This window comes from Saccopteryx bilineata, chromosome 6 (genome assembly GCF_036850765.1).
Source record: "Saccopteryx bilineata isolate mSacBil1 chromosome 6, mSacBil1_pri_phased_curated, whole genome shotgun sequence".
In the NCBI taxonomy this organism is placed as follows: domain Eukaryota; kingdom Metazoa; phylum Chordata; class Mammalia; order Chiroptera; family Emballonuridae; genus Saccopteryx; species Saccopteryx bilineata.
In genome coordinates this window covers 139817717-140103407 of record NC_089495.1, presented here as the reverse complement: position 1 = coordinate 140103407, position 285691 = coordinate 139817717, and the positions used below count along the sequence as shown (strand labels likewise).

The 285691-nt window shown below is 44.4% G+C and overlaps 3 protein-coding genes and 1 long non-coding RNA gene across 4 annotated transcripts; 2 read left to right on the top strand and 2 right to left on the bottom strand.

Moving 5' to 3' along the window:
• The first annotated feature begins 58370 nt into the window (after positions 1–58370).
• Positions 58371–175939, top strand: ROCK2 (Rho associated coiled-coil containing protein kinase 2). The gene is made up of 34 exons (XM_066237491.1): positions 58371–59008; positions 104386–104467; positions 105812–105912; positions 118614–118751; positions 124582–124842; positions 125173–125317; positions 128933–129071; positions 131469–131560; positions 132313–132472; positions 134069–134129; positions 134628–134639; positions 135903–135982; positions 136137–136185; positions 136737–136872; positions 136971–137062; positions 137333–137579; positions 137949–138055; positions 139051–139210; positions 142725–142885; positions 143261–143445; positions 145131–145200; positions 145822–145925; positions 146097–146283; positions 147460–147553; positions 147645–147739; positions 148518–148697; positions 149272–149440; positions 151533–151603; positions 152520–152608; positions 153415–153493; positions 154914–155175; positions 155258–155471; positions 171264–171362; positions 172601–175939. The coding sequence occupies exons 1-33, from the start codon at positions 58868–58870 to the stop codon at positions 171352–171354; spliced, it is 4254 nt and encodes a 1417-aa protein (XP_066093588.1). The 5' UTR covers positions 58371–58867; the 3' UTR covers positions 171355–171362; positions 172601–175939.
• A 1187-nt stretch (positions 175940–177126) lies between these two features.
• SLC66A3 (solute carrier family 66 member 3) lies at positions 177127–189086 on the bottom strand. The gene is made up of 7 exons (XM_066236867.1): positions 188818–189086; positions 186421–186503; positions 186279–186348; positions 184916–184973; positions 181898–182018; positions 179746–179787; positions 177127–178586 (listed from the first exon to the last, which is right to left on the bottom strand). The coding sequence occupies exons 1-7, from the start codon at positions 188958–188960 to the stop codon at positions 178495–178497; spliced, it is 609 nt and encodes a 202-aa protein (XP_066092964.1). The 5' UTR covers positions 188961–189086; the 3' UTR covers positions 177127–178494.
• LOC136308947 (uncharacterized) lies at positions 188326–191042 on the top strand. The gene is made up of 3 exons (XR_010726198.1): positions 188326–188534; positions 189542–189789; positions 190465–191042. It is a non-coding gene; the product is annotated as an uncharacterized lncRNA (long non-coding RNA).
• A 2373-nt stretch (positions 191043–193415) lies between these two features.
• On the bottom strand, positions 193416–199463 carry C6H2orf50 (chromosome 6 C2orf50 homolog). Its single transcript, XM_066237551.1, is given in 6 exon segments — positions 193416–193574; positions 193577–193612; positions 195724–195749; positions 195752–195762; positions 198014–198317; positions 199361–199463. Coding segments are annotated over 6 exon segments (639 nt in total).
• Positions 199464–285691: the final 86228 nt, after the last annotated feature.

The following is a 285691-nucleotide window of genomic DNA, read 5'->3' as shown; positions in this document are numbered from 1 at the left end:
GTCCCTCCCCTCAGCGGAAGAGGAGCACCGTTGTGCCTGAGCACGCCTGTCCCCTCTTGGCCCTCCTCAGTGTAATGAGTCTTAAGAAATTTGTGTAATGATTGCCATCTGGTGGAGAACTCACAGCCACTTAGATTTATCCACTTGCTTTTAATTAAGCAGATGCTAGAGAATAGCATTTAAAGTTTTTTTTCAGATCCCATGCTTGTTGGTAAAGTGAATTGATACTAGTTTTCACGTATTAAAATTTCAATGGAATAACTTGGGAAGAAAAGTTACAGCTGTTAAGAAACCAGAATGAAATCCAGCTATGTCACATTCTCTGTTCTTGCCATAATCTAGTCTGCAGAGACCTCGATTGTCTTGTGCCCCTCAGAACATCAAATAGGTCCATGACATTGGACTAGATGTTCTCTAGTGAGACATACGTGTACCAAAGGTGGTAGGCAGACCCCCCTCTTGAAACCAAGTACTGTGTCCAACAGATCCATTCAGAAAGCCATGGTAGAGGCCTGACCTGTGGTGGCGCAGTGGATAAAGCGTCAATCTGGAAACGCTGAGGTTGCCAGTTCAAAACCCTGGGCTTGCCTGGTCAAGGCACATATGGGAGTTGATGCTTCCAGCTCCTCCCCCCCCTTCTCTCTCTCTCTCACTCTCTCTCTCTCCCCTCTCTATAATGAATAAATAAAATCTTTGAAAAAAAAAAAAAAGAAAGCCATGGTAGATGTCACAACAGGGGAGTGAACACAAGAAGGCGGAAGTGACAAGGGAAGACCTTGAGGTGCTAGATAGTAACCATTCAGGAAGTAGCTGCCACTCCAGGGTAAGTTACCATAATCTGGTTGCTCCAAAGAGAGGTCCCAATGTCTCTGAAGATGCCACCCTAGTACTTGGACCTCTGATGGGGAAGGAGACAAGTATCGGATGGTTGGTGCTTATATCTCAAGTGTGACCTACTGGTGTGCACACCACTAAGGGGGTACAGCCACTAGTGTGAGTACTTCAGAGAGGCACAAGGGATGTTGGGAACTGGTGATGGGTGTTCTCTAGGTTGCTTGGTTGCTTGGTTAGTGGTTACACCAGTGTGTGCACTTGCCAAAACCCATTGAACAACACATTTAAGATCTGTGCATTTTATTATTATTAACTCAATTTATTTATTTTAAAATCTTAAGCCTTTAAAAAAGGTCTAGTTAAAACCCTTTTTAAAAAGTTGTTTCCATCTAGCATGTGGTTACTTACTGAGTCACATAATCTGGTGAATGACACTGCCTTGCTATTTATACCAAAGCAATCCATTGCTTAGTACTTGTCAGCTTTCACAAGGAACTGAACATCATGTCCAGTACTTTGCAGAATTCTTTCAGACCCTCTAATGAGAGCTTCAGTGGGAAATGTCACCACAGCTAAAGTGGTTGTCTATAGGCAGACTCTCATTTCGTATTTAACTTTGAAAATATATTTATAATCTGTTCCAATTTTTTTGATTGATTTTTGAGAGAGAGAGAAACATACATCTATTTGTTCCACTTATTTATGCATTCACTGGTTGATTCTTTTTTTTTTCTTTTTTTTTTTTTTTTTTGATTTTTCCAAAGTTAGAAGCAAGGAGGCAGTCAGACCCACCTGCATGCCCACCAGGAGGCAATGCTCAGCCCATCTGGGGCGTTGCTCCGTGGTGGCTGGAGCCATTCTAGCACCTGTGGCAGAGGCCATGGAGCCATCCTCAGCACCCGGGCCAACTTTGCTCCAATGGAGCCTTGGCTGTGGGAGGGGAAGAGAGAGACAGAGAGGAAGGAGAGGGGGAGGGGTGGAGAAGCAGATGGGTGCTTCTCCTGTGTGCCTTGGCCAGGAATCGAACCCGGGACTTCCACATGCTGGGCCAATGCTCTACCACTGAGCCAACTGGCCAGGGCCTTACTGGTTGATTCTTGTATGTGCCCTGACTGGGAGTTGAACCCATAGCCTTGGCCTATCAGGACAGTGGTCTAATCTACTGAACTATCCGGTCAGGATTCTTTTAAATAACCTTTTTTTTTTTTTCAGTTACACCCCTGGGGTTAGTTTGGTGCAAAAGGAAAATTGGGAGGTAGGCAGATGTTACATCATGTGTGGGCCGCATGACCAGCTGCAATTCCCAGCAACACCTAGATCTGCTTGTATGAATCGTCCTACATTTAATAGCTATAGTTATTATCTACTCACAATAACAACTCCTTTTATTGAGCCCTGATCACGTGCCAGTCACTGGGGTTAGGGATATAAATAGTTGAATTTTCACATTATCTTGTCAGGTAGGTATCATTATCCTTGTTTTAGAAATGAGAGAGCCGGGAGGGTAAGTAACCTGCCTCCCCAGGGCCACACAGCCAGTCAATATGAGAAGCCTGGATTTGGACCCAAGATAGTGTGACTCACAATCCCAGACATCCTTTAAAAACAATGGTGACACCCATGCCAGGCTATGTGGGTTAAGCATCTAGAATTCTTTGGGCTCAATACTGTAGTCATAAGGAAAGGTCTTAACCTTTGGACAACTCTACAGAAGTTGTGGCAAATATTAACTGTGGAATCATGACAACCATACAACCTCGTTCCATTTCTTCTACCACCGATCAGTGCTTTCTCCCTTTGACCAGTACATGTGGGTTCGAATACACACAGCGTCATGACACCGGCTGGAAAGAGGCCATCAGACTGAGCAGTTGGGCTGGTTACTGAGTTTGGTTTTGCAGTTTGCTAACAATGCTGTTTTCAGGTGGTCAGAGAACCCCAGAAACTGCAGCCAAAGTAGGCACCCTGTCTCCTTGGAGCTATGTATAGATACACATCTACTGAGGGAATTTGATTTGAGAGATTTTCAGCAGACCTAAAATAATGTCACAGAAAATCTGGAAAGTTATCATGAACTTTTTGAAACACTTCACATGATATCAAACAGTATTTCCAACATCTTATGAAAATATGCAGCACAGTCATTTTTTAAAAAGAGAGTTCATGAAAGTGGGGCAAAGGGCAAATAAGCATGGAAAAAAATAAACCAGGGAAGAGAGAGGTTGGCATGCAGAGTGTACGCTGTGACGTTAATGTCCGTGGCATCTCTAAATAAAAAATAAAACCGCAGAGCCCACTTTACTAAAAATGGGGCTTCTTGATCAGGAATCTCCACCTATTGTTTTCAGCAGGGGGACTTCTTGTCCTTTTCCCTACGTTGTTCTTTCTACCCTGCCTTAGGAAACACTCCACTGGTTTGTGTCCATTGTTTGATGGGCAACCTTCCACAACAAGCTGAGACCGTGAAAAATTACTTGAGTGTTTTTAAATAAGTGATCGGGGGGAACATTTGAGGATCTATTTGTCAAGTTCGTTGGAACATCTTATGTGGGCAAACTCATGTTTCCAGTGTGGGACTCCAACCCAGCATTCAGCTGTGTAGAATCCCCAGATCTGTTTGACGTCAGCCGAAGACCTGTGGTATCTTTAGCAGCTCAGGGTGACACCCGCTGGGTGAGTCGTCCCACGGCCCATGGAAAATAGCTCCCTTGCACATGTTACGAAGCTACAATTCCGCTGTGATATCAAGACCTTTCTTCTGGAAATAGATGTTCCCTTTATACACAGTGGACAGGTCCGAAAGTTGGTGGGAAAGTGTTCCCACCAACTCACTTTCCCCATGAAGATTATGTCATACACCCTATGTAAAACCATGACTTACACAACGAAAATACAATAGCATCCTTTACATTAGCAGTTTAAAGAGCAGGGGCGAATTAAGGTCAGTTGAGGCCCCAGGCGCAGAAGAAAATATTGGGCCCCTTAAAAAAGAGAGAGATGGGGAAAATAAAAATGCATGTTAACTCTCTCTCTATATCTATATATATATTGTGTGTGTGTGTGTGTGTATTTTTCTGAAGTTGGAAACGGGGAGGCAGTCAGACAGACTCCCGCATGCACCCAACCGGGATCCACCCGGAACGCCCACCAGGGGGCGATGCTCTATCCATCTGGGGCGTTGCTCTGTTGTGACCAGAGCCACTCTAGCGCCTGAGACAGAGGCCACAGAGCCATCCTCAGCGCCCAGGCCATCTTTGCTCCAATGGAGCCTTGGCTGGGGGAGGGCAAGAGAGAGACAGAGAGGAAGGAGAGGGGGAGGGGTGGAGAAGCAGATGGGCACCTCTCCTGTGTGTCCTGGCCGGGAATCGAACCCGGAACTTCCGCATGCCAGGCCGATGCTCTACCACTGAGCCAACCGGCCAGGGCCCATGTTAACTATATTTTAAAATAAATAAGTATTATGTACTATTCATGTTAAAATTGCACATATGAAACCAAACTTGGTGTCATTAGAAAAAAGTGTTAAGTTGGGTTTTTCCGGGGCCCTTCAGAAGTCGGGGCCCAGGGCACGCGTCTGGTGCGCCTACCGTTCAATCTGCCTCTGGCTAAGAGATGAGTTGACTATGATAAACTAACACGGCAATCCCCTGCATAGAAGTACAGGTGGGTTTAGAGAAAGCATGTCTTCATTTTGTGCCACAGTAAATATGGAAATAGAAGTAGTAGGCACAACTGTGGGGGGAGGGGCTAGCATTCTAAAAACAATATTTGCTGAACTTCCACTTTCAATGACTTTTCAAAAGCAGACTTTTTTTTTTTTTTGGTATTTTTCTGAAGTTAGAAGCAAGGAAGCAGAGAGACAGACTCTCGCATGCTCCTGACTGGGATCAACTGGCATGCCCACCAGGGGGCAAAGCTCTGCCCATCTGGGCTGTTGCTCCATTGCAACCGGAGCCATTCTAGCACCTGAAGTGGAGGCCAGTGGAGCCTTGGCTGTGGGAGGGGAAGAGAGAGATAGAAAGGAAGGAGAGGGAGAAGGGTGGAGAAGCAGATGGGTGCTTCTATGTGCCCTGGCCGGGAATTGAATCCGGGACTTCCACACTCTGGGCTAACACTCTACCACTGAGCCAACCAGCCAGGGCCAAAAGCAGACTTTTTTAGAGCGGTTTCAGGGTTGTAGCAAAATTACACAATGAGTACAAAGTTCCCACATGCTCCCTGCCCCTATCCATAGTTTCTCCTGCCGCCACAGCTTGTATTAGTGAGGTATATCTGTTACAATTGATGAACCAATATTAATACATTATTATTAAGTCTGAAGAGCACATTAGGATCCGTAGCTCTGTGAGTCTTAACAAATGTGTAATGTCTTGTATCCACCATTTACAGGATTGTACAGAATAGTGTCACTGTCCTGAAAATCCCCGATGCTCCATCTATGCCCCTCCTCCCCTCTCCACCTCCCACCCACACCTCACAGCAACCACTGGTCTCTCTGTTGTCTCCAGAGTTCTGCCTTTTTCAGAATGACATACACTTGGAATCATACCCTATGGAACCTTTCCAGATTGACAGATGTTGCAATATACACATCAAGCTTGTATTGCATTTAAGATTTTGCCCTGTCTTTTTATTGCTGAATAATATTTCGTTGCCTGGATGCACCACAGTTTGTTTACCCATTCACCTATTGAAGGACATCTTGGTTGCTTCCAAGTGTTGGTAAGAGGAATAACACTGCTATAAACATCCATGTGCAGGTTTTCACGTGGACATAAGTTTCCAGCTCCTTTGGATAAATACCAAGGAGCAGCCTTGCTGGATGGCATGGTAAGCCTGTATTTAGCTTTGTTAGAAACTGCCAAGCTGTCTTCCAAAGTGGCTGTGCCATTTTGCATTCTCATCTGCAGCAAGTGAGTGTTCCTCTTGCCCGACACTCTCAGCAATTTAATGTCATCAGCATTCTGGGTTTTGACCATTATCATAGGCACAGAGCAGTATCTTGCTGTTGTTTTAATTTGCAGTTCCCTGTTGACATGTGAGGTGGAGCATCTCCTATGCTTAATTGCACCTGTACGTCTTCTTTGGTGAGGTATCTCTTTAAGTCCTTGCCCATTTTTTAAATTGGTTTGTTTGTTTCCTATAGAGATCATGAAAAAGGGACTGAATATTTGTTGGACAACTGTATGAGGAACCAGATACTAATTTGAACAGGCAAAGTTTAATATAAAGAATTATTCACTGTGACAGGAGGTTAGAGTAACAAAGGATTAGCTAAAAAGACGTAATGTTTAAGATCTACTTTCTTGGCAACTTTCAAATAGGCAGCCCAGGTTGTTTTAAATTATGCTCCAGTCTGAAAAGACAAGCACTAAACAGTCCTCTGAACTCCAGCAGTGTCCAAGAATTTGGCCATGGAATCTTTAGCAAGCTTCTCAGTTTAGAACATTGACTCAGCAGAAGAAAATGTATTTGCCAAAAACATGCCTTTTTAAAAGCTCCCCCTTTTAGCTCTGGGCCATAAAAACCATCTGATTTACAAAGATGGGGCAGCCATGACCCTTAAATGTATCTAAATCATGAATTCATATATCAAAAATGAGGAAAGAATGAGGGATCCATAAAACCTGGGCTCAGACGTAAGCACTGGATCGCATCTTGTCTGTGTGGTCTTGAACAATGACCTCCCCGAGCCTTTGTTTCTTCATCTGGAAGCACGATCAGAGGCTCACTGTTCCATTTTGCTGATCAAATGCTGCTGAGAGCTATGGAAGGACTTTGTAAGGCTGTAAGGCAAAATACAAACTGTTGTCCCCTTCCACTAAGGACTGCTTTAGAAAGCTGAGAGACAAATCAAGATAAATTGGAATTTTATCTAGGCAGTTTAGGACAGTATCACAAAAAAGGTAAAGCAAAAAACAAAACAAAGAAATAAAAGTCCTCTACGGACGTTTTCGTTCTTGGACTGCATTGCCTTTGGCAGACAAAGGTGTCCGTGCTTATGGTGCGTGGTGATGTGGGCAATGGGCACTGACAGCAGCGACCGCACAGCCTCTTCCCGTGGGTCCCGGGTTGCTTTGAGCAGGTTCACCTTCCACCGCTGAAACGTCTCCTTCCCCAACACCCCCACTTTCGGAACCACCAGCAGCCACGGTTGCTTCTTAAGAGATGCATTTCCAATTCCGATTCCTAAGATGGCTGTTAAGTCTAGTAACTCTGTGGTTTTATGTCCCAATGGCGGTAGCTGAGCCCACCCCCGTTGCTCCATGAATTTAAATGCTCATGTTCTATTTCATCCTTGCCCACCTGAAAGGACACTTTAGAGACCAGCCAACCCCATCATTTCCCAGATGAGAACGGCGAGACCAGGAGAGGAGCAGGCTCCCAACCCACTAGCTGTCGCACGTCTTACAGGGCAGAGCGCCTCTGTCCATAAATAGTTTCCCGAGATAGTCCTGCGGCAAGCATATGTTCCCGACTCTCATAACCAGCTGCCTGCTTGACATCTCCAGATGGATGACTAATACATTTTCTTCAACTTAACTTGTCCAAGCAGAACTCCTGATTCCACCCACCCACTTGAACTTGGCCCTCCCCCAGCCTGCCTGATTTTGGTTAATTGCCCACTTGCCCAAGCCCAAAACCCAGCATCACACTTCATTTCTTTCTTTCTCTCACTTCCCTGTTCAATCCACTAGCAAGTCCTAGGGCTCTGCCCTCAAAATATATCCAGAATTTGTCTACTTCTTACCACTTTGATGATTACCAGCCAGCTACTGTCGCTTCTCGCTTGGGTTTCCATGACAGCCCCCGACTAGATTCTCTGGCTCCACACTTCTTCTTGAGTCTTTTCTCCACACAGTAGCCAGAGTGAACTTTTAAAACCACAAATCAGATTACATCTCTCCACTACTCAAAGGGCTCTGATACTGCTCCCCTCATCATGAAACCCAAGCTCCTTCCTTATCTTGTTCTATGATGGACCCTGCCTACTCCTATCGCTGTCTTCTGAACTCTCTATTCTAGTCACAGAGGCCTTCCTGCTGTTTTTACAGCACTCCAAGCTCATTTCTGCTCCAGGGTATTTGCACTTGCTGTTTTCATTCCTAAAATGCTCTTTACCCACATCTTGGCATGGATTATTGTCTTGCTGTATCCAGGTTCTGATTGAACCTGACCTTGACACTATCTAGAAAAGAGTATACCCTACCAGTCCAATCCTTTACCCTGCTTTATTTTTCTTTATAGCTCTATCTCCACAGGAAATTATGTTATACACTTGTTTATTATGTGCCTTTCACACTGGTACTTAAGCTCCATCAAGAGAGGACCTTAGTCTGTCTTGGTCCTTGCTTTATCCAGGTGCCTGAAACAAGATCTATCATATACCAATAGCATTTCACAATGCCTGTCACAAAATATTTATTGAATGAATGAATGAATGAGTGAATGAATGAATCAGCCAACCAGCACAAAAAATTTGAGACAATCCAAAATTTCTTGAGAAACAACTTATGAACTTACAAGCATATGTGTCATTTTCTTAACACATGGTTCTCTAGAGACAATCTTATCTGTGATGAATCTATTCAAGAGTCATCGTGCTTAGAAAAGAGAGTGATAACAAAATGTTAAAAATGCATTTTGTGCAAGGAATGTACTCACTGGACTCTAGGATTCCCAGTTGGCTCTTTGTACTTATATAGGCGCAGACGCAGGTGCTTTCCTGGGTCCTGTGGCTGCCAGCAGAAAGGTAGGTCAGTCCTAACCATGTAGAGGGTTCCATGTGTGAAACAGGATTTAGGGTTTCTCCACAGTCCATTTCCACAGAGGACCTCCAGGAATTCCTTGGCAAATGGGTCTCCAACCTGCAGGGGGAGCTGATGGCACATGTCCATTCTGGAAAGCCTTTGGAAACTGGGGTTGAGAAATTTATGCCTTCAAGTGGGATGGATCAAAGAGGTCATTGGGTTTTATAAACATCCAAGATGTTCCCGTACTCCTGCCAGAGTCAGAGAATTTAAGAAAGATTCTTTAGACTCAAAATGTCAAGTGGTCAAGTTGGGTTCATACAGCCCATATAACACAGGATTTTATCTCAACTCCGGGACCACTTCCTCTTCATGGAGGATTCTTTCCACCTTGCCCAGAAACATGGCCAATGTAGCGGCTCCAAATGATGGTTAAGAATGCTCAAGAAACATGCTGTTGAACTTCTGCCCAGAAGCACAGAAAGGCAGCTTTCATCATCATACAGAAACCCTGTGAGTTCACTGAGAGAACCCCAGAACTCTGTATCATGCAAGTGGAGAGCAAATCAGTATGACCTTCCTGTTCAGTGATCTAAAATTATTAGACAAAAAGGAAATCGTTCCAATTAATGATACTACTGCTGAGTCAGAATTAAGTCTCAAATCTTGCTTCTAAATGGTATTAGGTAAGAACTATTCCGGTAATTTAGGGACTAGTTTATTTTTGTCTCCTCAATCACTTTCTGCAGTCAACCTCACCTGAAGACTGACATCTCCTGGGTACAAAATAGCTTTCAGTAGGTCCTAGAGCTCCTTCCTTCATATCCAACAAAAACAGGAGTCTTTGTTTCAACATTTTTGCTCAGAGGCTGATCTTCACTCTGATTGGCTGTTTAGTGGGCACCCTCCCAAGCCAATCATAGTGCCCAGGGGGATGGAGTGCACTGATTGGCCAAGCCAGGTCATGTGTTCAACATTAGAAGCTGGGAGGGAGAATCTACTTGCTTGGAACCACATGCTTGGAGCCTATGAACTGCTCATTACATTCACTCTCTCCTGAGTGCCAAATACCTTTGTCAGCAGTTCTATCAAGGCACCCAGCATCCTTTCATGTGTTTTATTCCAGTGTCTGTACCTCCACAGAAAACTCCACAGACAATCAGAGATTGTCTCTCCCAAACTGTTCATATAGTTGGTGCTTAATAAAGTTTTGTTGATGTAAATTACATTTTGAAAAAGGAAATGAAGGAAAAGTTCTTCTCATATTTTTAAATTCCCAAAGGATCCCATTACATTGTTTTCTGCACATTGATTAATCCTTTCTTCAGTAAGTAAGGCTAATCTCAGGCTGAATTAAAGGCTGTCACATGCTGTAACCTGATACATCTAGAACATTTTTGTCATTTAAAAACTAAGTCAAATGTCCACTGCATTTTTGGTGAGTGAATGTGTGAATAGTTATAAATAAACACAGAAAAACACTGGAGGTTGTGTGAACTCAGTTGGCGGGGACCCTGGATCCGGACCCCCAAATATAGCCTGCTGACATTTTGTCACAGGAATTTTTTTTTTTCACAGTTCATCATTTCAAACATTCTAGGCAACCACGTTGAATATTTGTTCAACAGTACATTTTTTCCACTTCGTCTTTTGGCCCAATGTGTGGTTTTTATTTAAAATAGAGATGAAAATCTCAGGCACAGATAAATATATACCCTGGCACTTGGCTATAACAGAGTCCTCTATAGACAACCCTGTCTCATGTCTACGGGATTGGTTTAAACAAGGAAGTCTCCGGAAGGCCTCTGTCTCACACTCGGCTCCCAGAGCTTGAGCCAATGGTAGGAACCCAGAGGAGAAGGCCCAGGTGGTGGGCCAAAGACGTTATTTCCTATCAAATAGAGCCCAACAGGAAAGGGACGTTCAGGCAGGAGTCTCTCGACAAGAGATGGGGTCTGGAAAGCCCTTATCTTTGCGCTGTCTGGTGACTGCTGAAGCATTGGCCACACGTGCGAAGCCCCTTGCCTTTTCCCATCGTTCTCGCACTGTTGTGCCACTTCTGTTCCTCTCTAGATCTCCAGGCCCCACCCAGTTTTCCAGGTCCAGTCTCACCTCCGGATTTGGCATGTCTGACTACAGTTGATTAGACATTTTCCAACAGACGGTCCATGTCCAAAAGGCAACTGGATCACAGAGTTTGAGGTGAGAGCAGACTTCCCCATGGGTACCATGTAATCAGTGAGTGTGGAGATTCGCAGGCTAGACCACAGAAGCCCACGTAACCCAGGTGTGCTAGTGATATCCTGGGGGTGAAGGGAGAGAGAGAGAAAGAAAGAGGGAGAAGCATCAACTCGTTCCATTTAGTTGTACATTCATTGATTGCTTCTATTACACGTCCTGACCAGGGATTGATCCTGCAGCCTTAGTATACCCGGACGATGCTTTCTCCACTGAGCAACCTGGCCAGGACCTGGGGTCAGCTTTTGAAAGAAAATAGACCTGATTGGCATCTTCAGTTAGCCCTTCATTCTTGGTCTTGCCATCTTCCTCCTGTCTCATGCAACTGGGGTGAATGATCAGAAATGAGCCCCCATCAGCACTCCATGAGAACAAACATCACACCTTCTTGAGTAGCCGTAACAGTGCTAGGCTGCCTGCCTCCAGACAGCCTTACAAGTGGAAAAAAGAAAAAGAAAATAAATAAACCTGTTGGAATAATCCGCTATAGGCAGGTTTCCGCTGAATACAGCAGAGCCCTGTCCTAATCTGGTTTGTGATGTTATTTTTGTAGTTCCAGGGGTACCGACTTCTGATTTTAAACAACTGAGGCAGAGATTTCTTGACCACTCAGAGGCCACTGATACACCTTGCTAATCCTGGTGTCCCTTGTCAGGCCACGTGGAGAGGGTGGGCTGGGAAGAAAGGACAATGGAAGCACCTGATGGATTAAGAGGCTGGAAGAAGGGCAAGAGAGGCCCTCAAGGGGGATGCTCCTGTTTTGAAATGGATACAAACTAAAACTATAACCAGTAGGGCGGCTGTCCTTGCTCTCAGCTCTGAGATAATCCCAGTCCACCAAGCCATGCATACTCCACTAGCCATTTTCTTTTTGCCTGGAGCTTGGAGCAGCTGGAGTTTACACCAGTTCTGGCTGAGTCAGGCTCCACCCACCCTCCGCTCCTAGAGAGGAGCCTTGGCAGTCACGTGGCTCCGCTCCCAGCAAACAGAGCCCAGAGGCTGCGAGGGCAGGGTGGGGTCTGCTCGGGAGGAGGAGCTCCAAGGGGCTGCAGCAGAGCCTTGTGCTCAAGCAGTGAGAATTGTGTGCTATATCTGGTCATAGAGTTGCATCTTTCAGCAGCACCGGGATTAGCAACAGAGGATAACGTGCTTTGCCAAGGACCAAAGACTGAGTCACTGCTGTGGTGCTGGAGAGAAGAGAGACGGATCAGAGGCGATCTATGGGCAGGAACAGCCTTAATTACTATTATTATTTTTAATAAATCTAATAATAGAGTTACTATCATACTTTTTTTTTTTGCCCAGAGTGCTTCCACCTGTATGAACTCATTTACTTTTCACACGGTCCCTCTGAGGCAGGGCAGGCCGGGCTGTTAGGCTCTCATTTCACTGAGTCTCAGAAAGCACTGCCGGCTGCATGTATCGCACAGGAAATCAGACATGGTTCTCAAACTAAAAGTAATACCAATAGCAGCTATGTCATCCTGGCCTTCCGCAGGAAACAGATGACACTCTTTAAAGGGGTGATTCATGGGAGTATAAACGGTGGACCTGTTTACAGAGGTGTCCACAGCGTCAGGGGAAGCCAGTGTGGGATAGTGCAGCCTTTGGGGGCCAGCAAGAGCAGTGCCCAGAGAGGCACAGGGAGGGAACAGTTACTGGAACTCCAGCGAGAGCTGTGTCCACAAGAGAGGGCCACCGGGCAGGAACCCTGGCCACATGCAAGCAGTGGACACCCCACCACTGTTTCCTCTCACCCCCTCCCATTTCCTGTTGGTGCCTCCCATTGGCCAAACCCGCCTGGAAGCCAGAGGGCAAGTCCGCCCAGTGCCTGCGGTGGTGAGGTCAGCTTCCCACACTGAGAGCAGGGGCGAGGACTGCGGGGTGGATCTGGTGGGAAATAGAGAGAGCACCCGGTCACGGGCTGCTGGGCCCGTGCTAGGTGGCATCCTCGGGGGCTTAAACCACAGGCTCTCGCATGCCTGGTTATACTCCTGTGCAGTGACTATGAAACCTCAGATGGCCAATTCACCTAGGGTAGGGAGTGAAATTCTGGTTTTTTATCATTTAACTTCTTGTGTACGGGGCGCCTCTGTTCTGACAGGTGTCAGGTACTTCATCTCAGGCCATTCATGGTTTCTTTGGCCATTTCTGGATCCCGGCACAATCTACCTCCGGACACACTCTCCCCAGGGGCTCCAGCCACGTGGGAGAAGTTCATCTACGTGGCTCCCGGGGTGTTCAAGGCTTTTGTCCACGCTCCCGCAAGGAGAGCTCTCGAGGCATCTGTGTCCCCCCATCTGGTCTCTGTCATTGGATCAGATTCATGAGTGCCACCTATAAGATCTCCCTAGGTCCTATTCTCCTTCAACCCTCTTGGGGGCACAGAGTAGTTGACTGTCACCCATACATCACTCTGGTGAGGGTGGGGGTGGCAGTGTTGTCACTAAGGACTGTCTCAGTCCTGCAAGCATGTACCCTTCTTTCTTCCACATCCAGTGGGTGAATTCTCTCTGAAACTTGTCACCTCAGGGTTCCACTCTGGAAGCAAGGCTGAAGGCCTCTGTGGACCCAAATTCCTGAAAGGATCTGGAGTTTTTGTTACACCCAGTCCCCTAGGGGTCTGGTCCAGCATCCTTTCCTCGGGGTCACGTGGCGATGCCAACCGAATGCTCTCACTTCTCCTCCTTCTCTCCTACCCTCTGCGCTCCCATCCCACCCCTCCTGCGTCCCCCCACCCTACCTTTCCTGCCACTGACTCCAACCTGTGGAATGTTTAAGCAATAAATAAATAGTTCAGGGTGTTGGGGAAATGGCTGAGTAATCAGGTCTGCTTATGTTTGTTGCATAAACTTTACCCCTTACATTTTTCAAGGATTATTAGGACTTTGAAGCTCAAAGCCCAAGAATTGCTCTGTCATTTGCTTGCCTTTGGCTGTGGCATTCTCTCCCTGGGGTAGGAAACCCCAGGGGCCCCATGAAAGAGAAGCCTCTCAAGTTACAGGGACTTCCCAGAATGGAAATGATAACAGCTAATGCAGAGGTGGATTTAGGATTTACCACGAGGCCAGTAAAGCTAACGATTCAAATGAAGTTGAAATTTCAGGGTCCCTCACTTGAACAGGCCCCTTCCAAGACCTTGCAATGGAGTCATGGATCCATGTTTTTATACAAAGTTGAAATGTCTGAACTGCCGCAGCAGGTGGCAGAGAAAGGAATGAACAGGTTTAGGGAAGTGGGTGCCCTGGAATGGCTACATCATCTGCAGACAGGAGACCTGCAAGAGGCTTCTGTTCTATGGAAAGGCTTGGAAGACGCCTCATTCCAGGAGGCCATCAGGCATGCAAAATGAAGAGGAGAGTCGCCAGACTGAACAAACAAAAACATAGGACATCCACTTAAATTTGTGTATCAGATAATGAATACTTTCTTAGTATATGTATGTCCCAGTATTGTATGGGACAATGTGGCAACCCAACAACTATAATTTTCCCCGGTAGTAACTTTGAAGAGTGCTCCAGTCTAGGGAAAGCCCCAGCTGCACCATGACTGAGGCTTTTAAAAACAGGGAAGCCGGGATAGCAGGTGCAGAACAACGTATTCAGGACAATGGATGCCATGCTTGCAAAGAATAAGTTTTAAGTACATGTATGTCCCACGCAATATTTGAGACATACTTACATGTCTTAGACTTACAAATTATTCCTTGTTTATCTGACATTCACAATTAACTGGGCATCATAAAAAACAAACTTTAATCAACCATGCTAAGGAATAGATTTAGTCAACTTTGTGATCTCTCTATAGAAAATGCGGTCACATTTTGCGACAGCATGGATGGACCCAGAGGGTATTATGCTAAGTGAAATCAGTCAGACAGAGAATGACAAATACCGTATGATTTCACATATATGTGGAATCTAAAGAACAAAACAAACAAACAAAATAGAAGCAGACCTCATAGATGGAACAACAGACAGTTGACAGAGGGGCAGGGACTTGGGGGGCCAGGTGAAAAAGGTGAAGGGACTGAGAAGTACAGATTGGCAGTTACAGAACAGTCGCAGAGATGTAAATTATAGCATAGAAAAACATAGCCAATAATATCGTGACAACTATGTACAGTGCCAGGGGGGCACTTGAAATATCAGCGACGCCTCTGTGTAAAGTACATGGTTGTCTTACCGCTATTTGGCACATCTGAAACTAATGTAGAATAATAGTGAATGTGAACTGTCATTGAAAAAGAAAAAGATACTGTTAGAAAATCAGTGTCATATAATGAGGGTATCAGCCAAAAAAATGTAAGAAATGATATTATGTCAGTTAATAAAATATGTTATTGTTCTGAATTTTGTGATGCTTTTAGTACCTGTTGGCTTTTGAATTGTAATTTGGTGTGATGTCTCCGAAATAAATATTCCCTCTCATATTTAACTTTGTAATTGTACATTTGCATTCTTCTTCATAAAAAGACCCCTCCAAACAGAATAAGCTTCAGGCCCACAAAACCTGGACCCTCTGCTGAGTGCATATCGTTATTGTGAGTCCGTGTATTGTTTTTCGCACCTGGGAAGTGGGCCAATTGCCCCTGCTTTACAGAAAAGATAAATCAAGGCCCAGGGACAAAGTTGCTTACCTGCTCCCACTCGGAATGCTTTCCCTCTGGGTTCTGACATCCTCAGGCTTCCTGACTCTCAGTGTGTTCCTAGGTCCTCCTACTGCCTCCACCACCCAGCCCCCTATGGACAAGTAGAGGGACACTAAATAGGAAGAGACGCCTCTTCAATAAGCCTCCACTGTAGAGGATCTGCCCCTTGGGCTCTGAGGGCAGGGTCTGGCTGGGACGGCGGCACAGGGACTGGCCCACACAATCAGCTTTTGCAGGACAAAACAGAGTCACCTATAGGCTCTGGGTCCCAGACTCAAACCTGAGGACCCAGCTTAACTGACAGTGTGGGTGTGGCTTAACCCTACACCACAAACACCCAGGAGGACAGTGGTGAAGAACTACAGGTCTGGGCTTCCTCATTTCTTTTTTTTTTTTTTTTTTTTTTTTTTTTTTTTTGTATTTTTCTGAAGCTGGAAACGGGAGAGACAGTCAGACAGACTCCCGCATGCGCCTGACCAGGATCCACCTGGCATGCCCACCAGGGGGCGATGCTCTGCCCTTCCAGGGCGTCACTCTGTTGCGACCAGAGCCACTCTAGCGCCTGGGGCAGAGGCCAAGGAGCCATCCCCAGTGCCCGGGGCCATCTTTGCTCCAATGGAGCCTCCCTGCGGGAGGGGAAGAGAGAGACAGAGAGGAAGGAGAGGGGGAGGGGTGGAGAAGCAGATGGGCGCTTCTCCTGTGTGCCCTGGCCGGGAATCGAACCCGGGACTTCTGCATGCCAGGCCGACGCTTTACCACTGAGACAACCGGCCAGGGCACTTCCTCATTTCTTAAAACTGATCTGTCCCCCAGGGAGAGGTCTTTGCTGGGTACAGCCAGGGTCTAACTCAAGTTCAGACTGGCTATAGAAGGCCCTTCATCTGTCACTCATCTTTAGCCATGAGCACCTGGACACCCTTTTGGCTAATCAAGGCTGCTGAGAATCCCCAAAGCCTCTACTCTTAAAGCATTAAGAGCCCAACTATTACTAATGCTGGTGAGTCTCGGGGCCACCCAGTGGAACGAAGAATCAATGGGAACAATGCAGTCACTTTTCCCAAAAATCCAAATGTATCTAATTTAATCACTGCCATTTGGGCTAAGGTTGGGTGCATTTTATTTTATTTATTATTATTATTCTTATTTGTTTTATTTGCTGTCAAATATCCTTTATGAAATCATGGCGAGAGTGGTAACATTTGCCAGCCTGTATTGGGTGTTGCCATGAGCAGGACATTGTGCTATGAGCTTTGCACAGTCTATCTCATTTAATCACCTCAAGCACCTTAAAGGGTGGGTGCTATTAGGAATCCAATTTTACTTCCAAAGAAACTACGACATGGAGATCAGGTTGGCGCCTACACCGCCCGGATCATGTCCCGGAGTCAGGTCCTGAGCTGGGCAGTCTGACTGCACTGCACACACTTGCCCACCACACACCTGCCTCTGGGAGGAAAGGCAGTTTATGAATGTTTATGTCCTCAACCCACAAAATTCAAGTCTAGCGGCCTAGTTTTGGGTCTCCTGCTTTTTTAATAAAAAAAAAACTTGTACTGGTCTAGAGATCTGGCTTCCCAGTGGCCATTGAGATAACCCATCTGATCCGCTTGACAGGCACCAGGAGGTTGTTGAGGTACCAGTGCCGCCCAGCAGGATGGAAGCAAAGTTAGACAAAGAGAGGACTGGACCTGGCCTGGCAGAGTTCCAGCATGTGTGAGACACGAACATTTGGGCGTTTCCTCTGATCTGGACAATGGTGGACTAAAGGGAAGGCAGCCGCTAGAAACACCTTCAGAAAACAGCTCCTCTAACCGGTGTTTCTGCAGGGACAGCCTGGCTTTGATGCTGTGTTTCCGTGCGGCTCCAGGAAGGTCTCCACAGTCCTGGGCTGAGTGGGAACGTGCAGGCTCTGGCTCCCACTGAGCAGATGCGGCCTCTCAGGCAACAGTGGAGAGTCTGGGGACACATTCTCCCCTCTCCCTTTGCAGGTACCTCCTCCCACTCAAGGAGATGCCTTCTAATTGGCTGTCTCCATGGCAAAGGTGAGATGGTTTCCATGGCAACAGCAAGGGAACGCTGCTTGTTTCCTTGGTGATGATGAGAAAGGTGAGACAGTCAGGCTCAGAGCATCTGTCTCCTACCCCAGCTCCCACCCTGCAGAGGTCACACCTTACCCTGGGCTTCTTGGAATAGGGACTTGCGTGACAATAAGGACAGTGTTACAAGTGGTAAACTCTCTCCAGGCCAGTAGACCAGTGCACTGCTCAGGCTCTAGGTTCAAGCTGACTTGTGTTTGGGCACGTTATTGCACCCTTTGGGCTCTCAGCTGCCTCTTCTGTAAAATGGAGCTGATAAGAAGATCAACCTCTTATAGTTGGGAGGAAATAAGTGTGTCGGTAAAGTAACTGTTATCATTAGGTGGCAACACACTGTCATTACAACGCAGAGAGAGAGGTGAGTTGGATTTCATAAGATCATTCCAGAGATGAGGAAGCTGGAGCCCAGGGACAGTGAGCGATTCTGCCGACTTGAGTCCCATTATTGCTAAAAGGTAGGAACCAGAGCAAGAAGCCAGATACTGGGACTCACAGTCTAGCTCTGTTTCCACTCCCTCACCCCTCTCACACAGTGGACACACCGACGGCTGGCTGGGCCAGCCCTTGCTTCCCTGCTCTATCAAAAACCCCAGGAGCTGAGCATCTAGGTCCTCCTCTTTCCCTGGACCACTCTTGGTTTGCATCGTAAACCTAGACCAAGTCAATGCAAGCCTATGGATGACGCTCAGAGCAATGAGCCAGCACGAGACAGAAACAGTGGATGAGTTTGGTGAGGAATTCCTGACCCATAAATGACTGGAGTCAGTCTAGACTAAAGTCTGGAATGCTTCACTGTCTCACGGAATGGTTTTGGCACCACGTGGCCCCTAATAGTATTCCTCAATCATATAATTGATGCATTTCTAAGGTGTCACCTGTATGATCTATTAGTTATATAGGAGATGATACATCGTTGTGGAAACACTACAGTTTTAGAACTAACCAGACTTGGAACCAAATCCTAAATCTCATTACATACTAGCAATGTGGTTTTGGATGAGTTGATTAACCTCCTTGAGCATCAGTTTTCTGCTCTGTAAAATGGACATCCTGGCGTGCGGAAGTCCCGGGTTCAATTCCCAGCCAGGGCACACAGGAGAGGCGCCCATCTGCTTCTCCACCCCTCCCCCTCTCCTTCCTCTCTGTCTCTCTCTTCCCCTCCCGCAGCCGAAGCTCCATTGGAGCAAAGATGGCCCAGGCGCTAGAATGGCTCTGGTCGCGACAGAGAGATGCCCCAGATGGGCAGAGCATCGCCCCCTGGTGGGCGTGCCGGGTGGATCCTGGTCGGGCGCATGCGGGAGTCTGTCTGACTGCCTCCCCGTTTCCAGCTTCAGAAAAATACAAAAAATAAAAATAAATAAATAAAAATAAAATGGACATATAATAATGCCTCCTACAAAATTTGTTGTGAAGTTCAGGGATAAAACACCCGGTTTCATGAAAGTCATTCAACCACTGGTAGCTTCTCTTATTAACCGCAGATTGTCCCCTCACTTTCACAGTTAGTTGTATTTCCACCTTTCTTGTTTGTCCTCGGGTGCAGTATGTGGTCCAGGAAGGCAGGACTGTGTCTCACGGGGCTCTGCACTGAGTGTGCTGACATCAGCGTAGGTTTTTGGTTGCCTCGCTTGCAGCGCAGGGGAGTACAGGGGCCTATTATGTTAGCCTGTGGCAGAACCATTACTATCTAGGTCAGCAAAGTGAGCTAGCTGCCTAGCTAAAATCTGTCACAGCGTGATCCCCAAGGCTGGCTGGCAGTGCCCACTTTTGGGGTTGTTGACCAGATCCATAGGGTAGGTCCTGGAAGCAGCTTTGGACTACCTGGTCTTCCCCAGTATTCATGCCTAATTGCATCAGAAATTAATATCCAACAAAAGCCCACCAATAAAATTGTATCTCCCAGGAATTTAGGATTGAGTCCAAGAAAGAGTTCAGTGAGTATCCTGATATGCTTAAAATGCTTATGTAATAAAGCCTGGAATGGACCATTGGCTATTAGCCACCATGAGGCACTTGATCTTGGGAAAGACACACACATATGCACACACGCGCAGAAGCATACACGCACACATGTGCACATCTGTGCACACATGCATGCACACAGACTGGTGCACAGATGCAGAACTCAGGCACAGAGGTCTCACATCAGTATCTGAGCCATTTCTGGATCCCGGCAACATATCTGACCTTAGGTTGGGGAAACACCTTAAAATAACCACCCCCCTTCTGGCGTCTGTTGTTGTTAGACTAGGTCAAGTTTATTTCTGTCACTTGCAAGCAAAGAATCCTAAGTGATGAACTCCCTTTCGGCAGGAGGCACAGTATGGAGGACAGGATGGATGCTGTGCTCCCCCTGGGGGGATTCAGTTAACCAAGGTTAGGTTCTCCCGACTTCAATTAACAATAATAAAGTAACTCCCACCTGCTGAGCAAAAGGGTCATGAACTTTTCTCATCTCAGATCCTCCTCAACATAAAACAGCCTGCCTGCAAAGGCAGGCAGACACCAGCTTCTAAGAGCCTCAGCCACTGCGCTTACTTAGTTCCCATCCCGAACAGATGCCTGAGAAGCTCACTCCCCTCTGGGGGCAGAAGAGACCTGGTAGCCAAGGACAAAATGCAGCCCTGTGCTGCCCGACCCAGCAAGGCTTTCTGATGAAATTAGTTGCTATAGAAGTAGTGAGCGGGGTGCCCCTCTGTCCTGGAAGCTGTCCAGTGACACCCACCATAGTCAAAGAGAAGGTCCCAGGGTCTTAGGATTGCCACAGAAAACCAGCCACCCCATGATCCCCCAGGATGGTGAATTCAGAAGCACCAGAGAGAATGCCAAGATGGCGGCGCACACAGAAGCCGAAGTTAAGCCAGTGGTGGTGCACTGTGTAGCTTGGAGAAGCAGTGTCCCCAGGGGCAGGGCCTTTCTGCCAGTCTCTGAAGGGCTGCCCTGAGGAAGGAGGAGACCGTGGCTGCGGGTGTATGCTGGCTCTCCCTGGAAGCAGATTCATGGACAGGGTGTTTAAGGAGTGTCCCTGGAACCATCCCCTGGGAGGGGAGAGGAAGGAAACAGGACTGGGCAGAGGGAGAAGGTGAGGCCCAACGATACAGCCTTGCTGGCCGTACATGGAACACCAGAGCCACAATGGTCCTCACAGTTGTCTCCCTCTGAACAGAGCTGACCGAGCACACCTTCCGCATGGATGCGGCCAGCCCAGGAAGAATGCAGCGGCTCTCTGCAGCTGGGGCAAACCCTGAAAGGGCTGACCACTGAGGCTGTCTGATGACAGCACTCCCAGCCGCTCGGGAAGAAAGTCCTCCAGGGAGAGAGTCTGGGTGGTACTCCAAGTGTCCACGAACAGGACCCCGCTGCAGAAAGCAGGACAGAAGCCAGTCAGAGGGGCTACAGGAGGCCGATCTGGCACCGTGCACACGGCCGGGGCATCCAGCACACGGGCGCTAGGCTACCCATCTCCTGCACCCACGTGTATGAAGTCCAGCAGTTCAAACACAGGAGCAGTGTCTTACTCATCCTAGTGGGAGGGGCATTCGGAGCTTGGTGTTTCACTGAACTAAGAAATGCAATTTTAACCAGTAGAATTGTCATCAAAATCAGCTAAGCAACATTTGAAAAAAAAAAAAAGAATGATGGTTTAGGAATCTGAACCTGGATTTGAAAAGCATCCAAGCTCCTCTGAGCAAAATCTGAAAATGGCAATCATGATGTCTAATTTATAGGGTGGGAGCGAGATGACAAAGCTAACATACGTGGCCAGCACTGCCCATGGCAAATAGCAGGGGTGCAGAGGAGGTAGGGTGCTTGGCTGGCTTGCTCTGATAACCACTCAGCCACCATGGGTACTGTAAAAGTTATTGTTCCAACCAGCACGGCCATAAAGTCACTTTTTATGGCTGAATGGAGGCAGGTGCCAGGCAGGGGACCACAGAACTCCACGTTCAGTCCTGAAACCTTTGGGACACACTGGTTGTTTCCTGTCTGATGATTTCCATTATCCTTGGTCTAGAGCTAAGAAATATTTGCATATGACTTTTTTTTTTTGAGCTCTGGTTCAAATTTGGTCAAGATCTGTTGAGACATAGTCATCCTGAGTGACACTGGTCAGATAGCACCTTTGTGAAATCAGGTAAGCAACCATTAAAAGAAATCCCAACTTATACACACACACACATATACACACACACATGTAAACACACACATACACAAAGTCTTACAATTGTCAGATTTTCACGGATAATCATCTTCAAAATAGGCAGAGGCTTAGACTTTAAAGAAAAAAACCACTAAAACAAAAAATCACAACTAATCTCAAGGATGAAACAACCAGCCATAGCTCAGATAATTAGGAGAACCAAAGCTGTCTTTGCCACCCAAGTGTGCAGAGTGGGAAGCAGCAGAATATTTTTATTCCATGACCTAAAATGCTATGTCATAAACGGGCCTGACCAGGAGGTGGCGCAGTGGATAGAGCGTCCGACTGGGATGCGGAGGACCCAGGTTCGGGACCCCGAGGTCACCAGCTTGAGCACGGGTTCATCTGGCTTGAGCCAAAAGCTCACCAGCTTGGACCCAAGGTCGCTGGCTCCAGCAAGGGGTTACTCGGTTTGCTGAAGGCCCGCAGTCAAGGCACATATGAGAAAGCAATCAAGGAACAACTAAGAAGTCGCAACGCGCAACAAAAAACTAATAATTGATACTTCTCATCTCTCTCTGTTCCTGTCTGTCTGTCCCTGTTTATCTCTGCCTCTGTAAAAAAAAAAAAATACTATGTCATAAACGGAACAGGTGCAAGATCCCAAGCCGAACAACCTCATTTTCCCCCAGTTTCCAAAACTGTGGTAAAATACCTACCATGTAAAATATACTGTCATAACCACTTCCCGTGTGCAGTTCGGGGGTATTAAATGCACTTGCGATGGTGTGCCACCATCATCACCATCCATTTCCGGAATCCTTTTCACCCAGTAAAACTGGCACTCGTTACCCGTGAGACAGTAACTCCCCATCCTCTCCTCCTCTCAGGCCCTGGCACCCACCATTTCACAGCTGAGGAAACGGAAGCCCAGAGAGGGTCAGCAACTTGTCAGGGACACACAGGCCTTTCCTGGCCGGCTGAGGGCTCAGCCCAGATCCTGGGAGCCTCGCTCCATTGCACGCACTGCTCTGTACTGTCTGTTAATCATGGGGCTAAACGTGCAGGGTGTGGTTGGCAGTATCCCTGAGCCATGCCTGTCCTGCCTGCACCCACATGTTCTAACTCACCATCCTATGTGATGTCTGGTTTTGCAGGCAGTGAGGAGAGCTGGGGGTGGAGGATCAAATATGGAAAGCAGTGTGGCCACCACCTCCGTTTGCTGGGGCTGGCCTGACACAGTCCCACAGGCCGAGTGGCCCAACGCCAGAAATGCATCATCTCACAGTTCTGGAGGCTGAAAATCCAAACTCAAGGTGTGGTCAGGGCTGGTTCCTTCCCAGACCTCTCTGTTCCAGGCATCTCTCCTTGGCTTGTAGATGCCTGTCTTCATCTTCATATGGCGTCTTCTCCCTGTGTCTGTTTCTAAATCCCCCCTTTTATAAGGACACCAGGTGTACAGATTAGGGACTCACTCTACCCTAGGACAATCTCATCTTAATTAGTTACATCTGCAGTGACCTTATTTCCAAATAAGACCATATTTTGCAGGGCTCTGGGGGTAAGGACTTCAGCATATTAATCAGGGTGGGGAGGTGACTTAACCCATAACAGAAGCCCTCTGCTTTATGAATTGGTCCAGGGACACAAATAGACCCACAGGCTGGCAAACTCAGACACAATCTCATGTATACTTGGCAACTTGACACATGACATGTAGATCAAAAAGAAAAAGAAAAAAAGGATGGTCTAGCCAACAAATAACCCGAATAACTCATCATTTCCACTCGTACGCATGAACTCAACTCTGTGAATATAGCTTAGTCAATATCCACTGCCCAGAAATAGAATGCAATCAGGTGCCCCTCTTGTCTCTGTTTGCTTTCCATTGACTTGGGAGAAAAGAAGAGAGGAGAGAGGGGTAAGGGGGAAGAGGTAGGTAAAGAAGAGAGAGAGAGAAAGACCAACTCATTGTTTCACTTAGTTGTGCATTCACTGATTGCTTCTCATACATGCTCTGACTGGGGGGTGAACTCAACCTCTGGTGCACCAGGTTGATGTTTTCCCACTGAGCCACCCAGCCAGGACCCCTCATACCTCTTCCCAATAACTCCTGCCTTCCTCTCTTCCAAAGGTGGACACACTTATCCTGATTCACTACCTCTTAGTTGAGTCTTTTTGAAAAAGAAAAAACAAACAATTTTATAAATTGAATCTAAAGTATGTCTTCTTTTGTGTCTGTACCCAGTGCTGGTGAGATCTATGAATTGTCAGGCCCTTATACTACTGTGTACTAAATTAATACAGTGTCCTTGGAGGGCAGTTTTGGCAATATGTACTAAAGATATGAAATGCGTTTATTTCTTTGGACCCACTGTTTCCACTTCTAGGACTCTAGAACAATCACACACTGATAAAGTATGCCACTGTGATAAACTACACACTTGAAGCTATTTAATGGCTGACACTTATAAGACACACCATGTTATGTTAAGTGCTTTTAGCTAAGTGTGTTTCTCAAAAAACAAATTCTGTATAATGTCTGCAAGGAAATGTTCTGAAGTTCAATATTGTACTTCTATCCTTATTTTGGGAATATATCGTAATACTAGAACATCAAAGGCTCCAACACCACCTGCAAGAAGAAAACTTATACTAGTTTTATAATCATAAAACTCACATATACATATGTAAGTACAGGTACATGTATACATGTCTGTGTGTGTGTTTAAATAAAATGTCAGCCACCCACAGGCCATAAATAGAGGCTCTCAATCCTTGTGGTAAAACTACAGTGAGGGTTCCATGTGGTTCTGAGTGTAGGTGAAGCAATGTTCTCATTAGGTTCTTCTGGTACTTGTCTTAAGAGCACAGGGACATCAAAGGCAGAAATGTCTTCCTTGAGTTACGATGTTTCCGGTGACCTCTGTCTTTTTGGAAACACCCTGCAAGCATCACCTGTTTGAACATCGACCGTGCGTCTTGGGTAGCACTGCAGTGGAAGCCGTGGTCCATCCCATCAGCCCATGTCTCTTTTACAGGGACAACCCGAGGAAATTTTGGCAGGAGCCTCATTCCAGAAAAATGTCGGGCTTTGGCAAATCAATTTGTATGCTTTTTTTTTTTGGTCTAAAAAAGAAAACTATGCAACTCAATACCATGTTCCTTCCTTCGTTTTAGCTTCTAGAAAATTTAGACCCACACTCAGGATCTCTTTATAGTAATCAGCTCTTGGGATTGCTAGGGTCCAACGTGCCAGAGCCCAAAGACTCCTTGGAGAACACGTGCGTACACACAGGGATACAAAGTCCGCGGTACGTCACTGGGCTTCTCTCAGGTGACCAGTCACCCTGCTCCCTGACACAGCTTCTCCCTAAGTGTGTCCCTTTGCATCATGGCTATTAGAAAGCTGCTTTGCGTCCTGCTGGAAGTGCTGGGTTAGCACCAATCAGAGCTGTCAAAACAGGAACACAGAGATGGGCTTCCAATGGCTCAAGGTGTAGTCAAGCCCAAGCAAGAAGGTAAGCATCTCCACTAACAGAGGAGACAGGTTCCGGTGGGCTTTGGACACGTGTGGAGAGATGAGCCTTGATTAGCAAAGGAGCCAAGCCTGGGAAGGAAGGGTACAGCCTCCCTGGCCTTTTAACCTTCAAGTCACGGTGGAGTTAGCCCAGGAGATGGTTTGACAGAGAAGCAAGGTATATATCAACAAGTTTGGTTCCTGCGTTGAGATCTGGTGCCACTTCTGATAATTTGTCAGCCATGAGGTGGTCCTCTAATCGACGGTTCCCAAATGCTAGTCCAGGGGCTAGGGTCAGGGTGGGAATTTTTTTTTTTTTTTGGTCTGAAGCACAATAAAAATAGTCAGGATGATGTAGTAAGATTTTAAAAAAAATAAATCATTTACTTTTCCCCCCACTGTGTATTTTTATTGAGGTATATTTGTTTCAGGTGCATAACATAATGATTCAATATATGCATGTATTAAGAAATGGTCACCGGGCCCTGGCCGGTTGGCTCAGTGGTAGAGCGTCGGCCTGGCGTGCAGAAGTCCGAGTTCGATTCCCGGCCAGGGCACATAGGAGAAGCGCCCATCTGCTTCTCCACCCCTCCCCCTCTCCTTCCTCTCTGTCTCTCTCTCTTCCCCTCCTGCAGCCGAGGCTCCATTGGAGCAAAGATGGCCCGGGCACTGGGGATGGCTCCTTGGCCTCTGCCCCAGGCGCTAGAGTGGCTCTGGTCGCAACAGAGCGACGCCCCAGAGGGGCAGAGCATCGCCCCCTGGTGGGCAGAGCGTCGCCCCCTGGTGGGCAGAGCGTCGCCCCCTGGTGGGCGTGCCGGGTGGATCCCAGTCGGGCGGATCCCAGTCGGGCGCATGTGGGAGTCTGTCTGACTGTCTCTCCCTGTTTCCAGCTTCAGAAAAATACACACACACACACACAAAAGAAATGGTCACCGTAGTAAGTCTCGTTAACATCCATCACCTCATAATTATAAAGTCTTTTTCTCTTGTGAAGAGACATGTAAGGTCTACTCTCTTAGCAACTTTCACATAGACAATATGGTATTAACTATTGTCACCATGCTATAGGTGACATCCCTGGGACATCTCTCCCTGCCTGAGCAAGAAGGCCAATAATAATAAATTATCACTGAATAAAAGTCTGATTGGAGCTGAACACCTTCCACATATTATCTCATTTATGTCTGTTCTCAACCAAAGAAGGTTAGAAATCCAGGGCTCAGGGAAGTAAAAGAACGAGTCCAGGAATGCCTGGTTAATAGATGATGTGATGAAGTGGTATAGACTGGATATTTGCATCCTTCTCCCCAAATTCAGACACTGAAAACCTAACCCCTAATGTGATGGTATTTGGAGGCAGGGCCTTGGGAAATGGTTAAGTCATGAGGGTGGAGCCCTCAGGAATGGGATTAATGCTTTTATAAAAGAGATCCCCAGGCCCTGGCCGGTTGGCTCAGTGGTAGAGCGTCTGCCTGGCATGCAGGAGCTCCGGGTTCAATTCCCGGCCAGGGCACACAGGAGAAGCGCCCATTGGCTTCTTCACTCCTCCCCCTCTCCTCCCTCTCTGTCTCTCTCTTCCCCTCCCGCAGCCAAGGCTCCATTGGAGCAAGGTTGGCTTGAGCACTGAGGATGGCTCTGTGGCCTCTGCCTCAGGCACTAGAATGGCTCTGGTTGTAACAGAGCGACACCCCAGATAGGCAGAGCATCGCCTCCTGGTGGGCGTGCCAGATGGATCCCGGTGGGGTGCATGCGCGAGTCTGCCTCCCCGTTTCCAACTTCGGAAAAATACCAAAAAAAAAAAAAAGAGAGAGAGAGAGATCCCCAGAGAGCTCCGTGACCCCCTCCCCCATCATGTGAGGACACAGGGAGAAGATAGCCCTCTAAGAACCAGGAAGCAGGGTCTCACCAGGCCCCAAGTCTGTGAGCATCTTGACTTTGGACTTCAGCCTCCAGAGCTGTGAAGGAAAGTTTGTTATTTAAGCCGCCCTGTCTGTGGTGTCCTGTTAAAGCAGCCCAAACAAACTAAGACACAGAGGCCCAGTTCAGTTCTGACACCTGTTCTAGGTCCACTGTTAAGGAGAAAGGGGCAGCCCGGGGCCAGGTGATCCCTGCCCAGGACCCACAGGCCCATTCCAGACTCCCCCTCGTCACAGCACTGACTGTTCCCAGAAAGTACGGTGACCATTTTGGGGAAGAGAGCATTAATCACAGCAGACAATGTCACCACGTCCTGCTCCAACAAACATGGTTATTTCAGACACCCCGAGGCTTGAAAAAGCAAAGGGAGGAAGGGAAGCTTAGTTTAGCTGGGTTTATTTTTGTGACTAGCAGAGTGACAGCCAAAGAAATATTACAGGGAGTTCACAGAGTCTTGGAAAGGGAAATATTTGTGCTTTATCACTCGACCCAGAAACTCCAGCAGAGGGCTAATCTTGGATGGATTCCATCTGCTTAATAGGCACAGTAATAATAAAAACAGTGAGGGTGGGGGGCGTTTCAGCTTGTGACACATCAGCACACCTGCCCTCCTCACAGAAGTCCATTCTGGGCGGCTTCGTTCACTGAGTGTGATAAAATGTGCCATCAGTGTTTGCAACCTGGAGGGGAACGTCCAGTTCCCCAGGGGAGCTGGTGACCAGAATGCATTTCTTACCAAGTTTTCTCATTGCCTTAAATGTTCCTTTTCTAATAATTCTAAGCCTGGGCAACCATTCTGCATTTGATAAATGTTACTCAGCATCCGCTGGGGGTGGGATGGGGACAGAAGTCAACCTGGGTTGAGGGTGGGGGGTTGCTCAGAGGCAGTCCCTAAGTGAGGCTCGGCCTGGGATCTGAAAGGTCAAAAGTCCCCACAATACCCTGCAAGCTCTTGGTACCTGGGATTTCAGGAACGAGACCTTTATTTTCTAAAGGTTTGTCTTTTTTTTTTTCTTTTTTTTTTTGTATTTTTCTGAAGCTAGAAACGGGGAGAGACAGTCAGACAGACTCCCGCATGCGCCCGACCGGGATTCACCCGGCACGCCCACCAGGGGGCGATGCTCTGCCCCTCCGGGGAGTCACTCTGCCTCGACCAGAGCCACTCTAGCGCCTGGGGCAGAGGCCAAGGAGCCATCCCCAGCGCCCGGGCCATCTTTGCTCCAATGGAGCCTCAGCTGCTGGAGGGGAAGAGAGAGACAGAGAGGAAGGAGAAGAGGAGGGGTGGAGAAGCAGATGGGCGCTTCTCCTGTGTGCCCTTGCCGGGAATCGAACCCGGGACTTCTGCACGCCAGGCCGACGCTCTACCACTGAGCCAACCGGCCAGGGCTAAAAATTTATTTATTTATTCATTTTTTATTTTTTAGAGAGGAGAGGGAGAGATAGAGAGAGAGAGAGAGAGAGGAGAGACAGAGATAGAGAAGGGGGGAGGAGCTGGAAGCATCAACTTCCATATGTGCCTTGACCAGGCAAGCCTAGGGTTTTGAACCAGTGACCTCAGCATTTCTAGGTCGATGCTTTATCCACTGCGCCACCACAGGTCTTTTTTTTTTTTTTCTGAAGTGAGAGGTGGGGAGGCAGAGAGACAGACTCCCGCATGTACCCAACAGGGATCTACCTGGCACGCCCACGAGAGGGTGATGCTCTGCCCATCTGGGGTATTGCTCCATTGCAACCGGAGCCATTCTAGCGCCTGAGGCAGAGGCCATGGAGCCATCCTCAGTGCCCGGGCCAACTTTGCTCCAGTGGAGCCTTGGCTGCGGGAGGGGAAGAGAAACAGAGAGAAAGGAGAGGGGGAGGGGTGGAGAAGCAGATGGGCACTTCTCCTGTGTGCCCAGGCTAGGAATCGAACCTAGGACTGCCACATGCCGGGCCGATATTCTACCACTGAGCCAACTGGTCAGGGCCCCTAAAGGTTTGTTTTTAAATATAATTTTAGGACAAATATCGTCCAGTATCCAGCCAGCCACAGCTAGCATTGCAAAGAATTGCAAGATTCACATAATCCTTCCCAAACGGTCTGTGGGTAGAGGCAAGGCAGGCAGGACGGAATCTGAGCGGGAGGGAGACTGTGGATGGCGGCAGTGAGGGGCTATCTTTCTCCCCCGTTCTCTGCTTTGAACTTCCCAGTTTCCTCTGTAAGCCGTTTCCCAGCCACGCCAGCCTCAGTCTGAGCTTCCTACTACTCCCATGAAGAGCGTGAGACCCAGAACAAAGACAGGCTGCCTGTCGAGAAATCCTCGGTCTCTGAGAAAAAAAAAAAGGATTTAATTTTACTGAGCTTTATTGCTTCTCTTTCCCAACTGCCGCACCATTAAAAAAAAAAGTTTTATTGAGATAGCATTCACATATCATAACATGTGCCCTTCTAAAGTGTATAATCCAGGGGGTTTTAGTGTCAGCAGAGTTGTATAGCCGTCAGCACTAATTACGGGATATTTTCACGCCCCCAGCTGGAAATCCTGTGCCCCTCGCCAGTCAGCACCCATCCCCGCTTCCTGGACCACCTTTTTTGAAGGAAGTGGTTGATCCCAGCACAGATCAGAATTAGGGGGCCCTGAGTTCTATAAAGAAGTACCAGGCATCCCCAAACTACGGCCCGTGGGCCGCATGAGGCCCCCTGAGGCCATTTATCTGCACCCGCCGCACTTCCGGAAGGGGCACCTCTTTCATTGGTGGTCAGTGAAAGGAGCACTCTATGTGGCGGCCCTCCAACAGTCTGAGGGACAGTGAACTGGCCCCCTGTGTAAAAAGTTTGGGGACCCCTGACAGAGCCCCACGGGCAGACAATTGGCCTGCAGTCCTATAGGGAGGGGGGGAGTGTGAGGCCATGCTTCCTGGGTTCTGGGGAAGCTGTTTTAATAGGTAGGGGGCTCTCCATTGCTACCAGACTCCTGGGAGGAGTTTGCTGATGCCTGCATCCCCTTTAAGAACAACAGGTTTGAGCCATTTGACAGCACTGACGGACTGTCACTCTGGATTGAGCCTGACCTGGACCTAGGTCCAGGACCCCCAGCCCTCACCTCCACGGTCTGTGACATGGACAAGGTTCTCTTGATCACAGGGACAAAGTCTCATCCAAAGTAGTTTAAGCAAGAAAGGTGGTGTTGGCCCTGGCTGGTTGGCTCAGTGGTAGAGCATTAGCCCGGCATATGGAAGTCCTGGGTTTGATTCCCAGCCAGGGCACACCCATCTGCTTCTCCACCTTCCCCCTCCACCCTTTATCCTCTCCTTTCTTCCTGTGTTTCTCTTTCCCTCCTGCAGCCAAGGCTCCACTGGAGCAAAGTTGGCTCGGGCACTGAGGACGGCTCCATGGCCTCTGCCTCAGGTGCTGGAATGGCTCTGGTTGCAGCGGAGCAATGCCCCAGAGGGGCTGAGCATCGCTTCCTGGTGGGCTTAAAGGGTGGATCCTGGTTAGGTGCATGGAGGAGTCTGCCTGTCTGCCCCACCCACCCCCGCTTCTCATTTCGGAAAAATACAAAAGAAAATAAAAGTGGTATTGGAAGTGGATCTGGGGCCTCCACCCCACAGCTGGAAGCCCAGTCTCAGACAGCTATGTTGACTGAGGAGGTCCAGAAGTTCTTCTTTGGCACCCAGAAAGGCCTGTGTGCTTGAAGCCGGGGAAGGCTGGGAGTTCCGGGAGGGCCCAGGCTTGCTGCCTTAACCTGGATGAGAAGCTGGCCCCTCAGAGGTCCCTGGGGGCTCTCAGAAGTCGGGGGGAAGCCCCAGAGCTCACGCAACCCTGTTGTTCTCAAACACCGGAGCTATTGCATAGCCTTGCTGGTTTTCTCTGACCCGGTTCTGGCTGGGACATCTTCGATGACTTCTGCAGCCCTCCCTATCTCAGCTATCAGAAAGCAGAGGCCCTTCCTTGACGAACTTTCCTGGGTCCCTCTGCCCATCCGGAGCTCTGCAGACTGCCAGGAGGGTCTGGCTTGGCCAAGTCGAAGCTGGCCGGCTGTTCACTGTGTAAGTGAGGCCACTCAGAACCAGCCTCACGGTGACCTTCTCTTCTGTCTCTCTAGATAGCAGCTGCTAGCTTTTACCATTAAAAGAAAACTTAAAAAAAAATTCTAATAGGTCATTGTGTTACATAAATGTAAGCCCTGCTAGAACATTCTGTTACAAAAAGATATAAGGATATTTCAGGGAACCAAAGGGCCTCAAGAACGACTGGAACTAGAAACAGGGAAGCTGTCAGAACCGTCTCGCTGGGGTCCTGGAGGTCATTGCCTGAGTTTCGTTGTTTGGCCGGAGCCTCCGCGGCTCTGTGCGCATGGCGAGCACAGCTGACCCAAGCCTGTAGTATACGCCTTCCCACCCAAGGGCCAGACAGAGGCTGAGAAACATCAAGTTCTGAATCAAGAGTCGAAACTTCGAGGGAGAACATCTGACTTCAGTGTCAGATGGATCCTGTGTCCATCTCCAGTCCAGTGGTGAGTGTGCTGGTGAGCATAGCCGTGGAGAGTGGGGGGGGGGTTCTCAGAGTGAGGGGCGGTGGTGGGAAGGCAGGCCCTGCAGAGGTTGTCCGGGGTGGGCTTTTCTCTTACGCAAAGCGGAGGGTTTGGAGCTACTGTCGCGCTTTTAGAACATGAGGGTAACACCTACATCTCTGAGTTTTGTGAGGACAGAACTAATTGTTTATTGCATATGCAAGCATGCCTTCAACTCTGGGGGAATGTCTGGAGGCTGGTGACCAGTCTCGTTAGGGAAGTCGTCGTTGCTGGCCTGGCAGCAACCCCGCAAAGCCAGTGACTGTGAGCTCAGTGGTCCCCCCCCCCCCCGTGCCAACGAGGAAGCGCTCAGGGGGCTCTGGGGCTTTGCTAGCGGGAGGCGCCCAGCATCGGGCAGCTGTAGGCACCCCTGGGTGGGTCAAGTGCCAGGGGGTACCAGCTCCCTTAGGGAGGCACCAGACTGTTCCCATGTCTCCCCTGAAATACTAGTGGTCTTAGGGACTCAGCAAGGAGATGCACTCATTGGAAGCCCAGGTCAGTATAAATAGGCCTCTTTATTTCCCTGCTTCATGCGAAGGAGAGAGAACAGCAGAAACAAGGAAGACAGACATTCCAGAAATGCCACAGAGAGACCTCAGCACAGCACTGAGCCGTGTCTGGTAAAGGAAGCTCTTCGTAAGAGAGACCAGGGCTGCAGCAAAGGACGAGGTCCCTCTGCCCAGCAAGGAGAGGGACCCACCTGAACTCACTCACGGAGGGTGCCCCAAGAGCCAGGGCCGGTCGGGCCCTCTGACCCCAGGCCGGGTTTCTCCCCAGATGTCACCTTTTCTCCCATTTAAGATGGTGGAATTTTGCCATCGTGTGTCCTTCTGAGTGGGTTCCAAAGATATCTGATCGCTAAAGACCCAAGCGGGGCGTGGCTGGTGTTAGTTCTAAACAGAATCATTTTCAGACCAATGGGGTCTCTATCCAAGCATGTCTAGAATGAAATCCTGCTTCTCACTGTAGCTTTATTTACTCCGTGGGGAAAAAAAAATAGAACTTTCTCTTTTGGTTCTCCAGCTCCCCAGGTGTGCATGGGGACATCCAGTTGTGAAGGGGAAAGAGCCCCTCCTTCGAGGCCCCATCCTTGCGGGGGCGGCTGTCGGAGTTCTCCCAATGATCGGCATCCCGGTGCGAGAAAGTAAAGAAGAAAACTCTGCACATAGACCTTTTTCATAATATGGACTAAGCACACACAAGCACACGCACGCACACACGAGCACACGCACACACACATGCACAGCCCAACCACTTCCTCAGTTTTAATGAGCTGTATTTTTTTCAGCCTGTTTCTCACTAAATAATCAGGATGTTGCGGCCCTGGCCGGTTGGCTCAGCGGTAGAGTGTCGCCCTAGTGTGCGGAGGACCCGCGGGTTCGATTCCCGGCCAGGGCACACAGGAGAAGCGCCCATTTGCTTCTCCACCCCTCCGCTGCACCTTCCTCTCTGTCTCTCTCTTCCCCTCCCGCACCTAAGGCTCCATTGGAGCAAAGATGGCCCGGGCGCTGGAGATGGCTCTGTGGCCTCTGCCTCAGGCGCTAGAGTGGCTCTAGTCGCAACATGGCGACGCCCAGGATGGGCAGAGCATCGCCCCCTGGTGGGCAGAGCATCGCCCCATGGTGGGCGTGCCGGGTGGATCCCGGTCGGGCGCATGCGGGAGTCTGTCTGACTGTCTCTCCCTGTTTCCAGCTTCAGAAAAATGCAAAAAATAAAATAAAATAAAAATAATAATCAGGATGTTGCTGTGTGCCCACTGATGTAACTTGGGTACAAGGCTTAGGTTGGGAGCAGCTCTTCCCAGCGTCACGGCCCTGCTTCTTTGCAATCACCTGAAAACAGGATCCGAAGTTTGGGTTTATTGTCACAAGGTAGAAAAAGGGGACCACAGCTTGTGTGGGCCTCTGTTGCCTATTTCAGGCATGGGACCTCTGAGTCACCGTCCTGTCCTCTAAATTAGACACAGGTGTTCTTGGCAGCCCGGACAGCTGAGCGCAGTCGCTGAGGGCCCCGTTGGACTGGCTATCCTGTTTGAGGGTCCCTGAAAGGAAAAACGCTCAAGACAGTCAGGAAATGGGAGAGAGAGCACACAGGCACTCTTCAGACTAGTCGTCCCCAAAGTGACATCTTGGTAAGGGATAGGTTGTGATCGCTCTTTGGCAAGGTCTGGTTTCAAATCTTGGTTGCAGAAGCTTCTATTCTCTGATAGATAGGGCAACTCACTTATCTCAGGTGCGTAGCCTGTCCAATAGTACTAACTCACAAATTGTCAAGTCACTATACAAATGAAAGGTGGTGACCATTATGTGCCCCACCCGTGGTGGCTGCTGAACAAGTGGGGCATACCATGATTGGCTTTCATTCTCGAACTGTCCTTGTGTTAGTTCTGTCTTCCATCCCCTGGATCCTCAAGCTAGGCCAGGGGTCCTCAAACTACGGCCCGTGGGCCACATGCGGCCCCCTAAGACCATTTATCCAGCCCTGCCGCACTTCTGGAAGAGGCACCTCTTTCATTGGTGGTCAGTGAGGGGAGCATAGTTCCCATTGAAATACTGGTCAGTTTGTTGATTCAAATTTACTTGTTCTTTATTTAAAATATTGTATTTGTTCCCGTTTTGTTTTTTTACTTTAAAATAAGATATGTGCAGTGTGCATAGGGATTTGTTCATAGTTTTTTTTATAGTCCAGCCCTCCAATGGTCTGAGGAACAGTGAACTGGCCCCCTGTGTAAAAAGTTTGGGGACCACTGAGCTAGTTTCTTGGAGGGAAAGGACTGACTTATTCATCTTTGAAATCCTTGAAGTACAGGGAGACATGTAGATGGCCATCAGCAAATCCGTGTGGGTTAGCCTGCTCACCAGCACCTGGGACTTCTGCAGCCACCCAAACCGTCTCGTGACAGTGACCCACACACCTTTGGACTGTGTGTGCGGATGCCCCTCACAGGGCACAGTGATCACCAGCAGGGTAAGAGAAAGGTACAGCACGTTGCCGCGTAGGTGTCCCAGGCATCGAGGAAGGGAGCGCCCGGGAACAGGAGACTCTCCAGGGAGGGGCAGGTGAGAGTCGCAGAGGCTCTGATTCTGAGGTGGCAGTCTCCCACGCAAGGCCAGCAGGGTGTGTGGGGGTCTGGGTGTGAGTGTGACCGAGGGTGTGAGAGGTGAGTTCACCCTCATTCATTTAGGACTGTGAGGACCTACTGTGTGGTGAGCCCTGGGCAAGGTGCTGCAGATGTGATGGGGAACAAGACAGAGTCCAGTGGGGATTTAGAGAGAAGAAAAAAGAAAAGAAAGGAAAGAAAAGATAAAGGAAGGGAAGGGGAAGGGGAAGGAAAAGGGAAAAGGAAAAGGAATAGGAAAAGGAAAAGGAGCTCATTACCACAGTCTCTGGGGCACTGGGAGTCAGAGCCTAGCACCCTGAGAGCACGGGAGGCTAGGGGATGGCACGGGGGAAGCAATGGCCCGGCTGGGATCTGAAGGTCAGTGAGAGCCTGGCCAGAGGAGGAAGGACATCCTGAATGAGGAGAGCAGCACTGGGAAGGCTGGGACCTGTGGCTGGGCCACGGGGATGGATGCTTTCAGGAGCGAGGGGTGCTAGGGGATCAGCACTGGGCACCCGGAGGGAGCCTCTGAGGGATGAGCAGTGCAGGTCAGGGGGCCTCCTTCCTGGGCTCACAGAGACGCAGCACCCACCCGCAGCGGAGGAAGTGAGTGACACACGCCCTTTGGAGGAGAGCAGGGAAACCCGAAGGAACAGTTTCACCCACAACAGGCTCGGCGGCAGCCCGGACTCTGTGTTTTGTTCTGGAACTTGGGGCTCATGAAGGAAGTTGAGCCTTTCGGAGCCCTGACTCCACCAGACAGGGACAGAGCAGACTGTTTCAAAGGTTAATGGTGTTAGCACAGGGCTAGCCCTCGGTTCAGATTCAAGGTCAGTCTCCAACAGTGGTTGGAAATACCCTCATTCTTCTGTGACATGTCTCTGCCATTCCAGGCCTAAAAATGTCACCATCAAGAAAGCCGATGCCTCCCGGGGCCTAGCCCAGTGCCAGGCGGAGGGCACATGCAGTCGGTGTTTGCACCTGAATGAGGAATAGAGAGTAAGCACCCACAGCTTTGCCCATGTCCCCTCCTGGAGCCTCCTCTCGGTCAGATTACACAGAGGCTGCAGTGGAAGGAGAACTCAAGTGGGTCAGGATGCCCAGGTTTGGGCACGGCCATTATCTGCGAGACCTTCGGCATGTCACTGTCCTTGCCAGAGTCTCAGTTTCATCCATGACATAACATGGTTTGCATCTGTCTGTCTGGCTTACAGAGTTGCATGTGGATGGCCAGTTGATGTATGAAGGATGTGCCTGTACTTTGTACAGACACATCTTTATGTCCATAAAGAGATGATGCATGCTGTTCAAAGGTCTCCAAATAGTTCAGGACGATGGACATTGTCACTAGGGTGGCTAGTAGGAAAGAGCTGACAGCTCTCTTCCCAGAGAGGGGCAGATCATGTCCTCTTTGCTGGCCAAGGCAGCTGACCGCAGGCACCAAGAAGTGTGGCAGGGCAGTCACAGTCGTGGGGCCATCAGGGGCCCTGCTCTTCTCTGCTTGTGCAGACACCCAGAGTGGCCACATCAGGCCTCCACACCAAGGGTGGGGTTCCCTGGGGTCAAAGTCAGAAAGGAACCCTGGAATGCTAGGGCTGGGAGGGGCTTTGGCTCAGATCCGGCAAACATTTGTTCAGCACGTCCAGTATGCACCAGGCACCGGGCCAGGTGACTTATACACATTAAACCACCTTTATGATGACCGGGGCTGGGGCATCATGGTTATCTCTGTTCCCTGAGCTCAGCTGGGCTCCGTGATCCTCCCAATGCTTAGGGCTCATCCTAAATGTCACCCCCTCAGAGACGCCTTCCATGTTCCTTCTCCTGCTTGACCTCTGCTCGATGTTTTACTTTATGTAATGACTTAGCAATCACATACTGCTTTGTACAATGCCTTATTTAACGTCTACCTCTCCAACTAGGCTATAAACACGAGAGCCGGAAGCCTACCTGTTGTGTTCACTGCCATTTTCCTAGGGCATCAGAGGCCTGCAAGAAAACACTTGTTGTGGCCCTGGCCGGTTGGCTCAGTGGTAGAGCATCGGCCTGGTGTGCAGGAGTCCCAGGTTTGATTCTCGGCCAGGGCACACAGGAGAAGCGCCCATCTGCTTCTCCACCCCTCCCCCTCTCCTTCCTCTCTGTCTCTCTCTTCCCCTCCTGCAGCCAAGGCTCCACTGGAGCAAAGTTGGCCTGGGCGCTGAGGATGGCTCCATGGCCTCTGCCTCAGGCGCTAGAATGGCTCTGGTTGCAATGGAGCAACACCCCAGATGGGCAGAGCATCACCCCCTGGTGGGCATGCTGGTGGATCCCGGTTGGGTGCGTGCGGGAGTCTGTCTGACTGCCTCCCCGTTTCCAACTTCAGAAAAATACAAAAAAAAAAAAAAAAAAGAAAAGAAAACACTTGTTGCACAGACAATGGGAATAAATACTGTGTTAAAGACGTGAACATTTATTGTCTGAGTAGTTTTTATTCTCTGTCATCTTTTCATTTCTCTTCTTTATAAATATGAGATGAGAAATGATGTTTTAGATGGGACTTTTCAATAAGGCTCAGAATCTCTCTCCTCTTGAAATCACTGAACAACGGTCTGAGAAGCAAGGCCATGGCCTTCCACAAACCCCGGGTCTGCATCCTTTCTTCCCACCGCACAGTTTCCACGGTTCCCAAGCCTTGTGGGGACTCAGGGAAATCATCGGGACCGTGGAGTAAGCCAATCAGACTTGCTCCTTGCTTGTTTAACATGTGTGGCCAGTGATTGGTTCTGCCATGGCAGAGAAGTGTATCTCGTCTGTACAGACATCGAATTTGACCATTCAAGTCAGCCGTAACTCAGACCACGCTGTCATTAATGGCACCAATGAGCATGCACGTTAACTGCACCATTTCCCTGCTGGAAATGCCCTCTTCCCTCCCCCTCATTCATTTAACACCCTCCCTCCCCCCCCCCCCCCCGGGAATCACCAGAGATAACCAGCTAAAGCTCTTATGCTAACATTGGCACACAATAGCTGCTTAGTAACTATGGTCCCCCTTCCTTTCCCCACCTGTTAAGGGCAGGCCTTGGTCTCACATCCTCTTCATCCCAGTCCCCAGGACTCCCCTCCCTGAACTCCTACACTGTTTACTCCTCCCCTTTTGCAATCTGCTGGTAATGCAGCACACTTTGAACCGAGAAGCTTCACTTCTGAGCATGTGGGTCTCCTCCACATCTTTGAAGATCATGGACTCAGCTTAAGCCGTCATCATGTAGCCATTCTTGTCCCCAACAACGTTGATGTCAGGCCTGGCAGTGCATACAGCAGCTGCACCATGAATAAAACCAGGCCTTTGAGCCTGGCAAAGACCAAGGCCTAATGGAGCAGGCCTTGGTGGAGCAGGCTAGGAAAGCCAGTGGGCATCTACCAGCGTCAGCCCCTGTGGGAAGAGGGCACCTCCAGCAGAAAAATGATGCAGCTCACACTCAGGTGCATCAATGACATGAACGCGGGCATGGCTCCAGCTATGGCTGAATCTGCTCAAGTGGTCTGTTCCTGCTGACGAAATACAGGAAGTTCTCGGCCAGGGCAGAAACAGCCACAGCTGCGTGTAGTCAGTAGGTAAGGAGCGAGTGTGATGGCTTACTCCGCAGTCTGTGGCAGTCCCAGGTCTGCTGGGTTCTATGACCTCCCTGCTGTCACTCCAGCCCTCCCTCCTGCCGAAGAGACAGACAGCCTGGGCGATGCAGAGTTTCAGGGCTAGAGTTGGATCGCAGTGGGAAAATCCACAGCCTATTAGCAGAAGTTGAAGGAAGGGGTGATGAGGTCAAACCAGTAGAGCAGAAATCTGTCCAAGGGGTGATTATGGAGCCAAAAATGTGTTTAAAAGCCAGAACGTCAGGAGTCAGGCACTCACTGAAATGTGGACCAGACAGAACACGAGAAGGCAGGAGGGCCAGAGACAATGTCTGAGAGACTGGTGAACCTACAGCTTCTTTTCACTGGCTAGGACCCAGGGCATGGCCCCGTTTGACCGCTCAGAACCAGAAGGACACCGCCTCGGCCTCCCCAGCTTCCTGTGCCTCTCTGGGGTCCAGACTGAAAGGGAACAACGCAGCAGACAACAGAGGTTCCTGTTTCCCGTTTCGTGAAAACTACGTGTCTGCCTTTTCACTCCTGGACCTCTCTGACACTCCTGGCTCAGGCTGTGTCCACTGCCCAGCCCCTGGCCCTCAGCCAACATGCGAGATTCCATTGCCGTCTAGAGTCTGAAATCTTGTCATGTGTGGACATTTCGGTCCAGCGGTGGAGTAGGCCTCGTGTCCTGAATCCACCACGTAGCTCGCCGAGCTGTCTTCACAACGTGCAGCCGCAGGCTTTGCGGAGGGCAGCTGAACACAATGAGGACCTTCAAACTGGACCCTGCCGGATGTCTTCGCGGGAGCCTCTGCCCCAGGAGGTGAGGCTGCAGACACAAGGACACAGTCATTCATCTCCTACCAAAGCTACAATTTTGGTTCATTTTTTCATAACAGGGAAACTGCTTTAATGAGCCCTCTTTTTCTTTTTCAAATTAGATATACAAATAAGCTGATAACAATGAAACACACACACAAAACAAGAATATCCAATTATGGGAGCAAAGCCTTTGCTTCTGGGTCCCTGCCTCCCTGAGGAAATGGATTTGAAATGGCAAGGAGGAAGCCAGGGAGGTAAACTTTCATGTCTATTTTAGTTTTCCAGTGAAGTCCCCATTTCCTTTTGCCTTTGGATAAACAAAGAAAGGACAGTTGTTAGTTCGGTGATTACAGATAACCCATGTCTTTAAAGTAAACATAGTCTATCTAAACAGAAATCTAAAAAATGGCTACAGTTTTCCAAAATGTAAGTCCTTAGCTAATGAGAATAGCAATATCATTTTATTGAGTAATTACTATGTAACACTTACTAAGCATTTAGCCCATTAGAAATAATGTTGACAGGTTCTGTCTATTTCAGCCAGAAATCTCATTCCTGCAACTCTATTGCAAAGAAAGAAAATTATCTATGTAACAAAAATGTGTGTGTGTGTGTGTGTGTGTGTTATAGCTTTGTTCACAGTGGCAAAAGCTAGAAACAAAGTGATTTTCAGGCAACACAGGAACAGATGAATAAAGCATGTTATTTCCACGTCAGAATATATGCAGCCATTAAAATCAGAGCCTGGCCAAATGACTAGGAATGATTTCCAAAGTATTACAGAGTGAGAAAAGTCGGATGCTTACAATTGTGCATCATATGATGTCTTTTTACAGGTGACCAAAAAGACTTTTATGTGATTATGTGTATTCCCTTAAGTGTGTATACTGTAGGCTTTTGTTATCACAGCATGATGGAGAAAAACAGGGCAGGTACATTCTCAGTTGTCAACACAGTTACGTGGGATGTGCTGTCCACCTGGGTTTATAAGGAGCTGTGGTGTGAAGAGCACAGACTGGAGGGGCAGGGAGGTCTTTAGAAATATTTGGGCAAATGCATCTCAGAGACAGAATCTGTCTTCTAGTCTGGGTTAAGGGAGGTCAGTGGATCCTGGGCAGTACGATTTGAATATTAAGGAAGGATGACTTTATTTTGTATACCAAGCTGGGTGTGGCGGGAAATGTCAGTTACAAGAATAAAGATATACAAATTGTATCATCCCCTGCTTAAAAACCCACCAATGGCTTTCCTTGGGGTGGAGCCCAACCTTTATACCATAGACCCCAGGCCTGAGCACTCTGGCCACATCCCTCTGGTGTTCTAGCACCTTCCTTGGGTCTCTGGGTCTTCAAACACACTTCTGCTTCTCTTTGGAACACTTCCTGTTCCCGTCACCTAGGTAGTTTCTCTTAGACAGTCGGCTTGAAATGTCACCTCTTCCTGGGATGTCTTCCTTTGCCCATCTGTCTTTCCTCCTGCTCAGAGTTCCTGTCATCGGGACATTTATTGTACTTCGTTGGCGTGTTTTACCGGGATAAGGATTCTATACTAGTTGTAACTGTACTCTCGGTATTTTGTGTGTAGTGAGCTGAATGTCTGAACAGCAAGGGGCATGATTTCGCACAGAGGAGCCCTGTTCTGTAAGCTCTCTGCTTGCTTTCAGCAGTGCTGTGCCTCTGTCCTGAGCATGACATTCATGTACTTCATAATCTGTTCCTCATCCGTGCTGGCATACCTCCCTTCCTTTCCGGTGTCCATCACACAATAGGTGCACAATAAATGCTCACTAGATCACCCAAATGCAATGTTCCTGGGCCTTTCCACGCTCTTTCCCTATTTATGGCACGCCTCTCTCCTGGCCCTGCCTGGCTTACTCCCACCACACCTCCAAAGCCCCACAGAAATGTATCTTTGTATAAGGTGTCTCTGTCTCCTCCAGGCGGAATAGTCAGGGCTCGCTATGTGGTCCCCTGAAACTTCCTCCTGTCTCCTCATGGCTCCTAACGTGTATGACAATGATGTGTTTATAAAACTGGCCCTCTGACTTAACTTGCATCACTGATGGTACTGACCTTGTGTCATCTTCCACCCCTTGTCTCCAGCATCTAGGACAGCTTCTGGCACACAACCGATGTTCAGCAAGTACCTGTTGAAGGAATGAATGAGTGATAGAAGGAATAAATTAGTGAATGAATGAGTAGGTAAATGAATGAAGAAAGTTTACACTTTCACTCTTAGAGAATGACCAGGTAAAGCTACAATAAGGTTTGGAACCCCTCCTAATTTACCATGACAGACCTACAAACCCTGTTGTCTTTCATCAGAATCAGAGACACCATCCCGGCACGCTGGAGCTAGGTGAAACCCTTTATTTGTACATGAGAAAGTCCTATATGCGAAGGTCACACAGAAGTAATGTAATCGTGAAGTTGGCCAAGATATCGAGATGGGGTCTCATGCATTTCAAGGGTCATTAGTTATCACAATCGGATGTCACCTCTATTTCTGGTGACAAGTAACACGCTTTTTACTTCTTAACAAAATAAGGATGATTTCATCAAATTGTATAGCACTTTATCATTTATAAAGTCTTGTAAAAAAAAAAAAAAAAGCAGAGTGAGACATTTGCAAGATCATTGGGCTCTTCAGCCTGGGCTACACTCAAGTTTTCTGGCTCCACATCCAATGTACTTTCCAGGGTGTGACACCTGCTGCCAAACCTCAGACATCGCTGTAAACAGTGGTTAAATATTGATTCTGGGTCCACTCATGGGAAGCCTGAGGATTTCTAATCAATATCATCACTTCCTCCTTCTAAGAATTTTCTGAAGGAGACATAGACCAGACTTGTCAAACCTTGGCATAGGGAGTGGATAAGGCCTAAAGCAGGCTACAGGAGGAGCCGGAATGTTCCACCCCTCAAGCGCGTCAATGACTTAAAAGTCTGAGTGTGGACAAAATAAGCAGATACCTAATGCACAGTGTCTGACTTTAACAAATATTTGTCAGTGAATGAATGTGCCTTATGTTTAAAAAATTCTCATAGTATTTCTGCATTTAGCCAATGTTTCCAAAGTTTGACCATTTAAAATGTAAATGTGTTTTCTAGATAATTAAATCTACCTCCTTCATACTTTCATTCAATAAAGAATGAATACCTACTAGATGCCAGACACACAGCCCCCCCCCACCGCCCTGCCCTGTGATATAGCAGTGAATAAAATAAACCAACCCCCAAACCTTGTGAAGTTTACATTCCTTTGGGATAGGAGAGAAGGATCCTAACCAACCAATAGGTAACATATTATATTAGGTGGTAATTGGCATGAAGAAGAATACGGTAAGAAAGGACACTAAGGGAGACCAGGGCTGAGTGGGGCTGCAATTTAAATCAAGGTGTTCCAGAAGGTCACATGTGAGCAAAGACCTGTAAACAGGGGAATGAACTATGAGGATATCTTGGGGGGAATCTTAACCTTGGGAACACTTATCATGTTAAAAAGAAAAATAATTCCCAAATAACTTATGTACACTTTGCTGCCTTCTAAAAGAGGCTACGGCAGGTGACCTAACATTTCCTTGATAATTTGGGCGTCTCTGTGACTATCAGGGTGGGACTGCGTGTCCACAGAGGTGGAGGCCTGTGCAGATCAGAGGACTGCCCCTCCCTCCAAGCAATGGCCCCACATCTCTTTTCCTTTGGCACTGATGCTGTGTCACCCAATCAGCTGCCGCATCCTGCTGGCTTGGCAGTGTCTCCGCATGACCGCCCCACACTTTTCATCTGCCATTTCTACTATGTCACTGTTTCGTGAGCATTGGGGCCAAAGGAAAAAGACTTGAGCAAAAGCTTCATCTGCAATGCTGGAGCGTTATGACACTGTTGCGTGTATTGCCTATTCTCAGTCTCCTTCCTGCCTGTTTGAGTGGCAGATAATCAAGCCCCCTAAGTTGGGACATATTGGCCATTAGTGCCTCACTTTCTTTCCTTTTGGGACTCAGAGCCATTTTCTTTCTGATTTCAACAGATTTCCTTACGACAAGGCGAGTTAATGCGTGCGTTCCGCCACTGTGGCTAAGATAGACACAGACAGAGGGGTGGATGCCAAGAAGGTTCCCAAGGTGTGATCCAAGGGGCTCCTGGACGAGGGGAAGGGACCGAGAAACACAGAGGACAGGGACTGTCTTTATTGTTTTAACTAGTATGTCTCTTGTTCATCATCCAGCCCAGGCACAGAGGGGTGCCAATAATGACAACTCTTATACGGAGCTGTCAGGGAAAGTAGGATAAAAAGTACTTTAATATGCCTGACCAGGCGGTGGCGCAGTGGGTACAGCGTTGGACTGGGATGCAGAGGACCCAGGTTCAAGACCCTGAGGTCGCCAGCTTGAGCGCGGGCTCATCTGGTTTAAGCAAAGCTCATCAGCTTGAGTCCAAGGTCTCTGGCTCGAGCAAGGGGTTACTCGGTCTACTGAAGGCCCACGGTCAAGGCACATATGAGAAAGCAATCAATGAAGGTGTCGCAACGAAAAGCTAATGATTGATGCTTCTCATCTCTCTCCATTCCTGTCTGTCTGTCCCTATCTATCCCTCTCTCTGACTTTCTCTGTCTCTGTAAAAAAAAAAGTGATTTAATAGGATCCATGAAAAGTGCCATGAGAACACAGAGTACTGAATAATACATTCTCCATCTGCAGAAGAGGTGGCGTTTTGAGTAAAACTTTGGCAGAGGAATAAATAGGTTTTTCATAGGGAAATACAAGGAAGGCTTTTCAGACAGAGGGAAGAGCATGCACAAAGCTAGGAGAGAGAAAATACATCATTTATTGACCCCCCAAAAAAGGGAAGAGATGATTTAGTATAATTTAACTTTCCAAGTGCTTCTGAACTAAGATCCTTCAAGTAATACTTTTGCTAAAGACCCTGGCTTTCTTTTCTTTCTCCAAATTTATGTGTTTGCAACATTCACGCAGACAAATCATCAACTCTCAGCTAATAATTCAACGGCACCAGACTTTAGGATGAAAAGGGGGCTGGGCATTGCCTGAGGCCAGTGGAGGCTGCCCCATCTGACCCGTCAGGCAGGGTTCCCCAAAGCACATTGGTGGGAGCTGCAGCTCTGAGGGACACCACTTGGAGTTACTAAACAAAAACAGTCCTTTGGTGAAATATACGGTGGAAATATGCTGGGTTTGAAGAGCCCAAATGGGTCCCTTCTCTCTGGGACCTCTTGGGGCACTGGGATGCTGCAATGCGGAGGAGGTCAGAGTAGGCTGTGTTCTCCAAACCCAAGTGACATGGCCTGGCCTCTGAGCAGCATTTCATAGGACAGGTGTCTCTTGGGGGACCAGGATGTGGCTCAGCAAGGGGGAATCGCCAATGTTTTTGAGCTGGAGGATAACTCTAAAAACAGAATTGCATGCTAGAATGACTTCTGTTTAAGCTGTGTGAGGTGTAGCTACATAGTCCGGGGGCAAACCCGGTGAACACCCACCAGGGGCGACGAGTCCTGTCCCTAGCAGTGGCGGTGAGGCTGGCTTAGGGCTAGATTACCCCTTGCAGAGGCCCAGCTTGACTGCAGGCTGGCACTGACCCCTCTCGCCTCCGGCCAGAGCCACACAGAGTGCCAGGGCTGAGCAGCTGCCTCGTCCTCCGGCTCCTGTGCTCTGAGAGGCCATGCTGGGGACAGAGGGCACAGAAGTCAGAGTTATGCATGTTCTCTGTGCCCTTCCAGGAATGCCATTCTTGACAGAGGGGAAAGGGCTGCGGAGTGGGAGCTGCTGGCCCTGCCTGGGGAAGGTGAGCCTTCCAGAGCCCACCATAGGGCCCAACTCCTCTTTGACACACAGGGAAACTGAGGCCTGTAAATGAAGGGAGATACCTAAACTCACACAGTGAGCCCCATTGTCAAATAACTCCATGTTTCGCAGTAGTTTTGTACCATAGTTTTTATTTTTTCATTCTTATAATTTTTCCAAGTGTTTTGACTTAATACCTCGGATGTTTCTTGCTTAAGGCACATTAAATGTTTTTTTGTTTTTCTGGATTTACTTTTTGCAATAATTTTTTAAAAATCACTTTCTTTTCATTATCCTGACTTTGACTTTCCAGCAAACTAAAAGATTTTTAAATGAAAGTAAGATAATGACCCGAACGAGTTTGTTGCCAAGATTTGAACAGTGCTAAAAATATCCCTTACCAAATGGTTTCCTCATACAATAAATTTTCCCTCATCGCTAATTTGACAAGTGATCTTCAAAGAAAGGAATCACAAGAGGGACAGGGCACTGTCATCAGGAGATGAAGACAAGCACTCCCATGGCAATCAGAGGGTAGAGTGGAGGAGGCCATCATCCTAGTCACTGAGTGGCTTCCCGGGCCGGAGGAAGTCAACTTTCTCCCTTTCACAATGCTAGTTCTTCAGTCTGACACTCAAGGCCCCTCCAGTCCCCAGGGGCAACTTCTGTTCCAATCAAATGTTTTTTCTTTGTCACCAGAATTGATTTACTGACCTCTCCCCTCCTTAACTCCCTCCGGTTCCACTCACTGGAATGTCCCTGTGCTGGTCCAGCCTTCATCTTGTCCCCATTCCCGCCTCTGCCCTGAACGCTCCCCTAAGTCCTCAGCTCAAACTGTACATCTCTCCGGAATGCTTTCCACCTGTCCGAGCTGCATGACCTCTTAGAAGTGATTAACCTCAACTCTTTTGTTTCATAGGAGAAAAACAGAGGCACCAAGTGGGAAAACAAATGGCCTGAGATCACATAGTTAACAAATGGAAAAATTGGGGCTCAGTTTTCTTGATTCTTGACACATGACCATTTTATGATATCAAGACACTTAATACTATCTATTAACACTCACTCACCACTTCATAAGAATTATAATAACCAATGTTTTCATACCTAATACATTACCCTCTTGTCATGAACCCTCATAGGTATCCATTTATCCATTCACTCACTGATTCAAACAACCAACATTTGTGGAAGGTCCATGTTTAAGCACAGTGCTGGGCACTAAGCATTGTTATTTCTGTGTCGTAGTGGAAAAACCTGACACTCTGAGAAGGTCCATGACTTGTGCTAATTTACTGGATGACTTGGGTCTCAACAGGACCCAGCTTTGACTCAGGTGGTTTCTGTGAAGGAACTTCTTGCAGAGGTGTAGACGGGATTAAGGAAGATGAGTTATGTGGAGGCGCCCAGTCGTGAGCAATAGTGCGAAGTTCGGACCACCAAGGCAAAGGGAGGACCCAGTGTTTCTGGGGCCAGTGAGAACGGAGTGCAGCAGTGGGGGAGCTGTAGGTTCTGGGCGCAGAGCTCCTGCCAGAGGAGGAGCCAGGGAGGAGGGGAAGAAACCCCCTCCTCAGTCCCCCGTCTCTTTCCAGGGACTCCCTTTGGCCGAGCTCAACCAGAAGACAGACAGCAAGGGATCCCAGGGACGTGGTCCATCGAGGTTAGCTCCTGGGGCACAGAGCACGATGGACAATGAATCCAGAGCAAGCAGGTGTATCCAGCCTGCAAGGTGGGTGAGCTGGGATGCCAACTCCACCTTCCGACTCCCAATCCTGTGCTTTCTTCTACTTGCATTTATGGCCTTATGTTCATTCATTTAGTCAGCCTATCATTCAGGCAGTGAGTAAGCTGAGCACTTACTCCTTGTCAGGCCCTGTGAACATGTCTCATTTTCCTCACCAAATCATAAGGCCAAAGACCGTGACTTTCTTATCTCCAAGTTTCCCAGTCATAATCGGTGACTATGTGTTGGAGGCATTCCACCCATTCTGCTGAGTCAAGAGCTCGACTAAAGACCTCTTGGAGTTGGTTGCAGGGAAAGAGGCTGCCCCAGGGTACGCCCTTAGAGCCACTCTTATTCCTGTGGCTGGGAGGCAGTGTGGATGCACCATTGCCTAAGTCACTTTCCTGTTGTCTTAGAGCAAGCGAGTGGATGATATTTGAGGGATGATGCCCTGAGGCTCTGGGAATTCCCACCATTTGCAACTATAGAAAGTGGTGTTTCCCTTCCAGAGTGTTTCCACTCTGCCAGGCTCCTCCCAGCTCTAAGCTCTCAGCTCTCAGCTCTGCTGCGCAAGTCTCTGCACCAGCTCTCGGAGCATTGTGATGGAGCATATGAAAGAGGAGTTCACTCTTTTTCTTCAGACTTGTGGCTCCCATCTTCTCTGCCTCTGGTGATGGAATGACATATGTCAAAGTTTGAGCGGCTTTACCTTACATATCCTGCAGCTGGGCTACCGCAAACAATGATTGTGGGTAAACAGCCCAGCCCTGTTTAAACACTGTCTGTGAGAATGTCAACAAGAAATGGAAGACTTGAAGAACTTGGCCATTGGCATTCAGCTTCTGCTGGTTGCTCTGACATATAACTCTTCTAACTCATCCATTTTTATCTACCTTAAAATAAATGAATTTAGAAGCTAGCGGACCTTCGTTACTTCATTGGGGAAGCCTGGGGACCTGGAGGCCATCCTTGCCTGACATTTCCTTTTCTCTTCTCTTCCACGCCCAGAACACAAGCTGGGAACACGGCAGGACTTCAGAGAAAAGACTTCCAGACACGTGCCAAGAGTCAGATTTGCATAGCACCTCACCTGCATTTTCTTGTTTTAACAGGAATCAGCTCTGTGGATTAGTTTGCAGCAAGGCCGTGACTTGCCCGAGGTCACACAGCCCTTAACGGTGGCGCCCTTAACGGTGGCGCCAAAGCCCAAATCCAGGCCTTGTGTGTCCAACTTCTGCATTTCCTGTTGGGTTCTGCTGCGTCAGCTAAAGGGGAAGAAAGGGTCATCAGAACAAGATCTTCAGCTGTGATCAGAACAAGGATCTACCTTACCAGGTGCTTTCAGATCCACCTGCTCTCAAGAATTACTACAAAAAGTACTTAGAAAAAAATGACCAAAAAGGCCCTGCCAATATGAAGTGTGCGGACAGGCAGAGTCAACTCTGGACGCCTGCTGAGACCCCATGGCAGCGCTCTGGAAAACAACTCTTTCCTGTCCCCATAGCTTTCCTGTGTGGATCACTCTTGACAAACCACACTGCAGATGGCTTCACTACAAGCCTGTCTGTTAGGAAATGCCCTTATTTGTTTCGTTGGGGTTTTCTTTAAGGTTTTTTTTCCCCTTGACCTCAGACTGGATGATCTTTTTTCCCTTGGTCTCTAATTTTTCCAGCTCTATTCATCCTTTTATAGTTCACCAGAATTATTACTTTTTTATAAACTTTCCCTGACCCCCATCAGGACTAAGCCCCTTGTTATAATTCTCTTAGCACCCTACAGATTCCTTTGTAGTACTCACCACATTTGTAATTACTTATTTGTATAATTATGTCATCCGTCCCTTCCATTAGATCATAAGTCCACCAAGGGTCCATAGCAGGGGTCCCCAAACTTTTTACACAGGGGGCCAGTTCACTGTCCCTCAGACCGTTGGAGGGCCGGACTATAAAAAAAAACTATGAACAAATCCCTATGCACACTGCACATATCTTATTTTAAAGTAAAAAAACAAAACGGGAACAAATACAATATTTAAAATAAAGAACAAGTAAATTTAAATCAACAAACTGACCAGTATTTCAATGGGAACTATGCTCCTCTCACTGACCACCAATGAAAGAGGTGCCCCTTCCGGAAGTGCGGCGGGGGCCGGATAAATGGCCTCAGGGGGCTGCATGTGGCCCACGGGCCGTAGTTTGGGGACCCCTGGTCCATAGGGTTTATTTCTCTGTCATTCACTGCTGTTACCAATGCGCACATACCCTTTTTTTTTTTTTTTTAATCAGGTGAGAGGCAGGGAGGTGGAGAGACCGACTCCCACATGTGCCCTGAATGGGATCCACCTGGCAACCCCTGCCTGGGGCTGATGTTTTCTGCCTATCTGGGGCCTCTGCTCTGTTGCTTGGCAACCAAGCTATTTTAGTGCCTGAGGCAAGGCCATGAAGCCCTTCTCAGCACCCAACTTGCTCATTTGAGGGAGAGAGAGAAAAGCAAGAGGGGGAGGGGTGGAGAAGCAGATGGATGCTTCTCCTGTGTGCCCTGACTGGGAATTGAACCTGGGACTTCCACACACCAGGCCTACGCTCTACAGCTCAGCCAACCAGTCAGGGCCAATCTTTATTGGATTAATGAATGAAAACATGAAGGAGACATGCCCAGGATCCTTCAGCTTCTGACTGGGATAAAGGAACCAGCCTCTGTGGACCACCTGGCTAACATACAGAGTACTGTGTGAGCTTTCTCTTTCTTGTTCCTCACAGAAACCCTGAGAGGGAAACTGAGGCTCAGTTAATTTTCCTGAGGCCACACATCTAGGAAAGGACAGAGCTAGGCTTGGAACAAGGTTTCTGTGACTCTCCTGCAAGTGCTCTCATCATGACCGCTCAGTGCCTGTCCAAAGCTGTTGACCACCTTGACCAGCCTGTGCGTGGACCCGCCTCCTTGGTGTTCACTTCCCGAAGGCTCCGACTTCACTTAGAGGTCAAGGTGGTAAATGGAATGTTCCAAGGGTAGCCTTGGAGAGCTAAACGCCACTCTAGAATCCAGGAAGTTTTAAGTGGTTCATTGTTTCACAATAAGGCAAGCATTTATGGAAACTAAGTGCTATCCCTGTGTCCTAATGACCAACCACTTTAACTACAGCTTTCTTCTTTGTATGCTTTGTAAGGTTTTAATTACCCATGATCGTAAACCACCTAATTACAAATAGTGGCCTGTGGATTGTGAAAATGTCTCCCAAACTGGCCTCCTTCAACTTTGCTTCATTATGCTGCTAAGTCCCAAGTGGCACCCCCATCGTGCCCATAAGTGCTGAGAAGTGCCCAGCACTCAGAGGATAGTGCCCTCTGCCAGTAAGTTCATTTACAGTGAGTCCTGGAGAACAGTAGGGGCTCCTGTGACCTCACATAGACTCTAGGCCTTCCCTGATCTGGCTTTAACTTAACTTCCTCCATTCTTCTTCTAACTGCTCATGCACCTGCTCTCAAGTCATTACTTATTTTTCCTTTTTTATTTTATTTTATTTATTATTATTATTATTATTTGTATTTTTCCGAAGTTAGAAGCGGGGGAGGCGGTCAGACTCCCGCATGCGCCCAACCGGATCCACCCGGCATGCCCACCAGGGGGCGATGCTCTGCCTATCTGGGGCGTTGCTTCGTTTCAGCTGGAGCCAGTCTAGCACCTGAGGCAGAGGCCATGGAGCCGTCCTCAGTGCCCAGGCCAACTTCGCTCCAGTGGAGCCTTGGCTGCAGGAAGGGAAGAGAGAGACAGAGAGGAAGGAGAGGGGGAAGGGTAGAGAAGCAGATGGGCGCTTCTCCTGTGTGCCCTGGCCAGGAATCAAACCCGGGACTTCCACATGCCAGGCCGACACTCTACTGCTGAGCTAACCGGCCAGGGCCTATCTTTTCTTTAATTCACCTCATACTTTCCCATACCTGTCATTGTTTTGCTTGGAGAACTGTTCTTTCTGTCCACGTCCAACCCCTACTGAATGCTAAGGACCCAGTTCCTGTGCCACTTCCTTTTTCCGGTCCCATTGTTAGAACATATCTCTTGCTCTAGCATCCTTTGAGTTCTCTATTATCTGTACTTTTTTTTTCCAGGCACTTACCCTCTGAAATGACAGTGATGTGTTTTTTTTCATGTCTACACTCATTTACTCAGTCGTCAAACACTGGGAGCCTATTCAACCACCTATCTTCCATTGCAAACTCTACATGGGAAGAACCCATATGCAGTCCCTTTTTTGTATTTGCCAAAGACCCAGCACAGAGCTCAAGTTGACCCAGAGGAGCAGCACGACACAGAAAACCGAATGGAAGGAGAGGGCCTTCTGGGGTAGTCTGTGATGGGAGGACTGGGAGGGAGAGCATGGAGCAGGTGCCAATGGACCAGTGAAGCTCAGAGGTAGGGATGGCAGTCTCTTCTGTGAACAATGCATCCCATAATGTTTATAGTTTGCTGAACCAAAGTGTTTGGACAGTGCACTATAGTAGGAAAGTACTCTACATCTGGTTGATGGTAAACAATGAGAAATCAAAAATTTACTCTGCACACACAACAGACCCGTTTTTTGAGGGGGGTTTAAAAACACTGAAAAAAAATTAAAGATATTGCTCTTTTCATGTATGTGCGGCTAGCACCTTGCTAAACATTTTGTTAAAAACTTCAAGGGATTCAGAACTCAGGAAGAGTCAAGTCCTTCATCCAAGGAATGAAAGGCCAGTGGAGAGTGGTTAGAAGCTTGCTAGGTGGATATGAAAAGGAAGAATGGCATTCTACACAAGAGAAAGTTGATGTAACCAAATGGAAGAAGAGTTTTGAAAGGGAGGCTGTGGAAAAGCCCAGATTCCAGGTTGAGAATTTCATGCATAATCACAGAAGATCCATTGAAGGTTTTTGAGAAGAGAAATCACATAAAGCATCCTGGGGCCATTTCTATCTCACAAAGGAAGAAAATGAGACTGCCAGATATGACATCAAGGTCTCCTGCCAAACCAGCAGGACCAGAATGAAAGCTGGGCTTTCTAGAATCCCAGACATTTCCTGGGACCACTCTTCTCAAATGTATGTATATATATCTGGAGTGATTTACCATTTACTTCCAAGTATACTTTGAGCTGTGACCAGCTCCCTCTCTTCTGAGAACTTTTCATCGTATGCTGGTGAATAATTTGTCTTGGACGCAGCCAATATCTTTTCATCTAGAGATCTTAAGGAACCTTAATAACAACCAAGCTTCATTAATTCTGTTTTTTGTGCGAGGAAACTGACTCACAGAGAGATGTGGCAATTTTCTCATTCATGCTGGGAGTCATTACCAGTCCCATGAATGAAACATAGGACAAAACTCTACTCTATAAACCATTAAACCCCTCATCCTTTATGGTAGTGGAGTTTACAAAAATAATGACACCTTTGAATTGAGAGCTCATTCCTTTATTCTATTACTAAGTCTTGGCGTACATGGGTCAAAAGCATCTTGCGACCATGCCAGCTTGAGTTGTCCTGCAATGTGAAGCAAGATGAGGAAAGCTGTTCTGTGCTTTGGTGATGCCCAGACCATTCAGAGTTCATTGTTTTCATTCATTAATTCACTTATTCATTCCATTATCATGTATCTGAATCCCTATTACATCCCTGGAAAATGGGCGTAGTAATATTACCATTAGCAGTCTGTTTTGAGACGTAAGATAATTTCTATAAAGCACATCACCTAGCACATAGTAAGCCCTTCTACATAATAATAATTATTATCATTAAGGAAGTAATTGCAAGTGCCACATAAAAAGACAAAAAGAAAAATGGTCCATTCACAGCCCTATTTATGGGTTGGGAGAGTAAGGTTGTATCCGAAGGGTAGATTAATTTCTGGGGAAGAGGTAGATCCCTCAAATTAAAAATTGGAAGAGAGCCTGACCAGGCGGTGGTGCAGTGGATAGAGCATTGGACTGGGATGCAGAGGACCCAGGTTCGAGACCCCAAGGTCGCCAGCTTGAGCGCAGGCTCATCTGGTTTGAGCAAAAGCTCACCAGCTTGGACCCAAGGTTGCTGGCTCAAGCAAGGGGTTACTTGGTCTGCTGAAGGCTGATGGTCAAGGCACATATGAGAAAGCAATCAATGAACAACTAAGGTGTCGCAATGTGCCCTGAAAAACTAATGATTGATGCTTCTCATCTCTCTGTTCCTGTCTGTCTGTCCCTGCCTGTCTATCCCTCTCTCTGACTCTCTCTCCGTCTCTGTAAAAAAAAAAGAAAAAAAAACAGGAATAGAGCAGGCCCTGGCCGGTTGGCTCAGTGGTAGAGCATTGGCCTGGCGTGCAGGAGTCCCTGGCCAGGGCACACAGGAGAAGCGCCCATTTGCTTCTCCACTCCTCTCCCTCTCCTTCCTGTCTCTCTCTTCCCTTCCCGCAGCCAAGGCTCCATTGGAGCAAAAAGTTGGCCTGGGCGCTGAGGATGGCTCCATGGCCTCTGCTTCAGGCGCTAGAATGGCTCTGGTTGCAGCAAAGTGGTGCCCCAGATAGGCAGAGCATCGCCCCCTGGAGGGCATGCCGTGTGGATCCTGGTTGAGTGCATGCGAGAGTCTGTCTGACTGCCTGCCTCCCCGTTTCCAACTTCAAAAAAATACACACACACACAAAAAAAATTGGAACAGAGCAGATGGGTCTGAGGCAGACCAGGGAGGGAGCCCTGTTCTTTCAGGTTGAACTGTGAGGCGTCCCAATAGCTAGGAAGGCATTGCTGGGTAGTGGATGTTAAATTGACACCAACTACTTAGAAATGGGCTGGGAATGAAGAGACAGAGAAAAGGACAGACAAAATTCATATAAAATGGGGCGGGGTTCTAAGTTCTGCAGGTTAAGCTAGTAATGGTAGAATCAGAGCCGGTACACAAACAGGCCAGCCTGTTTAAACGCCTTCTGTTCTCGGTGTTGACTTCCCCATTACTCTTTCTTAGTATTGGGCCAAGTTTTTGTCCAATTCCCACCGGTCCCACCTGTGCTCAGGACACATAGGGACGAGTTAAAAAGGAAGCTACCAACCTGGGATGGAGCCACAGAGCTGCAACAGGAATCGCTTTGAGAAGAGCGAGCCCAGGGAGACCTTCCTTTGTGGCTTGTTGGGATGAAATGAGTTTGGTAATATTAGGAAATGGGCATTTTCTTACAGCCTAACTATTGCAATTCTAGTTTTCTGTGTGTTCTAAAAACTAAGTTTAAGAGCCTTCCCAATCCAGACATGAAACCCAGAAAACGCAAAGGGAAATACCAGTAGATCTGAATTCATAAAAGATAAAAAAGGTTTGTGTGATGAAATATACTGAAAACAAAACTAAATGACATACACACAAAAAGATGGGAAGAAATAAATTTGCAAACTATAACACATATTTTAACATTATATTATAACAAGGAGGAATATCTATAATAAATAAAGAGCTCTTATAAATCAGTAAGAGAAAATACAATGAACAAAAGATATACATAGGTAATTTCAGAAGAAATATAAATATAAATTGCTCATCTACAGTAGTAATTAAGGGACTACAAATTAAAACTAGATGCCATAATGTTTGCTCATCAACTTGGCAAAATTAAAAATATTTATAATATTTAATATTGGCAAAGCTAAAGGGAAATCGGCAGTTTCTTCTACTGGTGGGAATGCAAACTGGTGTAATCTTTTTTTTTTTTTTTTTTCTTTTCATTTTTCTGAAGCTGGAAACAGGGAGAGGCAGTCAGACAGACTCCCGCATGCGCCCGACCGGGATCCACCCGGCACGCCCACCAGGGGCGATGCTCTGCCCACCAGGGGGCGATGCTCTGCCCATCCTGGGCGTCGCCATGTTGCGACCAGAGCCACTCTAGCGCCTGGGGCAGAGGCCACAGAGCCATCCCCAGCGCCCGGGCCATCTTTGCTCCAATGGAGCCTTGGCTGCGGGAGGGGAAGAGAGAGACAGAGAGGAAAGCGCGGCGGAGGGGTGGAGAAGCAAATGGGCGCCTCTCCTGTGTGCCCTGGCCGGGAATCGAACCCGGGTCCTCCGCACGCTAGGCCGACGCTCTACCGCTGAGCCAACCGGCCAGGGCCTGGTGTAATCTTTTAAGGATAGTTTGGGAGTATCTGTAACTACTGAAAGTATGCCCCTCTCCCTTTGATACAACAATGTCACTTTTATTAGTCAACAATTTAAATATGCTCACATGGAGGCAAAAATACAAGGATACTAACTGCAGCAATATTTGTGACAGTGAAAAAATACAAATACTAGTATTTATTGAGGAACAGGACTCTTCTAAGCACTTTATAGCAAACATTATGAGTAAACTGAGATACCCAGAGCCCATGTTCGGGGTGTCAGAATTTTAACCCAGACTCTTTGTCCACAGAACCTGTTTGTGACTATGCCCTCTAACAGAGAGCAAATAAAAGTATGCTGCATCCTTACTTTGGAACATCGTGTAGCAGTTTACAAGAATGAGGCAGATTTCTGTGTACAGGCATGGAGACATGTCTAAGACATATTCTTAATCAAGGGGAAAAATCAATTTGCAAAACACTATCATATAGTATAATGCCATATATGTTAGAAAAAGATGCACATGTGTATGGTCAAATACCTATGTATGAGAATGAATAAAAGTCTTAAATGATAAGAGAATGTGTATGCAGTGAGATACAGGAGAGTAATTTTTCAAGGTATGTTCTATATATTGCTGGTTTGTTTGAACTTTTACAGAGTGCATTTGTGCATTACTTTGGTAAAACAAGAATTGTTTTAATGACCAAGAATAAAATAAAATAAAATAAAATAAAAAGGGTTTAACTCACATCAAGAGAATCGCCTAGCGTGCGGGGGACCCGGGTTCGATTCCCGGCCAGGGCACACAGGAGAAGCGCCCATTTGCTTCTCCACCCCTCCGGCCGCGCTTTCCCTCTCTGTCTCTCTCTTCCCCTCCTGCAGCCAAGGCTCCATTGGAGCAAAGATGGCCCGAGCGCTGGGGATGGCTCTGTGGCCTCTGCCCCAGGCGCTAGAGTGGCTCTGGTCGCAACATGGCAATGCCCAGGATGGGCAGAGCACCGCCCCCTGGTGGGCAGAGCTTCGCCCCTGGTGGGTGTGCCGGGTGGATCCCGGTCGGGCGCATGCGGGAGTCTGTCTGACTGCCTCTCCCTGTTTCCAGCTTCAGAAAAATGAAAAGAAAAAAAAAAAAAAAAAAAAAAAAGAGAATTGTTTTCTTTTCTTCCATGAAGACAATGGTGGGTGGGGTCTTGGATAAAAATCTTCTACACTATGGCTTTTTCTAGCCTATGTAAGTGACCATAGTAGAACATGCCCATTATCTGTATCTTGTTGATAGCTACTTTTTTTCTTTTTACATAACATTTTTATGTTTAGTATTTGGGTCCATGGCTTCCTGTTAGGCCACCAAGTTCCATAAACATATACAGGCAGTCACTGAAAAGAAAAATCAGTTTGGAACCTGATAACCACATTGTGTTCCTTTCACTTTCATATTACATTGCCATTAGGAAAAAAGGATCTGTAGTCATGGATTATCTCATCATTTTGCCTGGTGCATAAGCAAGAGAGTAGTCTCACTCTGTCCTTTTGGTGTGGTCTGTGGAGATACGAATGAGTCACTACCAGGCGTCCCCAAACTACTGGCCCACGGGGCGCATGCGGCCCCCTGAGGCCATTTATCCGGCTCCCCGCTGCACTTCTGGAAGGGGCACCTCTTTCACTGGTGGTCAGTGAGAGGAGCACTGTATGTGGTGGCCCTCCAATGGTCTGAGGGACAGTGAACTGGCCCCCTGTGTAAAAAGTTTGGGGACCCCTGCTACAGACCTAAAGGACTTACCTTTAGACCAGAAGTCAGTGTTAATTATCTGAGGAAAAAGCTGTGTTGGATGGATCCTGTGGGGACTCCTCCTGCCTAAGTCCAAGCGAGAATGGCTTTAACCCAAAGGAAAGATGAGGCTCCACACTTACTGATTAAAATGTTACTGTACTTGTACAACCGCAGGGCTTTACAACGAAGTTGCCAAATGCGGGCTTATCTCTGACACGCCAGTGAGAATGGAGCTCAAGGCTCATTACTTAATGGGTATCAGATTGTAGCTTTTTTGGAGTGCCCCATCTAACTTAGTACAGTTTTTCAATTATTGAGATTTTATTGTTCTCTTTAGCATCTTTAGATTAAAAAGCATCCCACTTAAAAAAAGACTGTATTCTTCTTCCATTCTTACAGTCGCTCACTGTACAGTTTTACATGGTGGGTACAAACTATTTTGTATTTATTGTTTCATTTCACCTTATTTCCCATACATGTTTCAATGTTTGCCAGGCATCCTGCATACATGCCAGGATTCTTTCTGTTAATGTGACAGAGCTTGTTTGGATTCTCCCCCAATGGCTGGACAACTGGGTTCGTTCCCAGGTTTTGGCCATTATGAACATTGTGAATAGCCCTGCTATAAACATCTTTATACAAGTTCTCCCCCCTCCTTTTCCCCTTTGGATCATTTCCTTGGAAATGTACTTCCTTAAATGGGTTTACTGGGTCAAAAGGGTTCAATGAACAGTTTTATAGCTCTTGGCACATATTTTTCAGCTTGCGCTCTGGGTGGACCTGGCCCATGGCATGGGCCAGGAATGTGGGGGATTGGTCCCTATAACCGCCCCTCTTCCGCCCCCCAGAAGTCAAGGGCCTCGCGAAGGCCTGCGGATGGATGGGAAGCGTCTTTCTATCGCCCTCTTGTCGTCTTGGGTTAGAGCTCCAGCCCAGGCTGGGGCAGGACTGTAAGACAGGCGCGGAAAGGTTTTCGGGATTCCAGGACTTGTGCCCTGGGGCCGGAAGGCACTCTGCCAGGCGCTCCTGCCCCAGGGTTAAGATTCCAACCCCGATCCTCTCCTGGGTCCCCACTCCCGGCACACCCTCCCGGTCTTCCCAGGAAGGTCTCCGCGGCCCAGGCAGGCCCCTCGCTGGAGCAGCGCTCTGCAGGCGAGAGGGCAGCGGCTGGCGGTCGCTATTATTTGGGCGCGAGTGATGCAAGACCCGCATAGCTGGGCGCTGAGTCAGCCGGGGCCTGGCGGGGGTGGGGGCGCGGACCCATTCACACCCCTCGCCCCCACCCCCGCTCCCGCCTCGGGCACAGTGGCGTCGGTCCGGGGCGGGCCAGAGCGGGGCGAGGGCAGGCGCGAGCCCCGGGCGCGCTCTCCACCTCCCCCCGGCGGAGCCCGGCGGGTCAAGGCTGGCGGTGACCGCACGACCGGCCGTCTACCCTCTAAGAACTCAGACACGGGATGAGACAGCGGGGAAGGAGGGACAAAATGGAAAAGTGCGCAGCGGCGCGCACAGGAGGAAGCGAAAAAAAAGGAGGAAAAGGGGCGAGACGAAGCGAGAGGAGGAGGAGGCTGGAGGGCGGGGAACGGGCGCGCGCGGGAGCGTGCACAGCGGGGCGGGGCGAACGGGGCGCGCACAGCCCGGGGTGGGGCGAGGGGGCGCACAGCCGGGCCAGGGCGGGGCGAGCGGGGGCGCGCACAGCCAGACCGAGGCGAGGGGGCGCGCACAGCCGGGGCGGGGCGGGGCGGGGCGAGCGGGGGCGCGCGCCTGCGCCCGCGGCCGGAGGGGCTTGTGGGTAGCGGCTGCGCGCGGCTGGAGACGGGCGCCGCGCGGGAGTGTGTGCGGGCAGGAGGCTGGTGGGACTGGGGCGGCTGGCGGCGACCATGGGTGCGGGCCGGCGGCGGCCGTAGCTATCTGAGCCTGGGTTTCAGCCTCCGCGGGTCCCGGCAGGGCGGGGCGCTCGGACCCCGCTTTCCCGCTCCCGCCCTCGGAGTCGTGCGGGGCCGCGCGCCGCGCGGAGGAGCGGACCGGCGGCGCGAATCGCGCGGAGGGGCGGGGACGCCGCCGCCTGCTCCGCGCCGCTCGGGCCGGGCCGGGGCGGCCCCCTGCACAGCGCCGGGCCCGGAGCATTACGGAGCCCCGGAACCGGAGCGAGAGGCGGGCGGTGGGCCCGGCCGGAGCCCCGCCCGGAGCCGGTGGGTCGGCGGCGGCGCTAGGCCCCGAGGCGGCCGGGCCGGAGCGCGGGCAGCGGGATTGCGAGCCCGGCGGCGGCATGAGCCGGCCCCCGCCGACGGGGAAAATGCCCGGCGCCCCCGAGGACGTGTCGGGGGACGGGGCGGACACCAGCCGCCAGAGGAAGCTGGAGGCGTTGATCCGAGACCCTCGCTCGCCCATCAACGTGGAGAGCCTGCTGGTAGGTGGCCGGGAGCCCTGCCTGCTCGCAGCTCAAACCTCCCTCTGTCCCGTTCCCCTCTGTGCCCACCCATCCGTGCGGTAGGTCTCGCCCCACCCCGCCCCGCTTCCGGCAGCCGGGCCCGGGTCAGCGACCCTACACTTCTGCGGCCAAGTTCCAGGATCGGAGTTCCACCTTCGCTTCTTCCTCGGCGGCCCCTTCCCTGGAGCGCCAGGAGGAAGCACCCCAGTTCTCCTCCCCGGCCACCCCCATTGTGGGAGGTCGGGCGGGGGACTTGCTGTCCCCCGTACCGCAGGCTGGCCAGTGTCAAAGAGTGTCATGCTGCGTGGTACTGGAGTCCCCGCGAGGGACAGTCGCGATGCGGTCCCTATTGGGAGTAAGTACCTCCTTACCTGGGGTACATGACCAAGAGCCGAAAGTCTTGCAGCGCATAGCTGACGTTTGCCTGTTCCCAGTCGTCTTGGGACATTCATAATTGCAACTTAGTGCCTTTTAATTTCGGTAAATTAAGTTATCCGAGATGTTAGCGCCGGAGCTGCAGGGTCAATCTGAACTCTGGAGCGCAATGTTTTTCCTTGCGTATCTTTCCGATGACGGCCTTTGAAACCCCGACCGGTAGCCCCCGACAAGTCAGTTGGCTGCTTGGCTGTGGATCGGGAGAGGATCGTGCCTTACAGATTAGAAATGCGGTGCTGAAGGCTTGAGTGATTCTTGTGTTTGTCAGGGTAGACGACTGCACTGCACAGACTGTTTGATCAGCCTGCAGTGGAGATACATTTGTGGGATAAGGAGGTGTGGATTTTTACTCTGAGGAGGATAAGACAGTGCGAAAGATACTCCGGTTATCGGAGAACTCTGGAGGACTGGAATCCGGGTGGGTGATCCTTGGATTGTTTTATGTATTCTTCACCAGGACTCCAGTTCTTTTTTCTGCCGGGAGAAATATAGTGACTTCCACGATGAGAAACACTGTCTCCTCCCTTTCCAGGGACTGACTTTTCTTGAGAAGCAGTTGGTTATCCTTTGAGGTTTCTGGACTCATTTGCAGAGTGACTCAGTGCTGTTTGACCAAAGTGCAGGAACTGACTGAAGCGCGCACATCTAGTGTGCAGGACGTAGAGATGTCCTGTGTTGTGTCAGACGCGTTTGACGTTTTCTGTCGCTGATTTTCACAGGATGGTTGGTGTGGTTTCCCGGTAGCATGACGCCCTCTGTAGAAGTCTTCAGTTGGCGGTGGGATTGGTTTGAGGAAGGGTATAGCTTTTCTTAAGCCAAAGTGGAGACTCTGGGCTTCTCTCCCAGCATTTTCACTGTGGTATTTTGCTTGCAAAACTTTGACCTAAGGCCAGAAAGTTCAGTTAAAAATAGCACAGCAAATCTCAAGTATTCATCAGGTTCATATTCAATCCCAGATAGAAATTTCTTACAATTTCATTTCCTGAGTCTTTACTGGTGTTAATCATAGTTATCAGGGTTATTCTGAGCTTGAACCTAAGCTATTTGTACTTGTAATATACATCCTGTTTTATTAAAGGGTTACCTAAATTATTAAAATGAAGACCATTTTAAAAACTGAAACATCACACATACTCAGTAAGCAATTCAGTCCATTCATTTGTTGACCACTAATCAATATATACAGCCAATACATTTTACACTTTTGTTAAGGTGATATATTACTGTTAACGAGAATTGACAGCATCAGACTTTATTATTGCTGTTTTTAGTTGTTTAAATACAGAATGGGGCAAAAGTAGTTTTACACTTAGGATGAGGCAAAAGTAGGTTTACAGTTGTGAGTACATGAAAGTTTATTCTTGTATTATTATTTACTAATTATTGTATTATTTTTGATACGAACAACTGTAAACCTACTTTTGTCCCCCCTATATATAGTCTCACAGAGTTAGCCTCTGTTTAAGTTACCATTTTGGTATAAATATATGCCTGAAAAAATTAAAATATAAAAATAATAAAATTACAGTGTACATATGCTTTGTCACTTAAAAAAATACTTAGTGAATATTAGAAACTGCATGTAGTCAGATTTATCTTCTCATTGTAGAGTGATTTCTGGCTGAGATGTCATGCATAGGACATTCTTCATGATGAATAATATGATATCATGTACCTGAATTTTCTTGTAGTACTATAATGGTTTTATTTTTAATTTATTTTTATTTCGTTTGGAATTCTGATGGAAAGTATGAAGTAGGGGTACAAAAATTTTATCAGAAGGTTTGACTAGTATTAGAGTCCCAAAACATTAATTGGGAGCCTGCCTCTGTTTATAGCTCTGTATCTTAATAAAACTTTCTATTTAGAGAGTGGTGCTTGGGGGGAGAGAGAGAGTGTAATGATTATGGGTTTGGTCTCTATTTGTCCCTCTTGAGTTTCTTCATGGAAATGCTACTTTACGACTATACTTAAAATCCTATTCTGTGCTGACATTAAAAATATGTATGTATGAGCTGTTAGTGATAAGGGCTACTGGTGAAGAGAATGTGAGTAACTCAGAGCAATTTTGTTCTGGTTTTTGGGGAAAACACAAAATAACATTTTCCACTGGTAGGTTAGCTCATATGAAGTTTAATATTTAAATCGATGTGAAGGCATGGTGGCATTTGGGGTTTTACTAAAACTGCCTCTTCTCATTTTGTCCTTGATTAGAGTCATTCTCCTTTCCTCTTATCTCTCCTTTTTCCCCCTCTCTTTAAAGTATGATTAAATTATGGGAATATATTTGTAAATTCTGCAGTTTTTTTAAAATTTTTTTATTTTTTACAGAGACAGAGAGTGGGATAGATAGGGACAGACAGGAACGGAGAGAGATGAGAGGCATCAATCATCAGTTTTTCGTTGCAACACCTTAGTTGTTTTTTGTTGTTGTTTTACAGGGACAGAGAGATAGAGAGAGGGATAGATAGGACAGACAGGAAGGGAGAGAGATGAGAAGCATCAATCATCAGTTTTTCTTTGTGACACTTTAGTTGTTCATTGATTGCTTTCTCATATGTGCCTTGACTGTGGGCCTTCAGCAGACTGAGTAACCCCTTGCTGGAGCCAGCTACCTTGGGTCCAAGCTGGTGAGCTTTTTGCTCAAGCCAGATGAGCCCGCGCTCAAGCTGGCGACCTCGGGGTCTCGAACCTGGGTCCTCTGCATCCCAATCCAACGCTCTATCCACTGTGCCACCGCCTGGTCAGGCAAATTCTGCAGTTGATTGTCCAAATTACCCTCACTTACCTTTGAAAAGCATTTGGCTCACAATGGTTAGTATTTCTCTTCACGCATGTTTGTGTGACGAAAAGGAAATACTGAGATTTGATTTTGGTTCATCATTTATAATCTTTTGAGGAATGTTTCTAAGTCCAAGAATGATTATATGGTTTGTTGATTAATTTTGGTATGGTATGGATTGTTTATTCAGATTTATAAAGTGCCTTATACTTTAATAGTTCATTTAATAGCTAATTTCTTTTATTATTTTTAAAAGATTATAGACTTGGAACTGATGTCTAACAATTTGTTATTTGGGGTTGTCTTTTATGCCATCAGAAAGAATAGCAGCCTCCTCCAGCCTTGCTTTATTGAGATGGAAATGGCAGAGCATGGTTAGCTTTTAGCTTAACCCTCTGGATAATTGTGCTGAGGAGTGTTTAATATACTGTGGTCCTCTTACATACATACTCCTTGGTTTTTTTTAGTTTATTTGATGGACTGAATACAGGCTCTTTTAGGAGATGGGTCATTTTTGTTTTCTTATTGTTGTGTCCTGTAAGTATTTGTTGAAAGAACGAACAATTCTTTTTTTTCCTTTTTTCAATTCTTTTTTATAGTAGATAGGAGTTACCTGTAGAAATCTATCCCTCCTTGAAGAGATGTTAAAGTACTTCCCCAAGAAACATTTTGATCTAAGTTTCTGTTACTTGTTTTTATCTATAGGAAGGCGGACAAGTAAACATCTGTATATGCAGAGAGAATAGGTTTGGGTGGTAGAATTAATTGGAGATCAAGCAGGAAAAACAAATTATTATTTGGATATTTTCTGTATTGTGCCGAAAGAGTTTGTCTTGGAAAGGATTTAAGCTAATTTTATTCAGTGTTTTAGGTGAAGTAAAGACACTTCGTGTGGGGGAATGACTAGCCTTTATCATTAATCTGTGTCATCTGTTCCCTTTACCCACTAGCTTCTCGTCTGGTTAGTCATATCCAGTTCCTTCTTATGTACCTAGCTGTGCCTGTGTTGAAACCGCACTTCCTAAGTAAGAGCCGTTGAAATTCTGGTGGTATGTTCACAGAATCAGATTCTTTAAAATGCATATTGGCTGTTATTAATAATTAAGGCAATATTTGTTAATAAAAGTAAAACCCAAACCAAAGGGCATGAGAGAATCTGAACAGAAATCAAGAGTGTTATTATGCCCTGGCCAGATGGCTTGGTTAGTTAGAGCATCATCCTGAAGCACAGAGAGAGATTGCTGGTTTAGTCCCCGGTCAGGGCACATACAGGATCAGATCCATGTTCCCATCATATCTGTCTGTCCCTTTTCCTCCCTCTCTCTCCCACTTGCTTTTTCTCTCTCCTTCTCCCTCTTTCGCCCTCCTTCTTCCATTTCTCACTCGCTCCTTCCCTCCCTCCCTTCCTTCTTCTCTCCTTCTCTTTCCTTCTCCCTTCCTCTTTCTCTAAAATCAATAAAAAAAAAGTTTTTAAAAATATTATATATAACACTCTGACCTGACCTGTGGTGGCGCAGTGGATAAAGCATTGACTGGAATGCTGAGGTCACCGGTTTGAAACCCCAGGCTTGTCTGGTCAGTGCACATGCCGGAAGCAACTACGAGCTGATGCTCCCCACTACTCCCCCTGTCTGTCTCTCTCTCTCTTTCCTCTCTCTAAAATCAACAACAAAAAATTTTTAATGTTATTACAGATCACTTTGAATGACTACTTTAAACATTTTTCAGATATTGTCAAACATTCTGATTGCTAGCAGTTTTATTTAGCTTTAAAATACAGGTTAAACCCTAGCTGGTTAGCTTGGTTAGTTGTAGCATTGTTTGCAAGTGCAGAGGTTGCGGGTACAGTCCCAGGTTGGGGCACATACAGGAACAACTCGATGTTCGTGTCTCTGTCTTTCTCTCCCAGCTTCTCCCCCCCAAAATACAGGGGTGGGCAAGAGGTTTACAGTTGAGTATGCAAAAAGTTTATTCTTGTATTATTATTTACTAATTATTGTATTATTAATATGATACAACTGTAAACCTACTTTTGCGTGTATATAATCATCTGTTTCTTCTTTTTCTAATAAAACCAGATGCTTACTTTTTCTTGGTTCCTTTGCATCATATTTAAAACAGTTACAGTAAGGGAATTTGGAGTTTTGGTAGTTTTCCTTTTACATCTAGTGGTGTTCAGTAGCAGACAAAGGAGAGCGATACATAGTATTTTGCTTTCTCTAAGTCCTTGATAATTGGTCGAATAAACAGTAGCCTGCAGATGTAGTGCAATTGACAAGGCATGTTTCAATCTCTTATTTGTGCTTATAGTTAGTTCAGAAATAAAGGTCTAGGAGTTGAATGTAGTCAGCAGGGATTTTTAACATAGGTATCGTTTACTAGTTTTACTATTTCTTTTTATTGAGGTATAATATACATACTACAAAAATTACCCATTGTGGCCCTGGCTGATGGCTCAGTGGATAGAGCATTGGCTGGGTCTATGGACATCCCACGTTTGATTTTCGGTCAGGGTACACAGGAGAAGTGACCATCTGCTTTTCTTTCCCTCCTTCTCCCCCTTTTCTCCCTTTTCCCCTCCCACAGCCAGTGGTGGCTCGATTGGTTCCAGCGTGGTCATGGCCCTGGGTGCTGAGGATAGGTCGCTTGGAGCTCTCAGGCACTATACAAATAGCTCAGTACTTGAGCATTGGCCCCAAATGGGATTGCTGGGTAGATCTCTGTCGGGGTACATGCGGGAGTCTGCCTTACTATCTTCCCTTCTTTCACCTAAAAAGAGAGTGAGTCAGAGGAGAGGGAGAGACAGGGACAGACAGGAACGGAGAGAGATGAGAAGCATCAATCATTAGTTTTTCATTGCACGTTGCAACACCTTAGTTGTTCATTGATTGCTTTCTCATATGTGCCTTGACCGCGGGCCTTCAGCAGACTGAGTAACCCCTTGCTGGAGCCAGCAACCCTGGGTTCAAGCTGGTGGGCTTTTCCTCAAACTAGATGAGCCCACACTCAAGCTGGCGACCTGGGGGTCTTGAACCCGGGTCCTCTGCATTGCAGTCCGACGCTCTATCCACTGCGCCACTGCCTGGTCAGGCCTTAGTATTAATTTTTTGAAGCATGTTTATTGAAATTGAAGTTTCTCCTTTAGCTTTAGTTTAGATGATTGCATTTTTTTGAGTTTTTATTAAATATAATCACCTATGGGACATTTGAATAGTGGAGAAAATTTTAGGAGATAATTCATTTACAATTTAAGATGCCTAAATATGTATATTAAAGAAGAATTAGGCCCTGGCTGGGGAGCTCAGTTGATTAGAACGTCATCCCCATAGGCCTAGGTTGCAGATTCAATTCCCAATCAGGGCATAAATGAAGTGGGACAACAAATTGATGTTAAAAAAAATAAAAGAAAGAAGAATGTAAAATATTTTTGGTTGGAGTGATATTTATTTTTCTAAAAGTGCACTAGAACAGTTGTCATGAACTTTGAGGTCTGCAAGCTCTAGTGAAATGTGATTTTCTATGTGAAACGCCTGCAGAAATATTTAAATTATTAGATGTATAAATGTTAGTATGATTTTGAAAAATGTTTCACCATTTTGGAATAACATAAAGTTACATTTGTGGCACTTCGTACTTTTATTCATTTGAATATATATGGCCATATTTTATTGTGTTATATGGTGAATTAAGTTCAAGTAGAAGTTAAGTGGATAAAAATGGTGTTATGGTTGACTAGTTTGCCATTGTTGAAAGAATAAATATTTAAAATTTATTTCTCTGTGAACCATTAGATTTCATCAAGTGCTTACAGGCCATACAATCGCACCTATAGGAATTAGTAATGATTAGAGAAAAAGATATAACAATTATAATTTTATTTCAAAGAAGTGAGATACCAAGTCAGAAACTGGGAAAAGAGGTAATGCAAAATAGCCTGACAGGTGGTGGCGCAGTCAGAGTGTTGACCTGGGACTCTGAGGACCCATGTTTGAAACCGTCAGGTTCTTGGCTTGAGCGCGGGAGTCACCAGCTTGAGTGTGGAATCATAAACATAACCCCATGGTTGCTGGCTTGAGCAAGGGGTCACTGACTTTACTGGAACCCACCCCCAACCTCCTCAAGGCACTCAGGAGAAAGCAATCAATGAACATAGTGCCATAACTCCCAAGTTGGTGCTTCTCCTCTCTCTCTCTCTCTCTCTCTCTCTCTCTCTCTCTCTCTCTCTCTCTCGTGTGTACGCAAAAGAGATAATGCAAAATATAGCCCTGACCACATAGCTCAGTTGGTTAGAGTGTCGCCCTAAGGCACAGAGCTTGACGGTTCAATCCCTGGTCAGGGCACACACAGGAACAAATTAATGTTCCTGTGTCTTTCTCTCCTTTTCTCTCTGTCTAAAATCAATAAATAAAAAATGAAAAAAAAATGCAAAATAAAAAGTGTTAATAACAATATTGCATCTATTCTAAATTTAGAAACATTTGTTTGGGTATTCAGAGTTTCTTTTAAATATCTAAAACAGGAACTTTGAATATTTGAATTTTGGCTTCTCAATAATTATAGTTCTCAAAACAGACTCACAAATTAATGTGCAAATAAATAATGATGAACTTTTCTCTGAACTTTTGGTGCATGCTATGATCCTATATTGTATTCAATGGGAAACAATTTTTTTTTGTCTTAACATTCAAAAAAAGTAATCTTAAAGGAGCTTTAATCAATGCACTGAAAATATTTCTTCTACTAAATTGAAACAGAAAGAAGTTGTGTGTGTGTGTGTATCTGGGAGTTTAAAAATATAATTTAATGTCCACATACTTTACATCCTGGTTCTTTTTTTTTTTTGTATTTTTAAAATTTTTATTATTGAATTTAATGCAGTGACATTGATAAACCAGGGTACATATGTTGAGAGAAAACTTCTCCAGATTATTTTGACATTTGATTATACTGCATACCCCTCACCCAAAGTCAAATTATCTTCTGTCACCTTCTATCTGGTTTTCTTTGTGTCCCTCCCCTCCCCCCACGACCCCTCTCTCCTTCCTTGCCCCATCTCCCCCCCCATCCACACTCTTGTCCATGTCTCTGAGTCTCATTTTTATGTCCCATCTATGTATGGATTCATATAGTTCTTAGTTTTTTCTGATTTACTTATTTCACTCTGTATAATGTTATCAAGGTCCATCCATGTTATTGTAAATGATCCGATGTCATCATTTCTTATGGCTGAGTAGTATTCCGTAGTATATATGTACCAAAGCTTTTTAATCCACTCGTCCTCGTCCTTTGACGGACACTTTAGTTCTTTCCAGATCTTCGCTATTGTGAATAATGCTGCCACAAACATGGGGGTGCATTTCTCCTTTTGGAGCAGTTCTAGGATGTTCTTGGGGTATATTCCTAAAAGTGGGATAGCTGGGTCAAAAGGCAGTTCGATTTTCAGTTTTTTGAGGAATCTCCATACTGTTTTCCACAGAGGCTGCACCAGTCTGCATTCCCACCAGCAGTGCAGGAGGGTTCCCTTTTCTCCACATCCTCGCCAGCACTTATTCTCTGTTGTTTTGTTGATGAGTGCCATTCTGACTGGTGTGAGATGATATCTCATTGTGGTTTTAATTTGCATTTCTCTAATGATCAGTGATGTTGAGCATTTTTTCATATGCCTATTGGCCATCTGTATGTTCTCTTTGGAGAAGTGTCTATTCATTTCTTTTGCCCATTTTTGGATTGGATTGTTTGTCTTCCTGGTGTTGAGATTTACAAGTTCTTTATAAATTTTGGTTATTAACCCCTTATCAGATGTATTGTCAAATATGTTCTCTCATTGTGTAGTTTGTCTTTTTATTCTGTTCTTATTTTTAGCTGTGCAAAAGCTTTTTAGTTTGATATAGTCCCATTTATTTATCCTGTCTTTTATTTCACTTCCCCGTGGAGATAAATCGGCAAATATATCGCTGCGAGAGAGGTCGGAGAGCTTACTGCCTATGTTTTCTTCTAAGATGCTTATGGTTTCACGACTGACATCTAAGTCTTTTATCCATTTTGAGTTAATTTTTGTGAATGGTGTAAGTTGGTAGTCTAGTTTCCTTTTTTTTGAAGGTAGCTGTTCAATTTTCCCAACACCATTTATTAAAGAGGCTGTCTTTACTCCATTGTATGCTCTTACCTCCTTTGTCAAATAACAGTTGTCCATAGAGCTGTGGGTTTATTTCTGGGTTCTCTGTTCCTGGTTCTTTTTAAGTTAAGAGTTTTCTAATCTGTATCTGTTAAATTCAGTACTTTAGGCAGTGATTTCCAAACCGTGGTTTAGACATAGGTCTCAACTGGAGATGTTTAGAAATATTAAAGACTGGCCTGACCCCCTCCCTCCTCCCTCCCCCCCTCTCCCCTTTCTCTAAAATGAGTAAATAAAATTTTATAAATATATATATATTTTTGGCTTTCCCCCCCAGACATTCTAATATAATTGCTGTGTGGTGGGACCTGGGGACCAGGAGTTGAAAAGTTCCACAGGTTATTCTCCAAGAGCATGAAAGTGTTGGAACCATTGAGCTGAGGGGTGCAGTATTGTAATTCAAAGATTGGCTGAGGGGCAGTTGGGTCCCAAATGTATCTGAGAAAAGGAGAACACTTCCTTTTTTCTCCTTTAGTTTTGTGGCTCCCTGAGGTTTGGATGAAGTCAGAAAGTCAGAATTATCTGATGGAAGCCAGAATCACAGCTAGGATGCGTGGTGGGAATGGTGTCAGAGCTTCTGATTTAGATGGTCTGTAGGGGCCAGGAGTTGGCATTTAAACAAGCATCTCAAGCGATTCTGATGCAGCTAATCTATAGGTCCAAGTCTGAGAAACACTAGGTGTTGTTTTGTGTACTGACTGAGGAAACCAAAAACAAATACCAGCTGAGATCTTATTGTATCTGTGGGAAAGGCTGGCATGTGGACAGATAGATACACGATCTTCTGAAATATCAAGTCATCACATTTTATATTTTCTTTTAGAGCTTCATAGGAATCAGAGCAAATCTCTCTTTGTGATTTTGGAAGGAAATTTAATTATCCAAGCTTTTCTGAAGGGAGAATGAGACAAGATACACTAAATAGTAATGAAAAAACTTTTTATTGTGATAAAATATAAAATTTCAATATAGAAATCTTATTACATCTTATTCTTCTGTGAGAAATACAGTCTATAGAGACTTACTGGCCTGGCAATAATGTAATTTTGATGTTTCACATGTAATAAATGGTGATGGGAAAAATAGTGACAGTTTGTTTACTCTTTGACAGTTGATTTGCTTTAGAAATAAATGTATTGTGCTTCAGAGCACACAGCACCTAAAGCAGGATGGTGTATGTATATTTGTGATTGTGCCTGTGTTTAAAACAACAATAAAATTCAGAAATTATTTTGTGGTCTCTTTAAAAGCAAGCAAAAAATGTAAAATATTCAAACCCATCAATTAAGCTATTTTGAAATCTTATTTTTAAAGCAGCCTTTAAGTTACTGGTTACATTAAGTAATTATCTTATAAGACGTTACTGTTCAGTTTTTTAGATTTTTAAACATGCACATTTGGTGCAATTACTATTTTTTTTCACATTTAAAATTAATTAAGAGATGACTAAACTTGTAGGCAATAGATAAGGTATGGTATATCAGATTTCCTGCTGCATGGCTATTTTAATTTTGATGGTTAAGGAGTATGTACATAATTCAGAAATTTGGAAATTAAAATGTACATTTATTGATTCTTGTGATAATAATTAGAGCCATTGTAATTATCTCTTTTTAGTATTTGAAATCTTTACCAACTCACTTTTTGTAGATTTTGTTTTATCTTGTGGCTAATAAAATTGCACATACTGTGGCCAAGGCACAATTAATTAATGTTTATGATACATAATAAGAGTATCTTTAAAGCCATAAAGATTTGTGTCATTTATCTTTTTAAATGTATTCATTCTTTCCAAATCATTGCTAAATAGAAAGGTAACTAACTACAAATGTGAAACAAATTTGAAACTGGGTGGCCCTTCTTTCAATGACTTAATAAACTTCTACAGTTATCTTTTTTTAAAATTTACTTACTGATTTTAGAGAAGACAGGAGAGAGAAATATAGACAGAAACATCAATCTGTTCCTGTGCCTTGACTAGGGATCGAACCCGCAACCTTTATACATCAGGTTGATGCTTAACTGAGTTGCCTGGCCACAGGGCTTACAGTTATCTTTAAAAGTCTGTTACATGTCCTAATATTTCATTAGAAGTGCTTTTCTGATTTAGAAACATCTTACAATCTGGTGATTAGAATCTCTATTTCATAATAAGTCAGTATACAAGATGCACCACCAGCATTTCTAAATATTTTGGTACTTTATGATTTGTTATAGTATGTCCTTGTTAAAAAAAAACTCTAAGGCATTATTTCTGACTATAGCTTAAACGGAATATATAATTCATGACTTCAACATTTAAAGTTAGAGTATGAATGTTTTGTTAATGTTATATGAAGGCTAAAGAAGAGTTAAATCACAAAAGAAAGATGATGCACTATAAAAGAACAAGAAAACTTAGCAAAAGAATTTTGCTGGTAGTTCTAAAAAACAGTTTCTTCTACAACTGTATATTTTTGTAAAAAGGGGGAAGCTATAATATTACAAATTGAAGACATTACCAAAAACAGATTTGTTTTTCGTATTTGAGACATTTCTGTAATAGAACAATGGATGATACAAATAAAACTAAATTTAGAACTAATAAAAGGAAACTAGTACAAAATGGGCTTATGAAATTTTCTTTAGAGGAAAGTCATAACGTAAAACACTGAGTAAATTTTTTTTTTTTTTGTATTTTTCTGAAGCTGGAAACGGGGAGAGACAGTCAGACAGACTCCCGCATGCGCCCGACCGGGATCCACCTGGCACACCCACCAGGGGGTGATGCTCTGCCCCTCCGGGGCCTGGCTCTGCTGCGACCAGAGCCACTCTAGCGCCTGGGGCAGAGGCCAAGGAGCCATCCCAGCGCCCGGGCCATCTTTGCTCCAATGGAGCCTCGGCTGCAAGAGGGGAAGAGAGAGACAGAGAGGAAGGAGAGGGGGAGGGGTGGAGAAGCAGATGGACGCCTCTCCTGTGTGCCCTGGCCAGGAATCAAACCCGGGACTTCTGCACGCCAGGCCGACACTCTACCACTGAGCCAACTGGCCAGGGCTAAAAAGTTAATTACTGATTTTTGGGGGGTTGGGAAGAGGGGATTGTTACACGTTTTAGCATAGGAAATTTTGTCTTTCAAAATAATATGGAGAATGTAGCTCCCTGGTATAGTGTTTTACAATATTGCTTTTTTCTTTTAGAAACAGAATTATTCGTTTTGGTTCAAGTTACAACACATCTATTAAAGGTTTAAAAATCCAAAGAATGACTTGCTTATTTCAAATCATTTTCTATAAGTGAAATTTCATTAAAATAAGTCAAAATGGATTGTATTTAATGTGTGTTGATTAATATGAAAATATGTTAATTTTGACTGACCAGGTGGTAGTACTGTGGATAGAGTGTTGGACTGGAATGTGGAGGGCCCAGGTTCGAATCCCTGAGGTCTCCAGCTTGAGCACAGGTTCATCAGTTTGAGCCCAAGGTCGCTGGTTTGAGCAAGGGGTCACTGTCTGCTGTAGCCCCCAGTCAAGGCACATATGAGAAAGCAATCAATAAACAACTAAGGTGCCACAAAGATGAATTGATGCTTCTCATCTCTTTCCCTGTCTGTTTGTCCCTGTCTGTCCCTCTCTCTGTCACAAAAAATAAAAATAATATTTTTTTTCCTTAAGAATTTATTTTGGTCTAGGGTAGTAAAGATGGATAAAAATGTAGAGAAATGACTTATTTTCAAGTGTATTTTTAAAAAAGAAGCAGAGTAGTATAATGGAAAGAACTCTGGCTAAGTCTGATGTTGCTTAATTAGATGTTTTATTAATTATCTCCTTGACTGCAAGTGGTATTTTATAAGACTCTATATATCTGTCTGCCTCAAGATGTGGGTTTAAGTCCAGTGGGAAACTGTGTGCGCTATTGTCCTGTAAACTGCCCAGAACTTGAGGCTTTTTACATAGTGCTGATGGACTTGTTTGTAAAAACATGTCTGTTGTTTCTGCCTGTGTCTTTGAAAAGACATCTGCATACAGAATCAGTCTCCTGATTACTCCTGTTACTATCTGTCCCCAAAGAGGTTGCATAGGACTCAGCACATGCTAGGTTCTCCAAAGTATAAAAATCAGTGAATGAAAATTAGTTGGCATTCTTATTTTTTAAATTTACTGAGCATAATTAGTTGTAATGGATGGACATTTGCACATATCCATTTTTTTTGGTTATTCTGTTCTATTTCAAGTGTCACTTTTTTCCAGCTGAAGTGTATTCTTTTTGAGTAGTTTTGGTTTTGAACTATCAAAACAGAGTCTGGTGTTCTTATATAATATAAAATTTCAGTAATCCTGATACATAAACATAAAGAACAGTCACAATAGAATTTTCAGTCCTTTGCACTATTCACTTGCAAAAATGTTATTCATGCTTCACATAAGATTTGAAGGAGCATTCAGGTTGTACTACCATTTCTTACCTGCAGATAACTTAAATAACTTTTGTCCTACATATAATAAAGGTACGGTAAGTTTTGGAATAACTAAATAGTATTAAAAATACTTTGGAAGATGCAAACTGCATATATTATGCTGTCTTACTTCTGATACAGATTTTGGTCTTTAGGCATACCAGGCTATTTATATTTTTATTATGTAGAAAAGCATATACAAACAGCATAGTAGTATATTATGTGATCGATCATTCAGCATTGGTGGTATTGTAATCAGCAACTATTTTGTTTTCTTTGATCATGTAATTTCAAAGCTGATTTTAGAATTTAGTTAGGATTTGGTAACAGAGCTAGCTGGGTCTTAAGTCTTTTGCCAACCATTTAACAACCGTATGTAATTAGAGTTTGTACTTCCATTGCGAGGAAAAGCTGTATTAGTATCCAGGCCTATTTCAAATGGATGTGAAGAGAAGCCCGTTGGCAGCCACTGCTATCGTGATACACTGTACACTTCCCTGATGTGGCATTTATGAGTTAGGAAATGAATTTTATCTACTCCTATTTTTAAAAAATATATTTCAGTGGTTTTTCTTAGAATAGAGACCTCAGCATAGACTACTTTCTGTCTTGTGGTTTGTCTGTGTTTAGGTGCCTATCTCTGTCTCCTGGGTTAGAAGGAAAGGAGGGGGAGGGGTTTGGAAGGCCCTTAGGATCCGGAAGCAAAATCTTGGTCAAGTGTGTGTCTTGCAGATGATGGGCTTTGGGGGATAGAGGCTTCTTCAGAGATGTAAGAGAAAGAGAGTGAGCAGAACCAGGAATAGAGGAGAGGCAAACAGCTTTTTGCTGGTAACTGACTGTACCATGTATTTTTATACTCTTTGCTTTTGTAATCTACCTGGAATCAACCCTCTCCTTTCCTGCTTTGTCAGCTTAAAACAAACAAACAAAAGAAACTTCATTTTTTTAAGCTACAAAAGTAATACATGCCTACTTTAAAAATTAAAGTTGGCCCTGGCCGGTTGACTCAGTGGTAGAGCATTGGCCCAGCATGTGGATGTCCCGGGTTTGATTCCCAGCCAGGACACACAGGGGAAGCGCCCATCTGCTTCTCCACCCCAGCCCCTCTTGCTTCTCTCTCTCTTCCTTCTCCTCCTGCAGCCATGGCTCTCGATTAGAGCGAGTTGGCCCCAGGCTCTGAGGACAGCTCCATGGCCTCTGCCTCAGGTGCTAAAAAATGGTTCTGGTTGCAACTGAGCAAGGACCCCAGATGGGCAGAGCATTGCCCTCTAGTGGGCTTGCAGGGGGATCCTGGTCGGGCGCATGTGGGAGTCTTTCTCTGCCTCCCCTCCTCTCACTAAATTAAAAAAATAAATTGCTAAAAATTAAAATTCACAGAAGTGTTTATATGTATAAATTCTCTCCTTAGCCCTCTCTACTTGTTCTCAATCTTTGGAGACAAGCACTTGTAACGCTTTAGTGTATCCCTTTCCCTTTTTCTGTACATGTAACGTAATGGTATATCCCAGTGGTCCCCAACCTTTTTTGGGCCATGGACCGGTTTAATGTCAGAAAATATTTTCATGGACTTGCCTTTAGGGTGGGACAGATAAATGTATCACGTGACCGAGACAAGCTCAAGAGTGAGTCTTAGATGGATGTAACAGAGGGAATCTGGTCATTTAAAAAAATAAAACATTGTTCAGACAAATATAAATAAAATGGAAATAATGTAAGTTATTTATTCTTTCTCTGTGGACTGGTATCAAATGGCCCACGGACCGGTAGCGGTCCATGGCCCGGGGATGGGGACCACTAATATATCTGTTCTCATTGCATATAAAAACCTCTAAACTGGGCTTGCCTGGTCAAGGCACATATGGGAGTTGATGCTTCCAGCTCCTCCCCTGTCTCTCTCTCCTCTCCCTCCCTCTCTGTCTCACTCCTCTCTAAAAATGAATAAATAAATAAATAAATAAAAACCACCTCTAATACTTGTAGGGTTTTTTAAATACCAAAATGCAAATATACCATACCTATTGTTCTGTATTGGCTTTTTAAATTTATTCTGGAGGTTGTCCAGTCAGAACTTAGAATTCACTTACTTGTTTTTAAAGGCTGTGGAGTATTTCATTATCTGAATTTGCCATAATTTATTTTACTATACCAATATTAATAGACATTTAGGTTTTCTTCTGTTATAAACATTGCTACAGTACATATTTTTGTGCATATACAGTGGTACCTTGAGATACGAATTTGATTTGTTCTGTAACCGAGCTCGTAAGTCAGTCAACTCATCTATCAAACTGCCGATACTGGAACCGTGTGCCAACATGCCAAATAGCGGCAGCTTCCCGAATCACTACTCCTATCTTGGAATTTTGCTCGGATCTCAAACAAAAATACAGACCTAGTCGCAGCTTGTATCTTAAAAAATTTGTATGTTGGTCTGTTGGTATCGCAGGGTATCACTGCATGTGAATATTTTTATCGATTTCTAGAAATGGAATTGTTCAAGTACAAATTTAAAATTCCATGATCTTAATTTTTTTACTCCCTCCTTCCCTCCCTCCCTCCCTCCCTCTCTCCCTCCCTCCACCCTTCCTTCCTCCCTTCCTCCCTTCTCCCCTTCCCCCGTCCCTTCCTCCTTTCTCCTTTCTTTCTTCCCTTGCTCCCTCCCTCCCTCATTTCTTTTTCCCCTTTCTCTCTCTCTCTTCTTTCTTTATTTCTCTCTTTCTTTCGAGACAGGAAGGGAAGACAGAGATAGAGGGAGGAGAGAGATGATAAGCATCAACTTAGAGTTGCGTCACTTTAGTTGTTCATTGATTGCTTCTCATAAATTCCTTGACTGGGGAGCTAAAACCAAGACAGTGACCCCTTGTGCAAGCCAACGACCTTTGCACTTAGACCAGTGACCTTGGGATCATGTTGTGCTCAAACTGGCAACCTCGTGCTCAAGCTGGTAAGCCAGTGCTCAAACCAGTGACCTCTCCAACCTGGGACCTCAGCCTCTCAGGTCAACACTATCCACTGTGCCACCACTAGTTAGGGTCAGTTTTCCTTTTATTTTTTAAGATTTTTTAAATTGATTTTTCAGAAGCGGGCAGTGAGAAGTATCAACTCATGGTTGCTTCACTTTAGTTGTTCTTTGGTTGCTTCTCATGTGTGCTTTGACTGGGCAAGCTCAGGGTTTTGAATCGGTGACCTCAGCATTACAGGCTGATGATCTATTCACTGTGCCACCACAGGCCAAGCAATTTTCCTTCTATAAAGACTGTAATAAATTGAACTCTCTCTCTCTCTCTTTTTTTTTTTTTTGTATTTTTCTGAAGCTGGAAATGGGGAGAGATAGTTAGACTCCCGCATGCGCCCGACTGGGATCCACCCGGCACGCCCACCAGGGGGCGACGCTCTGCCCCTCCGGGGCATCGCTCTGCCTCGACCAGAGCCACTCTAGCGCCTGGGTCATCCTTGCTCCAGTGGAGCCTCGGCTGCGGGAGGGGAAGAGAGAGACAGAGAGGAAGGAGAGGGGGAGGGGTGGAGAAGCAGATGGGCGCTTCTCCTGTGTGCCCTGGCCGGGAATTGAACCCGGGACTTCTGCACGCCAGGCCGACGCTCTACCACTGAGCCAACCGGCCAGGGCCTGAACTCTATCTCAATAGTCTCATATCATTGCTAGGCTGAGTGTCATCAGCTTTTTATTTTATTTGTCAATCTGATAAGTGGAAAAAAGGCCACTCTCTTTGTTTCTATATGCATTTTAATATTTGATTACTGAGATTGAAGACCTGTTATTAATCATTACTGGGTTTTAGTTCCCCTTGAAGAGATACCTTGGGGTTATGTTCTCTTTGAGGTCTTCTCTAATTCCCTCAATCTAAGCAGTGATTTTCTTCCTCTTTTTTGATCACATACCACTTTATATTTCTATTATATGCAATCATAATCATATTGTATTACAATTAGTTACTTATATACTTGATTAGTAGGTCCTCTAGAGCAGTAGTCCCCAACCTTTTTTGGGCCACGGACCGATTTACTGTCAGAAAATATTTTCATGGACCGGCCTTTAGGGTGGAACGGATAAATGTATCACGTGACCGAGATAGGCATCAAGAGTGAGTCTTAGACTACGGATGTAACAGAGGGAATCTGGTCATTTAAAAAAATAAAACATTGTTCAGACTTAAATATAAATAAAACGGAAATAATGTAAGTTATTTATTCTTTCTCTGTGGACTGGTACCCGTTCGCAGCCTGGGTTTGGGGACCACTGCTCCAGGGTTTTGAACATACAGTATTCGTTTCTTTAACTTTTATACAGTGGTACCTTGAAATACGAACAGACCAACATACGAATTTTTTAAGATATGAGTTGTGACTTGGTCCATATTTTTGTTTGAGATCCGAGTGAAATTCCGAGATAATGAGTCGTGATTCGGGAAGCTGCCGCTAGTTGGCACGTTGGTGCACGGGTCCAGTATCAGCAGTTTGATATATGAGTTGACTGACTTACGAGCTTGGTTACAGAACGAATTAAATTCGTAACCCAAGGTATCACTGTATCTCAGTTTGTTGGCAATATGGGGACTAAAACCTATTTTCTTAGTTTTAGGGTAATGGGGCATAGTGCGTTAAATACAATTTACTTTTTATTTCAGTTTTATTAAGATATAATGGACATACCACACTGTGTAAGTTTAAGGTGTACAGTGTAATAACTTTTTTTTGTGTGTGTGTGTGTGTGTGTGTATTTTTCTGAAGCTAGAAATGGGGAGAGACAGTCAGACAGACTCCCACATGCGCCTGACCAGGATCCACCCGGCACGCCCACTGGGGGGGGGGGGGCAACGCTCTGCCCCTCCAGGGCATCGCTCTGTCACTACCAGAGTCACTCTAGCGCCTGGGGCAGAGGCCAAGGAGCCGTCCCCAGCGCCCGCGCCATCTTTGCTCCAATGGAGCCTCGGCTGTGGGAGGGGAAGAGAGAGACAGAGAGGAAGGAGAGGGGGAGGGGTGGAGAAGCAGATGGGCGCTTTTCCTGTGTGCCCTGGCCGGGAATCGAACCCGGGACTTCTGCATGCCAGGCCGATGCTCTACCACTGAGCCAACCGGCCAGGGCCACAGTGTAATAACTTGACTTGTATGTATTGCTAAGTGATTACCACAGTAAGTTTAGTTAGTATCTATCATCTCATGTTAGTTGTATAGTAGTCATCTTGACACCTCTTCCCAGTGTCTAGCACAGAGCCTATAGCACTTACTATGTATGAGTTTAGGAAGCTTCAGCAAATGGGCGTCTATATGTAAGGTTTGTTACTCCCTCTTTTTTGGGGGAAGGGAGTGAGTTGGCTCTTAATGACAATAGTTCTAGTTCAGTTCAGCCTTTTCATTTTACAAACGAGGAATCATGTCTAAAGGAGGAATGTCTTACAGGTTATGAGATGTTTTCATTTTTTTACTGTACCCTACTAGGTAAAGAAACATAGCAAAACTCCCAACTGGGGTCACTTAGATGGTCAAGGACAAGTGTTGATTTCTTCAATTTGAGGTAGAGGGTGACCTTCCTCAGTTCTTATGGACTAGGCTCCAAAAATGAGGCTTTTGCCTGGTGGCCATAGCATGCAGCCTTAAGCCAGCACAGTTCACCCAGACTTCACTTGGCTTCTTCCAAAAAGGTATGAATGTTCTCACACACTAGAAAGACTTTTTCTTTTTTTTAGATTTTATTTATTCATTTTTAGAGAGGATAGAAAGAGAGAGACAGAGAAGGGGGAGGAGCAACTCCCACATCGGTCTTGACCAGGCAAGTCTGGGGTTTCGAACTGGTGGCCTCAGCATTCCAGGTCGACACTGTCCACTGTGCCACCACAGGTCAGGCTAGGAAGACTTTTCTAATCTTAGTTATTCCAGGCACTGGCTGACTCCTGAGCATGCTGATGATACCTTTTCCAGGGAACTCTTGAGACCTATTTAGCCACCTTCCCATGAAGTGACCTCACCAAATCTCATTTCATTGTTGCCCAAATACAAGCCCTTTAATACACACCTCCTCTTACTCAGTATACACCCCCCCCCCGTTCTTCCCCTTTTACTCAAACATTTGTCACCCTTGTTCTAAGGTTAACATAATTACTTGCATCTTCATATTTTTTACTGAATGTGACCTTATCTTTGCTTAAATAACACCTGTCTCTCTCATGAGGGAAAGCCCTCTCTAGTGGAACTTGTACGTTCTTTTACTAGTCTTAGTGTAGGAAAGGGTAGGAGGGGGATTCCTTCTTAATTTCGCACAATTGGTGCCTGTCTAACCTTCCTGTTAGAATTCCTGTTGAGTCTCAAAATACACACGTCTTGCTCATTGAGGACCTAGGCTTCTGGCTCATAGTGTTTCTTTCCGTTCAAGGCTGCACCACCAAACAGTATCCAGGACCCTGGCCTCACAGGGTCCTCATCTCTCATGGTTTTTATCTTCACTTAATTCATTTACTTCTATGAAGCGATTCTGGACCTCACCGGAAATCAGCTTTACCTTTGAGATCATTAATTGAACCACTCTGCTCCTGACACTATTCTTTTTTCCTTTTACTAAGTCTGTGCATTGGTGCTTTGGAGATCTGCAGTTTTTTTTTTATTTTTATTTTTTTACAGAGACAGAGAGAGTTAGAGAGAGGGATAGACAGGGACAGACAGACAGGAACGGAGAGATGAGAAGCATCAATCATTTAGTTTTTTGTTGCGCGTTGCAACACCTTAGTTGTTCATTGATTGCCCTCTCATATGTGCCTTGATTGCGGGCCTTCAGCAGACTGAGTAACCCCTTGCTCGAGCTGGCGACCTTGAGGTCTCGAACCCGGGTCCTCCGCATCCCAGTCGACGCTCCATCCACTGCACCACCGCCTGGTCAAGCGAGATCTGCAGTTTTTTTACCTCTCTCTACCGAATGCTTCTTGTATTTGCAGGCAAGAAGTCATTTCGCATCACTTCTTATGTCTTGCCAGACTTCTCAGTTTCCTTGCCCTGTTGAATTTCTATCATACGCATCTGGCAAAGCTTAGATTTTGGATCAGTTTGTCTCCCTAGCCAACATAAAAGGTGTTGAGCCCTGATGGGGAGAAATCGCAAAGCTACCCAGATTAGTGGTGCTTTGAATTCATGGTCTCCAGTTCTTGCACAAGCTGACCTGGCTGCAGAACAAGTCTTTTATTTTATACTGGGCTATTTTAAACATTCTTTTTTCTTTAAAGAAACACAGTTTTCTCCACAGATGGTCTTTTTACTTCATGAGAAAATAGAAGCCATTAGAAGGAGATCCCTTAAATTTCCTGTTACTTGACTCACCAGTTATCTCCTCTGTACCATTTGTTCTTCCTTTTCCTTCTGTTTCCATGGATGTGAGTGCAGCTTTCTGCCCCAGGCTGCTTCTCCAACTGTGCTTTGTCTACTCTGCTCACAAAAATAGGGGATCAGGGAACGTGCAGACACTCCAGGACTCTCAGCCTTTTGTCTAGTGCATCTTCACCAATGAAATAAAAGTTGGTTTTGCATCTCATTTGCATAGTTGAACAACTTTCTTTGACTTGTTTGCTTTTCAAATGTTGTTTAATAAAAAAATCAAATGCTTTTTTTTATTGCTTCCTATTCATTTTGGAATATCCCCTAATTTTGGTGAGCAGTGTATTTGTCTTCAATCTTTCTGATTCTTTCTCATCTTGCTAAACATGTTGAAGTCCTTATCTAAAACAAATCTAGAAAAGAAATCTCAGTTCTTCCTAGCTTCTACCCCCTCCCCTTATCAGCAAAATAAAGCCCTGAACTTTTCTGCTGCCTTTCTGTTTACTCCTTAGTACACCACCTGTCCTCTTCCAACTCACTAACATTCTTGCTTCAAGATAATGCTGCTTATTTCTGATACAACTATCAGAAATAAGTGTTAAGTTCTTGACACATCAAATTGCTCTTTTTCTGAGATTATTTATTTATTCATTTTAGAGAGGAGAGGGGGGGAAGGGGGGAGGAGCAGGAAGCATCAACTCCCATATGTGCCTTGACCAGGCAGGCCTAGGGTTTCGAACCAGGGACTTCAGCGTTCCAGGTTAATGCTTTATCCACTGCGCCACCACAAGTCATACAAATTGCCCTTTTCTTGGTTTCTGTGAATACTCAGAGCATATCTAACTCTCTTCAGGCCCCTTTGCTGCCTCTTCCTCTGCTAAATGGGCACTTTCCTTACTTATTTTAACATCTTTGCTTTTTATCTATTTCTAGGGCTTTTTAAAAAATCATTTGCATGTTGGCCCTGGCCGGTTGGCTCAGTGGTAGAGCGTCAGCCTGGTGTGCAGAAGTCCCGGGTTCGATTCCCGGCCGGGGCACACAGGGGAGGTGCCCACCTGCTTCTCCACCCCTCCCCCTCTCCTTCCTCTCTGTCTCTCTCTTCCCCTCCCGCAGCCGAGGCTCCACTGGAGCAAAGATGGCCTGGGCGCTGGGGATGGCTCCTCGGCCTCTGCCCCAGGCGCTAGAGTGGCTCTGGTCTCAACAAAGTGACGCCCCCTGGTGGGCAGAGCGTCGCCCCCTGGTGGGTGCGCCGGGTGGATCCAGGTTGGGCCCATGCTGGAGTCTGTCTGACTGTCTCTCCCCGTTTCTGGCTTCAGAAAAATACAGAAAAAAAAAATCATTTGCATGTTGATGACTTCCATTTTTTCATCTGAAAGCTTGGCTCTGAGCTTCAGGCTCACATATCAGCTACCTACTGGGCATATTCACTTGGATATATCACAGCTACTTCAAGATCAACATATTTATAAGTATATTCTTTCCTTCTTTGCTCTCAGATCTTTCATTTTCTCTAATCTTGGGCTTAGTGATTGCTTCCACTATCCAACTTGGGTCGAGCCAGAAATCTGGGTATCTTGTTATCCCTGGCCTTACATTCAGTCAGTCACCAGATCCTGTCAGTATTACCTCCTAAAAATGATTCACTTCTTTTCCATCCTGCTGCTACTATCCTACTTTAAGTGACCATCATATTTTTTCTAGATTGTTATGATATTGTCTTTTCCAGTGTGTTTTCTTCCAGCCTGTCTAGCCTTCTATCCATTTTCTACTCTACAGCCAAACTACTTATAAGATGCATGTCTAATCATGTTATTCCCAAACTTAATGTACATAAGTGACTAATTTCCCACTTGATCAGGGAAAAGTTTAAAATGCTAATTATTTCTTACAAGGTTGTTAATGATCTGACTTCTTTTGACTTCTTCAGTCCTACCTGTAGTCACTGACTTCTCCCCTTCCTTCCAAATTCTATCCATATTAGTAACTTCATTTGCAGTGGCTTTCTTCCTATCTCCAAGGTATCTCACACATCCCTCAACTTAAAATATAAAAATGCTAACTTCCCAAATATTACGAATATGCAGTATGTGGAACTACTTTGGCCTCGTTGTACTTTATTTGGTTTGAACTTAGATTCTGAATGGAGAAGACAAATATAATACACACACACACACACACACACATATAAATATATCATGTTGATGATCCCATGCTCAAGCCAGTGACCCCACACTCAAGCTGGTGACCTCGGGGTTTCAAACCTGAGCATCCCAGGTTGATGCTCTTATCTACTCTGCCACCACCTGTCAGGCAGTACTTCATTCCTTGTTATATTCTCTAGTTTTTTGAACATAATGAATACAGTTTAACTGTTTTGATTCTCTTATTTATATCGTGTCATTTTCTGATCAGTTTCAATTGTTTTTCTACTTATTACGTGTTGATTTTATTTTTTGTTTCTTGGCTTATGTGATAATTTCTCATTGGTTGTCAGATATTAATTAATTGTACCTTTTGTGGGGGGTGCTAGATATTTCTCCATACCAGTCTTGACCTTGGTTCTAGGATGTGGTTGTGTAATGGTCCCTGTTATTCAATCTTGGCTGAAAGTGGAGGCTACAGATATTTTAAACAAATCTCCTAAACATTAAAGACAAACCCATTCTCAAACTAGAGTAAGAGCTATATGAGATAATTTTATTATGTTCTGTAATTTATGTAAAGTGTTTATCTCAGCACTGGCACATGGCAGAAGTGTTTGCTTTTATTACTCTTACTTTCTCATCAAAGGACCTATTGTTGATGTCTTTCTTAAATTTAAATGTTAAATTATTTAAGATGAGGTGTAATCCAGTTAGTTCCAACTGCACCATGAAATAGTGCTATTGAAGGAACTTGGTATAGTGGTAAAGAATACTGGAAAAAAGAGATACATTGGCAGGTGTCTGTGTTACTCTACTTCCGTACTGGGAGAACTCCTGTGATTTAATTGGTTAGTACTGAATAGAATAAAGACACACATATACATACACTTTTTTTTTAAAGCAGTTTTTCATACTGTGTGTGATTGGCCTCTTGAGTAAGTTGTGGCTTGTGAAATGTGAACTTTGAGTAGCATTGAGGGAGCCTCTTTATCGGAAACTTACATATCCCTTTCTTGTCCTTTCTTTGTAATGGCTGGTGTTGGTGCTAGCTGTCCTGCTTTTTGAGGTAAAAGTAGTGTATTCAGCTTGATTGTAACAAAGCTGCGGAATCTGGGTCCCTGAGGATCATTGGAGCTACTATAAACCTTAACTGTTTTGAGGCAGACATATGAGGGACATAGTGTCTTTTGTAGCTGAACCTAATTCAAAAAGATATTTAAGTTACTGTCGTTTCTTTAATTTTGCCAAGGAAGATGTTTAGAAATGTGTAGCAAAGGGCAACTTCTTTGGGTTTGTTAATAACCTTTAAAAAGTTATAGTTACCCTTTATTAGAGTTCCTTTTTTTGTATGACTTGTTTTATAGACATTTTAATTCCTTCATGTCTATTTACAAAAATGCTGCAATGTTGTATTTTCTGTTTACTGATGCAATTGAGGTTAAGAAGTTATGTAACTTGGTAGTAGTGGTAGATTTCATATTCTACTTCAAGTCTTTCTGACTCCAAATCACACTTTTCCACTAAGCCATGACTCTTCTAATGCCTTTCATTTAAATCTATTATTCAGACACCTTCTGGTTGGTAAGTTAATCTCTTTACTTAAGGGTCTGTCTGTACAGGTTACTAAAATTTTTTTCAACATTATCTTTTTTTTTTTTTTTCTTTTCATTTTTCTGAAGCTGGAAACAGGGAGAGACAGTCAGACAGACTCCCGCATGCGCCCGACCGGGATCCACCCGGCATGCCCACCATGGGGTGACGCTCTGCCCACCAGGGGGCGATGCTCTGCCCCTCCGGGGCGTCGCCATGTTGCGACCAGAGCCACTCTAGCGCCTGAGGCAGAGGCCACAGAGCCATCCCCAGCGCCCGGGCCATCTTTGCTCCAATGGAGCCTTAGCTGCGGGAGGGGAAGAGAGAGACAGAGAGGAAAGCGCAGCGGAGGGGTGGAGAAGCAAATGGGCGCTTCTCCTGTGTGCCCTGGCCGGGAATCGAACCCGGGTCCTCCACACGCTAGGCCGACGCTCTACCGCTGAGCCAACCGGCCAGGGCTCAACATTATCTTTATTTTTAAATTTTTATTGAGTTAGAACAAGGGGGAGAGAGAGAGAGAAACATCAACTTTTGTTCTACTTATTTATGCATTCATTGGTTGATTTTTTTTAACTTTTTTTTTTAGATGATCAAATTTAACAGGGTAACATTGCTCAACTAGAGTACATAGATTTTGGACAAACACCTCCACATATTTGGACAGTCGATTATGTTGTATGGCTATCAGGTGACTAAATTAATTGTTTCAGGGCACTTGTTTTGTTTGCTTATAAAAAAATAATGAGAAGTTGAACTTTTCTGAATATGCAAAGTTGAAAACCACCATAAACCCTAGATTTGTGGTCATTCAACCTTAAGGTTTATGCTGTTTGTAGACCATGGTTATTCTGAAGGCCTCAACCTAGCCTTTGCTTCAGACTTGTAACTATGCTAAGCTTCCTTCATCAGTTGAAGATTTAGTTATAGGTGTGTTTAATTTCAAGTCATTGTACTTAGGATCTGAGGAAAAGACTCTTACTAGTCAATTTCTCATCTCAATTCATTGAGAAGTTCTGATGGTTTTTGGTTGTCATTTTCTTACTTTTAGCCTACTCTTATTGTTCTGTAATGACATCACAGGACAAACATCACATCCGAAGAGCATAAGAGTGCCAGGAATTACTGAAAATGCATGATCACATACAACATTTACTTCTTAAAAAAATTTAATTTTTATAATGTTATGGCAAAATAATTGTAAAGCCTGGGTGTTTTAGAACCTGTTTTACCTGTTATCTCTTAAGTGAAATGAAGACTGACTGCATCCCTGAAAGAGAAACTCACTGGTGGGAGAGACAGATGCCAAACTATTGAGAACAAGTCCTTGTTTGTGTAGCCTTTTCATTTGTTGAGTCTCTCTGTTTTGTGGAGTACAGGAAATTAAGTACTATGGAAGAACTTGCCATTCCCAGCTGCTGTAGAATTCTCAGTGCTACTTTTATTATTTTAGAAATCTGGCATACTTTTTCTCTTTAGTAATTGACAATGTATTGATGTAAATTCCACAAGGAGACTCATTTAAAACTGTAATATGGTATATAAAATGTATAAATTCTGAATTTTCTTGAGCTTTAAAACCTATCCATTGCCTCCCTTTTTACCAACCTTTGATATCGGATATATGTCATATTTTTTTTTCTCTTCTGCTTTTACAGTACTAACCTACTTTTCCCACTTTTTAAGTTTGACTGCGACCAGTTGAAGGTAGTTGTATTCATTAGTTTTTTAAAGAGAGCTAACTGTCTAATAATGTATCAAAATATGTCTCTGCCCAATATGGTAGCTCTTAGTTAAACATGACTAAGATAATTCAACTAATTACGCTAAAGTAAGTTCAGTTCTTCGGTTGCACTAACTTTATTTCATGTGCTCAATAGAATGGCCGTTGAGTATCTAAAATGCAGCTAATCAGATTGTGACTTGAAAAAGGTCCCAGGTTTTATTATTACTGTTTTATCTATATGTCATTTTATAATGTAACTATTGGTTTTAATTTCTAGTAGAGGTTGTTTAGAAAAGTGAGGTTATTCATCTCTGTCCAGCCTTTCCTACTAGGCTACATTTTGATGATAGTTGCTCACTATATTTTGAAGAAATTTGCAGAGGTTACTTTATCCAGTGTTGCCAAGTTAACAGACAAATGGGACTTTGCTCAGTGTTAAAGGGTGTGCCAGAAAAAAAATTATAGATCTCTTTTCTGATGTTTATTTTATTCCCTGACTATAGGATTAATATATGGTTATTGTAGAAAAGTAGAAAATGTAAAGACTAAGAAATAAAAATTTATAACCACCTAGATATATTCTTACTGTTTTGAGTTTCTATATTTTTGGTTTATTTTTAAATTTAATTTGTTAAACCATTGGGAATGTGATTACTATTCGGTTTTGTCCTTAACATGATAGCATAAGAACTTTCCTATGATATTGTTAACTTTTTTCTTAAAGTTTGAACAAATGCACCACAATATTGAATAAAGCAGTTTACACCATAATCTGCTCTACCACTGCTCTAGTGTTGGGCATTGTGTTCTTTACAATGGCACTCTTCGTTTTGTAACACTGATTACAAGGGTATATCTGCAACTTGACTGTACTCCTTTTAATAAGATTTTTACCTTTTATAGTAATTATTTGCTTTAAGTTTATATCATCTATTAGAATATAAGCCACTTGAATTTAAGGACCAGGACTTGATTATCTTAATTTTACCTTATTTGGAGTGTCTGTTTTTATAGGTTTTGCCTGTGGATGAGAATATACATGAAATTTATTTTTATATATTTTTATTTTTCTGAAGTAAGAAGCGGGGAGGCAGAGAGACAGATTCCTGCATGTACCTGACCAGGATCCACCCGCCAAGCCCACTAGGGGGTAATGCTCTGCCCATCTGGGCCATTGCTCTGTTGCAACCAGAGCCATTTTAGCGCCTGAGGTGGAGGCCATGGAGCCATCCTCAGCACCTGGGCCAACTTTGCTCCAATGGAGCCTTGCCTCCAATGGAGGGGAAGAGAGGGAGAAAAAAGGAGAGGGGGGAAGGGTGGAGAAGCAGATGGGCACTTCTCCTGTGTGCCCTGGCTGAAAATTCTATCACTGAGCCAACTGGCCAGGGCCTACATGAAATTTTAATAAAAGAATAATTGGGTATTTTTTGGGGGACATATTCTTTGATTTAAGAACTATTGTCTCATTTTTAATGTACATCTCCTTCCCATTTTTGCACTTCTTTTCATGGGAGAAAGTTTTGGATATGCCATTTAAGGAGATAAAGAATTTCTCAAGGATGTCCATATTTGAGCATCATATTTGCCTGGCTTTATCCCATGCCACAATATGGTTTAGCTGTTTGAAGAGCATCTGTAGTAGCAAACCAAACCCTCAATCGCGGGTGCTGGGATCCTGCCCACATTTAATTATGATTTGGCTTTGTAACTTTTATAGGTTGACATCAACAATTTTCTAATAAAAGGAATCACAAAAAGCAAAATTAATGATATAAATTGTTTATATACATATTATATATATAGATGAATATTCTGTCTTTTAAACCTAACTGAATTTGATGGCTTGTAAAATGTGGAAGGTATAAAATCTTACTTTATTCATGAACTATATCATACTCTGTTGAAATTTATATATATAGTGCTTAACCATTCATATGATATTTTAAATGTACTCAACAGAAATTTTTTCAATGACTATTAACTAAAAAGCCAGTATATACAAAGTCTGAATCAATTCCTTTATAGAACATGGCATATGTCAATCAGAATTGGTATAAAGAGAGAAGCAAACCAGAAAACCACTTGTGTTTGTTTTTAATTGCTACACTAGGCGATGAGGAGAGCATTACTGTTACTCTGAAATATAAGTTACTGACTGTTTGAATAATTGTTCCTGTGTTTTTATATCATAATGTTTTATTCAATCAGTAATATTTCTATATTAATCTTTTCATATTTCTGTATTAACACACTTTTGGATTCTTAATAGCGCTGCAGTATTCCATTGGATGTATAACAAGTTATTTATCCGTTACCTCTACTAAAGGACTTTTGAGTCATTTTTAGTTACATTTAGATATCAACAATTATTCTTATATAGACATATTTATATATTTATGCAGGTTCTAGGAAAGTGTTAGAATTTATTTCCTTTTATTTCCCACATTTCAATAATGTTACATATTTTTACAATAAGAAGGTGATATAAGTTTATGATTGTAATGAAAAACACTTTAAAATGTTGGTTAAAGATTTGAGGGCAAAAATGGGGTTATTTTTATAACATGAACCACAATAAACTCGAAATAATCAGAGTGGATAAAAGCAAAACAAAAAACCATAAACAAAATGAAGTTATGCAAATGCCCATCTGATCTAAACAGAATTGCTATGACAGCAATCATAAAGAAAAGAATTGTAGTTTGTATTTGCTTAAAGCAAACAAAACTAAAAGAGAAAGTGAAAAGATCAACTGAGAAAAGCCATGTGCCCAAAAAGGCAGATAATGCCTTTTAAGGAGATGAATAATTTCTCAAGGACATTCATATCTCAGCATCATGTTTGCCTGGCTCTCACATGCCACAATATTCTTAATATAAAGAGCTTACATAAGGTCACCATAACAACCTCAAATATCAATAGAAAAAGGTTTTCTAAAGTATGTAGACAATTCACTTCAGGGCATATTGTGTCTAATCTAATTGTTAAGTGAGAGGCTGGAGGCAGGAAGGCAGGGAGACAGACTCCTGCATGCGCCCTGACCTGGATCTACCCAGCAAGCCCCCTACTGGGCAATGCTCTGCCTATCTGGGCTGTTGCTCTGTTGCTTGGCAACTGAGCTATATTTCAGTGGCTGAGGCGAGGCGGTGGAGCCATCCTCAGCACCCAAAGTCAGCTTGTTCCAACCATTCAATCCATGGCTGTGGGAGGGGAAGAGAGAAAAAAAGAGAAGGGGAAGGGGAAGGATGGAGAAGCAGATGGTCCCTTCTCCTGTGTGTCCTGACTGGAAATCAAACCTGGGACTTTCACATGCTGGCCAATGCTCTATCACTGAGCCAACCAGCCCGGGCTAATTGAATTCTTAATTTTACTTAGTTTTTAAGTTTTTAGACTTTTCATTTGATTATTTGATAAAATTTTAGGTTCTCCACTGAAATTATCTTGAACATGTTAGTAGTAGTGATTTTGAAGTTTGTGTAATTTCCAGGTTTCCTTTAGGTCTGATATTTAAAAATATTTTATTTTTCTTTTCTGGTATGACTGCTAATGTTTGATTATGACTGCTAATGTTTGATTAACTGCTGGACCTTGTATATGAAAAACTGCTTAAATAATTAGGTAACATTATCTTTCTTCAAAGACGATTTGTTTTCTTCCGTCAGCCATTTAGGATTGTGATCGATACTTTAATCTATTTAGTGATTGAACACTTTTGAGGCAGATTTTCAATTTTTTGAGAGTTCATCTATTGAGTTTTTTCTTAGAGTGAACCTTTAGTGAACTTAGTTAAAAGCCTGGGCTTTTTTTTCTTTGTGAGTTCAGAACTCTTCATTTCTATGTTCCCTACCCTGTGAGGGTTCTGGAATCTCTGCAGCTTCCTAGCTTATGAACTGCAGCTCTGTAGTCGACTTGAGTCTTACCTTATACCTCTGCCTTCCCCTCCTCATTTTAGCCTCAGTGACACCATTGGCTTGCAACACATTCTCATTAGTGGAGGTAGAAATCTCCCTTAACTGTCCACAAATTACTTGTTTGTTCAGTGTAGCAGATATTGCAGTTTTAGGGGTTTAATACCATATCAGTATTCTCATGCTGAATTCAGAGCCAGTTGAGAATTGGAAGAGTTAGAGATTTAAATCTCATCTATGGATACAGGCCCAGATATAGGACAAAATGGGCTCATTGTTCTGAACAGAGTTGGACTCTTCCATTAGATAGTACTCTCTCACAGCCCTGGAGTCTTCCTGGCAGTGTTTATCACAAGACTGAAAGTAGATAAGGATTAGTGTGTGTATCATTTATATAGATCAAGATTCTAAAGAATTACGTAATTTAGTATAACTTAAAATAATTGTAAATAGCGGTTGTAATCACTGTCATATGTAACATATAATTCTTCCTTCAACAAAACTTGTATTTGTAAATTTTGCCCATAGAGCATGGATTTAGAATAAGTTGTAATGTTGAGCATACTAGGATATGTAACATTGTTTTGTGTTCTCAAAAATAATTACAAAATGGAATATTTTGTGGTGATCATGTTTGCAATATGACATTTCTATAATCTAGTTATTTGCCTTTTAAATTTAGAATTTTATCTAAGAGTCAATGACTGTTGTACCCTCAGAATTCTGTCTGCATTACATGTTTCACAGTAATGTTGGCAGTATCTTTTGTGAAGTCTGAACCATGTGACTAAGCACAGACACACAGGAATCTCTCACTTCTGCTTGACCTGTAGTCCCCAGCTCCAGCTGTAACCATTTATTTCTTAGTTGTAAGTCAGACTTTATATTAATGGACAAACACATGTTTAGGATTTCGTAAGGGTTTCAATCAGTGTTGATGCAGGTAACACAAATAAAGTCAAGCTACTTTCCTTAATAAAATTCACCAAATTTTGGGATCAGGTTACCATAATGGGGACTAATTTAGAGGAAGAATTAAACATGTCAATGCTTGTTACAGGGAGATTTACCAGGAAAAGAAAGTACCTTTAGGCCATCCTCATTTGACTTTATTTTGCATAATTAGTTCAGCTCATTCATATAATGTCAAAAAATTTTGACAGATTTTTAACTTTTAAATGATTGCTTTAGTACTTAAGAACAGGGGTCCCCAAACTTTTTTACACAGGGGGCCAGTTCACTGTCCCTCAGACCGTTGGAGGGCTGGATTATAAAAAAAACTATGAACAAATGCCTGTGCATACTGCACATATCTTATTTTAAAGTAAAACAAAACGGGAACAAATACAATATTTAAAATAAAGAACAAGTAAATTTAAATCAACAAACTGACCAGTATTTCAGTGGGATCTGTGCTCCTCTCACTGATCACTAATGAAAGAGGTACCCCTTCCGGAAGTGCAGCGGGGGCAGATAAATGGCCTCAGGGGGCCGCATGCGACCCCCGCGGGCTGTAGTTTGGGGACCCCTGCTTAAGAATATTAAAATACATTTTTGTGTTGTGTATTTCATTTTTGTGATTTTTGGATCCTATGGTTGATGTAGGAGGGTGACTGAAATAGATTTTCAGGTATAGAATTCTAATTTGTAATGTTACTTGTATTGAAAATTTGCATTTGACTTATAAATTTGGGTTTCATTCATTGTCAAACAACTGGCTACGTTGTAAGATGGATGGAGGGGCTCATGTATATAGTTGAATTAATAATAAACTACATTTTTGAGTAAGTATATATAATAAACTCATGTAGAGGCATATAGTTTTTTTGTGTTTCATTTTCAGAAGTATTCGGTTTGTTTGTAGGAATTTCTTTTTTTTTTTTACAGGGACAGAAAGAGTCAGAGAGGGATAGACAGGGACAGATAGACAGGAACAGAGAGAGATGAGAAGCATCAATCATCAGTTTTTCGTTGCGACACCTTAGTTGTTCATTGATTGCTTTCTCATCTGTGCCTTGACCACGGGCCTTCAGCAGACCAAGTAACCTCTTGCTCGAGCCAGTGACCTTGGGTCCAAGCTGGTGAGCTTTGCTCAAACCAGATGAGCCCGCGCTCAAGCTGGCGACCCCAGGGTCTCGAACCTGGGTCCTCTGCATCCCAGTCTGACGCTCAATCCGCTGCACCACCGCCTGGTCAGGCGGGAATTTCTTTTAAGATAATGTCTGTTGGCCCTGGCCGGTTGGCTCAGCGGTAGAGCATCGGCCTGGCATGTGGAAGTCCCGGGTTCGATTCCCGGCCAGGGCACACAGGAGAAGTGCCCATCTGCTTCTCCACCCCTCCCTCTCTCCTTCCTCTCTGTCTCTCTCTTCCCCTCCCACAGCCGAGGCTCCATTGGAGCAAAAGATGGCCCGGGCGCTGGGGATGGCTCCTTGGCCTCTGCCTCAGGCGCTAGAGTGGCTCTGGTCGTGACAGAGCGACACCCCAAATGGGCAGAGCATCGCCTCCTGGTGGGCATGCCTGATGGATCCCGGTTGGGCGCATGCAGGAGTCTGTCTGACTGCCTCCCCGTTTCCAGCTTCAGGGAAAAAAAAAAAAAAAGAAAAAAAAAAGATAATGTCTGTCATCTTGGTTACAGTTTTGCAGAATAGGAAGGGCAATTGTGCTACCTGGTGGCATAGGAGAAAAAAGTTTATAAAATGAGATGCTACTGATTGGCTATTTCTTTTTTTTTACTTTTTTTTTTTTTTGTATTTCTCTGAAGCTGGAAACGGGGAGAGATAGACAGACTCCCGCATGCGCCCGACCGGGATCCACCTGGCACACCCACCAGGGGGCGATGCTCTGCCCATCCGGGGCGTCACTCTGCCACGACCAGAGCCACTCTAGCGCCTGGGGCAGCGGCCAAGGAGCCATCTCCAGCGCCCGGGCCATCTTTGCTCCAATGGAGCCTTGGCTGCGGGAGGGGAAGAGAGAGACAGAGAGGAAGGAGGGGGGGGGGGTGGAGAAGCAAATGGGCGCTTCTCCCATGTGCCCTGGCTGGGAATCGAACCCGGGTCCCCCGCACGCCAGGCCGACGCTCTACCGCTGAGCCAACTGGCCAGGGCCTGATTGGCTATTTCATGTATAGAAACTGAAAGATCCTTTTGCATATTTTTAGATTATATTTTTTATTAAATGTAAACTATTTAGTATGGTTTTAATGCAGTAAACTAATTGAGATCATCGTGATTATTTTTAATTATAGTCTCAGGTTTTCAAGGAAATGGGATAGTAAAATATGAAACCTTGGTTATATATGCCCCTTGGTTTGTACCAGTGACTTTATTTGAATATGAGATTACTCTTAGTTACTCTTTTATTCCTGGAGAAAATTTCTCTACCAGTATTTATTATTTATTTATTTATTTATTTATTTATTTATTTATTTAGTGAGGGAGAGACAGAGAGCGACAGACAGACAGGAAGGGAGATAGATGAGAAGCATCAATTCGTTGTTGCCACACCTTAGTTGTTCATTAATTGCTTTCTCATATGTGCCTTGACACCGGGGAGCCACAGCAGAGCAAGTGACTCCTTGCTTAAGCCAGCGACCTTGGGCTTCAAGCCAGTGACCTTTGGCTCAAGCCAGCAACCATGGGGTCATGTCTGTGATCCCACGCTCAAGCCGGTGACCTCAAGGTTTTGAACCTGGGTCTCCCGCGTCCCAGTCTAACTCTCTATTCACTGTGCTACTGCCTGGCTTGGCTGTATCAGTATTTTCAGTCAAGTCTGATCCAGTTAATTCTTACTTGTCAGTGTTTGGATTGTTTCTGCCATACTCCCCACATGCTGTTGAGAGATGTTTTCTTGCTTTATTAGCTGGCTGCGGTATCACAGCTTTGCTTTCTGATGGAAATAGGTTTGCTCAGTAAGCTCCTTGGAGCCAGGGACATTAGCTCATTCATTGATGCAGAGACATTTTGTTGGCCTGATGGCTCAGAGCTACCAGATTAACAGTGGAGTTCTTTTTACCTGTTTCAGTGTTCCCTTGCTATGATTGGAAAGTGAACTTATTTTGTAATTGTATCTTAAGTCCTTTGTGTTCCAAGGACTTGGTGTACATTGTCATTTAATAAATATTTATTTAGCAACTGCCACATGCCGAGCCCTGGTTCAGCCCTGGATTAGGCCCTGGGAATGTAGCAGGGAACAAACAGATAAAAATTTCCTGCTATCAGTTTACATTTTAATGGGGGGCTAGAAAATAGTAAGTAATTAAATTAATTGTATGCAAGATAATGATTTATGGTAAGGAGGAGAAGAAGTAAATCAGGAAGATATGACTCTACAGGGGTTCACAATTAGGATATTGAGGTTTCTGAAAAGGTGACAGAAGGAAAGAGCAATCCAAAGATCCTGAGTCAGGAACAAAACAAAAACTTGATGATTTAAAACAAAACAAAACCTTTTTGTTTTGGAAACAATCTCAGATTTATAGAAAATTTAAAACCTCTGTATACACTGTGTTTAGAGACCTCATTCAAGTTTTGTTAATTGGCCAAATGATAATAATGCTCCTTAGATCAAAAGGCTCTAATCCAGGGTCATGCTTTGCATCCAGCTCTCATGTTTCTTTAGTCTCCTTCTTTTGGAACAATTCCTTACTCCATCTTGATTTAATGCTGTTCACAGTTTTTTTGTTTGTTTGTTTGTTTTGTATTTTTCTGAAGCTGGAAATGGGGAGAGACAGACAGACTCCCGCATGCGCCCGACCTGGATCCACCCGGCACTCTGCCCACCAGGGGGCGATGCTCTGCCCCGCTGGGGCGTCGCTCTGCCAAGACCAGAGCCACTCTAGCACCTGGGACAGAGGCCAAGGAGCCATCCCCAGCGCCCGGGCCATCTTTGCTCTAATGGAGCCTTGACTGCGGGAGGGGAAGAGAGACACAGAGAGGAAGGAGGGGGGGGGTGGAGAAGCAGATGGGCGCTTCTCCTGTGTGCCCTGGCCGGGAATCGAACCCGGGACTCCTGCACGCCAGGCCGACGCTCTACCACTAAGCCAACCGGCCAGGGCCTGTTTTTTTATTTTTATTTTTTAATGAGAGAGAGAGAAAGTAAGGGGGAGTGATAAGATCAACCGTCAACTCATAGTTGTGGCACTATAGTTAGTTCATTAATCAACGAACAACTCATACATTCCTTGACTGATGTTGGGGAATCCAGCTAAGCCAGTGATCATGGGATCATATCGATGATCCACTTAACCTGGTGACCCCTTGCTCAAGCTGGTGAGCCTGCTGTCAGGCCAAATGAGCCTGTACCCGGGCTGGTGACCTTGGGGTTTTGAACCTGGGTCCTCAGTGTTCCAGGTTGACTCTATCCAGTGCGTCACCATTGATCAGTTCTTAATGAATCCTATTTAGTAGCATACAGGTTATTTCATTAGGTAGTATTAACTTAGATTACTTGATTAAAGATGATGTCTACCAAATTTCTAGTACTCCCTCTTTCTTTTTGTAATTAATAAGTATTTTGTGGGGGTTACTTTGAGACTATATAAAATCTTGTTTCCATTCTCACTTTTACCCACTAGTTTAACATCCATGGATGTTTTTCAGCTGAATTAATTTTAACCATGATAGTTGGCAAATGGTGATGATATTCTGATTCAAGTATTGCTTCTACATTTATTAGTTGGCATTTTACTGTAAGAGAATTAATTCAGTCATATAAATTTATTTATAGCAGGAATTCTTGTTTTATTCAATGCATTATACTTCATTACTATCATTATTATACTTCATTACTATCATTATTTATTTTACAGAGGCAGAGATAGACAGGGACATACAGACAGGAACGGAGAGAGATGAGAAGCATCAATCATTAGTTTTTCCTTGCGTGTTGCGACTTCTTAGTTGTTCATTGATTGCTTTCTCATATATGCCTAGACCGCGGGCCTTCAGCAGACTGAATAACTTCTTGCTGGAGCCAGCAACCCTGGGTCCAAGCTGGTGAGCTTTTGCTCAAGCCAGATGAGCCTGTGCTCAAGCTGGTGACTTCGGGGTCTCGAACCTGGGTCCTTCCACATCCCAGTCCAACGCTCTATCCACTGCGCCACCACCTGGTCAGGCAATTACTATCATTATTTATTTTAATAAAATTGTTTCAGATTTGCTTCCTGGAGCCCTTTCAAGCTCGCTTACATGTCCTTCCGACATGTTGCCATCAAGCTTTGTATACCCTTTACTTTTTAAAAGTAACTTTTATCTTGAAATAATTTTAAACCCATAGGAAGTTGCAAAAATAATACATAATGGTCCTTTGTATGCTTCCCCCAATTCCCCTCCCCCAATATTTATACCTTACATAACTAGAGTTCATTACCTGAATCAGGACATTGGCATTGATGCATTGCATATGCGTACTTCTGTGCCATTTTATCCCCCGTGCCTCCTTGCTTTTGGCTCAAGATGCTAGAGTCATAATTTTCCTGTTCTAGGCCTGGAATCAGTGATTTCTCCAGAGGGCCCTAATTTTATTTCGATGGAAGGTAGTATTTCAAAATCACGATCTGGTTGCTAGGAGGGTTCATTGCTATTGAAGGGTCTGTACTAATGCCCTTTGAGTGGGCAAATCGAGGAGCATGGGTGTATATATGTATACACGGGCATATATGTCTCTATTACTATATCGTAATATATATAAGGTCTACCGGAAAGTTCTGTCCATTTTTGGAATAAAACAAAATACAAATTTTTCTTACCGTCAGTAAACTTTATTAAATAATATAATTGCCATTATTATTAATGATTTCTTGCCAGCATGAGGGCAATTTGTATATCCCAGTTTTGAAAAATGGTTTATCTTTCGATGCGAAAAATTGAACCAGTGCTTGTTTGATATCTTCATTTTTGAATATTTTGCCCTTCAAAAAATTTTGTAAGGGCAAAAACAAGTGATAGAGGGTGCTAAGTCCGGGGAATATGGTGGATGCGACAGACATGCTTCTTTCTGTAGCATTTCTTCCTGTAAAAATTACAGTGGCGTAAATGAACTTTATCAGTAGCCATGGTACACTATCGCTTCACACATAAGACTAACGTGAATCAACTGTTTTAGTTAATTTGCTACGTCAGTATGTATACATTAAGTGATAAAATAGGCGCACATGCGCCAAATAAACATGTGCTTACATGTCGAAACTTGTAATAGAAACAGACAGAACTTTCCGCTAGACCTTATATTAAAAACTATAAATGTATACCCATACCTCCAATTTCAGGCCAACCTTATGCATTTACTCTAGCCCCACCCCCATATTTGTACTTCTCCCAGTAGTAAGAGCTGGTATCTGTTACATAATTACTAATTTGTGTATAGTCAGCTCCCACCCCATAGGACTGTGATGCTGCTGGGATGTCCCTTCCTCTGAAGGCTGCTGCGGAGGTACCTTCCTTTCCTCTTCCCACTTCCTCCCTGTGGAGGGCCCCTGTTGTGATTTTAAAACATTTGGAAGGCCAATGTGGCCAGTGGAGCGGAGTGAATGAGAAAGAAAGCAATAGGGGATGAGGTGTGAGAGTTAACTGAGTGGGTGAGGGCTATTCATAGTCTCTTGGGTCCTAGTGGGGAGTCTGCTTTGTCTCTGTGAAATGGAAGCCACTGGAGGTTCTAAGCAGAGAAGTGATGGGATCCTCTCTGTTGCACTGAACGTGACCTGAAGGGAAAGTGGAGGGCAGAGAGCTGCAAGCAGGGGAAGGGGACAGGAAGTTTTTTGCAGCAAGTCAAGGAAAAGGATGATGTCTAGAACTAGGGTAGGGTACTGAAAACTGATTGAATTCTGAATTCATTTTGAAGGTGATGTTGACAGGATTTGTAAGTGTTTGGATTTAGGTTCTTGAGAGAGAAAAGTCAAGGGTGATAACAAAGTATTGATACCAGATAACTGAGTATTTGGGAGGAGAAAGTTGCCATTCATTGCCGCGGACCAGCACGGCTCCTAATTCTGTGTTTTGAGTGAGAATGGTGCGGAATTAAGAAAACAGACTTATTAAGAAATAAGGATGGAGCCCTGGTCGGTTGGCTCAGTGGTAGAGCGTCGGCCTGGTGTGCAGAAGTCCCAGGTTCGATTCCCGGCCAGGGCACACAGGAGAAGCGCCCATCTGCTTCTCCACCCCTCCCCCTCTCCTTCCTCTCTGTCTCTCTCTTCCCCTCCCTCAGCCGAGGCTCCATTGGAGCAAAGATGGCCTGGGCGCTGGAGATAGCTCCTTGGCCTCTGCCCCAGGCACTAGAGTGGCTCTGGTCGCAACAGAGCGACTCCCTGGAGGGGCAGAGCATCGACCCTCCCAGTGGGCATGCCGGGTGGATCCTGGTTGGGCGCATGCGGGAGTCTGTCTGACTGTCTCTCCCCGTTTCCAGCTTCAGGAAAAAAAAAGAAAGAAAGAAAGAAAAAAAGAAATAAGGATGGGATTGGGAAGACTCTTCAATGCTGATGGCAATATCCAAGTGCCCATAGCCCCAGTTTGCTTTATTATATAGCCATACTCAAATCAAGGAAGTCCTTGTTACAAAATTACACATCTGAGGCTAAAACAGGAACTCTCCCAAGGCATAAACAGGAATCCCCCCACTTATGCATAAGCGAAATCAACCAACATCTGAACAAACAAACAGTAAGAGGAAGGGCATGTAGATTGCTTCCAGCAACTTAAGCAAGCAAGTGAAGTGGGTGCAAATAATCAGCATCATAGCAATATGGAGAGGGAGGGGGGAGAACTTAGCCTTTTGCTAAACCTCGAATGTACAATGGCTTTTTGCCATTTACGGTCCACAACAATTCACTGAGGTTGCAGTGGGAATGGGTGGGGCACAGTTTAGGAAATTGCCATTTGAGATATTTTTTAAACATCCAGATAAGCTGGATGGCATGTTGGCAAGTGGAGATGTGGGTCTAGAATTCAGGATTTTAGATATCTGAGACAGAGATAATGAATTTGGAAACCATCAGCACGAAGAGAAAAAAATGAGATCTCCTATGGAATGAGCAGTTTTAAGAGAAGGGGCCCATGGACTGAGGAGGAAACCAGGAAAGACTTACCTTTGTTATATTTGTCTTCATAAACAATACTTGATTGGTTGTCAGAGTAGCCCTGTAGTATAAATGTTGAGAATGAAATTTTAAAAAGTAAACTAGTTTTCTCTATGGAACACATTAAACTAGTGAGGAAACGGTTTTGGTTCCATCTGTTAGTATCAAAGGTGTACTGATGGGTTTGGGTGTTGAAGTCAACTTGAAACACCTTTAAACTCTGCATGTCTTTAATCACTTAATCCCTAAATGCAAAGTTTATATTTAGGTAACATTGAAAATAAAGGAGATAATATTAACGAACATTTATTGAGTGATTGATCTTATATATACAGGGACTCTGGAGATAAAGCTGAAGTTTAACTCACAACTTGTGGAAAGATGATTTTCTATATTTAGGGTTTTGGTGGGTGGAAACCACATGGGCAGACTTCTAGTTATAAAATGAAAGAGAAGGTTCTATTGGTTTAGTTAACTGATCAGTTGACTGGAAACAGGTTTGGAAGAGTGTTGTGTTTTTTTTTTGTCATTGAGTGGCAGTAGAACCAACTTGTTTTACCTCTGTAAACAAAGCACTAGTAAACAAAGTTTATCTGTTTGTTTTATTTTCAAAAATTAAAAAATGCTGGAATAGCTCTATTGTTAAAGTGTCTTCTTCCTCCCACCCCCAGACACAGAGATGTAATAAATGTTGCTTTGTGTTATTGGTCTTGTCATCTCCAAGATCCTTAGTTACTAAATAGACTTTGCAATAAAAGCCAGTTCTTTTTTGTTTCACTCCCTTCGGTTCCATAATGTCCATAAAGTCCATAAAGTGTAGGTTATTCTGCTTTTAGGTTCCTTTTAAGTAAGCCAGTCTCCCCAGGAGTGCCTCTCTGGTGGAGCACAGGACAGACCTTGCCACCAGTGTACTTAGATATCGCTGTTGAACCACTTGGTTTAAAGAGAAGATGCTGGTGAACTATATTATTATTATAGTATCAAAATACTGAGCCATATAATTTTACTAATTTGCTTTTATTTGTACTATTAGTGCAGGATAGGAAAATAATAAATCTAGCATTTTTTTTGGTATTTTCCTTGTATATATTTGTTATATCCTAAATGAGGAAGGTTTTTTACCCCAATGTTTATGTATGACAATTAATTTGTGAGTTAAAAATATGGAAAACACATTTTAAAAGTCTGATTTGTTTACAATCAGTACTGGAAGAGCAAGCCTAATTTATCTGAAGTAGTTTTTCAGCTGAATACCAGTGTTAAATCAAGAACAAGGTTATACAAATGCTGTATTAATTTTTCTGACAGTTTATAGTGGGGTGTTGTCTAAGTTGCTGACTTTTTATTTTATTCTGTAGGGAGTAATAAAATATTATATATTCCTAGAGGAGGAAAACTTTGTTTTTAGAGGTAAAGATACAATTGTTGATTTATAAGCCAAAGTCTAGTAAACAAATGTAATTTGATCTTAATTTGGTTCATGTGTTTCTAAACAACATACTGCATTATGAATAGCACTTTGATTCATCTCTTCCCATTGACTTAATATTCTTACAGAAAAAAATTAGGAGCTACTGAAAGTATTAAAAATAATAGCAGTTGAAGCAGCAGTGGGCCCAACCTTGCTAGCCCTAGCTATGCAATTCTGGGAAATGAAGTTCTCCAAACTTAATTTTTTCAATTAAAAAATGATAACATCTCTTCTACATCCTGCTTGAGAAATCAAATGAATTAAATGATTACTTTAATTTTAACTTAATGAAAATTAAATGCCCTGTAAAGTGTTTGGCCCAGTTTCTGGTATCCGAGCTCTCCGTCAGCACAGCTGTTGTGTCATCGTCACAGCAGCGCCGTCCCTGTGAGTCCCGTTGCTGACTTGACACTTAGTTCTCTGGTCATTCTCCTTCTGGAGCATTAATCAGATCATATTCTTTTAAAATTAAAATACACTATTAAAATTTAACCGGTATGCCTTAAGAGACCCACCAGTGGGCCCACAAGAATTTTTAAAGCATGCAACCCTGGACTGTTGAGTCAGGGGCACTGACCTATTTTCTCTTAGACTGTCAAAAAATAACAGCCAACACAACAATAGCTGTCCATGTGAATGAATCAAAATATAGTATATATTTTGGTGTGCTGCAGAATTTTAGTAGTTATATGTGTGATGAATGAAGAAGGTTGAAAGTTGCTGAAATGCACTGTATTTAATGACTCCTTATTGTAGAGATTTCAATCTCTTCTTAGGACTAGAGCTGGGGTTGGGGTGAAGCCTGTAAGGTACTTACCATGGGCACAAAACTTAAGGGGAAGGTGCCAAAAACACCACAATTAAGATTAATATTTTATCAAAGTGCAAAAATCCATGAACAAAGTGTGAAAATCAAGATTTTAAATGAAAGCAGGAACCATGTTGGTGTATGAGACGCAAATGAGGAAATAAGGAACAATCCTGTCTTGCCCCTGCTGAGCCATATTGGAACCAGAGGCAGCAGGGAATTTCAAAATATCTCTCCTGTTACCTCTCTTTGCTTGACTATATACATAGTCTTATAAGAGATAACAACTTACCAGAAGGATTTTATAGGCTATTATATTTGTTCTCCAAATTAAGGCTCTAGAAATCAGGAGCCTGTTCTAGTACACAGACACCTTAGGAATGCTTAAGATCAGTGTGTGAACTGTATTCCATATTTAAGGAGGGTTCCTTTCCCCCACAATTCAGGGTTCAGGTTTTAAGCAAATTTTTGATGTAATTATTCTTTTAGATGTTAGTCCAAAATATGAATGCTACTCCATTAGATACCTGTTACTTGATTAATTTACACCTGTCATTGTTTTGAGGCAGTAGGGAGTTTTAACAGCTGATCTTACTATAGATATAGATAGCTAAAAGGTTTATATGCAACTGATTTGATAAATATAGCAGATAAATTAATGTGACTTCATTTTTTTCAGGTAAATTAGAAAGTGTATAAAAAATGAAATATGCTTAAGATTAGGAAGCTGTTCTCGCTGTCTATATATACTATATATATATATATATGATGGCTTAAAAATTTGTCTTTGTTAACGATGCATTTGTTGGGACCCACTATTTTTAATTTTGTATTTTTAGTTGTAATAATAAGAAATGTATTCCAGATTTATTTAAATAACATTTTCTGGTCACTTAGCTGTATACAGCCAGATACACAGAAATAATTTTCTATTTGTCTTAACTTTAAAACCTGGATGTGCAGTATTCTATTAGAGAAATAACTTTAAAGTACAAACATATAAAATCCAAATTCTGTCACTTATAAACTGTTGGCTTGGCAAGTGTTTTACTCTCTCTCTACGTCAATTTCTGTGCTTGATGATGTGGTCTGATGATGTGGGCACCTGACTTACACATTATTGTGGGGATTTAGATGTTGGCTGCACGTAGAATGGTTTGCACAGCACATGACACAAAGTAGTCAAGAAAGGTGTTTATTATTAATAGTAAATACTGTATTGACCTGTATAAACAGTTACAGTTTTTGGTAAACTACAAAGTATAAGATACTGCATAATTCATGCTTAAGTTGAAGGTTAGGTATTATTTAGGGTCTATGAATGTAAACTTTACAGCAACTTCTTAAAGGAGGTTTTCTTTTGTTTGTTTGTTTGTTTTGTGTTGTTTTCAAAGTAAAAATACAGCCTGACCAGTGGTAGCTAAGTGGATAGAGCATTGAGCTGGAATTCTGAGGTTACAGGTTTGAAACCCCGAGGTCGCTGGCTTGAGCGTGAGATTATCAACGTGATCCTAAGGTCACTGCTTGAACCCAAAGTTCGCTGGCTTTGAGCCTAAGGTTGCTGTCCTGAATTCCCTAGTCAAGACCCGAAGGAGAAGAGATCAGTGAACAACTCAAATGGAGCAACTACGAGTTGATGCTTCTCTACTCTCTTCCTCTCTTTCTCCCTATCACCCTATTTCTCAATAAATGAATAAATACATAACCAGCCTAGTATGATAAAATACTGGAGTCTTTGAAAAGCAGTTCATCTGTCCTGCAGAGGGGAGTTGTGGGTTTGGAGGGAAGGGGGTGTCTCAAAGTGAATTTAATAATCTCAGCTTGGCTGGAAGTTGGATATTTGTTATTTTTAATCTATTTTTTTTTCAGTTAAAAAGACTACAGATTGTTTTATGCGTCTATATTAATGATATCAGTGATGTATAAATCATTTTTTTTTTGTATTTTTCTGAAGTTGGAAACGGGGAGGCAGTCAGACTCCCGCATGCGCCCGACCGGGATCCACCCAGCACGCCCACCAGGGGGCGATGCTCTGCCCATCTGGGGTGTTGCTCCGTTGCAACGAGAGCCATTCCAGTGCCTGAAGCAGAGGCCATAGAGCCATCCTCAGCGCCGGGGCCAGCTTTGTTCCAATGGAGCCTTGGCTGCGGGAGGAGAAGAGAGAGACAGAGAGGAAGAAGAGGGGGAGGGGTGGAGAAGCAGATGGGTGCTTCTCCTGTGTTCCCAGGCCGGGAATCGAACCCGGGACTCCTGCACGCCAGGCCGATGCTCTATCACTGAGCCAACTGGCCAGGGCCTATAAATCATTTTAATTGCAATTGAAAATGTTTTTAGTTTACCCTTAGCACTTCTGCAGTTATTAAAGAATGTTTTCATAAAGTACTGATATTTTTTAAAGAATGAAAAAATTAAAATATGAAGTATAACTGAGTGGTAAAATATAGTATGTGCAGTTCTTCTAGAATTATTAACTTAAAAACTCAAGTTACCCTTCTAAGTTTTGCAAGTAATTTCCCCCTTCCCAGCTCCCCAAAGGTCTGTTTATGGCTGTTTTGTTTTCTGCAATCCTCCCCAGCTTCCTTCCCTCTTCCAAGTTTACCTTCATGTTATCCTGGTCATTGAGGATAGGGCAATGAATTAAGTGTATTGGACTTCTCAGATATAGTTAGTATCCTGCTAGTCATTTCCTAATAGCATGACCTTAGGCAAGTCTAAATCAATTAATCAAAGCTTTAGTTTATTTGTAAAATGAGTATATTTTAAAATTAGTATATCTTCCCTCTTCAGTTACTTAGTGATGAGATAATATATATGATAGTGTTTTGGAAATATCTTTTCCTAAACAAGCATATCCACTGAGTAATTTGAGACTTACTTTGTTTCTTAATATTTTTCACCCCCACCAAATTATATGTATGTACTTTTTTCTATTTTGATTATAAATTTAATGCATTCTTGTAGAAAGTCTGAAAAATACAGAAAACTTAAAAAAGCAAACAAATCTTAAATGTATCATCCTGTGTTCATGTTTTAAGGGGAAATTTAGTTTTGAGGCTGAGTTCCCTGCAGGTAGGGATAGTTAGTGTTTTATTTATTTTTGAGTTTTCTATTCTTTGTACTATGTAGAAAATTAACGATTGTTGAATAAATGGCAACTTTGTTAGTCTGGATGTATTTCTTGAAGTCAAGAGCTTAGTGAAATTTTATTGGACTTTTGAAGAGAGAAAAGACATCTAATCAACAAAAATATGGTGGATGCTTATTTTAAGGTGACTATTTCTGTTGGCTAAAAGAACAAAGGAAAACATGATAGGGTCCATTCTAATATTCTCTGATAGTGTTAGGAAATTAGTCAAAGGTGTTGGATATTGAGCCACTGGGCAATTTCAGAGCAAAGTTGATTGACATTTAGAAGAACAACATATGATAAACTGTAGAGATCTGTTTTTTTGAATGCTTAGACATTGTAACAACTTTCTTTTCCTCTTTTTATATTTTGTTAAATAGGATGGCTTAAATTCCTTGGTCCTTGATTTGGATTTTCCTGCTCTGAGGAAAAACAAGAATATAGATAATTTCTTAAATAGATGTAAGTATGTTAAACTTCATATTTGATCCCATAACTATCCTTTGTTGTGAGGTTTATGATTGATTGATATTATTAAAGTTCATAAACTTACTAACTTAACTAACCTTAAGTAATTTTTAGCTTGCTACTTGATTTATTTAAATATTAATATTCTTTATTTTCAAAACAAAACTGCAGAACCAATTGTATATAAATAAAGTAGGTAAGTTCAAGATTTTGTATAAATTATTAAGACTAGTGGTTTCAGGACAGATTATTTATGGAAGTTCCAAGAGAAGTTTTAAATTAATATTAACAACTCTAAGACTTACGTTTACATTATCCAGAAGACTTAATAAGCTTTATGTGTGTATAAATATAGACATTTCAGTCTAGTTAATGCAAGATAATGTAAAAACAATCATTGCCATATATGTGCTAACCCAGTATTTGCTGATACTGATGTTGCCGTGAAGGTGTAAATGAAGTTGAAGGTCTAAGAATAAGAAATTCTTAAAATAACCAATATATACTTTACATCAATACAGTAAGCTCTTTAATTTGGGATTATCAGAGACTGGGCTATTTTCCTAATTCAACAATCTTGTCTTTAGTTATCATATCTACAATAGGTGGTTACTAATGAAGGAGGCTACCAGAATTCATTACTAAGATTAGCTCTGCAAGTAATTTTATAGCAGCTTTCCTCATGATTTAGAGTGCACTCAGGGTTGCTCGGGTCATCACTGTTCAGCTGTTGTCTAACTTGCCAAGCAACAGAGTCAGAAACTGAATGGCGTAGCTGCTCCATTTTGGTAGTCAGTAGTGTTTGTTTATGTGTGCATTTTCATTATTTGACATAAATTAATATGATTCTTAGACTTTTTTAAAATTTTATTTATTTATTTTTTACAGAGACAGAGAGTGAGTCAGAGGAGAGGGAGAGACAGGGACAGACAGACAGGAACAGAGAGAGATGAGAAGCATCAATCATTAGTTTTTCATTGCGCGTTGCAACACCTAGTTGTTCATTGATTGCTTTCTCATATGTGCCTTGACCGCGGGCCTTCAGCAGACCGAGTAACCCCTTGGTGAGCTTTTGCTCAAACCAGTTGAGCCCGCGCTCAAGCAGGCGACCTCGGGGTCTCGAACCTGGGTCCTCTGCATACCAGTCTGATGCTCTATCCACTGCGCCACCGCCTGGTCAGACTGATTCTTAGACTTTTAAATAGCAGCATTTAAAAACTGACCAATTTAGCTGAAAACTAAGCCCAGTTTCTTGAAATAAAAATTTGTTTAAAATGTGGTTATTTAAAAATATTGTTTATAAATAGGATTATTACAAATGTGATTTTTTTATTGTAGATGAGAAAATTGTGAAAAAAATCAGAGGTCTACAGATGAAGGCAGAAGACTACGATGTTGTAAAAGTTATTGGAAGAGGCGCTTTTGGCGAAGTCCAGTTGGTAAGAAAATATTTGTATGGTTCTTTTAATTATTATTATTATTTTTTTGATGACATAGTTTTGTGAAACATTATCAGTACCCCTGAAGTAGATCTAATTCCCATGCCCAGCCATGTCAGAGTTAGCTTTCTGAGGCTGGTCAAGTCATTCCATCTGAGAGAGCCTCAGTGTGTTCACCTATAAAGGAGGCGATTGTACTGGGAACACCAGGCCTCTTACTAGCTCTGAACCAGTGAGATTTATAAGACCAGCTTGACGTCACACATGATCTGCCTAGTTAATATTCCCCCAGGACTACTGTGTTGTATTTAGCATCAACCTTAATAACATTTCTGCTTAATTAACTGAGATTTATTTATATAATCTAGGAAACCCAACAAAGACACTTTAATAACTGACAGTAAATATGAAATTTGTCTTTATAGGTACCTACTTAGAAATATTATAAATGCTGGCAATAAATATTTCTTTTGTAGTGTTAAATGGGGAACTGTAATGATATTCCTGTTGCCATCACCTGAATATGAAGCTCCTCTGTTTGTGTCCTTACAGTTGAGTTACAGAGTCAGATTCTGTGTTTCACTTAACGGTGTTTTACTGCTCCTGACTGGGCACCGAGAAAAGCAGTGATTAACTGTGTGCCAGCTCAGGTTTCTCTAGGAGCAGCGCATGGCAGACTGACTCTTGTCTTTTTCTTCCCTTTCTTTGTTAGGTTTGTTGAACTTGTAGATCAGGATGTTGTAATAGGTTTAATATATATCTACAGTAGATTTGAAAAATTCTTACATACATGAAGATGTTTTGGAGAAGTGTCAGTGAATAAGCATATGGGTAGGCAGCTTTATACCTAGTTTAATAGCTGTAGTCTAATGAGGCTGATGAAGGCATGAATAGTACCTTGGACAGAGATCCCTAGGGACAGGTTCTAGGGTGCTCTCCTCTCATTAAACATTTTATTAATAAATTTTGTAGAGGTGGCAGTGGAATGTTAAATAATTTTGCAAATAAGTTAAAACTTGAGTATAAGGATAGTGTTAGATGATGAGCCCAAATGCAGAAGTATCCATTGAGAAGACTATATAGGTCAGACAGAAGTGAGATTTAACCAGAGTGATGACCTGTACTTGGATGTGAAGAACCCATGGACTAGATTGCTTAACAGTGATATGGATTAAAGAATAGTTTTCCTTGTGTAAACAAGGCAAGAGTTATTGGTGATTTGGTAAAGAATAATACATAAAGTTTGGACTGTCTTACTATATACACTGCTCACAAAAAGTAGAGGATATTTTATTGCTTCATATTCATTTTGAAATATCCTCTACTTTTTGTGAGCCATATACTTTTATTGCTTTGATGTGTAACTTTCCAACTTTTCTGTTTCTAAATTTACCTGTAATATATGTGTGTGTTATATATCTATATATATTGTCAGATCATATTATATACATGGTTTTGTAACTTGTGTTTTTTCTGTAACAGTGAATAGTAGCACAGATTTTTATAGCAGTTACAACATGCCAGGAAGGCTTCTAAGCAACTTAGTAATGAGTCTTCACAGTAGTCTCTCTAGAGAGATATTATCACTATTATGCCCATTTTGTGGATGAGGAGATTCAGGTAGATAGAATAAGTAACCTGCCAAAGTTCATATAGTTACTAAGTGACTGAACCGAGGTTTGAAACTCGGCAGAGGTCTAGCATCCATTCCCTTTACTGTGTAGGCATGACCATTTTCTGTGCCAATAAAGACAGACTTTGTGTATAATTTTATTGGCTGTTGGTGTTTCACTTTCTTCTTACTCAGGCTCTTACCAGTATTCGGTTCTTCTTCTTCTTCTTTTTTTACAGGGACAAAGAGAGAGGGATAGATAGGGATAGACAGGAACGAAGAGAGATGAGAAGCATCAATCATAAGTTTCTTGTTGCGACACCTTAGTTGTTCATTGATTGCTTTCTCATATGTGCCTTGACCGTGGGCCTTCAGCAGACCGAGTAACCCGTTGCTCGAGCCAGTGACCTGGGTCCAAGCTGGTGAGCTTTTTGCTCAAGCCAGATGAGCCCACGCTCAAGCTGTCAACCTCGGGGTCTAGAACCTTTCTTCTGCATCCCAGTCTGATGCTGTATCCACTGCGCCACCGCCTGGTCAAGCTCTTTTTTCTTGAAATACCACTTTTTCCTATGTCCCTGGCTCTTTCTTCTTTTTCCTTAGTGATTCATTCTTCACCTGACTTCTAACTATTTATTGTACAGTAAATCTTCACTTAACTTCACTCAAAGAATATTAGAAGCTGCAACTTTAAGCAACATTTTATACTATAATAAAACCAATTTTACTATAGGCTAATTCAGGGGTCTCAAACTCGCGGCCCGCAGACTAATCCACGAAGTTCAAAATATTTTGGATAAAATTAAGTAAGCCTAGGGGCCTACTTGTATTTTCATTTCTCTAGCATCCTAGCTAGATATTAGCTTAGTTAACAGCAGTTGTGATGCGAACTACAGTTTCTGGTCGTTTTGTGACACTGAGTAAACTGCATGTACGATTGTGCTTGTTGTACTGATTTTTTTTTGTTTTCAACTGCAGTGAGAAAAGTGTTGCGTAACAGTTGCCTTTTGTAGACCTAGTGCGGCCCGTCGAACGGCTGTGATCTTGCTCTGCGGCCCACATGCTGAGTTGAGTTTGAGACCCCTGGGCTAATTGATATAAAAATTGAGTTAAGTTCCATATTTGTGGTCACAAAAGCATTACCAAACTTCTAAATAAAGACCCAAAACACTTTCAATATTAAACATTGAAATAAATGTGAATACATTTAAGAAAAATTAATGAAAGTAAGTAATATGATTTATTTTTCAATCCACTTACTACATTTCTGAGTTCAACTCAGAGCCTAACCTGGCATCTCGGGGCACAGGGTGGGAACCAACCCAGACAGGACCCCATTTCCCTGTAGGGCGTGCTCCCACACTCCCACCCTCCCACTTAGTAATGAGTCTTCACAGTAGTCTCTCTAATGCACTCAGCATGCTAATGCACCTAATGCGCACACCTTGGGGATTGGGAGGAAGCCGGGGTGCCAAGAGAAAACGTACAGAGACATGGGGAGAACGTGCAGATGCCACATAGACAGTAGTAGCCCCGGCCAGGAATCAATTTTCTTTTTCTCAGTAACATTGTGACAAAGCAGTGTTAAACTAAACAACATTATTCGAGGCCTGCTGTAGTTCCCAAAGGCTAGACCAGGGGTCAGGAACCTTTTTGACTGAGAGAGCCATGAACGCCACATATTTTAAAATGTAATTCCATGAGAGCCATGCAACGACCGTGTACATTACGCATTATTCAGTAAAAATATGGTGTTGTCCTGGAGGACAGTTGTGATTGGCTCCAGCCACCTGCAACCATGAACATGAGTGGTAGGAAATGAATGGATTGTAATACATGAGAATGTTTTATATTTTTAACGTTATTATTATTTTTTTATTAAAGATTTGTCTGCGAGTCGGATGCAGCCATCAAAAGAGCCACATCTGGCTCAGGAGCCATGGGTTCCTGACCCCTGGGCTAGACTCTTGTTTCTTTGATCTGCATTCTCTCCAGGTGAACTCATGCATTCCGGTGACTTTAAATACAATTGTATAATGTCAAGGCTCAACTTTATAACTACTGCTCAGAACTTTCTACTTTTCTCTTCCACTCATATCTATAGCAGCTTATTTGACATCTCCATTAAGATGTGTCATAGCTACCTGAACCATGTGAAATTAGGAGGCTAGATTCTCTCCTAACCTTGCTCTTCCTCCAGCAGTCTGTCCCTCCTCCTATTTTCCCTTCTTGATAAATGGTTCTAGTGTCAACCTAGTTGCTCAAATAAAAAATTAGGAATCATTTAAAAATATTTTTTTTTTCTTATACTTAATTATTTTAGTAAGTTCTGCTTCAGATATTTTTTCAGTCTCTCTTCTTTCTGGTATTCATTGCCACCACCTTGATCCAAGATTTCTTTTCATTCCTGGTCAGGTGTGAGCGTGTACGTGGGGTTCAGCTTTGTTTTCCACTTCTGCCAACAGTGTATCACCATGGTACTCTTGATTGTAGGTTAGGAGTGCTGATGGAGAAAATATCAAGATAGCACTTAGGAAATTATCTGCAGATTTACGCTATCCAAGCTCTGCGGGACCCACGTGACTAGTTGGCAGACTTTCCCTGTAGTCCATTCATAGCCTTGTATTTTTGGTCACCACTCCATCCCCATCTCCTGTATAGTAGAATCAACTGTGGGGTTTTTTTAAAAAACATGCTTGTCTTGTTTCATTCTGTTTTCTCTATTTCCTGTCCTCTCTCTATTGAGACATATAAAGAATGGGAAGTAGAGGCCCGCTCTGCCCACTGTAGACTGCTGCCCAATAGGTCCGCCTGAAATGTATTCTTTGTCCCTCTCCTCTGTGTTTCCGGGCCTTCCGCCCACTCAGTGAAGCCAGCGTCTTCATCCTGGCCTTCCCCGTTTCTCCCTTTATTCTCCGCCATGCTACTCGTCCTGAGCAGGCTGCGGCCCTTTGTTTACCTGTTCGTTTCTCCAGTCATGTTGCTGCACTCTCTCAGTGCTCATTTTAAACAATGAGAACTTTTCTGATTCCATTTACTGTCCGTTCTACCCTTATCTGAGTGTGACCTCTCCTCAGCCGCCGGTCGGACACCGCGGTGTGGACAGCATAGGCCCGCTTCCGAGGCGGGTTTTAGTCGCTCGGTGTGTGTGTGTGTGTGTCCAGCCGGCTAGTATCTGTGACGTAGAATGTTTCCACTGGAGTAAAGTGACAGGAGTCCTTTCTGACCCCTGGGGCAGGTGCTCCCTGAGGGCCTTGTTTTCTTTTTTTCTCTCTCTCACTCACTTGCTTTTAATTTAAATGGTTTTAAACTAAGCTTTTAAAGTGGAATCAACTAGTAGGCAAGAATGTATGGGAAATTATTTTCTAATATTTGTCATGTAAACTTAAACTTTTTATTACTTTTTTGGACTAAAACAGGCTCTTTGCTGTTGACAAGGTTATTTCTGAGTTGCAAAGATTATGTCACTGCCTCCACGTGTTTGTAATTCCTCTGTTCCCTCATTCAGACTTGGCTGCCGCAGCCAGACCAGACAGAAAATGTGAGGGCGCTATTTTCTTGTATCTTTAGTGGAAATTTTAGCTATACAACTAACGGCTCCAGGTCTGTCAGATAATGCATTGGACCTTCCTATAAAAATTATCTATTATTTTGATATTAAAAATAAATTTGAGCCCTGGCTGGTTGGCTCAGTGGTAGAGTATTGGCCTGGCGTTTATAAGTCCCAGGTTCAATTCCTAGTCAGGGCACATAGAAGCGCCCATCTGCTTCTCCACCCCTCTCCTTCCTTCCTTCTCTCTCTCTCCCCTCTCTCTTTTGCTCCCCCTCTCCCCCTTCCTCTCCCTCAGCCATGACTGATGGGTTTGAGCAATTTGGCCCCGGGCACTGAGGATGGCCCCATGGCCTCGCCTCAGGCATTGAAATGGCTCAGTTGCTGAGCAACAGAGTAGCAGCCCGAGATGGGCAGAGCATCGCTCTGTAGGGGGCTTGCCAGGTGGATCCTGGTCAGGGCGTATGCAGGAGTATGTCTCTTTGCCTCCCTGCCTTCTCATCTCTCACTTAATACTACTACTACTATTAATAATAATAATAAAATAAATACATTTAAAAGCCTCAAATGGGACAATTTGTTTAGAATGATTTTGAAAAGTTTTTGTCCAAAAATGTTTCAGGAGATCTAGGTCCATTTTAGGATTTTCCAAGCATATCTCTAGCTACTAAGAATGTTTAATCTACTTAAAAAAATTTTTATTTTTATTTTTTAAATATTTTTTATTTATTTATTCATTTTAGAGAGGGGAGAGGGAGAAGGGGAGAGAGAGAGAGAGAGAGAGAGAGAGAGAAGGAGAGAAGGGAGAGAAAGGAGGAGAAGGAAGCTTCAACTCCCGTATGTGCCTTGACCGGGCAAGCCCAGGGTTTTGAACCGGGGACCTCAGCATTCCAGGTCAACGCTTTATCCACTGCACCACAGGTCAGGCAATCTACTTAAAAAAAAATTTAAAAGAAGTATTTATTAGTTGTAGAAAATACAAAACAAATACTAGAAAATAAAAATCACCCAGAATTCCATCAGCTGAGATGAAACTACTGTTAACTCATTTTCACCCTTATTATTTTTTTGGTCTTATTTATACTGCTCAAAAAAATTAGGGGATATTTCCCTTTTTTTTAAAATTTTTTTAAATTCATTTTAGAGAGGAGAGGAAGAGACATAGAGAGAGAGAGACAGAGAGAGGAGAGACAGAGAGAGAGAAGGGGGGAGGAGCTGGAAGCATCAACTCCCATATGTGCCTTGACCAGGCAAGCCCAGGGTTTCGAACCGGCGACCTCAGCATCTCCAGGTCGACGCTTTATCCACTGCGCCACCACAGATCAGGCAGGGGATATTTCAAAATGAACATGAAGCTATAAAATATCCCCTAATTTTTGTGAGTAGAATTAGAGGATATTTCAAAATGACTATGAAGTGATAAAATATCCTCTAATTTTTGTGAGCAGTGTGTATGTATATAGTGTCAATTATATTGTGTGTTTACATTCATCCACTGAGTAGACAGTCATTTCTCTAACAAGTAGAAACATTGCAATAAGAGCAATGTTTGTTCTTCAGGTGCTCATAGACTAGTGACATTGGGCAAACACATTTAAAGCTTCAGAAGAGAGTGAACTAAGTTCCATTTGTCGATGGTGTGGAGTTAGCTAACATTTCATTAAGTATATTCTGTGTGCTAAGTTATTGTATTCTTTATCTTATTTTATCTTTGCAACATTTCTATGAGATTCTGATGTAGGTGAAGGCACTGAACTTCAGAGATGTTAATTGGCCACATAGTCATAAATGCTAGGACTTTTGCCCTGTTTGTTGACATCTACTTCCATGCTGGTCAGCAGTACCCTGCACAATATGATGGTGAAGAGCTACTGTATCTGACTGTTTCTCCATCCATGTTGAAGAGAAGAGAAGAGAAGGAGCCAAAGAACAAAGGGGAATGTACAGAGATCCTGAGGGAGATTATAATGGAATCATTCAGAAAGGGGCATCTTCAAAAGCAGCTTTCCTACAGTAATAGTGCTTTATGGGAGCCCTCTGTAATACTAGTGCTAATGAATGCCTAAGGCGGACGTCTGGCTTGAACACAACGGTTGCCCCTTAAGTCTGTTTTGTAGATCAAGTCAAAGACAATAAGCTGGTGGTTCCTGACTCTTGTGTTTTGAGCCAGTTAGGTAGCCTATCACAATAGTTTATATTAAATTCAGGCAGCATTTACCCAAAATAGTCTTTACTTATTAAAAGTTTTATAGATCTTATATAGATAAAAATATGATTTTGTTGAATTTATTGAATTGGACAATTCAGCATTATGCCAGTCACTAGGCATCCCCACTTATGAAAGTTTGTCTTCTGTTCCTAAAAGTTTATGGAACAGGTATGTACACAACTAATAATATTAGTTTATTATAAGTACTATAGAAGCACAGAAAAAGAAATACTTTTGCATAAAGAATCACCAAAAGTAAAGTCAATAAACATTTTTCTCATGTTTAGAAAATTATGCCTGTGTTGTGTAGCTTTTTGTTTATTTTAATGAATGGCCTTCTTGGTTTGTTTTTATTTGTTGTTAATTCATTTATAAAAGATTAAACATACAAATATTTAACTACTTTCTACCAGCCGACAAACATCTTAGTTTTTGTTTATAGCTGTGCTTTACAACAGAATTCTTAAAACTCTTTTATGGTCTGAGTCAAGCATAAATAGTATTACAGTATAAATTAATTGATTGACTCAATGTTATAGGGATTACTTTTTCTAATTAAGTTAGGAAACATTCAAAATTTAATTTGTTCTTAGATTAAGTGAAGGTTTGAAGAGTGACTTAAATATAGAAGACAGATACCTTAGCAACCTTTTAAAAAAGTTTTTTTAAATTTATTGTGTTAGCATAGTAATCTACTCAATATAACACCCTCCACCCTCAACAACATGCGCCCCCATCACCCTCCCTTCCCCCTCCTCCTTCCCTATGGGACTTACTTTCCTGCTATCTGTATCTATGTGTTATGTACATATAATTTGGCTAATCCCTTCATCTTTTCTGATCCCATCCCCTCATCCCCCTTCCCTCTGACAGCTGTCCCTCTGGTCCCTGTGACCCCGCCTCTGCCTCTATTCCACTTCTCAGTTCACTGTGTTCATTAGATTCCACGTGTGAGTGAGTTCTTATGGTATTTGTCTTTCTCTGCCTGGCTTATTTCACTTAACGTAATAACCTCCAGGTCCAACCAGCAACCTCTTTTTAACAACATTGTTTAACACCATATAACAGTAGTGCTGGAATGAGCATTTGCTTTGAAATAATTTGCTAATTCAACTAAAGACTTGGTTTGTCTGCTGTGGATATAATCGGCTATTTCTAGTTTTCAGAGCAGGATCTGTCCCCTCTTCCGCACAGGTGTTTTCATGTTGCTCCCCAGTGCATTTATTTTCAGCATTGTTTAAATGTCATAACACTATATAAATCCAAGGGGATTGTTACCAGTTTCATAAGTTAATATAGAAGATGGATGTAATCTTTGACCCTCATTATAACTTACTTGGCCCTTTGCGTATAGGAGGTATTTTAAAGTATTTGTTAGCTAAGTCCAACATCTGTTGGGGTTTTCTGTTTATTGCTTTTTTCCTTATTGATGAATCACATTTTCCTTTTTGCCTGTCAAATAATTTTTAAATTTATGTACTGGTTATTGTTGATATGTGATAGAGACTCTGGATTTCATTGGTTTTCTTTGACGATGTTTATTTTCATTCTGACAAGCTGTCCTTTTCCTTGCTGACCACCCTTACCTTGTGCAGGCTTAGTTTCACACTTTGTAAGTGTAGGTGTGTGAAAAGACCACGCTGTTTCCTAAGTTCTTTTCGCTGGCAGGACCGAATCTGTCAATTCTGCTCCCTTTTGCACTTTTAGGGCATAGTATTATTTGATTATTAGACTTTGTTAGGGTGTGCTGAGGTAGGCCTTGCTTTAGAGCATGGTTCTTTTTCCTCATCTTAACTGGATGACCAGAAAGTTGGCATGGTTTCTCCACTCTTGTTTGGCTGGAAAGTTAATGTCCCTCCAGTGCTGTTTAAACTATAGTGACTCTGTTCCGTTATCAACTCTGTGGCAGCTACTCTCTGGTAACTGCCCTTAGCCAAGGACTCACATGGTACTTTTGGGGATTTCCTTCTGCATAGCTCTTTAGTTTTGTGTTTTCTGCTCAGCATAATCCACCTGCCTCATCTATCTGGAACTCTGATCTCGGCTTCCTCAACTCAGCAGGACCCTGAGCTTAGTTTAGGCGCTCGCTTGCTGATTGAGACAGTGTTTGGGCAATTATGGTGTTGACTTATGAGTTTCTTTTCTCTCAGAGATCATGGTCTTGTGCTGCCTATTTGACAAAACCTGAAAATAGTTGGTTCACATGTTTTGTCATTTTGATGGTTGTTTACAGTAGGAGGGTTAACAGGTACTAGTTACTCTAACCTAGCCAGATATGCAGATTTCTGAGTGATAACATTTGCATTTACTGTTTCATGCTAAGACTTGTCTGTCTTTTCTGTCAGGAATTTGTTCAAGCCCATTCAACAGATAACATTTTTTATGTGGATTGGGGGGGGCTCTTTACTAAAGAGGTACAGCATTGTATGATTTTCTGATATTTTATTGCATTTTATAAAGTAGCTGATCTGTAAGGTATGATGGTTCTTCCATATATTTTCTGGGAGGACATGAGCATTCCTTTGGTTGGCCTTATTTTAATCAATATAATGAAAGTATTGATTCTGTATGTGGACAGTACCTGATGGAAGGCTGCTAGAAATATTGCCCGTTGATTTTTTTTCTTATAACTAGAAATTTATAGTTTGGCCAGTTATAGAATATAATAGTCATGAAAAAGCTTTACCTTTGTTGATTTATGTTCTAATCTGGGAGACAGGCAAAACAAGGAAACAACATAAAAAATTATAGGTGTGGTATCTGCTAGGAAGAAAACAAATAGAGTTCTAGGATCTAGAACAATGAATTACTACTTTCAATAGGGTGGTCATTCATTTGAGGAGTTTATATTTCAGCTGATTGAAGAAGGAGCCCGTCTTTGTGGGAGAGGTGAAGTCAGGGGACTGTGATAGATTTTCTAGTACCTTCCAGGTACCAGTAAAGATCCTCAGGAAAGGTATCTTAGAGGATATGAAAGAAGGTAAGTTGTGCCTGAAGTATGAACAAGGGGAAGAAGATCACAAGATTCACACTGGGAAGAAGAGAGTAAGCTAGATCATTTAGGTCTCTCCAATCTGTCATCATGAGCTCAGTTACCTCTTATTTCTTTCCTTCAACCATCATTAGTGTGACCACATAATTTGTTGTACAAAAATTGGTGTACTTCTGAGTGCAGAGGAGCACTAAGTGTCTGGAATACTGGTTCAACAGCTATAATTTGGCCCCGTTCTGGGGAAGGCACCCTAATTTTGGGTGTACATATATGGAAGTAGCATAGGCATGGATTCTGGATGCACAGAACCCTTAAATCTTGATTCTATTTACTATCCGTATAGTATTCAAGCAAGTTATTTAATTTCTCTGTGCCTCAAATTTCTGATTTGTAACAAGGGGAAATAATGCCATATTGGGATTGTTGTGAATACTGAATAAGATAGTACATGTATTACAACACACTATGCCTAGCACATGGTAAGCATCACTCAGGAAATTCATTCTTTCAACAAATACTTATTGAAAGGTTATTATGTGCCAGGTAATATCTTATACTTGTATATCTATTAGGATCTGTTTAACACTGGTGATGAAGCATTGAACAAGACAGAAGTCCTTGCCTTCATTGAGTTTAAATTCTAGTGCTGAGAGATAATAAGTAGAACATAGGATATAAGATAGTAATCAGTGCAGTGGAGCAAAGCGAGGAGGAGACTGGAATAGGGCCGTGTGAGCAGCGGAGCAGCGGAGGGCAGGGTAAGCAGGGTGAGGGCAGGGAGTTTCAGGAGCTCAATCGGAGTCGACCTCACTTAGACGGTGACATTGGAGCAGAGATTTGAAGGAAGTGAGGGGCTGGGTCCTGCTGCAAAATGACTCCAGGCAGAGAGAACAGTCCATGTAGATGTGAGATTAGAAGCTGTTGGGGGTATTTAAACAGGAGGGTGACAGGAAATGGAATATATGTATATTATTCTAGAGCAGGGGTCGGGAACCTATGGCTCGTGAGCCAGATGTGGCTCTTTTGATGGCTTCATCTGTCTCGCAGAAAAATCTTTAATGAAAAAAATGTTAAAAATATAAAACATTCTCATGTATTACAATCCATTCATTTCCTACCGCTCATGTTCATGGTTGCGGGTGGCTGGAGCCAATCACAGCTGTCCTCCAGGTCGTTGTATGGCTGTCACGGAATTACATTTTAAAATATATGGCATTCATGGCTCTCTCAGCCAAAATGGTTCCTGACCCCTGTTCTAGAGAGATGGCCAGACTGTTGGTGGGTGAGAGGAACCGCAAGAGAACCGGGTAACCTTACTGCAGGAAGTGGAAAGAAAGACGTCAGGTGGGGGGATAGTAGTGTGGTGATTAGAAGTGGTCAGATTCGGAAGCTGTCTGAGGGTCAGACTGCAGTGGTTTGCTGATGTGTCTGGTGAGCTGTAGGAGAGGAGAGGAGAGGAGAGGAGAGGGAGAGGAGAGGGAGAGGAGAGGGAGAGGAGAGGGAGAGGAGAGGGGGAGGGAGAGGGGGAGGGAGAGGGGGAGGGGGAGAGGGCTAGAGTCCCCTGGGAGGAGGAAGAGGCTGTTTGCTGAAACGGAGAAGGCTGCAGGGAGGGGTAAATTCATGGTGCAGGTTTGGAGCTTGGTTTTGGACGTCCTAATAGGTACACAGGTACACAGGTATAAATGTTAGCTGTTATTATTAATTATCCAGTAAATGGTAATTATTGTAATAATTCATTAAATATTATTGGCTCTGTCAGTTTGCTGTTATCTTCTTGAATGAGAATGAAGGTCAAGATACTGTCCTTGCCCTTTCAGAATTTAGTCTAATGAAGAAGATAAGAATTATTCAAATAACCATATTGTTGATAGTTTTTACCTTAAAAAAAACAACTCTTAAATGAGATGTCTAGAGGAAACAAGGGTAACAAAATTACAAATGTTCATTGATATCTACTTTTTTTAGGTTCTTATGTTCAGATAGTGAGGGATACATGTACATATCTTTTTAAGTTTCTCATTTAACAATATTAAATTCTTTAACTCAGTTAGCTTAATTGACATGAAGGAATGAAACTTCCGGAGTTCAGCTTTGTTGAGATGAAGCAAGGGTTATTTGTTGAACCTCGCATTTAAAGGTATGGTATGTTTCATGAAGTATTTAGGCTGTTGAAAATTTTCTCCTCTGTTTCATTAAAAGTGTTATGCTTTTGATTACTTAGCTAAGGATCATTTTGTTTTGTAACTAAAGTCTTTTAATAGTAGCATTAGCATTGCAGTATGCTCTGTTGTTCACCTTTCATAAAATAAAAATTAATAATTTTTGTTTTAAAAATCAACAGGTTCGTCATAAAGCATCACAGAAGGTTTATGCTATGAAGCTTCTTAGTAAGTTTGAAATGATAAAAAGATCAGATTCTGCTTTTTTCTGGGAAGAAAGAGATATTATGGCCTTTGCCAACAGCCCCTGGGTGGTTCAGGTAAACATACTAACTTTTATAAGTTTATTTCCCTCTCTTATAAGTGCTTTTCATTCATAATCATTGACTTTGTGTGCTAAATATCCTGTATCTCCTTTAAGTAGTGATAGTTTGTTTGTTTGTTTATTTATTTATAGTGAGAGGAGGGGAGGCAGAGACAGACTCCCGCATGCGCCCGACCGGGTTCCACCCGGCAAGCCCACTAAGGGGCGATGCTCTGCCATCTGGGGCCGCTGCTCTGTTGTAACCGGAGCCATTTTTTAGCACCTGAGGTGAGGACATGGAACCATTCTCAGTGCCCCAGGCCTCGCTCAAGCTAATCCAGCCATGGCTGTGGGAGGGGGAGAGACAGAAAGAGAAGAGGTAGGGGTGGAGAAGCAGATGGTCGCTTCTCTGGTGTGCCCTAACTGGTAATCGAACCCGGGACTTCCAGAGGCTGGGCTGATGCTCTACTACGGTGCAGTTGTTTTTAATAATACAGCTAGTGCTCGACTTAGAACCACGATTGGTTCCGACAGACTGGTTGTAACATGATTTGGTTGTAAGTTGAGTAGGCTATATCTACAGTACTGTGAAATGATGTTATAAAAATCTTTAAGTCATATTTTATCATAATTTTCTTTCATTATTGTTATATATCATAATTTTCTTTGTTCATTTTATGCCATTTGTATCATCTCTACACCATTTTGTTTCTTATTTTTACATTCGTCAGGTTTAAGTAAAACACTGCATTACCAGTACAACTGGTTTAATATTTGCAAAGACAATTTCCTCTTGGTAGACATCTTGGGAGGGGTTTGATGAAAAATATCCAAGACACAAAACACAAATTGCTGTACTGAGTCTGGGATAACAGTTGAAATGGTGCATGCGGAGATGGTAGTGCTCCTGGAAGCTGGTCCGCACTGTCGTACGCCCGGCTGGGCAACGCTTGCACTGCCAGACACGGAGCAGTCGTGGCTAGCGATTGTGGCTGTAAAGTTGAATGGTCGTAGGTTGCATAGGTCGTAAGTCGATCAATATTTGTACCTGATTTGATACACTTGTTTAACATTTTAAATAATATGTCATGTAGACATGACGTGTAATACTTATATTTGTGTCTGGAAGCTAGCATTATTTGCAACATTTTCTTTTTTAATTCCTTCATAAAGAATTGGGTGGTTTGGTTAAAAGTATACTATTATTTCCTGCCTATTCTTTCTTGTGATTTATGTAATAACAATAATCAGCTTATCGCGCCAAAAAAAACCCCAACAACTTTATGCAATAGAGATTTTGAAAAGTCTTTATATATTGTATTACCTATAATGTAAGACAGTCTTGGGGTTCCTGACTCAGCCGCCTATTTGACTCTTAGGTATGGAATTTTGGTCCTATTTTACCTTCTTTTCAATTATATACATCACTAGCTTTGTTTTGCTAAAGGTTTTTTATACTAATACCTAATTTTACAAACATTTTTGACAAGTGTCATGGGTAAGATTGGCTATATACCAACATATGTTCAGAATGCTTTAATGATCTGGGAGTTTGATACCTTGCTTGTGGAAGGCATATTGGAGGTAAAAAAAAAAAAAAAGCCACATTGATGATATAATTTAAAAGCTTTTTACTGTTGCTTTTTTTGTGATGTTGAGCTTCAACCCTCCTCATCCTTACTTTATTTTTTTATGGTAACTGATGAATAGAAGTTCTGGTAATGTGCAGGTAAAACTAAAATTTTTGTAGCAAATCATATAATGTGGTAATTTACATGAATAAGGAATGACTATAATAAATCAACTCATTTCACTTTTAGTTTTAAATTGCCTTCATAGTGGCAGAGTCATTGCTATTTCTAATTGATCATTTTGTGAATTGGTGTCTTTGATGTTTAATTCTGCTAAGTGGACCTTTATAAGTGTTAAGGGTGCTCATGGCTATTGGGATGTCAGTGCTCCCAGGCATTCTCAGTGGATAGAGTCTACGCGTGCATGTGTGCGCATACACACACACACACACACACACACACACACACACACACACACAGCTGTATTTTTTTTTGTCCACTATAGATATTGAAAACCATAAGTTTACACTGATATTTCTCAGTCTAACTTTGTAGGGTTTATTTTAGTTTTATTTCTGTCTACATTTGTGGCTTTTTTCTCCAATTGTGGGACATGAGGCTTCCATGATCTCTGTCTCTACCTTTGCCGCCCTGTTGTATTGCAGGCCAGACTTCCCCACTGCCTGGATGTGCTGATCACTCGGCTTGGGCCTTAGTACCCGGGGCAGCCATGCTCCTCCCACTGGAAAGCTCTGCTTACCCCGTATGTGGCTTGCCTCTTGACCCCTTTAATAGCATGGATGAATAGAAATTTGTAACTTTTATGTAGTACAATTTAATCAGACTTTTATGATTAATGCCTTTTGGTACATTTAAGAATTTTCTTACTTCCCTGAGCATATTCTACTTTAAACTTGCAGATAATGTTATCTTTTTTACTTTGTATTTTTTGCCTATGATGAAACCAGAATTGATTTTTAAAAATAGGGTTTTACTTAAGGATTATGGTTTATTTGTTTCCATGTGGATATATAGTTGTTCCAACATCATATATTGAAAAAATGTCTATCTCCCCTGAGGTCTGTCTTGCTCCTGTTTTTGTGATACAATTGTCCATGTATGCATGGGTCAGTTTTGGGCTTTTCTATTCCATTTAGTTGTTTTATTGTCTGTGGTTGCCACTAAGTACCAGTGTTTTAATTCGTTCTGTTTAACTTGCTTGATATTGATTATGCTTCTTAGATCTATAGGTTTATAGATTTCAACAAATTTGAAAAAATTTTGGCCATTATTTCTTCAAGTATTTTTTTCTGCCTTAGTCCCTATCCCATAATTCTCAGCTTCTTTCTCAGACCTTAGTTACGCCTATATAATCTGCTTGATGTCTTGTGGGTAACTGATAGACTGTTCTTTTTTAAAAATTTTTCCTAGTCTTTATGTTGTAGTTCTGGTGTGCCTTATTTTGTATAGTTTTTTTGCTCTGTCTTTTCTTCTCCAGTGTCCAGTCAAACTTGAATCCCATCTCATCTGGCTTCTTTAATTCAGTAAAATTGTTTTGAGATTTATCTATGATGTGATATCTCAATAGCTCATTCCTTTTTAATACTGAGTAGTATTCTATTACATGACTGTATGACAGTGTGTTTATCTGTCCATCTGTTCATGGGCCTTTGTTTTCCCATTTTTTTGTCTCTTGTGAATAAATTCATTATTAAGTTATTTGCAGATTGGTTTGTATAATTCAGTGATTGTCAAGAAATTTATAGTTGTGCACCCATCACTACTAAAGTCTGATTTTTAGAACATGTTACCATCCCCAAATAATAACTTGTACCCATGATAGTCATTTTCCTTTTTCCTCCCCGCCCCAGGCAACCACTAATATGCCTACTGTCTCTATAGATGAGCCTTTTCTGGACATTCCAGGTAAATGGAACCAGACAGTAGTTGTCTTTTAGACATGGTCTCTTTCCCTGAGTATGCTGTTTTGAAGTTTATACATATTGTAGCATGTATCGTACTTCATTTCTTTTTAGTGCTGAATAATATTCCATTATATAGTGTAGTATAATAAAGAATATATTCTCTTTGTCCCCAGTTCCTAGCACAGAACTTTTAAAAGTGCTTAATGGTAGGAGTGTCATTGTTATGCTAATGACACAACTCCTGGTGGCCTTGTGGTAGCTTTGAGATGATCACCAGAAAGAACAAGCAGCCTGAACTCCAGGGAGAAGAGAGTTGAGGATTGAGTTTAATCACATGGCCCATGATTTATTTAATGATGCTTGCCTGTGTAATGAGACTGATGAAAATTCTGGACATTGACACTCAGTGGCGCTGTCTGAAGGGTTAACACATGACGCACTGTGTGGTGCACTGTGGTTCCACGGGGCACAGTAGCTCTGTGCTCCCTCCCAGACCTCACCCTGTACGTATCCTGTTTCATAATAAAATTGTGATCATAAGTATAGTATTTTGCTGAGTTCTAGGAGTCATTCTGGTGAGTTATCAAACCTCAGGGTGTCATGAAACTCCTGAATTTGTGGTCAGTCAGAACTACAGGTATACTGGGCACTCTGATGTCCAGAGTGAGGGCAGTCTGGCGGAGGCCTGAGCTCTTCCCTTGTAGGATCTGACGCTGACTCTAGATGTTTAGCATCAGAAGTGTATTACAGTGTACTGGGTGGGGGGAGACACAGTTTATGTGTAATACTCTGTTTGTCCATCTACTGGTTGATGGACATTTGAACTGTTTCTACTTTGGGGCTGTTATAAAAAGTGAACATTTGCGCCTAACCAGACAGTGGTGCAGTGGATAGAGCATCAGACTGGGATGAGGAAGAACCCAGGTTCGAGACCCTGAGGTTGCCAGCTCGAGTGCGGGCTCATCTGGTTTGAGCAAAAGCTCACCAGGTTGGACCCAAGGTCGCTGGCTCGAGTAAGGGGTTACTCGGTCTGCTGAAGGCCCACGGTCAAGGCACATATGAGAAAGCAATCAATGAACTAAGGTGTCGCAATGAAAAACTGATGATTGATGCGTCTCATCTCTCTCCATTCCTGTCTGTCTGTCCCTATCTATCCCTCTCTCCGACTCTCTCTCTGTCTCTGTAAAAAAAAAAAAAGAAAAAGAACATTTGCATTAAAAAAAAACAAAGATAATATCAATTACCCATGGGACAACACTAAACAGATTATGTACATATAAATCCAGTCTGAGAAAGGGATTGGAGGTTTGTGGGACAGAAGCTGGGACAGAAAAAAATACTTGAAGAAATAATGACCAAAATTTTCCCTAGTTTGAAGAAATCGGTAAACCATAGATCTAAGAAGGTCAATCAATATTAAGCAAGTTAAACAGAACTAATTAAAATATGGCGGTACTTGCTGGCAAGAATAGACAAATAAAACAACCAAATGGAATAGAAAACCCATACAGACCCATGCATATTGGACAATTGTGTTGTTTCTTGAATTACTCTGTATGTCATGGTATAGGTCTTTCTCAAATGTTGATTTCTTGGTTTTCTCTTTTGCTCTTAGTTTGTGGAAACCTTTTCTGCTTGCTTGCTTCTGGGCGGGGTGGGGCATGTTTGAGGGTGGAATGCAGATAGCTTTCCTTCAGAATTTGTGATTTCTCTGTCCTGGGGGTCGGTAGCAACCTAGCTTGGTGTCTTATTTCTCTGGTCTCATTTCCACTATTTTAATGTGTATGCACTTATCACTGCTATTGGCTGCTACAGTGAGCAGGGGGCTGGGAAGGGAGAGATGAGGACCTGTCCCAGCGAGGCTGCGCTGCTCACTTCCGGTGGGCTGCGGCTTACCCTCTTCCCGTAGCCGCTGCGTCTGGTGTCCTCCACGTTTCCCAGGCCGCTCCTGGCTCCTCAGTTCTCTTTTTTGTGCATTATGTGCAGTAATTTATTTTTTGGTTAAGAATTTTTCTGTCATTCTTTCACTTTTATGTCCCTCATTCTTATTTTCTCTCTTTTAAAATATTTCTATCTAAATTTCTGTATTCTCCATGAGGGAAAATTATTTACTTATATATATTTCGTTAGTAAATATGAAGGAGATACCCATATTAAAGTTTTCTCTGATAACTGGTTTTCCTTTAAATATGTCCAAATCTAAAATCAAAGATTTCATAAAGTTTAACTTGATTTTGGATATAAAATAATTCATTTTTTTCAACAATAATAGATTTTGGTTTTAGTTCTGTTTACGGTTTTGGTTTTCTTTCTTTCTTAAAATTTTTTTTTCCCTTCCCCCCCCCCCTAGCTTTTTTGTGCCTTTCAAGATGATAAGTATCTGTACATGGTAATGGAGTACATGCCTGGTGGAGACCTGGTAAACCTCATGAGTAACTATGACGTGCCTGAGAAATGGGCCAAGTTTTATACGGCTGAGGTTGTCCTGGCTCTGGATGCCATACACTCAATGGGGCTCATTCACAGAGACGTAAAGCCCGACAACATGCTTTTGGATAAACATGGACATCTAAAATTAGCAGACTTTGGCACGTGTATGAAGATGGATGAAGTAAGTAAGAAGCAAGTCAAAAAATACTGGGGTTTTTTTTTTTTTGAGAAACAAAAATAAAAGAAACACTTCAAATCTAGACTTTATAGTTTTAAACAAAGATAGATTTAGTTTTGCTAACTGTGTACAACTCAACAATGCAATAAAATATCCAAATTTTTATGTATTTCATAATGCATTTTTCCTTTCTCCTCCCAAAACCATGTCAGCAGTGACGTTCTGTTGGTAGCAATTTCTATCACTTACATGTAGCAATACATGAAGTAGTTGCATTTATGTGTGTGTGTTTTTAGATACATCTCTTTTTCTTTATCTCTGCTATCTACCCAGACAGGCATGGTACATTGTGATACAGCAGTTGGAACACCTGATTATATATCACCTGAGGTTCTGAAATCACAAGGGGGTGATGGTTACTACGGGCGAGAATGTGATTGGTGGTCTGTGGGTGTTTTCCTTTTTGAGATGCTGGTGGGTAAGTAAATATTTAACATTCTCTTTTCAAAACTCATCTCATGGCACTTTAGGTCTAGTTTAAGAATTTAGTAATACAAGGAAATTAATTGCATGTGTCCTTGGGAAGAAGTAGAATCTCAGAAGACTTTGAATTAGTGTATTTGATATGACAGATGAATTGGAAAATTGAAACCAAATCTCATACTGGCAAATTGAGTAGAACATGAAAGGAATTGAAAGTGGGCTGCTAGGAAAATTCTTCCAGGGGACCTTTTTCTACTAAGAAGAGACTACGACAAGCAGCCAGGGGACCTTTTTGTACTAAGAAGATACTAAACGAGCAGCCAGTGGACACCTACAGGGGCCTCTGTGCTAAGATGTTTTTGATTAGCTTGTGTATGTAATTGTTAGTGACTTTTGTTAACTATATTTCTTATATTTATTACTTGTTTACATATCTGGTTTGAAATTCCAGTAAAATAAATCGTAAAAATACTTATTGACCATTTGACTATCAAGATAAATATATATATATATTTTATAGTATTTCAGTCTCAGAAAACTCAAAGTCAAATTTTTAGTAATTTCTCTTACTTTGACCAGATCAAAATTTGAAAGGCTCAAATGTTTTAACACTTTTTTTTACATCATAGATTTCATTCTTAAGATTTCCCATTCTTAAGTTCCAGGGACACACGATTATTTCTGGCTGCAGAAGCCAGTGACTGAAATCATCTGGCTTGGGGAAGAGGGGAGGTGTAGCCAAATCCACTTTCTGGGCAAGTGTGATAAGGCCAATAATATTACATGAAATGACTTTAGAGTTGAGAATATATTCTTAGAAAATGGGGAAATTTATTTTTATTATTATTATTTTTTTTAACTTTCTGAAGTTAGAAGTGGGGAGGCAGTCAGACAGACTCCTGCAAACGCCCGGCCAGGATCCACCTGGCATGCCACCAGGGGGCGATGCTCTACCCATCTGGGGTGTTGCTCTTTTGCAACCAGAGCCATTCTAGCCCCTGAGGCAGAGGCCATGGAGCCATCCCCAGCGCTTGGGCCAACTTTGCTCTAATGGAGCCTTGGTTGCGGGAGGGGAAGAGAGAGAGAGAGAGAGAGAAAGAAGAGAAGGAAGGGTGGAGAAGCAGATAGGTGCTTCTTCTGTGTGCCCTGGCTGGGAATCGAACCCAGGACTTCCACACACTGGGCCGACACTCTGCCGCTGAGCCAGTCAGCCAGGGCCAGAAAATGGGGAATTTATTTTGTAGAAAATGATCCTAAAATGGTAGTAGAAGATCTATAAAATCTGTACAATAATTGAGTATAGTTACTCCTTTAAAAAGAAATCAGAACATTCTAGTAAATCCCAATTTAAGTAATAATTAGACAGGGACTTTTTTTGTGACATAAATTGCCTTCTCCTGATGACCATGCTGTGTATGGAACATTGATCTTGCTATGCTTAGTATCTTGTCATAGTATGACCTACTTTATTTTAGACCTTTGTCTTTGTAGTGGGTTACTTTGTATTCACCATATGTTTCTAGGTAGCTGTCCAGACTCCCCACCAGTGGCTCAGTCTGTTGATGCATTAGGTGTATCTTGTAATCTTTTGAAAGTATAATGTAGTTTATTACTGTATTTGCCTAGACTCTCCCATGGATTTAGAAAATAATATACTTCATAGGAAGTCACATGCCTCATTTGAAAAGATCATTTAAATTGGTGCTGTCGTTTTCAACTCTGATAGCTGAATTTAATGAGTTTGAATGACACTGATTTGCAGTATTCTAAGCTTATCTGGTGCTTGCTCAAGTTGGCTGGCACTGGAGTTCATGTACAGGATTCAGTTGCAATTGAAAATGGCACTACCTGGCCTGTTGGCTCAGCGGTAGAGCGTTGGCCTGGCGTGCGGGGGACCCGGGTTCGATTCCTGGCCAGGGCACATAGGAGAAGCGCCCATTTGCTTCTCCACCCCCTCCTCCTTCCTCTCTGTCTCTCTCTTCCCCTCCCGCAGCCAAGGCTCCATTGGAGCAAAGATGGCCCGGGCGCTGGGGATGGCTCCTTGGCGTCTGCCCCAGGCACTAGAGTGGCTCTGGTCGCGGCAGAGTGACACCCCCGAGGGGCAGAGCATCGCCCCCTGGTGGGCAGAGCGTCGCCCCTGATGGGCGTGCCAGGTGGAGCGCGGTCGGGCGCATGCGGGAGTCTGTCTGACTGTCTCTCCCCGTTTCCAGCTTCAGAAAAATACCAAAAAAAAAAGAAAAAAAAAAAAAGAGAATGGCACTAGAAGAATCTTGAATTAAAAGCTTCCCCCTGACCCTGACCGGTTGGTTCAGTGGTAGAGCGTCGGCCTGGCGTGCAGGAGTCCCGGTTTCGATTCCCAGCCAGGGCACACAGGAGAAGCACCCATCTGCTTCTCCACCCCTCCTCTTCTCCTTCCTCTCTCTCTTCCCCTCCCGCAGCCAAGGCTCCATTGGAGCAAAGTTGGCCGGGGCACTGAGGATGGCTCTGTGGCCTCTGCCTCAGGCGCTAGAATGGCCCAGATTGCGGCAGAGCAACGCCCAAGATGGGCGGAGCATTGCCCCCTGGTGGGCATGCTGGGTGGATCCCGGTCAGGCTCCTGCGGGAGTCTGACTGCCTCCCCGTTTCCAACTTAGGAAAAATAAAAACTAAAAAAAAAACTAAAAAAAAAAAGCTTCCCCCTAACCCCCTCAATCCACTTTGAAAATAAGTAAAAACTGCTTACCCGAATACCCCTTTGAAGTTTTGGATTGGCTGATTGGGAAAGTCTGTTTTGTACAATACTAAGGTGGTTTGTAGGTAAGCATATCAGCAGGGCCCTTAGCCCTTGTGGTTTTAGATTATTTCTGGCCAAAAGGATGCCTTCAGCTTTTTCTGTCTCTGCCCTTTTTCTGTGCCTTCTTACCAGTCACTCGTTAGTAGGAAATGGCACTGGGAGACCGTTCCTGCTATTTCTAACTCTAGATATGTGTCATCTTAGGCGAATCACATGTCATCTCTCTGGGCCCAGCTTCCTTGTGTATAAAATAATAGGGCTTGTCTGACTCGTAGAGCTGCATGTCCATTCTCTCATGGTGAAAATGGTTGATGTCTGTGCATCCACTATGGTAGGCACTGGCCGCATCAAGCGCTAGGAAGGTGCTGGTGGACTAAGGAACTGAATTTTTCTTTTTGTTTAATTGTCTTTAAATTGCCACACGTGACTAGTGACTAGTGGCTATTGTATAACAAAGCTCTAGAGAGTAATTTCAAAAGGCTGAGCCGTGATCCAATGAAAGCACTTGAGGACTCTGACTGATCAGACCTCACTTAAAAGCTTTTTCTTTAATTATTCAGTAAACTGTTTATTTTCCCATGAAAAAACCCCCCACAAAATTCTAGAATGAGCATTGATTTTATTTCGCTCATCAGTGTTGATGGTTCATTGGTATGGTTAAAGTTTATATATATTCTTGGTGTGTGCCTGTTTGTTTAGATCTCAGACTTCTGGCCCATAACCATTCGTTCTTTCATGCATGTGACAAATTAAAAGTTAACATACTTAAATATTAGATAAAAAGTATTTAATTTGCATTCTCTGTTACACTCAATGTCTTCTTTCTTGGAATTTTAGGGGATACTCCATTTTATGCAGATTCACTTGTAGGAACATACAGCAAAATTATGGATCATAAGAATTCACTGTGTTTCCCTGATGATGCAGAAATTTCTAAACATGCGAAGAATCTCATCTGTGCCTTCCTAACAGATAGGTAATATGCACCGAATGTCTTTGTAGAGATGATACCTTTAACTTTCAAACTTGTAGAAAAGAAAGCATACCTGACTTATTTACATATGAAATCAGTCTCTCTCCTTATCTAAATTGCATTTAATTCTGGGTTAGCCTTTTTTCACTGCTAAGCCTGGTGTTAGGTTACCCTTGTCATTTAGTGTGTGCAGCCCAATTGTAATTTAACTCTAACCTCAACCCTCCTGTCTAAAAAAAATAAATAAATAGAACTTTGTAAAATAATGCATTTGTGAGAAATAAAACTTTTGTAGTTTTCACATTTTCTCCTCTTAAGGTGACTTAAGCCAAGTTCCCCTTGTTTGTACGACTTTTGAGAGAAGAGCATTTTGTGCAGCTAAATACTCAGGTTATAATCTTACAAACTATGTTTGACTTGGGAGCACCTCCTTTCCAACCTGTTTTTATTTGCATTTGAATATGAGCAAGTCTGTCCTGGAAATTCTGTATTTCTTTAAAACAAAATGGATGAACAATGGCTGTGAAAACCTGCCTTAAAAAGAGAAGCGAGAAAGCTATTCAGTTTCTTCCTCGGCCTCTCTATTCTGTTCCTTTCTGGTTTCCCATTTATACTCTTGACAGGAACCAGCCTGTCAATGGACCAGCACCTACAGAGGACGCCTGCTTCCTCATCCGAACTTTACCTACTAGCTTTGTGATCTCAGGGAAATTATTTTACTTTTCTTAGAAATAATTTTATGCGTTCATAAGATGATGGGATCAGAATAGATTAATCTAAGTAAGGGCATTTGTGGCTCTGCAGTGCTCTGATCCTTGAGCACATCTTATGTTTGTCAGCAGAGCTGTTGTTACAAGGTAGTACAGTGGTGACTGTCCTTACGCAATCATCTTTGCATACTTTTTTGTAGGATAAAATCTTAAAGATGGAATTCTGTGATATTGCAAAACTGACCTAGAGAAGTCACAGCAGGGAATATTTTTATTAATAGTTGTTTTCCACATTCTCATCAAACTGAATATGATGAATTTTTTTCCATCTAAAGCAAGAAAAGTCATTTTCATTGTTCCTCATTAAAGAGGTTAATCATTTTCATATGTTTATCAATCATTTGTAGAGTAAAACTTTAAGATTTGTTAATTATATGATTGACATACAGTCCGTGCTGATAAACTCAAAACAAATCTTGTATGTTTTGATTTGATGAATTGATCATAATTTGTACTGAATGATAAAATATAAAATAGAATATAGCATATGTTATTGAGAGGAGTACCACACATGAAAGATTGCCTTAGCAGTTTCTCGGGAGGGAGGCTGCAGTAAAGAATGATTGCAGGTGGAGAAAAGATATTTTGAAAGGAATTTAATGCCATCAGTTTGGCTAGGAACACTTCCCTCTAAAGCAGGGGTAGTCAACCTTTTTATACCTACTGCCCACTTTTATATCTCTGTTAGTAGTAAAATTTTCTAACCACCCACTGGTTCCACAGTCATGGTGATTTATAAAGTAGGGATACTTTATAAAATTTATAAAGCAGAGTTACAGCAAGTTAAAGCATATAATATAACTACTTACCAAGTACTTCATGTCAGATTTTCACTAAGTTTGGCACAATAAATCTTTATAAAACAACTTACTATAGTTAAATCTGTCTTTTTATTTATACTTTGGTTGCTCTGCTACTGCCCACCATGAAAGCTGGAACGCCCACTAGTGGGCGGTAGGAACCAGGTTGACTACCATTGCTTTAAAGTATATAGGATTTCCTCTTTATATTAAACATAGCTCCAGGGTATATAAAAAATGCTTTTCATTTCTACAGTCTTTCCTCCCCCCCATTTTTCATAGTCTTAGTTAAGGACTCAAAGGGTAAAGAATGAAATAATTAATACGTTTTTGTGTTCAGATGATTTTAATGTAAATGTAGAGATATTTTATCAGAGTAAATATGGTTACCTTCAAATACAATATGCAATTTCTTTTTAAGAAGGGGAGAGATTTTTATTAGAGGTGCTTTGATAACTTTTCTGGGCCGGAAGTTAGAGCTTCATCTATTTTACATCCTCAAGTTGGTCATGAAGTTTGGGCACATGCGGGTGAATATTTTTTATTTGAAAATCTCATGTGTACTTTTGTTTGACATAAACTACAAATTGAAATGTATTTCATTTTCTACAGTGTTTACTGTACATTGCAGCTTTTTTAATCTATCTGTAGAAATTATAGTCTATAAGATTGAGATTGCTTTTTTTTCTTTTTGAGAAACATGCTGAAGCTTTAAAAAAAGGTTTTGCAAACTCATTTGTGATCCTTGTGTTGATCCTTGTCAAGATTAGAGTTAATATTTTTTTCTTTTCATAGCCTTTTTATAAATAATCTTTAACTGCATTGCTTAGGGAGGTACGCCTTGGGAGAAATGGGGTAGAAGAAATCAAACAACATCCTTTCTTTAAGAATGATCAATGGAATTGGGATAACATAAGAGAGAGTAAGTCAATAAATTTAAATATTTCCATTCCATCACATTTTAAAGTGGTCCTTTGAATTAACAAACATGTTTTATACAATTAATGCTAACTGATTTTTAAATTGAGAGGTTTCAGTTCAAATTTGTTCAATGGCAATATTTATAACTAAATAAATATTACTTCAATATTGAGCAAACTAAGCATACAATAAATATGTATTTATTAGCAATATTTCCCAATACTTTTATAGTAAACATTGGTTTCTTAATTTGTCTAGTTAAATTTTGTAGATCTCAATAATTTGTGAATAGGAAAATATAAACTTTTAATATGAATGTGTTTGAATTAATAAATTAGTTACTTATGGTGACCATACTCTGATAAATACTAGGGTAAGCATAATAATTCATTGTAACTTTACATACATTTGACAATAATTTATTTTAAGAGTAAGAAATATTTCTATTTAAAGAATGTGTGTGCAAGTTAGTGCTGCTAGTAATTTTAATACCTAGAGTAATATACTACTTTTCTTGTTTGAGATCTCTGTATTTAAAACTGACCTAATATAATAAAATATTTATAAAATTTTAATGTTTTGAAATGATAAAATGGAAAATGTGTTACTAAAATTTTCTATGTAGATCATAAAATAGATTATTAATTATATGTTATTAATATATAGTGCATTAATATTAATATAAAACAAAATAGGGTTGGTTTATTTATTAATTTCGTTGTTATAAATGAGATAATTTATTTCTTTTAATAGCGGCAGCTCCAGTGGTACCTGAACTCAGCAGTGACATAGACAGTAGCAATTTTGATGACATTGAAGACGATAAAGGAGATGTAGAAACGTTCCCAATTCCTAAAGCTTTTGTGGGAAATCAGCTGCCCTTTATAGGATTTACCTACTACAGAGAAAATGTGTATGTGACTTGTTTGTTATACTGTTACTGTTTTAGAGTCTTGCTTTAGAGAGTTGTCTTACTTCGAGACTGAATTATGTGAGAAAAAGTATTAATTTGCTTTAAACTTTTTAGTTTTTTTCAAAAGGATTCAAAAGTTCTTTTTCATTTCATTTCATTATTTTATTTCTGAATGCTGTATGATATTCATTTACAAATGAGTGCAAGGCAGTGCTCTATATTCATTGGACTGTATGTACATAATACCAAATACCTGCTTTCGAAGGAATTTGGCAAATAGTGAAGAATATGAGAAGATTATATACTTGTGGTGAATGGTAGAATATGGTCTTTGCTTTAAGAAACATACCCCCAAAATCTGAGTTGTTTGAAAGAAAAATAAAAGTCCTGTCTCTTTGGATTGAGGGTAGGGAGAAGTTAGGCAAGCCCTCAGGGAAGAGGTGGCCAAATTTAAAGATAAGAACCGGTTTCCTGGGTGGCCGAGATGCGGGGAGATGAGCAGTGGAAGGAAAGTTGGGAATGCACGCGCACATTGGGAGCAGAGTAGTGTGATCCGGTGGGGCTCAAGCATAGGATGTACTACTGCATTAATGGCCATTTGGGGGGCTTGATTAGACTGTGGTTTTCTTGCCCGAATCCTTCCAGCTAGCACAGAGCCTGGCTCAGGTCAGTCAAGAAATACTGGTCTACTGAAGTGAGGTTTGGGGGTAAGATTAGAAACTTGAAGTAGGAGTTCAGGGGAAGACTACTGCAACAGATGATTGCTAGGTGCTGTGCTAAGGGACTTTTGACTTTACAGGCTGTGAGGAGCCCCTGAAAACTGTTCAGTAGTTCAGTGAAGCATTAAAGACATAGGAAAAACTTTCTGGTGCTTCCATGTGTAATGATGGGGGTGACCAACCATTACGACTTGCCCAGGACTGAGGGGTTTCCTAGGATGTGGCTTGGACTTTCATACTAAAACTGGGAAAAATCTAGGTAAACCAGGAAGACTTGGTTACCCTGCTACCAACAGTGTTCTAAAAACTACCGTAATACTGATGCAAATTAGAATGTCAATGCCAGAAGAAACCCAGGAGTGTTTATAGGCAGTGAGGAAGGACCCCGTTGAGAGAGAAAGTGACAGTTAAATAGAGTGATCATTTATGCAGTAAAACCTGGAGATCAGGAGATGTTGTCTTTGAAAAAGGAGGAGAGATGTCTCTTTCTAGAAAATGTCTAGTAAAGAACAAAATAGTTACAGGAACTCGAGATGAAGAGGGAGAAAGTATAGTTTCATTTAGTGACTCCAGTCTCAGCAATGTTAAATAATAAAATATCCGATAGCATGAGAAGCAAGAACAGTTTAGCAGTTTAAATTATTGAAAATGGTATAAAAGTCTAGAGCAGCGGTTCTCAACCTGTGGGTCGCGACCCAGGCGGGGGTCAAACGACCAAAACACAGGGGTCTAGAGGGGAAAGTGTTGCTTCATTTAAAATAAGTTGAAATGGAAAAATAGATATGTTTGTGATTGGATTTAATTCTGAGGATAAGTTGCTATTAGAAATGGATTGAAATGATATGCAAAAGAATTTTTTTCCTGCATTTCCTTCTAGGTTATTAATTGATTCTCCCTCTTGTAGAGAAAATGATTCCATACAATCAAGGAAAAATGAAGTATGTATAAATTTTTGCTATTCTGCTTTAGTCACATGTTCACATATTATAGAAATATCCATGTGTATTTAAAAGTTTACTTAATGCTACTTTTTGAATCATTATATGGTGTTCTTTGATGCAGGACGGGTCAGCATAACATTGAAATAATTTCTTTGATAAGCATCATTTGTGTAAGACATAATGGCTAGTGAAACTGAATTCTACATTGCTTTTAGGCTTAGTTGTGGGAGCGAAAGTGATAAACAGATTTATGAACAGCTATAATATCAGAAATTTTTAAAATCTTAGTTCTATAAAAGTATTTACAGGCAGTTGTAAGAGTACAGAAATAGTGGAGATTCAAATTTTGAGTATTTAGCAATGAATTCATATAAAGGATAATTTTATCAAATGGACAATTTGAGTGGATAATTTTGATATGACTTGTGTTTTGGGAATTTTACAAAGCAAAACAAGTGTTTTAATGTTTTCTGTGTTTTTGTTTGTTTTAAATAGGAAAGTCAAGAGGTATGTTGATGTCATATATCTTGAAAACTGAGACAGACTCATCACTCTGGCTGTGTTTTGACATAGCCTTCTTCCATTTAGCACTTGGAGTGTACTGCCTCTCCTGGGAGAGAAGTTTCCACTCTTTTTCTACCAAGTATCTCTTTATATTGTTCCTGTGGGTCTGCTATGTAAAAATATATATCATAGATGTACTTTTTAAATTTATCAAGGACATATAATTGGCAGCAAGAACTTCTGATTAGTATGTGATAACTAGTGTGATCAAATCAGATTAATGCAATACCAGTTATTTGAACCAGTCAGTTCATTGGCCTGTATATTCTTATTAGGGGAAAATGTAGTTTCATTTAAGGTATAGGAAATATTGAAGAAACCATGGAGAACCTAATCACTAGAAAGAATAGTAGAAAGAGTACTGGCCTTGGGACCTCAGAGACTTGGGCTGGTTATTTTTGTCCTGCCACTACTAGCTGTGCTGTCCTGCCCAGCTGATTACCTTTTTTGAATTTTAGATTCTTTATTGAGTGGATATAATACAACCCTCTTCTTAGGATTTTTGTTAGGATTAAGGAGACATTTGTCAAAAGGGACTTAAAAAGTTAAGTCCTTTATAAAGGTAATAATGCTCCAAAAATGGACTATGTAATGCTTTCTATAGTTTTAGTTTGTTTAAAGGCTGACAGATTGAGGCTAGAAAGATTTAAAGAATGACAGGGATATGACTTGTAATTAATTAGCTCTCATTTATTCTAAAGAGTTATTGATTACAACTCTACAGTACTGTGTCCAGTACTGTGTAGAAAGACATAAAGCTTATATTCTTGTTTTTAAGAATACCAATATATATTTGAGTGTGTTCAGTCAGATATTCTGAATATTTGTTTTGGATGTAAACCTTTTATCTTTATCTTATAAACACAGATGCTAACAATATTTTTAAATGCCCTACAGAAGAACAATGGAAGATATCCTTTATTCATAATGAAAGAGGACCTTGTTGTCATAGAATTCTGCAGAGAGTAGACTGAGCTTCTCATTTGTGTGTTTATGTAGTGGGTCATGCATACATGTGTGCTGTCACAGACAGAAAGCAAGAGAGGGAGGATTTTTTTCCTTCTGTCATTAAAAGGCCCATTAGAGGTACAAATACTGTACCACTAGAGAGGAGATGATATTCCGTTGAAAGAACAGTTTTCTTTAAACCTCTCATCTTTTAAGTGTGACCAGACTTTATAATGATAGTGTTTTCTTTTCTGACAGATTCAGAAAAAACTGTACACATTGGAGGAACACCTTACCAGCGAGATCCAGGCCAAGGAGGAGATGGAGCAGAAGTGCAAGTATGTTTGCAGATGATGAAACCATTTATTCTGAAATCTAAGTGCAGACATGTTACTAAAAGTGTAATTATACAATTAGTTGTACATTTATGGCAAATACTTTTATTGTAAATTAGAAGTTTTTTAATTTATTGTTTCTTTTGAAATTCTTCAGATCTGTTAATACTCGCCTAGAGAAAGTAGCAAAGGAGCTAGAAGAAGAGGTAAAGTTGCTCTACACTTTGGTTAATGTTTTTGTTCATAAAAAGTCTTGATTCCTGACTTGTCTACAAAGGGCTCTTGGTACCATCTTAATGTATGTCTTGATCTTAGCATGGTGGACAGGACTAAAATAGGATGGTCATGATAATAGGCTTCATTTTTGTTACATCTTTGCAAAACTTGAGTTAATTTAGATACTTCAAGTAAAAGCATTTGTATTAATGGCTTGTCTTCAAATCGGAAGGTGGCCATTGTTTCTTTTTTCAAAATTTATATTTATAACATTTCAGACCCATGCTTTTATTACGCAAAGATGGTTCACTGGTAATAGGATGTTACAGAAAGTGACTTTCAATAGTAAACAAAACACTGAAAATACTGATTTAAAAATAGTGTGCTATTTTTAAAACATGGAAAACATTGTGGTTTTACTAATATAGCAATTACAGCTTTTATTTAGTTTTTCTGTCTGCTTGAAATAACAAATAGTTTTTGTTTTTATTTGATTTTCACACATACGTTTTTCTGATAGTAACATCAAGCTCCGTTTCAGATTTCCTTAAGGAAAACTGTGGAATCAGCGTTAAGACAGCTAGAGCGAGAAAAGGCCCTTCTGCAGCACAAAAATGCTGAGTATCAGCGGAAGGCCGATCACGAAGCAGACAAGAAACGAAATTTGGAAAATGATGGTTCGTGATGTTAAATACTAAATCCCCCCCCAAAATTTAAGTGTGTGTCTATGTGTGTGTTGTGTTGAAGCTTGCCACTGAAATGCTTTTTTTCATAGTTAATAGTTTAAAAGATCAACTTGAAGATTTGAAAAAAAGAAATCAGAACTCTCAAATATCTACTGAGAAAGTGAATCAACTCCAGAGACAAGTAAGTGGATCCCTGTTTGTAATAAGGATATTGAGTTTTATTTATGACTGCCTATTAACAGTTTTAATTGGCAGTGTTACAAAATGACATTTTATAGCTAATTTTAGAGGGGAATCATTAGGAAATTTGTTTCGGTTTTTGTTTATTTTAAACACTTTTGTAATGGGGTAAGAAATGGAAGTATGTTCATTATATATACACTGTGTGTGTGTGTGTGTGTGTGTGTGTGTGTGTGTGTGTTTGTTGTTGTTTGATTTGAATGAATAACAGCTGGATGAAACCAATGCTTTGCTGAGGACAGAATCAGATACTGCCTCCCGGTTGAGAAAAACCCAGGCAGAAAGTTCAAAACAGATCCAGCAGCTGGAATCGAACAACAGAGATCTACAAGATAAAAACTGCCTGTTGGAGACTGCCAAGTTAAAGCTTGAAAAGGAATTTATCAACCTTCAGTCGGTTCTAGAATCTGAGAGGCGGGACCGAACCCATGGATCCGAGATAATTAATGATTTACAAGGTATTGACATAGATATTGCCCTGAATTCATCTTAATGATTCGTATTGTGGAGATAACTTTAGCTAATGGATAACATGCCAAAGTATATTTCTGAATATACTGCTACCCTGTTATATCAAGTTAGGGTATTAGAAACACATTAACATAAAATTTTGTGAATGAAAGATTTGCTTTCAAATAGTTTGAAGTACCCAGCCACATCCCAAGGTGGTAGATTGGCTTCCAGCTGAGTTAACTGTCAAGCAGTATCACCACTGTATCCACTGTGCCAACAATTAGAAAACTTCCGCTCATAAATAGCAGCTTCAAAGTATATCCAAGTTTTTTACTCTTGTGGGTTTATTGTTTTTTAAAATGTTGCAATTTTAGGTAGAGTATCTGGCCTAGAAGAAGATTTAAAGAGTGGGAAAATCTTATTAGCGAAAGTAGAGATGGAAAAGAGACAACTACAGGAAAGATTCACTGACTTGGAAAAGGTAAGACATTACGCTTTATATTTGTGTGGGAGAATGACTGCAGAGTTTCAGATTAGAAAATTTATTCTAAAATATTTATTTCTGCATACTCGTGGACTCTTTTTTTTTTTTACTGTATATCTAGAGATAGTTGTATAGATGAGGGCTATACTTATTTTTGAGTCTTGGCCTAGCACTACATAATCAGCCCTTAGTATATTAGAGGCTTTTGGAGGGAGGGACTCTCCTGGGGTGTGTAATGAGATGCTTCTTTCTAGGAGTCCAAGGAAAACTCAGATTTTTACTGATAGCATATCTTAAAAATTATATAATGTTATCATGGCTTTTGGCATTTAGAAGTTTTTCTTTAAAAATACTGCAAGCTAGGGATAATTTCTAGGCCTTGTGCAGTTAATATTTTATTTTATTTACTTATTCATTTAAGTATTTTTTTAAGTGGGGGGGGGCAGAGAGACAAACTCCTGCATGTGCCCTGAACCAGGATCCACCTGGCAAGTGCCCTACCACGCAATGTTCTGCCCACCTGGGGCTGCTGCTCCATTGCTTGGCAACTGAGCTATGTTTAGCACCTAAGGTTAGACCATGGAGCCATCCTCAGTGCCCGGGGCCAGCTTGCTCGAACTATTCGACTACTTGAGCCATGGCTGCAGGAGAGTAAGAGAGAGAGAGGCAAGGGGGAATAACAGATGGTCACTTCTCCTGTGTGCCCTGACCAGGAATTGAACCTGGGACTTCCACACACCAGGCCAACACTCTACCACTGAGCCAACCAGCCAGGGCCTTTTTTTTTTTTTTTTAAGATTTTATTGATTTTTAGAGAGAGAAGAGAGATAAAAATGAGGTGGGGGGAGCATCAATTCGTAGTTGTTTCTCATATGTGCCTTGACCGGGCAAGACCAGGGTTTCAAACCGGTGAGCTCAGCATTCCAGGTCAGTACTCTATCCACTGTGCCACTATGGGTCAGGCTAATAACTACCATTTTAATCTTTAATAGGAAAAGAACAACATGGAGATAGATATGACATACCAATTAAAAGTTATACAGCAGAGCTTAGAACAAGAAGAAGCTGAACATAAAGCTACAAAAGCACGGCTGGCAGATAAAAACAAGATTTATGAATCCATTGAAGAAGCTAAATCAGAAGCCATGAAAGGTACACATGGTTGTGAGGATTTTCTAGCAGCTTTGTACTGAAAATTGGTTCCGTATTCAGTTCTTTGACTTTGAAAATATTTGTTTACATTTGATTGCCAAATACTGGAGGGGAAGCACTGGAGGGAGGCTTCCCATATGTATTTCCTCCCCTTACGGCAGAAGTCGTTTCTGAGGCCCAACAGGATTATTCAACCACATTTTTATATCAGAAAGAAATGAAGATTTTGGTGATACAGGTGGTGACAGGCATACAGAATGTAAAGTTCTACATGTATCTGCTCAGATTTAGGGGGTATGCGCTTTTTAAAAATATTTAGTATGACATTTCATCAGTTTGTAGTTCCTGCCATTTTCTTCAAGATAAATTTTTTTTTTTTTTTTTCTTTCTGAAGTTGGAAATGGGGAGAGACAGTCAGACAGACTCCCGCATGCGCCCGACCGGGATCCACCCAGCACGCCCACCAGGGGCGATGCTCTGCCCACCAGGGGGTGATGCTCTGCCCCTCCGGAGTGTCACTCTGCTGCGACCAGAGCCACTCTAGCGCCTGGGGCAGAAGCCAAGGAGCCATCCCCAGTGCCCAGGCCATCCTTGCTCCAATGGAGCCTCAGCTGCGGGAGGGGAAGAGAGACAGAGAGGAAGGAGGGGGGGAAGGGTAGAGAAGCAAATGGGCGCTTCTCCTATGTGCCCTGGCTGGGAATCGAACCCGGGTCCCCTGCACGCCAGGCCGACGCTCTACCGCTGAGCCAACTGGCCAGGGCCTCTTCAAGATAAATTTTAAAATTATAGCTGACCTAACTAGAATAGAAGCTCATTGAATATTCTGAGCTCAATAGTAGCTAGATTTGGTCAAAACTGTACAATGAACGTAGGACAAGATAACAAAGTTAATTTTTCCTCTGACCAGCCTGTATCTGGAATTGTCTTAGGCTAATTACTTGTTTTCCAAACTGACTGTTTGTTAGATTTGAAATTCCAAAGGAAACCAGTATTCTTGTAAAAGATTAATAAAACTTCTTAACACTTTATTTCATATTAAAATATAACATTTATGAATAACTTAGCAAAAAATAGTCTATTAGTGAATGTAATTAACATTGCAGATGTTTTGGTTAATATTACAGTGTGTCTGCAAAGTCATGGTGTACTTTTGACCGGTCACAGGAAAGCAACAAAAGACGATAGAAATGTGAAATTTGCACCAAATAAAAGGAAAACTTTCCCAGTTTCATACCTATTCAGTGCAGTTCAATGTGGGCTCACGCACAGATGTTTTAGGGCTCCTAAGGTAACTATCCCATATAGCCTCTACAGACTCGTCACTGACTGATGGCCTATCAGAATGGGGTTTCCTTCAACTGCTTATCCCACTGAGTAATGTTATTCCTATGTAGTGGCGCTTTGTTATAAACGCGCCGATATTCACATTGCACTTTGGTCACGGATTCGAATTTAGTGAGCCACAGAACACACTGAACTTTCCTCTGTACTGTCCACATCTCGACTGGTATGGCCGTGGGCTGCTCCGCTGTATACATGGTGTTACAACATCATCTGCGCATGCGCACATGCTGCCACATCATCCTACAGAAACTGGGAGGGTTTTCCTTTTATTTGGTGCAGATTTCACATTTCTATTGTCTTTTGTTGGTTTCCTGTGACCGGTCAAAAGTGCACCATGACTTTATGGACACGCTGTAGTTTAAGGCACTAATTCAGGATGGTAAAAAATAGGTGCTCTATTTAGAAAAACTGATTAGAAGAGATGAAGTTAGTGTCTGTAATTCCGTCTGTGGCCTAGAAGACTGAGTGGAATTTCTTTGGAGGGGTAACTTGGGGCAATAAAATGCAAGCATTTTTCACCTGTGTAGAGCACACGTGTAACTGTCATGCAAAACAAGGTGTAGAATCTATCTTTTTCATCACCCCGTTAAGTTCACTTACGCCTCTTTCTGTTTTCTTTGCCCATGTTAGGATGATTGTTTTTTTACAAATGACTACATTCGTTTATAGATTATTTTCTGAACTGAGAAAATAAACATTCAGTATCAAAATAGCTACCTTTTTTCAAACTCCTGTTTATAACACTGACATAAGATGTGGGATGACTGGAGTACACAAAACTTGCACATCCAGATGGTACTCAGATGGGGTGTAAGCCCTCTGATCTTTCCCTGCTCATCATTGCCTCAGTTCAGAATGTGACTTCCATTGATGAGTTACTAGTTATGTGACCTTGTTTAGTTACTTACACTTCCTATGCCTATTTCCGGTAAAGGGACAATTAAAGTATTAGGTTGTTGTGAAAACCAAGTGCAATGATACATGAAAAGTGCATAGAAATGTTAGCTATTACTAATAGTAAATGAAGAATAGTTTCATTCTTTCCCACTTTGAAGATAAATCATTAAAAACTGAGGAGTCATAGGTTTAATTGTTACTTACTATAACTCTGTAGTAATTGATAGACATCGAGCATTAGGTGTGAAGAAGCAGAGGAACCTAGTTGGATTGGAACAGATTTTGTAATTGGAATATTTAAAAGTAATCCCTTAACTGTAAGAATTTCCATTAATAGGAATCACTTGGTTAGACATAAACTTTGTCTACTGTACACTGTGAGATTGAAAAAGATTTGTAAAAGTCTTTTCTGATTACTAAAACAAAAGCCATTGCAAATCATTTAGAAAATATAGGAAAGCATAAAGAAGTAAGTAAAGATTAACCATAGTCCTAGTAATCAGGGTGACACTTGTATATTTTCTCAATTTTTTATTGTTTTGCTTTTTTGCTTTTACAAAGTTATGAACTTTTTTTAGGTTATTAAAAATCCTTTTGTAATAGTAAGCACTTATCAAGTGTTTGTCATGCTCCAGGCAGCATTAAAGGGCTATCCACAATCTTTATAACGTTCCTATGAGGATGGGTACTGTCATCACCATTCAGAGATAAGGAAACAGCCTCAGAGAGGTTAGTTAACTTGACCAGTCAAATAATTAGGAAGTGTCAGAGCCAGGTTTAAACTTTGGAAGTTTGGTTCCAGAGCCCTGTCCTGTACTACCCTCCTAAAATATAATTTTCATCCTTTGCCTAGTAATATACTAATATAAAAAAGGCCATAGTGGTCATAGAATCTACCTGCATGTTTTAGGATAAGACAAGAAACACTTGGAGGCACAGGATAGCAGGGAGATAAATAAATCTTTATATAAAAGATATAAGTAAGTTATAGAACCATAAGTAAAGGTAGAATTTTTTTACTTCCATTAGAATGGATGCAGTATTGCTAAACATGGTAAATTTTTATACCCTGCAAATGAAATACCTAATTTTCAAGCATGAAATTGTTGACATTTCAAATACATTAACAAGAGTGATGAAAATATTAGACTGGGGATTAAAAAAATATTTTTAAGGTAGCATCATTTACTATAATTTTTATTAGCACCATGCCCTGTATTTGATGCTGCTTTTGTTCATAAATTCATGATTATGTTCATTCTTGTGACAATAGAAATGGAGAAAAAGCTCTTGGAGGAAAGGACTTTAAAACAGAAAGTGGAAAACTTGTTATTGGAAGCTGAGAAGAGATGCTCCATATTAGACTGTGACTTCAAACAGTCCCAGCAGAAGATAAACGAGCTCCTTAAACAGAAGGATGTGCTAAATGAAGACGTAAGTGTGCTTGCTGATAACTAATCAGCGACTTAGTGAACCAATTGGAAACTCGGGTTATTTGCAGGCGTACAATGATGGTGTCATAATTAAATTTTTCTTACGATATTCTACAGCCTTTTAATTTTACTGAATTTGGCTAATATACTAAATGAATTATAATTTTGAGAAACTTAAACTTATTTTTACCATAAAGACCATATGTAATTTTAAAAATATAACGTCATCAAAATTACAAAAAATACTTTACTGTGAAATGAATTCACTGCCGAAGAGTGGAAATCTGTTTCACCTCATCATGTGTGCTGCCAGCTTCCGTGATAAGAAAAATCAGGGTAATTTACTTACATAACAAGCACACGATGTATTTTTTAGGTTAGAAACTTGACATTAAAAATAGAGCAGGAGACGCAGAAGCGCTGCCTCACACAAAATGACTTGAAGATGCAAACGCAGCAAGTCAACACACTAAAAATGTCAGAAAAGCAGTTAAAACAAGAGAACAATCATCTCATGGAAATGAAAATGAACTTGGAAAAACAGAATGCTGAACTTCGAAAGTAAGTGAATTGTTCGAGACAAAGTTTTACTCATATGCACAACCTATCCACATGCAAATTATCTTAATTTTGGTTTATCTGGTGGTTTTTTTATGACCATTTTATTTCCTGACCAGGTTGTCCTTTCTTTTTCTGTACAAGTAACGTGTTGAGTGCCACTGTTCTTCTTTAAGAAGATTGTATTTGCTTCCCCAACAACTTTTTATGTCTGCTACCTTACTATGATGTGATAGAAAAGTAGATAGAATGATAGGACGAGTGGAGGTGTTGGAGCGGAGGAAAATGTCTGGGATTTCCACCCCGTGTTCTTAAGATTCCTTCTTGGGACCGCCCCTCACACTTACTGTCTGTGTATTTTTTGTTTGGCTCTTTAATGCCTGGGACTTGGAAATGTTTCACATAAGGAAATACCACATAAATTTTTTTTCCTTTTTTTTTTTGCTTTTTTCCGAAGCTAGAAACGGGGAAGCAGTCAGACAGACTCCTGCATGTGCCCCCCGACCAGGATCCACCTGGCACGCCCACCAGGGGGCGATGCTCTGCCCCTCTGAGGTGTCGCTCTGTTGCATCCAGAGCCATTCTAGCGCCTGAGGCAGAGGCCACAGAGCCATCCTCAGCGCCCGGGCCATCTTCGCTCCAATGGAGCCTTGGCTGCGGGAGGGGAAGAGAGAGACAGAGAGGAAGGAGAGGGGGAAGGGTGGAGAAGCAGATGGGTGCTTCTCCTGTGTGCCCTGGCCGGGAATCGAACCCAGGACTCCTGCACGCCAGGCCGACGCTCTACCACTGAGCCAACCGGCCAGGGCCCACATAAATTTTTTAATCATTTTTTAAATGATGTACTCTAGCGCTCTATTTAATTTATTTAGGAAACAGAAAAATGTATTAAAATTCATTTTTGAAAAACTAAAATTTTTGTTTTTTTAATAAGCCTAGAATTAACTTATTTCAACCTAACCTCTTAAATGGAATGTTAGGCTTGCTTTTAATTTTATTTATTTAATTTTATTTCTTTATTGAAGATTAACACACATACAGAGAAAGTACCGAAATGCTAAGTGCAGAGCTCACTGAGTTTTTGCCAAGTGTACAAATCTGTGCAGCTGCCATCACTCTTAGATATAAAGCCCTCACTCCTTACCTCCCTCAGGCCCTCTCCCAGCCATTTCTAAACTCAGACTAGGATACCAGTTTGGGGTTCACTTTTAATTCTAATCTTGGTTGGCATAAATAGCTCATTACAGTGCACACATGAAAATATGTAATTTAGTGTTACTGGTTTATTATAGCACTATTTGATCTCAGGACCCCTTTATACTCTTAAAAATTATTGAGGGCCCGCAATTTTTTCTTGATGCAATAGCTAATGATATTTTTTTGTCTTAGAAATTAAAACTGAATTTTAAACTACAAAAAACATAAAAGCACACATTTCTTTAGCTGTTGGAATGATGGTGTCATGACTTGTTATAGAGCCTCAGAAAAGTCCGCATACATTAGTGAGAGAATGAGAGTTACAAAACATTGCATTGACTTATTTCGTATTATGAAAATGATTTGGCCTCGTAGGTCTTCTGAAAGGATCTCAGGGCCTTTCAGGGGTTCCCCAGGCCCCATTTTAAGAGTTGCTGATTTAATACGTGTGTGACACATATTAACATTTAGAATTTGACTCACTATTGCCACAGAGAACGTCAGGATGCAGATGGGCAGATGAAAGAGCTCCAGGATCAGCTTGAAGCAGAACAGTATTTCTCGGTAAGTTTCAGACACATTTAACTTGAAAAATACTTTATTTGTAGAATTTAAAAAAAATTTTCAGAGCCAGGAGAATGATTCTTGTTTTTAGAATGGATGCTATTATCATTGTTAGAAAAATAGTTTTGAACACATGCTCATACCTTATGAAGTTAATTAAAAGCACTGCCTTTAGAGGAAGATCATGTTTTCATAATGAAAGAAAGAAAATTGTCGTTTTAACATTTATACTTTTTTGAGCTTAGTTTTAAAATATGAAACAGTAAGTGTCACCTCTGTTTCATTGATTCAAGCCAACAAAATTATCTCATCTAAATGAGTAATATTTTTGGCCTCTTCATTTCTACCAATGTGTGTTATTTAATAAGAAATCTCAGTGTGATATCCAGTTGAAAATCACACTTCTGAATTATTAGTTAATTGATTATAGGAAAATCAAAAAGTTCATTAAATTATTATTAATTTGTTCAGGTACTTACTATAACTGTTATGAATATGTTTGTATGTATTCAGCTTTTTGTCTGGATAGATGTTGACTGTAGAAATAATATTCTTCATGATGATGATGATGATGATGATGATGATGATGATACATGTTTCTGTTATTTTGTGCTGTTTTAGACCCTCTATAAAACACAGGTTAGGGAACTTAAAGAGGAATGTGAAGAAAAGACCAAACTTGGTAAAGAGTTACAGCAGAAGAAGCAGGAATTACAGGATGAAAGGTAAGGACAGGACCCTATCTCTCCCATTGGGAGCCGCATGCCCTGTGGCTAGAACAGTGCCTGCTGTCCTCCAAAGAGAAGCGTGCTGATGAGGCGAATTAGACAAAAACTGTTGACTTCCCAGGGAAAATGGAGCACTAGTGAAAATGGTGACGTGTCTCTGATCGGTAGGGACTCCTTGGCTGCCCAGCTGGAGATCACCCTGACAAAGGCAGACTCGGAGCAGCTGGCGCGCTCCATTGCTGAGGAGCAGTATTCTGATCTGGAGAAGGAGAAGATCATGAAGGAGCTGGAGATCAAGGAGATGATGGCAAGGCACAAGCAGGAACTCAGTGAGAAGGACGCCACGATCGCGTCTGTGAGTAACACTCAGTTCTTGTTGTAGTGTAACTGAATTGCTGTATCCTGAGTCCTGCTTAGGAGCACTAGGGGAATAACAGACCTCAGTGAAGAGTTGTGCATGCTGGCTACAAGATTTTTACTGTGTGGACTGTAGATTTAGAATGGCAATTTCCAGTAAATTGTAAATATTCGTATCTATTTAGAGAAAGTCCACATTAAGATAAATACGCTAGAGAGATTCAGGCTCAGCACTCAGAGCAACGTAAATGTTTGTAATAGCAGAAATGCAGAAGTCTTATCAATAGAGGATGGGTGAAATGTGGTGGAAGATGAAACTACTCTATCAGTTAAAAGGAATTAATTAGATCTTTATATCAACAACTTAATATCAAGTGAAAGCAGTTACAGAAAGATAAATACAGCATGGTGCTATTTATGGACCATGTAAAATCACGTAAAACTCCACTATATATTGTTTCATGTGTATGTAATAAAAGCATACAATTATGAATGAAAAGAATGGACACATAATTCACAGTGAAAATTCCTTCAGGAAGGAAGAATAAAAATAGGATTTGGAGAGAATACAAAGGACATCAACTTTTTTAGAATAATTTCATTTTCTGTTTTAAAAATGTTCTGAAAGGAATACTGCAGTTTTAAATTTTGTTTATTCTGCATGATGGAATGCAGAGCTTTGTTATATATAGTGTTTGCTTTTTCTTTCGCTTATTAAATGTTTTTCTCATGGAAAATACTGCTGAGGAGCCCTGGCCGGGGGTCTCAGTGGACAGAATGCTGTCCTGGCGTTTTGAGGTGTCGTGGGTTCTCTCCCAGCCAGGGCACAGAGGGGACGCGACCAGTACTAGCACAGCTAAGTGGAACAAAAGTAGAACCACGCCTTGGTGCTTCTCTCTTTCTGTCTCTCCCTCCCTCTCTCTTTCTCTCTCTGAAATCAATGGAAAATATTTTTTTAAGTATTGCTAGGGATATTTGTGAGAAGGGCGATTTTTTTGGCTTTCTGGGGTCCACATGAAATCTATTATGGTTAGCAAAATTTTCTTTAAGAGTGAAGTTCGGTAGATATACTAAAACGAAGAGTTTTAGCATCATTCCAGGATATCTTCATTTTGAATTATTGCTTTATAACTTAAATTTGGGATATGATATTTATTTTACTTTATTTTCTTAGCTTGAAGAAACTAATAGAACACTAACTAGTGATGTTGCCAATCTTGCAAATGAGAAAGAAGAATTAAATAACAAATTGAAAGATGCCCAAGAACGTATGTATTGACAAAGAATGTTTATTTTAAATCTACTGAGCGGTTGCCAGTGGCTGGTACCGACATCATGGTTCCGTTTTTTGGGTTTCAGAACTCTCGAGGCTGAAGGAGGAGGAGACGAGTGCAGCGGCTGTTAAAGCACAGTTTGAGAAGCAGCTGCTAACAGAGAGAACACTCAAGACTCAGGTATGTGCAGTGATCTGGAAACGGGCTTTGAGGTTTTATTATAGTTTATGTCCTCTACAGTTTAGTTCTGGCACTACAGACTGGCAGTAGCAGTCGTTGACTGTATCAGTATTTATGAACAGTCACAATTATCTGATTATCACCAGGTTAGAAGAAGCTAGATTTGATTAATATTGTCCAGTTCAATATATTAAAGTTTTCTTAATTTTTCCACATGGAATCACATTACCTCCTAATTTTTTTATTGTAATCTGATCAGTTTTCCTGCTTTTTAAGAAACTAGAGGGAATGACCATTTTCTGACAACCTGATAAAGGGTCGGTCTGGAAAGGGACCAGTGGTTAACCGTCTCTCTGCCCCCTCTCGTGGTGTGGACACAGCACCAGTGCTTGTGGGTCCCAGATGGTCTGCTGTGTGCTGGGCCCTGTAGTTTATTAACGTGATGTCTCTGCAAAATTCTCTTCAGGATAAAAGAAGATGCACCTAGTAAAAGTTTTTCTTGGAACTACAAATGGTAGAAAGTGACGTCACATCAAACCTGTGAACATTTTAAATGACGGTTCTCAAAACACATACGTAAACAACTGATAAGCATATAGGCTGGGGAAAGATAGTGAGTAGTGAGAGGAGTTGTGTCCCTGAATGTGTAAGGAGTGTCCTTGTGGCCCTGTGCATAGGGAAGGGGATGAGTAGGGCTGTTTAACTTGCTGTTGGTGAGTTGCTAAGAAACCAACATAATGTATTTTGTTTGTTTATATGTTTGTGTTTCTGTTTTAAGGCTGTGAATAAGCTGGCTGAGATCATGAATCGGAAAGAGCCTGTCAAGCGTGGCAGCGACACAGACGTGAGGAGGAAGGAGAAGGAGAACCGGAAGCTGCACATGGAGCTGAAGTCGGAGCGTGAGAAGCTGACCCAGCAGATGATCAAGTATCAGAAGGAGCTGAATGAAATGCAGGCTGTAAGACACTTTCTTACTCTAGACTGAAAACTGCTTTTAAGAAGTAGAATTATTTGGGCCTTGGCCGGTTTGCTCAGTGGTAGAGCGTCAGCCTGGCGTGCAGGAGTCCCAGGTTCGATTCCCGGCCAGGGCACACAGGAGAAGCACCCATCTGCTTCTCCACCCCTCCCCCTCTCCTTCCTCTCTGTCTCTCTCTTCCCCTCCCGCAGCCAAGGCTCCATTGGAGCAAAGTTTGCCCGGGCGCTGAGGATGGCTCCGTGGCCTCTGCCTCAGGCGCTAGAATGGCTCTGGTTGTGGCAGAGCGACGCCCCAGATGGGCAGAGCATCACCCCCTGGTGGGCATGCTGGGTGGATCCCGGTCGGGCGCATGTGGGAGTCTGTCTGACTGCCTCCCCATTTCCAACTTCAGAAAAATACAAAAAAAAAAAAAAAGAAGTAGAATTATTTTCCTGTCTGTCTCTATTTTATTGGTTAAAGAACATTTCTATTACTTAATAATTATTGAACCTTATAAGAAGCAAAATTATGAGATGTATGGCATCCAGTTAACTTAATATGATTTAACTTTTCATAGCAAATAGCTGAAGAGAGCCAGATCCGCATCGAACTGCAGATGACACTGGACAGTAAGGACAGTGACATTGAGCAGTTGCGGTCACAGCTGCAGGCCTTACACATGGGCATGGACAGTTCCAGCATCGGCAGTGGACCTGGGGATGCAGAGGCAGACGATGGTTTTCCAGGTACAAACTTGTCTTCAGCTCTTGCATTTCTTTTTATTAAATGTCTTTTGTCTTAACTATAACCCTGTTGATTGTTTTAAGACCTGTGACTGACTTCATTCTTGAGGAAAAGTGTTTGCCATTTCTTTAAGGGAAAAACTTACTCCTTGGAGTGGGGATTCGAAGAACAGTTTAAACTTACTTTACTAAGTGATTTCTGACAAAATTTTTTGTTAAAAAAAGCAAAAGGAAATTTCATATACTTAGTTGTTGAAATTAGCTCATTATATGTATATTATAGATAACTCTTGTTTTAAGCTTTTATTACTTTCTCTTAACTCTTTTCTGCATTCTTACTTTTTTTTATGTTGGGTGTTTAGTTCATATCACTCAGTCCCACACTATGGAGTCCATGTCATTCACCTTCCAGCGTTCCTCTACCTCTCTCAATATTGCCACTAAGCCCTCCAGCTCTCACACGCTTCTTGACTCTGATTCTGACTCAGAAGAAGACTCTGGGCCTTACTTACCTAACTCATCGGGACCTGATGACACAGGTGGTAGCCTGAATGCCTTTCACTTTTGGCCTTTTTCTTACTGCTCTTAATTTCAGTCCTTGTGACAAACTTATAGCAGTAACTAATACTAACTCTAATGAGTTGTTCTGATCTCAGCTACAGAGAGACTGCTGCTGCATGAACAGAGTTTGTTTGTAGGGCATTTGCACATGGCATTGCTGTTCAATTGATGGCTTTGTTTGGCAGCTTACAGGAAGTGAGGCAGTACTTGGTGTCACCTGAAGACATTTGCTTTCACTGTCTGTGTCATCTGTTTTCAGCCATGAAGAAACTCTTTCTGAAGTCTGTATCAGGAGTGACAGTACAGGAAAAGCACATAGACCGTTTTAGAGGATGTGTTTGGGTTTTCACTGAGTGCTTATGCAGGCCATATTTTGCTAGACCTTAAAAGAGAGGATAAGACAATTTGACCTGATCCTTGATAAGTTATGATGCCAGATAGAAAATACATAAAATTATGTTTAACACAAAGTTTGTACAAGTATAAAAACATTTCATGTAAACGCCACAGGGAATTAGTGTATGAGCAGTTGAATGTAAGATAAAATTTATTCTCTTAATAATTGAATTCAAAGTAAAATAACTGTACTTACTTATATTGTCGCCACATTTCTCACATATATATTAGTATAGAATATAAACCATAAGTGATTATACTGAAGTTGTTTTAGAGCTTAGCAATAAAATGATTTCAGTCTTATGCATATTGTTAGAGGTCATCTCATTTGGTCCCTTAAAATGATGTAGGGTCATCTCTAGACAGTTGAGCATGTCGGCTGTTTTAATAACGGCATTTCTGTTAAAATAGTTTGGAAGGTTGTTGTAAGAGAGCATGGGGGTCTGCAGTCAGAGATTTGTCCCTGAGGGGCCTTTCTGTGGGGCGGTAAGGATTAAAGAAAGTTTATGGGAAGCGTCCAGCATCATTCAGACATGCGGTAGTCGCTAAACTAGTGCAAATTCTGAGGATTCAGTTTCCTTTACTGGAATTTTATTGCTTTTGATGTTTCGGAATTTAGAAATCTTTTGGTTATGTTGCTATTCATTAATCAAATTTGATCTGTAGTTCACACAATTTTTTTTCATTTTATTATATCCAGTCTAAAAGTTCATTTTCTCTGTGCATGTAATTACTTAAAATGTTTTCTTTTCGAAGAACAAATGCAGTATATCTTGGTCAGACCTCCTTTCAAAGGGAAAGTGGAGGGTCCTGATGTGCGTGTGCTAGTGAATAGAGCTGCCTCTCTCTTCTGCAACTTTCCTGCTGAACTTTACAAATGCATGAATTTAATTGGAGCATTTGACTTTATAAACTGTAGAATATATATTTCCAAAGTGATATCATCTGAATTTTGTTTTGCAGTGCATAAATTGCTTATCCTGACCCCACATTATATTATATCCTAGATAATGCAAAGTGGTACATTTTGAAGAGCATAATGACCTGTTTTGTGACTTTCATATTAAAATTTTACTAAATTCCTCATTTTCTTAGGAGAATTATTACATTTATCCTCATATCTTGTGTTTAATTATAGAATCAAGACTAGAGGGGTGGCTTTCAATGCCCGCAAGAAACAACACGAAGAAGTTTGGCTGGGTCAGGAAGGTAACTGGGGCCCTGTCTGTGGCTCTTCTGCTTCAGTTTTGGCTGGTTTAGCTACAGCCCTGCCACTTTTGTGTAAGATAATGTGTAACTGCAGTAATACACCTGGGACACGAGACATTCAACTTGTTTGCACTTTCTGGTTTGGAATGACATGATTTTATATATCTTCACAAAAATAAATGATCACTAATGTATCATTAATAATGAAACAGGGCTGGTGTTAGGAAAATGGAAGGCTGTGGACCTGGTGCTTTTGCTTTTTCGGTTAGAAAACAACTCTGGATATGACCGAAAGACCCATTGATTTATTTTTTCCTCTGTTACCATGATTTTTTATGTTATTGCATCCATTTTGAAGTGTTAGTTCATTCGGGCTGCTATAATAAACGCCGCAGGCTGGGCAGCTCTGAACAGCATTCTGGAGGCAGGAAATCCAGCGTGTGGCAGGGCCGGGTCCTGGGGAAGGCCCCTTTCCGGCTGGCTGCGGACTCCCGCTGTGCCCTCATGTGGTGGAAGGGGCTCGGAGTCTCCAGAACGCCTTCCATAGGACCATCAGTCCTGTTCACTTTCCAAAGACCCCTCCTCCTCCTGCCCTCCTGTTAGGTGTTTGGATTGAATGGACGAATTTGGGGGAAATGTTAACACTCAAACCATAGCAATAGATTACCTGTGCTATTGGTTCTCAGAGCTAAATCAGTCTAAAAAATACTTGAATTTGTTTTTAATTTGCTTTTTTAAATTATATATAAACAAAATGTTTTATTAAGGAAGACTTTTCTAAGGGTATATTAAGAACTTTTTAGTTATTTAGCTAAGGTATTTTATATGATTTTTATTGCTAATAGAGAATCATCAAAGAAGATAGAAGATCTAACATTAATCATTGTTTAATTCCTGTCCTTCCTCTTTTTAACAGTATGTGATTGTGAGCAGTAAGAAGATTCTTTTCTATGACAGTGAACAAGATAAAGAACAATCTAACCCTTACATGGTTCTGGACATAGAGTAAGTGGGGTTTTTTTTTTGTATTTTTCTGAAGTTGGAAACCGGGAGGCAGTCAGACAGACTCCCGCATGCACCCGACCGAAATCCACCCGGCATGCCCACCAGGGGTGAGCTCTGCCTCTCTGGGGCGTTGCTATGTTGCAACCAGAGCCATTCTAGCGCCTGAGGCAGAGGCCACAGAGCCATCCTCAGCGCCCAGGCCAACTTGCTCCAATGGAGCCTTGGCTATGGGAGGGGAAGAGAGAGACAGAGAGGAAGGAGATGGGGAGGGGTGGAGAAGCAGATGCTTCTCCTGTGTGCCCTGGCCAGGAATCAAACCCGGGACTCCTGCATGCCAGGCCAATGCCCTACCACTGAGCCAACTGGCCAGGGCCTAGAGTAAGTGTTTTTACTAGAATATTTAGGAACTTCAATTTGTAACATATAAGAGAGTAACATGACAGTTTTTGTCAAGTTAATGCAATGTAATCGTCATGTGCTGTATGTTTTTGCTCACATAATATAGCTCCCTCTGTACTACATTGTGTTATACTTGCTTCATACAGATGCCAGTCTGGGATATACAGTTAGCTAAACCATCTTTATTTATGGGTCTTCACTCTATTGTTTTCTGAAACTAATTAGAAAAATTTCTGACTTACTGAAAATTTCTCCAGATCTCAAGTATTGATATAATACAGCAAGATAGTCTCTGACCTTCTAACATGGGTCAAAGTAGTCAGCTTTACTTTCTGATGACTAGAGGATAACTAATGTAATTTGATCTTTTGGTAATATTTTATTCCTTTATTAAAAATCTCTTACAGCAAGTTGTTTCATGTCCGACCAGTCACCCAGACAGATGTGTACAGAGCAGACGCTAAAGAGATTCCAAGGATATTCCAGGTAAATACAGTTTTTATTGCATTGTTGTTGTTCTTTCTTTCATCTTTAGAGATTCTGGGAGTGACGTGATTTATCAGGTTTTTCTATTCCTGGGCCATCTCCAGATTACCTTTCACTATTAATCCCAGTTAAAAGTGGTTCATTCTTTTGTAACTGGTATGCCTGTTCTGTTTGGATGTATCTTTATTCCTCTCCCCTTTACATTTTAAAGTCTGTAATGTATGTTTCATGTTTCTGGCCTTTGCTATCCTTTTGTTCTAGGTTGCTTATGACATTTTTTAAAGCATAAACTTTTGTTTATTTCTGGTTTTATACTCAACTCTCCAGGAAGTTTAAGAAGTTGCTTGCGAATTTCAGTTTGCACTCAGTAGCCATTTACTTCTAGTTTAAGGGGAAGCCAAATTCTTCTCCTTACTGATTTTGTTTTAAAACTAGTCTAGCCCTGTCCAGTCGGCTTGGTGGTAGAGCGTCGGCCCGGTGTGTAGGAAGTCCTAGGTTTGATTCCCGGCCGTTGCACACAGGAGAAGGGCCCATCTGCTTCTCCACCCCACCCCCTCTCCTTTCATTCTATCTCTCTCTTCCCCTCCTGCAGCCAAGGCTCCAATGGAGCAAAGTTGGCCCAGGCACTGAGGATGGCTCCATGGCCTCAACCTCAGGCACTAGAATGGATCTGGCCACAGTGGAGCAGATGGGCAGAGCATCACCCCCTGGTGGGCATGCGGGTGGATCCCGGTTGGTCACATGTGGGAGTCTGTCTCTCTGCCTCCCCACTTCTCAGTTCAGAAAAATACAAAAATAAATAAGTAAATAAATAACACTAGTCTAGCTAACAGTTTATTGAGTTCCTTCTATGTAAAAGCCATTGTGTTTGGTGGACGATGGGATTATTTTCTGGTGCTCATCATGTTTATTTGGAGTATATTGTACATCCTTTTCTTTTTTCCTTTCTTCCTCAACTCTCCAAACACAGATCTTTTCAATTATAGCTGTGTTTGCAGTTGTCACAGTTGTCTCTTTTTGAGAATCATAAAGCATCAAGTCATATAATTGCCACATCTCTTCTGGTGATTATTTTGAACATTCCCTCCCAGAAAAACTTTCTAACACCCATCAAGTGCAAATTTACTTTTGCTAGCCGATTCTGATCAAACAGCTGAAACATTGTAAGATATCATGGAGAAAAAAGGAGACACCATTTGAACAGGATTGATTTCTTTTGAAATGAACCAAAGTGACTGTATAATGACTTTTCTCTTATAAACTCTTAATGAGACAGAACCTACTAATGTTTGAATGTCAGGTGCGTGTTCTTATTGAATAATTTGGGTTAATTTAATTTTATTTATACTATAGGAAGTGTTACTATATAAAAAATAATGTATGTTTAGCAATCACTCATTGTTCTATTTGGTACTTCTAGATTCTGTATGCCAATGAAGGAGAAAGTAAGAAGGAACAAGAGTTTCCAGTGGAGCTAGTGGGAGAAAAGTCAAACTATATTTGCCACAAGGGACACGAATTCATTCCTACTCTCTATCACTTCCCAACCAACTGTGAGGCTTGCATGAAGCCGCTGTGGCACATGTTCAAGCCTCCCCCTGCGTTAGAGTGCCGTCGCTGCCATATTAAATGTCACAAAGATCACATGGACAAAAAGGAAGAGATCATAGCTCCGTGCAAAGGTAAGGAGCAAAGGACTTGCTTCAGCAATATTATTTGTGTTCATATTATTTTAAATACATTTTTTTCAAACTTTTTTTATAGTGTATTATGATATTTCCACGGCGAAGAATCTGTTGATATTAGCCAATTCTACAGAAGAGCAGCAAAAGTGGGTGAGTCGGTTGGTGAAAAAGATACCTAAAAAGCCTCCGGCACCAGACCCCTTTGCACGGTCATCTCCTCGAACTTCCATGAAGATTCAGCAAAACCAGTCTATTAGACGGCCAAGTCGACAGCTTGCCCCAAATAAGCCAAGGTAATAACTAGAAATGTGCTCAAGAATAAAGTGCTTTTTAGAAATATTTTGCTATTCAGATTCAGACTATAAATGTTTCTAATTACAGTTTTCCTTGCATTGATATTTTAATGAACTATGGAATACCAAATGTTTGAAACTATTTAAACGTGCATTTCTGATTCATTGATTTAGGTGAATGTAGTATAAATTTATTTACCAAATCAACACACATATTAAATTCAACCAAAAATCTATAAAGGGCTTGTTTTTGTCATGTTTGCATACATGATTGTAACATGTTAGGATTGTGTAAACGCATTGACTAACTTAGGGATTTAGTAGACGGGATACACACACAGACCTCTGAGTGTCAGGTACACACATTGTGTTAATATTGCAGACTGCTTATACTTCTTTTATGTTAGAGGATTTGAGAGGCAGGATTGAAATCTTAATTCTTAATTCAAATTTCTACGTTTGTCTTTTATTTAAAGAGCAATATAGATCAGCTTTAAAAATGCAGATATTAACTAATGGGTAGAGTGGACATTCCTTGTAGTTGAGGTGGGCTTGGGAAGGTGGAGTAAGTTCAAAGAGGATCATTAATGCACAAAACAGTTTTTGGAACCATTTTCTTATGGCCACCTTATAGTAATGTAGTTCTTCATTCAGAATAGCTATTTCTTGTCTTACTAGATTCTGTGGCACTTATAAATATTGCTGTTTATTAAAATGAACATGAAGGTTTGATTAGCCAGCGGTTATATACTTATATCAGGGACCTAATTTCAGGTGTCCCTTTTGTTCCTTGACACAGGACCTGCAGGACATGAGTAATGGTGTGCACTGGCTGTATTGTCAGAAATCTTTTCATTCTAACCACAAACATCTTATAAATGAAATTTTTCTTGAAACTAATAGCTCAAGGAAGTAATTTAGAATGACAAAGGTAGAATTGGTGTTTCAGCAGTGAAAATGTAGAATTTCTGTGTTAAGTATGCTAAAAAATATTATAGAAGTAGTGATTGTATTATAGTAATTAAGCTGAAGAAACTTAAAACATTCAGAGATGCTGAAGGTCAGTCCGTGGGCCATGTGCCAAATGTCCAAGAATTATTACATTTCTAGTATGAATGTAATAGAACTAGTAACGCATACGAGCTGTTTTAGTACTTCACAATATGTAGTGCCTTACCGCTTCTGAAGCGTCTCCGTATCTGTTGTTCTGTCGTTTAACCCCGTGGATTCTCCTGTTTGATCTTGAAACTGCTCCTGAGGAGCGGGTTTGCTATTATCTCTGTTTTGGATTCAGACTCTAGAAGGGCAAATAATTCATTTAGTCTCAGGATTATAAGAACTCTAGTCTTTTTGATATATTTTATTCTTTTGTCCTGTGTGACAAGTTATGATTTATCACAAATGATAAAACATAGAATTAGTTTATGAAGCAATTTTCAGAGAAAGTGAGGTGTAGATTCAATTAGTAACCGTTTCAGGTTCACTGACTTCCCCTCTCCTCCCTTCCTCACCAGTTCAGCATCGTGGTCTATTTGAAAGCACATTTACTTTTGATTTTTGTTACTTTTTGTTTTGTTTTAGTTCTGGCCCTGCCCTTCGAATCATTCTTCATTGATTTTAAAATACATTTTACATAGCAACAGTAAGTAATAGGGATTATTTTCTCTCATAACTATGCATGTAGATAAAACTAATAGCAAAACTGACTATAAAATGTATAGGGTATTTTTGTGAAATTTTAAAATCTAATATACTCTGAAATTTTAAATGTAAAGATGGGCACATTTAAAATATGCTGTTTTATTTTGCCTCTGCAACAATATTTTCATTGTTTTTAATATCGATGCCTCCATTGCTTCATTAACTCATAAACTTATTTCTGTGTCTCTCACATGAGTCCTGTACAGTTTGCACTCCGGATGTCCCATTTTAAGAGTAGCATACATTGGAGGGTATACAGAAGAGAGTAATTAAGGTAGGAGTGGGTCATTTGGAAGTGTTACACATGTAGCAAGTGAAGAAATTAAGAATATTTAGTCTTCTGAAGAAATTATCTGAAAGGATGGGACATTATAAGTGCAATGAAGATTTAAAGGAGGGGTCCCCAAACTACGGCCCACGGGCTGCATGCGGCCCCCTGAGGCCATTTATCCACCCCCACCGCACTTCCGGAAGGGGCACCTCTTTCATTGGTGGTCAGTGAGTACTGTATGTGGCGGCCCCCCAAAGTGCGGCGTCGCTCACGTACAGTACTACTTCCGGTGACGCAGGACGCACGCGTCACGGCTCTGGAAGCACGTCATACCACTTGTTAGGGCTAGCGGTGACAAATATGGAACCGGACATTGACCATCTCATTAGCCAAAAGCAGGCCCATAGTTCCCATTGAAATACTGGTCAGTTTGTTGATTTAAATTTACTTGTTCTTTATTTTAAATATTGTATTTGTTCTCATTTTGTTTTTTTAGTTTAAAATAAGATATGTGCTGTGTGCATAGGGATTTGTTCATAGTTTTTTTTTATAGTCCGGTCCTCCAACGGTCTGAGGGACAGTGAACTGGCCCCCTGTGTAAAAAGTTTGGGGACCCCTGATTTAAAAGTATAAAGTACGTCCGATAGAAGATGCATTAGAACAAGAACCAGGCAGAGAGGCACAATTACAACCCAGCAAGGCCAAACTACAGGTAGTCGGAAGTTCCCTGGGAAGAACTGGCTTGCTCTGGATGAGTGAGTGGCCCGTCCCCATGGGTTTTACTGACTGAGGTGACCACATGGCAGCACTGAGAGGGCAGAACTCCTCAGTGTCATGCGTGAGCAGTCTGGCATCGAGCAGCGTGGTTCCAGTGGGGAGTCAGATAGTGAACAGGTGGCCTTTAGTAGTCTGCTGATTTACAACACACTCCTAGAGAAAGGTGGGTAGAGCCGATCAAAGTCATCCAGGAAAACTTGGGAACAGAATTTTTGCTGTATATCAGCAGTAATTTAATGTTTAGCTCTTTTTTCTTCTTACTATTTTTTTATTAAAGTGAGAGGTGGGGAGGCAGAGAGACAGACTCCTGCATGCGCCCCAACTGGGATCCACCGGTAGGCCTGCTACAGGGCAATGCTCTGCCCATCTGGGGACACTGCTTTATTACTTGGCAACTGAGCTATTTCAGCACCTGAGGTGAGGCCCTGGAGCCATCCTCAGCACCCAGGGTCAACTTGCTCAAACTGTTAGAGCCATGGCTGAGGGAGGAGAAAGGGGAGAGGGAGAGGGAAGGGTGGAGAAGCAGATGGTCGCTTCTCCTGTGTGCCTTGACTGGGAATCGAACCCAGGACTTGTACATGCTGGACCGATGCTCTACCGCTGAGCCAAGTGGCCAGGGCAATATCTAGCTTTTTTTTTTTTTTTTCTTTTTCCTTTTAAGAGCCAATTTTTAAAAAAATTTAATTTAATTTAATTTTTTTAATGGGGCGACATCAATAAATCAGGATACATATATTCAAAGATAACAAGTCCAGGTTATCTTGTTGTTCAATTATGTTGCATACCCATCACCCAAAGTCAGATTGTCCTCTGTCACCTTCTATCTAGTTTTCTTTGTGCCCCTCCCCCTCCCCCTTTCTCTCTCCATCTCCCCCCTCCCCCCGTAACCACCACACTCTTATCAATGTCTCTTAGTCTCACTTTTATGTCCCACCTACGTATGGAATAATGCAGTTCCTGTGTTTTTCTGATTTACTTATTTCACTTCGTATAGTGTTATCAAGATCCCACCATTTTGCTGTAAATGATCCGATGTCATCATCTTTTTTTTTTTTTTAAGTGAATTGTGAGTCTTTTTTTTAAAATTTTATTATTCATTTTAGAGAGGGGAGAGAGAGAGACAGAGAGAGAGAGAGAGAGGAGAGAGAGACAGGGGGGAGGAGCTGGAAGCATCAACTCCCATATGTGCCTTGACCAGGTAAGCCCAGGGTTTTGAACTGGTGACCTCAGCATTTCCAGGTCAACGCTTTATCCACTGTGCCACCACAGGTCAGGCCGATGTCATCATTTCTTATGGCTGAGTAGTATTCCATAGTGTATATGTGCCACATCTTCTTTATCCAGTCATCTATTGACAGGCTTTTTGGTTGTTTCCATGTCCTGGCCACTGTGAACAATGCTGCAATGGACATGGGGCTGCATGTGTCTTGAAGTATCAATGTTTCTGAGTTTTGGGTTATATACCCAGTAGAGGGATTGCTGGGTCATAAGGTAGTTCTATTTTCAGTTTTTTGAGGAACCACCATACTTTCTTCCATAATGGTTGTACTACCTTACATTCCCACCAACAGTGTATGAGGGTTCCTTTTTCTCCACAGCCTCTCCAACATTTGCTATTACCTGTCTTGTTCATAATAGCTAATCTAACAGGTGTGAGGTGGTATCTCATTGCAGTTTTGATTTGCATTTCTCTAATAACTAGTGAAGCTGAGCATCTTTTCATATATCTGTTGGCCATTTGTATTTCTTCCTGGGAGAAGTGTCTGTTCATGTCCTCTTCCCATTTTTTTATTGGATTGTTTGTTTGTTGTTGAGTTTTATGAGTTCTTTGTATATTTTGGATATTAGGCCCTTATCTGAGCTGTTGTTTGAAAATATCATTTCCCATTTAGTTGGCTGTCTGTTTATTTTGTTATCAGTTTCTCTTGCTGAGCAAAAACTTCTTAGTCTGATGTAGTCCCATTCATTAATTTTTGCCTTCACTTCTCTTGCATTTGGAATCAAATTCATAAAATGCTCTTTAAAACCCAGGTCCATGAGTTGAGTACCTATGTCTTCTTCTATGTACTTTATTGTTTCAGGTCTTATGTTTAGATCTTTGATCCATTTTGAGTTAATTTTAGTACAGGGGGACAAACTGTAGTCCAGTTTCATTCTTTTGCATGTGGCTTTCCAGTTTTCCCAGCACCATTTACTGAAGAGGCTTTCTTTTCTCCATTGTGTGTTGTTGGCCCCTTTATCAAAAATTATTTGACCATATATATGTGGTTTTATTTCAGAGTTTTCTATTCTGTTCCATTGGTCTGAGTGTCTATTTTTCTGCCAATACCATGCTGTTTTGATTTGTTGTGGCCCTATAATATAGTTTGAAGTCAGGTATTGTAATGCCCCCAGCTTCATTCTTTTTCTTTAGGATTGCTTTGGCTATTTGGGGTTTTTTATAGTTCCATATAAATCTGATGATTTTTTGCTCCATTTCTTTAAAAAATGTCATTGGAATTTTGATGGGAATTGCATTAAATTTGTATTTTGCTTTGGGCAATATGGCCATCTTGATTATATTTATTCTTCCTAACCAAGAATAAGGAATATTCTTCCATCTCATTATATCTTTTTTTATTTTCCTTAACAATGGTTTATAGTTTTCATTATATAAGTCATTTACATCCTTTGTTATGTTTATTCCTAGGTATTTTATTTTTTTTGTTGCAATCCTGAAGGGGATTATTCTTTTGAATTAGTTCTCAAATGTTTTATTGTTGGCATATAGAAAGGCTATTGACTTCTGTATGTTAATTTTGTATCCGCAACCTTACTGTATTGGCTTATTGTTTCTAGTAGTCTTTTTGTGGATTCTTTGGGGTTTTCTATGTGTAGGATCTTATCATCTGCAAAAAGTGATACCTTTACTTCTTCTTTTCCGATATGGATGCCTTTTATTTCTTTGTCTTGTCTGATTGCTCTGGCTAGAACCTCTAGTACCACATTAAATAAGAGTGGAGAGAGTGGACAACCCTGTCTTGTTCCTGATTTAAGGGGGAAAGCCTTCAGTTTAGTGCCATTTAATATGATGTTAGCTGATGGTTTATCATATATGGTCTTTATCATGTTGAGATATTTTCCTTCTATACCCATTTTGTTGAGAGTCTTAAACATAAAATTGTGTTGTATTTTATCAAAAGCCTTTTCTGCATCTATTGATAAGATCATGTGGGTTTTGTTCTTTGTTTTGTTGATATGGTGTATTACGTTAACCATTTTACATATGTTGCACCATCCTTGAGATTCTGGGATGAATCCCACTTGATCATGATGTATTATTTTTTTAATATGTTGTTGTATTTGATTTGCTAGTATTTTGTTTAGTATTTTAGCATCTGTATTCATTAGAGATATTGGTCTGTAGTTTTCTTTTTTTGTGCCATCCTTGCCTGGTTTTGGTATGAGGGTTATGTTGGCCTCATAAAATGTGTTTGGAAGTATTGCTTCTTCTTCAATTTTTTGGAAGACTTTGAGTAGAATAGGAACCAGGTCTTCTTTGAATGTTTGATAAAATTCGCTGGTATAGCCGTCAGGGCCTGGACTTTTATTTTTGGGGAGGTTTTTAATGGTTTTTTCTATTTCTTCTCTACTAATAGGTCTGTATAGGCTTTTTGCTTCTTTTTTTTAATTTTTATTCATTATAGAGAGGAGAGAGAGAGAAGGGGGGAGGAGCAGGAAGCATCAACTCCCATATGTGCCTTGACTAGGCAAGCCCAGGGTTTTGAACCGGCAACCTCAGCATTTCCACAGTGGACGCTTTATCCACTGTGCCACCACAGGTCAGGCTTTTGCTTCTTCTTGACTCAGACTAGGAAGGTTGTATTTTTCTAGGAATTTATCCATTTCTTCTAGGTTGTTGAATTTGGTGGCATAAAGTTTTTCATAGTATTCTACAATAATTCTTTGTATATCTACAGTGTCCGTGGTGATTTCTCCTCTTTCATTTTGAATTTTGTTTATATGAGTTCTTTCTCTTTTTTCCTTGGTAAGTCTTGCCAAGGGTTTGTCAATTTTGTTGATCTTTTCAAAGAACCAGCTCCTTGTTCTATTAATTTTTTCTATAGTATTTCTGTTCTCTATTTCATTTATTTCTGCTCTGATTTTTATTATCTCCTTTCTTTGGCTGGTTTTGGGTTGTCTTTGTTCTTCTTTTTCTAGTTCCTTAAGGTGTGAAGTTAAGTGGTTCACTTGGGCTCTCTGTTATTTGTTCATATATGCTTGAAGTGATATGAACTTTCCTCTTATCACTGCTTTTGCTGCATCCCAGAGATTCTATTTTCATTTGTCTGTATATATCTTTTGATCTCTGCACTTATTTCTTCTTTGACCCATTCATTTTTAAAAAGAATGTTGTTTAGTTTCCACATTTTTGTGGGAATTTTTTCCTTTTTTTTGCAGTTGAATTCTAGTTTCAAGGCTTTATGATCAGAAAATATGCTTGGTACAACTTCGATTTTTCTGAACTTGCTGATGTTGTTTTTGTGGCCCAACATATGGTCAATTCTTGAGAATGATCCACGTACACTGGAGAAAAATGTATACTCGGTCACTTTGGGATGAAATGTCCTGTAGATGTCTATCATATCCAGGTGCTCTAGTGTTTTGTTTAAGGCCACTATATCTTTGTTGATTCTCTGTTTGGATGACTGATCTAGAGCCGTCAACGGTGTATTGAGGTCTCCAAGTATGATTGTATTTTTGTCAGTTTTTGTTTTAAGGTCAATAAGTAGCTGTCTTATATATTTTGGTGCTCCTTGGTTTGGTGCATATATATTAAGAATTGTTATGTCTTCTTGATTCAGTGTCCCCTTAGCCATTATGAAATGGCCATTTTTGTCTCTGAGTACTTTTGTTGTCTTGTAGTCAGCATTATCAGATATGAGTATTGCTACGCCTGCTTTTTTTTGGATGTTATTTGCTTGGAGTATTGTTTTCCAGCCTTTCACTTTGAATTTGTTTTCATCCTTGTTACTTAGATGAGTTTCTTGTAGGAAGCATACAGTTGGATTTTGTTTTTTAATCCATTCTGCTACTCTGTGCCTTTTTATTGGTGAGTTTAATCCGTTTACATTTAGTGTAATTATTGACACTTGTGAGTTCCCTATTGCCATTTTATAGATTGCTTTCTGTTAGTTTTGTGTCTTGTTTGATCCTTCTCTTTCATTTGGTTCATTTCGTTTTTATTTGGTTGTATTCCATACATCTTTCCTCTGTTGCTATCTTTTTTAAATCATGTGCTTTTGTGGTGGTTTTTTCAATGGTGGTTACCTTTAAGTAATGAAAAGCGTTCCTACCCTTTTCATTGTAGTGCACTATTTTGTGAGTACTTTTGCACTCCATCGTCCTTTGCTACTGTTAATCTCCATTCTCTCTCCCCCCCCCCCCTTTCTTTTTGTTGTTGTCACAGTTTAAATTTGGTTTTATTGTGTTCTTTTTGGAGCTTTTACTTGTGGCTTTGTTTTTTTTTGTTGTTCTTTGTATCTGATTGGAGAACCCCCTTTAGTAATTCCTGGAGTGGGGTTTTCTGATGATAAATTCCCTCATCTTTTCTGTATCTGTGAATGTTTTTATTTCTCCTTCATATTTGAAGGATAGCTTTGATGGGTATAGTATTCGTGGCTGAAAGTTCCTCTCTTTCAGGACTTTAAATATTGGGGTCCACTCTCTTCTAGCTTGTAGAGTCTCTGTTGAGAAATCTGATGATAATCTAATGGGCCTTCCTTTATATGTTGTATTCTTCTTTTCCCTGGCTGCCTTGAGAATTTTTTTTTTGCTCTTGGTTTGTGCCAGTTTCATTATAATGTTCCTTTGAGTAGGTTTGTTGGGGTTAAGAAAACTCGTAGTTCTGTTTGCCTCTTGAATTTGAGGCTTTAGTTCTTTCCACAGGCTTGGGAAGTTCTCATCTATTATTTGTTTGAGTATGTTCTCCATTCCATTTTCTCTCTCGTCTCCCTCTGATGTACCTGTTATTCTTATGTTATTCTTTTTGATGGAGTCAGATAATTCCTGTAGGGCTATCTCATTTTTTTAAATTTTTGAGTCTTTTTCTTCTTCTCTCTGTTGTGCCTCAAGTTGCTTGTCTTCTATTTCACTAATCCTACCTTCTATCTGGCCTGTTCTATTAGCTAAGCTTGTTACCTCGTTTTTCAGCTCGTGAATTGAGTTTTTCATCTCTGTTTGATTTGTTTTTATAGTTTCAATTTCCTTGGAAATATATTCTTTGTGTTCATTGAGTTGTTTTCTGAGCTCCCTAAATTGCCTTTCTGTGTTTTCTTGTATATCTCTGAGTATTTTTAGGATTTCTATTTTAAATTCTCTGTCGTTTAACTCCAAGGTTTCCAATATGTTAATTTTTTTCTCCATAGATTTTTCCTCATCTGTCCTTTACCTCTCTTTCTTTTGTATCCATGATATTCGATTTTCTCTGCCTTAATGGCATCTGAGGGTGGTTTTGTTGATAGTATTAATAAGATTTAATAAAGAATAAAAAGTTAAAAAAATAAAAATAAAAAATCGAAGAGTTGTTTTTTAAAAAAAATTAATAAAGAAAAATAAAAATTTTTAAAAAAGGAAATTATTCCCCTCCCCCTTCTTTTTTCCTCTCCTCTCCTCTCCCCTCTTTTTTGAGAAAATCTTGTGGTGAACTGTGAATTATATTGTACTAAATAGAATAAACAATGACTGTAATGGAGGGCCTGAATTGGGGAGAAGTTATAAAGGGGCAAAAAAAAAACAAAAAAAACAAAAAAAGAGGGGTATGGACCCACAAAAAGAAAATAAGGAACAAATTTGGCTCAAGAATAAAATTATTTGCTTTTAGGTGTTGGTTGACTAAGAGGTATGATGAGAGGAATAAGAGGGAAACAGGAATATGGGGGGACAAATTAAAAAGTTACTATTGTATTTAGTGGAACAAGAACTAGATAAAATGGAGAGCCAGGGATGGGAGCACTGCTAGTAAGTTAAAAAGGTGAAGTAAAAAACCCCCAAAATGCCACAAACATAAGTTTGAGTCCCAGATAAGATAATTTGTTTGTTATTGAGATTTGAATGAGAGGAGATGTAAAGGAGAAAGGAAGAAACTAATATAGAGGGAGAAAAGAAAGAGAGAGAGAGAGAAAAAAGAGGGAACCACTAAAAGAAGAAAAAAGAGGAGAGAGAGAGTTAAAGGGATTTGGAGTGCAACCCTCATAGAGAGAAAGGAAGAGGAAAGAAAAGATAATGGGAGATGTAACGCTTTTGGGTTGCGTAGTTCAAGGAGAGGAGAGAGTAAGATCGGCAGAGAGTTAAACGACCAAATTGGAGGAGGAAAAAAAAAATCAAGAATGAAGATAAGAGAAACAAACGAACAAATACAATAAAATGGGATAGGTTATAAAGTCTGCGGATTATTCTTGATTTTGAGAGGTTATCTTCTTGCTTTTTCTTTTCTTTCCCTCTTCCTGGTCGGTGACTCTGTACCCCGGGTTCTGCCCCTTTGGCACGCTCGGGTAGAGGTTTGCAGTTGATAAGTCTCTATGGCGATGTCATGTATTGTGCTTTAGTCTTGTTGGCAGTCGAGGGTCATTAGCATTTATAGACTCTGACAGTGAGAGAGTCCGTGTTCCTTGAGCCTCTCTCCTAGTCTTTCCTTCCTCAATTAGTAGCCTGATAATCCAGCTATGGGGTTACTGCTGCCTGTGCCTGGATAGTAAGAGGCTCAAAGAGCTGGCAACTCCCCACTCTATTCCCACTCAGCACAGGGCTCTGGGTAAGGCTCAGTCAGTCAGAGCTGCTAGCATAATCAGGCGGGGCTTCCGCCCACTCAAAGACCTCTGGCTCTGCCACTCTGTCCAGTAACATGGGTGGGCACCCACTCCTAGGGTGCTTGGAGGAAACTCTCGCTCACTATCTGTGCGCAGACCAGGATATCAGGCTGGCATCTCACACTCTGAGTGAAACCCCTGCCCGCACGGAAAAGTTCCAGCGTTGGAATTGGCTCTCGCTCCGTCCCCGTGCGCGGCTTTTTCAGGGTGCTGGGGCGGTCCGGAGATTCCACATACAAAGGCTCCTGACTCTGCCCCTCCGTGGGATAACACGAGCGCCCACTGCGGAGGCACTCAGAGGAATCTCTCTCCCACTGTGTGCGCGCGCCGACCTGGAGATCGGGAAAATGGCTGCCCTACTTGTCTTTCTTTGTCTGGGTTTGGCGCGAGTGTTAGCTTCTATTGACTGGGTTGCCACAGGCACCGTTTTCCTCGGCTTGGATCTCCGTGCCACAATCTGGTTCGGCCGTTTGTGCCGCGGCCTGGATCTATTCACCCCCTTTGCCCGCCTTAGTTTCTATATTCTCAGTTCCCAGTGAAAGCAGCCCTGTTTAGGTTAGTGAGGAAAGCGGAGCATTTATTACTCCCTATTTCCTTCAGGGTTTGATTATATATTTAGCCAATTTTTCGCTCGACCATACCTTCGGGTGTATTGCGAAACATCTGGAGGCTCCAAGGATAGGTTTTTCTGTTTCTGGTTGAAGATCTTGTTGAGTTTTGGGGGAGATTTATCGGTATCGCTTTCTACTGCGCCATTACCCTGACGTCATCTCTATCTAGCTCTTTATTTGTGTTTATTCAATACTAGTCTTAGCACTAGTCTGTCTAGCATTAGTTTAACTAATTCACTTGGTTCCTTTTTTTTAAAACAAAGGTTTGGCTTTGTACACATATGCACACTTGATATCTACCCATAAATATACCTAATCTTTTTTTTTTTTTCTGTACTTTTCTGAAGCCGGAAACGGGGAGAGACAGTCAGACAGACTCCCGCATGCGTCCGACCGGGATCCACCCGGCACGCCCACCAGGGGGCGACACTCTGCCCCTCCGGTGCGTCGCTCTGTTGCGACCAGAGCCACTCTAGCGCCTGGGGCAAAGGCCGAGGAGCCATCCCCAGCGCCCGGGCCATCTTTGCTCCAGTGGAGCCTCAGCTGCGGGAGGGGAAGAGAGAGACAGAGAGGAAGGGAGAGGGGGAGGGGTGGAGAAGCAGATGGGCGCTTCTCCTGTGTGCCCTGGCCAGGAATCGAACCTGGGACTTCTGCACGCCAGGCCGACGCTCTACCACTGAGCCAACCAGCCAGGGCCCTAATCTTTTTTTTAAACTTTCCCTCAGTGTCTGTTTTGTTAGCAACTGCACCATTACATTTTTCCCTTTGGCTTGTGGCTTTCCTGGTTCTGAGTCTCCTGTTACCTTTCTTTGCAACACTGCCCTTTTTCTGTGGTGAACTGTTTTAAGTAATGTTTAAATAAGTGTTAGCTACTATTATTATCATTAACATTTTTGAGGGCATATTATACATGTCAGGTACTCTTTTTTAACTGTCCTAATTTATCCTCAAGACTGCCCGGTGATTCAGCTCCTCATTCCCCCATATGACGGGTGGGGAGACTGGGGCACAGAAGCCCCATGTGTGCCTAGGTTCGCCCCCAGGCAGTGGAGAGCTGTGAGCTCAGACCCACATCTGGTTCCAACTCCCACGGGCTCACCAATCACGTCAGCTCCACTGCCTTGGTCACGCGAGGAGAAATGAAGGTCAAACTTATAACACACATAGAAATACTATTCCAGAGAAGTGTCTTCTTAGTAATTTTGAAGTAAAATACCATTTTGGAAAATTAGGAAATGTGTGAATAAAATGCTGACTTTTGATGAAGACAGTTTGGAACGATACTAATTTATCCCAATGCCAGATACAAAATACTGTTCTCTGCTGAGGGCCACTTCTCCTTCATTATTTTTATTTTAAAGATCTTTCTTTAAATGTAATATTTAAGCCATGCAAAAAAGTATAAAGCAAAAGTGCAAAAAATTCTCATTTACCCAATTTAAGAAGGCATTGCCAACACAGTTTAAACTAGGAGTGGAGAGAGCTGTTAGGTCACCATTATGTTATTGTTCTTTTTTTATGTCTAAATATCATAAAATTAACAGAATAATTATTTGGGAAAAACTAATGAGGGTGTATACAAGTTGAAGTGTCAGAAAAATCCATAAATTAAAAGAAAGTATGTATCTGATCATCGATTGGAGAGGAACTTCCAAAGAATAAAAAACAAAGAAAAGAAATAAAGTCAAAGATGGGCTAACTGAAAATTAAAGCCTTGAAAACTTTAAAAACACTACATATTTGCAATACAGTATCTTTGTATGTTGAGTTCTCAAAGAAAGTATAGTATTAAAAGAGGTTGCCATTTCCCAGTATAAAAATTAGAAACATGCAAGGATTGCCATAAATATGAAAAAGCGACCAACCTATTAAGAAATTAAAGTTAAAATTATGTTAAAATCATTTTCACTTGCCAAACTGGTACAAGTTAAGAAACTTAGTATTGGCAAGCTGAAAAGAAATGGGCACTCTCGTGTCCTGCTAGAACTCAACGTTAAATGTGCCTTTTCAGAAGCTATCTTTGCAGTAAGTTTCATGGACCTGAAGTGGTTGATTAATTAAATGGAAGAGAGAGACAGTTGAACAGATACTGTTTAAAATGTTGTTTCTAGTAGATTCATGAATGAGTGTTATGGGGGGGTAAAGGAAAAGTGTGGAGAATTCTGCCTGAAGGCATCAAGATGTGTCAGAAAATCTGGAGTGTGAGGAATCTTCTGGGAAGAGACTTCCAGGCAGGTGTGAGGTGTAGGACTGGCTGTGGAATTACTGGTGTGTGTGTGTCCTGCTGGATTCGGCTGGGGAGAGGGTACTGAATGGAGTGGTTAATGGTGATGCCGGAGAGAGAGTCCTGAGCCAGATGAGAGGGACTGTGTACATTGTGCTGTAGTTTTTATTTTGTTCTTCAAATGGAAGTCTTTCAACAAGAGACTGGTGTGTTTGGACTCGACGAGACCCTGCTCTAAGGAGCTGTGGTGGAAGAAGCTGAGTGGAAGGTTTAAGTTGAACCTGATGGGTGGTGGTGCAGTAGGAGAGCGTCCACGGGAACGCAGAGGTCGCCAGGCCATGACCTGGGGCCTGCCCAGTCAGGGCACACACGACAGGCAAGCGATAAACAACTACAGTGCAGCAACTGTGAGGTGATGCTTCTCGCTCCCCACCCTGTCCTCCCCTGTAAAAGCAATAAGAAAATCTTTAAAAGTGACAAGAATTAAGCGTTGGCCTAGCGTGCAGAGGACCCTGGTTCGATTCCTGGCCAGGGCACATAGGAGAAGCGCCCATTTGCTTCTCCTCCCCCCCCCCCCCCCCCCCCCCCGCTGCGCTTTCCTCTCTGTCTCTCTCTTCCCCTCCCGCAGCCAAGGCTCCATTGGAGCAAAGATGGCCCGGGCGCTGGGGATGGCTCTGTGGCCTCTGCCTCAGGCGCTAGAGTGGCTCTGGTCGCAATATGGCGACGCCCAGGATGGGCAGAGCATCGCCCCCTGGTGGGCGTGCCGGGTGGATCCCGGTCGGGCGCATGCGGGAGTCTGTCTGACTGTCTCTCCCCATTTCCAGCTTCAGAAAAATGGAAAAAAAAAATAAAAAAAGTGACAAGAATTAGATGAGTGGGAAGGGATGAGGGTGGGGTTTCAGGGACGCCTTGTCCTGTGCCGCCTAGTGTCAGACTTTTCAGTTTGGAAGGTACACAAAGGATGCTAAAATTGGGGCTTGGATACCCAGGAAGGCCTACTGAATTCAACCTCCTGAGCAAGAGAGTCAAAACCATAGCTGAAAGTTACTTTATATGCAAGCCCAGAAAAATGAGTATATGCTATGTTGTCATACATGTTAAGTGAATATATAATTATATCTGAGTTTATATCTTTTCTCAAATATTCTGCATTCAGCATGTTTTGAAATAGAGTAATTTGAGTTGGTTTGTTTCCTTTTGGATTAGGGTAATCATCCATCAACCTACTTGGCCAATGTTTCTCAGAGTCAACTCACTGCATCAGAATTTATCTCAGGGTTTTTATTTAAAATGCAAATATTTGACTTTTCTTCAGTTTCATTATGTCAGAATCTCTTGGATGTGCCCTGGGAATATGCATTATAACTATTCAGTAGCACTGGGAAAATTGTGTATACTAAAATTTTAGGGACCAGAGAGTGATCACAGATGAGACTCTAAGGACCAGATGAGTTTCTTGGCACACGCTAATTCATGAACACATGTATAAGCCATGAAAAAGTTCTATTTTTTTAAAATAGAGATGTTCGCCATATTAAATTATTGGATTGGACTGAAAGGCCTGATATACTTCTGCTGTAAGTCCATTTTATTTAGCCAAGATAACTTGCTAACGATGTTTATATACCTGTGACTTTTCCCTCACATGTATAGTTTTTCATGGAGTATATAACTGTGGGTGACTCTTTGAGCAAGTCGGGTCCTCCTGGAATGGAGAAAGCCATGTTTTTTGGGTTTTTCAAAGGTCTTATTTATTTTTAGAGAGAGAGAGAAAGGTGTGGAAGTGGGAAGCACCAACTCATAGTTGTTGCTTCTTGTATGTGCCTTGACCCGGGAAAGCCTGGGATTTCGAACCGGTGACCTCAGCATTCCAGGTGGACACTTTAACCACTGCGCCACCACAGGGCAGGCAAAAGCTATGTTCTTAATACTACTTCCCTTTTATACTAGAGTTTATATCACTATTCTATAAAAATGTGAGCTAACAATCTGGGCACTTTTGTGAAGGGAATGTTGAAAATGTCAAGCTTTCATAGTTCTCCAAACTCTGGACATTAGGGCGGTTATATCTTCATCTGGGACTGATGGAGAGAACATTGCGTCTTATCCCCAGATGTTATCTTTGTCTCCAGTTGTCTGGTATTCTGGGACACACACCTGGCCAACATGATTATATGCATTTGTATATAAAGAGGAAGATTTCATTGTGTGTTTCCATCTTAATTTAATCATGTTATTTATCGATGGAGGGAAGGTTACCATGTTCACAGCACATTCAAAGTATGATTTCTAGATTGTACCATATTAAACTGCTGTTTCTAAAGAGTGTTAGAGTATAAATTTGCCAACCTCCCATTGCAGATTGCTTGATTTGGCATTTAAAGACTGGGATTGGTCATTTGATGATGTTGATGGTGGTGATGATGATGATGACGATGTTTTTGATTTCTGAAGAAATGGGTAAATCAAAAAGTGAAAAATGAGTTATTTTAGTACTTCCCAATTAGTGCATGTGGTTTGCACTTGAATTTTAATTATTTTTGACTCGTTTTAAATTTTACTGAGTTTTTAATAGTATATATTTAAAAAGTAGTTTTCAGAAAAGTTTCTAACTGAAATTTTTATGTTCGGTATAAAGTGAAATGCTATGTTCAGATTCTGGCTACATATTTTTCAATACAGTTGTAATTACCTAGTTTTTTATCTTTGGAATGAATCATGTAGAAATAACAAAAGGAACTAATTACAATACTTTCTGTTCATTCCAAAGAATCCATATCAGAGAAGTAAAATTGACAATGCTTTCAAGTTCCTACAACTGTATTAGTTTGTGAACATAGCATGGAGTTCCTTTCTTCCTCCACCCTTTTCTCCTTCCCTCTTTGCCCCCTCTTTCCTTCTTTCTAACTTGCAAGAATTGAATTGAAACTGTTAAAACTTTGAAAGTCTTGTAAGTGCTGTGCAGTAGTTGTTTCTGACCTGGTTTTCTTGGTGATGCTGTAAAGTATTTGCTCTTTTGAAACTGACTGTTTCTCTTGCTGAACATTGCCAGTGATATGCTGTGAGAGTTCTTTGCTTTGAGAAGATGTAAAATAGTTTGGTTAATAGTGGCCGAAGTAGATTTGAATGAAAACCAAACCTCACAAGTTAAACCTTTTGCATGGAATAGGTTTAACCTAAGTAAACTCGTTGCAGAACATACTTAAATTGTGTAATTTGGGGGATCTGTTTATAACCAGGGAATACCAGCATATTTTTACATATATTTACTGCAATAATGTACATGTTCCAAGTTCATAGATTTTAAGGGTGTCACATAGTCAAGTAGAACCTGGTCCACAGGCCCACTGTTCTTTCAGCTCATGAGGCAGCTGGCAGGCAGACCCCGGGTCAGACTGTGTTTACCTGAGCTACTCAGGGATACATGGTCTCACCCCTATCGTCAGTTCACTGTGTTAAAACTGCGTGTTATGTTTGTAGCCGATATAGGAAAATACAGGAAAGAATATAATTGCATGTGCCGAAAAATAAAAAAAGTAACACAGTAAATACGTTTTATGCATGATTTAGGTGTTAAAAGTATAGTTGGAAAACTATATAGTTTGATTATGTATCTGCAGTGCCTTTTCAAAGAATTTTAGTAATCTCTTAAAATTATTTCACTGTCTCAACTAACTATGTTTTTCCTTTCTTTCCAGCTAACTGCCTTCTATGAATGCAGTCATTATTCAAGGTGGTCATATTCTTCCAGTTAAAACAAGACTGAAATGTGATGGCCCAAAGTTTATTAAAAAGCTATATTTTCCTGAGAGACTGATATACACACACACACGCATACATATATACACATATATAGTCCCTTTATTTCTGCAATATAAATTATAAATCTTAGAGAGATTTTTCTGGGCTCTTTGGAGCAACAGGTTGAACCAACAGTGATTGGTTAATATAGTAAGAACATATGCAACTCTTCCAAACTCGTTCTGTAAAGTTCTCTTGGCAGTCACTCACACTACATTGCACAAAAGGCTTGAGAAGCATTAAAGGAGTCATCTTTTCAGCTTCAACAGAGAGATTTCACCAGCATGTTTACCAGAAGAATCTGGAAATGGATTTCACTACAGTGAACTAGACTGCATCTTTTTAAGAAGTGACCATTATTCTGCACACGTGTATGTATATGTGTGTGTGTGTCCATACATATATGTAGTACACCACACATATATAGTACTGTAATACTACAAGAGGGTTTTCTAAACCCCCACTTTATTTTTTATACTCAATCAGATATCATTACTACAGTAGTAACTATGCACTTGTATAAAGCCATAACAATTGGGTTTGTGTCACTCATTGTGTATACCTGATGGAGCTGCATGTTCATGTTACTGTAACAAAAAGTTTGACTTTATTATATCAGTTTCTAAATGCTTCATGATAGGCAACCTGACCCCTGTGAATGCCTTAATTTAATTTTTTTCTAAGCCTCAGCCCTTTTCTGTATTTAAAAAAAACACAAAACAACAAAAAAACTAGTGTTTACCAGCTCTTAGGATGCAAATTTGCTTTGCAGAAGAAAATAGTGCACTATTTTTACACATCATAATTATCGATGTCAGCCTCTTTTGATTGTATAAACAGAGTTTTTTAAGTATTGGTGATAGGAACAATAATGGATAGTATTAGAACTAATATATCTATTATGTATATCTATTCTTTATCCAGCCCTTTTCACAGACCTCAGTATTAGTGTGTGACTAGGAAATGTTTTCTCTGCTCAGAATTTGCTGGTTAAGGACATTTGTGACTATTTTTACATTTCACACTCAACATTCAAAAATTATCTCAAGTATAAAGAAAACTAAAACGTACTGTAGATATATTTTAAATATTTAAATGTGATCCCTTAAACACACAGTCGTACATGGCAATATTTCAGTAATGGGTTGTGAAGAACTGGCGGCTGGGCGGAAGCGGCCTCAGAGGCACTTCCCTGGTGGTGGTAGTGCTGTTGGAGTTCCAGTCTCTGCAAGTGCCCATCTGCGGGACTTCTCATGGTCCACAGAGCTATCTGTTCCGTACTGCAACAGTCTGCATCAGTGATGAGCACCCCGTAGAAAATGATGTAGTCTTTTTATCAGTCTCTGCACACATACAACATGCACAGTTCGGTGTGATACTGAAATACATCATCTAATGTTTCAATGAAGGAACTAAGACATTTTTCATTGGTTCTCTCTGGGGTCAGTGTGGAGATGTTGGAAGAGTCAGGTCCCCAATAGCGATGCTATTGTGGAAACTGAAGAGTGGCCTTTGGCCCACCGATGTCCTGAAACCGCCTCGCGTCCCTCCCCTGGTGCCCAGTCCGCATGCCCATGCCGTGTGTGCGGGCACTGGACACGCGTGCATAGGCCTGGTCCCTGGCAGGTGCATTTTGCAGCTCTGGTTTGGGGCACAGATTTTTTTTAAAGGAGATTTAAAAATGAGAAATATATAAAATTTATATAGAATAAATATTTCCATTCATTAGACTTGTTAAAAGGAGACTGAATTAATATTTTATATAAAGATTTTGTTACACTATGGGAGGCTCTATCATATTATTCTGAATTGGAGAGTATATATATATATTTTTAATAAACTATTAAGGTGAAATAATTTGAAGTTTACACATGAGTAATTGAGATATTTGAGTTAAAATGGCAGAAGTTTAAATTTTGAATGCTGTGTATAGTAGAGACTATGGAGAATCATGGTGTGGCGCAGCTGCACAGGGAATGTCATGTGACTTTTGGGGGGGAGACATTCTAAGGGGTGAAAATAAAATTTCTCCCATGGAGATTCTTCTTCACATTATATGGTTTGATGTAAGGGTTATAAGGTTATTTTTCAGCTGGTGGAAATGTGCTTGATAAAGATTCTGACCTTGGGTAAGAACTCGCCTTGGACCCTGTTGCTGGTTCCATGTACATCCATGAATGGTACATGCATCTGTCAGGTGTTCTCTTCCCAGCACTCATCAAAGTGATGTTGACTTAGTTTAACAACCAGATGTTGTGCCAGCTTCTCTTTTTCTTGAGGCTCCAAAGCTTCCAAGATATATATAAGAAAACCAAAAGTTGTTTGTTTCCTCACACCTGATTTCTCCTAGAGCCATAAATACCTCCTCTTGAGAACTAAGAAGTAGTGAATACTGGGATTTTCTTAGTTGGATTTTTGTACTTTTTGTGGGGATAGCAAGACAGAAATAGAAGGAAAACTGGTATTACTGTTGAGAATTAGTGTATAGTGAATTTTGGAAAAGTATTTAAAAAGTGCTATCTAGAAACAAGATTTTTTTTTTTAATCTGAACATTTCAAATGCTGTAGCTTAAGAGTAAGTATACCAACAAATCTAAAGTCAGGTCAGTGTTCTTAAAGCGCGCCTGTGCCGGAGTTCCAGGAGCCTGGCCCTCGGGTCTCCCCGGACCAGGCGTCTCCCCGGACCAGGCGTCTGGAGGGCCTTGAGGAGAAGCCCTCTCGGTTGCCAAACCGCAGGTTAGGAAGTTATGCTGCTGTCATTCATGTGTTCTCCTAGATTCTGGTGGTAGAGAAATGTAAGACACTATGTTACCTTGTTGAAACATGCTTTAAGAAATGTTTTTAAAAACCTGGTGAGAGTGAGTCCTCCCAAGTCTCTCAGTTGATACTGCTACTGACTCACCTGCCCTCCCTGGAACAGGGCTTCAGTTTCCCTGGTTGTGAAGACACCGTGGCTGATCTGTAAAGCACTTTGAAAACAGGCGCTGTGAGACAGTGCTGGATATTATGCTGGGGTCCTCTTACTCCCTTCCCCCTAATGATGCATTTTGTTTGGAAGTGTAATAAGTTATGAACTGCATGGTTTAGATAATCATAAGTATTTGATCGGCTGTCCCCTTTGAACAAAAATCGTATCCCCTTGATATTTCTTTTTTAAAAAAATTTGCATCTTTGTAGTAATGTAATTGTATTTTATGCCTGCTTTTTATATTAAAAAATAAATCAATAAGACATAAGCATTTTCATACTTTTACTGTGAAGTACACCTGGAATGCTGCAACCTAAAATTGACCCCCCAAACTTGCCTTCCCTACAGGATGGGTATAGCAGACAAGTCCTAACCAAGGTTACAGGCTTGGGCATTTTCGGCCATCAATTCGTGCACGGAGAAATACAAAATGGAGAATTTCTGCTCGGAGTTGTTCTCCGATTTGAATTTGGTGGGAGGGGCTTGCAAACCTGGGTCAAGGGCAAAGAGAGGGGCAGGGTACTTGTTTTATCAGAAATAGGGCGTTGACAGGTGGTTTTCTAGAAGGAATTCCTTTGGTCATCGGTGGGTTCTTTTCTAGGATACTACTGGCTGGCTGGCCTGGGCCAGGTTATGAGTGCCTACATCTATAAGGGGAGGCTGCTTCCTGCTTACAGGGTTGTTTGGTGAACGCATCTAAGAAAATACATTCTTAAAGGAGTTGCTGCAGTGGATAAAGCGTCGACCTGGAAATGCTGAGGTCGCCGGTTTGAAACCCTGGGCTTGCCTGATCAAGGCACATATGGGAGTTGATGCTTCCAGCTCCTCCTCCCTTCTCTCTCTCTCTGTCTCTCCCTCTCCTCTCTAAAATGAATAAAAAATTAAAAAATAAAATAAAAGCACCATGAGATTGTTGGAGAAAACACTAAATTTATAAAAAAAAAAGGAGTTGCTTTAAACTGATAAAGTACTAACTTTTAAAAGTATTTAAATATTTGTTGGACTAAAATCATGTAGTTTGTATTTATACTAATGGTCAGATTGTAACTGCATATGAGGAAGGATTTACTTGGATTTTTAAAAAAGTGACAACTATGATTTTAAAAACTACATAATGGTTGATTTATTTTTAGAAAACAGGTTTCTCTTCCTGCTTGCCCCAGCCAGTAGTTCTAAAAGGATGAACCAGTTTGTACTTTTTTTTTTTAAAAGATTTTATTTATTCATTTTAGAGAGGAAACAGAGAGAGAGAGAGAAGGGAGGGAGGAGCAGAAAGCATCAACTCCCATATGTGCCTTGACCAGGGAAGCCCGGGATTTCGAACCAGTGACCTCAGTGTTCCAGGTCGACGCTTTTACCCACTGCGCCACCGCAGGTCAGGCCAGTTTGTACTTTTTAAGTAGCACTTTACATATCTGAAAACTAATCACATTAAAACACAGTTTTAAGACTCAGCAGAGTTCAAAATATGAAAGTTTATTTTACATAGGAAACAAACATCTAATAAACATTTACTTACTGCATATATATATATGGGAGAATAATGCCATTCAGTTATATGGGGAAAGAGGGTTTTATAAACTTACAGAAAAGCACAGCATACAGTAATCTTGTCGTGTTCAGAACGTAACTGAGAACCCAGCAGTATACCCTTTACAGCATGTATTTATATTTTCAATACACAAACCTGGTTGAGGTAAACTGTATTTTATACCAAATTTTAATAATGGTTAATCATATATATATGACCCTTTATAAAATGGCAGCACTGTGCTAGAATCAGAATAAGAATTGCTTCATCATAGAGATTAAATCCAATAGTACTTTTGTTAGGAATTTCTTAAAGGCACAGTATGAAGTTAAAGGACTACTTTGGTATGTAATCTCAAGCCATCTACATTTTTGCTTGCCCTGCTCTACTTGCTGTAGCCTAAGGAGGAATTATACTATGCTACGATACAATAAGGCCATCCTGTTATATCTTTGTTACCATCAAACATTAGTCCCAGAAGTGGACCCTAGTAGTCGATTACAATTCTGCTTCTGACTGAACAAAATCCCACTCCATGTTCATTAGTGCTGTGCAGAGGACTTTTTTTTTTTTTTTTTTTTGTATTTTTCTGAAGCTGGAAACGGTGAGGCAGTCAGACTCCTGCATGCGCCCGACCAGGATCCACCCGGCACACCCACCAGGGGGCGATGCTCTGCCCATCCGGGGTGTCACTCTGTCACTACCAGAGCCACTCTAGCACCTGAGGCAGAGGCCAAGGAGCCATCCCCAGTGCCCGGGCCATCTTTTGCTCCAATGGAGCCTGGGCTGCGGGAGGGGAAGAGAGACAGGAAGGAGAGGGGGAGGGGTGGAGAAGCAGATGGGCGCCTCTCCTGTGTGCCCTGGCCGGGAATCGAACCCGGGACTTCTGCACGCCAGGCTGACGCTCTACCACTAAGCCAACCGGCCAGGGCCCAGAGGACTTCTTAAAAGATTATGAAAGCTGAAAACTAGATGTAGTTAGCTCTTTAGAAAAAACTTAAAATCATGAGTTTTAAGGGTCAAAGTGATCTCAAAATGGGATCTTGGTGATTTCCATCAATCATCAACCTTCTCAATGCAGATATCTGAGCCCTAACAACCTAAGGGGGAGGAGGGGGAAGGGGATGGGAAATCATTGTTATACAAGGGTTCAAATGGCTTTTTTTAATATTCCTTTGGCTTCAAAGTTTCTGAAATGATTGACTAAATTTATACAAGACTTTGATTTAGCAATGAGCTTTTCTTTCCTTTGGTTCAGTTATTCGAAACCCGCTTTGTAAGTCACGTGTCCATCATTCAGCCTTTACAGCTGTCTTCCGGTAGCGAAGAACGGTAGCTGTCACCCAGAGATTTAAAGCCAGCATGACCACAAAACGTATAAGGACTGAAAAAGAGAAAAAGTATATATTATATACTGTTTTCACATTATAAAACAAAACCATTCTGTTCTAGAAGCCTAAATAAAGTGTACACCTTCCCCAACAATTAAACAGAGCTACAGATCATGAGAACTTGTGAAGGACTTTGGTCCCAAATACAGTTCTAAGAATTTCTGGGAAAAAATGATCTTCCTATCGTGACTACCATTGGCCACTTGGCCTGACTGTGAGTAGTCATTTATCATCTTCAGTGTTTAAATTGGAGGAATCTGGTTCTAGCTGATAACAAATATTATAATTTTTTAAACCCTCTTTACTTATGTTTAAGTCTTAAGTGTAGTGAGTTGTGTCTCAGAACACGCCATGTAAGGGCAAGGTGGTATATCCAGCCTTCTGTTCAGGTAATTGAAAAACGGGCACAAATACCAAGCATACTTTATTGAGGTAACCACGAAAATGTGTCTCTTCAAAATGTATTTTAAAAATAATGGTGATGTGAGGACCACTCTCCTGATGAGTAAGTTTCATGAGGTTTAATGTATCTTTGTGGTGTAAACCACTTATATTAGCTAAACTGGCTTTATGATACACTGATCACTTTCAGGAACAGCTGTCATCTTAGATATAAAGGCTCTGGACCATTTTGCCACTGCGCCACCCCACCCTCCTCAGAGTCCCCCCCCCCCACTCCTGTAGCCCGCCTGGTACTCCATCTGAGGCTAGGCCTTGACGCCTCTGCTCGTGACCTTCACAGATGCTGCTCCTTGGAACCGTCTCTTCCACCTTCTCCAGGTCTCTCACCTTCAGTTGACTCCCAACTTCCTCCAACTGGGTCAGGTTCCCATTCGGTGCTTCTGCCCCCTCTCAAAACATTTTACAGTATCTTTCAACAGCTAGTTGTGAGATTGCTGTCCGTTTCCACTGGTAGAGTGGGAATTCCACGAAAACAGGAATTGACCGTCCTGTGCATACTCTGCCAGGTACTATGGAAGCAGGTGCTCCGTACAAGACCAGTGACCAGGAGACCAACAGCACATCAGCTGGTCTCTAACCTTACTACCCAGGGGGCCACGTGCACCTGCTAAACCCCTAAGACATTTACAAACGAAGGAGGCAAAATGGCACAACACTTAAAAAGGAAGTGAGCGAAAATATTTTGCTTACTTGTAAGATCACTAGTGGTCATTAACGTTGTTACTATTCTTGCTGAAAAAGAAAATTTTGGGCAATAAATAGCAAGTTGCTTCCCAAACACCCCCCTACCCCCAAAAGTGACTTGAATATCTCATTTACATATTGAGCTTCTGATAAGATTTCATTTAAAGAAAGGTTCCTAAAATGTTTTTAAATCACTGCACTCTAGCCCACTGATTTTATAAATAAAGGAAACCGAGGCCTAGGAATGGTTACGATTTTCCTAAGGGTCTAACGAGAACTGTTTAGTTTAACTCATTTTTTTTTGGTATGGCACTTCACTCGGGAAAGTGGCCAGTTTAAACTGTCCCATGTGAACTGAGAGAGCCACACTAGACCGACAACTCAAGGCAGGCTTTTCCCTAACCCCAAACCAACCCATGCAAAGCTCCCCCTCTGCCTTTTATTTTAGCATTTAGCATATATTGACAATAGTTTTCTGGTCTTGTCTTCCAGCTACACTCAGCCCCTGAAAGGCAGAGACCAAATCTTAATCAAATGTCTGTTGCCAGTTTGGCTAACTCAAGGGTTTCCACACAGAGTCCTGGTGAACGGCTGTTGATTAAATCAGTGATTTAAACGGGATAGAAGGGTCTTAACACAGATGGAGAGGAGATTCCATCCAGTTAGGAAAGTGGCCAACTAAGAGGATTCCCAAGTTGCCTCTTATAAAGGCTGTAAATAAATGGTATGTGGCAGTACCTGGCTGCAGGGTGAACTGGACCAGAGTGACCACAGGAAATGAGGGTAAGTGCTGGATGCACACTGCATTCATTTCCAAGTTGGGGCTGAAGTCGTTAGCCTCAGCTATTAAGCTAGGCTGGGTTTAAAGCTGGTTCATTCCTCCCCCCCCATAAAACTATAGCCCTCTATCTTCCATTCAACAAACATGTAAGTACTTGTTAAGCACAGAATCCCACGCAAAACAGACTGAAAGGTAATGGATGGTCTCTAGTCACAAGCTCTGAAGATTCCCTAACAGAGAATTTAATCAGCAATATTTAAAGGTTAAAATGCCTGCAGATAAAATTCAGGAGCTAGTAAAACACACCTCCAATTAGCAAGCCCAGAAGTCATATAAATATATCTAATCATATAGATCAGTGGTCCTCAATCCCCGGGACGCGGACCGGTACCAGTCCGTGGGCCATTTGGTACCGGTCCGCAAAGAAAGAATAAATAATTTACATTGTTTCCGTTTTATTTATATTTAAGTCTGAACGATGTTTTATTTTTAAAAAATGACCAGATTCCCTCTGTTATATCCGTCTAAGACTCACTCTTGACGCTTGTCTCGGTCACGTGATACATTTATCCGTCCCACCCTAAAGGCCGGTCCGTGAAAATATTTTCTGACATTAAACCAGTCCGTGGCCCAAAAAAGGTTGGGGACCACTGATACAGATAGTATATGTATATAGGACACTAACAAAAATAAGAGAGCTAGTAACATATCTAATTAGCAATTCCAGAAGGCACGTGTGTGTGTATATTCTAAATAACTCTGGACATAAAGGCCCCTACCAGCAACCCTAGATAAAATGGGCCCAATAAGATATAGAAGAAACATGAGGAAGTAGAATTCAAATATCTACAACTACTAAACCTGATTCATGGGATAGCTCTAAATTTTAAAGTGTTTCTACCTAAATATATTTGTATTTCGGGCAGTTCCTAGAAGAACCCAAATACATAGTGGGAAATCTCAAGGAGACCAAGCTATGGCTCCGGAAACACCCTGCTGCTACCAATTATATCCAACCTGAAAAGCTGATGTTTTCATCTCCTTAATCTGTCACACCACAAAGAGTCAACAGTTTAAAACAAGTTAGTGGATTCAATGTAATCATGCTCCTGACACTTTCCCAAAGAGTGGAAACTCAATACTGTGCTTTCTGGGTGAAAGATGTGCCTGCACTTTTTTTTGTAGCAGTTGGAGTGTGGCTCTTGCAGACAAGGGAGAGCAGTCCGCCTTAAGTCGCCTTGGCCACGTGGGCATTGGGAGGTTCTATCTGAGTAGCTATTTGCAAGGGACTAAGGCTGGCAGGGACTGGCTCCTCTGGGTAGATGCTGGAAGCCTGAAAGGAAAGCCCTCCCCCCTCCCGCTGAGTTCTGCTCTTACTGGCACAGGTGTAGGACGCCAGGCTCCAGGTGACCGCGCTCACAGCCCCCGAGTCCCGTGTCTTCCACAGGGATTGCAGCTGAGCGAACTTACTGGCTGCACTGATGAGTGTGCAGAAATTCTGTGTGCACAGGAAACGGGGGAGTTAGGAATCCCTTAGTTAAAAAAACAAAAAACCAGGCACCAGAGAGGGAAAGTGCGTTTGAAGCCAAAGTGTCAGGTCAGGTAGCAATAACCAATCTGCACAAGGGCAAAGCTCAATTTAGTGAAAAAGAATGCGACAGGGAGGCATTCACTTATAACCCACCAAGCCCACCGCCCACTGAGTGACAGCCTGAAGCTCTTGTGAGGATGAGAGTAAGAGTCACTTCTTGGCCCCAGGCTCATCTACCCCACCTGCCACACAGAGATGTGCATGTGGCTGTCACTGTGTTTTAGGGTCTGGGGAAAGCCACGGGGCTTTGACCTGATGGGTTCAGAGTCAAAGTGGCAGCTAAGCAGCAGCTCTGCATCCCTGGCCCTGCAAGGAGCCCACGTAGCAGTGCACCAGGCCCCGCGCCCCGAGCAAGGAGAGATTAGTGAGAGCCTCCAGTCGGCTGGAACACGCCTTTGAGCGGCGGGGTGAGCGAGGTGAGAGGGAGGCCGGTGAGTGGCCGCCGCCACGGCCATCACCCACGTTTGTGCTGGCAATGCAGAAACAGAAGGGGGATGAGTATTGTGGATATTCGGATTGTGGATATATTCTGAGGAGCAGCTGTCGAGGTTGATTCCCAGCACCAGGGTTTCGGGCCCATCAAGGGGGAGAATTGGGATGCTGTTCACTAAGATGAGAAGCAGGACCTCCAGGGCTGGACCACCATGAGCACCCCAGACATCCCGGCACCCGTGGTTGGATAACCATCTGCAGAATGTGCTGGAGCCCTGGGGCCCCTCATTGAAGAAGTCAGGGAGATGAGGGGCAACCCGAGAAACACTAGGAAGTCTAGGGTATTCTGAAGTCCAACTCTTTCTCCTCCTCCCTGTGGCTCCACAACCTCAAGCCAGCATCTTGTCCCCGAGGTCCCGGTGCATGCCACAGCATAGGCACCAGAAAACCCTTGGGGACAGCAAAAGCACAGAGCCTGCATGCGCTTCACACTCCACGAGGGGAAAAGGAAACAATTTCATGAACTGCATATTAGGGCACCGGTGTGTGGTAAGAAAGAGAGTTACCTGAGACCGGCACAGAAGAACTAAAAAACTCCTGTGTCCTTGGACCTCTGCACCTGGTTCCTGCCGGGTCTGTCACCCCAAACAGCCAGAACCACATCAACTCAGCCAGCAGTAGCAGCTAAGACTCTAAGGGATGTTTTTTGGAGGGTGGCCAAATTTAGCAAATAAAAATACAAGGCAACCAGTTAAATTTAAAGTTCAGTTTAACAACAACAAAAATTATATATATAATTTTTGCAAAAAAAAAAAATATATATATATATTTTTTGTATTTTTCTGAAGTTGGAAACGGGGAGGCAGTTAGACTCCCGCATGTGCCCGACCGGAATCCACTGGCATGCCCAGCAGGGGGCGATGCTCTCCCCATCTGGGGCATCACTCTGTTTCAACCAGAGCCATTCTAGCGCCTGAGGCAGAGGCCACAGAGCCATCCTCAGCGCCCGGGCCAACTTTGCTCCAATGGAGCCTTGGCTGCGGGAGGGGAAGAGAGAGACAGAGAGGAAGGAGATGGGGAGGGGTGGAGAAGCAGATGGGCGCTTCTCCTGTGTGCCCTGGCTGGGAATCGAACCCGGGACTCCTGCACGCCAGGCTGACGATCTACCACTGAGCCAACCGGCCAGGGCCTATATATATTTTTTAACGTAAGTATGTCCCCTGCGCCCTGGCCGGTTGGCTCAGCGGTAGAGCGTCGGCCTAGCGTGCGGAGGACCCGGGTTCGATTCCCGGCCAGGGCACACAGGAGAAGCGCCCATTTGCTTCTCCACCCCTCCGCCGCGCTTTCCTCTCTGTCTCTCTCTTCCCCTCCCGCAGCCAAGGCTCCATTGGAGCAAAGATGGCCCGGGCGCTGGGGATGGCTCTGTGGCCTCTGCCCCAGGTGCTAGAGTGGCTCTGGTCGCAACATGGCGACGCCCAGGATGGGCAGATTATCGCCCCCTGGTGGGCAGAGCGTCGCCCCTGGTGGGCGTGCCGGGTGGATCCCGGTCGGGCGCATGCGGGAGTCTGTCTGACTGTCTCTCCCCGTTTCCAGCTTCAGAAAAAATGAAAAAAAAAAAAAAAAAAAAAAAGTATGTATGTCCCCTGCAATGTTTGGGACACAATTACACTAAAAAGTGATTCACTGTTAACATCGCAACCCTACTTATTTGTTCTCTCACCAGGTTGAAACATGACATAGTTAAGTCCAAGAAAAAGTCATAGATGAGATGTTGGGGGAGTAGGGGATGAACTCATGAGCTGGGTGTGGCAGGCAGTGACATGTGACCACCAATCAGTTCTCTCACCTCTCTGGCTGCGCGGAAATGTTCGCTTGGTCACCTTAGAGAGAACATCTGTGGTGGAATGCTTCCTGACTCACTACCAGAACCCTATTCTCACAGCATGGGAGTTTCGGTCCTAAACCAAGAAGGGAAGAAGTCTAGGGCTTACATACCCTTCTCCAGGGAGGGCAAAGATATTGGCATGGGTGGGGGTGGGGCAAATTTAGAAAAATAACGAGTATGTGGCCAATTTGTAATTATTAACCAGACAGGAAGCTTGCTATACTCAGTTCTTCATTCCACTGCTAACCACCTCCCCAGTCAGACTCTCTATGGCCCTGGAAAAGGAAGTAAAAAACTTGCTATACATTGAGATGAGAATGATGTCTGTTACTGTTACTATTCGGAGAGCATGGCTCTTTTCTTCTCGCTATCCTTTGGTACAGCTGAAATGTTAACACCTTGAACATTTGATCTATCAAGTTCTTTGCAGGGCAGGCGACAGGGAGAGGACGGAGTGACAGACTGCTATTTTGCAGCTGGTACTCACCATGGCCAGGTCTATGATCCACTTCTGCAGGGTGAGGACAAACCAAGATGTCACAAATCTGACCAAGCATTAAGGAAGTGGCTGGGCCACCAGCTCCACCAGCCCCCACCAGGGCCCATGGAAACAAAGCCAGACCCCAGGGGTTCCACCTGGAAGTCCACTGTGGAACTGGGGCCACTCTTCTAGAACTTGTCAGACTTGGAAAAGACAAAGATGGTTTCACGTGCACACGCGCTATGAGTTCACAAAAACAGACGCGGATCATGGAAGAAAATTACAGAGAAGTCTGTGTTCGTGGATTGTTCCTAGGGCTGGGGATATCCCAGATGATTTTCACTTCCAACCTCATGCCCCACCGTGCAGACATTGCCCATGTAATGTCACAAGTTAAGCTCTTACAAGAGGAGCCAACATTATAAAGTAGGCATGTTCTGCAAAACTGGTATCACACAAAACTCTTCACTGATTTCCCTTTTTCACTAACTCCTGTGTAAAAATGATAGAGCAGGGACAGCAAAGCTAGCAGAGGAGGAACAGTATCTGATTTTCATCCAGCTCAGTGATGTTGAGGAACAGAGAGCACAGCTCGAGGGGCTGAAGCAAAAACAGGAGAGGAAGTGGCCAGGCAGCAAGGGACCACTGGGACCTCTGCTGTGACGTTGGGCAAGTTCATTTCTATGTCTCAACCTTAGTTTGTTTAACTGCAAAATGGACTTAACATTCCCTGCCCTATCTCCCCAGTCAATGCCTTGTTGCTCATTGTAGGAACTCAACAGGTTGCTGTAATTATAATTGATACCATTATTTAAATCAGGTGCCCCCAAACTACTGCCCGGGCTGCATGCGGCCCCCTGAGGCCATTTATCCGGCCCCCTGCCACACTTCCGGAAGGGGCACCTCTTTCATTGGTGGTCAGTGAGAAGAGCACTGTATGTGGCAGCCCTCCAACGGTCTGAGGGACAGTGAACTGGCCCCCTGTGTAAAAAGTTTGGGGACCTCTGAAAATGGACAGACTGAAATAGACAATACTTTGTGCTATATGTCAGTAGACTAACTACTAGCAACCTGGTCAACACCAGAAAGGCAGCATGAATGCAGGTGGATGAAACCTGGTTTTGAAAAATCTCTAAAGCAATTTTTAAATTAACTAGTGTGTGTGGAGGGAAGAGTGCTGTCCCATATTGTCCAATATTGTACTATTGCACCTCATTCCATTCATCCCTGGTAGACATTTCATAAAACACGACCACCAATAGCAGCTACTGAGATCCTAAACCAAAAAGACATGTATCAGGCAAAGTCCCTGCTGTCAGCACCCCGGGGCCCGTCTCCAATTCTCCAAAGCCAAAAGCCAAAAGGATACAGAGTGAGGTAGGGCACTGCCCGGTACACATTCCCGTTGAAGTGGAACACGCAGAGCAGCAGGATGACATCTGGAGGGAAAGGCTCTGAGTGAGAGGGAGGAGGGGTCCCAGGGCCATGCTGGGCACGGAGGGCTTAGTTACCTTGTACGATTAGAATGGGGTACTCCAAGTAGGTCAGCAGTGGGTACTCGTAGTAACACTGGTACCGGAGAAACACCAGGAACCTGGGGAGAGCAGGGCACACCTGAACTCGGGAGACCCGACCAGCTACACTCAAGAGCACAGGCTTCCTGGGAAAACCTTAGAGCGGGTGGCTGCAGCCCGCAGATATCAAGGAGGGAGGTTGGGAACAAAAAGGATGGAATGTTCATTTAATAATCTCCACAAGTTTGGAGCATCCAATACTGGCTGGGCCCTGGGCAGAATCTAATGGTCTGTCAAGTCCCTTAGGATGGCCCCTTACAAACGATTTTTACAAAGGACTTTCCACTGACGGGGAATAATGCCTGTCCCTGCCACTGGAAACCTGCCCTGGACAGCTGTTCCAGTAAGAGCAAAATGACAGCAACCCCCTGTCAGGCAGTTCCTGCAATGGTCTGTCTGGACCCCTCCCTGATCACCAACCACCCCTGACCTCCCAAGGTCCCCTCTGTGCCTAGTCCTCTCACTGGTGTCACTGTGCATGACCCCAGCCACCAGTGCATGCTGATCCCTGCAGGACTATTAGACAAGCCACCTCTGGTGCCACCATCAGGCTCTCCTGTCCAGGGGAGCTGCATCCCGCTGCCGGAGATGGTTTTTGCTAAGGTAAACTGTGGATAAAGTGCCAAGTGACATGGCTGGGTAAAGGTCAAACCTTTACCTCTCATCTCAGGAAGGAGTGGCAGGGTGTGGACAGCCTTTGGGGCTCCACAGCCCCCCTACCCCGCAGGGCCTAGCCTCGTTCCCCCCACCCCCCACCCCCCTACCCCACAGGGCCTAGCCTCGTTCCCCCCACCCCCCCACCCCCCTACCCCGCAGGGCCTAGCCTCGTTCCCCCCACTCCCCCCCCCCCCCCCCCCGCACCCTGCAGGGGCCCGCCTCCTCTTCCCCAGCTCTGGACTCCCCTTGAGACCGAGGCTGCTCTCCTGGACCTTCCATCCTCCTACACACACCCTCTGCCCGCCACCCCCCACCTGAACAAACACCGCAGCCACTTTGAGCCAATGTCCGCCATCCTCCAGGGCACCTCTCTACTTCCAATCCTTGCCATCCAGCCTGGGGGCCCAGGTGATAGAGTCACTCCCAAACCGGTAAGAGGGCACACACCTTCCTCTCAACCAAGCCTTTCCAGGTGAAGCCTCTCATTAGGTGGGCACAGGGGCAGGTCCCCTCTGGGCGGGTGGGAGATAGCTCATCTCCACCAGATCTCTGCCTCCCTCCTTTCCAGCCTGCAGTCCTGATCCCAGGGCCCACCAACCAGGCTGCTCTTCCAGGGCCTGCTTCTGTGCAGGGCAAGCCCTCAGAACCTCTGGGGAGATGGGGCGGGGGGGGGGGGGGGGAGAAGCCAGGAGGCTCAGCCTAGCGAGGAGCAAGGGTTTCATGTGCCAGGCTTTCCCACTAACTCGAGTCTTCCCAACCAAGTTGTGCCACTCTGCGACTGCGTGTAGGTCTTTAAATACTGAGCCAGAGCACCCACTCCGAATTTCCGACGGGTGAACCACCTCTAGGAGCAGTCTCTGTTGGTACCGCCCCCCACCCCCACCCCCGCCATCAAGTGCCCTTCCTCCACTGCCTCCGGAGCTCTCCATTCTCCCTATCGGGCCCCGCTCCGCCCCCAAACGTGGAGTTTTAAAAAGACACACAATCCCTAGAGAAGTCCAACCCGTCGTTCTACAGGTGAGGAAACTGAGGTGAGAGACAGGAAATAAGGGTGGGCGGTGGGCTTAGGGAAAATGTACTGTCAAAACCCTCTTGCGGAGGGTAATTCTCTGAGAAATGCATCCTAGGCAGTTCCGTCCTCCTGCGAACCTCAGAGTGCGCCTGTTCTTGGCACTTGGACAAACCTAGCTGGTGCCGCCCACGGCTGCAATTGTATGTGCTGTATTTTCACACGATCGGCAGTACGGGAGGTCTCCACCACCTGGTGAGCCATGCAGTGCCCTATGACATCACCATGGCTAAGAGGTCCCTAGGCGACAGAAATATTTCAGCTCCATTTTAATCTTATGGAACCACCGTGGGACATCGTAGACCTAAACGTCTTTATGCGACAGGTGACTGTATATGAGATTCTTCAGGCGCAAATGGCCTGGTCACAGCCAGACGGTCGGTTTTTTCCCTAACGGGGCAGCGGTGGTTCGCTGGGTGCCGGTTTTCTCATCTGTAAAGTGGCGTGGGCTATCAATTTCTTACCAAACAGGTTGGTGGGCAGCGAATAACAAAGGCAGTGAGTGGCCCGGGGAAGTGCCGCTCCCCCCGCTCCGCCCGCCCTACTTCACGTCACGCGCGGCTCTCCGGGATCCTGCAAGCCAGGGGCGGGGTGAGGAGGGCCCTTACCCCGCCAGCTCCAGAAGCAAGCTTGGGAGGCTGAGGCCCCGCGCGCTGCGCGCCGCCAGCAGGGCGGAGATCTGCGGCAGCTTCAGCGCCGCGCACACGAGCAGCGTGCTCCAGTTGCAGAACCACAGCAGCCCCGGGGCCATGGCGTCCGCGGCTCAGGCGCTCGAGGGTCGCAGGGCTCGGCGGACCCGGCTGCGGCGGGAGGGGCAGCCGCTCAGCAAGCGGACGCTGGGCTCGCCCAGTCCTTCCGCCTTCCCTGGCCCGGGGCCCCCGTGGATGCCCGGGCCGCCCCGCCCCGCCCCGCCCTGTCCCGGCCCACGCCTCCCACCCCGATCCGTCTCCGGCTCCCGGGCCGCCCCGCCCTGTCTGGGACCGCCTAGCGCGGCCCACACCTCCCATTCGCCTCCGCCCGCCGGCTCCCGGGCCGCCCCGGCCCATCCCAGGCCCGCAGTGAGTCAGCCTTGCCCTGCGCAAGAATATACTCGCCGCTGATTCACTTTTCCGTGTTAGATTGGCTCGCGCACTTCTGAGTGCGCTCCCCCACAGGTCCGCTTTCCCACGGGTTAGATGGGCAGAGACTGCCCGGAAGGGCAAACGGTCACCCCATGCGGGGAAATGGACCGTTTGGTTGGCATTTTCACTTCCTAAGTGTTTTTCTTTGTTTCACTCACTAAGCATTTCCTTCATTAAAACTTGTAACGACCTTAACTACCCGCCTTCGCAGGCCGCACCCTGCTCTCCGTGCAGACGGGAAACAGGCCTGGAGAGGCCGGAGGACTAGCTGCGCTCCCGGGGCCTGGCGGATGCCTGTTCCGTTCATTTACTGTGGGATACTGCGGCGGAGCGTGGGAGCGTCCCACCCCAACCCCTGGAAGCTTCCTTCTTGGGCGCTAGGGTCTCAGACCTGAAGCCCTTCCCATCCCCCAGGCCTTTGCACTAGAGCACTCCGGAGTGAACATTTTTCTTAAGAAGGTAAAATAGATTTCTATGGATAAAAGAAGGTAACTTAGACGACACAAAATGAGGGGGTGAGGTGCATTTCAAACCCTTAAAATCGCGTGTTCATTGAGTCCTGGCTATGACATAGTAAAAGCCACAAAATGCAAAGCCAGAATCCAGGATGGCTGGTTTGCGCTCTGCACCTCGGCCTCTATCTGCTCCATCCTTCCATTCTCCCTACTCCACCTGCCCACACCTGGCCACCATCCCTTCCCTCTGGAAAAAAAACAACCACCCAGTTGGTCTTGAGTCCTCCCTCCAAAGGTAATGGAGAACAGGATGTCTAGAAGGAAACTTTTCAGAGGAAACCAAAAATTGTGTGTGTGTGTGTGTACGTGTTTAGTTCTCATCTTTTCGACATCCTGAAATATCTACAGGTGAGATATTATGAAGTCAGGAATTTGTCTTAAAGTATTGGGGGTTTGGGAGGGAGGGTGGAGATATAGATGAGACAGGATTAGTGAGATGATAATTTTAAGTCGGTTATGGTAAATAATAAGGGGACTCATTCAGTCATATATAGATACGCACACACATTTTCTGTATATATTCACATACATTATGGATACAATATATATCTCTCTCACACACACATACCCACAATTTTCTTTTTTTTTTCTCACAATTTTCTTTTTAACAAAACTCCAGCTTTGTAGACACAGCAAGTTGAGGAGCATGACTGCCACCATGATGGCTGAGTCTATGCTGATCTCAGGGCAGAGATCGTGCCTGCCCTCCACGGCGTCTGTCCCTGCCTCTTCCAAGTTACAGTGCTCTGCTGCTCCGAACACAAGTAACCTGCTGTACTGGGCCATGGATCTACATTTAATGAGTTCTCAGATGCTACAGGACAGAGCACGAGTGTGCCTCCATCCGGCAATGAGGGGGAGCTGCCTCTACAAGGGGTGAAGGGAGTAGGTCAGTAGGTCAGGAGCACGGAAGAGTGTGGGAAAATGGTCAGGAATTAGACTGTAGTCCTGAGAAAAGTCTTTGGTGCGGACTTTGGAACACTAAGTCCTGTGGGGCAAGAACGCTGCCCCAGCAGGAAGCAGCTGCTCCCTATAGCCTTTTCCTGCATACCTGAAAGCTATTAGCTAATCACCCTTCTCTGCACCTGAATCCATTCTAGACTAATTTGACCCAGGCTAATTTGCTTGCTGAGCAAAGACACCAATAAATATGATGAAGCTGCAGAGATCCGGGCTCTCAGTCCTAGAGGCTGGGAGTCCTCTGTACCCATCTTTTCTGTATGTTGTGTCTTGTGTGTTTTTTCTTAAGTCCTGCAGTGCCTTCCTTTTGTGCACACCCATTGCTGAGCTGGTCGCGGCAGAGGAGGAACACCTCTGCTCCCCCTGGACTGAGTCTCAAATATGCTGAAGTGTAATTTCAGGTTTTGTATGCAGGGGTCATCTAGACCAGGGGTCTCCAAACTGCAGGCCGCATGCAGCCCCCTGAGGCCATTTATCCGGCCCCGGCCGCACTTCCAAAAGGGGCACCTCTTTCATTGGTGGTCAGTGAGAGAAGCACAGGATGCACCGCAAAGCGCTGCGTCGCTCACTACAGTACTACTTCCGGTGACGCGGACGCATGCGTCGCAGCTCCGGAAGCGCATCATATCACTTGTTACGGCTAGCAGTGACAAATATAGAACCGGCATCGAGACATTGACCATCTCATTAGCCAAAAGCAGGTCCATAGTTCCCATTGAAATACTGGTCAGTTTGTTGATTTAAATTTACTTGTTCTTTATTTTAAATATTTTATTTGTTCCCGTTTTGTTTTTTACTTTAGAATAAGATATGTGCTGTGTGCATAGGGATTTGTTCATAGTTTTTTTAATAGTCCGGCCCTCCAACAGTCTGAGGGACAGTGAACTGGCCCCCTGTGTAAAAAGTTTGGGGACCCCTGATCTAGACAGTTGACTGAGTGCCCCCCAGGGGTCCAGTAAAGTCAGCTACCATATTTCCCCATGTATAAGACGTTCCCATGTATAAGACACAGCTTAATTTTAGGGCCCGAAATTATTTTTAAAAATGTATTACATAAAGTGATTGAACTCAAGTTTTATTCATCATAAAATTTATGCAACTCCTCATCACTGTCAAAACTACTGTTCATTAGCTTGTCCTCATCCATGTCTAATAAGGAATCACTGTCTTCATATATTGCCTCTTCCTCAGTTCCATCTATGGCAGCGGTTCTCAACCGGTGGGTCGCAACCTCGGTGGGGGCCGGACGACAAATATGTATTTCCAATGGCTTTAGGCGACCCCTGTGTTTTGGTCATTCGACCCCCGCCGGGGTCACGACCCACCGGTTGAGAACCGCTGATCTATGGCATTTGAAATGCCACAACCACTATATAAGATGCACCCAGTTTTTAGACCCCAAATTTTTCAAAAAAGGGCACGTCTTATACATGGGGAAATATGGCAATTCTCAGATACCATGATTCAGGAGCAAGCTGTGTGGTAAACATCATGCTGGCCTCTGCCCTGGTTAGATTGCAAATTAGTGGACACTCCCTGCTTACAGGAAAAGTAAAGTGGGGAAGATGCTTTCCTACAGGTATGAAAGGTCTAGAGCAGCAGCAGTGACAACTACAGTAGCTTCCAGAATCTGCAGCGAGGTGCCTGCTGTGGGGTCACGTGTTTCACTCTCATTCTGTCATTTTGCTTCTTCATTGAAGCAAGGAGGCTGTTCCCAGTTCTCTGTGCTCCCGGTTGGAAGTTCTGGGTCCAGACACAAGGCGGTGGCTCCCTCTTCACCCTGCCCACCTTGGCTCTATCTGTTCTAGGGGTGGCCCCAGGACCAGCTGCCCTTCGTATTCCAGGATCTCTGTGAGGCAGAGCCCTCCTCCTCTGGCATGGAGACGACACTGACTCTTGATCGGCCAAGGACCGGAGCTTCCTGCTTGGGATCAGCTGGCGGAGGCAGGGTCGCAGGGAGATACTTCTGCCTGGCTGTAGGCCTTTCCCTGCGAGGTCTGCTTTGCATGGAGCCCGGGATGTGGCTGATGTGGGGACTCGGGTGTCACGCAGCCTTTGCTGCCCTCCCAGCACTGGCTCTTACAGACTGTGTGACCTTGGGCAAGCCCTTAGCTTCCCTAGGCCTCAGTGTCTACCTTTTAAAATGGGGATAATCACACCCACCCAATAGGTTATTGAGAGGTACACAGTAGGTGTTCCTTATATGGTGCTTTCCCTACCTAGTACAAACTAGCAAAATGTTGTTGGGATTTGTAGGCACTGGCTCCTGAAAGTGTGGGGGCAGGTTCTTCCAGGTAGAGCCAGGCTTCGGCCCTGCAGGAAGGCGTTCAAGGCCCAGCCTCGCACCCAACTGGAACATGTCAATGGGGACTGGCGTTCTGTTGTGCACACCCCTCCCACCCCTCCCCCATGTCTCTCCAGCCTGTAATGAGTGTCTACTTCTAGAGGGACTCTCCCGACATTGCGGGGGCCATGGTCAGCTGCAGCCTCCCTTCACCGCACACACACTCACCCACCTGGGGCTGCGACACCCCCTCCTTGCCTCCTTCCTCCCACCCCTTGCCTCCCTCCTCCCCTCCCTCTCCTTGCCTATCCTCCCCCCCGCCCCTCCTACACAGGCTGCAGCTCCTCTTCCAGCTTCTTTTTCCAGACTCCTTCCACGAAGAAGTAATCCAGACCAGTAAGAGTTTTTCCCAGAGGCGTGTCCACCCTGCTGCCCACAGCCCAGTTAGAGGAAAGCCGGACAGTGACAGGAAAGGGAGGTACTTGAAATGCTCCGGCAGCTTGATGGGCCCCTTCTTACCACCCTGAGGAGAGGGGACAGTTCCTGTCACAAGGGTGGAAAACACCTAAGACATATGTGGTGGCAGTGCCACGGGTTTTATTCTTTTTGTTTTGTTTTTAAAGACAGACACTTCATTAGCATTGTTAGGGCAGTGCGGGGTACCTGAAGGGACCCTCCGGGCAAGCCCCCCCAGCTGCATTCCGGTAAGTCAGGGGATGAAGCCGGTTATCATACACAAGTGCGGGCTCTCGAGGGGTGGAGCATAGAAAGAAAGACCATTGGCTTCTGTGCTCGCTCAGGCGTTGAGCTGTACAGCCCGTGCAGGCTGGGTTTGGTGGTTTTTCTTGAACTTTAACACACACACAGAGAAGGACACAAACTGTACCTGTCCAGTTCTACAACTTTGCACCAGGTGAACACACCTGTGTACTCAGCTCGGGATGTAGAACAGGGTCAGCCCCGAGATGCCTCCTTGCCCCTCAGTCACTGTCCCCCACCCCTACCCCAAGGCTACCTGGACTCCACCGCTCACACCTCAGGTTGGTGGGGTCTGGTTTTGAACTTGATCTACATGGGATTGTGTGTGGGTTCTTTCACTCAAAGGGCACTGGGAGATTGATCCGTGTTTTTGTGTGGGTTGCCGTTCATTCATTCCCCTTGCACAGGGTATTCAGTTGTGCAACTTCTATGGATATTCCTCAGATTGTTTATCTAGTCTGTGTTTGTGTTGTTTCCAGTGTGAGGTCTCGTGAGGAGTGCTGCTCTGAACATTGGGATATATGCATTCTGGGGACTTCTGTAACTGATGGGTGACCAGGGAGGGAATGTAGGACTTCGGAACGATCTGGGGAGTGGGGCAGGCCCTCAGCCCTCCCCGCCACTGTTGTGGTCAACTTAGGGCTGCTTTGTGTCGAGTAGAAGGGGCAGGACCAGTTCTGTAATGAGATTCTGGCTTTCTCCTGGGAAAGTCCGTGCGGAGAGGTCCCCAGTGCCGGGCATAATGCGGCTCTCTGTGGTCAGGTGCCACATGGCCCTCAGCACCGAGAGGCTCTGTAGGGTGGAGGCCCAAAACAGGAGCTCAGCATAGGATGACAGGACCCATGAGCTGAACTTTCTATCCCAGAGCAGACAGAAACCCAGCAAGGCTGGCACTGCCGACGTGAACCCTTCCCTAACCTTGGCAAGGTCCGTGTCACTGTGGCCACCGCCTTGGTTGACTCACTACCCACTCATTTTCCACATGGTTCTCTGATCACTCTTCTTACGGCCAGATTCCTCCTTCCGTTCGCTCACTCACCCAGCACAACTGAGTGTTACTTTACTGGACACGGGGGGTAGGTGAGGGTGTAGGAATGAAGTCCCCTTTGTTCTTTCTCCTAGGGAGCCCACAGCCTGATGCAGTGGATCACTGTGGTATGACACACGATACCGAAGGAATGGGTTAGATATGCCAGTGAGTACAGAACATAGTGAGCTGGGGAAGCCCGCTTAGGAAGGGGAGGTTTCCCAGAAGAGGAGGCATTTGAGTGGGGTCTTGAAGGATGAATAAGAGTCCGTCAGGCTGACAGGTTGGGAAGAGCATTTCAGGCAGGGAACAGCATGCACATAGGTGTGGAGAAGAGAGTGTGGGATGAGCGAGGGAAGCAGGATTAAACTTCAGTTCGTCTGAAAGGTACAGGCTTATTGAAGGATTTTAAGCTGGGGAGAGATGTGATCAGGTTTGCAGTTTAGGGGAAATTATTCAAATAGATAGATCGGAGGTTGTGCTCTTTGAGGCAGGAATTAGTTCACAAAATATTTTACCCCAACTCATGTCCAAGTGGGGCACGCCACATGTCACCACACAGTGCTGATGTCCTCAAGAGGGGAAGATAGTTCAGCAGCAGATGGCCATCATTTCCAGTTGGTTCATCTTACTATAATCAAGGAACATCAGGAAAAATTAACTTCTAAGTGCTCCACACAAGTATTTTTTTTTCCCCTTCAAACTCCAGGTTTCTTGGAACAAGACTGTTTTTTATCTTTCTCCACACACCCCAGCATCTAGTATACCGTGGATCCTCAATAAATGTGTGGTGAGTGAACGCACCTTCCAAGTGCCAGTGAGGCTTAGGGGAAGGAACTTCGTCTTACCGTGGGGTCAGAGTCTTTCAGGAACTCCAGTTCTGAGCCCTGCAGAGGAAAGCACATTGGCAGGGTCATTTCTTCCGGTGACATCGTCACAGGTGACGTTCGCTGTGTCAGATCTATCAGTCGATGCCACTGACGTGTTTATTACCTCATGAAGGAATGAAAATAATTTTTAAGGGAAACAAAGTCCATGCATCAAGCAAGCGTTTATGGTACATGTTATGAAAGGAACACATTTCCATACCCAGGGGCGTTTCCTGGAGTGGAAACTGTGACAGGATCGTGAGGAAACCAGTGAGTGATGCACTCTGACCACGTGCCTCTGCCTTGTCACCAGGCCACTGGGGGAGTCCTCAAGTGTTTTGTGAGGAAAAATGGGTTGTCACTTCCCCAAATCCATGTCACCTTCCAGGGGATGTGGTGAGGGAGGTGGGGAAAGCAGGAAAAAGAGAGAGTGACCACAAGAAACCAGTTACTTGTGCTGGTAATTTTTATTTTAATCTACTTTGTAAAAGTCAAAATGATTTTTTTTTTTTTGTATTTTTCTGAAGCTGGAAACGGGGAGGGCCAGTCAGACAGACTCCCGCATGCGCCCGACCGGGATCCACCCGGCACGCCCACCAGGGGGCGACGCTCTGCCCACCAGGGGGTGATGCTCTGCCCCTCCGGGGTGTCGCTCTGCCACGACCAGAGCCACTCCAGCGCCTGGGGCAGAGGCCAAGGAGCCATCCCCAGCGCCCGGGCCATCTTTGCTCCAATGGAGCCTTGGCTGCGGGAGGGGAAGAGAGAGACAGAGAGGAAGGAGAGGGGGAGGTGGAGAAGCAAATGGGCGTTTCTCCTATGTGCCCTGGCCGGGAATCGAACCCGGGTCCCCCGCTTGCCAGGCCGACGCTCTACCGCTGAGCCAACCGGCCAGGGCCAAAGTGATTCTTAAGACTCATAATAAAAGTAGTTTTCTCTGCCCCAGTTCTCACTGTCCCTGAGCCCCCTGGGCTAGAGTCAGTTTCTGGTCTTTTCCCTGTTTCTGCACCTGCTTTTGGCTGCCCTCCCTGTCTGCCTGTCTGTCCCCACAGCAGCTTGCAGTGGGCGTTGTTGGGTCCAGTGAATGCAGGAAGGGATGTCCTCCTTGTGGGTCAGCCGGCCAGCATCTCTCTCCAGATGGCTGTCCCAGCTTCCTGGCCTGCTGGGTCCAGCTGGGTGGGGGTATTCCAGAGGACAGGGTGGGGGTATTCCAGGGGACGGGATGGGACCCCAGCTGGGTGGGGGTATTCCAGAGGACAGGCTGGGGGTATTCCAGGGGACAGGATGGGACCCTAGCTGGGTGGAGGTGTTCCAGAGGACAGGATGGGACCCCAGCTGGGTGGGGGTGTTTCAGAGGACAGGAATGGGACCCCAGCTGGGTGGAGGTGTTCCAGAGGACAGGATGGGACCCCAGCTGGGTGGGGGTATTCCAGAGGACAGGATGGGACCCCAGCCGGGTGGGGGTATTCCAGAGGACAGGAATGGGACCCCAGCTGGGTGGTGGTATTCCAGAGGACAGGGTGGGGGTATTCCAGGGGACAGGCTGGGGGTATTCCAGAGGACGGGATGGGACCCCAGCTGGGTAGGGGTGTTCCAGAGGACGGGATGGGACCCCAGCTGGGTGGGGGTGTTCCAGAGGACGGGATGGGACCCCAGCTGGGTGGGGGTGTTCCAGAGGACGGGATGGGACCCCAGCTGGGTGGGGGTGTTCCAGAGGACGGGATGGGACCCCAGCTGGGTGGGGGTGTTCCAGAGGACGGGATGGGACCCCAGTTGGGTGGGGGTATTCCAGAGGACAGGAATGGGACCCCAACTGGGTGGGGGTATTCCAGAGGACAGGAATGGGACCCCAGCTGGGTGGTGATATTCCAGAGGACAGGGTGGGGGTATTCCAGGGGACAGGATGGGACCTCAGCTAGGTGGGGGTGTTCCAGAGGACGGGATGGGACCCCAGCTGGGTGGGGGTGTTCCAGAGGATGGGATGGGACCCCAGCTGGGTGGGGGTGTTCCAAAGGCCTGGGTGAGACCCTCACAGTGAACACTGCAAAGCTGCACTGGCCATGCTCCCTGACCCTTAACCTGCCTCTCCCTCCCCTCTCCAGGCCCAAGGCCAGCTCTCTACTCTCATCTCAGGCTTTCTGCTCCTGGGCCTTGGCACTTTCCCACCAACGCACTTTGCTTGGCTCCCTTCTCCAGAAACTTCCTGGACCCCAAGTAGGGCTGGAGTCAGGCTGGGGCTCAGGTATGAAGGGTGGGCGGGACATGCACTCACCAGTGCTTCTGGCCCCGCCTCTCAGCCTCCTGCAGCTCCCTCCACAGCTTGTCCTGCTGCACACCATCAGAGACCAGGGCCTCCCGCTCCGCCCGTGGGGCCAGGCCACCTTGGGCCCTGGTGGGGACAAAGGTTGGTGGCCCGGTGGAAGGTAGTCAGTACCCAGCTGATGTGGTTTTCTGGAGCCCAGAGGTGGGGTGGCTTCCCACGGGTGCGTGTGTGCGCGTGTGTGTATGTGTATGAGAGAGAGAGCGACAGGCACTCGTGCTTGAGCTTGGGCGTCTTCTGAGACTCCCCCTCTTTCCTGTCACCAGGAGAGCCTCTGCAGGGGTCCTTGTCACCGCCCCTCTGGACCTGGAGAGCTCAGAGTGGCCGAGGGGACCGGGCCCTCCAGGCTGGGACAGCAGCTAAGCCCAGTTGTGTTTTGAGCTCTTACCTCTGTTGACTTTTGTCCTGGGATCAGGGCAGCTTCCCAGTGTGCCCAGAAAATGGCGGGCCCTGTGTGTGTGTGTGTGTGTGTGTGTGTGTGTGTGTGTGTGTGTGTTACATCTGAGCCCCAGGGTGGCATGGGGAGAGTTCCTGAGTCTCTGCTGTGCCCAGCTCAGCTGCCCCTTGGGGCTGTGCCCCCAGACCCCCAACTGCAGACCTCAGTACAGCACTGGGGAACTGGAGGGGCCCAGAGGCCTGACTTCTGGGGCAGGAGGGAAAGACCCCAGCTCTCAGACAGGACGTGGGTTTTGTCTGAGAGGATCAGCCTCTTGATCCTCGGTCGTTACCACAGGACCTTGGGAGCCGCTGCCCTTCTGGGGCATGTGAAGGAACAGTAATAAAGCTGTTCTGCCTCTCAGGTGTGCCCCTGAGAGGCTGGGGTGCGGCGTGATAGGCTGGGTGTGCTTACAGATCAGAGGCCCTGTGGCATGCTCTCTGAGGATGGGGAAGCTGTTAGGAGTTAGGCCAGGTGAGGGAACATTGGCGACACCGAGTGATTAATCAATCTATTCCCAGTGATTAATCAATTTATTCCCACTGCGGAAACCTGGCGGCTTTACAAAGCGCTCCTCCTTCCTGACCAGGACCCTCCCCGCCACCCTGGGCAGGAATTCCCACCCTCACTCTTTAGATGAAGACACTGGGGCCCTCACCAGCATGGGCGAGTGACTGCCTGAGGTCCCTTAGTTACTGTCTGACCCTCAGCCTTGAGTTGAGACCATCTGAAGGAAACAGGGAGAACCCAGGTGGGGGGCTCAGGTTCTGAACCGGGAGCTGTGACTGCTCTTACCCAGGCAGCCTGAGTTTGCCCTGTGGCCCCAGGTGTCTCGGCCGGGCTCGGCTGACACCCTCAGACACCTCTGGTGGCTTCTGCCCCAGCCTTCAGGTCCACGGCTTCCCGCTCTGTGCTGAACGTGACGGCAGCTTCACTGTCCTTTCCGAGGCCGATCCAGCCGGGCATGAGGAGATGTGCACAAGGCACCCTGGGGCGCGGGGCAAGTTCAGCCAGCACATCTGAGCTCGCTCTGTGTGCCAGCCCTGGCACCTCGTCAGGCTTCTGTGTTCATCTAAGAGCACCAAGGAGCTAGGAAAGGAACTGCCAGGTCGAGACTTTGGGGTGAGTGCAAAGGCTTGGATGCAAGAGAGAGCCCAGCAGTATTTGGGGGAAACTGGAGGAAGAGGCCAGGACTGAGGCTGGAGGGTGGGTCCCAGGCCACAGGTGGGACTCTGTTTGGAGCTGTGCCCAGGGTTTGCGTGCAGTGGGCGCGATGCTGCTGGCTCACAGCCCCAGGGGAGTGAGTTGCAGGGTAAAGAAGCATCAGGAAGAGGACAAGAAGCAGGCGAGGCGGCCACTGCTGTGCTCCAGGTAGAGGAGTTGTTATTTGCAAGGGAAAAGCATCCCACATAAACGGTTTTATTCTGGCTACCGAAATATACACTCAGTGGTTTATATTCTGAAGACTGTGAGTTTCTGAGGTTGGGGCCACTTTTAAGCACTGGAGGAAACATTCTGGGGCCTCCTCTTTATCATCATTATTCTGTAACTTAAGGCATTTTAGAAAGAAGTTGAGGCCCTGGCCGGTTGGCTCAGCGGTAGAGCGTCGGCCTAGCGTGCGGAGGACCCGGGTTCGATTCCCGGCCAGGGCACACAGGAGAAGCGCCCATTTGCTTCTCCACCCCTCCGCCGCGCTTTCCTCTCTGTCTCTCTCTTCCCCTCCCGCAGCCAAGGCTCCATTGGAGCAGAGATGGCCCGGGCACTGGGCATGGCTCTGTGGCCTCTGCCTCAGGCGCTAGAGTGGCTCTGGTCGCAATATGGTGACGCCCAGGATGGGCAGAGCATCGTCCCCTGGTGGGCAGAGCGTCGCCCCTGGTGGGCGTGCCGGGTGGATCCCGGTCGGGCGCATGCGGGAGTCTGTCTGACTGTCTCTCCCTGTTTCCAGCTTCAGAAAAATGAAAAAAAAAAAAAAAAAAAAAAGAAAAAAAGAAAAAAAAGAAAGAAGTTGAATTGGGAGTGATTGCATTGCAACACACGTCTGGGACAGCAGGGGGCAGCCTGGAGCTTTGCAACCTCTGGTCTGGAATCAGCAATTACCTCTTCATCCCAGGGTCCCTGGTAGGAAGCCAGAAGCCTCTAGGACAGGGGTCCCCAAACTATGGCCCGCCGGCCGCATGCGGCCCCCTCAGGCCATTTATCCGGCCCCCACCGCACTTCCGGAAGGGGCACCTCTTTCATTGATGGTCAGTGAGAGGAGCACATTGACCATCTCATTAGCCAAAAGCAGGCCCATAGTTCCCATTGAAATACTGGTCAGTTTGTTGATTTAAATTTACTTGTTCTTTATTTTAAATATTGTATTTGTTCGCGTTTTGTTTTTTTACTTTAAAATAAGATATGTGCAGTGTGCATAGGGATTTGTTCATAGTATTTTTTATAGTTCGGCCCTCCGACGGTCTGAGGGACAGTGAACTGGCCCCCTGTGTAAAAAGTTTGGGGACCTCTGCTCTAGGATCTGAGGCACTTTGCTTCTCTATGACCATTTCCTAGCTAAGACAGAACATGAGTGTAGCATCTGGAGAAGGTTTCCTCCAGGTGTTGGACAAAGGAACAGTGGATCTGGGCAGGGGACACTTTAAATGTTAGACAACAGTTAGAGCTGAACCCTGCCATGCTTAGCCCGCGGAACTGGTGGTGGGGTGGTCGCTGGTCTCCCAGGTGTCTCTGCCTGAGGCCACGCTGGCAGTAGAGCTCAAGGAGCTGGGGCAGTTGGGGAGAATCAGCCCTGGGTGGGCAGCTTAGGAAGCTGGGGTGAGTGACAGGGGGTGGAGGTGGGGGGTGGGGTTAACTGGGCAGCGGAGGCAGGTCTCTGGGACTGCAGCTGGCAGGGGGAAGTTCAGGTGTCCATCCTTCCAGGCCAAAGGCAGGCACCCCCTCCTCTGACCAGCCCAGAAGGTGAGTCCTCCCTCCTCTGGCTCAGGAGCTCAGTGTGTGTATCTAAGAAGACCCTCCCCAGTAGAGCTGTAACCTCCTGTCCTCTGTCTTTCACAGGGACCCCATGCCTGGCCCACAGCCTACTGTCGCATGGGTTTTGGGGCCAGGCAGGCAAGAGGCCTCGGTTGGGAGCCCACCTTTGCATTGCCCTGTCCTGCTGGGGCAGGAGGTGACCTTGGCCTTGCCTACCTGGCCTTTAGGGGCAGCTGGAGTGGGCAGAACGGCCAGACAGAAAGGGAGCCTGGCCCTGGCCGGTTGGCTCAGTGGTAGAGCGTCGGCTTGGCGTGCAGGAGTCCTGGGTTCGATTCCCAGCCAGGGCACACAGGAGAAGCGCCCATCTGCTTCTCCACCCCTCCCCCTCTCCTTCCTCTCTGTCTCTCTCTTCCCCTCCCGCAGCCAGGCTCCATTGGAGCAAAGTTTGCTCGGGCGCTGAGGATGGTTCTGTGGCTTCTGCCTCAGGCGCTAGAATGGCTCTGATTGTGGCAGAGCGATGCCCCAGATGGGCAGAGCATCGCCCCCGGTGAGCATGCCTGGTGGATCCCGGTCAGGCGCATGTGGGAGTCTGTCTGACTGCCTCCTGTTTCCAACTTCAGAAAAATGAAAAAAAAAATAACAGAAAGGAAGCCTGACTGGCAAGTCTGACCGAAGTGTTTCAGTGGTGCGGGCACCACAATGGCTGTGGTCAAGGGGGGACACCTGCTTATAGCCCTGCCTACCTGAGAGCCTCTACAGGCACGGGCTCCCTCAGCCTGGTGGGTGGGCAGACTCGGGCGGAGGGCATACCTTCTGTCAGGGATGTTGCCATCCAGATCCTCCACTGCTCCCCAAGGCTGAAGGCTGTCCCCGAAGTGGAGCGGGGGTGAGTGTGACATCCCTGCCACAGAGGGGACTTCAGCAGAAACTACTGCTGCAGGGGAGTCTTCTCTGAGCCCGAGCTGAGGCTGACAACCTGAGGTCCCTTCAGTCCTGGGGTTGTGTGGGTCCAAGTCCCCACCCTCTGACGTCCTGGAGCACCCTCCTGCCCCACACCTGGGCAGAGGGGTGTTGGAGTCACCGTGTCAACTTGCACATGTCCCTGCCCCGTCTCTGCATCCCGTCTGGGCTGCTCCCCATTCAGATGCCGTGTCCACACTTAGACTGTTTGCGCGACCTTCTCCCCTCAAACCGCCGGCAGCAACCCATCTCCTCACCCCCCCACTCAAGGTCCCGCCCACGGTTCTAATGGTGAGGAGCCACTTACCAAAGGCCCCCCAGGGGTCCCCTTCCCCCTCTTGCTTCTCTCTTTTCCTCCTACAGCCATAGCTTAATTTGCCTCAGGTGCTAAGAAGAGCTCAGTTGCTGAGCAATGGAGCAATGCCCCAGATGGGCAGAGCATCGCCCCCGAGTGGGCTTGTCAGCTGGATCCCAGTGGAGTGCATGCAGGAGTCTGTCTCTGCCTCCCCTCCTCTCAAAAAAAGAAAAGGGAAAAGGAAAAGTAGGAATAAAGCTCCCGTGTCCTGGTTCTGCTGGTGATGGTGGTGGTGCTGCTGGATCCTACACCTTGGGTGTGACTTTAAGCACCTAAATGCTCAATTTTATTTAATCCTAGCAACAACCAGAGGAGGTAGTATGTTAGCTAATTTTATGAGTCATTGACTGGAACAATAATTGATCAAACATTACCTTAAGTTTGTCTATGATAGTGTCTCCAGATGAGACTCATGTTTGGATCAGCTGACTGAGTAAGGCACATGGCCCTGGGGTCCCCAGTGTGGGTGGGCCTCACCCAGTCAGTTGAAGACATGACTGCCAGAGAAGCTGAGTGAGAGGGTGCTCTTCCTGCCTGAGTGCTGAGCTGGCATGTTGGTCTCTTGCCTTTGGACTTGAGCTGAAAAATCAGCTCTTTTTGGGTGTATTTGGACTAGAACTTACACCTTCGACTCTCCCAGGCCTCCAGCTCACCAGCCTCAGACCCGGGGACTTCTCAGCCTCCCTAAGCACAGGAGCCAAGTCCTTATAACAAAGCTCTTTACATACGCACATACACGTTCCCCGCAGAGCCCTGACTCAGACAGACAGGTGTGGCTGTCTTCAGTCTACAGATGAGGCAACTACAGTCCGGAGGAGTTTGCTGGGGGAGGGGGAAGTCAGTCAGAGAAGCACAGACTCGGCCACTTTGTCCTGGCCACTGTGCTCGGCTGTCCACCAGGCCTAGGTCTGTGCACTGTCTCCACAGCCTCTGGGTGAACCGCCTGAGCCCCCTGGAACAGGTGCCTGAGGGTCACGGTGAGCTGTCTCCTCCGAGGACAAGGGCTAGGAGCTGGGGAAGAGGAAAGGACGTATGGGAATGCCCCTCCTTGGTTTTCAAGGAAGGGACAGAGATGGGATATCTGTGTTCTCAGGTCTGGTGGGTGGGGAGGCTGGGACAGATGCAGCCTCTGTGACAAGTGACAGGACACAGCCCAGAAAGTCGGGCCGCATGGCGTCTGTCTGACAGCGTGCTGCGGAGGCCTCTTTTCGCTGCTCCTGTGTCCTTTTCCCAGGAGGAATCTTCTGTTCCGATCAGGGCAGGGAGGGGAGACTTGTTAAAGGATAATCACTGATGGTGATTGGAGGAGGAAGTAATATTTGAAGTGAACAGTGGGGAGATACAAGCGTTCACTTGGGGGCTGTGAAACCAAGTTGGGCAGAAGAATATTTTGTCGACTAATGGAACTTTCACAATCTCCTGCTTATTACGTTGCCCATATTAGCCTTGCTTTGATTCCCGCAGAGGCCAACAGCTGCCTCAGACAGGTAGGTTCTGTGAACTGGTGGGGAAATCTGTACTCAGCTGAGGTCCCTGGGAGACTCCGTGGACCTAGCCCAGCCCTAGGCGGGGGCCCTCAGCATCCGTGGCTGCACCGTCTGTCCAGGAGGATATTTGCTCCAGATGATTAGCCCTCACGGTGTGTCTGAACTGTAGGCCCCTCTCTCGGTAGAGTGAGGGCTGCCTCCTGGGAAGGAGACCGTGTTTGTGTTTGCATCTTGCGATGTCCCCGAGAGCCAGTGTCCTAGAATGGGATGCCTCTTGCATTTTGCATTAGGGCTGCAATTCATTTAGAAATTTCATATGCAGGAAGGTGGTAAGACACAGAGAAAGACAGCGGGCAAGCACTTAGCGGTCTAGATGGCAGGGAAGTGTCCCTGCCTGCCCCTGCTCACCCATCTGCACTGACACTCAAAATGCAGAGTGCCGTGTGGCAGGGCCGGTGAGGCTGTGCTGGAGGACACGGCGCCTCCATGGGGCAGGCTGGGCCAAGTCCCTGCCCCGCCAATTTCTAGTTTTTGTGTCTCAGAACCTCTCCCTTTGGAAGAAAATGGTAATCAAAACAGTCACCCAATGGGGTTATGTCAGATGTGAAGTGTCACAGGTTACGTGTAAAGTTCTTAGAGACCTCCCTGGCAGCTAGTGAGAGTAAGGCTGGCTCATGTCATTATGATTGTATGAAGCCCACTGGGTAGAGTGACCCTGAGGACATCCCTGAGGTCCCCAGAGGGTCCCCAGTGCTGGCTCTGCAAGCTTTGTTGCAGCTAGGACAGCTCCCAGCGAGGAACCGAGGGCCGCCCTGGAAAGGTGCCCTGTACGGCCTTGTGCTGGGAGACTGGCCCACTGGAAGAGAGAGGTAGTCACTGTTCTCTGCAGCTGCCGCTGGCCTGGCCAGGGTTCTTTGTTGTTTTGTTGCCATCATCGTGCCCCGTTGGGAGCCTTGTTTATCTTGGTTTGCCTGCCAGCGGGCCTGATTTTCACTTTCTCAACAATTATGCAGATCTTAGCCATCAACAGCTGGGGGCTCATTTAAGCCAGCACATGATCGTTGTCCCCAGTAGAAACTGAAGCAAGACTTTCCCTCAGCCTCGGGACTGCACCTGCGTGCCAGCTCCACCAGGCTGGCCTCACCTTACATCTTCCTGCTGGTTGGACCTTGGTACCTCCCTCACCCCCTGCCCCGTGCTTGGCAATTCATGTGCCACTCAGGTCTCAGATCACAAATCATCCCTCATAAACTGTGACCACTAATAATGAGCGCCCTACCCAGCTCTCTGGCAGTCTCTGTCCCCACGTTCTTTCCTTCTTAGCATGTATCACTCGTATTATTTTCCTTCTTGTCTGTTTCCCTCAATAAAGGTAAAACATTGCAGGCGCATCTCCGGCCAGAATGGTGCCTGGTGTGTAGTAGGTGCTCAGTAAACAGCTGTGGAAGGAGGGAGGGAGGCAGGCATATCCCTCTCTCACATGAGCCTTCCCGGTTTGAGCCTTAGGATTCCAAGGGCTTGGAAGGGCGGATCTGAGGTCATGGGGCCAGCATCCCTCAGGGGGCAGCGGTCCCTTCTGCAGTGCCCCCGCCACTTGCCTCTGTCAGACTATTGCCATGGCAGAGAGCTTGGTTCCAACACTTTCCCCTTAGGAACGCCTTTCTTACTGATTCTGCTCCCTGGCCTCTGTTCTGCCCTCTAGAGCTGCCAAGAATGACACGTGATGGCTGTCTGAGTAGTTGAGGATGTCTCTCAGACCGCCAATGAGTTGCCTTTTCTTCAAGACGAGCCCCTGGTCTCTCCAGACATTCTCCCACGGCATGGGTGCCGGGTGCCCCACCTCCATCTCTGTATATCAAGCACCCTGAAAAGTTTCAGGGTGTCCTTCAAGGCGTCTATAAAACCCTTGTTATCATTTGTCGTATTCTCTACAGGTGTGCAGTTTTGTGGTGGGGAGAGGATCTGTGGTTGCCATCAGTTTTTCTTTTTTCTTTTTTTTTTTTTTTACAGAGACAGAGAGTCAGAGGGAGGGATAGACAGGGACAGACAGACAGGAACGGAGAGATGAGAAGCATCAGTCATTAGTTTTTCATTGCACGTTGTGACACCTTAGTTGTTCATTGCTTGCTTTCTCATATGTGCCTTGACCGTGGGCCTTCAGCAGACCGAGTAACCCCTCGCTGGAGCCAGCGACCTTGGGTCCAAGCTTGTGAGCTTTGCTCAAACCAGATGAGCTCGTGCTCAAGCTGGCGACCTCGGGGTCTCGAACCTGGGTCCTCTGCCTCCCAGTCCGTCGCTCTATGCACTGTGCCACCACCTGGTCAGGCAGCCATCAGTTTTTCAAAGGATCCTCGACCTCAGTGGTTCAGAAACTTCTAGAATCCCAGCGGTATCTAAACTTTCGGGGCAGGCCTGCTGTCCTGCTGCACAGAGGGCGTTTTCCTCCCTGATAATGAGCACCCGTTCTAGGTAGTGTTTCTCTGACCCTCCCCATGCTGGTTCTTCAGCGCGTTCCGTTCTCTTTCTGTGAGTAATAGCAGGGTCCTGACAGTGCAGGTTTTGATCTGTTTGGGGGCCATGGTGTCCAATGTATCAAGCTCAAGATTATTATAAACCTTTCTGCTGCCTCTCATCATTAGGTAGTAACTTTGCTGTCTTATAAAGTGCACTGTCTTTTTTTTCTATTAATAAATATTTGACTGATTTTTCTTTCCCTGTCCATTTATTTTGAATTATGAGAGTCTGTATGTTTGAGGTGTTTCTCTCATAAACAGCATCAAGCTGTCCTAAATTTTAAAAAAATTCAGTCTGACAACTTCTATCTCTCAAGTTTAGTTCATTTATACTTGTCATAATTATCAATAACTTGGATTTTCTACAATTCTATTTCAGATGTTCTGTTTATCCTGCTTTAATTTTTTTCCCATTTCTTCTATTTTGAAATAAACTTTATTTTTCTTTTTTATCTCTTTGAAAAATCGCCTATCATTTTAGTGACTGTTTTAGATTTTTTACGCTACCTATATAACTCATTTTCTCAAGTTCTACAATGTTTCTATCCTCCCAAACATTTTATATAAGTATGAAAACTTAGAATGCTTTCACTATAAACCCTCGTCCAACTGGGCATAGGGCATAGTATTAACGCCTGATAGTTTGGTTCCACCTTGTTTTAATACCCCTCAGATTAATTACAACTTTAAAAAAATTATTCAGTGCAAGGAGGGGAGGCAGAGGGACAGACTCCAGCATGTGCCCGACCAGGATTCACCCAGAAAGCCCACCAGGGGGCGATGCTCTGCCCATCTAGTCATTGCTCCATTGCTCAGCAACGGAGCTCTTAGCACCTGTGGCAGAGGCCATGGAGCCATCCTCAGTGCCTGGGACCAACTCACTCTAGTCAAGCCATGGCTGTGGGAGGTGGAGAGAGAGAGAGAGAGGCGAGAGAAGGAGGGATAGAGAAACAGATGGGCGCTTCTCCTGTGTGCCCTGACCAGGAACCAACCTGGGACTTCCACATGCTGGGCCGACGCTCTACCACTGAGTCAACCAGTCAGGGCCTAGTAATAACTTTGATTTAGTCACTGCTTGTTCTGCTTTCCTGGCACACTTACTACTTTCTTTGCTTCTTTCAGTTCTTTCGTGTGGGTTCACTTTTCTTCTCTTTGAAGCATATCCTTTACTGAAGAGATACTGGAAAGCTCATTAATTTCTGTTTGTCTGTAAACAGCTTTATTTTTCATCATCCTCCAACGATGGCTGCACCCGGTATCCAGTCCTCCTTCTGCAGTCCTTTTTTTCTTAGCACTGTGGAAATAATACTGCATCATCTGCTGGTGTCTGATGGCTGTCCCCTGACCTCAGTGCTCTCAAGGGTCTGGCCCCTTCTGTCTTGTCGCTTTCTAGGTCTTCTCCTTGCCTCTGATCTTCTGTCATTTTACTTCGGTGTGCTGAGATGTGGCATCCTTCTCGAGACGAGTGCCCAAGGCTGGTTCTTCTGTTTAGTCTTTTGCATGTTGGTTGTTTATTATTTCCTGCTGGACATGTGTGCACAGGTCCTTCATCCTAGTCTGTGTCTCTCCCAGCTTCTCCTTTACATTCTTCCCAACTCTCTGCCTCCCTCATTGTCACAGGAAAGGCACCAGTTGCCATCTGTCATGGGTCAGCCCTGGGTGCTGCTGCTATTACAAAAATTGTGATAACACATGGACAATTTTCTTGCTAAAAGACTATTTGGCTCCATAGCTTCCCTCAGGGATGTCACCTAATGACCTTATCAAACTGAAATGAGATCCGTCCCTGGTGACTGTGCCCTGGCCCCCAGCCAATTAGTGCTTTCCTTTTCACTAGTCATTTAAAAACCACTCCTTGAGAGCACAGGGCTCCAAATTCATCAGTCTTGCTAGTGTGTTTCCAGAACTTACCTTCTCATTCTTGAACACTGGAGGGCATCTCCCTGTCTTCAGTCTACCGACCTCTTTCCCCTTTCCTGGTTTCTGCCATGTTCCTGCATTTGAGCTGTGAGGTCTTCCAGTTTCCTGGGTTATAGACTGCCTCATTCTGAAAACGTAAAATGAGTTAACGTGACCAGCAATGTCTTTACCATCTCTCTCTTATCTGAGGATTGCAATCCCGCTGGTGTGAGAAGTCTGGCAACAGCGAATGAGTAGATCAGAGCTGAAGTTCCATCAGTCGATGTCAGGTCACCCAGTGAAGGTTAAGGACTGAGCGAATGGAAAACATACGCCCCTCTCCCCTGCCTCCAATGAATAGGGTGCAGGTGAAATCTCCAGACCGGGAAGGGGACGCGACTACAAAGTCACTTGGCTCCTTTCTTTCCCAGGCCACACGCCTGCCCCTCGCCCAGGCCCCATGGCCACCGGAAGCGTCAGACATCAGCACAGCCTGAGCGGGGGGGTGGGGGTGGGGGTGGGGGGGTGGTGGCATCAGCGGCTAGGTTTGTAACCTGTGGAATGTTGTTTATCCGTTTTACATTCCCCTAGGTGCTCATCAACCTTTAAAAAATATTTTATTTTTTATGGCTTGCTGTGTACATAGCGCCTGCCCCCTCCTGGTTTAGTGTTTGCGTCCTGGAAAGTGAGGGGAAGGGGTGGACTGGACAGTATCTCAGGGACCTGCCGATCCAGAGCTGGGATTTTAGCTACAGGGGTGAGGGGAAACCAAGGCATCAGGGGGGCTTCCGTGCCGATGGGGCTGATTTCCCCTGACAGCTCAGTGTGGGGTTCACATCCACTTCTTTCAAACTGGGCAGGGTAGTTTACGATGGCAGGGTGTGGGGCCAGGAGGCACCAATGGAGTCTCAGCCGCAGCTGGGCTGTTGATGTATAAGTCAGCAACGCTGCTCTGGTCCTTCCCCAAACTCGCCTTCTGGGCTGATTCCTTAGCCTTCTGAGAAGCCCAGAAACTTGTTACAATTACAGCAAGACCCTGGCAAAGCAGAGGCTGAAATTCCATGACCTAGAAACATTTTTTAATATTTCCGTCAGGAAGGCGGACAGCTATTGGAGGCTCATGGCTGAATCCTATGAGGTAGGCAGAGGCACTGTCAGTCCGCACATGTCTTGAGCTGGAATCTCCCTTTCCTGTTTGCAGAAGGCACTTGCTTTGGCACCACAGGACCTGTGGTGGTGACTATGAAACAATGAGCGGCATCGGAGGGCTCCGGAAAAGCACTGTGTCTGCCCAGAACTCACCTTAGGACTGTTTGTGGCGGTGCCTTCACTGCAGGACCATCTGGAGAGTCTGTGCCAGGTTTGGGGGCCACAGCTTCTTCCTCCATGGCCCTCATCTCTTCATTCCCCTCGGGGTCCCATTCTCTGCCCCCACCGCCACCCCCAGCACCCAGCAAGCCTTCCCACTCCAACCTGAGCACATGGCACACAGCAGCCTCCACCATCAGCGCCCATGGCTGCCCACCCTTGGCTTGCACCTCTTGCCCTCCACGTTTTGGCTTCTGACCCCCCCCATCTCCTTCCTGTTTCTCACCTGGCCTCCCTTTGCTCCAGCCTCACCAAACCACTTGTCATCCCCTTAGATGTTTCCGGCGTGCCTGGGTGTCACCTTCCCCGAATGAGCCTCCCCCTGCAGCACCCGGGGGGCACCATCACTGAGGAGCCTTCCTGTTCCCCCTCCCCCATCTGGATGAGGCACTCCGCCCCCCCACCTGCCCTGCCAGGCACGCTGCCTGCTGGTGGCAACTGAGTCCACTTCTAGGAATCACAGGACAGGCCCAAGCTCATGTCCCTCACAGGGGCCTTGGGAGGCCTGGCCCGCAGCCTCCACGCAGGAGAACGAGGCAGCCCAGCCCAGCCTCTCTGTGGTTCTGGCTGAGGCAGCCTGCACAGATCTGCATCCTGCCCCCTGGCAGAGGCTGATCTCGAGGCGTTCCTGACAACCCACCTGCAGCCGCTCTCCTAACCCTAAGCCTAAGCCACGTGGGTATCGGTATCCTAGCTCACGTGGAGTACAGAGACGGTTTCTCTCATAGACACCAGGCAGAGTGGGCCGGCCCCCCATCCAATCCGCTCCCCTGTCCCCACCCAAGCCAACGTCCACAGTGCTTCTCCCATGCCGGCCCGGCCCACATCGGCTCCGCCCACACTGGTTGACTTGCGGTGGCCTCTTGCTGGCCCGTGCCCCTAAGCTGTCCTCTGCAAACGGCCGTAGGGAGAATGCTCTCTGCCTCCCTCTCTTCCTGCTGCAGACTCTCCTGCAGGTGCTCAGAGGCTCGGGCTGACCCCCTATCTAACTTGAATCTAAGGGCTGGTGTACATAGCCCATGGGCCTGCAGCCCACAGCCGGATTCCTCTGCCTCCCACACAGGTGTTATCACCGTGGGGCAGAGGCAGTGAGAACCGTGCTGGCGGGAATGAGGATCCACCGTGGGGCCCAGCGCTGCTCATTCACTAATTCATGTGGTCACACGCTTCCTCATTGGACAAATAGTTATTGACCCATGTGATTTGTTGTGCCGAGGGCCAGATAAAGGCTCAGGAAACAGTTTTCACGTGCCTCCCAGCCAGATGCCAAATGGCTTCTCTGGGTCACCAGCCAGTTCGGGCTGGGCCAGGGCCATCGCTGAGGACCCTCGGCCCCTGCCTTCAGCGCCCCCCCACGAACCTGCTCCACAGAATCTAGACCAGCAGGTTCATTCTCTGTGTGAGTGCCAGGGTCCTGGGTATGCACATTAGATGTAACTGATGACATAATTATAGAAGTGGGCGACACCTCGAGCTTTCTTAACCACCCCCTTGCTCTCATCATATACCGCCCCAGAACTCACTGCAGTGATTTGTCACCATTTCCAAAGTAGCCCGTACTAACTCTTAATTATCAGCCAGGCCTGCAGATGAGTAAATAAATATGCACGCCAGCCCACATGCTATAATTAGCACCACCATTTAGCTAAAGAAAAGTAGAGACGTTTTAATTCCAGGCCTCTGCCTGAATGTCGAGTGGCTGCTAGGGAACAACTCGTGTGTTAACATGTTTGGTTCTGAGCAAGAGGCAGGCGGCGGAGTCCGGAGATGGGTTTCTGTACGTGGGGATGGGATGCACTCCCCACATTTCGGTTCTGGGTTTGCATCCCACAGCTGAGCTAGTGGGGTGACTGTATTGCTCAGGCATTTCTGACAGTTACATTGAGTGGTGAGTTTTGCATACAATTTCTAACTGTACTTGTCTAACAAGTTGGCATCGTTCATAGGCACTGTTCTAGGCAGTGACTTGCTTTCACGGAGACACAGCAAGACACAGGACTTGCTTTCACGGAGCTTACTTTTTCATGGGTGCGGACAAAGAAGGCAAGTAGTGAACAGGTATATACCTAAGTATGTAATGCACACAAAATGCCAGATGGTAGGGCATGCTGCCAAGAAATGAGAGTCAAGACAAAGGGCCAGAGAGGAACAGAGGGCACCATCTTAGGTAGGGGGCTGGGGAGAGTCTGATGAAGTGACCCTTCAGGAGCGACCTGCAGGAAATGAGGGAGTGATGTGATACATAGGAAAAGAGGGAGAACAGCAAGTGTAAATGCCTTGAGGCAGGAGTCTGCCTGGCGTGTCCAAAGACCAGCGAGAAGACCAGTGTCCCAGAGCAGAGTGAACAGGGGCGGGTAAGGAAAGAGATGGGCAAGGAGGCCAGGGCCAGAGCCGATGGCCTTGAGGGCCACACTGAGATGTCCCTCGGAGGAGGATGGTTCTGAACAGAGGTGTGATGAGATCCAGCTTCCGTTTTAAAAGGATCATTCTGGCTTTGTGTGGTGACTAGATTGGGTGGGGGCGCGTGTGTAAGGAGACAGCCCGTCAGGGGAGGCTGCTGCGTTCCTTCGGACAGGAGGCCTTGCTGGGGTGAGGGAGCATGGGGACTCACAAGCCGGCCAGGAGGCCTTGCTGGGGATGAGGGAGCATGGGGACTCACAAGCCGGACAGGAGGCCTTGCTGGAGTGAGGGAGCATGGGGACTCACAAGCCGGACAGGTGGCCTTGCTGGGGTGAGGGAGCATGGGGACTCACAAGCCGGACAGGAGGCCTTGCTGGGGATGAGGGAGCATGGGGACTCACAAGCCGGACAGGAGGCCTTGCTGGGGTGAGGGAGCGTGGGGACTCACAAGCCGGCCAGGAGGCCTTGCTGGGGTGAGGGAGCATGGGGACTCACAAGCCGGACAGGAGGCCTTGCTGGGGTGAGGGAACATGGGGACTCACAAGCCGGACAGGAGGCCTTGCTGGGGTGAGGGAACATGGGGACTCACAAGCCGGCCCGGGCCGGGCTGCCAGACCCCAGTCCTGGCCATGTGGTTCCGGACACGTTGTGAAAGCACTCAGGTGCCCCATTTTACTCACCTGGGAAAATGGGGATAATAACATTTCCTCTCTCAGTGATTCTCAAAGTGTGGCCCTCGGGCCAGCCCCACCAACATCACTCCCTGGAAATGTGAGTTCTCAAGCCTCACCCAAGACCTGCTGCTTCAGAACCCCCAAGGGTGGGGCTGCCAGGTAAATGACAGGATGTTCAGGTCAGTTTGAGTTTCAGACACGATGAATACTCTCCACGCAATACGTGGGACACACGTCTATTAAAACATTATTGGTCATTCACCTGAAATTCAAATGTAACTGGATGTCTGTATTTTCATTTGCTAAGTCTGTACCACATCTGGGCTGGAGCCCAGCAACCTGGGTGTTAAGGAGACTCTGGGGACACTGGAGGGCTACAAGCTCAGGACAATGGCTGGCATGGGGCGGTGCTGGGGAGCTGTCACTATGACCACCCAGGACTGGCTGGTGCAGGGACCAGTGGAGCCCTGAGCTGCGGTGAGCTGGCTGAGGGCGAGCAGGTGCGGCCCCTTCTCCATGGGGGCTCTGGTGCTGGAAGGTGGGGTGACATCCAGAGGGATTGCACTGGCTCCCTCTGCCGGGATGAGACCAGAGTAAGAAGGGAGTGCGTCCTTCCACGGGGCTCAGGAGACCGTGCGACCCTCCTCATTCAGCAATTACAGCCTCTCATCAAATTCAGGAACCTAGCAGGCACACAGTCTGGAAGCCAGCTTCCTACGGCACTGCAGCGAACAGGTTTCTGTCTCTGTGTTGCTCCGGGTGGCTTCGCCCAGCCCTTGGGCTGATGAGGGGGGGCCATGAGTTGCTCCCCTTTAAGTGTCAACTGAGCAGCTTAGATCATGAGGCTGACATTTATTCAAAAAGACCATGAGGGACACGTGCTTCCTGGTCTCACGGAAATAACAGACACGTGCATCCTAATCACAACTGGAAGAAGACGGCCATCCATGGCTCCAGCCGCAGTCGATAAATTCCAATTAGGTGGGATTTAAGAGACATATTTTCATGATGAAGAAAAAGCACCTTCCAGTTTAATTGAATTTTCTTTTCTCCTGGCTCAATTGCTCAGCACACCATTACCTCCAGCAAGTGTGCTGTTTGCTCCCCGACTTGCGGACTTGTGACCATCTGGAAATCTGAGATAGTAGCAGCCTGTTCTGGGGTTGGTGTGGGGCCCCAGGGAGACAATGTGTGTGAAACCCTCGCCCAGAGCCCAGTGCTTCGTAAGTGTTTGGTAAATCCTAGGTCATCACACGTCATTGATCTGGACAGCCCGTGGAAAGCGGTCATTTGAGAACTGCCTTGCTGCGTGGTGGACAGAAGCTATGTTTGGGGTTCACTTGTGAAGGGTGGTAATTCGACCTGTGCATTAGAGATCTGACACTGTGCATTGGAATTAACAGGAAGAGAAAGGTTTAGGCCAGTGCTTCTCAAATCTTAAGGTCTGTAGGAGCCACCTGGGAAGCTGGTTAAGTTTCAGATTCTGACTCAGCAGATCGCAGGTGGGGCTGGAGAAACCATTCCTCACAAACTTATCTGACCATAAACTTATCTGAGGTGTCAGGCTACCAGCATAGTTTGGGCATGACTGGTGCTGTGGGCACTGCTTGGTGGTTATTCGGGAGCAGGGGTGAGCTCTTGGAGGGCAGGACCCAATGGATTTTGAATGAATGATTGAACAAGCATGGTATCTGATGCTCAGCATGCAATTAACAATTGTTCATTGCTTCAAATGCCATAAACATGTCCTCCAGCAGAGAGGTCATTGGGTGACCCTTGGATTTATAGTACAGTGTTTCACCACAGATTCCCTTTAGGTCAGCTCTTCTGAATACATTCCAAGCCGGATTTAATTGGTTGGGCTTTCAGATTTCAGGCATCCACTTATTGCATAGAGGAAATGCACCCCTGGGCTCAGGACAGTCACCTGGTGGATGCCCAGGTGTGGGGCAGTTATCCCTACTGGCCTGGCTGCTGGCTGCAGGTCATATACTGCGTTCCATCACCCCGTCCACGGGGACCCCCAGCACATTGCCCATTGCCTGCGGGTTTGCTCCCGGTGTGCTGTCTGCTTGGGTGCCGCCCACATTTTGATCCTAGACCCCGAGACCACATTTGAAGGACTGGGTCCTTGTTGGCAAGCAGATCACACCCCCCATTCTTCTCTCCCTTGGTGTTACCCCCCAGGAGATCTCTCCCCAGCCTGCGTGAGCAGGTATGGAGCCTACGGGGCTCGATTTTTAAAATTGAGCTATAATGTACAGGCTGTAAGAGTCTCCCATTTCAAGTGTGTTGTTCAGTGGTTTTAAGTATATTCACAAAATTGGGCAGCCACCACCGCCATCTAATTTCAGAAGCTTTTCTTACCCCCGAAGAGGCTGTGTACCTACAAGCCTATAAGCAGCCATTCTCCATTACCCCCGCCCCCCGCCCCCAGCAACTGCTAGCCTTTCTGTCTCTGTGCCTTTGCCTAGTGCAGACAGTCCCTACAAATTAAGTCACACAATATCGGTGGCTTTTTGTTTTGGCCTTCTTTCTCTGAGCATAATGTTTTCTTTTTTTTTTTTTTTCTTTTTATAATTTTATTTTTTTAATGGGGTGACATCAATAAATCAGGATACATATATTCAAAGATAACAAGTCCAGGTTATCTTGTCGTTCAATTATGTTGCATACCCACCACCCAAAGTCAGATTATCCTCTGTCACCTTCTATCTTGTTTTCTTTGTGCCCCTCCCACCCCCTATCCCTCTCCCATTCCCCCCTCCCCCCCGTAACCACCACATTCTTATCAATGTCTCTTAGTTTCACTATTATGTCCCACCTACGTATGGAATAATACAGTTCCTGTTTTTTTCTGATTTACTTATTTCGCTTCGTATCATGTTATCAAGATCCCACCATTTTGCTGTAAATGTTCCGAAGTCATCATTTCTTATGGCTGAGTAGTATTCCATAGTGTATATGTGCCACATCTTCTTTATCCAGTCATCTATTGATGGGCTTTTTGGTTGTTTCCATGTCCTGGCCACTGTGAACAATGCTGCAATAAACATGGGGCTGCATGTGTCTTTACGTATCAATGTTTCTGAGTTTTGGGGATATATACCCAGTAGAGGGATTGCTGGGTCATAAGGTAGTTCTATTTTCAGTTTTTTGAGGAACCACCATACTTTCTTCCATAATGGTTGTACTACTTTACATTCCCACCAACAGTGTATGAGGGTTCCTTTTTCTCCACAGCCTCTCCAACATTTGCTATTACCTGACTTGCTAATAACAGCTAATTGAACAGGTGTGAGGTGGTATCTCATTGCCGTTTTGATTTGCATTTCTCTAATAGCTAAAGAAGATGAGCATCTTTTCATATATCTGTTGGCCATTTGTATTTCTTCCTGGGAGAAGTGTCTATTCATATCCTCTTCCCATTTTTTTATTGGATTGTTTGTTTGTTTGTTGTTGAGTTTTATGAGTTCTTTGTATATTTTGGATATTAGGCCCTTATCTGAGCTGTTGTTTGAAAATATCATTTCCCATTTAGTTGGCTTTCTGTTTATTTTGTTATCAGTTTCCCTTGCTGAGCAAAAACTTCTTAGTCTGATGTAGTCCCATTCATTAATTTTTGCCTTCACTTCTCTTGCCATTGGAGTCAAATTCATAAAATGCTCTTTAAAACCCAGGTCCATGAGTTGAGTACCTATGTCTTCTTCTATGTACTTAATTGTTTCAGGTCTTATGTTTAGATCTTTGATCCATTTTGAGTTAATTTTTGTACAGGGGGAGAGACTGTAGTCCAGTTTCATTCTTTTGCATGTGGCTTTCCAGTTTTCCCAGCACCATTTATTGAAGAGGCTTTCTTTTCTCCATTGTGTGTTGTTGGCCCCTTTATCAAAAATTATTTGACTATATATATGTGGTTTTATTTCTGGACTTTCTATTCTGTTCCATTGGTCTGAGTGTCTATTTTTCTGCCAATACCATGCTGTTTTGATTGTCGTGGCCCTATAATAGAGTTTGAAGTCAGGTATTGTTATGCCCCCAGCTTCATTCTTTTTCTTTAGGATTGCTTTGGCTATTCGGGGTTTTTTATAGTTCCATATAAATCTGATGATTTTTTGCTCTATTTCTTTAAAAAATGTCATTGGAATTTTGATGGGAATTGCATTAAATTTGTATATTGCTTTGGGTAATATAGCCATCTTGATTATATTTATTCTTCCTAGCCAAGAACAAAGTATATTCTTCCATCTCATTATATCTTTTTCGATTTCCCTTAACAATGGTTTATAGTTTTCATTATATAAGTCCTTTACATTCTTTGTTATGTTTATTCCTAAGTATTTTATTTTTTTTGTTGCAATCGTGAAGGGGATTATTCTTTTGAGTTCCTTCTCAGTTGTTTCATTTTTGGCATATAGAAAGGCTATTGACTTCTGTATGTTAATTTTGTATCCTGCGACCTTACTGTATTGGCTTATTGTTTCTAGTAGTCTTTTTGTGGATTCTTTGGGGTTTTCGATGTATAGGATCATATCATCTGCAAAAAGTGATACCTTTACTTCTTCTTTTCCGATATGGATGCCTTTTATTTCTTTGTCTTGTCTGATTGCTCTGGCTAGAACCTCTAGTACCACATTAAATAAGAGTGGAGAGAGTGGACAACCCTGTCTTGTTCCTGATTTAAGGGGGAAAGCCTTCAGTTTAGTGCCATTTAATATGATGTTAGCTGATGGTTTATCATATATGGCCTTTATCATGTTGAGATATTTTCCTTCTATACCCATTTTGTTGAGAGTCTTAAACATAAAATTGTGTTGTATTTTATCGAAAGCCTTTTCTGCGTCTATTGATAAGATCATGTGGTTTTTGTTCTTTGTTTTGTTGATATGGTGTATTACATTAACCGTTTTACGTATGTTGAACCATCCTTGAGATTCTGGGATGAATCCCACTTGATCATGATGTATTATTTTTTTAATATGTTGTTGTATTCGATTTGCTAGTATTTTGTTTAGTATTTTAGCATCTGTATTCATTAGAGATATTGGTCTGTAGTTTTCTTTTTTTGTGCCATCCTTGCCTGGTTTTGGTATGAGGGTTATGTTGGCCTCATAAAATGTGTTTGGAAGTATTGCTTCTTCTTCAATTTTTTGGAAGACTTTGAGTAGAATAGGAACCAAGTCTTCTTTGAATGTTTGATAAAATTCGCTGGTATAGCCGTCAGGGCCTGGACTTTTATTTTTGGGGAGGTTTTTAATGGTTTTTTCTATTTCTTCTCTACTGATAGGTCTGTTTAGGCTTTCTGCTTCTTCTTGACTCAGTCTAGGAAGGTTGTATTGTTCTAGGAATTTATCCATTTCTTCTAGGTTGTTGAATTTAGTGGCATAAAGTTTTTCATAGTATTCTACAATAATTCTTTGTATAGCTACGGTGTCCGTGGTGATTTCTCCTCTTTCATTTTGGATTTTGTTTATATGAGTTCTTTCTCTTTTTTCCTTGGTAAGTCTTGCCAAGGGTTTGTCAATTTTGTTGATCTTTTCAAAGAACCAGCTCCTTGTTCTATTAATTTTTTCTATAGTTTTTCTGTTCTCTAATTCATTTATTTCTGCTCTGATTTTTATTATCTCCTTTCTTCGGCTGGTTTTGGGTTGTCTTTGTTCTTCTTTTTCTAGTTCCTTAAGGTGGGAAGTTAAGTGGTTCACTTGGGCTCTCTCTTGTTTGTTCATATATGCCTGAAGTGATATGAACTTCCCTCTTATCACTGCTTTTGCTGCATCCCATAGATTCTGATATGTCGTATTGTCATTTTCATTAGTCTGTATATATCTTTTGATCTCTGCACTTATTTCTTCTTTGACCCATTCATTTTTTAAAAGTATGTTGTTTAGTTTCCACATTTTTGTGGGATTTTTTTCCTCTTTTTTGCAGTTGAATTCTAGTTTCAAGGCTTTATGATCAGAAAATATGCTTGGTACAACTTCAATTTTTCTGAATTTGCTGATATTGTTTTTGTGGCCCAACATATGGTCAATTCTTGAGAATGATCCATGTACACTGGAGAAAAATGTATACTCAGTCACTTTGGGATGAAATGTCCTGTAGATGTCTATCATATCCAGGTGCTCTAGTGTTTTGTTTAAGGCCACTATGTCTTTGTTGATTCTCTGTTTGGATGACCGATCTAGAACCGTCAGCGGTGTATTGAGGTCTCCAAGTATGATTGTATTTTTGTCAGTTTTTGTTTTAAGATCAATAAGTAGCTGTCTTATATATTTTGGTGCTCCTTGGTTTGGTGCATATATATTAAGAATTGTTATGTCTTCTTGATTCAGTGTCCCCTTAGCCATTATGAAATGGCCATTTTTGTCTCTAAGTACTTTTCCTGTCTTGTAGTCAGCATTATCCGATATGAGTATTGCTACACCTGCTTTTTTTTGGATGTTATTTGCTTGGAGTATTGTTTTCCAGCCTTTCACTTTGAATTTGTTTTTATCCTTGTTACTTAGATGAGTTTCCTGTAGGCAGCATACAGTTGGATTTTCTTTTTTAATCCATTCTGCTACTCTGTGCCTTTTTATTGGTGAGTTTAATCCATTTACATTTAGTGTAATTATTGATACTTGTGAGTTCCCTATTGCCATTTTATATCTTGCTTTATGTTAGTTTTGTGTCTTGTTTGATCCTTCTCTTTCGTTTTTCTATCTTTTGTTTTTATTTGGTTGTATTCCATACATCTTTCCTCTGTTGCTATCTTTTTTATCTCATGTGCTTCTGTGGTGGTTTTTTCAATGGTGGTTACCTTTGAGTAATGAAAAGGGTCCCTACCCTGTTCATTGTAGCGAACTATTTTGTGAGTACTTTTGCACTCCATCGTCCTTTGCTACTGTTAATCTCCGTCTTCTCCCCCTCTTTCTTTTTGTTGTTGTCACAGTTTAAATTTGGTTTTATTGTGTTCTTCTTGGAGCTTTTACTTGTGGCTCTGTTTTTTTTTTGTTCTTTGTATCTGATTGGAGAACCCCCTTTAGTAATTCCTGGAGTGGGGGTTTTCTGATGATAAATTCCCTCATCTTTTCTGTATCTGTGAATGTTTTTATTTCTCCTTCATATTTGAAGGATAGCTTTGATGGGTATAGTATTCGTGGCTGAAAGTTCCTCTCTTTCAGGACTTTAAATATTGGGGTCCACTCTCTTCTAGCTTGTAGAGTTTCTGCTGAGAAATCTGATGATAATCTAATGGGCCTTCCTTTATATGTTGTATTCTTCTTTTCCCTGGCTGCCTTGAGAATTTTTTCTTTGCTGTTGGTTTGTGTCAATTTCATTATGATATGCCTTGGAGTAGGTTTGTTGGGGTTAAGAAAACTTGGAGTTCTGTTTGCTTCTTGAACTTGAGGCTTTAGTTCTTTCCACAGGCTTGGGAAGTTCTCATCAATTATTTGTTTAAGTATGTTCTCCATTCCATTTTCTCTCTCTTCTCCCTCTGATATACCTATTATTCTTATGTTATTCTTTTTGATGGAGTCAGATAATTCTTGTAGGGCTATCTCATTTTTTAAAATTTTTGAGTCTCTTTCTTCTTCTCTCTGTTGTGCCTCAAGTTGCTTGTCTTCTATTTCACTAATCCTCTCTTCTATCTGACCTGTTCTATTAGCTAAGCTTGTTACTTCGTTTTTCAGCTCGTTAATTGAGTTTTTCATCTCTGTTTGATTTGTTTTTATAGTTTCAATTTCCTTGGACATATATTCTTTGTGTTCATGGAGTTGTTTTCTGAGCTCCCTATATTGCCTTTCTGTGTTTTCTTGTATATCTCGGAGGATTTTTAGGATTTCTATCTTGAATTCTCTGTCATTTAGCTCCAAGGTTTCCAATATATTAAATTTTTTCTCCATAGATTTTTCCTCATCTAGCTGTGTTACCTCTCTTTCTTTTGTATCCATGATATTCGATTTTCTCTTCCTTAATGGCATCTGAGGGTGGTTTTGTTGATAGTATTAATGAGATTTAATAAAGAATAAAAAGTTAAAAAAAAATAAAAAAATAACAAATCGAAAAGAGTTGTTTTTTTTTAAAAAAAATTAATAATGAAATAAAGAAAAATAAAATAAAATAAAAATTTTTAAAAAAAGGAAATTATTCCCCCCCTCTTTTTTTCCTCTCCTCTCCTCTCCCCTCTTTCTTGAGAAAATCTTGTGGTGGACTGTGAGTTATAACAAACAATGCCTGTGATGGAGGGCCTGAATTGGGGAAAAGTAATAAAGGGGCAAAAAAGAGAGAAAGAAAAAAAAAAAAAAAAAAAAAAAAAAGAAAAAAAAAAAGAGCGTATGGACCCACAAAAAGCAAATATGGAAAAAATTTGGGTCAAGAATAAAATGATTTGCTTTTAGGTGTTGGTTTTCTAAGAGTTATGATGAGAGGAATAAGAGGAAAATGGAAAAATGGGGGGACAAATTAAAAACTTACTATTGTATTTAGTGGAACAAGAACTAGATAATATGGAGAGCCAGGGATGGGAGCACTGCTAGTGAGTTAAAAAGGTGAAGTAAAAACCCCCCAAAATGCCACAAACATAGGTTTGAGTCCCAGATAAGATAATTTGTTTGTTATTGAGGTTTGAATGAGAGGAGATGTAAAGGAGAAAGGAAGAAACTAATATAGAGGGAGAAAAGAAAGAGAGAGAGAGAAAAAAAGAGGGAACCACTAAAAGAAGAAAAAAGAAAGGAGAGAGAGAGAAAGAGTTAAGGGTTTTGGAGTGCAACCCTCATAGAGAGAAAGGAAGAGAAGAGAAATGATAATGGGAGATGTAACACTTATGGGTAGTGTAGTTCAAGGAGAGGAGAGAGTAAGACCGGTAGAGAGTTAATCGGCCAAATTGGAGGAGGAAAAAAAAGTCTCAAGAATGAAGATAAGAGAAACAAACGAACAAATATAATAAAATGGGATAGGTTATAAAGTCTGCAGATTATTCTTGATTTTGAGAGGTTATCTTCTTGCTTTTTCTTTTCTCTCCCTCTTCCTGGTCGGTGACTCTGTACCCCGGGTTCTGCCCCTTTGGCATGCTCAGGTAGAGGTTTGCAGTTGATAAGTCTCTATGGCAATGTCATGTATTATGCTTTATTCTCGTTGGGAATTGAGGCTCATTAGCATTTATAGGCTCCGACAGTGAGAGAGTCCGTGTTCCTGGAGCCTTTCTCCTAGTCTTTCCTTCCTCAATTAGTAGCCTGATAGTCCAGGTATGGGGTTGCTGCTGCCTCTGCCTGGATAGTAAGAGGCTCAAATTGCTGGCAACTCCCCACTCTATTTCCACTCAGCACAGGGCTCTGGGTAAGGCTCAGTCAGTCAGAGCTGCTAGCATAATCAGGTGGACTTTCCGCCCACTCAAAGACCACTGGCTCTGCCACTCTGTCCGGTAACACAAGCGGGCGCCCACTTCCGGGGCGCTTGGAGGAAACTCTCACTCACTGTCTGCAACCAGGATATCCGGCCAGCAGTCTCACGCTCTGAGTGAAACCCCCAACCGCAGGGAAAAGTTGCAGCGTTGGAATTGAGTCTCGCTCCGTCCCCGTGTGCGGCTTTTGCAAGGCGCTGGGGCGGCTCGAGATTCCGCTTTGGCCCACACAAAGGCCCCTGACTCTGCCCCTCTGTGCGATAACACGGGCGCGCACTGCCGAGGCACTCGGAGGAATCGCTCACTCCTTATCTGCGCGCGCACACCAGGATATGAGGCCGGCCGCGGTTCCCTCTGAGTAAAACCCTCACCAGCACGGAAAATCTCCACCGTTGGAAGTAGTTCTCACTCCCTCCCGTGCGTGGCTTTCCCAGGGCGCTGGGGCTGCCCAGAGACTCTGCCCTCAGCCCACAGAAAGGCCTCTGACCCTGCCTCTCCGTGGGGCAACACGGGCACCCACTTCCGCGGCTTAGGAAGAAATCTCTCTTCCACTAACTGCGCACCGACCAGGAGACCGGGTAAAATGGCCGCTCCGCTTGTCTTTCTTTGTTTGGGTTTGGCGCGAGTGTTAGCTTGTATTGCCCGGGTTGCCACAGGATCAGATTTTCCTCGGCTTGGATCTCTGAGCCACAGCCTGGTTCGGCCGTTTTTGCTGCGGCGGCCTGGATCTATTCACCCCCTTTGCCCGCCTCAGTTTCTATATTCACAGTTACCAGAGAAAGCCGCCCTGTTTAGGTTAGTGAGGAAGGCGGAGCATTTCTTACTCCCTATTTCCTTCGGGGTTTGGTTATATATTTAGCCAATTTTTCACTCAATCATACCTTTGGGTGTATTGCGAAGAATCTGGAAGCTCCAAGTATAGGTTTTTCTGTTTCTGGTTGAAGATCTTGTTGAGTTTTGGGGGAGATTTATCGGTATCGCTTCCTACTCCGCCATTACTCTGACGTCATCCTGAGCATAATGTTTTCAAGGCTCATCCATGTTGTTGCGTGGATCAGTCCTTTATCCCTTTTTCTGAACAAAAATTTCCCATTATGTAGCCATATACCCCTCCATGTTCAGAGCTGCAGTCTTCACAATTGCTACAACATGGATGCAACCCAAGGCTCCCCTGACAAGTGAAGGGATAATCAACATGGGGTGTTTCTCAGCCTGAAGAAGAAGGAAATTCTGAAATACTGTCTGTTGCAACATGGGTGAGCCCTGAAGAAGGCATCATGCCAAGTGAAGTAAGCCAGGCACAGAAGGACAAATCACATGTGATTCCATGTATACGAGGTGGTTCCCAGAGCGGTTAAAAGTTATAGAGACAGAACGTAGCCTGAGGGTCACCAGGGACTGGTGGTAGGAAATGGAAAGTTACTGTTTGATGGGGACAAAGTTTTACAAGGTGAAGAGAGTCTGGAGGCAGATGCTGGCGATGGCATCATGGTGTTGTAAATGTAGTTACTACCACTGAACTGTGCACTTAAAATGGTAAAGATGGTAACTGTTATGTGTATTTTACTGTAATGAAAAAAACTGGAAAAGAAACTTTGAGGGGAATTTGGCAGAGTCGCCACCAGTGAAGTGAGGGAAAGATGCGGTGACGTTGAACTTGTCGTGTTACCTGTCTCGTTTTAACTCAGCCAGACTGTAGACGGTGGCTGCTTTCGGTGAGGAGGACCAGGTGTCGTGTTGACATCTTGTGTTCTGGGTAATTTTTGTTATGCCGAGAAACACGTGTCCACAGAGCTTATCTGTTACAAGCGCAATTTTGCAGTCTTTTTCTACGGGCGATTTCACATGGCAGTGATACTGGAGAAAACGTGCTTTAAAAATTCATTATTGCCCTGGCCAGTTGGCTCAGTGGTAGAGCGTCGGCCTGGCATGCAGAAGTCCCGGGTTCGATTCCCGGCCAGGGCACATAGGAGAGGCACCCATTTGCTTCTCCACCCCTCCCCCTCTCCTTCCTCTCTGTCTCTCTCTTCCCCTCCCTCAGCGAGGCTCCATTGGAGCAAGGATGGCCCGGGCGCTGGGGATGGCTCCTTGGCCTCTGCCCCAGGTGCTAGAGTGACTCTGGTCGCAACAGAGTGACGCCCCGGAGGGGCAGAGCATCACCCCCTGGTGGGCAGAGTGTCGCCCCCTGGTAGGTATGCCGGGTGGATCCCGGTCGGGCGCATGCAGGAGTCTGTCTGACTGTCTCTCCCCGTTTCCAGCTTCAGAAAAATACAAAAAAAAAAAAAATTCATTATTATGAAGCCTTTGCGATGCTCTCTGGCTCATCGCCAAAGCCAGCACTCTGTTCGCTCCAGTGTGCCGGTGCTTTGATGCCAGCGGCTCTGTGCCACTGGAAGCAGAGCAGCTCTCTCCTGTCCTGTATTCAGCTCCAAAGAAAGCCGTGGTGAATTGGGGTTATTCCTTTGGTGGCTGTTGAAGCAATACCCTGGGACTATTGAATTCATTCTGGTGCTGCCCGACATGTCCACAGAACTGAGGAACCACCACTGAAAAAATACAAGCTTGTGATTTCCTTAATTGCCCATCTGAGAGGCTCTTCCATGCCTGGATAGTTAAAAAAAACAAAAACAAAAAACAACCTGCTGGTAATCAGCAGATAGGTGACCAGTGAGCTTTCTGGGGCGAGCAGGGAGGTGACGGAGAAGGAAAACGCACATGGTGGGATCTCCCATGTGATAGCTAGCACCCCCCAGCCCATCTGGGGCCCCTTTTAGTCTAAGACATGTTGTTAAGATTGTGGGTCCCATATATTTCTATACAGCAATGGGAAAAAGAAAAGGAAACAGGGAACTTTGGGGTTTGGCGACAACAAAATGCCTCTGCAATCATTGTATATTTCAAGAGGGTTGCACAGAAAAAGGCAATTCGGTTTGATATTTTCACTTTTTTCTTTTTTAAGTTTTCCATTGATTTGGGAGAAGGGGGGAGGGAGAGAGAAAGAGAGAGAGAGAGAGAAACTTCAACTTGTTCCACTCGGCTGTTCCATCTAGTTGTGCACTTGTTGAATGCTTCTCGTAGGAAACTGTGACCTAGGTGTGTGGGAATGATGCTCTATCCACTGAGCAGCCTGGCCAGGGGTTGTGCGTTTTCCCTTAAACTTTGAACACTCTCTCTTGCTCAGGGATCTGGAATTTTAAGTGGGCTAACCAAACTTGACGTGAACATTTTGTGACTTCACTAGTAAGTTTTGACAAAGGCCTAAAGGACATGAATTGAAATTGCAGCTAGGCATGGCATGACCGATCTCAGAGATGTTGGGGGAATTTTTAGAGATTAGAGGAAGATCAAACCCAGATGTGAGAGTAAGCATTTAGCAAAAGTGACCCAAAAGCCCAGTGGCATTAGTCCGTGTTATAGACTGAATGTGTGTGTCCCTCTCAGACTCATGTTGAAATCCTAAACACCCAGGCAACCCTGCTTCACCCAGCCATCAGCGGCTTAGCTGACCCTCACCCTTCCTCCCTGCCAGGAGATGACAGTCACACAAGGCTCAGAGTTTTTCTAAGTGGGAAGCCGGGGTCTTGCTCCTGATGATCTGGGAAATGTCTGCGGAGCCTCCTTTTGCCTCGGCGTGCCCAGCGCTGCGCCCTCTACTTCGTCTGGCTTGCACACTTTCAGTTTCCAATAAGACAGTTCTGGACCTTAACTGGGAAGATTCTGGGATGCTGAACTAGTCGTACACGGTCACCAGCCTCATGTTGTCGCTGGCAGGTGGGGCTGGGAGAAGCCTGTGGTGGAGAAGGACCGACAAGCACAACCCTCGCAATACACAGACCTGAGATCACAGGGCAGGCTCACGATCAGTCCAGCTCTGTGACTGGCTATACAGGTTATAGACGCCACACAGTGTGGGCTTATAAAGGAGACTATGCCCAGGACGTAGTCCTCAGGATCAGTGGTTTTCCAGCAAAGCAAGCTCAGGGACCAAGAAACAGCACCCTGAGGTCCATCCTGTTGAGAGTGGGAAATAAAACCCTGGGACCCACACTTTCTTGATGCTTTTGCAATTGTGATGCTTTGTGCATTTCAACACCTCAGGTTGTCATGAACACAGCTCAGATTTAGGGCATATTCCCCAACAAATTGTTTAAAGTGTGTTTGACAAATTCAAGACATAATCATCATCATCATCACTGTATATCCATGAATGAATATTTATTACATAAGAAACCTTTCTATGTCAGTCTTCAGCCAATTTTTTTTTTGTATTTTTCTGAAGTTGGAAATGGGGAGGCAGTCAGACAGACTCCCGCATGCGCCTGACCGAGATCTACCCAGCATGCTCACCAGGGGGCGATGCTCTGCCCATCTGGGGCATCGCTCTGTTGCAACCAGAGCCATTCTAGTGCCTGAGGCAGAGGCCATAGAGCCATCCCCAGTGACCGGGCCAACTTTGCTCCAAAGGAGCCTTGGCTGCGGGAGGGGAAGAGAGAGACAGAGAGGAAGGAGAGGGAGAGGGGTGGAGAAGCAGATGGGCGCTTCTCCTGTGTGCCCTGGCTGGGAATCGAACCCTGGACTCCTGCATGCCAGGCCGACGCTCTACCACTGAGCCAACCGGCCAGGGCCTCTTCAGTCATTTTTTGCAGTTGTTGTTAAAGCACTTCAGTTACTTATCTTGTGATTAATTTATGTCATTACTTAGACAAATGGGTGACAGCCTGACAAACATTAGAAATGGCTAATTAGATTCTAGGCTGAGTGATTCTCTATGGCAGAAATTCAAGAGTGCTCTGTTGGTCTTCCTGTACCTGCTACTTACACCTGGGATTTCTTTAACAAGTTTCTTTCCTGATATGGACTGTATGTTTGCCCCCCTGCCCCCGAACCCCCCATTCCCATCAGAGTGGAGACATATCATGCAAATTACTCCTTGGACAAGTAGTTCCAGGGCTTACATTTGCACTAAAGTGTAAATGTCTACTACCAGATCTGTATACTAACAGTGGGTGCAGGAGCAGAAGAACCACAGAGTGAAAGGCTTAGAAGAGAGCATGTCAGCTAGTGAGTTGACAGGGGTGATAGAGACAGAGCTGGCTCTGCTAATGGAGGCCACTATGCAGAGTAAGGAAAATAGTTCTGGATTCAGGTCTCAACTGCATCATTTACTGGCTGAGTAACCATGGGCAGGTAATAACCTCTCTGGGGGTGAAGTTGCCCACCTCACGGGCTGTTTCAGAGTTAAACATGATGACACGTGTGCCGAGCACAGAACAGGTGTTGATTGGTGCCGTGCACCTGCTCTCTCTGTCCGTCCCACACCGATGCTCGCAGTGCTGACTCAGTTCTGCATCTCCCAGTATAGCTGCGCCTGTAGTCAGAGCAGCGGTGCACGGGCAGAGCTTGCCATTGCTGTCCCCACTGTCCTCAGGAACGTGGCAGGGGTCCGCTGGGCACTGCTTCTACCAGCTGAGGGAGAGAGGGAGTGTGTGTGTCACGGGGGTGAGTAGGTGGGGGGGGAGAATGCTTGTGAAGCTCTTACACAGGGCTTAGCTCGGTCAGTGCACAATGAGTGTTAACTGGTGATCATCGGGTAGATGCCCGAGAGCGGAGGTGAGTTTGGGGTCACCCCTTTTATTGACCACCTGTCTTTGGAGGTGCTCAGCAGGCTCCCCCACAGGCAGGCCCAAGCCCAGTGCTCTGCTGACTGTCAAGGCCCCGCCTAACCAGTCCGCCGCCTCTCACACCCTGGCACCCAGTGGGCTCTCCACTCTGGTCAGCGGGTCTCCTCACTGGCGCGGGGCCGTGTGGTGCGTCCTTCTTGTCACTGTTCCCTGGTCTGGAATGACCTCCCATCTCCCACTATGCCCTGCCCAACCCGCTGTTGTCACGCCTTTTTCTACCAAATCCCACAGACTCTGTCCTCATTGGCTGCTCTGTTCTGCCTCCCACACCATAGGCCATGCTCTGAGCATCACGAAGTCTGGCATCAGATGAGGTGCTCCATGGCCTGCAAGCAGGGAGAGGCAGGGCAACAGCTCTGCCTTCTGGGCCCTGGCTGGGTAGCTCAGCTGGTTAGAGCGCTGTCCTGACATGCCGAGGTTGTGGGTTCAATCCCTGGTCAGGGCACATATACGAGTATCAGCCAATGAATGCATACATAAGTGGAACAACAAAATTTATGTTTCTCTTTCTGAAAATCATAAATTAAGGGGGATAAAAAAACCAGTTCTGCTTTCTGACTAGGCTGTGTGCCAGGAACTTGAGAAAGGGGGATCCATGTCTTTATAACAAAGGACCAACAATTTGATGTCGAGATCACCTTGGACTGGACATGGTGGTGGTGGTAGATGTATCAATAGCATGGAGTCGTGGTGTCATCTGACTTCAAGGAGGAAGCAAGGGGTGAGGCTATGGGTGGTCCTGCCACTGAGGTCCCTTTATGTCACCTCAGTCAGCTGCCAGGGGTCCGAAGCTCTGCTTGAACACATCGGTTTGTTTGCTGTTTTCAATATTTATTGCCTAATGAGATGACAAATTGCATGGGATGCAGCTGTCTTGTCAGTGAGGAAGGAGAGTAATTAAGTGTTAAAATTATATTGCTTCAATCCCTTGAGCTGTCCTTGCTTCATATAAATTGAATGACTATGAAAGATCTCAGGGCTGGCTCGGTAAATGGCCTGTCACATCCGGTAGGAAGGGAACTCCACTCTCAACAAGACCTTCTGGGTGGCTCATGTCAGCATGACAAATGGACCATGCTTTCCGTTCTTGATAATGATCATTTGTCACCTTGGGGTTGCAGAGGAACAGCCTGGCGGTGGCTCATTTGCCTAATCTGCTGAAGATAAAGATGTCTGTCAGGGAGAACTGTGAGCCCCCCTGGGGTGCTGGGGGCACCTGGAGGCCAAGTTTGGTCAATGGCAAAGCCCAGGGCACTGCTTGTCCAGGTCTCCCCACAGCCTGGCCTGGCCCAGCCCTGCCCAGCTTTCTGTGGGAGACTGTGTGATAAGCCCAGACTGGACCTTCCTGCTCCAGCACCCCCACCCCCAGCAAACTGCTCCCCCTCTTCACCCCTCTCCTTATTTCTGATTCTAGGACCAAATCCCATTCTTGGCCTAATAACTTTTTTAAATTGTGGTAAAATAGATATGACATTGTATTTATGACTTTAACCACTTATAGATCTGCCATTCAACGGCATTCAATATATTCACAGTGCTATGCAATCATCATCACTATCTATACCTTACACTTTTTTAATCATCCCAACATAGACTTTGCACCCCTTAAACAATAACTCACCCTTCCCCTTCCTACCAGCCCCTGGTGACCCCTGTCCTACCTTCTGTTTCTGTAAACTTGCCCACTCTCCATGCCTCATAGAGGTGGAATCATGCCGTGTTTGCCTGTTTGGCTTATTTTACTTACCATGTTTTCAAGGTTCATTCTCATTGTAGCATGTATCAAAGTTCCCTTCTTTTTATCGCTGTATAATATATATTTTGTGTGTGACAGGGACAGAGAGAGACAGAGAGAGGGACAGACAGACAGGAAGGCAGAGAGATGAGAAGCATCAATTCTTTGTTGTGTTACCTTAGTTGTTCATTGATTGCTTTCTCATCTGTACAGCAGACAGAGTGACCCCTTGCTTAAGCCAGTGACCTTGGGCTCAAGCTGGTGAGCCTTGCTCAAACCAGATGAGCCTATGCTCAAGCTGGCGACCTCAGGGTTTTGAACCTGGGTCCTCCATGTCCTAGTTTGACGCCTGGTCAGGCTATTCCATCAATTTCTGTGTTTACCACTAGGCGGTTTAGGAAAGAGCCTAGGCAGCCTTGCTCACTGCATTGGTCACTGCTCAGACTTGGAAGTAGCCATTATCCTTGGCCTTGAGGCCAGGTCTCTCTGCTGTCTTAACCTTGAGGACAGAGCAGTCTTCTCTACCAGCGCCTCTTTGACTCCAGGTTTACAAGGGAAACTTGAGGAGAATACGGAAGAAACCAAGAGCAGGCTCTTTTCTGGATCCCGTGAAGTGATGATAAGATGCTAACACACCCTGAGTAGAAAATCTATTTGGTCAGAGATAACTAGTCCCGCAAAGCTACCCTCCATTCCGTTGCCATGGGACAGTGGAAGGTGACTGCTCCGTTCATCTCGAGGTCCGGCCAGTGTCCCTGCAGGGCTAAGAACTGCTGACCTCCCAGGTTAGTTGGTGAGATTTAATGTTGCTCCACTGGGCCATGCCCTCACACTCCTTATGACTCATTGTGCATTCAGGGGCCTCGCATTGAATAAAGATGTGGTCTGAGTCATGGCATTCATGTTGCCATTATCTGACCATAGAGTCACTGAGCGTTCAGTCTCAGAGAGACCCAAGACTCCTTCTGCTGACAGGTGAGGAAACTGAGGCCCAGGGAAGTGGTGGATGGTGCCAAGGTCTCTCAGCTGGTAGTTACTCATCCAGCTGTGACTTGGTCATGTCTGGGGGAGATGTGCAGTCACGGGACACAGCTGGTCCCAGATGCAACCAGAGTGCTGCTCATTTCCACTTGTCACTTAGCATCCCAGTACTTCTGGTCAGAAAGACCCTTTTTAATCCCAAAATATTTAGCTTTCTGAAGATGATGCTGGATGATGTTATATTCTTGAAGCGTTGCTCATGGTTTATTGCTTTTAAAGGAGACAAGTAACCAAGTACAGTAGAACAATGGTCCCTAACCTTTTTTGGGCCACGGACCAGTTTAATGTCAGAAAATATTTTCACGGACCGGCCTTTAGGGTGGGACAGATAAATGTATCACGTGACTGAGACAAGCATCAAGAGTGAGTCTTAGATGGATGTAACAGAGGGAATCTGGTCATTTTTTAAAAAATAAAACATCGTTCAGATTTAAATATAAATAAAACGGAAGTAATGTAAGTTATTTATTCTTTCTCTGCGGACTGGTACCAAATGGCCCACGGATTGGTACTGGTCCGCAGGCCGGGGGTTGGGGACCACTGCAATAGAACATTGTGCAACTAGATGCTGAGGATGTCACATGAAATGTGAGAACACAGAGAACGGTACAAATGAGCTCTCCTCATGAACACAGCAGCCAGGTCAGGGAATGTCAAAGACAGATCAGTTAGAGTCAGGGTCAGTGCTAGTGACACAACAAAACCACAGAGACTCAGCCACACAGAGCTTTATTATCTCACATAGAAGTCCAGAGGTAGGTGCTGTGAACTGAATGTTTGTATCTCCCCACCGCCCCCACAAATTCCTAAAAACCTTACCCCCAACATGATGGTATTTGGAGGTGGCATCTTGGGAGGTGATTAGGTCACGAAGGTGGAGCCCTCATGAATGGGATTAGTGCTCTCATAAAGAAGATTTCAGAGAGCTCCCTCACACTATTATGTAACGTCATTTAATGGCTGATGCCATTAGATGGGAAAGAGCAATGAGGCATACAAATTAGAAAGGAGGAGGTAAAATGATCATTCTTGTCAGATGTTATCATTGTTTAGCTGAAAAACCCAAAAGGACCACCACCACCAGCAACAAAAAAAAAACCTGTATAAATATTGGGTGATTCAGAAATGTAGCTGTATAGAATCAGCTAGTTAGAATCATAGTATAGGACTAGTTACATATTTTGTAAACATTTGTGTATGAAAAGTACCTATGTCCCTAAGCCGGTCTATGCATGCTCTAAGGACCCCCAAGAAAGCGGTGACTCTTGGGGGAGAGAACTGGTAAACCCAAATTACCTTTAGGTTGAGAACTAAAATTTAATAATGGGGAGACTTCCTTTTGCTCCACAGAAATATTAGGGTGACAGGAAGTCAGGGTATCTAGGAAGAAAAGAAGCCCGAGGAAAAAAAATTCATTTTATGAAATAATGGAAAGAGGGGGGCTGGGTGTTTGGAACTGAGAACAAGGGGGCTTTCAGGGCGGGAGGGGAGACTGCAGGCTGCTGATGGGCAGAGGGAGCTGGAGACCAGAAGGAAGTGGGGTGAGTTCTGAGCTCTTTCTGCTGGAAAGCAGCAACCATTTGGGGTACGAATGATGGCCGTCTCTAAAAGCAGATGTCATCCCTGGCCGGTTGGCTCAGTGGTAAAGTGTCGGCCTGGAGTACAGGAGTCCTGGGTTCGATTCCCGGCCAGGGCACACAGGAAAAGCGCCCATCTGCTTCTCCACCCCTCCCCCTCTCCTTCCTCTCTGTCTCTCTCTTCCCCTCCCGCAGCCAAGGCCCCATTGGAGCAAAGTTGGCCCGGGCACTGAGGATGGCTCTGTGGCCTCCACCTCAGGTGCTAGAATGGCTCTGGATGCAACAGAGCAACGCCCCAGATGGGCAAAGCATTGCCCCTTAGTGGGCGTGCCAGGTGGATCCCGGTCGGGCGCATGCAGGAGCCTGTCTGACTGCCTCCCCGTTTTTAACTTCAGAAAAATACAAATAAATAAATGAATAAATAAAAGCAGATGTCACCTCTTAAGTTAGCTTTGAACAGATGCTGTTCATGCACTAGGCTTCCTGGAGGAACTATGGGAAAACAGGCTGATGCATTTGCAACTGTAGATTTAATGGCAAAAACAGAACAAAACAAAAACATCCTTTGGGGACCAGTCTAAGGGCAGAGCATTCATTTGGGGACTGTTTTTTTTAAGAGAGAAAAATCACATATTCGCTCTTGAAGCTTTAAAAGCATTTTAATGCTCTTGCATTAAACAGCATGGTTAATGGAACAAGAGCTTTTCCTGTCCAATAATGGTCTGTGATTGCCTCAGAAACCGACATCTTTAGAAATACATTGGTTTCTCTTTGCCAGCCCCGATTCCATCGTTGATGGGGTCACCTGAATTTCTAAGTGCTATTGCCAGACTTTTTCTTAAATGTGGAAAATGCACAGCCACTTGGAATTATCCTGACAAAACTGGTGTCTTTGAAGAGAATGCAGCCCTGTGAGCCTTTTTGCAAACTCTTTGAGGCTTGAAGCAATTCCTCAGACCTGCCATTTGCCAGCGCCCCTGGGGAAGGCCGCGTAGCTCAGAGAGCGTCTCTCAGTAAGCCCCAGAGTCGCCATTCACATGCTCTGTGAACTTGAATCACCCAACCCCCTCTTGCTCAGTTTCTCATCTGTTCGAGGGTTGCTAGGAAGTTTAGACACAAAATCACACATCCAGTCCAAAGGCACCAGGCCTGGTGTGTGGTAAGGGTCTCAGACCTGTGCCCATTTCTGGTTTAGGGCAATAGTCCCCCACAAAATGCATCTGGGAAACTAAAACAAACAGATGACAAAAAATCCCCCAAAACACAAAATCCTGGCCAACAACAACCCCAAAACCTGCCCCGGATATTTGTGGCTCTGGGTGGTTGGTCCCTGTGTCAGCATTTGGGACCCACTGGTTTGGAGAGTTTGAAGTCACAACCATGTGCCCAGCAAACAGGTCTCTACCTGGGGATAGTGCACAGTGGCTGTACTCAGCAGACTGCTGGTGCTGTCATGCCACCCACAGGGCCGCTAGAAAATCTTCCTTAGCATTTATTATTGTAGAAGACATTTCTTCAAAATTGAATATAAGCTGATTCTGGCCACCTGGCTCAGTGGTAGAGCATTGGCTCAGTGTGTGGATGTCCCAGATTTGATTCCGTCAGGGCACACAAAAGAAGCAACTATCTGCTTCTCCACCTCTCACTCTCGCTCTCCCTCTCTCTCGCTCTCTCCTCCTTTCTGGCAGCCAGGGCTCGATTGTAGCGAGTTGGCCCCAGGCGCTAAGGATGGTTCAATTGCCTCTGCCTCAGGTGCTAAGAAAAGCTCTGTTGCTTAGCAATGGAGCAACCCTCAGATGGGCAGAGCATTTCCCCATAGGTGGCTTACTGGGTGGATCTGGTCAGGGCGCTAGCAGGAGTCTGTCTCTGCCTCCCCTTCTCTCAGTTAATAATAAAAAATAAATTAAATAAATTGAATATAAGCTCAGAAACTGAGCCATAGGTATTACCAGGCTCAGTTTTATATATAACGTTCAAACAGAAACAATTTATACTGACTACCATCCTGGCTGGATCTCATACTTGTTTTTTTGGTTCTTCATCAACGCGGTAAGTTCCCGAGGAAAGGCTCCCCAGGGGTCAGTATCCCCTGGGGAAGCTACCTGGATACTCAGAAGGTCCCCACCAGGAAATGGCGATCCCCCAGTGTCTGGAGGATGCCCCACTTGAACAGTGCTCCCGGAGGTGGATCACACCGAGCATCACATGAGAGGGCTGTACTCAGACCTGACCCCATGGTCTGCAGGACCAGGCCAAGAGCACAGCTGAGGCCCATTCCATCGTCCAGTATCAGCTGTTCAATATAACAGCACAATTCTTCTTCCACACGTGCGCCTGGAAGGCAAGGTTTGTTCCCAGAATGCCATGCGGGCCCCATAGCCCCTCCCCACCATGCCCCTCCACCACCCAGCCTCTCCCCTGCACTGTGAGACCCGCGCCCGTGAGGGAGAAACCTAAGGCACCCACAGCCTTGGATAACATGTATGTGGCATGTATGTTCACGCACACTGGTGCTCTCTCCTCCTTGGGCCTGGGGGGCAGCACACTAATGTGCCCCCTCTGGGAGGGTGGGCCTGGAGCAGACTTCGGGCCATGTGGGCAGGAATGCCGGAGCCTGTGCGCCTGGAACAGGGCCTGGCGTGGGGAGGGCTGAGTGCTCCAGGTGCGCACATCTCCTTGGACTGCACCCATGCTTCAGGTCAGAACGTGGGGCAGAGGGCAGTGTCCACCGGCAAAGCAGTACTTAAACAGAGGGCTTCAGAGAGGAGTGGGAGTTACCAGGCAAAGAAGGGAGTGGTGATGGGGAGGGTATTTCAGGCAGAGGAAAAACCTAGGCAAAGGAGCAGAGGAGAGAGGAAATATATGTCTGCAGAAACCGCATCCAGCTCTGGCCGACATGTGCGTGGGTGGGATGCGAGCGCAGGGGAGGATGCGTGATGAGTCCCTGTGGATATCACCACGAAGGAGAGGGGGAACAGGGAACGGTGTTCATCAGTAAATTAAAGCCAACACTATAAATAGGAGGGGAGTTCAGAGCATGCTTGGGTAATGTGTATTTTCACATACACACAGGGTGCTCTTATAAAGTGGGCAATTGTCACCTTATTTGCAAGTTTTGTGACACAGCATCTTACGCGGTAGCACCGGCCCTCAAACCTTCTGCTGCTGTCAAGTGAGAGGTATCACATTATTTTTATTTGTTCATTTTTTTACAGCTACAGAATAACAAACAGAAGACTCAGTTCCCGCAAGTATGTTTCTAAGAGCTGCATTTATTAAGATGTTTTTATAGCACCAAGAGCTTTCACAGGCTTTGCAAGCCACAATCTTGTTCTAAATAAACACACCCAAGTCCTGCCCCAGGATATTAAGGACAAATAAAATAGCACAGAAAGCTTTCTTGTTCTCATTTTCATTTATATGATCCGACAGGCTTTTAGTGGTGCGCGTGGTGGTATGAATCTGAGCAGTGGAGGCCCCTGGAGGGTAGGAAAGCGTGAGTATCGGATATGACTTTTCAACAAAATGAAATGGAATTGAAATCCATTATCATAAACTCCACAGGGCATACCCATTGTCTTGGTGCCGCAAAATTCCTTTGTGAAGACTGTGCTGTTGGATTCAGACTCCTTGTTCAAAGTGACTAGGAATGAAATGGTACAGGGAGGAGAAAAGGGGTTTGACAGCCAGTCGGGGAAGGCGGGTAGCAGGCTCATCTCAAATTCGTCTCTCCTTCGTCTGGGCTGATGTTGTCTATGTGCCCACAGTGCCCATAGGATTCAGGGGAGGCCAAATCCTGTCACGGGGTCTCATTCCCCTTGTTCACAATTGGTTTAGGTTACTTACAGGTATGACAAATAGCTCTGGCCAACGAGAGCTTTGTTTTGTTTGGCCGTGATGGCTAGGCAGCTGCAGCTATCTTGCGACCATGAGGAGAGCTGGCCTAACAACAGCTCAGCCTGCTGAGTGTGTCCAAGGGGGAAGGTGGAAAGAACCGGGGTGTTAGGAGATGTTGTTGAATCACTGAGTTGACCAATTCTGGACCCATCTTACCTTGGAAAGTTTTATTAGGTAAGATACTTCATTTCTTTTTCTTTCTGCTACTGACAGCATCCTCACTGATAGAGAAGGAAATGAGATTTAAAAAAGAATCCCTCCACATCTTTCTTCTTACTGGGTCTTCATGCATGTAGTAATGTGAGACAGTGAGCTTGGTGGGGTCTTCTGGAGGTGAATGGGGGCCACTGATTTACAGAGGATTGAGGGGACACTGTAATTAATAACACCACACAGCCTGACCTATGGTGGCTCAGTGGATAAAGCATCAACCTGGAATGCTGAGGTTGCTGGTTCAAAACCCTGGGCTTGCCTGGTCAAGGCACATATGAGAAGCAACTAATATGAGTTGATAGTCCCAACTCTTCCCCTACCTTTCCTCTCTCTCTTTAAAATCAATAAATAAAATCTTTTAAAAAAATAACACCACACAGAGGCCAGAGAGGCAGCTCCGGTATCTTCTTCCCCAACCCGATGTACTGTCAGAATTTATACATTCTCACTCTTCATACCAGGAGCCAGCGTAATCTGGAAGGAGAATTGGGCTCAACTCGGGGCTCTGCTTTTCCCTGATGTCGTGAGTGAGCTCATGCAGGGTGCTTCGCCTCCTCTGGGCCTTTGTCTTTCACCTGTAGGAAGAAAGGTTTGAGGGATGCTCTCTTTGGGGTCCCTCCCAGCTGTCGTGGTCAGTGATTCTGCAGCCCTTTACCCTACCTGTGTTGTCCCGGGGGGGGGGGGTTAACAGCATCACCTGCCCCCCCTCTCTGGAGGGGAGAAATCTCTGCTAATGTATTTCTCTGCTAATAGACATGTGTGGCTTAGAATATTTGGAGTTGGATTAAGTCATAATGAGATTCTTCTCTTAGAAGTTTAATTGGTGTCCTTTGGGGTTCTGGGGGTAATGTTGACCCAAGAAGTTCAGCAATGAGAAGTGTTGTAGGACCATGTTGTTTGTCAAGGACGTTACAGTGCAAATAATGGCAGGTATGTATGGCATGGTGCTCAATTGTATTTTATTCCTACAGGTGTTTATCTGCGCCAATCTCGTGCCTGGTACCTTGGCTCAGGAGTTTCCTACTTGCTTTTCATTGTGAAGAAAGCTGTGGTTCACAAGGTGGCAAACCTCTGAGGAACGCTCATGCCCCGTGGGTCTCTGTCCTTTCTGATCGCCAGTACCTGAAGAGTTAAATGTGTGTTCAGTGGGACTGATCAAGCTGAGGTGAACGGACACGGGGCGCAATCAATTCTTGGTTCTGGGAATGAGACAAGAGTGTCCTGGTTCATAGCTGGTGGTCTTCTCACTATGTCCTTGCATGATGGAAAAAGAGGGCAACAGAGCTCTCTGGGGTCCCCTCTATAAAGACTCTAATCCAGGGGTCCCCAAACTTTTTACACAGGGGGCCAGTTCACTGTCCCTCAGACCGTTGGAGGGCCAGACTATAAAAAAAACTATGAACAAATCCCTATGCACACTGCACATATCTTATTTTAAAGTAAAAAAACAAAACGGGAACAAATACAGTATTTAAAATAAAGAACAAGTAAATTTAAATCAACAAACTGACCAGTATTTCAATGGGAACTATGCTCCTTTCACTGACCACCAATGAAAGAGGTGCCCCTTCCGGAAGTGCGGCGGGGCCAGATAAATGGCCCTCAGGGGGCCGCATGCAGCCCACGGGCCGTAGTTTGGGGACCCCTGCTCTAATCCCATTCATGGGGTGGAGCCCTCCTAAAGTCCTCACTTCCGAACACCAGCAATTGAGGGTTAAGATTTCTAGGGGAACACAAACATTTAATCCATTGCGTTTACTGAACACTTACTATGGGCAAAGCCCAGGGCTAGCAGCCGTGAAGCCTTCCTTGACAGCCTCATCCTAAGACAGAGCTAGTTCTGGTCTTTTCCTTTGCTGACATCATCGCAGTTTGCAATAACGTGTTTGATGATTTGATGAATGTCTGATCTGTCAGGCTGGACTGTCGGAGCTCAGCAGGCAGCAACCCAGCCACATGGTCTGCACGGGGCTCTCAGCACACAGCTCAGTGCCTGGCGCAGGATAGGAGCTCAATGAACTTTCTAGAAAGGAATAAATTGTTGAGGAGACTGTGTTGTAATCCAGTCAGCCCCCAGTACAGGAACGGTCTGGCCTCATGCAGAAACCTCTTTTGACAAGGATGTTTGCTCCAGATGGGCACATCTGAGGACTTGAGTGTTCTTTCGTGGTTCCAGACAGAGATCCTGGTTTAAAATATCAGGGATTTGTATATCTTAAATTAAAATGTCTTTGCTCTTTAATTGGTATTTTGACCTTAAAAAAAGTGCCTACACAAATGTCAGGTGTTTGTTTGTTGGCGAGACGGTGGTGGTCAAGCTTTGGAAGGAGCCGTGTGTTCTCTGCGTGGCGAGGAGAGTACCAGAGGGCTTGTCTCTCAGTGGGCAGATTGTCCTGGAGCCTCAGGAGGAGACAGACAAGTGTTCCACAGGATTAGTCACAGGGGAAGTTCTCTGTCCCATGTTTTCTTCCTGTAATTGTTCACAGGTATTGTCTCTGGAAAGGTTTAGTGAAATGAGTCATTCATTTTTATTTGATTGAATGAAAGCACTTAGAGGTTCCTGGGTGAAGCAGCTATTGTTAAATTGTAAATTTAGATTCTGGGGGCAAATTAGGATGTATTTTTGATGAAATTGTAATAGCTGACAGAGTTCCTGGCCACAGTCTCACACTGGAGACTCCACCCTCCCTCCCTCCCTCAGCCAGCTCCATGCGGCTGCAGGCTTCTTTGTGTGACACTCTTCCTTTCACAGGGCTAGATCCCTTCCTCCTAATGATAGCCCTGTGAAAGGCAAAGACCTACTTTACAGGTGAGGAAGTGGAGGCAGAAGGACATGATGTGACTTATCTGAATTCTCACACCTACTCAGTGGTACAGCTGGGCCTAGGATCTAAGCTTCTGGCCTCTTTCTACTGCCTCTAATGCCATTCTCCTTTGAAACAAGGGTAAGCTGAGGAGGGGGGGGGCAGGACAGAGGGGAGGCCGACTAAACCTAGTAGGGTAGCTCAGTCTACAAATAGAGGCTGCTTGATACAGATCACAGGAGACCAGGACCTGGGGACAGCAGCTGTCGGGGCACGCTGTAGGATGGCTGGACCCTGCCCTTGTGGACAAGCAACACCAACAACATCTATCATCTGTACACAGTGCAGAGAAGGACGCAGGGTTAATATGGGGACAAAGGCATTTGGACTCATCCAACACTATCACAGCCTAGCTGGAAAAGTACCTTTGATTGTGCAAGTGTTTCTACGAATTTGATTTTAACGCATACCTTCTCCTTCTAAAAGCTTTGCATCCTGTGTAGGTGGGTGTGGAGGTATATCATTTATATTCATCCTTTCATTTGGTAAATTGATTTTCTACTACATTCACAATGCCTTCAGAGTGAAGGATACTGGGAACATTTGTCTCAGAGCAGGATCAGGGGAACACCGTGAGAGAGAGGGATCAGGGGACACCATGAGAGAGAGGGATCGTGGGACACCGTAAGAGAGAGGGATCATGGGACACCGTGAGAGAGACGGGTTGTGGGACACCGTGAGAGAGAGGGATCGTGGGACACCGTGAGAGAGACAGGTCGTGGGACACCGTGAGAGAGACGGGTCGTGGGACACCGTGAGAGAGAGGGATCGTGGGGCACCGTGAGAGAGAGGGATCGTGGGACACCGTGAGAGAGAGGGATCGTGGGGTACTGTGAGAGAGAAGGATCGTGGGACACCGTGAGAGAGACGGATCATGGGACACCGTGAGAGAGACGGATCATGGGACACCGTGAGAGAGAGGGATCGTGGGACACCGTGAGAGAGAGGGATCAGGGGACACCGTGAGAGAGAGGGATCGTGGGACACCGTCAGAGAGACGGGTCGTGGGACACCGTGAGAGAGACGGGTCGTGGGACACCGTGAGAGAGAGGGATCAGGGGACACCGTGAGAGAGACGGGTCGTGGGACACCGTGAGAGAGACGGGTCGTGGGACACCGTGAGAGAGAGGGATCGTGGGACACCGTCAGAGAGACGGATCGTGGGACACCATGAGAGAGAGGGATCGTGGGACACCGTGAGAGAGAGGGATCAGGGGACACCGTGAGAGAGAGGGATCTTGGGACACCGTGAGAGAGAGGGATCATGGGACACCGTCAGAGAGATGGATTGTGGGACACCGTGAGAGAGAGGGATCATGGGACACCGTGAGAGAGAGGGATCGTGGGACACCATCAGAGAGAGAGGAGCTGGGGAAACCCCGGGGAAGGGCTGCCTCCCCTCGGAGCACCAGGGCCTGTTACTGCCTGCTCATGAAGCCCTTAGTCAGAAAGTTCAGTATGAAAAGGGAAGACCCTGAGATGTTCTGGCATTAAATCTACAGGCAGCAAATGCTGTTCATTATCTGAGAAATGTAGGTGTGGTAGATTTTTAATCTTATTTAAAGTTCATGTTGTCTTTGGATACCTGGGTAAAAATCTTTTGCTATTCTATCAAAATCTCTTATGCACACTGTGATACCTCCAACCCTCTCTCTGACGGTGTCCCATGATCCCTCTCTCACGGTGTCCCATGATCCCTCTCTCACGGTGTCCCCTGATCCCTCTCTGACGGTGTCCCACGATCCCTCTCTCTCATGGTGTCCCACGATCCCTCTCTCACGGTGTCCCATGATCCCTCTCTCTCACAGTGTCCCATGATCCCTCTCTGACGGTGTCCCACGATCCCTCTCTCTCATGGTGTCCCACGATCCCTCTCTCTCATGGTGTCCCACGATCCCTCTCTCACGGTGTCCCACGATCCCTCTCTCTCACAGTGTCCCATGATCCCTCTCTGACGGTGTCCCATGATCCCTCTCTGACGGTGTCCCCTGATCCCTCTCTGATGGTGTCCCACAATCCTTCTCTCTCACAGTACCCCACGATCCCTCTCTCTCACGGTGTCCCACGATCCCTCTCTCTCACGGTGTCCCACGATCCCTCTCTCTCACGGTGTCCCACGATCCCTCTCTCTCATGGTGTCCCACAATCCCTCTCTCTCACGGTGTTCCCCTGATCCTGCTCTGAGACAAGTGTTCCCAGTATCCTTCACTCTGAAGGCATTGTGAATGTAGTAGAAAATCAATTTGCCAAATGAAAGGATGAATATAAATGATATACCTCCACACCCAGAACAACACTTAGAACCAATGTGAATTCTCCAGACATCTGAGCAAATACTACAAAATCCACTTGCATAGGAAGAGACCACCCTGCCTCCCTGGCTCCCTGCGTTTGCTCCTTATGTGGGAAAAAGCAATGCCTTTGGCACTTTAAGACTTTCCCCCAAAGAACATCTCGAATTCGGCAGAAGCAGTCTGATCCCCCAGCTGGAATGATGTAAGTGGAATTAAATATTTTTAAAAAGATGTCTTGATAGTTGTTGAGAATCCTGGGCCTCTGCTGTGACTTGGCAGCTTGGTAATTGTTTTTATGCTAATTTAACTGGATCCTACTTGATGGTTTTTGGGGGAAACTAGAGACTCGTTGGTTGAGGGGCTGCAGCGGGCGGGGGTGTGGGCAGGGGGTGCCTCACTCTTGGCAGCACCCACAGCCCTCGCCCGGGGAGGTGCTCATCAGGGAAAGCCTGGGACAGGGGTATGCTTTTCCAGGGGCGCGATCATAGGTTTGGGGAACCCTGAGCATGAGCTCATGTATCTATCTGGGGTTTTGCTCAGCCCGTGGCCTCTTTGTATTTGGTGGCAAGGTTGGATGTCTCTGTAAAGCCAGGCCTGGGAATTTTGGGGGGGGCATAATGTAGGAGACAGGTATTCTCTTCACACCCCCTTTTTTTCATGACCGATCCCCCAGCAACAGGTGTGTTCCGAGTATGGGAGAACCAGCTTTCTGGCCTGTCATTGCTCGCCAGGTGGCTTCCCTGTCGCTAGGTGCGGGCACTGCGTCTTCGGCGTGTGGGTTGCGGCAGGAAGAAGGGGAGGCCCGAGAACCTTTCCCTCCTCTCCCTCTGTTCTAAAGCAGCATACACACTAGTTTCACATTTTATTTTCCAGTCACTCATTTCTCCCCATTTTCTACTTTTAAATGTTTTTTTTTAAATGCCTACAATGATTCTTTTTTTTTTTTAATATGAAAATATAGGTCTTCTTAACATGACGTGGAATTTTAACCACAGAAGAGCACAGCCACTTCCCAGAACACATTTTGAGAGGACGATGCCTTTGTCGTTCAATCACCATTTTCCTAGGGAGCTCCCTCACTAGTACTCTTCATACCCCACTTCTTAATCAAAGCCCTCCTCCTCCAGGAAGCTTTCTCTGATTGCCCAGCTGGCAGGAGGATGGAGGGGGTCTCATGTGTGTGAATGTGTGCAGCATTCTGTCCACATCACTACCGTAGCTCAGGCTACCATAATGAAATGCCACAGACTGGGTGGCTACACAACAGACATTTGTTTCTCACAATTCTGGAGGCTGGAAGTCCAAGATTAATTCAGTCTCTGGTGAGGGTTCTCTACCTGGTTTGCAGATGCTGCCGTCTCACCGTGTCTTCATGTGGCCTTTCTTTGGTGCATGCACGTGGAAAGAGAGCGAACTCCCTCTCCCTCTTCTTATAAAGCCACCAATTCTATTGATTAGGCCCCACCCTTTTGGCTTCACTTAACTTCAGTTACTTTCTAAAAGCCCTATCTTCAAAGACGATAACATTGGGGTTAAGGCTTCAGCATACAAATTTGGGAAGGGACATAATTCAGTCCATAGCAATTGCTCTCAAATCTCCTCTGCTTTGAGGATTAACTCCTTAGCAGCATGCGATGAACTGTTAGCTCTGTGGTGCTGGGGGCTCAGCCAGAAAGCACTGGCCTTCACCATTTTGACCTCAGTCCTTATGGGCCTTTCTGGGTCAGCTGGCCCATGCCCTCTGGTTGGGCTCAGCCCTCTGGCCTGGTACCTCCTCCCGTCTCAAATAGGCGTTCCTTTCATCAGCTGCAGGCAACAAAGCCCTTCGCCTTCCCAACAGCTGGACTCTGCCCCCTGCTCCTCCGTCCTCCTTTTCCTGCAGGTAGACTGTAGGGATTCAGTACCTTGATTAGTGAAGTAAGCCTGGGCCCCCAGCAGGCCCTCCTCCAAAGCCTGGCCCTGCCTGAGCCTGCTGCTCACCGCACATGTCACCTGCCGTCTGAGCTGGGTCTCCTCTTCGAAAGGAAGATAACAGCCCCCCCACACACACACACACAAGGTTTGGGGAGGACTGAGGTTGATTGTATATGAAAACTATTAAGCCCTAGGTGACTTCTAGCCAGGTGAACGTGTTTGAGGAACCTCTCTGTTGAGGGTCAGGAGAGAAGTTCTGCTTGCTGCAGTGCCAGCATCTTTCCTGCGGCGCCTTCTTGCAGAATCTCCTAAAAACGCCTATCTCCTGCAGGACTTCCGTTTTAGGTGGTTGAGGCTTTGGTGAGCAGGGAGCTAATGCACCCTCCCTGTTGCCATGGGATCTGCAAACACTCTGGCATTGCTCCCACTGGAGAGTGAAGAAATTGGCTGGTCCGTCTGCAGGGGCGCTGCTTGGAAATTTCACGCCCAATTTCACAGCCCTGACTTGCTGTGTGTTTCCTGGCTGAGCAGACAGGACTGAGATAACTGGGCCTGGCCAGCGGTGAACCTTGCTCCAGTGCTTCTAATAGAGGCCACGAGACAATGTCAGCCTTTCTGGTCCCTGTGGCGCTGGAGTAGATGCAATGCTGGGTCTCTATCCTCCTGGACACCTTCCTTGTCCAGCTGTGTTCATTTGTGCAGGGCTGAGGGTTTACAGATACCTGTTTTGTTCTTAAATGCATTCATTCTGGAACAATTTGGGATTTACAAAAAAGCAGAGATATAGCGCAGAGTGTTTTTGTTTACCTCTCTGCAATAACTCTCACTGATACCTTACATTTGTGAAAACTAAGAACTGACATTGGTACATCGCTGTTAACCCCAGTCTCTATCTGGGTGGCACCAGCTTTTCTTTTCGTTTTTTTTTTTTTTTTTTTTTTTTTTTTTTTTTTTTTTCCAAAGTGAAAGGGGGGGGGCAGGGGGGCAGACAGACAGACTCCTGCATGTGCCCAACCAGGATCCACCTGGCATGCTATCAAGGGGTGATGCTCTGCCCATCTGGGGCGTTGCTCTATTGCAACCAGAGCCATTCTAGAGCCTGAGACGGAGTCCATAGAGTCATCCTCAGCACCCGGGCCAAAATTGCTCCAATGGAGCCTTGGCTGCTGGAGGGGAAGAGAGAGACAGAAAGGAAGGAGAGGGGGAGGGGTGGAGAAGCAGATGAGCGCTTCTCCTGTGTGCCCTGACTGGGAATCAAACCTGGGACTTCCACACACTGGGCTGACACTCTACCGCTGAGCCAAATGGCCAGGGCAGCACCAGGTTTTCAATTCATGTCCTCTTCCTGTTCCAGGAGCCAGCCCAGGAGGATCACAGGCAATTGTCACATCTCTCGGTCTTCTCTGCTCTGTGGCAATTTCTCATTCTTACCTTCTCCCCCACCCCACCCCCATTTTCCTTTTTAAAATTTTGATTATATATATATGTTTTATATATATGTGTGTATATGTAAACATATGTGGCATAAAATTGATCACTTTATCTGTAAGTGTACAGTTCAGTGACATTAAATACATTCACAGTGTTGTCCTACCATTTGCAGAATTTTGTCATTGTCCCAAATGGAACTTGGTACCCCTTAAACAATTACTCTTCATTTCCCTCCCCTAGCTCCAGGTGATCCCTATTCTACTTTGTCTCTATGAATGTGACTACTCTAGCTACCTCATGTAAGTGGAATCATACAATAGCTTTTTGGGGGGTTGTTTTTTGTTTTTGCTTTTTGTGTTTATATCTGGCTTATTTCACTTAGTATAATGTTTTCAAGCTTTATCCATGTTGTGGCACGTATGCAAATTTCCTTCCTTTTCACAGCCAAATGATACCCCCATTGTATGTACACAGCACATTTTCTTTATCCTTCCGTCTGTTTATGGACACAGGTTGTTTTCACCTTTGGGCTATTATGAATAATGCTGCCATGAATAGTGGTGTAGATGCATCTGTTTGAGTCCCTGTTCTCAGTTCTTTTGGGTGTTACCTTAGGAGTGGAGTTGCTGGATTATATGGTAAGTCCATGATTAACCTTTTGAGGACTCACCATACTGTTTTCCACATCTCCCTTTTTTCCAACAAATTTAATCATCTTATACATGAGTACCATGAAATATACAAGAATATTTACAGTGATGGGAACTGTAAAACAAATCACCAGGGGAAATCTGTATGTCCACTGACAAGAGGATGAATAAACTGTGGCATTTCTATACAGTAAAATGTCATATGCGGTGACAATGAACCAATCTTAGCTACAGGCGTCAACATGGATGAATTGGGCCCAATTTGGGGCAGAATATGTCACTCACAGGAGAATACATGTCACTTTTATCAAGTTCAAAAACATACAAATCTAAAACTGCATAGAAACATGCCAATAGTGATACAATAAAGAATAGCAGAGGAGGAGAAAAAATTCAGGATAGTGGGCATCGTGGGAGGGAGGTGACTGTCTTAGTTCTTCACCTGGGAGTCAGGCTATTTTCTTCATTTTATTATCCATCTAGATGTTGTTTTCTCTGCTCTTTAACACTATTCCAGAAAGGATCCATCTATCCAGACATATCTTTGTGAAAATTTGAACATCAAAGAAAAAGAAAAGATCTTTGAAGCGTTCAGAGAGAAAAACATACAAGTGTGTATCCTTACAAAGGACCAAGGTTTCTCCACCAAGATTGGGCCTAGATTTCTCCACAGAAACACTGGGCAATGGAGTGACCACCACGTGCGTCAGGCCCGAGGGCCGTGGCAAACAGAATGCACACAGCTTCACGTGTCTTCCCCTTAAATTCATTCTGCAAGGCCGACCTTTTGTTTTGTTTTCTTGTCTCGAAACAAAATTTAGTGCCATTCCCATCGTTTTTTCCTGGTCTTTCCAGGGATAAAAGTTCTCCAACCAGTAATCCATTTGTCTAGTTTCTCTTCTGTTGGGCTCAGGTCTGCATGGATAACCGTGGGGGGGGAGAGCGAGGCACACTCCTCTCCACTTCCTCCTTACCTGTTACTGCTTCTCACCTGCCAGGGACAGAGCAGAGGGAGCAAGAAGCTCCAAGGAAGTCAGGAAAGGTCTGCAAGTGGATGCTGATGAGGAAAAGAGCTGCGGCTCAAATACGTGTGGCCCTGGAGGGACACGACACTGAACCACGCATCCAGCGTAAGAATAGAGAGACTGCTCGATTTGTGTGCAGGGAAGGTTCTCCTTGTCCATCACAAGGAGTCTCACATGAGGACCTGCGGGTACAGACACGAATCCTTCCAGGCATCCAGGCTGTGCACTTGGTGGCCAGTGTGCTTCTACTAACTAAATGACAAGAAACAATAAAATGGGAATGTTCTGGCTCCCTTTGTGTTGACATCTCGGGCATCTCCCGCCAGCAGAAGGTGCTGCGTGGGGATATGTTACCTGACAATGCAGAATTGGACCTAGTGTTTGTACCTAAAAACAATGGAATCCCGACACCGAGACATGGACCTGGGGCCCAGGGAGCTCTGTCATCAGCATGGGACAAGCACTCCCTAGTTGGCAGTGGCGGCATATTAATGATTTTAACTATCACACTCAACCCATGGCGTAGACTTCCTCATTTCCTTCCAGAAGACAGTCAAGGTGACCACACAGATACAAGGTGACAATGAACCTGAAGTGTGGGATGGGGGAGGACCCAAGGATACAGGCCTCCCTGAGGCATCGCCACCTTGTTGGGGGAAGCTTCTGCGAAAGCGACATGACGTTTCCTTTCTATGGATCAAATCACACTACTTGACAGAAAGTGGTATCTGTATAATTAGAATACCGTACACTTGACTGACTTTGGTTTTAGAGTTAACCTACAGGCAACTAAGTTATTAATTCGGGAGTTAATTAGACATTGGACAAAATATTACGATTCTAAGACCTTATCAATTAAAATGGTGGAGCTGACAAAATTGCGTAGCTGGGGAGACGGGGAGAGAGCGTGGGGTAGTGCAGGCAAAGCACTCCTTCTCCTCCTCATGTAGCAGCAAATTAAATGTGCTATACAGCTCTTGGAACAAGAGACAGAGCTTTCTGTATATTTTTGGAGTTCAATATATTAAAGTAATCCCACAAAAAGTAGCGTTGTAACTAAGAAATTTCTGAAAGGAAGATAAGTGAGGTAGGAGAGAGGGAGAGCTTGCTGTTTCTTCTACAGAGTGGGGAGTCATGTTGCAAAACAGAGGCAGCCACCCCTGGTCGGGTGATGAAGACAGAGGGGGCACCTTTCATTTTTTAAATATTGTTCTTGATCGTTTAATTTTTTGAAACCTTGTGTGAATGTATTTCTGATTCTTCCTCTTACATATTCAAATACTCCGTGGATGTTAGAAAATAAAAAGCAGCTGTTCTCTTTCAAAACTTGGCCTCCCAATGTGTGGAGAGGTATGAATGGAGCCTCAGGCACACAGCAGGTGACCCAGTGGCGGGTCCTTTAGGACAGTGACAGTGTGGTCCCCAAGGAGGTGTCAGAGTGGCTTTTGCTGATGCTGTGTGTTCAAAAGCCCAGGTCAGGACTATTTTCTTCCTCTGTGTTCTGTTGTCCTGTGTGCATGTCCCGCCCCATCTGCGGGCAGCTGCGCAGCTTTGGGTCACTGGCTGGCTGGCACTGGAGCACGTGTCTCGCCCTCCTTATGGTCTGTGCTGGAACCTTCTGCGCAGAGGCCAGCTTATGGGTCAGAGGAGGTGCAGGACCCTCTGTGGCCTGATTGCAAAGCTTTGGGGAAGGCTCTCTCTGGTCCCTACTGGTGGTTTGCTTCTTTGCTTTCATTAACAGCAGGCCACCTCTGCACAGCCTGCCGTGTTTACAAAGCACTGCCTACTCTCAGGCCATGGTCCCTGTGAGGCCCTGTGTGAGGTCAGAGGCACTGAGAGAGGCAGGGGAGGGAGAAGGCCTGGCATCCTCACAGGAACTTGCTGGTGGGGATTGGGGATGGACTAGGTCCAAATTCTACTGGATAGAGACCATAGCCATCCTATCCTAATGACAAAGGAGGTGACAAGGCCTGCCCAGGAAGAGCTGCAGTGCGGCCCAGAAAGAACCAAGATTCCTTTGGATCAGTGAGAACCGACATCGACATGGCTTCCTCCAGGATCCCCCACGGCTGCCTTGTGCCGGGTGCGCATGCGCATTTACAACCGCAGGCCTCATGTCAGATCAAATGTGGGCCCAACCCTGGCCATGCACACCCATTGTCGGAAGAATGGTGACTGAGGTGTAGTGTGGACGGTAGGACACACCGCTGCGAGACTGACTAGGTCCAAGGCTGGAGTCCAGTCCTGCCAGCTCTGGTCATCACTCCGATGCCTTGGGTGGGTCCCTGCTCCATCTGTGTGAGATTTTTAGAAGTTAGCTTCAAAGTTGCTGGTGGTTTTGAGTCACCTTCCCCCTCCCTTTTTTCAATAGCGACTCTTGAAGTGAAAATTAGGCTGTTGTGTGGGTGGCTGTTAAGGGTGCTGCCCACGCAGCAGATTTTAGTAGCACTTCAAGTGGGACCTGATTTTGCCTCTCAGCTGCCATATTAAAATGAAAAGCCCTTAAGCTGATTATAAAGCTTCCAATTTAAAAGTATGGATTCCATTTCCATGCAAGGCAGAAAGGTCTTCATTGGTTTCCCCAGACCTTGCATTCCCTGCGTGGGTGCATGTCACATCCACTTTCTAGCACTTTCCAGCAGAGACTGGCCCAGGGCGGGGGAGTGGGGGCCGTGGGCAGAGTATTGGGCACAGTCAGGAGCCTGGGGTCCCAGCCCAGCTCTGCTGCTGGTTTGCTGTGCGGTTTAAGTGACTGACTTCTCTTCTCTTGGTGTTCTGGCCTCTGTACGTGTGCGGGGACTCTCACGCCTGCTTGTCCACCTGACCCTGTTCCCCTGAGGACAAATGACAGCACTCAGTACACTCACTGAGCTGTCTTTGGCTTGTCACCCACCACTCCTCACCCTCCAGCGGACCTGCGTTTGCAACACCTTGAGGTGTTTGTTTTTTTTTGTTTTTGCTCCTTTGGAAGAATTCCACACCTGTACCTCCTTTCATGCAGCCTGTTGCAACAGCCTCTTAACTAATTTTGTTCTTTTTTGGTCTCTTTTCTAGGTAAAGCCCAAGAGACCTCTCCAGCGTGCAAATCTGAGCACCTGACTCCCTTGCTTAAAACAGGCATCCTCAGGATAAACCTGGGATTCTGCCATTTGACATTCAAGACTCTCCTTGCTCTTCCGGCCTGTCGGCAAGCTTCTTCTCACCCCTCTGGGTGGATGCCTCCTCCAGGCAGGCTGCTGTGTGGAGTCCTGTGGGTCCCGTGCATGTGAGCAGCCTCTACTATACTTCCTGGCACTCTAGGTGGCTCTGACCAGTCACTCTGCTGTAGGCTGTAAGCTCCAGGGAGGTGTTCTCTCTCTTCCAGCAGGAAGGCCAGCCTTGCAATGTTTTACCAGGAAAGACACGGAGTCTCAGCCAGGCAGGCAGGCACCCCAAGAGCATGGTGCTGCCAAGTAGGAGACTGGAGATCACACCCCCTTAGTCTAACCACAAATCCAGTCCTCTGCCTGGTGTTTCCAGCTGCTCCATCCTGCAGGCTTGCAAATCTCAGTCGAATCCAAACAGAGCATGATTGCTTTGACCTTTGGGCTCAGCTAAAATGCAGTCCTCTGACTGAGCTTTCGTCTGATTTCAGAAATTGCTTTCAACTTCTGCCTTTGCTGTCTGGTCTGAAAGCACAGGGTGCTGTGAGTGTGGACCCAGAGCCTGGTCCCCAACAGACAATCCTTGGCCCCCCCACCCCTGCACCCAGGAGAAAGCTATTTCTGCAGGACCTTCCTGTTTGCCTGACTTCTGAAGGAGGAGGGGGGGGGGGTTGGGGACAACATGGATAAAAAGAAGAAACATTCAGTCCTGAGAATGCCATTTGAAAGTCCGTTAAAAATAAATGCTGAGGCTTGCTGCTTTTGTAAGCGCCCTCTTTGAAATCTGGTCTCTGTTGCTTTGGGTGCCGTGGCCCAGAAACCCTTGCCTGGTCTGGATAGAGGAGGTGGGTATTCCCCGGATGGAGTGGAGAGCTGTCATGGACACTGCTGGCATGGGCTTTAATTATAAGTCTTCCGGCATAAAATCTGGCTTGTAAAAATAGGAAGGATGGTAGCAAATATATACTATTTGTTGTAAAGTACTGAATTCCCAGAATCAGTCTTAGGTTGTGCCTCGGTGGAGGTCTAGAGATTCTCATAGTCCTTCTGGGGCCTCGAAGGTTCTCCCTTCAATCTCTGACTTCGCCTTTCCCCTGCTTTTAATTTTGAATAAAGTGGCTGTGAAGCAGTAGAAATTGCCCCGTATGTGAAATCACAAGTCCCGGAGCCGTGTCCCAGCTCCCGCATTTGCTGGCTCTGTGATCTTGGGCAAGTCTACTGACTTCTAGAGGCCAGTCCTCTCCTTCTTGTAAAGAATAGACTTTGCAGAGTTATGATGAGGCATACAGGCTCAGTCAGGAAATTGGAAGCACTTGGAACCCATTGAATGCTTGTTCATTCATTTATACCAACCGATTGTCTTCGAGTTTCCTTTCAAAGCTCATCTTCCCTGTTCTATTCTGCATCTCTGTTATCTGTCAGATATGTTTTTGGGTGGTGATTATTTTCTCTCTCTCCCCCCCCCCCCTCTCTCATATCCTTCCCCCTGACCTCTGTCTTCGTCCTCGGTTCCCTTTCATCTGCTGCCTCTGGTGTTGGTTTATTTCCCGAGCAGCGGTTACTCCTCCCAGCGGCCCTTGTAATTTACCTGGTTTCCATTATTTCTCTGCATTCATCCTAACCCTCCATCTAACAGGCACATCGAGATGCTTTCTTATTGTGGTACCAGCCTGTCTTTCTTCCTATTCCCTTTCATCTGGAAAATAGTGAAATGTTCCAAAGGAGGGACTGAAGCTCAATGTACAGGAAAATGTGGGCTGGAGGCTACTTTCTTGTCAAAGGTCTGAGCGATTTCTAGTTCCTCTTTTTCATCTTGGTTTTCAGCTTAGAGTAGGTTGGGGGGGGGGTGAGGAGGGGCATGGACTTAAGAACCGAAATTATTTAACCTGTTGCTATAAAGTATGGAGGCCTCGGAGAAAAAACTACAGGCTTGAAAGGCAGAGAGACATCGTTGTGAATCCTTGCTGGACATTTTGGCTTTGTTTCTTTTAAAAAAATCATTAAATTGCCTCCCGTATGTAAAGACACATTTAGATATTTAATGCACCCAGAATTTACGTGTGAGATGTGAAATAGGACGCCATCCTGATTTTTTCCTACATGGCGAGTCCATTATAATAATACTGCTTGTTGAGTTTTTCCCTACTGACTTGAAGTACCCCACTCATATGCTACATAGATCATTTATAGGTCTGTTTCTGGGTTTGCTGTTCTGTTCCACGGATTTTTCTACCCCTGGGCCAGTACAAGTTTTAATTATTGTCAGAAAGCTTAGGTTTCTGAGCTAGAATATCCATGGTTACTCGCAATTCAATTTTTTACAAGAATAAAAGAGAAGTTGCAAAATTCGTTGTTCCTACAAGCCATCTGGTATTCCCCAACACTTATAAAAAATAATGTAAAACAATCCTTTAGCCTTCTTTTTCATAATTTTAGAAATGATTTCGAGCACCCTACTTAATAAGACATTTGCTAAATCTTTGAACTGAAGAGAAGTAGATTCCCAACATTAATTTATGAGATGTTAGTTCTATGGAGATTAGTTGATTTCTGGGTCTGGGAAAAACAAACTGAACTTGGGCACATTTTCTCACGTTTTTCAGCCCAGACACTGGCAGATAGTTCACACACACCCCCTTGCACTGCACTGAGTTTAAGGTGGGCGCTGTGTTCTTTTATTCCTGGCCTGAAAGCCTCCTTCTGTGTGTGACTAGAGCTTACAGCCATGGTCCAGATCAAGTCGTCATGACTTCCCCAGGGTAGGAATGGGTCAGTCACAGATCACCAGCTGTCATATGTACCGTTCGTGTTTCACTGAGGTCTGGGAACCATCTACCATCTGAGAGTTATTCCAGAGTGCGTCCCTTATGTATTTTTAAAAAATGAATTTCATAAATTTTTTTAAAGCCTACAATTTTGAAGCATAAATAGAGTTTTCAGGGCTATTTAGGGAGGGGAGGATGTTACCTGAGCACCTGGCTTGCTCCTCAATAATGAGATGCTTTACTTACGCTATTTGATTTGAGTCTTAGGACGCACAGGAGTGGCTGGGCCAGCATGAGGATACAGGCTGCGAGGGTTCCTGTAACTTGCCCAGTTGACGCAGTTCACACCGATAGAGCAGGAATCCAGCCACCCCCTCTCTCCTGCACACCTACCTCCAAGCCTTTTGCTCTCTGCCCACCATGCTTTCTCGGTCCCTGGCTATTGGTTCAAATGCTACTCAGTTCTAGTGCCAAGTGCCCCTAACAGACCATGATTTTGTAACTTGTCAGTAGGATTAACCAAGGCCAAAGCTAATGCTCTTGATTGACATTTTCTACATTTGTATTAAGGAGGTGAACTTGCTTTGTAATTTTAGGCACAATTATATATCTGCTGTCCCAGATTTCATCATTTTTGTCTTTTTCTGTCCCTCCCCCTCTCTTCTGCCGCTACTTGATAGGCTGCTGCCAGGCACTAAGTGCCAATAGGGGTCTCTGCCCTTAAGGAAGCCCCAGGGTAGTGACATGCATAAATAATAACAGCTGGTGACCACGGACCTCTTCCTGCAGTTCCCAGGCACCATTCTAAATACCTCACATGTGCTATTTCATTCATTTTTCCCAGTGATCCTACAAAGTCAGTTCTGTTGTTAGCATACCCACTCTGCACGTGAGAAAACTGAGTCCTGTGGCCCCATCTTCCACCTGCCGTCTACAGCAGTTGCCCAGCTGTGCCGGGTGCTACCCCTGTTCCTGAACATGTGCTTAACGCATGCTGGTTAGAGACAATTTTAGATTTTAGGTTTGTTGGCTCTTGCTATACTTGGGATTGAAATTTCCACCGAGAGAGGCAACTCCTCTTTTCACTGGAATTTCTTCTATTGATTCCCTTTGGAAGGAGCTAGCCTCTCTCTGAAGTGGAAATAAATATTCACATTTATTCTAACAAGTTTCCCTCTAAATTCACGTATTCAGAATTACTTAACTCCTCAAAGCATCCGGAATCTACTTTGGCAGCATGATGTTAGATGCAGGTCTAAATTAATTTCCACATCCCTCTGCAATTAGTCTATCTCCATGTAATAAATGGCCTTTTAGTCTGGTGTTGCTTATTTTAGCGCGTGGTAGGTTCTCACACGCAAGGGGTTCTATTAAGGGGCTCTGATCTGCTGATCCGCAGAGCCATGTAAGGACATTCTGCAAGTCTGGGCGCATCACTCTGCAACCTCAGATGTGAATGACAACTTGTTTGGGTAACTAATTCTCCGAGCACATTGCTGTCTGCCGAGCTGGGGCCTATAGACATATTTCTTTTTGTCTCTGGGATGTTAGATTATCAGAGAACCCAGATGAGCCTATGATTCATATCCTTTCCTTGTAACCTGCCTTTCTGCCGGAGTGATTTGCTGAATTCTATCTTCTCCCTTGTGGTTTAAAATTTTTATGAGGCACTGTCTTGGTGCCTGTCTCTGGTCGTAAATTTCACCTCAGGCTCTGTGAACCCTCTCTGTTTCCAGCTCAGTTCTGGTTTTTCCAGTGGTTCCCCCTCCCCCTCCCCCCCCGAATTGTGATTTTATTCTCTGATGTTGGTTGTTTTTATGTGGTCTGATTGTGACTTCAGTTGTTCTGTTGTGATTTTTTTCTGCATGGCCTTCTTTAAAACAGCAGTGGTCCTGGTTTATTCCTATTGACTTACCATAATGTCCCCTTTTATATCTTGGAGAAATTTCTAAATCCTCACCATCCTGTCTGATGGACACGCCAGGGTGTGTAACTGGAGATCTCATTGGTATGCTCTCGGGCAGGGTGAACCGTGGACAGGCAGCTGTCATGTCTCTCTGCCTGGCTGTCCTTAGCTTGGTGGTGTGGTTCCCGTACTCGTTGCCTCACTCATGCTTGTCCCTCAGGCCACAAGGTCCAGCAGGCAGGGAGAAGGGGCAGGAGGTCTCTCTTTCCACAAGAAAAGGGGCACAGTTAGGGCTTGCTGTGTGTATCTTATCGCTCAGGACTGCGTTAGCTTCCCAGAGCTGCCATTGCAAAGCTCCACAGTCGGGCGGGCTTAAATGACACAGACCTTTTCCATGGTTCTGGAGGCTACAAGTCTGATATCCCATGTCATCTGGGCTGCACTCCTTCTGAAGGCTTGGGGGCAGGGGGGTCCTTCCTGCCACTCCCAGCTCCTGGTGTGGCCTCAGTCCTTGCCCTGCCTTGACTTCTAGATGCATCAGCTCAATCTCTGTTCCGCCCTCACACAACGCCCACTCTGTGTGTCACTCCTCTTCTTAGAAGGACACCAGTCATATTGGAGGAAGAGCCCTCCTTCTTCCAATATGACCTCACCTTAACTCATTGCATCTACAAAGACCCTGTTTCTAAATAGGGTCATAGTCTGTGGGACCTGAGGTTAGGATTCAACATATGTTTTAGGGAGATGCAGTTCAACCCATTACAAGTACCATGTCACGTGGCTACCCCTGGCTGCAAGGAAGCCTGAGAGGCCGGGAATCAAGTCTGTTCAGCCAGATACACTGCCATCTCCCTCTAACTGGGGTTCCTGGGGTACGTAAAGGGAGGGAAAGTGTATACAGCCACTAACTCGTGGTGTCTGTCACGCGGTCTAATCAAAAGCCACAGCCTCGCCCAGCTGGCTGAGAGTTCGGTCCTGCAACCCCCTGCTTACCCAGAAATCAGACTCCTTTGGCCCCTCTGCAGCCTTCTGATCCTGGACACGAACCCAGAAGAACTCCGCTGTAACCTCGATGCTCAGGGACACTATTCCGTAAGATGACCTCCCTTCCCCTTATTTTTAGACTACCTTATTTTTCGTATTTTTTTTAAACAGGGTTGGTTTCTTGGTTTCTGACATTACAACCTACACTACCAGCCAACAAATCCCAGCAATAAGTAACAATTGGTAACAGCAAGAAAGGGCTATTATTTCCTTTTGACAGCAGTGAGAAATAAAAACGGAGGGTAGATGTGTTAGGTCATGTTTCTAAACAGCCCAGGAAAAGCCAGTGAGTCTGGGCCACTGAGGCCAGGTCTCAGCCCACCCTCAGGAGACCCCAGGAAGAGCTGCCACCCTCAGGCTGTCCTCCATGCTTTCCTGGAAAACATGCAACACTCCAGGGGCCAAAAGGAAGGGAGGCCTTCCTCTGTGATTTGCTTTATGTAAAATTCTACCAACATTTTAAAGTCAAGTGTCTCACTTCTTAAAAGGGTAAACCAGTCATTTGAAAACATTAATTATACAAAAGAGCTCATTTTGGCAGGTGTGGCAAGTTATTAACCTTAAACTTCTCTGAGCCCGCTTTCTGCACCAGTAGGATGGGGGCATCACCGCCCTCTCTGTGACATTCAGACACCGTGTTCCTCACCACCTGTGTGACCGCTCTGCTCAGACTATCCAATGGCTCACCCATCCATTTGTTTTCTTTTGTTATTGTTTTGGTAATAGAGACAGAGAGAAACAGAAAGAGGTACAGATAGGGACAGACAGGGAAAGAGATGAGAAACATCAATTCTCCATTGTGGCACCTTAGTTGTTCATTGATTGTTTTCTCATATGTGCCTTGACCGGGGGGTTCCAGCAGAGCAAGTGACCCCTTGTTCAAGCCAGCGACCTTGGACTCAAGCTGGTGAGCCTTGCTCAAACCAGATGAGCCCGCACTCAAGCCAGCAACCTCAGGGTTTCGAACCTGGGTCCTCTGCATCCCAGTTTGATGGCTCTATCTAGTGCGCCAGGGCCTGGTCAGGCTGCACATTCGTTTGTGATATTGACTTGGGTCCAGCACTCAAGCCAAGGGCACAGTCTAGGCTTCAGTCCTCATTTTCGTCTTTCCCTTTCCTCATCAACCCAACCCATCAGCAAGCCCTGTCAAGAGGCTACTCTACCTAAAAGGTGACTTTTTCCATCTCTGGAATCACAAGCCCAACTTTCATTAATTCAGGAGCATTTAAAAATAGGTAATTAATGGAGGAATACCCTAATCTCTCCCCAGGTCACAGCAAGACCCTCTTCATTCGTCTCCCCGATCTGTTCCCCACACAGCTGTGCGAGTGGTTTCTCCTAATGTTCCTCAGACCCTCACCTCTCCTGGTTAATCCTGTGGGATCTGGCCTCTTCCTTTCTCTCTGCCGGGGCTCTCCCCAGTCTGCCTGCCCTGACCACACTCTCATTGCCTTGGTCTGCCCTCTGTTCCCAGACATACAGTTTCCTTCTGGCTCAGGACCCACATGCCTGCTCGCCAGGTGAGCTCGGCAGGGAAGGGAGGGCGCTCAGGACGAGGATGGCTCTGATTCGATGAGTCATCAGGACTTGCTCCGGTGCTCCCTACTCACATTTAGTCATGCAACTAATGAGCAGATTAACTGGGAACTGATTATTCCAAAAATAAATTCGAGATTCAGCTGCTTTCTTTTGGCTCAAAGCCTTTGAAGTCCCACAACTTTTCTTGATGAAAATGAAATGAGAAGAGACATTTGCAATTTTAATTTTAACATTTCACTTTTATGTAAAACTGCAAAAGAAAGAATAAGAAACATCAACAAAGTCAAAGGAAATGGGAAAATTGCTAAGAAGGGGAACAGCACAAAATTTTCCATTTTGTTTACAGACTATCTGGAAAGACATGAATAAAACATAAGAAACCCTACGAACTAGTTCAGAAAACAGTTAGTACTCAATTATTGTGAATGCAGAATGCAAGTGGGTGGGGAAGGAGTCCAGAGGGAAAGGTGCTTAACCCATGAAAAGAAGAAGGTTCAGGAAACCGCTAATATGCCGAACCGGGAAACCAAGTGAGTCAGAATGGTGTAGGAAGTGAGAGCTCACCGTGGGGGTGTGTCCTCTGGGGTGAAGTTGACAGGCTTTGGGACAGATGTTGCAGTTCCTCAGAGTCTTCTCTGCTTACTTTTTGTTTTTCGATAGTTTTCCAGGGGACTGAGATTGCTAGAATCTCGTCCAGATTCTCAGAATGCCAACATGTTGGCACGGTGTTCTCTTTGACCTCTCTCTCTCATATGCACTGGGTTCTCTGATCCTATCCTCTTCCTTTCTCCATAGAGGAGAAATGACCCCTCTCACTAACGTTAATGTGAATGCAGTGTGCAGAATGTTCTCCAGAGAAGAGAGATCCTTGTGGACACAGGACCAGAGGGACTTGGAGGCCTCCTCCAGAAAACATCTCTGCATTTCAAGTTATAAATGCAACCTCATGGCAGTGGCCTGTGAGCAGGACGGTGGGTCTGTGTCTTGTGGGAGAACAAATCAGACCCAGTAGGACAATGCCAGAAATAATGGTAGGTTGAGACCCCAGCAGAGTGAGGGACTGTCCCTTCCCTTCCCTTTTACTTAGCCATCCATCCATCCATCCATCCATCCATCCATCCACCCATCATCTACCAACTTCCAAAAAAGAGGAGAAATCTTGCAAATATACAAATACCCCTTCAAGATAGATAGGTAAACTTAATAATATGGAAGATACAGAAAAGGTAAAATAAGTAGAGACAGGTAAGCTGAAGCCAGCAATGTGAGTGTCACACAAGATACGTGCCTCTAAATCTAAGCTCCTGCTAGGAATAAGCACATCATGGCTCTGAGCTTTCTAGCCGCCAATGGGAATAGGAAACATGAGTGTTCCCTTGACTCTTGGTGTCTGGAAGGTAAAAATAAACCTATTCCCAGGGAAAAGCATGGCTCTACCCGATTCCGAGACCAGAGAGACTTCTTCTAAGACTTTGGTAGAAGAAGGTGTAGGTTTCGCCTGGGACAGGCTCCAAAGCTAGTAACTGATGCCGAATGCCTGTGAAGGGGCAAAGGTGGAGTTCAATGAAACACAGGGGCCATCGGACTGGATTCACTAGGAAGGCATAATTCTGAGGATGGGGATGGCTCTGATTGGATGTCTCAGGCCTGCTTCTCAGGTGCTTTTGAGAATAGACGTGGAGGGGTGGGAGCTATTGAAGCCGTCCAGCACCCAGGGCTGTCCTCTCAGCATGCTGACCTTTGAGACTTCACCAGCAGGACCATGATAACAGGCTCTAATGCCTTTGGTTGCCTAGTAAGCAAACCAAAACCTAATGAACCTGTAATGCCTCAAGGTTAAGAAATAAAAACTTAAGGACAACCAGTCACAAACAGCCAATGAGGCTTCCCCACATGAGGCATCAGCTTAGGCTGCAATCAGATGACCCCCTAGCTCTAATCCTGCTCTTCTCTATAGAAGTCTCACTTGATCGGTGATCCACTCCTAACCACATCTGGCTGGGTGCTGCCTGGTTGGGATCAATTTTTATTAAGATAAATTCTTATAATTTTAATATGCCCAGTTTATCTTTCAACAGTGGTTTGCTGAAAACTGTTTTACTCCTGAATGGGGTGCCCTACATGGGCCGAGGGAAGGAAGCTGCTACCATGGTCCATCTCCCCCGGCGGTTGAGCCCACCTGTCCGGGATGGGGGTGGGGGTTGAGAACATGGCCATCTGTAGGATAGGATAGGATAGGATAGGATAGGATAGGATAGGATAGGATAGGGTAAGATAGGATAGGATAGGATAGAAATGTTCAAACAATACATCAAAGTATAAGAAACGGGAAACGTCTAAAATCCCACTACCAGGAGCAGTCCCGCCTGTGTTGGATTTTTGGCTCAGTTTACTTTTGAGCCTTGGTCCCACACGGGAGCCCTGCCCTGTACAGAAGGTCCCCTGTGGGAGTTCCCTGGTGGACAGATTCTTTCTTTCTCTTTTTTTTTTCATTTTTCCGAAGCTGGAAACGGGGAGGCAGTCAGACAGACTCCCTTATGCGCCGGACCAGGATACACCTGGCATGCCCACCAGGGGGCGATGCTCTGCCCATTTGGGACATTGCTCTGTTGCAACCAGAGCCACTCTAGCGCCTGAGGCAGAGGCCACAGAGCCATCCCCAGCGCCGGGGCCATCTTTGCTCCAATGGAGCCTCAGCTGCAGGAGGGGAAGAGAGAGAGACAGAGAGGAAAGAGAGGGGGAGGGGTGGAGAAGCAGATGGGCACTTGGAATTGAACCCGGGACTCCTACACGCCAGGCCACGCTCTACCACTGAGCCAACCGGCCAGGGCCTGGACAAATTCCTGTGGGTGTGGCTTGAGACCTTGTTGTGCTCAGTGCGAACGCTCCTCCTGCCTCGTTCCCCGCCCCCCCACCCCACCCGCCAACCCCAGCCCCCGCGCATCTGGTCTGGTCTGATCTGGAATGTCCGACCTCTCACAACCCAAACGCCCTTGGACGGAAGAGTGGTCCATCTCTGAGAGGGGTGATGTCCTTCCCCGAGAACATGAAAGCCTAGCTGTCACCACTTTCTTTTTTATGGTTATTAGCATTTTTTCTTTCTCTTACATTCATAAAATAGAGGGCGCTGCCCAGTTAAGTGGTGAAGTATAGCAAGAAGAAGCCTCCAGAACTTTCTAGGAAGAAGCGGCTCACGGGTCTCAGGGACCAAAAGAAAAGGAAGAAACCCAGGCATTGGGAGAGTGGAGCGAGATGGAGCAGAAGACGGTGGGATGGGGGGCTGGAGGGCTGCTTCCTCCAGAGGCAGAGGGGCATCTAGGCCGGACACAGGGACTGAGCCGACACTCCCGGGCCTGGACCTTCGGCGGAAACATTCTGCAAGGACAGAGGGAAGGAGGGCGGGCCTGCGCTGGAAGAAGCTCCACTCTACCTCTGGGCACGATGTTCTGGAAACTAAATGCCTGAGACTGAAGTCTCTGTTTGGGCCAAGCCCGCTTCTGGGCTCTGGCTGCCCCTCTGACTGCAGTCCTGCCCGCTCCACCCTGGCACCATCGTGTGTGCTGTGCCCAAGGGGACCCGTCTTCCTGAGGGAGGTCGGGAGGGGCCTTGCCCCCTGCTGCCTCGTTCCCCGGCAAACTTGTCCCTAGTTTTGTTATCCCCAGCCTTTCTGTGGCATAGCGGCGTCAACACCACCGCAGGAAACGGGCCAATACGTACTGACACCTCACGTGGGCTTGGAGACAGTTCTGAAGGCTGTCTGTCCATCCGCGAGAAGGTTTTTTGCGTTTTGTTTTATTTTACTTGTTTGCTTTCAAATAAGAGAACAAATCGACAGATTCATGGGGCATATGATGGCTTCCCAGCACTCAGCCAAATACCAAGCAGCATCTACAGACCCACAGAATCCTGGTTTTGCAGGCGGTCTGGAGGGACCGGCTCCCTGAACCGTGGGAAGAATCGGAGCTTTACCTTTCTCTCCACCAAAGGGAGCAACTGGCCATGCCCTGCTCCAGGCCACCTGCCACCATATCATCTTGGTCTCATCCTAGAGCCACCCTAGTTTCTTCACGTGGACATATGTGATGGTGACACATGGTCGCCTGATGTCAGTGAAAATCTTTTGAGTGTGCTCCCCCAATGTATATAGAGTTCCATATTGAAATATATATTTCAATATTATTGTACTACTTTAGTAATACATTCTCCATAAAAATATAAATTAAAAGTGAATAAGATAAAAATAAAGTATCAATGTACTAGCTTGGGCAACTTCCTCCTTCCCCTGCTCCCAACTTTATGTCCTCAGAATGTGGTCTCACTTGGAAATAGGGTCTTTGCCAATATAATCAGTAAAAAAGTCAGGCTAGAGTAGAAATTTTCCAGAATTCTGGAGGCAAAGTTCATGATGCTGACAGCCAGGCACGTGGTAGACGGAACATTCTCTGTAAATGCGACAGTTCCTTTTTGAAACTGGTGAATGTTTGTGGATGCAAAGCCCCACATTGTTTTCTTTTTCCCCTCTTTTGGTGAAAGTCATGAAAACACAGCCCTGGGCAGAGACCTGTGGTTCGTGAGTCCCCCTCCTGACCTGGAGGAGTGGTGGGGCCATCTCCTCACACTCGGGGTCCTCTTAAGCTGCGGGGGTGCCATGCAGCTCTCAAGTCTCTGGCCCGTTGCTCTTAGCTTTCCTCCCTGGATGCCCAGTGCAATCAGCGCTTAAACCTGAGGACCCACCCCCTTGGGGGCTGGGGTCCACGCCCGCTGCAGTTCCCCTCCCTCTGTATCTGGTCCTCGTTCTGCAGCCTTTCAACAGGCCCAGGTCAGTCATGTCCTGGGAACAGACTTAGCTCTGTGATGCCACCTACACAATGCTTTACAGATTTTAAAATAGTATTCTTTAACCTTTTTTTTTTTTTTCAGAGACAGAGAGTCAGAGAGAGGGACAGACAGACAGGAACAGAGAGAGATGAGAAGCATCAATTATCAGTTTTTTGTTGTGACACCTTAGTTGTTCATTGACTGCTTTCTCATATGTGCCTTGACCGCGGGCCTTCAGACCGAGTAACCCCTTGCTTGAGCCAGCGACCTTGGGTCCAAGCTGGTGAGCTTTGCTCAAACCAGATGAACCCGTGCTCAAGTTGGCAACCTCGGGGTCCCGAACCTGGGTCCTCCACATCCCAGTTCGACTCTCTACCCACTGCACTACTGCCTGGTCAGGCTTGTTAACATTTTAAAACCGGGATCTTTCCCATAAATATTACCCTTTCCAGGTTGTCTTGAAAAAACTGGAGGCTCTGTCCGTGATGGCCACCTTTCCTCGCAGGAGAGCAGGGGGGTTGAGAAGAAGCTGCCGCCTCGGGGGACCCCTAGTTCTTTGGTCCCACCAGTCCCCGCTCCTGGTGGCTCAGACCCAGCCCTGTGTGGACGTGGACGTTACCTGGCAGGCTCCTCCCAGCACCTGAGTTTACAAACCCTGCCCTCCAACCTCCTCATTCAGCCCGCTGATAAGGCTGATAAGGCAGTTTGACTCCTCAGGGTTCTGACCGGAAATGGTCTGAATTTTCCCCAGTCCCTGCTCCCACCCTTTCTGCAATGGGGCAGATTCCATGACTTCCCAGACACACTTTCACTCTTTAAGAGATCTGTCCAACCCAGTGTTTATCACATGGCACATTGAGACTCATGAGAGGCTCATTTAGCAGCCCGCAACCCGCATAAATGTACTGTATATATATAATTGGGTAGAAAATATGAGACTGTATTGCATGCAGCAAGGGTCAATATTGTTTTGTGGAATTTTTTTTTTTCATTTTTCTGAAGCTGGAAACAGGGAGAGACAGTCAGACAGACTCCCGCATGCGCCCGACCGGGATCCACCCGGCACGCCCACCAGGGGCCACGCTCTGCCCACCAGGGGGCGATGCTCTGCCCATCCTGGGCGTCGCCATGTTGCGACCAGAGCCACTCTAGCGCCTGAGGCAGAGGCCACAGAGCCATCCCCAGCGCCCGGGCCATCTTTGCTCCAATGGAGCCTTGGCTGCGGGAGGGGAAGAGAGAGACAGAGAGGAAAGCGCGGTGGAGGGGTGGAGAAGCAAATGGGCGCTTCTCCTTTGTGCCCTGGCCGGGAATCGAACCCGGGTCCTCCGCACGCTAGGCCGACGCTCTACCGCTGAGCCAACCGGCCAGGGCTGTTTTGTGGAACTTTTAATTTAGCTATTTATATGCTTCAGTGCTTACGTCCTGGGTTGTGATGTAAATCTTCTGCTCACAAAAATTAGGGGATATTTTATAGCTTTGTATTCATTTTGAAATATCCCCTAATTTTTATGAGCAGTATATATTTCTTACTGTGGGTCCTAGTCTCCTGGTCTCTGTCTCTTTAAAATGCCACCAATTCCAGAAAGGGGGAGAGGAGAAGGGTGGGAGGGCACCGTATGGAAGAGTCTGCAGGGGGTGGGGCTTGCTGCTTCGGTCAGCTCTGCCCCAGCCCCCAGCACCTTCAACCTGGAGGGCTGTTGGAATCCTGTCTGAGAAGGACTCCTGCTCCACTCTTAAGGGCTAATCCCTCTGGGGTTGCAATGAGTTGAAACTCTTGTGGGGTTTTTTGTTTTTTAAATGCGATCTTCCACAGTCAGGAATGGCTCTTTACTAGCCTCCTGCATTAGAGGAATCTTACTAGAGGCATGCCATCATTTCCTTGTGGATGTTACTGGTTATTCCTTGTAAGAAGTCTTGTCCTCTGGCAAACTTGGACAGCACTGGGCTTAAAATGAATGGATTTCTGGTCTGTGAGACATCTCAGACAATCTGAAAATTCTTGATGTCATGTTGTCTAGAAAATGCTTTGGGAAATGCATGATTAAACCCCAAGGCTCTGAAAAGCTGAGAGAAGCGTGGACTCACATCTTGAAAGGCGACAGTGGATACCTTGGTTTCACTCCTTCTCACCCACCCAAGGAATATGTCTTCCTGTTGCATCCCTTCTGCAAATACCCAGGGTAATTAGACATTGCTTCCGCCCTTGATGGGCTCAGAGTCTGCAGGTGGCCTCCAATGAAGACATCAAGGGCAATGACACCAGTTAGAGAGGCCCTGTCTCTAAGTAGAGGAGAGAGGCCATTGTCACAGGCTCTGCGCTGAGATGGAGGCCTCCTTCCAGCAGAGGAGACCATCATTGACCTGGAGGTGGCTTCTGAGTTAGACCTCAAAGTCTGTGTGAGAGATGCACCCATGCAAAGGGGGTGGGTGACATGGGCACTCAGCCAGGAGGGAGCACCCTGGCAGGGGGTGGCTTGGAAGAAGGGGACCCTAGGAAAATGCAAAGGAACTGTGCCTGGGTCATTGTCCCCTCTCAAAGTGAAATGTTGAATGAATGCTTCCTGTGCAGAGTATGAATACAAAAGAATAAATGCAGATGAGACCAGACATGAGGCTTCCCCTCTAGGCTATTGGGCAAAAGGAGCCATAGAGAGTTTGGGAGCCAGTGACAAGGGACTGGAAGTCTGAGCAAATGTATCCAGGCAGGGAAGTCACTGTCCCATGGCCAGACAATGTGGAAATCCCTCCTTGCAGTGAGCCTTGGGCCGCTGACTGCGACAAAGGCTGCAATGGGTCAAAGGTAAGAACAAGCCACTGTGGTCTTTGAGGGATTCCCTGGGCCCAGTGTAGTGCCCGCTTACAGCACCCCATCAGTGGCTCTCTTTCCAGGCCGAGCCTCCGAGATGAGCAGAACCTTCCAGCGCTCCTGACTTACGAATGGATGTGCCTCCGGGAACAGTCACTGTACGCCTGGTGGCTTGTCTTAATCTTGGTCACTGTATGGTGGCTGTTTAGTCTCCTGTCAGGTGTCAAACAGCATGGCCTTGGAGATGCTGCACCTGGAACCCCGCTCTGCCCTGCAAAGTGGGCTCCTGTGTTCCAGGACTGAGAACAAAGGCATAGCCCCCCTCCCACCGTGTGCTCCTCGGGAGACCCTGGGCGTGAGCAGTAGCCGCCTGCAGGAGTGAGGCCGTGCTCACTGTCCTCATTCTTGGACGTCCTGCGCTGGAATGGTCCTCTGGAGAAGCTCCGTCTGGCTCCTTGTCTTGAGCGATAAAACATCTAAGCCACCAGCTGGTGTGGAACGTCGGCCAAGTGGGAAGCCGGGAGGAGGAGCCCGGGGAGGTGAGAACACTGCTGGACTGGAAGCGAGGGCAGCTGGCAGTGGGCCCTGCCCCCGCAAGCCCCAGCTGGGCACTCAGGGACCGGAGCCGGGGCCCAGGGCCAGCTTAGATGGGTCTGTTTTAAGAGGACTCCCGGGAGAGGAGCCCACCTTGTAGAAAGACCAGGGGACTGAGCTCAGGCGGAACTCTGAGATGTTTGCACCCCTAAAACTCAAGCTCCTTTAAGTGGACCTGCCTGAAAACTCCTGTGTGGTTTGGGGTTATTTTTTTGGTCAGAAGGCATTATACCACAGAGATAAAAGCAATAAATAGTTTAGAATTTGATCTTTTATTGTTGAAATGATTATTTGGCTGCAAAACAATCTCATAAGGCCAATAATAACTGTGAAATCACCACATACACTGCGTTGCTGAGCCGTCTGCTCCCCAGCATGTACTGAGAAATGAAAATAAAGTTCTAAATTTGATTTTTCATTTTATTTTATCGACAAATGTGTCCTGGCTTAAAAACACATGCACGGGCCTGACCTGTGGTGGCGCAGTGGGATAAAGCATGGACCTGAAACACTGAGGTCGCCGGTTCGAAACATTGGGCTTGCCCGGTCAAGGCACATATGGGAGTCGAAGCTTCCTGCTCCTCCCCTTCTCTCTCTCTCTGTCTCTCTCTCTCACTCCTCTCTCTCTAAAAAATCAATAAATAAAATATTAAAAAAAACACATGCACACACATGTACACACGCACACGCACACACACACATCATTCCTGGAGAAAGCAAGAAGGTTTATCATCTGATGGCAAACCACAGAGCACGGAAAAAAACCCTCCAAAGTGGAGATGGAGGCAGCTGATCTAAGGGGCCAGGAGGGCGGCACCCCAGATGATCCTGCTGGAAAGATCCTGTGCCCGGCGGGCACCCGGCCGCCTGCCTGTACACCCAGACTCACAGGGGGCTGACTGGAAAACCCAAACCACGGGATACGCTCAGGTGAGTGAAGTGCTGTGATCCTGGTGCCCAGACACCTTGGTGCAGTTGTCGGTGGGAAAGCCCAACTCCTGGCCGGGGTCTGTCCGAGGCACAGGAAGTGCGCAGGGACCATTACGGACCCGGGCATTCATTCTTTCTCTCTCTCTCTTTCTCTCTCTCTCTCTCTTTAAAATTTCCATTGATTTGAGAGAGGATGGGAAGGGAGAGAGAGAGAGAGAGAGAGAGAGAGAGAGGAACATCAACTCTGTTCCACTTAGTTGTTTCGTTTTAGTTGTGCATTCATTGGTTGCTTCTCCAATGTGCCCTGATGGTGGAATCAAACCCCCTACCTCCGCACACCTCCATGAACCAGGACAACGCTCTATCCACTGAGCCACCTGGCCACGGCTCGTTCTTTCCCTTTGAACCACAGTGGTGGCAGCTGGCTTCAACCAGATGTACCAGGAAACACTCGAGTTTCTGTGTCATGTCTGAATTCAAACCTTGGTCTCCCTGTTTACCACGTGGATGAACTTAAGCATTCAGTTACTCTCTGTTTCTTTTCACATGTAAAATGGGGTAACAGTGACAACTGAAATAATGCACAGAAAATGCCTAGAGCAGGGCACCTCAGAGGCCCTCCATGAAGGGAGTATCGCTTGTGCTCTAGGTCCCCGAAGCCAGCTTCCGCACTGCCACCCGCAGAGAGATACCAAAGGCTCTTTGGCGCCTACTAGGAACGCATGGTAAATGCTGTCGGTGCAACAGATCTGTTTGTCCTCGTGGGTTCCTTCCCTATGTCTGATCTCTGTGGAAACTCAAAGCAAACAGACTTGACAGACTCCTGGAACCCATATCAGTAATAGAAGCTTCCTTCCACCACCCTTGACGAGTGTGACTCGTTTTCTGAATGCCTCCAGCTGTCAGACAGGTGCTGGGAGCCGCCAGCTTTGGGTTCACTATGGAAAGGCCAGGGTGGGGAGCCCTAGGACCTGGCGATGGAGGTGACTTCTCAGGTGGGGCAGCAGCCAGCAGGTGAACCCAAAACAAGGAGCTGGAGGTGGATCAGTGGGTTGGTCAGGAGGATGAAACGCAAGCAAGGGGCTCCCAGTCTTGGCTGCACACTGGAACCATCTGGAAGCTTTAAGAAACTCTTGTTGCCTGGGTCCTGTCCCTGGGGCTCCCTGGCTACATTGAGCTGACATGTGGCCCTTGCAGCAGAGTTGCAACATTCCCTAGGGGATTCTCATGTATAGCCAAGGCTGAGCCCAGTCGTGCAGAGAGTGGGACACCCGGACATAAGAAGGATTTTGGAGGTCGGTTGTGTTTGTCAAGCACCTAGACAGGAACACCCCCAGACCAGCAGAGGGCTGGACGAGATCGGCCTCTGGGCTGGAGTCCAAAGCCCGGTCAGAGAAGACTGGCAGGGGCCCCACCGCCTGGAGTTTGGTCCAACATCCAAAGGGGACCTAGTCCTCATCCTCTGGGTTCTCTATACCACCTCCACCACCCTGTCGGGGCCCTGGTCCCCTGCACTGTAGTCATTGATTCTGTCTCTCCAGGCGACAGGGGGATCCAAGAAGGCAGAAGCTCTGCGGCTCCGGCTTCAGCAATCCCCAGGAGCAAGTGGCACGGCCTGGTGCGTGTGTGGTGAATGGAACCCGGGTGGCGTGGGTGGTGCTAATCTGGTGCTTCCAGGTCCCCCAGACAGAGGCTGGGCTGGCCCCAGTGCCTGGGCTGCAACAGCCTGTATCAGGAATTAATGACTTCATTGTGAGGACAAGAGAAGGAGCCTGAGGCCTGGTAGCACCTGATACCATCTCTGATTCTTTTCTGATGAAGACTTTAATTAAAAAAAAAAAAAGGATTCTAGTTGCCACAAACTGTTTTATATTTAAGGAAGACATTAAGCAGGGATTACATTTTAGTGAGCAGTTTCTTAATCTGGCTTATTTATTTTGTTTTTTTTGTTTTGTTTTGTTTTGTTTTTGGCGGGTGCCCACAAGCCATTAATTGCTATGCAGAAAGCTTGGGTGACGTTAGCAACCTTCCATTTGGGAGGGAGGTGGTGGGAAGAACGGGAATGCGAGCTGCTTTTATGAGTATGAGTTTAGTCTGTCAGCTTTGACCTTTCCTTTCCAACTCAATGCTTATGCAACAAAACCCTGACATTTAAAGAGGCAGCACACCCAGCCCACGTCTTTATCCCGTGGGGCGACCACTTTTCAGATTTTTCTTCCTTCAGAGCTGCAGCCAAAAAAGTAGTTTGGCATTTCTGCTACTTCTGTTCCCTTGCTTTCTGAAAAACAGAGGGGAGACAGGAGGTTGGAAGATGAAAGAGTCTGTTATCTGACGTCCTCTCCTTAATGGTGCTCGCACTTGCTCGTGGGTGTCCCTGTGTCTGCGCACAGCTCTATTTGGCTCTGAGGGATAGGACCGCAGGTGTCAGGAAGCAAGATGAGACAGGTGGAAACCCACTTCAACACACCTATTTTTAGTTCCGATTCTATTTAAGTGCAAGCGATAACTTCAAGGTAACTGGCAGGAGAAAATGAGTCTGTTTGTGTGCACGGTAATAGTTTTGCCCCAAAAAAGGAATGAACATTCTCAAGGTATTCTGAAGGCTGAGTGAAGGGAGAATCAAAACAGGTTAGTTCGAGAAGAAATTTTGTAGGAGGGCCCTTGAAATAAATCAGAACTGGAAAAAAAAGAAAGAAAAACAAATGAATAATGACATTTCTGATCGACTAAGGGGCCCGCCACGGGCTGCTGTGCTGCCTTCCTCTGTCGCATGGCGACCCCTGGGATTCCAAGCACCCCAGCTGGGAAAGGGCCCCAGGGATGGGATCCAGTTAGTGTTGGAGCTTACCGCCACCCAGATACAGACCATCCTGCAAATCCTGAAACCCAGTGTCCACTCCCACTTCCCAGCTCCCTCTCTCTCCCCTCCTATGACACCTGCCCTTGAACTCTTAGAGATGTCATCTCTTCCTTCTGTACCCTCCACCCCTCATCTTCACAGCCTTCCTTCACAGGCATGGGCTCTGTGCTGCATCGATGAACTAAATGCTTGCCAAGACTCTTATCTCCCTTGTGCCCTCGGTCAACCTAACCATCTTTCTTCCCTTGGTAAACTGCCTCGCTGTGCAGGTTGGCATCCCCCGGGCACAGCTCTGTCTAGCTCTCTGGCCTCTCCTCCCAGAGGAAGGATGACAAGCCAGCCGGGGTCTGGTCTTGTCCAGCTCATGTACCCTTCAGCCTAGTCCAGCGCCTGGCACACAGCAGGTGCTCAGCACCTATGTATTGGAGCAGTTGCCTCTCCTATGAATTGAAGAGCTCTTCTTGTCTCTGCCAGTGTTTGCTGTGTGGTAGATGGCTATCCAGTCTCTCTTCTTTTCAGTCTGCTTGCGTTCACTGTAGAAGAAAACCATGGCATGAGGGTGAGTTGATGGGCTTAACGATGATGTGGTTGAGCAAATACAGAACCATTGACCTTTGGGGACGCTAGTCAATCTTGAGCGTGGATTGGATACCTACTATAGGCAAGATGCTCTCATGGGTTCTCAGGAGGGTTAAATCCAATCCGGCCTCTTTCCGAGGCTCATCATGTGATTGTGTTATAAAGTACTGTACCTCATTTCTGCGGGTTCATGTAGAGACACCAAGTCCAATATGAATTTTGAGGAGTTTTATTATGAAAAGCTGGCAGCATACACGGGGCAATCCTCCTACCCAAATCATGCAGCCCTGATTACCTCTCAGAGGCTGCTTATATACTCTTCGACCACATACAGGTGGGGGGAGGCATAACATCACGACACAAGCTTACAACTACATACAGGTGGGGATTCACAAGACATACATTTCACAGATTCTTCCAATGTCTCTCCCTTCCCTCCGTTGCCTAGTGGCATGCTATTCCTAGGATTCAAAGAGGGGGAGAAAGAAAGCAATATACAAATTCTATCTCCTATTAAAAGAGCAAGGAAGTTCTTCAAATACCTTACTACAATTGGAAGGAGGGAGAGGGAGAGAAGGACGAGATAGACAGACGGCTGCACCAGAGGGGATGGCACAGCACCTGCTGAAGACAGAACCCCAAGTTGGGAAGAGGGGACCTGTACTCCCATCTCAGTTCTCCATGGATTCTCTCTGGGTGAGTCCAGCATGTCACCTCCCTCCTTGGACTTCTGGTTGTTTTGGTAAGACATGGATGCAGTCACCCTGGGTCACCATGCAGGTCCCTTTGGCTCCCACACTCTAGGACCAAAGTCTTCCCAAGCTGAGCTGTAGTCAGACTGTTCCCCGGGAATCCGCGTGTGCTTGGCCCACAAGGCTCTCCCTAGCTTTTCTCCCACCCCCAAAGGCAATATCATAGAGTCTCGGGGTAGAGCAATGGAGCGCGCGTTTAAAACTCCAGCAGGAGCCCCACACAGGCCCTGAGCTGGGTCAGCGCAGGAGGCTGCGTTTGGGGAACAGAAACCTGGAGAGCAGAGCAATGCAAGGCGAACCTCACTTTACTAGTTAGAATTTTCTCTCTGGCAGAAATAAATGTTCTCTCCATCCATCATTGGTAAAGGGGGCCCGATAACAACAAGAGCAAGGATGTCAGTTGTGGCCAGGACTGAGCTAGGTAAGGCACAAAATGCATTTGGAACCTGCCAGCCGAGCAGCGGGCTCTCGGTGGGGACATCATTTCATCATCCTTCCTGCCATTTATAACGGTCCCATCTTCCTAAGTTCCGAGAACAGTCTCCAAGCACTTTCCCGTTCCTGGGAAAAGCCACTTCCATTATTTTTACTTTCAATTAAAAAAAAATCATTTATTTCCTGTTCCTGCTACTATATCTCTTCCTTTGAAAGAATTTCAAGCAGTTCAGCCAGCCTTGGCAGCAATATTAGACTTCAAAAAAATTTAAAAGGAAAAATACTATTTAAAAATTATGGAGAATTGGCAGGTGGGGTGGGGGGCTTAGCTCTGATTTGCAATCAGAGTACTTTTCCTACCTGGCTGAAACAGACCTGGGACGGGAGGGCAGGGGGAGTGTCTGAAAGGCAGAGAAACGCCTAGAAATGGGTCTTGTTTTCCTAGGTCTCAGCTACCTGTTAACACAACTGATAACTTCTTTCTGTTTAGGAAAAAAAATAACTTTAAAACAGCACGGTTCCTTTTTATATAAAGCCATCAGAATAGCAGATTCTGTTGTGAAATAACTTGCCTTTGAATACTGTAAGAACAAAAGAATGTTGAAACCCTCAACTTTTCAAAAGAGAAACATTAATAGTTCATTACGAAAACATCAATTGTTTTCGGCAAACAAGAGATCCATTAGGGAACAGCTGTGATTTGTGAGCATAATCATGGAGTTACCACTTTTCAGGGAATCATGGGAGAGGAATTCTTTAGTCTACATTTAGTATTTTAAAGAATTTGCCTCAACATTGAGTGAGGTGCAGATTTGCCCGAGTGGATCAAGTAGGCCCAGGAATGCAGGGTGCCGGGCTGTGGGCCTTGCTGGGGAAGGGGCGAGGCTGACCCGGGGTGTCCTCCTCCAGGGGGGCCTTGTCTCATCGTCCGTTTTGGTTGGAGGCCAACCTTTCAGAGCTAGGTTATTTCCTCCTAGGCGCTAATCGACAATTCTTGTACTTATCACTTGAGGATGACACTGGAGCTACCTTCCTCCGACAAGTATGCATTTTCAGCCCAAATGCTCTTTGCATTAAATGACAAGTCATAACATGAACAATTATTGAGAGTTTCTGATAGATCTTTAAATAACTTCCTATTGTTCCTTTCTCTAGTTTGTTTCCTTCGTACTACAAAGGTAATAAAAACTGTAATAGATTATCTAGAAAAATGTAAATTAGAAAGAAAATAGAAACGGTTCCAAATTCCTTCTACCTAATGATAAACAGTATTAGTATTTTGGTAGATAGTACGCATGTGCACACATGCGTGTGTGTGTCTACGTCTACATATGCATAGCCATTAGGTCATCTATTCATTCAGTCAGTATTTATGAGCACTCATTTAGTATATGCTTAGCCTATTAACAACATTGGCATCATAGGGAACCCAGTGTTTTCATTTAATATCCTTCCATAATCGTAGAAAATCTCTTTCTAATGGCCTCGTAGTATTTCACTAGTGTGGACTCACCTCTTGGTATTGAATAAGTATGTCTCTTGAACTAATACATAAATAAACATGAATTTATTACTTCAATATGACTTCACATTGAAAGGCCCTTTTTCATTCTAATCAATACATTATTATTATTTGTGTTAATAATATTATAACAATAGAAAGATCAACAATGCACGTTTATTTGGTACTTGCTATGTGTCAGACACTGTGCACAATGTTTTCTATGAAATCTTGCATTTACAATTTTTCCCATTGATTTGAGAGAGAGAGAGAGAGAGAGAGGGAGAAAGAGAGAAGCATCAACTCATTGTTCCACTTAGCTGTGCACTCATTGGTTGCTTCTTTTTTTTATATAAATTTTTATTAATGTTAATGGGATGACATTAATAAATCAGGGTACATATATTCAAAGAAAACATGTCCAGGTTATCTTGTCATTCAATTATGCTGCATACCCATCGCCCAGAGTCAGATTGTCCTCCGTCACCCTCTATCTAGTTTTCTTTGTGCCCCTCTCCCTCCCCCTACCCCTCTCCCTCCTTCCCTCCTGGATCCTCCCTCCCCCCACCCCTGGTAACCACCACACTCTTGTCCATGTCTCTTAGTCTCATTTTTATGTCCCACCAATGTATGGAATCATGTAGTTCTTGTTTTTTTCTGATTTACTTATTTCACTCTGTATAATGTTATCAAGATCCCACCATTTTGTTGTAAATGATCCGATGTCATCATTTCTTATGGCTAAGTAGTATTCCATAGTGTATATGTGCCACATCTTCTTTATCTAGTCTTCTATTGAAGGGTTATTTTGGTTGTTTTCATGTCTTGGCCACTGTGAACAATGCTGCAATGAACATGGGGCTATGTGTGTCTTTACGTATCAATGTTTCTGAGTTTTGGGGGTATATACCCAGTAGAGGGATTGCTGGGTCTTAAGGTAGTTATATTTTCAGTTTTTTGAGGAACCACCATACTTTCTTCCATAATGGTTGTACTACTTTACAGTCCCACCAACAGTGAATGAGAATTCCTTTTTCTCCACAGCCTCTCCAACACTTGCTATTACCTATCTTGTTGATAATAGCTAATCTAACAGGTGTGAGGTGGTATCTCATTGTAGTTTTGATTTGCATTTCTCTAATAACTAATGAAGATGAGCATCTTTTCATATATCTGTTGGCCATTTGTATATTTCTTCCTGGGAGAAGTGTCTGTTAATGTCCTCTTCCCATTTTTTAATTGGATTGTTTGTTTGTTTGTTGTTGAGTTTTTTCTAAATTTTGGATATTAGGCCCTTATCTGAGCTTTTGTTTGAAAATAACATTTCCCATTTAGTTGGATGTCTGTTTATTTTGTTGTCAGTTTCTCTTACTGAGCAAAAACTTCTTAGTCTGATGTAGTCCCATTCATTTATCTTTACCTTCACTTCTCTTGCCTTTGGAGTCAAATTCATAAAATGTTCTTTAAAACCCAGGTCCATGAGTTTAGTACCTATGTCTTCTTCTATGTACTTTATTGTTTCAGGTCTTATATTTAGGTCTTTGATTCATTTTGAGTTAATTTTAGTACACGAGGACAAGCTGTAGTCAAGTTTCATTCTTTTGCATGTGGCTTTCCAGTTTTCCCAGCACCATTTGTTGAAGAGGCTTTCTTTTCTCCATTGTGTGTTGTTGGCCCCTTTATCAAAAATTATTTGACCATATATATGTGGTTTTATTTCTGGACTTTCTATTCTATTCCATTGGTCTGAGTGTCTATTTTTCTGCCAATTCCATGCTGTTTTGATTGTCGTGCCCTGTAATATTGTTTGAAGTCAGGTATTGTAATGCCCCCAGCTTCATTCTTTTTCCTTAGGATTGCTTTGGCTATTCGGGGTTTTTTATAGTTCCATATAAATCTGATGATTTTTTGTTCCATTTCTTTAAAAAATGTCATTGGAATTTCGATGGGAATTGCATTAAATTTATAAATTGCTTTGGGTAATATGGCCATTTTGATTATATTTATTCTTATCCAAGAACAAGGAATATTTTTCCATTTCATTGTATCTTTTTCGATTTCCCTTAACAATGCTTTGTAGTTTTCATTATATAGGTCCTTTACATTCTTTGTTATGTTTATTCCTAGGTATTTTATTTTTTTTGTTGCAATCGTGAAGGGGATTATTTTTTTGAGTTCGTTTTCTAATATTTCATTGTTGGCATATATAATAGAAAGGCTATGGACTTTTGTATGTTAATTTTGTATCCTGCGACCTTACTGTATTGGCTTATTGTTTCTAGTAATCTTTTTGTGGAGTCCTTCGGGTTTTCAATGTATAGGATCATATCATCTGCAAAAAGTGATACCTTTACTTCTTCTTTTCTGATATGGATGCCTTTTATTTCTTTCTCTTGTCTGATTGCTCTGGCCAGAACTTCTAACACTACATCAAATAAGAGTGGAGAGAGTGGACAACCCTGTCTTGTTCCTGATTTAAGATGGAAAGTCCTCAGTTTTATACCATTTAATATGATGTTCGCTGATGGTTTATCATATATGGCCTTTATCATGTTGAGATATTTTCCTTCTATACCCATTTTGTTGAGTGTCTTAAACATAAAGTTGTGTTGTATTTTATCAAATGCCTTTTCTGCATCTATTGATAAGATCATGTGGTTTTTGTTCTTTGTTTTGTTGATATGGTGTACTACGTTAACCGTTTTACGTATGTTGAACCATCCTTGAGATTCTGGGATGAATCCCACTTGATCATGATGTATTATTTTTTTAATATGTTGTTGTATTCGTTTTGCCAGTATTTTGTTTAGTATTTTAGCATCTGTATTCATTAGAGATATTGGTCTGTAGTTTTCTTTTTTTGTGCCGTCTTTGCCAGGTTTCGGTATGAGGTTTATGTTGGCCTCATAAAATGTGTTTGGAAGTATTGCTTCTTCTTCAATTTTTTGGAAGACTTTGAGTAGAATAGGAATCAAGTCTTCTTTGAATGTTTGATAGAATCACTAGTATAACCATCTGGGCCTGGACTTTTATTTTTGGAGAGGTTTTTAATAGTTTTTTCTATTTCCTCCCTGCTAATTGGTCTGTTAAGGCTTTCTGCTTCTTCAGGACTCAGTGTAGGAAGGTTGTATTGTTCTAGGAATTTATCCATTTCTTCTAGGTTGTTGAATTTGGTGGCATATAGTTTTTCATAGTATTCTACAATAATTCTTTGTATATCTATGATGTCTGTGGTGATTTCTCCTTTTTCATTTTGGATTTATTTATATGAGTCCTTTCTGTTTTTTACCTTGGTGAGTCTTGCTAAGGGTTTGTCGATTTTGTTGATCTTTCAAAGAACCAGCTCCTTGTTTTATTAATTTTTTCTATAGTTTTTCTGTTCTCTATTTCATTTATTTCTGATCTGATTTTTATTATTTCCTTTCTTTGGCTGGTTTTGGGTTGTCTTTGTTCTTCTTTTTCTAGTTCCTTAAGGTGTGAAGTTAAGTGGTTCACTTGGGCTCTCTGTTGTTTGTTCATATAGGCCTGAAGTGATATGAACTTTCCTCTTATTACTGCTTTTGCTGCATCCCAGAGATTCTGATATGTCGTATTGTCATTTTCATTTGTCTATATATATCTTTTGATCTCTGCGCTTATTTCTTCTTTGACCCATTCATTTTTAAAAAGTATGTTGTTTAGTTTCCACATTTTTGTGTGGTTTTTTCCCGCTTTTTTACAGTTGAATTCTGGTTTCAAGGCTTTATGATCAGAAAATATGCTTGGTACAATTTTAATTTTCCTGAATTTGCTGATGTTATCTTTGTGGCCCAACATATGGTTAATTCTTGAGAATGTTCCATGTACACTAGAGAAAAATGTATACTCTGTTGCTTTGGGATGAAGTGTCCTGTAGATGTCTATCATATCCAGGTGCTCTAGTGTTTTGTTTAAGGCCAATATATCTTTATTGATTCTCTGTTTGGATGACCGATCCAGAGCCGTCAGCGGTGTATTGAGGTCTCCAAGTATGATTGTATTTTTGTCAGTTTTTGGTTTTAGGTCAATAAGTAGCTGTCTTATATATTTTGGTTCTCCTTGGTTTAGTGCACATATATAAAGGATTGTTATGTCTTCTTGATTCAGTGTCCCCTTAATCATTATGAAATGACCATTTTTGTCTCTGAGTACTTTTTCTGTCTTGTAGTCAGCATTATTAGATATGAGTATTGCTACACCTGCTTTTTTTTTTGGATGTTATTTGCTTGGAGTGTTGTTTTCCAGCCTTTCACTTTGAATTTGTTTTTATCCTTGTTGCTTAGATGTGTTTCTTGTAGGCAGCATATAGTTGGATTTTCTTTTTTAATCCATTCTGCTACTCTGTGTCTTTTTATTGGTAAATTTAATCCATTTACATTTAGTGTAATTATTGACACTTGTGGGTTCCCTATTGCCATTTTATAAATTGCTTTCTGTTAGTTTTGTATCTTGTTTGATTCTTCTCTTTTGTTTTTCTATCATTTGTTTTTGTTTGTTTGTATTCCATGCTTCTTTCTTCTGTTGCTACCTTTTTAAAGTTATGTGCTTCTGTGGTGGTTTTTTCAAATGTGGTTACCATTAAGTATTAAAACGGGTACCTACTATATTCATTGTAGTACCCTATCTTATGAGTGTTTCTGCACTTCATTGTCCTTTGCTACTGTTTATCTCCATCCTCTCTCCTTTTTTTTTTCTTTTGTTGTCACAGTTTAAATTTGGTTTTATTGTGTTCTTGGTGGAGCTCTTACTTGTGATTTTGTTTTGTTTTGTTCTTTGAATCTGGTTGGAAAACCCCCTTTAGTATTTCCTGGAGTGGAGGTTTTCTGATGATAAATTCCCTCATCTTTTCTGTATTTGTGAATGTTTTTATTTCTCCTTTGTACTTGAAGGATAGCTTTGATGGGTATAGTATTCTTGGTTGAAAGTTCCTCTCTTTCAGGGCTTTAAATATTGGGGTCCACTCTCTTCTAGCTTGTAGAGTTTCTGCTGAGAAATCTGATGATAATCTAATAGGCCTTCCTTTATATGTTGTATTCTTCTTTTCCCTGGCTGCCTTGAAAATTTTTTCTTTGTCGTTGGCTTGTGCCATCTTCATTATGATGTGCCTTGGAGTAGGTTTGTTGTGGTTAAGAAAACTCGGTGTTCTGTTTGTTTCTTGAATTTGAGGCATTAGTTCTTTCCACAGGCTTGGGAAGTTCTTGTCTATTATTTGTTTGAGTATATTCTCCATTCCATTTTCTCTCTCTTCTCCCTCTGATATACATATTATTCTTTTTTATATATTTATTTATTTATTTTGATGAGGTTTCCCCCTTCTAATTGCTTAATTGCTTAAAGTAGAGTGCAATGAAGGAAACCACTGGTGGTACATTATTTTTCTTTAAAAAAATTTTTTTTTATAAATAAATTTTTATTTTAATTAGGTGACATCAATAAATCAGGGTACATATATTCAAAGAAAACATTTCCAGGTTATCTTGTCATTTAGTTCTGTTGCATACCTATCACCCAAAGAGAGATCATCCTCAGTCACCCTCTATCCAGTTTTTTTTGTACCCCTCTCCCCTCTCCCCCTCTCCCTCCTTCCCTCCCCCCACTCCCCATAATCACCACACTGCTGTCCATGTCTCTTAGTATCGCTTTTATGTCCTGCCAATGTATGGAATCCTGCAGTTCTTGTTTTTTTCTGATTCACTTATTTCAATCTGCATAATGTTTTCAAGATTCCACCATTCTGCTGTAAGTGATCCGATGTCATCATTTCTTCTAGCTGAATAGTATACCATGGTGTATATGTGCTCCATCTTCTTTATCCAGTCTTCTATTTTTTTTACTGTGATTAAAAGCCTTTAAACAAACTCTTGGCCAATACAGCAAGAATCCATAAAAGAGTAGTGTCCTTAACATGTTCACCAAGTCTAAGTTGGCCCCATCACCATGCCAAATCCCTGAAAAATGCAACCCAACCACAGTTCAGTCTGTTAGGAGCTGTCACAGGGATCAGTAGTCCAGGAAAAGTCCACATCCAGGAAAAGTCCACATGGCACTGGAATTATTGTCACCAGTCTATACTTTGCAGCTCATGTCCAAGTCCCAGTGACCACTGCTTCTAGCTGGTAATGATTCAGGTAGACTGGAAAAGCCATTTGCAGCATGTGTGGATATGGAGCTTCTGTTCTCCTCTGCCTGGAGAGATGAGACCAGGTTGCTTTTCCCTGGAGCTCTGTGACTGTGGCATGGTAAAGAGAACCTTGGGATAGACTAAACTGGGTGGCAAAGGTAGATTCATAATAGAAGTTGGCAAAAGGGGGAAAGAGAGCTCTAAATTAGGAGTAGGTCCCAGCCTGAAATATGAGTGGGGCATTGAGGTAGGAGGGATAAAGGAAACACTATATATTAAGCAAAGCAGCAGAAAATAGGACTATCAACACCCACAACAGAGATCTTTGAGGGAAGAATAAAAAACCTAACTATTCAGGCAAGATATAGTTAAGTGGCCCTTGTGCAAATGAGATCAGTTTACCTGCTTCTTGGAAGAAATACCCTAGGCTTGTCCACAGTGTTGTAGATGGGGCCGACGGCCCTGGGCACCTTCAGCCTTCAGTGGCAAACCCCAGCTTTCTGGGCAAGGTTAGGTCATAGGTGGCTGGAGCAGGGCTGGAAGAGACTGAACCCTCCCTTAGAGGAGCGAGGGGGAAGCCTACCTTCCAGTGTCCCTGTTTCCTCACAGCAGAGGCATGTAAGTCTGGCAGGCTTTAGCTCAATTACCTTCCTTTCCACAATTGAAGCAGGACCCAGATGGCATCCTATGAGACCCCTTTGGGGAGTTGGAGCATTTAAGGGTGTATCCTAAAAGCTGGTAATTCCCCTGATCTCTATTGGACTTTTTCTGCCTCTAGATATCTTAAAAGCCATGCTCAAAAGATCTCACTGAGGGGTTTGAGGATCCCCATCCGCCTATATAAATCTTTTCCATATATCTGGAGCTATTTGGAAAAAGACAAAACAGTGTTATTAGCTGGATCAAATAAAGAAGGTAGTAGTTTGCAGGCGAAAAAGATTTGGTGTCTCCTGTTCATCAGCATTCAAAAGAAATGTAAATTTTTTTTAAGTAAAAAGCATGATATGGTAGACCCATAGGAGTTCCAGGATATGACTACCCCCTTTTAAATTTTTTTAATTGACCCTAAAATGTTTGCTGAGTACACTTTAATAATACCTTAACTTTAAAGATTGTAAGCATGACAAAATGCAGTAAGTGCTTTTGCTCCATATGCAGGAGCATTTTCAGTTTAGCCAGTTTAGAAAATCCAATAATAGAATAATGCATACAGACCATGAGCTATAACATGCTTAGCAGCCTCTCCTGTTCTGACAGAGGTTACTATAGATCTGGAATATGTATCCACTGTAATGTGGACATACGACTGTTTACCAAATGAAGGTATATGAGTAACATCCATCTGCCAAAGTTGTCCTGGTAGGGGTCCTTGAGGGTTAACTCCAAATGAAGGGGCAGTATAGGACCCCTTGGACAGGATTTCCCAATCTGCCATGCTGCTTCCCGAGAAAGTTGAAACTGTTTACACCGGGCTGCAGCGTTCTGGTAATGAATAGTATGAGACTGACTTGCTCGGTCTGTCATGGTTGCTCCATATAATTTTCTTTTGGGTAGCTTGATCAACAAGGGCATTCCTAGGCCCTGGCCGGTTGGCTCAGTGGTAGAGCATTTGCCTGGTGTGCAGGATTCCCGGGTTCGATTCCCGGCCAGAACACACAGGAGAAGCGCCCATCTACTTATCCACCCCTCCCCCTCTCCTTCCTCTCTGTCTCTCTCTTCCCCTCCCACAGCCAAGGCTCCACCAGAGCAAAGCCACCCCGGGCACTAAGTATGGCCCCATGGCCTCTGCCTCAGTTGCTAGAATGGCTCTGGTTGCAACAGAGCAACACCCCAGATGGGCAGAGCATTCCCCCCGGTAGGCATGCCAGGTGGATTCCAGTTGGGTGTATGTGGGAGTCTGTCTGACTGCCTCCCCATTTCCATCTTCAGAAAAATACAAAAATAAATAAATAAAAGAAAAAATACAACAACGAAAACAAAAAAAAAAAAAAAAAAAGAGAGAGAGAGAGAGAGAGAGAGAAAAGGGCATTCCCTTGTGTTAAAGCTCCAGGGAGCATGGAGTGAGCTTGAGTATGTCCTATGAAACATGGAGCTCTATGTTGACATATAAGTCTTTGAAGAAGGAGGAACTGCTGAAATAGTTCATCAGCATTTGTCCCTAAGACAGCAGTCTTTATAGTGGAAACAACATAAGTAAATATTTGCTGTCTGTCTATAGATTAAAGGAGGAATATGGCAAATGCTGAAAAGCCATGATCTTTGTGCTCCTTCCCTCCCCCAACCCCCTCCCTCTTCTCCCCCCACCCTGTATCCCCAACACTGTTGTCCATGTCTCTGAGTCTCATCTTTGTGTCCCACCTATGTATGGAATCATATAGTTCTTAGTTTTTTCTGATTTACTTCTTTTGCTCAGTATACTGTTATCAAGGCCCATGCATGTTGTTGTAAAAAATCCTATGTCATCATTTCTTATGGCTGAGTAGTATTCCATAGTATATATATACCAAAGCTTTTTAATCCACTCATCCTCTGATGGACACTTGGGCTGTTTCCAGATCTTTGCTATTGTGAACAATGCTGCCATAAACATGGGGGTGCATTTCTTCTTTTCAAACAGTGCTAATGGTGTTCTTGGGGTATATTCCTAACAGTGGTATAGCTGAGTCAAAAGGCAGTTTGATTTTTAATTTCTTGAGGAATCTCCATACTGTTTTCCACAGTGGCTGCACCAGTCTGCATTCCCACCAGCAGTGCAGGAGGGTTCCCTTTTCTCCACATCCTCGCCAGCAATTATTCTGTGTTGTTTTATTGATGAGCGCCATTCTGACTGGTGTGAGGTGATATCTCATTGTGGTTTTAATTTGCATTTCTCTAATCATTAGTGATGTTGAACATTTTTTTATATGCCTATTGGCCATCTGTGTGTCCTCTTTGGACAAGCGTCTATTCATTTCTTTTGCCCATTTTTGGATTGGATTGTTTGTCTTCCTGGTATTAAGTTTTACAAGTTCTTTATAAATTTTGGTTATTAACCCTTTATCAGATGCAATGTCAAATATATTCTCCCATTGTGTAGTTTGTCTTTTTATTCTGTTCTTATTGTCTTTAGCTGTGCAGAAGCTTTTTAGTTTGATAAAGTCCCATTTGTTTATCCTGTCTTTTATTTCACTTGCCTGTGGAGACAAATCAGCAAATATATTGCTGGGAGAGATGTCAGAGAGCTTACTGCCTATGTTTTCTTCTAAGATGCTTATGGTTACACGGCTTACATTTAAGTCTTTTATCCATTTTGAGTTTATTTTTGTGAGTGGTGTAAGTTGGTGGTCTAGTTTCATTTTTTTGCAGGTAGCTGTCCAATTTTCCCAACACCATTTGTTGAAGAGGCTGTCTTTACTCCATTGTATTTCCTTACCTCCTTTGTCAAATATCAGTTGTCCATAGAGCTGTGGGTTTATTTCTGGGTTCTCTGTTCTGTTCCATTGATCTATGTGCCTGTTCTTATGCCAGTAGCAGGCTGTTTTGAGTACAATGGCCTTATAATATAACTTGATATCCGGAAGTGTGATCCCTCCCACTTTATTCTTCCTTTTCAAGATTGCTGAGGCTATTCATATTCTCTTTTGGTTCCATATAAATTTTTGTAATATGTGTTCTATATCTTTGAAGTAAGTCATTGGTATTTTAATTGGTATTGCATTGAATTTATAAATTGCTTTGGGTAATATAGACATTTTAATGATGTTTATTCTTCCTAACCATGAGCACGGTATATGCCTGCACTTATTCAGATCTTCCCTGATTTCTTTTATCAATGTTTTATAATTTTCTGAGTACAAATCTTTAATCTCCTTGGTTAGATTTATTCCTAGGTACTTTATTTTTTTGGTTGCAATGGTAAAGGGGATTGATTCCTTGATTTCTCTTTCTGACAGTTCATTATTAGTGTGTAAAAATGTCTCTGATTTCTGAGTATTGATTTTATATCCTGCCACCTTGCCGAATTCATTTATCAGGTCTAGTAGTTTTTAGTTGTTGTTGTTGTTTTTTATTTATTTTTTACAGAAACAGTGAGTCAGAGAGAGGGACAGACAGACAGGAACGGAGAGATGAGAAGCATCAATCATCACTTTTTCGTTGCGCGTTGTAACACCTTAATTGTTCATTGATTGCTTTCTCATATGTGCCTTGACCGCGGGCCTTCACCAGGCCAAGTAATCCCTTGCTGGGGCCAGTGACCTTGGGTTCAAGCTGGTGGGCCTTTTGCTCAAACCAGATGAGCCCGCGCTCAAGCTGGGGACCTCGGGGTCTCGAACCTGGGTCTTCCGCATCCCAGTCCGAAGCTCTATCCACTGTGCCACCACCTGGTCAGGTTTTAGTAGTTTTTTGACTGCGACTTTAGGGTTTTCTATATATAATATCATATCATCTGCAAATAATGATAGTTTTACTTCTTCTTTTCCAATTTGGATGCCTTTTATTTCTTTTTCTTGTCTGATTGCTGTGGCTAGGACTTCCAGAACTATGTTGAATAAGAGTGGTGAAAGGGGGCACCCCTGCCTTGTTCCTGATCTTAAGGGGATTGCTTTTAATTTTTGCCCATTGAGTATGATGTTGGCTGTGGGTTTGTCAAAGATGGCCTTTATCATGTTGAGGTATATTCCCTGTATTCCCACTTTGCTGAGAGTTTTGATCATGAACGGGTGCTGGATTTTTTTTTTTTTTTTTTGTATTTTTCTGAAGCTGGAAACGAGGAGAGACAGTCAGACAGACTCCCGCATGCGCCCGACCAGGATCCACCCGGCACGCCCACCAGGGGGCGATGCTCTGCCCCTCTGGGGCGTCGCTCTGTTGCAACCAGAGCCACTCCAGTGCCTGGGGCAGAGGCTCAGGAGCCATCCCCAGCGCCCGGGCCATCCTTGCTCCAATGGAGCCTCGCTGTGGGAAGGGAAGAGAGAAACAGAGAGGAAGGAGAGGGGGAGGGGTGGAGAAGCAGATGGGCGCTTCTTCTGTATGCCCTGGCTGGGAATTGAACTCGGGACTTCTGCACGCCAGGCCGACGCTCTACCACTGAGCCATCCAGCCAAGGCTCAGGTGCTGGATTTTATCAAATGCTTTTTCTGCATCTATTGAAATTATCATGTGGTTTTTCTCCTTCTTTTTGTTTATGTGATGAATCACATTGATTGATTTGCGAATATTGTACCAGCCTTGCCTCCCAAGAATAAATCCCACTTGATCATGGTGTATGATATTTTTCATATATGGCTGGATCCGGTTTGCTAATATTTTGTTGAGGTTTTTGCATCTAAGTTCATCAGGGATATTGGCTTATAATTTTCTTTCTTTGTGTTGTCTTTGCCTGGTTTTGGAATCAGAATTATGCTCACCTCATAAAAGGAGTTTGGAAGTCTTCCTTCCTCTTGAATTTTTTGAAATAGCTTGAGAAGGATAGGAGTTAGTTCTTCTTTGAATATTTGATAGAATTCACTTGTGAAGCCATCAGGCCCAGGACTTTTCTTTTTTGGGAGTTTTTGATAGCTGTTTCAATCTCATTTGTTGTAATTGGTCTGTTTAGGTTTTCTGATCCTTCCAGGTTGATTTTTGGAAGATTATATGATTCAAGGAATTTGTCCATTTCATCTAGGTTGTCTAGTTTTTTGGCGTACAGTTCTTCATAGTATTTTCTTACAATATTTTGTATTTTTGTTGTGTCAGTTGTTATTTCTCCACTCTCGTTTCTAATTTTATTTATTTGAGTCCTCTTTCTTTTTTTCTTGGTGAGTCTGGTTAAAGGTTCATCGATCTTGTTTACCTTTTCAAAGAACCAGCTCCTGGTTTCATTGATCCTCTGTATTGTTTGTTTAGCCTCTATGTCATTTATTTCTGCTCTGATCTTTATTATTTCCTTCCTTCTACTAGCTCTGGGCTTTACTTGCTGTTCTTTTTCTAGTTTTTTTAGATGCAGGGTTAAGTTGTTTATTTGATCTTTTTCTAGCTTCTTGAGGTATGCCTGTAATGCTATAAACTTCCCTCTCAGGATTGCTTTTGCTGTGTCCCATAAATTTTGAGTTGATGTATGCTCATTATCGTTTGTTTCTAGGAATTTTTAAATTTCTTCTTTAATCTCAATGTTAACCCATTCGTTATTTAATAACATGCTATTTAGTTTCCAAGTGTTTAAATGTTTTTCAATTTTTCTATTGTGGTTGATTTCTAGTTTAATGCCATTGTGATCAGAGAAAGTGCTCGATATGATTTCAATCTTCTTATATTTGTTGAGACCGCTTTTGTGCCCTAACATGTGGTCTATTCTAGAGAATGTACCATGAGTGCTTGAAAAGAATGTATATTCTGTTGTTTTAGGGTGAAAGGTTCTGAAGATATCTATTAAATCGAGTTGATCTAATATATCCTTTAAGTCTGCTGTTTCTTTGTTAATTTTCTTTCTTGAGGATCTATCTAATGATGTTAATAGGGTATTGAAATCCCCTAGCAATATTATAGTATTGCTGTTGATCTCGCCCTTTAAGTCCATCAAAGTCTGCTTTATATATTTAGGTGCTCCTATATTAGGTGCGTAGATATTTATAATGGTTATATCTTCCTTTTGGATTGCTCCCTTTATCATTATGTAGTGACCTTCTTTATCTCTAACTATGGTCTTTGTTTTAAAGTCCATTTTGTCTGATATAAGTATTGCTACCCCAGCTTTTTTTTCATTTCCATTTGCATGAAATATTTTTTTTCCATCCTTTTATCTTCAGTCTGTGTGCATCTTTTGATTTAAGGTGTGTCTCTTGTAGACAGCATATGTATGGGCACTGTTTTCTTATCCACGCAGCTACCCTATGTCTCTTGATCGGATCCTTTAATCCATTGACATTTAAGGTTATTACTGATATGTAATTTTTTATTGCCATTTTTTTCTTTAAAACTGTATTCCTCTTTTGCTATATTCTTTTTTTCCTTTGATCTGTTTACAACAGGTCTCTTAGCATTTCTTGCAGCCTTGGTTTGGTTGCAGTGAATTCCTTGAGTTTTTTTTTTTTTTTTTTT

Coding starts and splice junctions, on each gene's coding strand:
- SLC66A3 (XM_066236867.1), bottom strand. CDS start 188,960: ATGGCCCCGGGGCTGCTGTGGTTCTGCAACTGGAGCACGCTGCTCGTG. Junction 186,349..186,420: donor CCCCATTCTAATCGTACAAG/GTAACTAAGCCC, acceptor CTTTCCCTCCAG/ATGTCATCCTGCTGCTCTGC. Junction 178,587..179,745: donor GACCACTAGTGATCTTACAA/GTAAGCAAAATA, acceptor TCTCTTTTTCAG/TCCTTATACGTTTTGTGGTC.
- ROCK2 (XM_066237491.1), top strand. CDS start 58,868: ATGAGCCGGCCCCCGCCGACGGGGAAAATGCCCGGCGCCCCCGAGGAC. Junction 136,186..136,736: donor CAAAGGAGCTAGAAGAAGAG/GTAAAGTTGCTC, acceptor GCTCCGTTTCAG/ATTTCCTTAAGGAAAACTGT. Junction 143,446..145,130: donor CAGAATGCTGAACTTCGAAA/GTAAGTGAATTG, acceptor CTATTGCCACAG/AGAACGTCAGGATGCAGATG.